Source organism: Notechis scutatus, chromosome 3, assembly GCF_049901735.1.
Source record: "Notechis scutatus isolate UNSWTSFEM ecotype Mainland chromosome 3, rNotScu1.2, whole genome shotgun sequence".
Classification (NCBI taxonomy): Eukaryota; Metazoa; Chordata; class Lepidosauria; order Squamata; family Elapidae; genus Notechis; species Notechis scutatus.
Window position 1 is genome coordinate 70970996 of NC_142011.1, and position 288358 is coordinate 71259353.

The following is a 288358-nucleotide window of genomic DNA, read 5'->3' on the forward strand; positions in this document are numbered from 1 at the left end:
AAGCAGAATTTCATTTTTAATACGTGCCAGTATGCTCACAGTAAAGGTTACCTATCTATCTATCTATCTATCTATCTATCTATCTATCTATCTATCTATCTATCTATCTATCTATCTATCTATCATCTTTATCGTATTCTCGACAAGGGCAATTTATCCCGATTCTTTGGCCAGGAGTTTAAAGAGCTGTTGTCAGACACAACTGGAATTTTCCATACAAAAAGCAATCATTCACTCCCCTCGATCCATGTTTCCCTACAAAATCCCAAATCGAAAAGTTCCTTGAACGCATGACATCAGAGAGACTAACTCTTTTTTTTCCACAAAGCCACGAAATAAAAGAAAGCCTATAGGTGCAATGCCCACCTAGTAATCTCACTGATACGTAGAATGCATTGATGAATTTAATGCAGGTGCGTTTGGAAGATAGAAAATCTTAAAAGGATGGCTCCTGGTATGGTAGACTCAGGCACCAGAAATTTGAAGGTTCAAAATTTTGTCCACCAGATGGCACTAGAGCAGTAGTTAATCCAAGACAGATTTTTTTTCCCCCTTCCAAAATGCCAATTTTTCATTTAACCTGTGATTCTTCCGCTCCTCCGCTTTTTGGGTACCGATTCCCTTCCACATCATTCAGGCAGCATGAATGTAATTTGGATTAGCACCATGGCTTCCTTTAAAGGAGTGCTTTTTTAGTGCTTTTAACAGTTCTATGGGAGACGATTTTGATGACCTTGATTTCTGAAGATGCTGCAGGGACCACCAGGGTGTTTACTACATCTTAAAGTATTTTAGTCTAGTATGTTGCTTATTTGTAGAAAAAAAATAGTTAGTTGCACTTATATGTTTATTGACCATGTCTTATCCCTGGGCTGTACATTTGATATTTCCAGCTGCAAAATGAGATATAATTCTTAAAAGAACACCAGTCGTCCTTGATTTAGAACTAAATTGGGGACCAGAATTTTCATGGCTAAGCAAGCGTGGTTGTTAAGTGAATTTTGCCCAATGTTATGAATTTTTGGTCATGGTTGTTAAGCAAATCATGCAGTCGCTCAGTGAATCCAGTGTCCCCCGTTGACTTGGCTTGTCAGAAGCCAGCTGGGTAAATTACAAATGGAACTGGGGTGTTGCAACTGGGACAAATACATTCCGACTTCCAAATGTCCAAATTTTGTTTATGCGACCTTGAGGGGGTACTATGATAGTCATAAGTGTGAGGACCGGATGCAGGTCACTTTTTTTCACTGCAATTGTAACTTTGAGCAGTTGCTAAACGAATGATTGTAAGTTGAGGACTACCTGTACTTAATACAGGTAGTCCTCGATTTACGACCACAATTGAGCCCAAAATTTCTGTTGCTAAGTGAGACATTTGTTAAGTGTGAGTTTTGTCCCATTTTATGACCTCTCTTATTAAGTGAGTCACTGCAGTTGACAAGTTGGTAACCCGGTTGTTAAGTGAATCTGGATTCCTCATTTGATTTTGTTTAGTTTAGTTTACTTTATTGTCATTGCACCTCACACAACGAAATCAAACACCCTCTTCAGTGCACATCATGACCACTAAAATAAACACAAACACACATCCTTCACTCTCCACACATTGAACCGAAAACCCCCGACACCACACCAACACCACACTATACAGTAGAATTCAAAAGAGCTACTACCCTGGGATAGAAGCTGTTTTTCAGCCTATTTGTGCTTGTTTTTATTATTCTGTGCCGCCTGCCAGATGGTAATAGTTCAAAAAAAGGGGTTCCCGGGATGAGATGGATCTTTGAGAATGTTTTGAACATTCTTAAGGCAGCGGGAGCTATAAAGCTCTTCCAAAGAGGGGAGAGGGCAACCAATGATCTTCTGGGCAATGATGTTAACCCTCTGGAGTGCTTTCCTATCTGCAACTGTGCAATTGGCAAACCCTACAGAGGTGCAGTAAGTTAAAATGCTCTCTATGGTGCAGCGGTAGAAGCAGTTTCTCATTCAGTTGTTGTTTTCTGAGAAGTCTCAGGTAGACCAAGTCTGTGCTGGACCCTTTTGACCAGTGCTGCAATGTGATCACCCCAGGTCAGGTCCACTTTTATGGTAACACCCAGAAACTTAAAACTGGCTTGTAAAGAAGGTTAAAACTGTGAAAAACTGTCGTAGGCCACATTTTCCAATGCTGTTGTAACTTTGAATGATCACTAAACGAACTGTTGTAAGTCGAAGGCTACCTGCATCCTTTATAATAAGGGGAGCTTGTTTAAGGAAAACACCCCCCCCCCCATTAGATGCCAAGCTTTCATGTTAGCAGGAATATTACTGAAAAATCTACCTATCAGTGAATTCTTGTCAGCCAGGAACTTTCAAAAGCGATATCTAAACAATCTGAGGTGTTTGCATCCTATTTTCTTTTCCCAATAAACATCAGGATACAATGAGGTAATATGTTTGTCCCTAGACAACCATTATTTAACACCCAACAAATCCTCAACTTATGGCCACAATTAAACTTCCATTGCTAATCAAGTCAGTTAAGTGAGTTTTGCCCCATATTATGACCTTTTTATGCTCCTTATTATGACCTTATTATGAGCCACGGTGGCGCAGTGGTTAGCGTGCGGTACTGCAGGCTACTTCTGCTGCCTGCCGGCTGCCTACAATTTGGCAGTTCGTGTCTCACCAGGCTCAAGATTGACTCATCCTTCCATCCTTCCGAGGTGAGTAAAATGAGGACCCAGATTGTTGAGGTCAAATATGCTGACTCTGTAAACCACTTAGAGAGAGCTCTAAGGCACTGTGAAGCGGTATATAAGTCTAAATGCTATTGCTGTTGCTATTTTTGCCACAGTTGTTAAGTGAATAACTCTGGTTGTTAAGCGAAACACTCAGTCGTTAAGGGAATCTGTCTTCCCCCACTGATTTTTCTAGGCTTCCAACTTCCAAGGTTACAAATGGTGATTTGCATGATCCTGGGACAATGCAACTGTCATAAGTTGCCAAGTGCCTGAATTCTGATTGTATGACCATGGAATGCTGCTACAATCATAAATGTGAAAACTGGTCATAAGTCACTTTTTTCAGTGCCATTTTAACTTTGAATGGCCACTAAACAAATGATTTTAAGTCAAGGACTACTTCTATACTGTACTTATCTGCAAAAAAAAAAAAGATATAACTAATAAAGGTAGTCCTTGACTTACAACAGTTCATTTAATGACCATTCAAAATGACATCGTTGAAAAAGTGACTTATGACCCTTTTTCACACTTACGACCATTGCAGCCTCCCCATGGTGACATGATCAAAATTCTGATGCTTGGCAACAATTCATAATTTATGACGGCTGCAGTGTCTTTTGCAGAGTTCTGAGAAGCAAAGTCAGTGGGGAAGCCAGATTAACAACCGCATTACTGATTTCACAACTGCAGGGATTCACTTAACAACTTTGGCAAGAAAGGTTGTAAAAATGGGGGGGAAACTCACTTAATAAATGTCTCACATAGCAACAAAACTATTTGGATCAATTGTGGCTGTAAGTTGAAGACTACTCATAATAATATAGTATAGGGCAGGGGTGTCCAACCTTGGCAACTTTAAGACTTGTGGACTTCAATTCCCAGAATTCCTCAGCCAGCTTTGCTGGCTGAGGAATTCTGAGAGTTGAAGTCCACAAGTCTTAAAGTTGCCAAGGTTGGACACCCCTGGTATAGGGGAATCAGTTTGGTGCAAAGGTTAAGGTAGGCCACAAACCGGAAGACGATGAATTCTAATTCCACCTTAGGCACAAAGCCAGATCTTGGGTTGACCTTGGGCCAGCCACTTTCTCTTAGCTCTAGGAAGGAGGTAATGACAAGCCACTTCTGAAAAACCCTATCATGAAAATTGAAAGGACTAATCCAGGCAATCTCCAGAGCTCAAAAACTGATTCATAGGCATACACACCTACACACACACACACACACACACACACACACTTACACACCAAATGGCAGTATAACTAAGTGACATCTACATCTGGCTATGCCTAGGCAAATTGTTCATAACGTGCTTTTTTCTTTGAATTCTGCCCCATTAATTTTACATGATTCCGCTCTAGTGTTGCATTAAAGACTCACCTTGTAGCATTGGCTATGAAGCAGCCAGCCATTAGGGCATGACCTAAGGTGGACTCTCATTTTATTTCCTCAACACACATATTATGCGCTCCCTCCCTCCGGTCCTTTTCCAAGGAAGATGATGAGAAACTTTCATTTGCATCAATAATGTCAGAAAGTGGATAAATTTGGCAGCATATGATCACGCGACATTTGGAGATGACCAGTCCATTAGTGATAAGATGAAAACCTGCTGTTGGAACAGGAGGAGGTGATTTTCTGGCAATTTTCCCTTTCACTTCATCTCTCTCTCTCTCTCTCTCTCTCTCTCTCACACACACACACACACACACACACACACACACACATACACACAAGCTTCATTCCACTCCGGAAGGTTCTCCAACCTTCCAGAGACTCCTTGGAGATGCCTGCAAGGTTTTTGAGCAGGGATGTCCAACCATGGCAACTTTAAGACTTGTGGACTTCAACTCCCAGAATTCTCCAGACAAGTTTTAAAATTGCCATGGTTGGATACCCCTGCGTAGATGGAATCATAAATCTTATTCCCTGGTATTCCCTGTACTGGTAGACAACTGTTAGATATCATTCGCGTTGAACCCAGGATTTCTGATTGGCAGAAATCCTGCAGTGCTGAAGGAGAAAAGTATTGAATTATATGTAGTGCAGAGGTGGTATTCAGCAGGTTCTGACCAGTTCTGGAGAACCAGTAGCGGAAATTTTGAGTAGTTCAGAAAACCGGCAAATACCACCTCTGACTGGCCCTGCCCCATCTATTCTCTGCCTCCCAAGTCCCAGCTGATCAGCTGGGTCTTCTTTTGTTGCCCTGCACAGGAGAATGGAGCTGGAAATCAGGTTAGTGGGTGGTAAGGGAATGGGATTTTGCAGTAGCCTTTCCTTGCCACACCTACCAAGCCATGCCCACCAAGCCACGCCACACCCACCCAGCCATGCCCACAGAACTGGTAGTAAAATTTTTTGAATCCCACCACTGATGTAGTAGTTGCAGAATTGATAGAATTTGTACAGGCATAAAGAGTGTTTTTTTTTCATTGTGAGTTTTTTAAATATTTCTAAAAGCCCACCTAGTATCCCAAACCAAAATACGCCTCCTGTATCAGTGCAATATTACTGCAATATCTAACAATTTGAGAGGCTATTAATTCTTGTCATTAATTTGATGCCAGTTGCTCAGAATGGCTAATCAAATGTATAGTCTATAAAGGAGGTCAACTTTGCAGTCAACCAGTTCGGTCTAGTTAGTAACTAAGGTGCCAGTTAGAAACCCTGAGATTGTGAATTCTAATCTCACCCTTAAGCACAAAGCCAGCTGGAGGCCTTAGCCCAGTCATTGTCTCTCAGCTCTGGGAAGGAGACAAAGGCAAACCACTTGTGCAAAACCTTGTTAATAAAAATGCAGGGATTAGTCCAGGCAGACTTTGAGAATCAGCATTAACTTGAAAGCACACACAGAGAGCCAACTTTGTAACCATGCCAGGGATTTCAGCATATGTCTAGCAAACTCCACTGGTTATCTTTTTTTTTGAAAACTACTGTATGTAGATTTATAGACACAGAAGACCTCTATCTTCATGAGCAAGACTAAATTTCTTCTGTGGTAATACTTTCTGCATGTTGTTGGGAGAAATGCATACCTGACCGCTTGTAAAGTCGTCGTAAAAAATTATATCTGCATAATATAGAGTCTTACCTAAATCTTGTTATTCAGATTCATAGTGAAGCCTTACATCAGTGTAGTTCTTAATGTAAAACAAGCTTCGATTGTGGTTGTTATACAAAAGCCGAAAAAACACACAAGCACACCAGCAATTTACCTAAGGTAACCTAAGGTAATCTTAGCTATAGTGTAGCTAATCCAGCATTGCAATATATATTCAAAGTCATTTAATTAGAGCAGACTAATTACTTCATAATACCTTTCAACCCATATTATTGTTTTAACAAACAGAGTATAATTTAATAAGCAGGAACAGGATGGTTTCTTCCACCCTTTCAATAGGCAATCTGAATAAGTACTTGCTGTAGGAGGGTTGACATTTGTCCAAATAAAAATGCAACACAATCAATAGTTGGAAAGATGCTGTGTTTTGCAGCAAGGGAGTTCAACCTTGGCAACTTTTAAGACTGACTGGGGAATTCTGGCAGCTGAAATCCAGAAGTCTTAACGTTGCCATGATTGGACATCCCTTGCTGTCCAACCAGCAGGGATGCAGAGTTGAAGAAGATACCATTAGATGGACACAGTCTACATACAAAGAAACTTCTCCTGGGAGACTTTGCCCTTTTATGCAAATTTTCAAGAAAGGAGTTTCATAAACAGGTGGCTTTCAGAGCAGTAAAGTTTTTCTGAGGTCAGTATTTGTTCCTAGCTGGTAAGAAAAAGGGATCAGACCAGGAACTGTGACAAAAAATCAGCTGGTAGGAGAGTTTTTTTAGAGAACAAACAACACCTGCTAATGTTTGTGCTTCAAGAACCATGAAGTTAGAAGCTCTGAAGGACAGCAGGTGAGTGGGTGCCCCAACTCTCAAGGCTTTTGAAATTCTCAAAATTCAAATGCTGCTGCTACCTTTCAGGCTATGCTGCACTATTTACTGTGGATTGGGGATTGTTCATTTTTCTACTAGCCATTGCCTGAAAATCAGGGGTCGGGTATTCCCCACAGGAAAAAAATGCTCCTTAATGTTCCTTGCTGGTTATCCTTGATTTACAAACATTCATTTAGTGACAGTTCACAGTTCCAAGGGCACTGCAAAAAGTGACCTATGGCCATTTTTCACACTTAGGGCTGTTACAGTATCACCTGATCAGGATTGAGATGCTTGGCATCTTGCATCTATTTATGACGGTTGCAGTGTCCCAGGGTCCTGTGATCATCTTTTGCGACCTTCTGATAAGCAAGGGAGGCCAGATTCACTTAACAACCATGTTACTAAGTAACTTAACTGCAGCAATTCCCTTAACAACCATGGCAACAAAGTTCGTCAAAGGGGCAAAACTCAATTAACAACTGTCTTACTTAGCAATAGAAATTTTGGGCTCTGTTGTGATCATGAGTGGAAGGCTACCTGAATGGCATAGATGCACCTGTTTTTCATCCTTCCTGAACCAAAGAAGCAGCTTGCTCAAGGCATTGAATCTCTGCTACTTTGTAAGAGGGATAAACCCCACTTATTCAAGAGCACATATCCTTTGCAAAGAGCTGTGGTGGCACAGTGGTTAGAATGCAGTATTGCAGGCTAATTCTGCCAACTGCCAGCAGTTCGATTCTGACTAGCTTAAGGTTGACTCAGTCTTCTTCCAATGTCGGTAAAATGAGGACCCAGATAGTTGGGGGCAATATGCTGACTCTGTAAACCGCTTAGAGAGGGCTATAAGCGCTATAAGTCTAAGTGCTATTGCTATTGCAATGTTAATTTCAGGTTTTTTTTACAGCACAGCTGAACTTTCCTCTGAAGTATGCATGCATTCAGCAGCCCTCCTAACCTGGTGTTTTCAAGATGCATTGAACTTCATTGCTCTAAACTTCAAAGACCTTGCAGTTGAGTACTGTGAGAGTTAAAAGCAAATTGCAGCAACCATATCATTCCTGGGACCATAAGACAGACAAGTGAAACTTGATGCGGTAACTAGCAGAAAGAGGTGTTACATCTATCAGGAAGTCTATCTCTGAATATTCAAGGTTAACAGCTGTAAATCAACAGCTAGTTCTCTTATCATTCTAATTAGCCAGTTGTGGGCTGGATGGCATTGCAATTAGCACACCTGGAAATTATAGTTGGAGTCTTATCAGTAGCTCTTCATCAAAATGAAATCAGGTATTATTGAGTGGGATGTTTCAAGGTCTGAGTCTTGCCTCACTCAATTATACCCATTTTATTAATACAGCAGTTTCAAAGCTTGGAGGTCACCGGGCCTAAATGGAATGTTAAAACCATGTTATGGGCAGCTTTAAAAATGGTTATTATCTAAATAAAACTTTTACCAAAAAAAAAAAAAAAAAGGTTATTATCTGGTTTAGAAACTTCCCAAGAAATACCTAATAAATGTTCATTTGTCTAACAGGAAGACTGCAGGAAGAGAAAACAAGGAGCCTCAGTGCCTGCCAGCTGCTTTCCCTAAGAATCCCTCAGGTCCAAAAATATTCTCCACAATGCATGCCAGTTTGAACTTTCTGGAAGGGCTACACTTAAATCCAGCTGCAGGAAAATTCTGTAAAAGTTCTTTTCTTTGCTGACTCCACCTTTGTACTGGGTCCAGTTCTGGGCACCACTCTAAGAAAAAGGATTCAGCAAGGGTTGCAAGAAGGGGACTGAAAACAAAATTACGTGAAAAGGGATTGAAGAAAATGAGAGATTATCCAAGATTGCCTGCTTCGAATTGCCTCAGAGGGATCACACAGAAGTCATCCAAGACCGTTTTTTCCTTATTTCAGTTAAAGGTTAGGAAAAGTTCAATCCCTCCTCCTCTCCGATGGATACTTTTCAAGGGGAAGATAGAATATTGCATTATTGCAGATGCTTCAGTTGGGATCCTTGCACAGAGTGGCGGTTTCTTAAAAAAAATATTATGGTGATTTTATTCTTTCCCTGTAATAGGAGTTCAGGCAGACCTTGAAAAAGTACAGCTCACTTCAGGCTCTGCCTCTGAGTATCAAGCTGTACCATCAAGCAGGCTATTATATTCAAAACAAAACCAGTGCAAATACATTTGCTCCACCGGGTATTGTTCAAATTGCTTGGATTGCACGGATGCCATTCCTGCACCTTGTTCTTTGCACACTCGATTGAACCTCCTGCAGCTGCACTGGTTAACAAGTGCCTGAGCTCAACTGCCAGGCCAGCTGTGAGATACACATGTTTGCTTTCAAAACATGTTTGCTTTCAAAACAAGGCCGTGTCATGTTTACATCCATGTAGATTCACACTGTGTGCAATGTACACAGTTTGCAGGTTTATAGTTATTTCTCTCCTTCTGCAGCTTCCTCGGCCTCTAACTCTAGCAATCACAGTTCTCTAAAGCCCCTTGAACACAGAAATTTCTGCTCCAGTGAAGAGATGATCAGGCTTGATTCTGTGCCATGACAATCACTTACTTACTGATTGCAGCTCGGATTGTATTACAAGTAGGTTGGTTGTTTTTTTGTTTCCTTCCCAGTCAACCATTCTTAATGTTACGATCGAACTGCTGAGATATCTTAACTCTGCTTTTCTGTGATCACCTGAAAGCAGGGTTAAAGTCCTTGCTCTATAGCCTGGGTGATGTTATATGATATTATCTCTCTGGGTCCATTTTCATGGACCAGATGTAACTAAATAAATCTTACGCAGCCAGCCCCAGGAAGCTTTAATTAAAAGTGTTTCCTTATGATTCTTGCTTGCTGTCAATATAATCTCAGGTAGTACCGAAGAACTGTTACTAAAAACAAAACAAAACAAAAACAACCTTGAAGAAACTGTAGTTTGGAAACTATAAATCACCCAGAGTTGCCTTATCCACAACAGGGGCAGCATATACATTAAATAAATAAATGTGGACTGTTAAGGTGCCTGGGATCACAAATTGGAGACTTTCTTGTGTGTTATGAAAATAAGTCAGGCATCACAATACCAGGATAAAATAAAATGTTGATGTAGCTTGAAGTTTGCATTTCATTCATGTGGCTTCCTAAGCTACTTGGTGTCAGAGATGCTTATGGTGCGCTTATGCACGCCCCCTACAGACCTCTTAGGAAAGGGGAGAGGTCAATAGTAGACAGTTTAAGGTTAAAGTTTTTGGGGTTTGGGGAAGAAACCATAGAGTCAGGTAGATTATTCCAGACATTGACCACTCTGTTGTTGAAGTCATATTTCCCGCAATCAAGTTTGGTGTGGTTTACCTTGAGTTTGTATCTATTGTGTGCTCTTGTATTGTTGTGGTTGAAGCTGAGGTATTCATTGATGGTTAGGACATTGCAATAGATAATTTTATGTACTACACTTAGATCGGACCTAAGGCGGTGTAGTTCTAGGCTGTCTAGATCTAAAATTTCAAATCTGGTGGCATAAGGTATTCTGCTATGAGTACAAGAGTGGAGAACTCTTCTCGTGAAATATTTCTGGATTTTCTCAACTGTATTAATATCCAATATGAAGTGCAGGTTCCAGACTGATGAGCTGTATTCAAGTATTGGTCTAGCAAATGTTTTGTATGCTCTAGTTAGTAGTGTGATATTACCGGAGAAAAAACTATGCAGGATTAAGTTAACAACTCTTAATGCCTTTTTGACTATGTAGTTAGAGTAGACTCTTAAACTTAGATCATTAGAGATGAGTACTCTAAGGTCCTTACCTAGTGGGGGTCATCAACAAGGTCTTCACTATTTTTACATTTTTACTTTGGAAATTTCAGGTTGCATATCACAGTTAAGAGATGGTTTCTGAATAAGTCCAACTGGGTGTATTTTCACATCAAATTCAATCTATGGTTTATAAGCCATAGATGGTATATAAGCCACTGGGTTCATATAGAATCTTAGGCTAAACTATGATAAGCTAGTTGTATGGCTCAAAGTACAGTGTAAATGCAACCAGGTATAGATATTTCATGATGGAGTTTGGTGTTTGACCCTAGCCAATTAGGTTCATTTTAAATTGCGTGTGGGAACATCACCATTAGTGTTACAGAATATTTAAATAATAAGATCTTAAAGTTGCCAAAGCTGGACACCCTTGGATTCTTCCAATCCACATTATTGGCTTAGTTCAATCAACAGTCTAGCAACTTGTGAAACTCAGTCCTTGTTCAGGGGGATGATAAGAGAAAGGCAGCAACTAAGACTCGAAGGGGAGATCCCATCACAGCTATGTTCACCTCTTCAGCTATAATTCCCCCCCTCCCCCCAGCCATTTGGAACTGCACAACACCAAAGGCCCAAAGTTAACTGTTCACACTATGTACAAGTAAGTAAGCAAATATTTGTGTCATAAGGGTAACATGCCCTTCAAGAACCAAGACAAAAGTCTTATGTATTGATAATATCTGGTCCTTCTTTCGTGAGTTCACAAAAAGAGATCTATGAGTGGATTGCTTTTTGTCCAGCAGCCTGGCTTCAGTGACACCCTGGATGCAAACTTTTTTCAAGTCTTTCTGGAGGAGAAAGAAGAAATGTGGTTTCTAGCCATCTCTAATAATCCATCAACAGCTTGTGAATTCTCTTTTTTCGAGAATGGAAGGAGAGAAAGAAGGGACAACTATCACTTTGGCTAAGTGATAAACAAAATAAGCCAAATAGAACAGTGCAAAATGCATTGTTTAATGCATTCTGCCTCTGGGAAAATGTCACACCAAGTAAAATTCTGTGTCAGAAAACGTTAAAGGACCAGCCTAGATTCATATCTTATATTGAGCCATAATGTGACTTAGTTGGGGCTCCTTGTAAAAACAGCACAGATAGTCCCCAACGTATGGCCACAATTAAGCCCCAAATGTCTGTTACTAAACAAGGCAGTTGTTAAATGAGTTTTTTTTGCCATTTTATCCACTTTTTTTGAAGTAGTTGTTAAGCCTACCATTGCAGTTGTTAAATGAATCATGCAGTCATTAAGCAAATCTGGCTTTCCCTATTTGACTTTGTTTATCAGAAGTCAGCTCGGAAGGTTACAAGTGGTGACCACATAACCCGGGGACAGTGCAACTCTCATAAATACATGTCAATTGCCAATGCCTGAATTTTGATCACATGACCATGAGGATGCTCCAATGGTTGCACATGTGAAAACAGATTTTTTTTCAATGCCGGTGTAACTTCAGACAGTCACTAAACGAATGGTTGTAAGTCAAGGACTACCTGATGTTGGAAGTCAGGGAGCGTAGCTTAACATTATGTGTAAACAAACCACTTTGTCTTATTCAACAAAGTTCAGTGAAAACAAATTTCTGGTGGTGAAATCAGCCATTCATATCATATAGTTTATGGCAGTGACCGAAGAATTATCCTCCAGTCTAGAGAGCTGATCAGGCAAAAAACCTGAGTCAGGATTCAGTCTGGTGCCTCCAAATATGTTGTAATGTACAAATCCCATAAGTATATTTAATTATCTGATGTTTCAGTTCTATTGGTGGGGAGGTAGGAGTTATTTATAAAAGTATATAATTAGGATCATACCACCTGTTGCCATCCCTCAAATTAACATATTGGATGGGAAGCCGTTTTCTTCCCAAACCTTAAGTTTATATCCAGAAAGTCCATACATTTTGTTAGAAGATGTTCCTGATTTGGCACAAGCTGCAGTGAAGGTGTCTTCACTTCTTGCAGACAAAATACTGCCTTATATAACATTCTACTGGGCCATCTTGGTGGGTCTATTAGCAACCCATTCCATGTTTGTTTGTTTTTAATTTTGTGTGCACAAATAATCTGTATGAGTGTATGGAAGTTTTACTAAATCCTAAGAAATTGGGCTGTCCCTTGGTGACAATAGGGGGCTGCCCAAAAGAAATATTTTGTTTCTCAAGTTAGAGAAAAAATATGAAACAACCAAGGACAAGGATATTTGACTGGCCTGAGGTGACCTTTGAGATATGGTTTCAGGGCAATGCATATTTTCAGCAGCAGGGTCTTTAATTCTAGAGGAATTTTGTGTCTTAAAAGAGGTTTCAAGGGGCATTGTTCTCCTAAAGCAGGGGGTCCCCAACCTTGTCAACTTTAAGACTTGTGGACTTCCAACTCTCAGAATTCCATGCTGGCTGAGGAATTCTGGGAGTTGAAGTCCACAAGTCGTAAAGTTGCCAAGGTTGGAGACCTCTGTCCTAAAGCATGCAATGCCACTAACCCCATTCTAATGGGAAAATGGCAGAGGGTGATCTTTGATGTACAGGTAAGCCCTTGACTTATGACAGATGAGCCCAAAATTTTCAGCGCTCAGCAAGACGGTTGTTAAGTGAGCTCTGCCCCATTTTGCAACCTTTTTTGGCCACCGTTGTTAAGCAAATCGCTACAGTTGTTCAGTGGATCACAAAGTCATTAACTGAATTCGGCTTCTCCTAGTGAAATTGTGTGTCTGAAACCGGCCGGGAAGATTACAAAGGGTGATCCCATGGCAGTGCAACTGTCATAAATACATGCCAGTTGCCAAGCACCCAGATTTTGATCACATGACCATGGTGGGAATGCTGCAACGGGCATTAAGTGTAAAAACCAGCCATAAGTCACTTTTTTTCAGCACCGTTGTAACTTCGGTCACTAAACAAATGGCTGTAAGTCAAGTGTATCTGTGTTGGGAGAAATATCCTTCTGGGTTCAGTTCCAAGTGGGGAAAAAGACACTGGAAACATGGTGACTGCTTGGAAAGATGGTTTAATGGTGGACAGGACCACATGGCTTGGAGCTCCAGAGTGAAAAGGATGATCACATGCTTCAAGATGTTGGGTGAAGGAAAAGAAGGGGAAAGATGCTGAGAGTCCCTTGGTTTTATGCCCTCTGCTGGGATTTGAATTTGAGCTTGTATTCTGATTGGTTGTCAGACTCCCATGGGGCCATGCAGGGGCAACTCTGTAGGCTGTCCTGAGTCCCAGGCTTGGTTGATCCTTGCTGGATGATGATTTAATGAAAGGGCTCTTGGGCAATTCCTATTATAGCTCTACCTGGAGTAGACCTTGTTATGTAAAATAGGCCAGAATAATGGTCCACGAGCAAAGGTGGGGGAGAGGGCTAAGTTTTGCCTGTCTTGAGTTTCTATTTTTCTTTTTAGGGGAAATATTCTGCCTTTTTAGTGTTATCCTAAAATATTTCGTTTTCGTAGGAGAGGGGCGGGTTTTGACTTCCAACGCTACGAATAGGCACAACTTGCAAAGAACTGCAATGCAATGATGCCATTCCGATCACCACCTCCTCTCCTTCATTTATAATCATCATTGGAAATATTCTCTCCTTCCATGCCTGAGCCCCATTTTTTGCCATTCCCTTCTTGCAAACATTAAATAATGAGGTAGGGAAAAGAATGAAGGAAGTGGGACGGGACGGGACGGGGTGAAGGGAAAGACTACATGGAATTTTTTTTTTTTTTATTTTTTTTGCTTTCTGCGCGTACACACGGTCCAAGTAGCCAACTGCCTTTGTCCTTGAAAACAGACCAGGAAGTGACAAGTTAGCTGTACAGTCAGTTCAGTCACTCCCTTCCAGGAAAATCAGCCTTGATATTCTGCCAAGTCAGTCTTGCTTCATTTAGTTCCAGAACAAACATTTGCTGCGTTTCCATTCTGGGGTGGCTTCTTCTGCAGAGCAGAGGTGAATTGTAAGAAGAAAAGTTTAAAGGGCCCTTTGAAAGGTGCAAAATGGTGTTATTTAAAAACTTAAGGGGTGGGGGGCTTCTTTTATCGATATTGGTGTAATAACCACAACCAGGCCTGGCGTTAATTCTATGTAGATTTTGAACAAGCAGGTTTTTTTTAAAAAAAAATTTGTTTAGTATGGATGGCTTATAATGGTCGGCATTTTCCAATAGCAGGAGAAAATGTTAACTCGCTCTTTTTCTTGCTTCAAATACAGAGAGGCTCTTCCAGGATTTGCATGGGGAAAAGCAGTGAGAAACAGGGGTGTGTGTGTGTGTGTGTGTGTGTGTGCTTTCCCATGCAAATCAAATGCAGTTTCAGCCAGAAGAATCTTTTCCCTGGAAGGCGGCCTTTTTCTCTTGCACAGAAATGGGGCCAGCGTTCCCCCGAAGCATGTGACTCAGAATTAGAGTAGCTACTGTTGGAAAAAATTTCCTTCTGGGTTCAAGTTCCAAGGAGGGAAAAAGACACCGGAAACATGGAGGCTGTTTGGGAAGATGGTTTAATGGTGGACAGAAGTGCATGGCTTAGAACTCCAAAGTGAAAAAAAGATGATCACGTGCTCCAAGGTGAAAGGAGACGATCAAGAAGGCAGGCCAAGATGCTGAGAGACCCTTATATCAGGGTTGCCAGATCGCAGTTTGGCTCTGCGGCCAAACTCAAGTCAAAAATACGGCCAAATTCGGCCAAATTATTTTTTGCGCATGTCCTCTTTGCGCAGGGAAGGAGAGCGCCAGAGGACGCGCTTGTCCTCCTTTTGCTCATGGTGACACACATGCGTGAGGGAAGGAGAGCGGCTGGGTTGCCATCTGGCCGATTTCACGGCCAAGCAACTTTCATACGGCCAAATTTCTTTGGCCGGAGACATCATTTTTTCACGGCCAAGCAGATAGAAATACGGCCAGATTTCTCGAATTTGGCCGGAAAAACGGCCAGATGGCAACCCTGCCTTATATAACCTCTGTTGGGGTTATAAACCTTAAGTGTTTCCTGTTCCTATGCAAAAAATGTATCCCATTGGCTGTCAGACTCCCAGGGCCAGGGGATCTTAGCTAACTTTGTAGGCTTTGTCTGGACCACATGGCTTTCATTTGAGTGTTGGCTGATGCAATCTTCCCAGGCCAGGTAGTGAGATGGGTAGTGGCCTTTATTATGTAGAATACTCTGGCCTAGGCCTTAATGGCCTTTTAGCAAAGGTGAGGGGGGGGGCTGAGTTTCTGCCTCTCTGAGTTTCTACTTTACTCTTTTTAGGGGAAATATTCTTTTTTTAATATATCTTAGGATATTTCATTTTTCTAGGAGAGGGGTGGGTTTTAACTTCCAACAATGCCTTTAAAAAGAATAAAATAAAATCCTAGGCCAAAACATCTTCCTTTAAGGACTTGTTCTCTCAAAACTTTCACCCAATTTCCGGTGGCTCAAAGACAGGGTGGGATTTTAGGAGGATTATTATGGGGGGAAATAAAACCCTGGGAATTCCTTTCCCCTTTCAGCCAGACAACTTCCTACGATTTTAACAAATGCACACACACACACACACACATACACACAGCTTCACCACACAGAAACAGTCATGCAGTTTTATCTGTAACCCCGCAGACCTGTTGGGTTGCAGCATTCTGCTTGGGTGTTGCATTCTTCTTGTTTTAATTTGCCCCACCTAGCCCACAGCATCTAAGATGTCACTCACCCTGCATAACCTTTCCAAAATTAGCCAAACCAGCTGCATTCTAAATTGCCAACGTGTTGAACAGAGTCCATCCCCAAGAAAAATGCACGCAGGCAATTACAATGTCTTGCCCTCCTGTATTTATCAATTAAAAATAATAAGAAGAAGAAGCCTAGACTGAAAGTTACACACAGCTGTAGAGTTCGGCGGCACTCTAATCTGTCAGGGAGGCAAGCTGTGACCAACAGATGGTAGACAGGGCCCGCTGGTTTTACATGCCACTGCGCCCTGCCACAATTTGCAATCTGCTGCTAGCTCGGAGCAACATGTAAGGCTGTCAGGTTTCAAAACAGATTTGGACAAAATGCTTACAACCTTATGCCAGACCAGCTGCGCTCAGCTATTGGTTAAAAGCAAGAATGGGCTTCTTTCCACCACCCTTAGGTTTCTGCAGGAAGAGGGGGAGGGAGGGAGTTGCAGCAGCCTTCGTGAATATGTCATTAAAGCAGCGTATCCTGAAAACAAGAAAAAGTAACATGGACTGTACGTGTTAAGGAATAGCAGAAATCTAAAATTCCAAACACTTCTTCTGAACCATTTTTTTTTTAGTACGCACAGGTCACATTTAGCAAACGTAGTGGGGAGAGGCGGTTTCTCCACCCGAAAACAAAGGATGAGAGACTTGCACAAGAGCACGTTTCTCCTAAAAATGTATGATGACAAAAAAAAGAAAAGAAAAAAAGAACAACCTCTCGTAAAATGTGCAAAAGACACCAAGGAAATTGAGCATTTAACTTGCCAGCATGCAATCAAGAGGGTTGCAAGCTGCTGAGCTGAAGCATTATCACACAGGTGGCAGAAATGGATACCAAACGTGATGTAAATGCCCTTATATTTTAATTCTTGCATGTGCAGCTCTGGGGCATAAGAGGTTTTTTTTTAATGGGATGGGGGGGAACCTTGAAATGCCCTGCATGAAGGGTGAACAAATGCCCTGCAACAATACAGCACCTGCAAAGTTGCAATAAAGGGAAACAAGATCTAAGCCAGTTGCACAATGTACACCGTGTACATTCTCCAGGAGGATCAAGTTGTCCTCTATGCTGCTGCAAACACAGAACTTGCCAAACTTCCCCAACCCTTTTGTTTCGTCCCTGCTGCCGCCACGGTTACAGGATCCATACAAAAGCCCATCACACCTTGTGCTCTTATCTCCTTGCTCCTTCTGCTGCAAACTTTCCTTTGCATTATTTGAAAAGCACATGATGTTGAAGAAGTGCTCATCATTTGTCATGCTGAGTAATGTCTACGCGGTGCAAAAGTGGAACAAAAAAACAAAAACAAAAACCCGAGTTCATGAAACTGAATGTCCTGGGTCAGTCCCTCTCCAGCCCTCTGAGTTTGGGATGGTTTCCCAGGCTGTAGCCATTCACTGCCGGTTGCTGAAAAAGTCGCACGAAGTAAACAAGGCTCCCTGGTGAACTGCCTTGACCTAAGGTTTGAGGAAAGCAACTGGCCGGCTGCCCATGCTGACAATCTGCCACTTGGCTGCAGAGCCAAATAAACGGAAGGGGAGCTGCATTTGATGAGCCTACTCTGGATAGTAAGAAACCACGTTTGCAAGCTCACAGGAGGAAGAGAGCAGCTTGAGTAGAAGTGGGCCTTTCACCTGTGCTCAAACTTTGAATGCCAGACATTTGTTAGTTTGTTTGTTTATTTAATAGGCATTTTCAATTTAGGAGAGCAAGCTTTCTCCCCCCCTGCAACAATCATCTACAGAAAGTCATCCAGTTGCAAGAGCTTTCTTGCCAGTGTGATAATCTTTGGAAAAAAATATATAAAATGAGGGCTGCCACAACTGAGCTGCAAATGTCCAGACAACTGCTAGATGGCAACCAAAGAGAGGCAGAAACTTTCTCTATGCTACCTTCCACACCCGCCCCCTGTTGTTTACTGGTGTGGGGAGAAGATTTTGGTTTGATGCTGTGTTGGGGAGACTGTTATAATACCCCGTAAGTTAATGAGTGCCACACTTGTGACCAGAGAGGACAGGGAGAAAGTGCTTGCTGTGAGAACTGGAAGTGTTGGGGATGGATAGGTAGCAATAGCACTTAGATTTATATACTGCTTCATAGTGCTCTACAGCCCTCTCTAAGCAGTTTATAGAATCAGCATATTGCCCTCAACAATCTGGCTCCTCATTTTACCAACCTCGGAAAAATGGAAGGCTGAGTCAACCTTGAGCCTGGTGAGGATTGAACTGCTGGCAGTTGGCAGAATTAGCCTGCAGTACTGCATTCTAATCACTGCGCCACCATGACTCCAAAGATGAGTGGGTATTTGGTGGTCTGGGTGTGTGTGTGGGGTGTGTGTGTGAATGAACGCCTAGGAGGAAGATACAAGGAGTAGGAGGGAAATGAGAAGGAGGAGAGGAAGTGGTAGGAATATAGGAACCGTGATGGGCAGAGATATGATAGGATCCTGAGGTGGACTTGGGAGCATTGGGCTCCCTTGCTGAGAACAATTCTGATAACCAGCCCCAGGTTCTTCACTCAAAACTGCGATATTGGATCTTTGGTGATCCTGGACTCCACCTACTATTGTTGAATGGCAGGTCAGTCTGTAATCAATCTTCCTTCATCCACAACTGGGCTGTGGATGAGGCAGCCAACTTGGTTCTGGTGGACCTAGAGGGGATGTTCCCCTCTTGGAAAAATGGCCATCTGGGTTTGGGTTTTGGCACCAGCCCTCCTCAGAGGAGGGGAGGCGTAGTCATAGTTATCCACTGAGTTGTTGTAGGCTTTCAGAGACTTTGCTCCACAGATAAGCAGATGTGATGTCATTGGTTGAAGTGGGTGTCTAAGGAAACAGGATTGTTGCTGATGAACTGGCCTCTTGCTACCCAGGATCATCCCTGTCTGAGCTACTGGATTCCATTGCTGGGCTGGCAACAGAGATGCCAAGACTGGTGGTGCTCAGCATGTGCTGGGGATGGGCCCATAATGACCTAGCACATGTCCATAATTGTCGTGGAGATCACAAGTCCCTGAGTCACCCATACTCAATGCCACAATGGATTATTTGCCACCTGGTGACATTGAGTATGGGATTTGTGGTGTCCACGACAATTATGGACATGTTCTAGGTCATTATGAGCCAAGCTCACACGAGGTGCTGGATGTTAGGCTGTCTTCAGCATGGAGCACAGTTGCATCATGATGTGGCTTTGAAAGACATTGTCATTAGTCTGTTGTTGCAGAGAGATAACTTTTTAGCTCATTGATGTCATCTCACCTCATGAGGAGAGAGAGCTTGTTAGATCCTATGGTCCTGGTCAGTCTCAGGATGCACCTTGGTCTACTAAGCAGCTCTGCAAGATAAAGTGCATGAAGAGACACCTACAGCCCCAGTGGTGGAAGATGAGAGTGAATCTTAGCATAGGTAAGCATTTATATTTGGGCTTTTACATCATAGTGATAAAGGCAGCAAAATCACATAATCCTCTGCCCTTATTACATCTCCCTGGCAGCCCTGTTCAAGGTGACTGGGGAGAGATAAATCCAGGACTAACTATTGTGAGAAATATTTTGCAATTTGGCAGATAGAGAGATTTGGAATCATTCAGAATTTACCTGAGAACCGTTCAGTTTGGTCTTTGTTGTTTGGTCCGTTTGGTTCTGTTTTCCAGTCAATTGCCTTGTCTTTCTTGATATTTTTTTTTCTTTTGTTTTTGTTTTTTTGTAAACCAGAGTCATTATGGTTGTATGGAAACGTGCAGCTCCGATCTGGGAGCATTAATGAAATGGATCTGAGTTCTCCATGCTAGCTTCTTCTATAAGCAATATCAAGCACTTCTGGGTGAAATGGGATTTTGCTTTCATACCAGTTTCAAGTCTCATTGCTGCTTTTTCCTCCACCAGCTGAAAACATCCTGACTGCACCTTATTTCTCTTTCTGCCTGCTAACGTTACGCTTTGGCTGCATTCACATGTCCAAACACAATGCCTCAAGGAGCTGCTATGCCTTGATTCACGCATCCAAGCCACAAAACATTAGAATCAAACAAACCACATCAGGGTTTAATCTTAGCCACAAACTGCATGAAGTTTGGGGCTAAAAATCATTCTCCATGATTTGGTTACAATGGCTTAAGCCAGGGGTGTCCAACCTTGGCAACTTTAAGACTTGTGGACTTCAACTCCCACAATTCCTCAGCCAGCTTTGCTGGCTGAGGAATTGTGGGAGTTGAAGTCCACAAGTCTTAAAGTTGCCAAGGTTGGACACCCCTGGCTTAAGCTGTTGGAGTTGGTATCCAAAACACCAGGGGGAGCATCAGGGTGCCTATATTATGGCTTCATATTGTGTGTGACTCAGGATGCCAATTTTAACATTCCTCTTAAACAGCTGGCAGACAAACTCTTAGCATCTTGTGCCTCATCAAGCATACACATATTCCTTTGAAGCATCTCACTAAGGCTGTATCAAGGCACTGATCTCAAAGCTTTCTGACCCCAAGCAAACAATATGTGGGTTGAGAGCAGCAAGAGATCCCCACAGATCTTTCTTCTTTCTGTAGTAAACAAGCAGTTCTCTGCAAAGTCTCATGTTCGGTCTGAAACTCCACAGAGTCATTTCAGGAAGTAGTGCAAAGCTGGGGTTGTTCAGACCAGGGGGTTCCCAAACTTGGCAACTTGAAGACGGGTGGACTTCAATTCCCAGAATCCCCCTGCCAGTCATGTTAAGTGTTGAAGCCCACACATCTTAAAGTTGCCAAGATTGGAAAACCCTGGTTTTTAGACAACGTGAGGATGGGAAAAGGAGTAAAGGGGTTTGCTGAATAAGCATCACTTCGTAGCCTTCCCTTCTTGCCAGGATTTTACCTATGCTGTGTAATTCCCAGGCGTTTTCTTTAAGTTTCTGTTGTGTGACTTACACAGCCTGGGCAATGACGAACTCCATTCAGTGCTACACACATTGTCACCTTTGCTCAGAAGTGATTTACGGAGTTACGGTACAGGCTGGGAACTCCAATGTTTTCCCAATCACACTAACCCTGTCTCACCTTCAGCCAGATTTAAACCTTGATAGTGCTTTTTTTTTTTTCCTCTTCCTTTTTTGGACAGATCTTTAGACCAAGCTGGATTGCCTTTGTCCGATGCCCATTAATCACGTGATGTCAAGAAGAGGAAAACGCCTTGTACCTTAAGAGAAAGAGTGAACAATGTCTGCCCTTCACTCCGGATCAACGAAGGAAACATTCTCAAACTCCACTTGTATGATGGGGAGTCAGGTCAGTGTAGCCTTATGCTGGCAGGAGCTTAGATCAGGGGTCTTCAAACTTGGCAACTCCACATGCTGGCTGGGGAATTCTGGGAGTTGAAGTCCACAAGTCTTAAAGTTGCCAAGTTTGGAGATCCCTGGCTTAGATCATAATCCTCGGGATCCATATCCACTAAGATTGATTGTTTGCATTTGCTGAAGTAGAAAAGGGAAATTAACAACTCTTGGCTCTGAAAGGAGAAAATGAAAAGGCTCTTGTCAGATGCCCTTATCCTCTTTCCCACCAACCCACTCCGCACTCTGCTATTCCCCCGGCAACTATTTTTCAATATCTTTCTTTCTTTCTACATCATTCTAATGTTTATCAGAGCTGGGGCGTGTTTTTTTTTTTTTTTTGGTCCCAGTGACGCATTCCAGGGAGATTTCTCGGGAGGGGGGGCAAGCTGTAGCATCCATGACAGTGCGAAAGTTACGCCAAGTTCTACGCAGCAGGAAGAAACGGTAGAAGCGAAACAAACCAGGATGTTGACAATATCTCATAGCAAAAAAAAAAAAAAAATCCCCGGCTGCTCAGCTCTGACCAGAGTAGCAGGCAGCTCTTAAAACAGGAAAAGAAGCAGACAGGACTTTTGGTCTTTGGCCAGCCTCGTTACTTTGCAATCGAAAACCGCGCAACTAAGCTGGCCTTCAAAACGCTTTCTCCAACAGGGGCTGGAAAGACCCGTAAGCTTGGAAGGTTCTCATTCCACTGTCCATATTAAGTTGGCCTTGTCCTCCTCCCCTCCACCCTTTCTTTTTTTTGTGTGTGTGTTACAGCTTGATCTTTCTAACGAGTGGGCTTTAGCAAGAATATTCTGGAGGGGAAGAGTGGAATATACAGCCTGAAGAATGGCATCCCACACAGTGGTGGGACTCAAATTTTTTTTTACTACCAGTTCTGTGCGTGTGGCTTGGTGGGCACGTCAGGGGAAGGTTATTGCAAAATCTCCATTCCCTCCCCACCCCACTAACCTGCTTTCCAGCTCTGTTCTCCTGCGCAGCATCTGCAGCAAAGCTGGAGGACGGGATGGGCCACACCTCCCAGACAACCAACCTGACCCTAGGCGAACTTAAATTATTTGAATCCTACCACTGCTTATGACCAATTTTTACATTTACAACTGTTGACCATGGTCCACATGCTCAAAAATCAGGCGCCTGGCCACTGGGCTATGTATTTATGAGAGTTGCAGTGTCACTGGGGTCATGTGATCACCATAACCTCCCCAGCAAGCCGGATTCACTTAATGATTGCATGATTCACTCAACAACTTGCACTGATTTGCTTAACAAAATGGTAAAAAAAAAAAAACATTGTAAAAAATGGGGCAAAAGCCACTCAACTGTCTTGGAAACTTTGGCTCAATTGTGGTTGTAAGTTGAGAACTACCTTTAGTAGCTACATTTGGCTGCTTATCAAACAGAAGTCAGGGAAAGTAATTTCTCAATGTCCCTGGCTCAAAGAAAGGAGGATAGGTGGGTGAGTGGGTGGGTGCAGCTATTGGAGTTTCTGGTAGGGCAGCAGCTAAGCTGTGATGCACTACATCCATTATCTTAATCAGTAGTGAGATTCAATTTTTTTTTACTATCGGTTCTGTGGGCGTGGCTTGGTGGGCGTGGCTTGGTGGGCATGGCAGGGGAAGGTTACTGCAAAATCCCCATTTCCTTCCCACCCCAATAATCTGCATTCCCCTCCTGTGCAGGGCAACAAAAGAAGACCCAGCCAATCAGCTGGGACTCGGGAGGCAGAGAATAAATGGTGGCGGGGCCAGTCAGAGGTGGTATTTGCCGATTCTCCGAACTACTCAAAATTTCCGCTACCGGGTCTCCCGAACTGGTCAGAAGCTGCTGAATGCCACCTCTGATCCCATAGATGTTTGCAGAGAGCTGGTTCCATCTCTTTCCTTTCCAGCTCCATTGACTCTGAAGTGCACTTCCCTCGCCTAGAGTTGTCACGAAGGAGGAAATTGGTATACACACCACCTAGCAACCCACCTAGTAACTCTGCAGCATCCTCCCCATTCTTCTGCGTGTGGGATTAGGAATTGCCCCACTTTGCATCTCAGTTCAGTTCGGGTGAGAAAAGAAAAAGGGAAGCATTGTTGATAAGCTTAGCCTAGCTCGGCCTGCTAATCCTCATAAGCTACACCCATTGTTCCTGTCTTGGTGAAACATGCAGAGTCCATAGGTAAATCCTCTACAGGTAGTCCTCGGCTTATGACAGTTCAAGTAGTGACGGTTCAAACCTCATTGAAAAAGTGACTTATGATCGTTTTTCACACTTATGACCATTGCAGCCTCCCCATGGTCACATGATCAAAATTTCTGCTAAAATTGTTATATTGGTATGTAGGTAGGATCAGTGAGAAGTTGTTGAAATTGAGAAACTGTCAGAAAATGGAGATTTATATAAATATTCATATTTAATTTATAATATTTAGGTAGTTATACTTATATTGTATAGCTAAAAATGCATACCTTATCTCTGCTTATGGCTATGGAATATAGAAAACAGCACATAGACTATAATTATATAAATTTATCTCTGATCTTATATATATATATATATATATATATATATATATATATATATATATATATATATATATATATATATATATATATATATATATATATATATATAACAGCAGACTATCTCCTTCATACATACATACATACATACCGAAAACTTACATATATATATATATATATATATATATATATATATATATATATATATATATATATATATATATATATATATATATATACATATATATATATATACATATACATATACTTATTTTTTTGAGCCAAAAATGGCTGGCGCTTTTGGGTACTAATATATGTTGACTCGGCATTGGTGGGGCATATCGGGGTCAACGCAGGCAGCACCATATACAAAAGTACTTCCTAACGGCAAGCCCACCACATTTGCATAGTTTTAATATAGGCCTTAATTTGGAGGAGGCTTAATTTCATTCATGCCTATAAACATATATATAGGTGTATATATATATATATGTTTATATATATATATATATATATATATATATATATATATATATATATAGTGTTAATACAATATTCTTTTTCTTTGAACCATTGACCTATATATCTATATGAATTATTGTTTTATTAATATTATTAAGGCACTGTGAATTAGTATTACTAATACTATGAACAACTGTCAAGTATTAATTGTATGTACTGTGCTTATTGTACTGTCAAGAAAATGATGTTGAAAGATATTGACACACCTTCTATTATAGGATTTTTTGTAAACTTTTTAAAATTTGAATTTTTGTAAACTTGTTAATATTTTGAATTTCAATAAAGAATTTTTTAAAATGGAAAAAAAATTTCTGATGCTTGGCAAGTGAAGCATATTTATGACGGTTGCAATCAGTGGTGGGATTCAAATTTTTTTTACTACCGGTTCTGTGGGCATGGCTTGGTGGGCATGGCAGGGGAAGGATACTATAAAATCTCCAGTCAGAGGTGGTATTTGCCGGTTCTCTGAACTACTCAAAATTTCCGCTACCTGTTCTCCAGAACTGGTCAGAACCTGCCGAATACCACCTCTGGTTGCCATGTCCCAGGCTCATGTGGTCTCCTTTTCTGAACTTGTAAGAAGTAAAGTCAATGGGGATTCACTAACAACCATATTACTAACATAACAGCTACAGCGATTCACGTCACACAAGTGTCAAGAAAAGTCGTAAACAAGGGTCAAAACTCATTTAACAAATGTTTCTCTGAGCCACAGAAATGTTGGCCTCAATTGTGGTCATAAGTTGAGGACTATCGGTGTATACATCCACAATCAGGACTGGAATTTTTGTCACTAGTTGTTGAGATCATAAGTTGAGCTAGACCCGACTGGATGACAATCTAACAGCAGTTGTTAAGTGAATCAGATGTCATTAAGCAAACCCAGCTTCCCAAATGGGCACTTTTTGCTAGAAATTGTCACCCCCCCAAAAAAAAGTAGCAACTTTTGATCATCTGATCACAGGACAATAGCACCATTTGTAAACGCAAGCTGGTTGACAAGTGCCCAAATTACAATCCCATGATGCTGAAGGTGACGTGATATCACGCATACAGGCTGTAAGTCGCTTTTCATGAGGCCATGAGGTAACTTTGAACTGTTGTAAAACAAACTGCTTATTTTGTCCCCAGGGTCATTTCGTGTTCTTCTTGCAGATTCTATTCGTGTGTGCATTAGCGTATTAATCATGGCACAAAATCCTTTTTGAAGCCTCCCGTGTCAAAGTTTAAAATATCAATTTTGAACGTGCTGAGAGTATGATGTTCTTCTCCAGGCTTTTATTCTTCTTCAAAGGCTTCTGAGACCTAAGAGGAAATGTGAAATTAGAACTTGAGTCACTGTAGAAACGGAAAGGAGTTTAGTTTTTCTCCCACTGACAGTTCTCTCAATCTATAAAGAATCCTCCCCAACCCACTCACCCACCCACACCCACACACCAGCCCCAAGGAATTACAATTAGGGGCAATTTATTAAGTCCCTTCTTTGGATATTATGATCCATACAACTTTCTGCGCTGCTTTTAAATGCATTAAAACCAACTGAGTTACAACACCTGGTTCTTGCATAAAAGAAACTTATGAACAGCCAGCAAGCAGGTTCCCTCAAAGCTCCGACTGTTTAGATATAATAGAATAAATGGCAGCCATTTCTTTTGTGAAGAAATGCATTCCATTCTCCTGGCTGCAGCATTTGAATTGTCTGCGCTCAGGCTTTAAAATTATTTAAGGATGGCTGTGCATTTGATATAACCTAGACGCTGTTGAGGCTTTCGTCCCCGTCCCCAGAGTTAGGAAGAACAGAAACTTCCAATGCTATGGGAATTGTTATCAGGGCATATTTTGTTTTAGGTGCAACCTATAATTTGCATTTTAAATAGCAGTTTGATCATTTCCTGCCTACTGGAGGCAAACAACTTTCCCAAACAGCTTGGCAAACCAGCTTGGTTTGCTCCCTCGGTTTCTGCCAGCTGCAAACTCCAGAGAAATGTTTGGAGTCTGAGCATTCAGTAAACACCGTTCCATGGATTCCCTTTTGCAAAGCTAGTGTAGATGGTTTCTTTCTTGACACTTCGGAAACCAGGAGTATTTGCAGAGCATGGTCGAAAGAGTCAAGAGGTGGCCATTTAGGTGGAGCTTTGATTGTACTATGGTAGCCACCATCTTGACTTCACCATAGCTTGTCAACACTCTGTATACCACCCTGTGCACAGCACATTAAAAATAAATCTAAACAAGTGTAAAGCCGTACATTCTCAGGGGAAATCAATGTAGACAAACCTGGTTTAGAAAGGGATACTGCAAAAAAATTGGAAAGGCAGTGAAAACATTCAGAAAATTATCTTCTTGCTGCCAACTCTTTGCTGCCCAGATTATCACAAGCCCACATGTGGTATCTTTTAGATTTCCAGCAGAAAAAACAGCATGCATGTGTGTGTGAGGGAAGCAAGTCTTCCTATGATGTTTTTGTTTTCAAATGTACAACTCCCTAGTTGTTTCCCACACCCATGCCCCAGTCCCAGGAAGGTTTAAATGCATCTTTGCAAGATTAATGACACCCAGGCAACTCCATCCTTCCAGGAGGAAGGAAAAGTAAGCAGTTGTGATGGGCAGAGATTTCTAGTGAAAAAGAAGTCTGTGGGAAAAAAATTAAATATACCAGGTCATTTCTCTACTTTTGTCCTCCCCAAGAGGCATTTCCTAAAAATACGTGTGGTTTGGTGTGTATATGAATTTTAGAGATGGAGCTCTGTCATATTGCTGTAGGTTAGGGAAGAATTTATATATAGATCTTTCTCTGTAGAGAAATCTGGAAAAGCCCTAAAGAACACACCCTAATCTTAATATAGGAGTTGAAGGTTCGAGGTTCTCTTCAGTGAGCTGATTTTTTATTTATTTGTATCCCACCTTTATTATTTTTTACAAATAACTCAAGGAGGTGAACATATCCAACACACCTTCCTCCTGTTTTCCCCACAACAGCAACCCTGTGAGATGACTTGGCCTGAGAGAGAGAGTAACTGGCCCAAGGTCACCCAGCTGCTTTTCATGGTTAAGGCAGGACTTGAACTCATGGTCTCTTGCTGCCTTTACCGCTAAACCAAACTGGCTCTCCATGCTTCTTCTTTTTTTTTGCTATACATTTATTTATTTTAAAAACGATTTTCCTACCTTTTCCCCCCCATTTCAAGCATGGTACCCCAAACAGCTGCTGTAAAATTAAATAAAACTAAATAACTGAAAATGAGATGTAAAAGCGGTGGTGGCATTCTACCAGTTTGGTCCGGTTCACCCAAACCGGTAGTTCCGACTATCATCTGTGAGCGAATCGGTTCGCTCTGATGATCAGCTGCTGGGCTCTCCTACCTTCCCTGGTTCTATACTGACCTCAGCGGATTGCCGCGCGTCAGCTGTTGAAGACACAGAGAGAGTGCAGGATTGCAGGAGAAGGTTAGTAGCAAACCCTCTGCGTGTGCACATGCAAAGCGCGCCCACCACCAAGCCACGCCCACAGATGGTGGTAATTTTTTTTGGAAACCCACCACTGTGTAAAAGGCGGTCAAGAGGCAGGAAGGACAATAAATAAATAAAGGGAATCACAAATAATAACTTTGATATGGGAATGGTCATTAAAGGGGGATTACAGCATAGAAAAAGGCAATACAATGATTTTAATGTTGCTGCTCTGTCAACCTCCATGAACAATTCCAACTTCTACTGCATAGAATATCAATTAAAATAGAGCAGGAAGGGACCTTGGAGGTCTTTTAGTTCAACCCCCTGCTCAAGCAGGACACCCTATACCAGTGGTTACCAACCAGTGGGCCGGGGACCACTGGTGGTCCGTGAGAAAATTTTGGTGGTCCGCAGAGAAATGTCCCCTCCCCCAAAGCACTCCCACCAAAGCAATTAATCCAGGCTGCACGGGAACACAAGGCTGCACTGCCCACATGGCCTGCCCATCTGCTGGCCCCCACTCTTCAGCTGAGCACAAACCTTGAGTAGAGCCACATGAACTGGAACTAGAAGGTAAGACCAACAGTGGAGGAGGGATATCCACCCTGGGGTGGCTCGCTGACGTTGCTGGGAAAGTCGGTCCCATATTCCAGAGCTGCAGTAGTCACAAGACTGGCCCTTTGGTCATCCTGGAGCAGGTCCTCCAGTCCAGGTGGAGGCCGGTGCACCTGGTGGAGGAGCAGCTGCTCTGGGATGACCAAAGGGCCAGTCCTGTGACTACTGCAGCTCTGGGATAGGGGACCAACTTTCCCACCAACATCTGCAAGCCACCGTCAGTCAAAATTCATATTAGTGCTCTGCGAGATTTAAAATTATGAGTTTGGTGGTCCCTGAGGTCCAAAAGATTGGCAACCCCTGCCCTATACCATTTCAGATAGGTAGCTGTGCAGTCTTAAAAACCTCCAGTGATGGAGCACCCACAACTTATGTTCCACTGGTTAGTTGTTCTCACTATTAAGAAGTTTCTCCTTAATTCCAGGTTGCTTCTCTCCTTGATTAGTTTCCATCCATTTTTTCTTGTCTTGCCTTCTGGTGCTTTGGAATATAAGCTGACAAGCCCACCCACCCTCTTCTTTGGGGCAGCCCCTCAAATATTGAAATACTGTTATCTCAACCCTAGTCCTTCTTTTCTCTAGATTATCCATACCCAGATTAAACAATTTTGGGCACAATTGGGGTCATGCGTTGAGGATTACCTGTCCCAGTAAATAGGAAAAAGGGGGATATTAAAGAGGATGAAATAGGCAGAGACAGAGAATCAAAGAACGACCCCTCTGTTTCTAGATCACTGATACCATGAACCACCCAACAGATCAGCCCTGAAGAAAGAGGGCTCTTAATAAAAACAAAGACAACAACAAAACTTCTTCTTCCATTTAATTGCCCCATCTTTTCCCCCTTCCAATTTTAAAGATACATTTTGCTTTAAAAGCCTCATAGGAAAGATTACTCATCACCCTGATGGTTATGATTTTTATTTTTATAGATTTCTATCCAACCTTTATGATTTTTTTTTTACACACGGCTCATTGTGGCGAACAGATCTAATACTGCTTCCTCCTCCTCTTCCCCACCCCCAACAACAACCCTGTGAGGTGAGTAGGGCTGAGAGAAAGTGACCAGCCCAAAATCACCCACCTGGGTTTCCTGGCTAAGGCAGGACTAGAACTCGCGGTCTCCTGTTTTCTAGCCTGAGGCCTTAAACCACTAGGCTAAACTATTGTCTTTACGGTGCCTTTTTTCTGCACTTTTTCTAGTTTGAAACTATTTCCAGGGAGATTGTTCAAAGACAAATGCATCCAGATCTGAAAAGGGAGTCAAACTAACTCAGTAAAAGGGAAGTTCTTAGCAGGAGCCGGACATATTAGGTAAATGGAGATTAGTGCGGAAATCCCTATGAGGAAGAAACAACCTTTCAGGAAATGAAGAAGTGATAGCTGTCAGAGGGAGACATGTGTAACCTATGAGTTTAAACTGGTTGCCAGCTTTTTTCTTTTAAATCTTTTATTTGTTTATTTGTCAAGCAAGTATTAGAGAACAGGTATAAGTATAAACATGGTTATGAATACATGAAATGGATACGAATTTTTTAAAAAAGAAACAATAGGACAGGGATGGTAGGCATGTTGGTGCGCTTATGCACCCCCCCCCTACAGGCCTCTTAGGAAAGGGGTGAGGTCAATAGTAGACAGTTTAAGGTTAAAGTTTTTGGGGTTTGGGGAAGAAACCAGAGTCAGGTAGAGTATTCCAGACATTGACCACTCTGTTGCTGAAGTCATATTTCCTGCAGTCAAGTTTGGTGTGGTTTACTTTGAGTTTGTATCTATTGTGTGCACTTGTCTTGTACTGTTGTGGTTGAACCTGAAGTATTCATTGACAGGTAGGACATTGCAATAGATAATTTTATGTACTATACTTGTTTGCAAGCTCCAAATTGTCACCTGGTGAAAATGGGAGGGAAGTTCAAACCTTAGTCACTATTTGAGACTATAGATAGTCCTCAGCTTATGACTACAGATGACCCAAAATGCTCCTTGTTAAGCGAGGCAGTTGTTGAGTGAGTTTTGCCCCATTTTACAACCTTTCTAGCCATAGTTGTTAAGCGAATCTGGCTTCCCCATTGACTTTGCTTGTCAGACGGCGGCAAAATGTGACCATGTGACCTCAGGACACTCTGTAACCATCATAAATACACGCCACTTGCCAAGTGTCTGAATTCAATCACGTAACCGCAAGGATTCTGCAACGGTTCATAAGTGTGAAAAATGACGTTCCCTTTTTTGTCAGTGCAGGCGAACAGTCACTAAACAGATGGTACCACCTGTACTCCAGTCATGATCCACTCAGTTTTATTCCCAGTCCAAATTAAAACAAGGCGACTTCTTCCCTTTCACAACAACGGGAGGAGGTTGAAAAAACAGCTGTCAGTCAAATGCGGTGAAAAAACAACAACAAAGGGCAGCTGCTGGAAATCCTGTTCCATTTATTATTGTCCCACCACATTGTGAGGAAAAGCTTTTTCTCAAGAGAAATGCTTACCCTCTTCTGTGTGAACTTCTAGCAGCTTCTCAGGAGGCTATAAATCTCCCTTGGGAAAAGAGATTTTCTTCAAATTGTGCACAGATAATACAGGGGAGTGTCTTTGAAAGCCCTGCTGTGCTCTGGACTCCCTTTTTTCACTTTACATCAGGGGCGTCCAACCTTGGCATTTTGAAACTGGTGGACTTCAACTCCTAGAATTTCCCAGCCAGCATTCCCCAGCCATTCTGGGAGTGTTTGGACGCCCCTGCTTTAAATCATACCTGGCTGGAACCTAGAGTTTATTTATTTTGGTTTGTCAATTGCTTACAAGATAATAGGTATAAGTAAAAACATAGTTATGAATACATGGATACATATAAGAAAAATAAAAAATAAAAGAAAAGAAACAATAGGACTGGGAAGGTAGGCACATTGGTGCGCTTATGCACACCCCCTACAGACCTCTTAGGAAAGGGGTGAGGTCAATAGTAGACAGTCTGAGGTTAAAGTTTTGGGGGTTTAGGGAAGAAACCACAGAGTCAGGTAGAGTATTCCAGACATTGAACACTCTGTTGCTGAAGTCGTATTTCCTGCAATCAAGTTTGGTGCGATTAACCTTGAGTTTGTATCTATTGTTTGCTCTTGTACTGTTATGGTTGAAGCTGAAGTATTCATTGACAGGTAGGACATTGCAATGTATGATTTTATGTACTATACTTAGATCGGACCGAAGGCGGCGTAGTTCTAGGTTTTCTAGGTCTAGAATTTCAAATCTGGTGGCATAAGGTATTCTGCAACGAGTAGAGGAGAGGAGAACTCTTCTTGTGAAATATTTCTGGACTTTCTCAACTGTGCTAATATCAGATACGTAATGTGGGTTCCAGACTGATGAGCTGTATTCAAGTATTGGTCTAGCAAATGTTTTGTTATGCTCTAGTTAGTAGTGTAATATTACCAGAGAAAAAGCTGCGTAAGATTAGGTTAACAACTCTTAATGCCTTTTTGGCTATGTAGTTACAGTGGGCTCTAGCACTTAGATCATTAGAGATGAGTACTCCAAGGTCCTTGACAGAGTTTGGACCATCAACAAGGTCTTGACTATTCAGCCTGTATTTTATTTTCTGATTTTTTTTTGCCAATATGTAAGACAGAGCATTTATTTGTTGAGATTTGAAGTTGCCATTTGTTTGACCATTCTGATACATAGTCAAGGTCTTTTTGAAGGGTAGCAGTATTGTCTGTGGTGTTGAATAGCTTTACATCATCAGCGAAGAAAACGCAGTTGCTCTTAATATGATCACAGAGGTCATTTATGTAGAGTATGAAGAGAGTTGGTCCTAGAACACTGCCTTGGGGGACACCACTGTTGACAGGTACAGAATTTGATAGGACGCTCCCAATTTTGACCATTTGTTGTCTGTTTGACAGGAATTCTTCTATCCAGTTATGTAGGTGTCCAGAGATACCATAAGATTTTAGTTTTAGGAGTAGTTTGTCGTGTACCACTGAATCAAAGGCTTTACAGAAGTCTATGTAGATTGCGTCTATTGCTTTGCCCTGATCGAGTTGTGTAGTCCATATGTTTCTGCAGTGTAAGAGTTGCAGATTGCAGGATAGTTTTTTTCTGAAACCAAATTGTTTATTGGAGAGTAGGTTGTTTGTCTCTAAGTGGAGGATAATGGATTGGTTAATAATTGATTCCAGGACTTTACAGGTAACGCAGCATAAGGAGATTGGTCTGTAATTTTCAACTAGGCTGGGGTCTCCCTTTTTGAAGATGGGGATGACTGTGGCTTGTGACCATAGTTTTGGCAAGGAGCTGGTCCTGAAAGTTATATTTATATGAGTTATATTTATGAACAAGCCAGACATTTGAAACTCCAAAAGAGTTTATATAATGCTAATAACCCTAACATAAAATTAAGCATAGAAGCTTAACCCCTATCTTTCATCTTAGTAATCAAGATACTGTATGTTGCATAACAAGATAAGCAATGTTTTTTTTAAAATAAATGCAATTGCTGTTGTGCAAAATAATGTCTCCATTTGACTATTTAAAGACCAGCGGTCTTGGCTTACACAATTCACTTCGAACCAGCTTAAACCTTGTACCTATCCAGGAGGACACCCTGATGGGATATTTGATAGAATGTGATGAGAATTTGATCCAGCCATGTTTCCTGACTGTGGCATTATTGATTTTGGCACAACAGAAGGAGAAAGAAATAAACAGGAAACTACATCCCTCCAGCTCACAGTTTTGGGACTATCTCAATTCAAGGTCATAGAATAATCAAGGATGTCTTCAACATTTGGTCAAAAAACAGGTGAAATTTGAATCGCATCATTTCAGCCGTTAACTTGATTTTTTGACCCCAATGTGAGGGTACCCCTGAAAATAATTAACCCATAAATGGGAAATTAGAGATTGTATCCTTGGAATTTACCAGAGATATGATAAAGTCTAATGGTTCCTTCCCCAAAGTGTGGTTAAGCCTTTTGGTGGGAACCCCAAAAGTGCTTTTTCAAAAGGCAACTGGACTTTCTGGTTTTTCTTTGAAGACGTTTCGCTTCTCATCCAAGAAGCTTCTTCAGCTCTGACTGGATGGTGGGGAGCTAAAGAAGCTTCTTGGATGAGAAGCGAAACATCTTCAAAGAAAAACCAGAAAGTCCAGTTGCCTCTTGAAAAATCACCTTTGGGACAATCATGGCCTGGATGATTGGAAAATGTCCATAGATTTTTGGTGGGAAGTGGCAAAGTAGCCAAGGTGAGTTTTCGTAGTACTGATGGTACAACTTCATCTGCTAGAACTATAGGCTGAACCCACATAAAAAGACAGAAGGAATACAGAAAACCAAAAAAAGTGCACCAAGGCCAACTCTTCCATTCCCACCTGCTTAACTTATCTCCCACAACCTCCCCTTTTTCCTCAGCCAGGTTCACAAGCTGCACCAAGGCCTCCTTGAAATACACACAGCAGAGAAGGGAGGCCTCTAATTTCCATGTCTCTTCTCCCTTCTGGCTGTTCAATCAAACTTGGCACCACCTGCTTTTCTCTGTGCCTGAGACACATCTATGTTTACACACCCACATTTGCCACCATCCCATTTCATTCTGCCCGAAGTGTGAAGTTTTAATGTAGATTTGATTGAGTAAACAGCTTCCCTCTTTTTTTTTTCTCACGATACTTTTCAGTCTGAGGGCAAGGTGCAGAGTGCCAATCCCTAAAGGTAAAACAAATTATTCAGATTTTTTTTTGGGGGGGGGGGCAAAGGACCAAAGGTCAAAGTGCTTCTGCAGAGTGTGAAGAAAATGACTGTCGGCTTGAATACATTGAATCCTAGCTAAGAAATGCCCCAGCTCAGGCATCTTCTAGCTTGGTAGAAAAACCATCAGCACTCTTAGATTAGCACAGTAAACTGAAAATCTGTTGCAAAGACCCCAGATTCTTGGTTAACCCCTCAGGAAAAGAGCATTTCTGCTCCCCTGGACCTCACAAAATTGTGACTCTCGGTTACCCGATTGCCATTTGACGTCAGATGTGGGTGTATTTTGGAGTTGATGTCTTCGTCAAGGCTGAAGCCTTAAGACTTGCAAAGAGACCTTGTTTTGCAAATGCCACAGGGCTTTTTATTTTGTTTGGAAGGGGCCCTGTAAAGAAAGCAAAGCCGGTGATGCACAGAGCTTTCTTTGCACTTTTGCCAAGTGAGAAGAGACTGGGAGTTCTCCTGCAGCTGAAAATATTCCCAAGGAGGGGGGGAGGTTTTTTTTTTCTTCTTCCTTCCCAAGCAATAGAGAGTACTTTCTCAGGCCCCAGTGGCAGGGACTTTTCTCACCTGGACAGGGGAGGGAGAGAGAGGGAGGGTGCGCATTAGCTTGAAGGCCATTTGAGCACAGTAAGTGAGTACAGATGGTTGAATTCTGATCATTTGCCTGATGGGTAAATGTGAAACAGCGTAATAGAATGCCAGTTGCTGAGGCTAAGCAGAGCTCCAGCAAATTAAGCCTAATTCGCTTGGTCTTTAAACAATGCTTCCACCTGTTTTTCCACTGCATTGCCATCTGTTGCTCCCTTCCTACCTGCTTGCACCAGCAGCTTTTCCCTTCAGTAAGCTGTTCATTTCTATCACATCAGATCTTCTCATAAAGTGCAACGGGGGCCTACGCTCAGCTCACCATAGCTCAGTAGCCTATTCAACTGCGGCAAGGGTGTTATAAGTAGGAATGATTCCGATGCATCTACCTGAAATTGCTTTTGAAGACTATTCTGAAGTGCAGTTCAGAGGCAGGTGGGTAGGTAGGTAAGTAGGTAGGTAGGAGGGTGGAAGGTCCATGAAATTCTTCAGAATAGTGAATATTTGCATTGCTTCTTTTAGTACACAGTAGGAATTGCTTTAGAGATACATTTGCCCGGGTGAAGTTTCTCTTGCACAGTTCTGCTATGACTTGGAAATGTTAAGGCATCTCTGTTTATAGGCAACTTAGAAACTGCAAGGTGTGCATATTAATAAAAATGTGGTAACACTACTTGCATAGTCGTAACAAACAAATGATTGCATGCCGAAGGGGAAAAGGTCAGGGAAGGGGATATGGATGAGAAATTTACATTTGTCATGGTAGAGGGAACCAATGCATTGGATTATATTTTGTCTGCACCATTGCAGGGAGTAAATAGACTGATGGGCCCACCATGTTTTGCCAAGAGTAAATCTACATACAAAATCATGCAACATTCCCAAAATAAACATGTGTTAACTGTAACAAAATTCACACCATAACATTGAAGTTTATACATGAGAAATGCAGTGTGTGTGTGTGTGTGTGTGTGTGTCTGCATGTATATCCCACCATTATTATTTTTATAAATTATTCAAGGTGGAAAACACACCTAAATACCTAAATATTCCTTCCTCCTATTTTCCACACAACAATCCTGTGAGATGAGTTGGATTGAGAGAGAGTGATTGGCCCATAACCAACCTGCCAGCTTTCATACCAAAGGTGAGATTAGAACTTTTAGTTTTCTGATTTCTAGCTTGGTGCCTTAACCACAAGACCAAACTGGATTCATTTATGGCTGCAGAAGATTCTAATTGAGGATTATATTTCCCTACCAGTTTAATTCCTTTCCAATGGTGGAGATGCATTTTCATTTTAGCCTAATCCTCCTGAGCTAGCCCATCTATGGAACTGTTATACTAATTACCAAAGTATTGCAAAATATAATATAGACTCAAACAGGAGACAAATGTTGAAATTGTCAAAATCGCAGCAGGGCTGTAGGCTAGACTGAGAAGTCAAACACACATATCAGATGAATCATTTCAGTATTGTTGCCAAGGTTAGCACATGACATGTCTATGCAATTACCAGCAATCAGAAACCTTTATTTTTATTTTTTCTCAACCAAAATATTATAGCACTCATGCTGTTTTTAGTTTGGAATAAAAGAGATGGGTCATTCATTTGGGTTTTTTTAAAATCTACTCCCAAAATCCTGGTTGAGGGGTTTAAATCTCTTGTATAAGAATCCACATATTTTTTACAACAAATCTTTCACATCTAAGTTTTGGGACATGGGGTGAATTGTCCTGTCACCAAGGGCTAATGTTACAAAACATGTGAACCTAGTTATCTCAGGAGTTTCAAAGTGTATTGATACTTAAAATAGAGAAATCAGATGAAGTCCTTATTTCTAGCATTGGCGGTAATTATAACCCAATTTAAAATTGTTTGCAGTACATCATACTTCCTGCTTAAGGAGTCTTAGTTTAGAAAGAACTTTTGAAAAGCACCCAAGACTTTGCCATATTACAACTTAAGAGTGCCATTTTACAACTTCTCCAATTCTGGTCTCTAATTTTAAAAATAGCCTTTGAACGTATGGTAATCATATATGGTTCCCTCTTGAGAAAGTGTAGAATACAGCAATTAACTCATAAGCAGTGTGTAAAATGTCATTCAATGTAAAACAGTGTTCTGCTTTTGAAATGACAAATGGAAGGTTTAGACTGAACAAAGTCAGTTACTTGGGGTGATCCCTGTTTCTTACTTAAGTGGAAGATAGCTAGCTCTAAGGCAGAGAGGTAAATGGTCCTGCCAAGATACACAGCACTGCAAGACAACAACATTATTTGGTGCACAAGACAGCAGTTCACAAATACTTCTCCCCATCCCTGGCAGGTAGAGTGCAATATTAAAAGTAATCAATTAAATAACTATTGATCCTTTGCCCTTTTATGATAGCTCTGCTGCCTCCGGCAGCTATTTCACAGGGCTGGCTGGGGGGTGGTGGTGGTTCTGCCTGAAATTTAAACACAATTGTCTCATCAGGAGTTTTGAAATGCTGAGATTGATTCAGTCCACATAAACGCAAAGGTATTGGCAAAAAGCCACAATGATGCTTGACTGATGGAATGTGCACTGGGGCATTACAACAGATGCTTCAGATTTCATACCCACCTTGCAACATTCACATCTGTAAGTTTGCATTGCGATGTCAGGATGCATGTTTCACTGGGGCACCAAAATGTGGCTTTTAAAATATGATTTCTAAGAGATTTAATCCATCCCCCACCATGAGTTTTATTTGGTCGTAGTTTAACTTGTGTGAATGCAGCTGCTATGTTTTGTGATCAGGCTTTAGAGCAGGGGTTTCAAACTGACGTCGTCTTGGTGGCGTCATGTGACATATTGGGAACTGTTTTCCCCTACGCTAAAACCAGATGTGGGCAGGGGCAGCACGTGATGCATCTAGCCTGTGGGCCGCCAGTTTGACAGCCCTGCTTTAGAGGTTAATCTTATGTGTCAATCCAGCCATGTATGGCTATTCAAAGAACTATGGTTAAAAGATTTAGCCATATACTCAAGAAAGTGAGAACTGCTACAAAATCTTGCAGAATAGCCTCATGACCAGGCAGTTTCTATTCTTGGTTTTATTCATTCTCCCCAAGCTGGACACAGACACTTCCCTCCTCCTCCTCCAACTGGTATTCTGGTGTTCGTTTTTCCCCAAACTACCAGTCATTTTTCTGTGATTAGAGGGTATGCTCAAATATTCTTGGTTTGTTTCTGAGACAAAACTGCTCCTTCATTAGTGTCTGCTTTTGACAAACCTTTCTTTTCTGCCAGGATGCTAAAAAACCCCAAACAAAACCATCACATTTCTGCTATGGCTCCATTTTTGTTGGACACCTCACCTGGCTGTGAAATAAAAGAAAGTGGTAACGAATTCCTACTTGTAAAAGTAAAAAGTTATTCCTTTGGTCAGTACAAGTTTGACAAGTTTTTTTTTTTTTTTAAATGAAGGAATTACGGGAAATATTGTAATTCTGAATATTGTACAGCCTTTCACATTGCAACGAATCAGTTCAAACGTAGGAATGACTGCATCACAAATGCAAAACATGTCAATGTACATTGTTTTGGAAACTCTTGTATGCTGTCCTGAATTTCTCGGAAAAACAGCAGAATAAAAATGGTGGAGGAGCAAAGACCCCACATGAAATGTGGCTAAGCTTGATTATGTTGCAGGTTATAGATAAGCCATGATCCAATATTTATTTATTTTATTCATTTTATTTGATTTGTTAATTGCTTACAAGATAATAGGTATAAGTATAAACATGAGTAAAAATACAGGAAATAAGTACGAATAAATGGGGACAATAGGACAGGGACAGTAGGCACGATTGTGCACTTATGCATGCTCCTTACAGACCTCTTAGGAATGGGGTGAGGTCAATAGTGGATAGTTTGTGGTTAAAGGAGTGGGGGTTAGAGGATGTAACAACAGTCAGGTAGTGCATTCCAGGCATTGACCACCCTTGCTGAAGTCATACTTTCTACAATAGAGTTTGAAGCAGTTTACATTGAGTTTGTATCTGTTGTGTGCTCTTGCATTGTTGCGGTTGAAGCTGAAGTAGTCATTGACTGGTAGAACATTGTCCCCCATCCAGCTTTTGCAAGGATGAGAAAGCAAGTGTCTAAGTGTGGGTTGAAGGCAACACCATCGCACCTTTCTCCTCCCGAGGTGCAATCCTACTTGGAGCTGAGTGCCAGGGACAAACACACACACACACACACACACACATGATGGCAGCTTTCAAATCCTCTGCTAACCAGACATGGATGGCGCCACGGCATTCCATTTCAGAAACTGAAGCAATAACAGCCAAAAGACGGTGAGCATATGGAATCCCTGGAATCTGATGAGACAAGCTCAGATCATAAATATCCAGGAAATATGCAGGAAACAACTTGTGGAGACAAAGGAGTTGAATTTAACGTGAGGTTCCTTTTTCTAAACCCGAATGGCATTTTATCAAAGTATTGCCATGCCTTTGTTTTTCTGACTTCCTCTGTTTTTCTGACTTTCCTATGTCCATCATACCGGGCGGTCTTCTCCATCACCTTAGAAGCGCTGGAGTCCAATTCAAATCTTGCTGTGCATCCTTTCATACAATCAGCTCCGATCCATGTTAGCCATTCCTGCCACCCAGGGCTCCAACATTCCCTCTCTATTTTGGCTTGCAGCTGTATCGTGGACAGAGAATCCTTGACTCACAACAGATCATTTGGTGACTGATCAAAGTTAGAACATTACTGGAAAAAAGTAACATGACCATTTTTCACCCTTACAAACATTACAATAGGTCACGTGATCAACATTCAGGTGCTTGGCAACTTGACTCATGTTTATGACAGTTGCGGTATCGGGGGGGGGGTGTTCAAGTCTTCATCTTTTGCGACCTTCTGACAAGCAAAGTTAATGGGGGGAAACCAGGTTCCCTTAACGATCCTGTTACTGATTTAACAAGTGCATTGATTCAATTAACAACCATGGCAAGAAAAGTCATAAAATGGGGCAAAACTCAGTAACTGTTTCGCTTAGCAACAGAAGTTTGGGGCTCAATTGCTGAGGGCTACTTGTACTCAGGCCACTGGCATTCCTTTCACCAATTCTTTGAAGCACTGAGTATGAAATTGTGCCTCCAGGATTATTGCAATTGATCTGGCTTTAAACCAAAGACACCCCCCCAGCACACCCACAGACAGAGACAGCCTCTTATATGCCAATTCCACCTGCCCCGCGGTTTGCCCTAGTCATCATTTTTTTTGGCTTCAGTTTCAGGGTTCTGATCTATCAGAAATCACATTGATTGACAGGAACCAGAGCAGTGGTGGGATTCAAAAATTTTTTACTACCAGTTCTGTGGCCGTGGTTTGGTGGGTGTGGCAGGGGAAGGATACTGTAAAATCTCCACTCAGAGGTGGTATTTGCCGGCTCTCCGAACTACTCAATGTTTCTGCTACTGGTTCTCCAGAACTGGTCAGAACCTGCTGAATACCACCACGACCAGAGGCCCCCCCAATCAAAGTGCCTTCCACGAGAGGCTTTCTTGTAGCAGGAAGTTGTTATGCAGGGATGTGCATTTTGAACATGTCAGGATCCTGTGCATGAGCCACCCGTTGACTAATCTAAAACAGTCAGCCACTAATTATAGCAAACAGTGAAAACATTTTAAAAGCAAAAGCAGCTGTGTTAACCACAAGACAATCTGAAATCCTTAAAGGCTATACCTATTAAGCCGTCTGAAAGCTTGCACAACAATAGGCCAGCTTTTGAGTTTGAGTTGTTCACAAGATGACTACAAATCCAGTGGAGAAAAAAAAAAGGGGGGAGCCAATATTTAAGGTATGTTTATACTGTTGGATGTATGTGTACAGACAGAGACAGGCAGACATATAGTTTTCCATGTTGTCATCTTGAAATGGTATGTAAAGAGCTAACGAAATGAGTAATTGGCAACCAATACATTGAAAATGATTCATATTAACATACTACAGGGGTCCCCAAACTTGGCAACTTTAAGACTTGTGGACTTTCTGGGAGTTGAAGTCCACAAGTTTTAAAGTTGCCAAGTTTGGAGACCTCTGCATTAAAGACATAAAAGGGTGCAACTTTAATCCATAATGCAACATTCTGCAATTCCTAGCTTAGCAACCACAATTAGGACTGGCAACTCAGTCAATAAGCAAAGCAGGCCACTAAGTGACACTGTGACTGTAAGTCCAGTCTTAATTTAGCTTTCCTTTGCTTTACAGACCTGTGAAGGTCATAAATGTGAGGATTGGTCATCATCCCTTTTGCACCACCCCGTTGTAACACCAAATGGTTGCTAAATGAGGTAGTTGCTAAATGAGGACTACCTGTATTTGCACAGGGAGAGGCATGAGTGAAGAGATATGGGGTTTGGGGGAAGGGGGTGCACAAGCAAGGGTGGGATTCCAATTTTTTAACAACTGGTTCTATGGCCGTGGCTTAGGTGGTGGGACATGGCTTGGTGGTCATGTTATTGGCTGGATGTGGCCAACTCAATATCACTCACATCGAGACACACATCTCCTCTCCTGGCCTCTCATGACTGTGGGAATGCTGCAACAGTCGTAAGTGTGAAAAATAGTCATAAGTCACTTTTTTCAGTGCCATTGTAACTTTGAATGGTCACTCCACACAAGCAAAGTATCAGCAAAGGAGGGGGAAAAACTCCAGAGAAGTTCCTGAGACAGGAAGTCTAGTCCTGCCAAGAATGTAATAAGGGTTAACGGAGAGGCAGTTTCTGTAAGCAACACCAGAATGTTTCCTTCCTGACTTCCTTACAGGATTAGGCCAATAATTTCTTCTAACAACCGGTTCTCTGAACTGCTTAGAATGTTAACAACTGGTTCTGCAAATAGGTGCGAACTGGTAGAATCCCACCCCTGTGCACAAGGACAGGAAAGTAGAGACTTCACAGGTTTCCAGGCAGTGTTCCAGAGACTTTCCAGCCCCGTAAAACTCAATTTGAGTGATAGCACATGCAGCAAGACAGCTTCAGATTATTTTAATGACTTTTCAGGTCCATAATGTGCAACTGGTCAGCATTAGGGTTCCAACCTGCTTTGGGTGTTATAAAGGTAGTCCTCAACTTACAATCGAGCCTAACGTTTCTGTTGCTAAGCGAGACGTTAGTTAAGTGAGTTTTGCCCCATTTTACAACCTTTTTTGCTGCAATTGTTAAATTAATGACCCTGTTGTTAAGTGAATCAGGCCTCCCCATTGACTTTGTTTGTCAGGAGGTCGCAAAAGGGGGAATCATGTGACCTTGGGACACGGCAACTGTCATCAATAGGAACCAGAATCTGAATTTTAATCACATGACCATGAGGATGCTGCAACAGGCAGAGGTGTGATTCAGCCGGTTTAGGCTGGTTCAGACGAACCGGATGTTAAATTTACATCTGGTTTGCCGAACCAGTAGTTGAATTGATCGGCTGGCCCCACCCAGCCCCTCCCAGGAGTCTCCACACGACAAGTTTTGGATGCAGGTAAGTACAGGGTCCACGCAGAGGCAAAAAACGCCCCCCCAGAAGTTCAGGAAGTCCAGAAACTGGCCTGTTTTCAGCATCCCAAGCCCTGGGGAGGTTGTTTTCACCCTCCCAGAGGCCCAAGGGAAGCCTCCGGACTCTGGGGAAGGCAAAAAAACAGCTCTCCTGGAAGTTCCGGTAGTCCAGAAACTGGCCTGTTTCTGACTTCCAGAGGGCCTTCTGAGTCCGGAGGAGGTCGTTTTCACCCTTCCAGAGGCCTGAGAGAAGCCTCCAGACTCTGGGGAAAGCAAAAAATGGCCCTCCTGGTTCCGGTAGTCCAGAAACTGGCCTGTTTCTGGCTTCTGGAGGGCCTCCAGAGCCTGAGGGAGGCCATTTTTGCCCTCCCAGGGGTCCAAGGGAAGCCTCCAGACTCTGGGGAAGGCAAAAAAACGGCCCTCCTGGAAGTTCCGGTAGGCCATGCCTACCATGGCCACGCCCACCAGCAACCAGGCAGAGAACTAGTTGTTGGCATTTTTGAATCCCACCCCTGTTCATAAGTCCCTTTTTTCGGTGCTGTTGTAACTTTGAACAGTCATTAAATGAACAGTTGTAAGTCAAGGATTACCTGTATGCTTGAGCAGGGCATGGTAGCCAATTGTCCGTCATACAGGATCAGATGTTCCATTCAGCCCCCTAGTTGCCACCCCTTGCAGAAGTTGCAGCTTTCATAGCAAGCATCCGGGTGTCACCTTTATCAGGGATGATTCAATCCAGTTTGGGTGAATCCGTGAGTAATTCTTTTTCTTCTGAGGAAAAGGCTGAGGTTCAGCAGGTAAGGCCAGCTCATACCAGCAGCACCAGATTCAGGCTCCTTATATTTGGATTCTCCTTGCTTATTGCCTCTCTTTGGACACCCCGGCCCCACAGTCCCCCATGGAGCGTGCACAGCTATGGCTCAAAAACAAGGCTAGTTTGGTTCTTTGCTAGACAAGATCCAGGCTGGAGGTCCAGAGTTCTGGCCAAACTAGAGGCTGACTCTAGCAGGCTGGAGTTGAATTAGGATGCTCAGAGCTGGAGGAACATCATGATTGGCTAAGGCACTTAAGTTTTAATGAGAATGTGAAACTAACATAAATTAATGCAGAACTAAAAAAAACCAACAAAGCAAGTAAAAGAGACAGAAAAGTACAAGGAAAAAAAACATTATAACAGGTCATAACAGAAAACAGAAGCCCAGAAATGCATACTTTTGTTTGTTTGTTTGATTGATTGATTGATTGATTGATTTATGTCATGTTTTAGGGTATATTGGAGGTGAGGCCCTTTGAGAGTCTTTTGCAATGAAATTTCATTTTAATGTATGCCGATTAGTGTACGTTCAAAGTGACAATAAAGTTATTCTAAGTCTACATCTCTAAGTTCTAAGTCTAAAAGATAATAACATTATCTATGGTATTACTCTATGATTAAAAAAACATCACTTTTACTACTATTGATTTTTTTCCTAATCATTAAAAGCACAACTCACAACTTCCCGTTTCACACGAAGAGTCTATAAGGAGTTTCTGGTCAGTCATAAATATAGATATTGTCTTTTCTGTGATCAATGAACTTAATTTAGCCATTTCTACGAGGGCCATCATCTTCAGCAGCCATTCCTCTATTGCAGGGGTGTCAAACTCAAGGCCCGTGGGCCCATGGGGTGCTTAAATCTGGCCCATGAGGCCGCCTGGAAATATTAAAGGACTGGCCTACTGTGCCTCTGGTGGCCAAAACGGGTGGTGGAGGCTGTGTGAGCCCCCCCTCCACGGCCCATTTTCGGCCACCACGGTCTCCTGCAGCACTCTTTTGGCCAAAAACGCTATCTGTTCAAATTACAAAAATACTATTATCTTGATTTTTTTTATATAAGAATCCAGAGGTGCATCTTGTAACCAGGACATAAAATAATCACATACAAGGAGCAAGTTTGTAAGAGCTGCTCGGGCTACAAAAAGTGAATTCTGAAGACAAGGAAACTAATAGGGTTGATGGGAAGCAGCTAGAGATGGTGACTTATACTGGGAATCCACAGGACTTCATTTGCTGCAAACTTTATTACGCAAACAAGAATTTAAATTTGATGCCAACATTAAAAAAAAAAGTAAGTTCTTTCTCTGTGATTAGCTTTACCAACTCATGTGCTTGGATTAGTTTACAGTTTGCTCAGAACAATAATGCTTGATGATTCTGTGTATCTTGTCAAAGGAAACCAGAAACCCCTACTTTCTTTAACCTTCATATTCTCCTGAAAGAGGATTCTTGGCATTTCCATGTTTAAGCTGCTCCTGTTCTGTGCACATCTTGGTTGGACTCTAAATTGTTTTTAGAGAATCCTGTCCTGGTTGGGACGCTTTAGAAAAAGATGTGAAATATTCTGAATGAACCATGGGCGGATATGTCCTCCTCTTTGTGCTGGGCCCACCACCAGTATCATCTAGAAAAGTGACTGTCAGTTGTCTTCCTGGATAGGTGTTCCTATGTGTTTGTACATACAAAGTTAAAGTAATACATACAAAGGTAAAGGCATCAATGCCAACCATATTAGACACAGCAAAATGCTCTTTTAAAAATTCCATTTATTTTGAAGGGTGTTGTGACTCACCTTTAACAGAATTGTGGAAACAGCATAGTTGGTACAGTTCTTGCCTTTAGAAAACCAATACCCCTGATTCAAGGTCCATGTGAAACATTTTTTTAATTATTACTTTTTGTTCTTAACTTCCTACTTCCCCTTTTACTTTTTAAAAATAATGCACTTGCATTGCTTTGCTGACTTTCCGTTTATCTGAGATAGCATGATTTTACTCCAGCTTCTAAATCATCCATAGGTAGAAAGTTTTATCATCAGTTGTTTCTTAGCTATGAAAGGGAAGAATGTAGTGAAGTACTACAAACCCACGAGACTTTGCAGCGGAAAGTAAAAGGAAGATGGGAGGTGAAGAATGGGAAAGGAGATCACACGGAGACCTGAGAAAGCGCTGTGTCTCAAAATGTTACTTGATGAGGATTTTTCACTTGCAATATACTCCAAGGTTTGTGTTCAGAACCCTACAAGAAAGAGCATAACAAAGTATGTGAAGATTATCATCATTATCTCAAAGTCAGTTTGGTTTGGCGGAGAAGGTACCAGGCTAGAAAACTAGAGACTGTGTGAGTTCAAGTTCCACCTTAGCCATGAAAGCCAACAGGGTAACTTTGGGCCAGTCACTCTTACAACCCTGATGCGGCCCTCAATGAAATCGAGTTTGACATCCCTGCTCTATTGTGAGTAGTAATCTCGCTCTAGTTGCCATATATAAGAAAAAAGGTTCTAGCCGTTTATCCATTAATCCCAAAAGAAAAGTTTCTGGTTTCAATTGTATATTAGTCTTCAAAATCTTTTGAATCAGTATATTTATTTGCATCAAAAAGGTTTTGGCAACTTCTACTCCACAGGATAAAATCTCCCTTCCATAACAGGATTCCCACAATCACATGATCAAAATTTGGGCAGCTGGCAACTGGCATGTATTTACAACAGTTCATCTGATTGCCACCTTCCCAGTTGCAAATGGCGATCAGGGAAAGGCAACGGGGGAAGGCGAGATTCACTTAATGACTATGTGATTCTTTTAACAACTGCAGTGATTTGCTTAACAACCATGACAAAAAGGTTATAAAATTGGGCATGATTCACTTAACAATCGCTTTGCTTAGCAACCAAAATTTTGGTTCCAATTGTGATCATAAGTTGAGGGCTACCAGTATATTATTATTTTTCTTTTCTGCACCTTCTATTTTTATTTTTATTCTTTATTTTTTTTTTATTTTTTTTTTATTTTTTTTTATTTATTTTTTTTAAAAAACAAGTTTTATTAAAAGTTTCAACAACAAACAAATCATTACATATTAAATCTTTCCGTCTTTCTACAATAATTTCCCCAATATTCTCATAAAACACAAACAAACACAAACAAACATAAAAAAATCTTTTAGTAAAGTACCTTGGCCCCAGTTACCTCTCTTTGCATGGGCTAAAATAATAGCGCATATCACTCTTCACAATTCTATCTTATTTAATCCATCTTAATTAAATCATTAAATTTGTATCTTTTGCCCATTCATTATCCCTCTATCTCTTCTTATAATAAAAAGAATTTCTCCTGAAATCACTAATCAGAGTATGATGCCTTTCTATCCTCCCCTAAGTTAGTAAAATTAAAATTCAACATAACAAATACCCAATTTGGTTCTGCTTGGTACATTCTATCCACCAAAAATGTTTAAATACATTGTATCCTCCTTTTCTTCGATATTTTATTACATTTCAAAAATCAATCATTATTAAATCAATCATTATTAAAAACTTCAACATTTCAATTTTAAACTTCAGCATTTTAATTTCTTATTAAATCTTAAACCATTCTAATTTACTATTTCAAATATAAATGTTACAATACCATCTTCTGTACCTTAGCAGAATCTTTCTTACAGAAATTTATATTTCATCCTTTGTCTCTAAAAAAAATCCCTCTTCTCCCATCCAATTTTAAAGCTTTGAGGCTTTTCTCCGCCTTTCCCCTTTCTTTCTTCCCCCACCAAATCTTCCTACCCCCCTTCTTCTTCTAACCTCTGCCTTGCTGGGATCCCTTCTCTGTTGTGTTCCCTTTTTCTCTTGTTTGTTATCATTATATTTATTTTGCATCATATTTTTCTCTTTCTCAAATATTTTTTTAAATCTTAAGTCCTTCATTTTCCTTGCTCTCTTCCTTCCTTCTTCCTTAGATAAGTTTTGGGATTCAGTGAAGATGGCGTCTTCGTCTCTTCCTTGTTGTTCTTCTTCCGTTTCCATCTGTTCCATTGTCTGTTGATAATTGACCAGCGCCATTTCTAGAAATAGAAAAGCTTTTTCCATGCCATCTTTGCAGGCTGCTTTTGTTTGCTCATATTCATCCCTCAGGTCTTCAAAAAGGAAAGCCATTATAAATAAATCTTTTCTTTTCTTTATTCCTCTTCCTTCTTACACCAACCAAATATTCCGAGAGAAAGATTTTTATTCATTTTTAGTTTGTATTAGTTTTTATACTGTTTTTATTACTTACTATTAAAAAAAAAACCACGTAAAAACTCAGGAAGGCTCGGCGATTTATCCCAGTTTCTGCTTCTTTCCTGCAGGCCTGAACTCAAAGCAAACAGAGAGGAAATTCACCACACGCGATGCCTCGCCATTATCTTCTGGGGTCTGTCACATAATTACAGGGGTGTCAAACTGGCGATTTCTGGGCTGGATGTGTCGCGCACAGGCCACACCCACCCCAGCTCCACGAAGGGGGAAAATGTCGCAAAATGTCACAACGGCAACATGATGCCGCACATTTGACACCTGTGACATAATAGAACTGTCTTTCCACTACCTGGTTTTGTAATTTAAGTTTCCTTTTTTCATGCGCCAATTTTATATTTAAAGAAATGAAACTCTTTGCAGTAGTCCTGTACAAATAAAGCAAGAAATGCAGCATATGTGTTGTGCTGATGACTGGCAGCTTGTATTTCTGTCTTTTATTTTGCTGAGACAGAAATAAGTTACTTCACCCTTCAGGAGAAAAATCTGCTCTCAATGTCCTTTCTTCCTTGGACGTTCACCGATAATAGAAAACGCTGACTCATATTGTGGAATTTATAGAGAACTTTGTATCCTGATGCAATGTATATCATAAGCTGGATCTACCTGGAATGCCAGTTGAGTCAATATCCAGAGCTAAATCTATCGGTAGAAAAGGGCTCTTTGCAAATGTTTTGGGGTTTGCTTGGTTTAGTTGTCATATGTTCACACTTACTTCAGTTGGTGAAGGGATAAGGGGTTAAGAAAAAACCCACAAAGATAACAAATCTATTCCTCCTAAGAAAACTGCACATAACATTTAAAGACTGGGTTCAAGCCATGATTTACACAATTCACACATTGTGCTAAGTTCACACATTGTGCTAAGTTAGAGGCTGGCAACCTTTGGGGCTGCCTTGAACTTTTGGAGCAGACAAACCAATGGTGGGATTCAAATTTTCTTAATACCAGTTATGTGGGCGTGGCTTGGTAGGTGTGGCTTGGTGGCTGTAGCAGGGGAAGGATACTGTAAAATCTCCATTTTCTCCCCACTCCTCGGGGAAGGTTACACAAAAATCTCCATTTCATCCCCACCCTACTAACCTGCTTTCCAGCTCCGTTCTCCTGTGCAGGGCAACAAATGAAGACCCAGCCGATCAGCAGGGACTTGGGAGGCAGAGAATAGATGGGGGTGGGGCCAGTCAGGGATGGTATTTGCCAGTTCTCCGAACTACTCAAAATTTCCGCTACTGGTTCTCCAGAACTGGTCAGAACCTGCTGAATATCACCTCTGAGGCAGACAGACACAATTGAATAGGGCAACATCACATATTTGGTAAATTTATGTGAGAAACTTAAGAAAGTCTTTATATACATATTTCAAACTCTGATACAATTATGCATTTTAAAGCTTCCACCACAATTTTAATTTCTTTGCCACCTAAACTTACAAAAGAACTGTGCAGATGGTTTTTGCCATTCAAAGTCAGAGTGAACTCTGAGGATCCTGAAAATGGAAAGGCACAGGATGGCACTCAGGCTGTTTAATTGCCAATCCCTTCTTTAGGATACAAAGGCTGGTTTCCAACCACAATGTTTGCATCACACAACACTCCAAAGCAAACCAAGCCACAGCACAATGGATTCGGAATGTGTGAACTTAAGCAAAATGCAGGTAGTCCTCAACTTACAACCACAATTGAGCCCAACAGTTGTTAAATGAGACAGCTGTTGTTAAATGAGACACTTGTTAAATGAGTTTTGCCCAATTTTATGATCTTTCCTGCCATAGTTGTTAAGTGAATCACTGCAGTTGATAAGTTAGTAACATGTCTGTCAAGGGGATCTGGCTTCCCCATTGATTTTGCTTGTCAAAAAGTTGCAAAGGGGGAAATCACATGACCCTGGGACACAGCAACGGTCATAAGTATGAACCGGTCGCCAAGCATCTGAATTTTGATCACATGACCATGGGGCTGCTACAAAGGTCATAACTGTGAAAAAGGGTCATAAGTCACTTTTTTCAGCGCCATTGTAACTTTGAACGGTCACTAAACAAACTGTTGTAAGTCAAGGACTAGTTGTGTGCCTTCGCACACTTTTAAGGTTAAGCTCTTGGAGATCTAAAAACTGGACTGAAATGTAATCTATTTTCCCCTTCATTGAAAAACTGCACGAATCCAGATTTGCAAGTGGCTAATATTGCTCTGTCTATATCTCCAGCAGCCTTTTTTCAATGTGCGAAAATGGACCTTGCTTTTCAAGACAGCCTTGGTGACATCAACAGCTCTATGGCTTCTCCCTTCCTGTTGCAACACAAGTACAAAGTTTCTCATCATAGCTTTCGCCTGAGCCTTTACATCAATTTACGAGAATACTAGAAATTCAGGATGTGACTGCGTAAAAAAAAAAAATCCACCCAAAGTGGTGCTAAAAGACATCTGAGCCATTCTCAAAAGTAGGTCTCTCAAATTTGGGCTGCAAAAATAATCTGGTCAACCAGGATCAGGAGATTCTTAAAAAAATAATTCCTACCTGGTGATCATCTGGAGTTTTGCAGACCCAGTTCTGCTAGACTTACCAAAGAGTAAATTATTGGAATTTGGGATCAGTTGGCCAGGGCACACTTAGAGTTGGGAAAACTTAGCAAAGAGATCTGTCTTGTCTCTCTATCATCTTACTTCTTTTTGTAACGTTGGTGTTTATCCTTGTTTCAATAAGGAAAGCCTTGAAGTGAGCATGGATGGGCCTCTCAATAATTATAGCTTACAGAAGGAGCAGGAAATCAAGAAACAAAGTCTTTCCTTTTTATGTTTTCTCAACTTTTCCCTTCTTTATTCTCACCACTAAAAGAAGAAAGATGGAACTGCTGCATGGTACAGCATCTTTTGATAGGTAATATTAGAATTCTTCTCTCTGGAAGCACCCATATACCGGTACTTAAAACCCTTTGACATATCCAAAGGCTCATACAAAAATTATTCAGATGTAGGAAATCTGCTGGCAACATTTTCTGAGTGATTTTTTCCCCCCAGGAATGAATCTGTCTTTGGTAACTCTCATAAAAAGGAGTTTTCATGCCATATTCCTTCTTGTACATCCAAAGATGTGAGCCTACAGACAAAGCAGTAGACTGCAGCAATTTGGAAATAAGCCTGTAAGCATCTTCAATACTGCTGTCCACAAAAACGGGGAAACTCTACATGCACTATGTGGTGTTCTTGTCCAGCTGATGAATGGAAGGCTGTAACAAACAATACTACCCATGTGATCTATTTACTTGTTTGGTTAGTTACACAAAGTCACTGAAGTTGTTGTAATAGGGGGAAATTGCCATGACACCAACCTTCTGCTCATAACTGAATGGAACAAAGAATGATAAAATACTAAGATGCCATCATAACAAAAACTCTTAAGGGAGGAGGTTTCTACCAATGGAAGAACACTTTTCCGAAGCTCTATGGAGCTCCAGCATTTCACGTGGGAACCTAGACTTGCAATAATGGTTGAGGACTGGGCCCAAGATGGACATAAAACCAGACACATTAAGGTACAGTGCACGAGAACACTGTTTTCGGAGGAGCATAAAAATTATTCCTTTAAGTCTCTTAATCTTAGCTGAGACTACAGTAACGAAAACAAATGAATATATTTTATCTATTTTCTTCTTCTTCTGGGGATATTAAGTTTGTAACTGAGGGTTGTAGCTCCTTCAGGTAAATACAATACTTGTGAAAGAAAGGATTCCAGCTAGTTATCTATAAATGGGTCCACTTTTAGTAAAGCATTCTTTTAAGTATTGAAAAATATGGCTGTTGACGCTTAGAAAGAAATTCCATATTGGAGATGGTATCCTCTCAAAAAGTATTTAATATCAACTTTTCAGGGAACATATCCCCCAAAAGGCAATGAATAGAGTTCAGGGTTAGTCCATCTGAAATCCCAGGGGCCCCTTCTATGTAGCTATGTATCAGCATTTGCCCACTCTTGGTTTAAATGCTGGTTCAGACAAATTAAAAATTCTGGTCATTATACACATGCACTTGAAATACTAGACAAAATATATCTTGCGATCACTGCCATCTGAAATCTGATTTTTTTAAAAAATAATTGATAATGTTCCTTCAGTGAAATCAAGTCTAAACATACCCTAGAAAATCAACTACCAACCAAAGCATATTTGCACAAATTTGTCACATTCATTGATGGGTTATGCAGGATTGCTCCCTGCTATCTCTAATTTGAAAATTAAATAGTAGTCAGAAGTAGTCCAATACCATACAGCATTTTCTAAATTGAGAAATAAAGGGGCATTAAAAGATGGAAGTAGCCTTATATTGTAATTTGTTTGCTTACATGGTTTCTAGTTTGTCCTTTAATATTAAACTTCTATAGAATTTTTAAAAATGATAAAATTCCTCCAAGTTTAAAAATCCCTGAAATTGTACCATACAACTTATTTGTGTTATAAAGTTTTGACAACAAAAACAAAAACTGAATCTACTAACTATTCTTATATTCCAATATCTGTTTTTCTCTATTTTTAAGAAAAAACCTCTATATATAATTCAATCATAATTCCTCATTAATTTTTAGGAGCATATTACCTACTCCTTTTTAAAGATAGGGCTGTTTGATTACTATATTCTTTTTAATCCATACCTTTAATGAGGTTTTAATATAGTCACATGGGCCCCCACTGCAATAGCTCTCAGCTTTAACAATCACCAATATTCTTCTGTTCTCAAACTTGTTCTGAATTTTCATATGCTCTCTTTCCTTGCTTCTCTTTAACCAGGATTCTTAGAAGAAGCAGAACATTTGGTATCTGCCAATGCAATTATAAAACTGGAAAATACAATGGAGACACCAGATGAGGTCCAAAAGGAAAGGAATAGATTTCATTAGAACACATTTCTTCAAATGCTGAATCATATGGATGATGCTCCTACCGTGTTTCTCATATAATAAGGCCGGGTCTTATTTTTTTTTGAGCCCGAAAAATGGCTAGGTCGTCTTTTCGGGGTGACAATTCCCCCTTGCATCTACAGGCGGGCGGGTGGCAACAGCTTGGATGTTGACCTCGGCGTTGGTGGGGCACTTCGTATTGGGGTCAACGCAGGCAGCACCATATCCAGGTGTGCAACAAAAGTACTTCCTAACGGCAAGCCCCCCACCATTCCCCCATTTTGCATGTTTTAATATAGGCCTTAATTTGGGGGGAGGGTCTTAATTTCATTTCATGCCTATAAAACATGCTGGGACTTCCTATTGGGGGAGGCCATATTGTTGGAGAAACAGGGTATTTCACTAGATAAATATACAGAAGCACATTTTTTTTAAAAAAAGTGAAATTGATGCATCAGATTTCTGTAATAATTCAGACAAAACTGTATATGTTTACTTAGAAGTAAATTTCATTGTACAGGATTTACTTGTGAATAAACTTGTGTAAGGTTACAGTCTTCATTTGAAGTTCTGGGCAGAGCTGTCTAGTGGAGAAAGTTCCACTGAATGTATGAGTCATACTTTTGAAGAAGTCTATCTGGCTATGGAGTGTAAAGATGTGAATATGTAACAGATACACAGAACAGACAGAATAAGAGTTGGAAGGGACCTCGGGAGGTCTTCCAGTCCAATCCTCTGCTCAGGCAGGAAATCCTATACCATTTCAGACAAATGGTTGCCCAGTTGCTTGTTAAAAACTTCCAGTGTCGGAGCATTCACAATTTCTGAAGGCAAGTTTAGATTATATTTGGGAGTAGTTTATGTAATTTAGATTATATTTGGGAACACACTTAAATGATTGAACACGTACAATTTTGACAAAAAACAGACAGGCTCGAACGAGATATAGCTTTTTAAGACATTCAAGAAATTCTCAAGATATGCCTGCTGGTACATCCAAGAAAGAAATCAAAATACTCCAGAAGATGTGAGCATAAGCGATGATTTTTTTCCTGTTGAATGTTGACATGGAGGGAAAAATGGAATGGGAGAAGAGTTTGCTTTAAGTCCTAACACCTTCTAGGAAGGATCTTACATCTTTTGGAATCAGTGAACATACATCGAATATTGAAAGCATATAATGGGTCTGCTATAAGCCCAGGGCTGCAGCCTGCAGCCATAGTTCTTGCATATTAATTATCTTACATATGACCTAGCAATATTGTTAGAAATACATTTATGCTTCAGATTGATTTGTTTTGCAGTAAGCGGTCTCCTATTAACTTTCCTTTGAAAATCTGGTAAACAATGTTTGATAGGCAATAGCCAACCTAGCACCTGATATGCTTTTGCATATATAGCAACCCAGAACTTTTGTTCTTTACCCATCAGAAGTTACCAGAGTTGGAGAGCCAAGGATTCCCATAAGTTTGCACTCCCTTTGACTTCATACAGGGACAACTATGGTAGATGTACCATGCAGAGGGAATCATATAGACTATATTTGAGATACAGACCAAGCTGTGAGAAGTAACTAGGTATGGAGGTAGCGTCCATTAAAATCCATGTGGCAGTCATAGCTGTGCAAACCAAGCCTTGCTCCTTTTGTATGTGTATGCCTTCAAAGCGGAGGGACTTTGATTATTCGCCATTTTGACTTTGTTTATTCCCCAGTCAGATATCCCACCAGAGGTAGCTCCAAGCCTCTTATTACATGAGGATTCCCACTCGTATGAGGGAAATAACCGCAGCAAAAGGGGTGCTACTCTTTTGCCTTGCACAATTTTCACAACCTCAATTGATTGCAATTTTTACTCATTTATTAAATTGTTATGTCACCCATTTCACCAATACAGCAACTCTGGGCAGCTCACAATACCATAAAATACCACAAAAAGTACAAAAGGTAATGCAAGGCAATTAAAATTTATCCCCCAAATTCTGTGAGAAAAGTGCTAAAAAATGAAATCATCCCACCTTCCAACCTTTGTTTTAGCTGTGCACATGATGGTTGTACCTAATATTGGGAAATACTGCATGGATGTAGTATTGGGGGGAGGGGGAGGGAAAGGGAGAGAAAGGGAGGGAGGGAGGGAAAAGAGAGAGAGAGGGAGAGAGAGAGAGAGAGAGAGAGAGAGAGAGAGATCTCAAAACATACACTGCAGAATTCACTTTGTTTGCCCATGCAGAATTCTTTTTTTTTTTTCAAAACAAGGTTAGTTATAAAGAAACAGGAAGCCCAGAAACATGTTCTTTATAGGTTATTCTCTGAATGGGGGCTTCTTCATTGTTGTTTTGGATTATGAAATAAACTTCTCTCTGCCATTGATCTAAACCAATAAATTTGCAAAGAATATGCTTTTTTGTTATGAAACCTAAAATATGTAATTCTGTCCTTGTCTCATAAAAGCAGATGAAAAATCTCAATTAATTTGCAAGCTATTTGGTTGATGTACATTCATACAGCAGATCTCCACCAGCTCCTAGCCGACATTTATTTGACACAGACCATTTCCTTCCTTTCTCCAGTCCAGAAGTGATGGGTTGTCATAATTGTTTTTCTTTGTTCAGCTCTACACTGTGACTCTAGACAACTGTTATCTATACTAATTAACTTCCATGTAACTGAATAACACATTCAGTACACAATTTATACTAAATTAACAGTACGCTGGCTTTCTATTCTGCTTCAAAAGTAGTTATTCTCCTTTCCATTCTATATGATACCCCCCCAAATATGTCAAAAATATCAATATTTGTTTCACAGGATAAGGTACTCTGGCCTAAACAGAAATTGCTAATTACAGCCAGATAATCATTAGATCCACTTATCCTATGTTTAGACCCTGATAGTGTTCTTATTTGTATGATGTGAGTGACATTATTTAACTACTGTCAACCAGCTTTCCCTTTAGTGATGCACTAAAAGTGTGATGAAACTGCAGTTTCCAGAAATCCTAAGAAGCTTGGCCTTCACTGGGAATTTTTGGAGTTGCGTAACACATTTTCAGAGTCCCTGCTGAAATCTGATGCATGCAACAACAGAGTGGACATACTATACCAAACCAGCAACAAACAAGGATGTGAATGTAATTTATTGGCTTTTGGTTGGTGGGTTATGTGAACTTAGCTACTCTGCTTTGGAAATCATAGCTCGCACAAAAAATTATGGTGACGCAAATTATAACTTGGTGTCATGTACGCAAAAACAACCAACATCCAACAACTGAAAGTATGCATTGATTGAGTTCACAAGGCCACACTTAGTTATTATATTGGAAGTAATTTAAAAATTGAGACTGCAGTACATAGCTCTGGATGACAAACTTTTACACCTACAAGTCATTGCTTGATACTGTTCTCATACATGAGGAATGCACATGCATAAAACAAAAACCCAATTAATATGGCATGATTGGACCCACACTTTCTCTTCAGAACTCTTGTCCTTGGATTCAACTTGCCAGAGTCATAAAGGTGACTTATTTATATAAATAAAGATATTTGAAATTTTAAAAAGTGGTTGTTAGTTTGATTGGGGACTCAGTAGCTTTAGTCTCTTGAAAGAGTGAGGGAAAAATATAATAAGGAAACAATAACATATATTATTGAGTTTGAACATGCTAGTCTAAAATGTGGGTGACTTTCTGGTTCAGTATAGATAAAACCATAGGCAATTAGTAAGGATCCAGCAAGAATTATTTAACTGTGAAACTGACACATCACACAAGCACAGCCACTGTAACTATAAAAAATTGGGTAATCCATGGCAAAGCACTACACTATTCTGCCACTGATCCAGGCACGCCTCCAGATAATGTCTAATGTCCTTGCCCAAAAGGGATTCTTTTGAGGCATGCCTGGGTCAAGGACAGAACAGATCATTAACTCCCCCAAATTAAAATAATAGTTTTCTTCAACGGGTTTAAGATTCACAGCTAGCCTATAGGTAGACTATGAAGCAAGTTGCTTCAGATATTAAATAGTTGTCTTCTAAGCTTCCAGAAGGTCTCAGAGGCACAGAAATGCCACATCAGTTTAAAGACGTGGAGAAACTTCATTCTGGCTGCCATTAAAAGATTGCAGAATCAGCAGCACTGGCCTTATACACTGGCCTTATAGCACTGGCCTTATGAAAAAATCCAATCAGGTTTCCTAAGGTCTGATTCCTAGTAGTGTTTCTAACACAGCCTTGAGATATGCAAATGGTCTAATGACAATCAGAGTGCAAATCTGGCAAGCTATTTTATTAGCTTGGCTGAGGCTTTATCTGGCTCCAACCGGACTGCTTTCCTTTCTAAGATCTGACAATCCTAGGCTGCAATAGTGGAATACCATTATGAGCATGTTGACATCATTTGGTCTCTCTCCAGGATATGAGCTATTTTCAGGGTTTGGTATTGCCAAAAAGGTAAACAAGCAGTGACTGGCAAAACAATTAAAGCCATTTTTTTACTAGTTGCCAAAGACTGAGAATCATTTACTCGGTTGCCACAAATTTTGCTTTTTTTCTCAGCTGGAACCTGGCGTGCTACTGTATTTGCCATAAGACTAGATATTTAATTATGTAGTCTAGGATACTGCAATTGGCCTTTATTAACTTTATTATGTGCAATGTTTTTGTTCTGACCTAAGATTATATTAATGTTGTTTTTGTTTTGGTCACTGGCTTTAATAACCTTGGCATGTGTGCTATCTAATCCATGATGTCTTTAGGAGCTGAATAGCCAGGGCAACAATAAACAAAATAAACCGCAACAAGAAGTGGCATCTTTAATTCAGTGGGTGTGTTTGAACATGACAACTGAACAAGGGAGCCTGAGCTCACTCAACAGCCCAGGTTCACACAGCCCAATGAATCACAGGTAAACCGCAAGGGCTGGAGTTGGCACAACCCACGAGACCAAAACATGGTTGGCTAGTTTGTGGTTGGGTAGGTCTTAAGCCACTAAGTAAAAACACTCAGGTTGAGTTCTGCTTTGCACCTGGTGTTTCCACAAACCCGGTCCTATACCAGGAGACCCCTGCCTCTCTGCCTTCCAGAACTTTTTGACTTCCATCCCCGGCATTAACCAAGTCCAATCCTGGTTAGTTCCCGAGTCCAAGCAAAAGCAGCCAGCTGTTGTTGCCAGCTGTTTCGCCTAGTGCCCGAGGGATTCCACCATTAGGCAGATAGCCCAGCAGCATCACCCACCCCCAAGGGAGATCGGCTTCCCCTCTGACATTGATAGCTTGCTTGCTTACTACCAATTATTTATTGTAAACGATGATCTGCAGAACATCTGGTTGCAAAGAGAAGCTTACCGTCAATCCCTCCCCTTCGATCGCTCCCCCCTCCCCGCCTCCTCCACCTTTCAAAACAAAGCGGGGAGGGGGGAATGCGCACCAACAGGAAAAACAGCTGAAGCAGACAGGCGGAAAGGAGGAGGGGGAACCAGCCGCCCGCCGCTCTCCCACACCAAGCGCCGCCCCTCGCAACCGCAACGCCCAATCAGCATTAAGCGAAGGCAGAGAAAGTTACTGACAGCGCTCTGCCTTTCTCTCGACTGGAAATCGCGGGCGGGTGGGAAGGGGGAGCGGGGGGGGGGTCAAAGCGGAGGGGCACGCGCTACCGTCTTATTTGCATGGCCCAATAAAGCGGCGGTATGCAAATGAGACGCCAGACGGTTGGCTCGGGGTTGGCAGGATAACTCCGGCCCAAGGGATCCTTTGTCTCTCATTCCAGCTGGGCAGTGGAGAGCAGCCGAGGCCGGCCGGCGCTGCGAGCACTAAGATCGAGAGCGGCGCACCGGCTGCAAACGGCGTCGGGCGAAGGAGACTCGGGCAAAAGTGCAAAGAGCCGTGCGGCACACAAGTACAAGGAGAGCGGCCGCCGCTGCCGCCGCCGCCGAGGATTGGCTTGCTTGGAGAGAGACAGGTCCGCCGGTTTGCGGGAAAGCAGTCGGAGAAAGAGGCACCCTCCAGGACGTCTAGAAGGCGAGAGGAGGAGGAGGAGGAGGAGGAACGGGGCAGAACGCCCGATCCCCGCGACCTCTTCCCGTCTCTCTCTGCTGGGACTTGCAGCTGCAACATGACCCTGGAAGACCTGGCTGGGGAGCATCAGGCTTTTGGAAGGTACGGGATGAGGAGGAGGAGGAGGAGCGGGCGCCGTTTGACCGTCCCGAAAGGGACGGCTGGTCGCCTGCAAGAAGGCATTCAGTTGCACGGTGGGAAATCGGGGCGGCGGGGGTGGGGGGTGGGTGGAAAGCAGCGCGGAAGCTGCAGCGGAGATCTCCCCGCTCCCGTCACTCCGCCGGCCGGCGACCGCGGCTGCCACCTCACAGCTGGGCAGGGGAGGGGAGGGGACGGGCGCCGGTCAGGCGCGGTGCGGACGCTTGAAGGCGATCTGGGAAGAGGCCGTTGCGGGGAAAGGGAGATTTGCGCCTGTGTGGGAAATAGAAACGAGGGGAGGCAGCGTTTTTTTTGGCCGTTCGTGTGTGAAGAGGGCGGCGTGGCCTTTTCTGACAGGACACAGGAATAAGGCGAACAAGCTTAGACCGTGCTCGCTCCCATAGGCAGAAATGATCCCCCCTCCCGGGATCTCTCCCCCCCCCGGTGCTTTAGGAGCTGGTCGGTTCCACTTGAGGGGACTTTTCTGTTCAGCGGCTGCATGTTGAGTCGCGCAGCATATAGGAGGCTGCGGGGTGAGGGGCTGGAGAGAAAGGGCCCCCTTACGTGTATGATTATGGTGATCTTCGATGACATTTTGGCTGGAGTTTGAGTTGTGAAACTTTTTGTTTTGTTTTTCCCCTCTCTCCTTCGGCTGCCAGCATGGAGAAGGTGGGGGATGCCCTGGAAGAAGTCCTGAGCAAAGCCCTGACTCAAAGAAGCATCACCGTCGGGGTGTATGAGGCTGCCAAACTACTCAATGTGTAAGTGGAGATGGAGGTGCTGGTGCCTGACAGTCTTGACTGGGAGCCACAACTACTCCCTGGTTTTCTTCATGGTGCTACTGCACTTTGGTGTCGACGGGTTGATTGATCTACCTCAGGAAACGTCAGGGCGGGGATGATCTGTCGGAAGCAAAGCTCCTGAACATTTTTTTATTTATTGGATTTGTCAATCACTTACAAGATAATAGGTATAAGTATAAACATGAGTAAGAATACAGGAAATAGGGACAATAGGACAGGGACGGTGGGCACGATGGTGCACTTATGCACGCCCCTTACAGACCTCTTAGGAATGGGGTGATGCATTATAGTCAGAAAGAAAAAAAAATCCTCAGTTTCTTGCAAAACGCAAATGCATTGATCATATTAAGCTCTGCATTTGCAGTTATTTTATTTCTCTCCCCTATTTGCCCACAGTGCAACAGTTCTAAGAGCCAAGTGACAGTTAAGCAAATGGAAACTGCTGACCAGGGGTTTTGCTTATGTGCCCTTGGCTTTGATGCTAAAATGTCACCAGATTTTGCTTTTTTTAAAAGCCCTTTTTTCACTCTAAGCTGGAATTGTGGATGCTGAGCACTTAACAAATCCAGTTCCTGTCATCTGACGTACAACTCCATATAAGACAATATCTCAGCTTCTGCTTATACCCAGACAGAATTATTTCCCATGTTTGTAATATGCTCCGTGACTTCAGTTCCTGTTTTGTCTCAGTTCCTCCTTATAAAATACACCTAGTATTGTTTGTCAGGCTGTGAATAATGCAATCTGTATTGTTTTACCCCTGCAGGGATCCAGATAATGTGGTGCTTTGCCTATTGGCAGCAGATGAGGAAGACAACCAGGATGTTGCTTTACAAATTCACTTCACTCTGATTCAAGCTTTTTGTTGTGAAAATGACATTAATATACTTCGAGTGAACAATCCAAGCCGCCTTGCAGAGCTTCTGCTTTTGGGGGCAGGTGGAGGGCTTGAACAGCCTGCAGACTTGCACTGTGTGCTAGTAACAGTAAGTTTTGTTTTTCTTAAGGGTGGTGGGAGATAAAACCTATTGGGATAGGATAATTTCTGTTGTTTATTCATGGTCTGCCACTTAATTATAATTGTAGCCAAAGTAAAAGCCTGAATTTCCAGCATTCTCACCTTTCTGCATCTGGTTCCAAGTGAGAATTTGCATGGCCTTTGTTTTAATTAGCCTTTTCCTCTGCACAAATTGTATCACAACCCTTTTCTTTGCTTATTGAGCATTTGAAAGCAAAGACCTGTACAAACATGTTTCATCCTGTTGACAACAGGATTGTACAACCCCATGAGTCACCTTCCTACAGTAACTCCCTGACTATATTTGTCTTTCCTCATTACTAATTAGCCCAGAGGTCATTATTAGATCATTCATTTGGCTGTGATTAAAAGACTGGTCACTGTTACTTAGCAGTAATTTGTTTGTGGCCTTGATATAATTTGGGGGACTGCTAAATTATTCATAACTTCAGAAGTCATACTTTAAGAAGTAGATGGTATATAATATTTAATATTGTTTTTACATCCAAGTTACAATAAGGGAATTCAGTCAATATTTCTGTAGGTCAACCCATTATTTGACATGAACTGTAAATATACTTCATACAGTTACTTGGCTGTTCATGCACAGGCAAATAATTTTTTTTGTAATTGCAAAGTATGTGCATAATGCTTAACCTGTGAATAAAATATTGAACACTTATTTTTTTATCCATACCATACTACTAACAGTTGTTTTTTAATGTACTTTTTATATTAAAGAACTCTTTTGCCTCTTTTGCTAGTTTATGGGGGGTGGGAAGAGAACTCTATTAGGGTGAACTCTTGGATATTTTAAACAAAATTTTAAATTTCCCCCCAAATTACTAAAGCAGCTGTTTTTATACAAATCAGTTGAAAGTATAATTAAACTGAACTTTCCTCCAGTAATAAATGTTGCATTGCAGTTTTATCTAGAGCATTTTGTGTCTTTTATATATAGCTCCGTTTATTGTCAGCAGCATTTTACTTTGTGCTGACAGTGAACATTGTCTGTCTCATTTTCTCTTGCAGAATCCACATGCTTCTCAATGGAAGGATCCAGCCCTAAGTCAGCTGATCTGCTTTTGCCGTGAAAGCCGCTACATGGATCAGTGGGTCCCCGTTATTAATCTGCCTGAACGGTGACTGCAGGCAAATAAAACTGAACTGAATAGAGAAAAATTGCACTGAAGTTTCAAGATACTTTAGTTATTTGCTCAGGAAGTAATTTCCCAGCCTGACATAAGGATTACAGTAATTGAGGTCAAGTCAGTGGGCTGAGGTTGAACTGCACATTGTGTGAAACTGAAGGATGTTTGACAGTACGGTTGGCCAATGATGGACTTAAAGCAGAAGCCTTGTTGAAGAAGCAATAGGAACTCCCCAGAGGAAGTTAAGACGGTTGTGAAATCAAGTGTGGCAGAGTTCCTGTCAAAAGCCACCAAGTGGGCTTAGTTGGCATTGTCAGAAAGGAAACTCCTAGGTTCTGTTTTAAATACCTTTCACTTTTGAGACCAAAAAGGGTTTGTTTACTCTAGCAACTATTCTCTTTGGTTTCAACATGCCCATTTCTTCAGTTTTTCTTCTAAGAAATATTAAATTATTTTGCGAGACCAGTGAAAGATCTATTTATGCTAGGGATTTTGTGCACCACTTGTATTAAAATGGTTGAACTGCTGCCTTTTAATGTTTGAAATTGGACTGTGTTCACTGAAATAAAACATTTAAAAAACACCAGGAAATGGTTGGTTTTTTTGCATTTTAGACTAGAGGCAACACAAAGCATTAATGTTGGTGAAACAATTCCTGCATTCAGAGAAGGCCCTAGCTTTTAATTTTTTGCACAATATTTTAGAAGTTTTGTTGTAACAGCATAAAATCTGTGAACGTGAGAATATGCTATGATTTATAATAAACGCTTCTTATAAAATAGAACAGAGGTTTTCCCCCCATACTAACAAAAATAGGCAAAAGGTGAATTACAAGGTTTTGCTGTTTGCGTTCAAAAGATGGAGCAGGTAACACAGGAAAACTTAACAAAAATAAAAATTAAAGGAAGTTTTGTGGTTCTGCAAAGGTGTTAGCATAACTTACACACCTGAAAATAACAGTAGCTATGCTACTCCTCACCCACATGCTTGCTAGTCAAACATGTACTCTCTCAAGGAATGATAAATGACACTTTTGCCCTGAATATCTGGGTAAAAAAGCAAATGAATCATCATAAGAGGAAAGATGTATGACAGCAAATGCTCTGCCCTAGTTAAGGGTCTAGAAAAACAGCTGAAGAATAGTAATTGAAACAAAAAATCCCTCACATTCTGCAAATGCCTTCTTTGTCTCATTACAAAGTATTGAAAGTGAAGTGCTCAGTGTGGACGGATTTGAAATGCCTCTAGATTGACTTGCTGTTACTCTTTAAAGACCCTTGAAGTATATTTTATATAATTGGGCATTTATTTATTATTACCCTACCTTTATAAGTAACCCAACGTGGCAAACATACCCAGTACTGGTTTCTCCTATATTCTCCACAACAACAACCTTGTGAGGTGGGTTGGACTCAAGAGAATGGTTGACCTAAAGTCATCTAGCTAGATTTCATGCCAAGGTAGGAGAAGAACTCACAATCTCCTGGTTTCTAGCCTGGTGCCTTAACCACTATATAAAATTGGCTCATTGAAAACAGAACAAATCTCATTAAAGCAATTCACAGCAATAAATACATTGGGTTAGGCATACCTGTTCTATTATGTATCCGATAAGACAGCTTGTGATAGGTCGAACGTGCTCCCATTAGCAATTTATAATGAACAGTATTCCATAATCTGTTACTTTAATAGACCAGAGACTGCCTAATGGTTGCATCAACTAACCAATATATGCCACTTGTAAGAAAATGCATTAGTCTCTTCTTTGTAGAATTCTTCATAATGGAATGTGCTTCATACATAAACAATAGTGAGGCCATGTTGTGTTTTAGGACCAGGACCAGGACCCAGCACCAGTAGCCTCTTCCATTCTAATATTTTGAAAATGTGTTGACCTCAATTTCTAAGAACAACTATGCCACAGCAGGAAATGCAGGAGTTTGAGTCCTAGGTAAAGAAACCTTGAGGCATCCAGAAGCAGCTGAATTGTTTCATTCTATTTTCAAGCTATAAGAATAGGGATTCTCACTCATAAATTGCTTAATTATTTGTCTAGCCCAGGTCCCATTGCTACACCATACAAAAAAGCTAAGCTGCATAAACTCCTGAAGTGGGTAAAAGGAAGATAATTGTGAATTAGCTTGGGATGCTGGGCGTCATTTGTAACATAATTATTCAGTAAACACAAAGCATTTCTAACAAGTCCAGAAGATAATCCACATTACAGGAAAAATAGAAAATGGGAAATAAAAGCATATCACACCTCAGTGATGAGTGGCATCAGCTAATCAGCTTTCTTAGAGAGCAAGAAATTAAAAACACCAAATATGAAGCAAATAACAAAGTGTTAATAAGAAATGAAAAGCATACTATTATTTGAAATATGACACTGTCCCTTGAAACCTCAAATAGCTGCTCTGCTGGCAATTTTAAGTCTCAGCCATACAAAATAATACCTACAATTATGGCTGACTCAGCTTTAAAAATATTTTCCACTTTCCTTTTAAAATACTTTGAAAGCAGTTATTAAATAAAATGTGTAAGTTTTTTTAAAAGTTGTTTTTGAAAAGATGAGAATAAGGAAATGCATTATTGCCTAAAAATTGTTGCTATGGGATCTTGAACCTGACTGAATGAAGTGAATGGAGACTATTCAGCAGCAAAACCAGATGGCTGAAACCAGATGGGCCAGTATCCTGTACAAAGTTAAAGATCTATGATTAACCAGAGTTTCATCAGCAATTAATGTGTATATACAGCAACAAAACTTGAAAGTAGGTTGCTAAATCATCACTTGAAACTGCTGGAACGAAAATCTGAAAAATATATCAGTGCAAACCATCTTGTGCTGCCTGCAGTACGACTCCACATAAATTAGATATTTGGGACGAAAGAAAACCTTTATTTACTGACGTCTAAGTGTGTGATGCGGTATTGATCCAGATGATTTCAAGACTGTATTCACTTGGTCATTCTTTCTCAATTTGGAACCTTTCTGCTATATTGGACTACAGCTACCATCTTGATATTAAAAGGGAACTGTCATACGACACATATATGTGACGTGAGGCTTTCAGAGGTTGCATTGCAGACAAGCAAACAAAATCCACCAGGGAAAACAAACTGCAATTTCCCCAACTGGGTGCCCTGCAAGGTCCTATCATCCCCAGCTAATATAATCACTTTATGGACCCTTCTTCATGTACGAATATTGAGCAGAAACTCCACTCCAGTGGTGCAACAGGCTAGTGGGGCAAAAGCTCACTCTCTTACTCAGCAGCCTATATCAGCATACCCACACAGAAATTATCACAGGCAGGAAGACGGCCATTGCTCAACACAGACAAGCTTCCCAAATGTACCATTTTAGGGCAACGGAGACTTTCTTTAGTGAATATTTAGTAATCCATTCTAAAATGGCCCAACTATAAATGGCCCATACTTTGTATAGAGTTCAGTAGCCTCAGATAAGCGCATGGAATTGGATGGAAGATAATATTAGAGGAGCTGCCAAGGACAGCAATCAACAGAATTGGGCATCTGAAATGAGAAGTGAGACTAATCCTTGTTCACTAAACTTTAAGCAGAATCTCGTCAAAGGAAGCATTTGTTGGATAAGCCACCCATCCAAGGATCTCATGCTTCCTGAGAGCAGTGAACATCTAACATGCAGTTTACCCCAGTCACAGATCCACAGCAAAACTACCGATAGAAAGGCAGATATTCTGAGTGGTGGAGGGCTATATGGGCCTTATCCTATCCTTCACTTTTTCTTTCCTCAGTATAGCAAACATCAGCATACCAAATGCTAGGAAGGCAAGGGAGTGGAGATTTGTTACTCCAGTCCTATAATATTATGAGGATTATCACCAGATTGTTGAATAGAATCTTACTATAGCAAATACTATTCTTGTTAGTCACAATTATCTCTTCAGGATAGAGCATGCTGAATCAAAGGTGAAATATGTTCACTATTCTTGAAGCTAAAAGGTCGGCATGCTTTGCAAACCATTTGCAAAGAAAGAATGTGCAGATGTCTTTACAGTTCAGTGTTCTCCTGAAACGGTTCAGTGAAGTCAAAGTGTAAAAGCAGAGGTCAGCCCTTGGCTTTCCAACTGATGCCTTAAAACAATAATTGTATCAATAGCAGCAGAATGTGATTGCAATTACATGTCTGACTCAAATCAATTTGTCATGTCGTTATTAACTGATGCAACTAAAATGATGTATTATTTCTAACACACTTAAATTCAGTGCATTGCAATGAGAGGCAGAAAACAATATGAAAAGAAGTGATATTTAATTAAAGTATTTTATATCCATGATACCGTACTAAATATATTAGCTGTGAAAAGGAATCTTTACAGTTTTTAACCCTTTTAATGTTTGCAAGAAACCACCTTCCAAGAGCGATCACATTTTATAGAGAGGTACACTGAAAGCAAACAATTACAGACTGTTTATGAAAGATAAAACAAAACTATTAATTTCATGCATTCTTTTTTTACTTTAAAGGCAAATCATGGTATTACACTTTTCAATGCAACATTACAGTGATAATACAAAAACAATAATTTTGTGAGAGCAAGGAAAAAGAAAATGGAGAAGATTGTAAGAAATAAAGTAGTTTACTATTATTATATTTAAAAGGGATAAATAAAGAACCGCGTGTTTCCAGAATACAGTATTATTTTCCTTCTGTGATTTTTCAATCAAAGCACCAAGGTGGAGGTTAGTGGTACAATGACTAAAAAACTCCTTATTAAGTTTCATACTCTTATTTTCAAACTTTACAATAGTGTAGGAGTTACTATTTTAAATTAGATGTTCATTCTTTTTCCTATTCTGTTAATCACATTAACCTAACCACCACTGCAGCAAGTCCCACTGAAGTGAATCCAAGGCAATAGATATGAAGGCAATGTTCTCAGTTTCTCGTTGAGGTATCACCATCACACACAAGCAATGTGTGTATGTTTCAACTCTCAATATAAAAAAAAAGGTATGAAAAGCTGGTGAAGGGTGTGGAGGCATCTAGCAACAATTTAAACTTGGGAGAGAAATAACCCAAAGCAGCTAGTTACCTTTTAGTTCTGAATTTATTGTTGCTTTGATTGAAAACTGCTACATCTCAATCAATACAAGAAACTAAACAAAGGTCAGGTTGACAACCCATGAGCCTTTCAAGGGGAAGTCAAAATGCATTCATAAATGGAGGTTGGCACAATAGTTTACTTGGCTCAAATGAAAACATCTTCAGTTTACAACACTGTGTTTTCAATAATTATCTTCGGTTTGTAAAATACATATGAATGATAAAAATTTAAAGCACTGCTGGTGAAAATATTGGTTTGGATCCAAAGCACCACAGCATAAATTGAACTGCTGCTTGCATTGCTCTGCAAACACAAAGAAAGCAGTTTCTAGACTACTTTAAGATGCAAGTTTATAGCAGTTCCTGCGCTTCTTCTGACACATGTAGAGAACCGTCTTTGCTTGTATCGTACAACACTGTACATGCTTACTCAGAAATAAATCCCATTATAATGATAGTGGTTATTCCTTAATAAACCATGAGAGATTGTAGCCTCTGAATGGGCTCTTATGTATGTCCTGTCAGCACCGCTCACTTGTGAAAGGGGGCTTTCTCTCTTGCAAGCATGTGTTGGATTCTTGGATTCTTAGTTTTCCTTTTTCTGGGAATGTATTAGGGCAGGGGTGTCCAACCTTGGCAACTTTAAGACTTGTGGACTTCAACTCCCAGAGTTCCAGTTGCCAAGGTTGGACACCCCTGTATTAGGGTAAGGCTAACACATTGCTTTTGGGGATATAATATAGGTTATCCCAAACATGGAAGGGCATATTTGGATCCAACCTATTTTGGCCTGGTACTTATTATAACATTACAACACAGCGAATACACAAGTACTGTAAGATTTTAACAACAAAAGATCACATTCTGGAAGAAGGCAATGGCAAACCACTTCTATATTGCTGCCCCAAAGCTAGATGGATGGGTCTGTGAAGTCATCAGGAGCTGAGCCCAACTTGAAATAGACTAAAATAGCATGATTAGCAACGCAAAAAGAATAAGAAGTCCAGAAAACAAGCCCAATATCAATGTGTCATAACTCCAGGCTTAATTTGGGAAAAATATGAACTGAGAGATGGATTGAAGAAATTAGGGAAAAAAATAATGGCACTCATCCATTGCAAGGCAAGATCCAAAGATTTCCTTCTTTCTTTAGGTAAAGCCTTCTCTAGCTAGTTTGTGTTCTTTCCTATCAGGCAAGAGGCCTATTAAGCTGGATGCTTTTTCAAATGCCTGATCAACATGTTCTAATCTGAGTTTTGACTAAACAGTGTAACAAGTCAAACTTCATTTATTAGATACTCAATCATTGAGGGTATTTAAGTAAGTTACAGAAGTTCATCTATCATAAATAATCTGATTTTGAAAGTTAAGGATATGGGCCTTCTAATCTTACATGAAGTAGAGCCTAAATGAGAGGCAGGGAACAATCATAATCAGTTTAAATTTCTCACTAGTGAGAGTAACTAAATATGTCCAAATTTATTCTACATTAAAGCATACAGAGCAGCATTTGCTGGTGACAGTTATCACAGTCATTTAATTAGCATATTAATTTTATATGAAATTTTTAAAAATTGCATTCATCTGATGAGTAGAATAGGTCTAAAAAGAGTAACATTCTAATTGTTTTTAAAAAATACTGATATTTGGGATAAGATTTGTAGGAAACAGGTTGGGTTGGTGATGGATGAGAAAATGTCCAGCATCAAGTTCAGCTTTTACAAGTAATATAACATTCAGGTGCCCATTTACTAATGGCAATACCAATTTATTCATTACAAATAATTGTACCGACTCTCTTAGAGTTGACAGGCCTGCCAGTGCAGTCTCTCCTCATTTATAGGCTTATTGCAATGAGTATCAACTCTGACACTTGAGAGCTTCAATACTTTATGGCCATCATACATGATCTGTACATTCTTATCTCATCAGAGGACCATGTACTGGAGCGAATTAACCACTTCCATGTAGCAAAGTCAAACATAGGGTTGACCTTTTCCTCTGGATTTTACTTCCTATGTTAAGATCATAACACAAGCCTAACTACTTCACTATATTTAGCAGAAATGCAAGTTAGCCCATGTTGTTATTGCCATGGATGAATAGTTGCAAGGATCATTCTTTATAAAGCAGATTTATATAGCTGACAATTCAACCGCTGTCCAATATTTTAAAACAAACCAAAAGATAGGTCACCTGTGTTAATTTGGGGACACGGACTTAAGACCTGATCTCAGAAAAGACACTGTTTTAAATTATGATAGCCAATGAGAGGGCACCAAATTCCAGGTAATCTAATTTAATGAATTGTACGTTGATTTTGTGATGGCCAGACTGACATAAAATAAGCAAAATCAATGCAAAATTGTGATTTTGTTATCAGTTCCGTACTATCTTTAGGAAGCTATTTTAGTTTTTAAAATGTTTTAAATTTATCTTTTGGGACCATGAAGAAGAAATACGATATCAACATAGCAGTATGCAGCACTAATACAGTTCTCCACAAGAGCTTAATTATAATGCAGTGAAGAGCACCAGTAAACTGGGTGGGGACTTTGGCTTACCAGCTCTGCAGCTAGCTTCTCAATAGAGTTACGGTGAAAGTATGTGTTAAGCTGTCACCAAGCAGATACAAACACTATGGAAGTCTAGGACTTCTTAACAGGAAGAAATCTTGGTGGGGGTGTCCCTTGGCTGGTTGAAAATGAAAGCTTCTGGGTGAGCACTAATGGTTGGCTTTGCATTCTGTACTAAAGTTTCTAGGAAGGAAATCTAACCATGCATCTGAGGGCCTCTACATATGGGGCAATTCTTTTCCCCTCTTGAGGAACAACAAAAAAAGCTACAATTAACCCACCTTCGAAATACAGAGCTATGGCAGATCACAATAATACAATAAAAATTAAAAGGCCAAACAAATAGTATACAGATACATACCCCTGGCTTAAAATGTATCAGTGTTGCTCCTTTCTATTCAGTATCTCATTACCGTATGACGGTACCCAAATTCTTTAATAATGTTAACATATACAAGGGATTAGCTGCTGCCACCGAGAATTGCTATAATCCTTCAAGCATTTATTTAGCACAACCATTGATTTTAATAGGTCTTGTGCAGAAGCAGTAGCACCATAGGTTTCACTCAGAGTCTCTCTTCCTACTTAGTGATTGTTTGACATTTATGAAACGTAAATATGGGGATTAAACTGAAAAGCCTGAAAGCTTCCAAAAACCAGTTTACTGGAAACTGTGTAGGAAAGGCAAAGGACAGAATTCCTCTTAAAGACAAAAAGAAACGGAGGCGAAGTTTTTAGACACCATTATCACAATCAATCTGAATTTAGTGTAGTCTACATTTCAGTGGAAATAAAAGATAGATTAAAGGCGATCAACGTCACTTTTCAAAACTATGTTGAGAACCAGAATTTATAGTATGTACAAGTGTTTTTTAAGACATTGTTGAAAGCTTAAGATATACTAAATAGTGAAAGCATGAAGTGCAGAAACCTATCAATAAATGCAGCAATGAATTCTGAAGAACGCACTTAAAAGAATGCACTTTGGAATGTGTCTATACATCTAAACGAACATATGCATACACCCTAGATATAGACTCCATTTACATAACAAGGTACACACTGGTATCAAATCAAATGCAAAAAAAAGCTTGATTAGCACTCTAGGCTTGTCTACCTCACTACACTGTAAATGAAGCTCAGGCAACTTTGGTCTTGATAGTTCAATCCTTGGATCTGTGAATACTCACTACATTTCAAAATCAAGCCCAGCCCAGCCCAGCCCAGCCCAGCCCAGCCCAGTTCAGCCCAGCAAAGCCAACAGAATCCATGCCAAACGACATTTGTAGAACCCTTCCATTTTTGCAAGAAGTAACTTTTAGAACCGTGTGCCTGGCATTTAAAATGGGACAAACAAACATTCAAGGAAACTTAAAAGTTCATTCATACACAAGGTGAAAATAAGTTGCTGTTTTATGCAATGGCTACCAGGTGACCTTCAGGTTACTTCTCTAAGAATTGGCTAGGTTGGTTTTGCAGGGGAAGGTTTTGAAGGCATTTTGCTGCTTTGCCTATAGAATAGTGCAGGTTTTTTTATCCTTGAAGGGATTTTCTGAAGCAGGTATGCCCATTAGTAAAGGATCCTTCCTGGCATGTTCCTCACAATAGCACATTAGATCTGCTGATGCCTTCGACACCTGCAAAGGAAAAAAAGTGCAGAATTATAAATTTTCCCAAAAGCTTCTTTTAATAAAGCAAATTTTAATATACATTGGTTGAATATGTGCCTGTGTACGCACCCCCCCAAAAATAGGCTGCTCTCTTTTAGCTTTTGTTTATGAATGAGGCTTTAGTGGTAAATAAACAAATTGCAAAACAAGAAGGCACATTTATGCATAAACCTAAAGGTTTATGATTTTTTATACTTTTTTATTTGTGAACAACAAATAGGGGGTAGTATAGGATTAATTGCTAAGAAGCTTGAGATGAGATTAAAAGCATTTTCTATTCTTCACATATGCATCTGAAGAAGTCTGGGCATGCCTACAGCATTCTTATCTTCTACAAAGAAATCACAGCCCTGGTGCTCTACGGGGCCATGTTGACCAAGATATGATGGAGACGTAATCTAGTACATCTTAACAGCAGCTTTCTACAAATGACTAGAGAATCACAGAATAAGAATTGGATGAGTCCATTCAGACCTTCGGATCAACCCCTTCCTCAATGCAGGAACCACAATTAAAGCATTCTAGGTTATCCTTCTCCTTCAACTTTCAAAACAAGGGAGCCTATCGCCACTTTGAATAACTACCGTAATTCCACTGTCAACCTGTTTTATGATTTGAACACTCTTGCTAACATTCAACCAGAACCTCTCCTTCTAGGATTTAAATCTGTTCTTCCATGGCCTGCACTCTGGAATAGGGATGGACAGGCCGTGACCTTCTACGTGATGTCTCTTCAGGGATTTGAAGAATGCTATTAAAGGTCCTCTCAAGCATTGTTTCTGAAGGTTAAACACCTCCAGCCCTTTCAAACTCTCTGCTGGAGATTTGGTTTCCTGTCCCCTGAAATCATTCTTGGTGTCCTTCTCTAAACCCAGATCTTTAAGACATGGTGACTGAAAATGACACAGTACTTGAAACTGGGTCTGAGCAAAGCAGAACAATGATTACTACCTTTCTGTAATTTGGAAAGTATACTTTTAATAACTGTATTTGCCTATTTTGTTAGCCTGCTGACTTGTATTTAATTTGTAAGCAACTACTATACCATTTTCTTTGTAAATACAAGTAGTCCTTGACTTATGAGCATAATGGAACTTGACCATTATGGTTGCAAGTCGTGAAAGTTAAGCAAACACTGCAGTCATAAAAGTGAGCTCATTGTTTGCTATGGGCTTTTTTTGTCAAAAAACAGAAGTAAAATATGGCCATATGACTGCAAGTCACTGCAAACGACTGCAAATGTGGACCAGTTAGAGAACACCCAACATGTGGTCACATGATCATCGTGGTGTGTGTGGGGGGGGCATTGACACTTTGGAATTGTGTTGTTAAGTACCTTTAAGGGAATCTATCAGAATTTTCAACGGTTGCTAAGCGATGGGCCATAATTTGAGGACTACTTTTACTCCTACTAAGCCAAGTACCCCACAGCCTATCTTTATGTAATTAATACGTGTTTTACTAAATTATTGTTCCCTCAATTTTTGGTCAAATTTTGCAGATTTGTGAAGTATGCCATTTACTTTTTCACTCGTGTCATTATTGAAAATACCGAAGAATAGAAGATCCAGGACTGATTCCTTCCTCTAACTGGATCAGAAACAATTGATAAACATGCCTGCAAATTGTATTTTGAACCAGTTATGTATCAATTTAATTATCAGGCCATCCAACCTATACTTAACCAGCTTGCTAATTGGCATGTCAAATGCTTTTGATGACGTCAAAATATAGCTATAATTATAATCTGGACCAGAATTTTCCATCACTAAGCAATGCAGATGTAAAGTGCAAGATCACGTGGTCACATCATTTAGCAATGGCAACCCCCATTGCCATTATTAATTTCCTAACGAACAAAATCAGTGGGACAACCAGCAGGAAGTTGCTGGTCTCAGGTGGCTTGCAAGCAGGCAAGAAGAGTGGTAAAATGGCTGCTGCTGGGTGTGAGAGAGAGTGGGGTGCATGGGTGGCCAGGGAGATGTGGCTGAAGCGTGTCAGGGGTTGGAACTGCTGCTCTCAGGGGGAAAGGCTGCCTGAGAATGTATGAGTGGTTGAGGTACCATGAGAGTGCAGTGAGGCTTGGGAAGGGTGTATGGGAGGGAGAGACTTACCAGAGCAACTTATGACCTTCACTGCCTATTTCCCTATTGACTTTGCTTATGGGAAGCTGCCAAGGAAGGTCACAAATGGTGATCAAGTTCCCAAGTGTCCAATTGTGATCATGTGACTGTACAAGTGATGGGGACAGTTGAACTCAAAAGGACTGGTTGCTACCACCAGTTGCTACCACTCATTCAGGCACTCTCATAACTGTAAAAGATCACTAAATTGTGATCATTAACCGGGGACCACCACTCTGTCTACAGCACGGCTGTCAAACACGCAGCGTCACGTTGCTGTCACGTGACATTTCACGATTTTTTCCCCTTCGTGGAGCTGGAATGGATGTGGCCTGCATATGACGCATCCAGCCCACAGGCTGCCAGTTTGACACTCCTGCTGATCTATAGGAAGAATATGCAGTATCTTCCATGCATGAACTGTTTCCTGCATAGGATAGCTGGCTCTCAAACACAAACCATAAAGAGGATGAATGAAAACAGGGGATTAAACGTATCAACCTTTCCCAATTTGCCTTATAAAATCACTCTGTGATCCCTCCCACTTTTGTTTTGGTTGAAACTCAACTACCAAAGTATTCTGGATTTTGTTTTTGCCAAAACATGGCTCACCGAACCAGTTTGGCATAACTTCCATAAGGGAAGAGTGTATTTCAGGTTATTTTTCATTTCATGCACATCCTTAGCCTACAGCATTCCCACAATCTATTATGGAATTTGCTTGATCAAAAAAGAGATTATCATCTGTCTGCAAAGACTCATTCTTGACAAATCCATGCTGATTTTTTTATCATTGTTTTCAAGGTGCTGTCACGTGCTTATGATTTGTTCTAGAATTTCTGCAGGTATTGATGGCAGACTGGCCTGTAATTTGCTGCATTTTTTGCTTTCTGCGTTTTCTGTTTTCTGATTTTGAAACGTGTGAGAATTTTGACTAGATCATCAGTTATTTCCTCTCTACCTTGCAATTAATCTAGAGATTTAAACTTATTAAAGGTGAATTCTCTGATCATGTTTTTATAAAATTCAAGGTTCATTTATACCAATGCTTCCTGCTATTCACAATTCCAAGTAGAGCACATACATATACGTGTGTGTGTGTGTGTGTGTGTGTGTATACTAGAGAAGACTGCATCAAATTAAAATTTGAGTAACTAACTTTTTCTTAGCATTCCGCTAACATTTAATACATACTAACATTTTTCTTTTGTGTTTTGAATGTACCTAATAGGCCTTTTTGTTCCTCTTGGGATTCTTTCTTTTCATTTCTTTTTTTAAAATAAATTTTATTAAGTTTCCAAATTTTAAAAAACATAAAACATTTCTTTTCATTTCTTATTCTAATATTTCACTTTCTTGATACTAGCTCTATAGTTCCAAGTCTATACTATTCCTTTCTATTTATTCTTTTTATTCTTTCCAATCCAACAAAAGGTTGGAGAGAAATTGTATAAGACTTTTGGGACTTTGTTTCTCTGGAAGTCAGCAGGATAACTTTTTGAAATTTGAACAGAACAGGATCAAAATTACATTATGACATGGGACTGACCAACATAATATCCAAATGTGTGTCTATTGCACCATGAAGTTTCATCATTAAGGAAAATATATTAGACTCACAAAGCCATATTCCAATAACTTCAAGGCAATTCTTAAACTTGATTTTTCAAAATGAATTTTGAAACATAAGAGACACAGAACACACTTTAAATAATAAACACATAGTTCATAACAAGAAAATATATTATGCTTAACCTTTATCCTTTCTATAGATGCTTCTATTCTCAACTGCTGAACAGTTCTTCTTGCCTGAGCTATGTTGTTTGGGGTGCCAGATGTTTTGCTAGACATTCTCGGTGAACTCTTCCAAGCACTGTTAAGAAAAGACAATGGATTGTTTTGCTGGTAAAAAATCATAATTAATCAACAACAGGAACAAAGGTTCAGAATATTTCATGTCATCCAATGTAGCAGTAACTAAGACTTCACAACAGAAGAAGAAAATAACTTTGCAATAGTAAAGCTGATAAAATATTGGGAGCAGTGAGTTTATAAGTGTAGAATTTGTCAAGGATATAATGATTTAAATTGAGATGAAATAAATAAAATAGAATTAAGAGAGTTAAAAGAGGGGAGAAGTTATATAGAAAATGTAGAATGGTAATAAGATATGGAACGGTATATAAAAATGAGCATGAACTTGAATTTGTGTCTGTACGAAGAGATGTAACCCGGGATCAAGCTGCTTTCAAAAAAGATGTTTTATGTTTTCATGTTTTGTGTTTTGTTTGTTTATGTTTGTTTTTTAAAAATCAATAAAATTTTTGGGGGAAAAAAAGTGTAGAATTTGTTTTTATTTTGAAGAACATCAGTTCATAACCATGAATAATCTTTTTTTCAAACATTTTATAAATTGAAACAAACAGTAGAATTGTTGTTTTCAAAAGACATTCTGTATATTTATTCACATAAAAATGAAATCAGATACACAAAAAAGTATTTTTCTTAGCAACACCTTTAATGTTCAAAGTCTATTCCTCTGCAGTTGGTCTCTTTAGAATTTGGGTTCTAAGTATTCAAGGTTTATGCCCATCAGATCACCTGCTAAATATATTTGGTCTAGTGGTTAAGGCAAGTACAGGCAAGTATTCAAAGTTTAATCCCCCTCAGATCATCTGCTAATTATACCATAGGTAGATAGCTCTATGCATGTGTGTGTGTGTGAGTGTGTGTGTGTGTGTGTGTGTGTACACGCATGCACATGAAAGCTCAACCTACCTCACAGGGTTGTTGCTTTGAGGAAAATAGGAGAAGGAGTACAGGTAGTCCCTGACTTACAACAGTTTGTTTAGAGACTGTTTAAAGTTACAATAGCACTTTAAAAAGTGGCTTATGACCATTTTTCAATTACGACCTTTCCTGCATCCCTGTGATCATGTGATCAAAATTCAGATGCTTGGCAACTATTTCTATGTTTAGGATCATTGCTATGTCTCAAGGTCATGTGATTTTGCGACCTTCTGACAAGCAAAGTCAATGGGGAAACCAGATTCACTTAACACCCAGGTTACTAACTTATCAACTGTAGTGAGTCACTTAACAACTGAAGCAAGAACAGTTGTAAAATGGGATAAGACTCACTGAACAAATGTCTCACTTAACAAAAATGTGGGGCTCAATTGTGGTCGTAAGTCGAGGACTACCTGTATTAGGTAGGTTTGCCACCTTGAGTTATTTATAAAAATACACATATTTATAGAAATACACATACGAAGTAGACAACTATGAAAAGGAATGGATCAAAATCACCACAGGCTTTTAATCCATAGCGGCCTGTGAGAGCATGTGCTTTATCACCTCTGTCTTCTAAGGGGCGCAGTATCTGCAGTCACCCAATGGTAGCTTGTAGAGCTAAAACAATTAGCAGGCTTATCCACTGTTCTTCTTTCTCACGTGCTTGGGATGAAGGTGGCTTATTGTACTGTCTTTTCTAAACCTTCCTGAGCTATTCAACTTTCAGCACTTCAACGTTAATAATTCTTACTGAAATTTCTTGAGAGTTAAGGTGATAATTTATTAAAGTTAATTCTCTGGACTCCCAAAAGAAACCTTTGTTCAATTTGCATAGGCTTCAACATATTACAGGTATCTTATTTGCATGTGCTTCAACATATTACAGGTATCTTATTTGCATGTGCTTCAACATATTACAGGTATCTTATTTGCATGTGCTTCAACATATTACAGGTATCTTATTTCTTCTAAAAATGTGCACCTCCAAAAATCTGAAACAATGAAAGGTTATAAACATAGCTTCTTGACTAAATCAAACTACCCAATCAAAGCAACATACAGCATATTTAAGAAGATCACGTTCATTTTCTTTGCCCGATCCAAATGACATTGCTTATCATGCTTGGCATTGATTGCCTTCTACATCCAGGAATAAGTGTTCAGAGCTGAGTCACAGGCCTTAATATCCTACTGTTGGATTGCATCCAATGATCTGCAGACTCGGATCATCATGTTCAGCCAACGAATGACCATTGTAGCACAAGATGGTTTTGCTGGAATGGCTTTTTAACCTCTGGAAAGCCACGTGAATTACTAAAATACCACTCATGACTAGTTTTCAAGATTATGCTTGAATACTGCCAAAACTGGAGTGCTTTGCTCATAGTTTTGAGAACAGGATTTCTACTGGCCTTCTAACTGTATAAATAAGCAGATAACAGAATGAAACTATAATGTAATCTGATTCTGATCATAAAACACCAGTACAATAGCAATACTGCTAAATATATTTGTAATAATCTTAAATCACAAAGCAGCCTTTAAGAGATAGACACTTCCAAAGTTACAGCTACCTGCAGAGCTGGTACATACTATCATTAATGAGTGAGTTTAATAAATTGACAAGTAAAGCCCAATAAAATTACTAACAAACAATACTGATTGATGCACACGGCAATCAATTTGCATTCTATGAAAAACATTGCTTTTAATAAAAGAAAAACAAACTCAAGTCTAAATATTAATGGAGAAGCCAATTGATAACGATGTCTCCGCATATATGCCGTGAACAAACCAAAATCAATTCCTTCTCTATTTAATTCTAAGGTCTCACTCTCCCAATAGCCAGTGGGTTAAATCAGGGGTCCCCAACCCTCGGTCTGTAGACCGACACCAGTCCACGGCATGCCAGAAACCGGTCCGCTCAAACAAGCAAAGTCCCAATCGTGGGGTGGCAGGTAGCATGCGAAACCACGCCACATCCAGTGCGCGGAAAAACCTTTCTCCACAGAACCGGTCCCTGGTGCCCAAAAGGTTGGGGGCCACTGGTTTATATAAGTGCTCCTTCCTTCTTCCCCCTTTATAGAAGGGGTCACATGCTGTCCTGGCTTCAGTACTATCACTGTTGTTAAGCCATTTAGGGCCTACATTAATCAATATATTAAAATATATCAGAAAACAAGTTTTGCATATAGTGGTTAAGGTATCAGGCTAGAAACTGGGACGCTGTGAATTATACTCCCCGTTTACAGTAATTTTTAACAGTTTCCAGTTCTCACAGTTCAGACTATATAAACAATAATCCAGACAAGTTAACTCCCACTTTCAGCGAGTTGAATAAGCTTGGGTTCCAATTTACATTTTATTTTTAAATGCCATATGATTCCTGAGCCTATGAGCACGACTTTAGAGGATGGTTAGAAATCTAAATATCAGCCATATTAACATCTGGCTTCCTCGCTGGATGTACAATGGCTTTATTCAGGGGTGGGATTCAAAAATTTTAACAACAGGTTCTGTGGGCGTGGTTTAGGTGGTGGGCGTGGCTTGGTGGTCATGTGACTGGGTGGACATGGCTTGGTGGTCATGTTATTGGCTGGGTGTCGCCAACTCAATATCACTCACATCGAGGCACGCATTTCCTCGCCTAGCCCCTCATGACTGTGGGGATGCTGCAACAGTCGTAAGTGTGAAAAATGGTCATAAGTCACTTTTTTCAGTGCCATTGTAACTTTAAATGGTTACTCCACACAAGCAAAGTATCAGCAAAGGAGCGGGGAAAAAGTACAGAGAAGTTCCAGAGACAGGAAGTTTAGTCCTGCCAAGAATGTAATAAGGGTTAACGGAGAGGCAGTTTCTGTAAGCAACACCAGAATGTTTCCTTCCTGCCTTCCTTACAGGATTAGGCCAGTAATTTCTTCTAACAACCGGTTGTCCGAACTGCTTACATTGTTAACAACCAGTTCTAGCGAATAGGTGCAAACTGGTAGAACCCCACCCCTGGTTTTATTTATTAATTCATTGCTTCTACATCTCTGGTCAATGAATTGGCAGCATTAAAGTCAGTGTATCCATAAAATTCATTAGAAATGTGTATATATATATTTAGTTGTGAACAAAAACAAAAGCAAAAATATTTCAGGTAAGTATATTGCCAGTGAAATTTATCAAAAGAAAGAATCTAGTCGGAAGTCACCCAAAGTATGGAACACAAAATAAGACAAAACAGCCTTCTGCAATGTAGGTTCTGTCCAGTAATTCAGATCCCAGGAAAGGTTTGTGCCAATTGTGGATTACATCATCAGTCAAGCATCCTGGAAGGCATTTCAGTTCTTTGTCTAGCAAATAAATCTTGGGTGGTATGATATATGATATGATATGATATGAGCAGAAATGCAGCAAATGACAGGAATTTATTTCCAAGGCAAGACTGACTTTCAATTCCCTTTTCTTTCTTTTTGGTTAGGGAGCAAAGTAGAAAAATCTTAGTCACTTAACATGCTTATTTTAGAGAAATAATAAAAGTACTTTGTTCAAAGGATAAAATCAACATCTTAACGAAACAGCCAGGGCAACAACAATGCAGGCAGAAGCATTAGGCTAGTCATAGACTGACACAGACCAGGGATGGTGCTTATCATGCTTGTAGGACGAGCAGTTACTGGGTCTTCAGAAAGAACCTTTCGGCAAGTTAAGTTTCACATCCTTTTACAAAAATATGCTAAAACAGGTTAACAGTCCAGCTGAGATTCTTATGGTAGACATCAGCAGCTATTCACGCATGGAGATGGTTGGCCAGAAGTGGCACATATTTTTATTCTTGTGCATGTTACTTGTGAAGATGTATAAATTTGATGTAGAAATCTTTGTCCAATCACTTACTTCTGCTAACAATTAGCAGAAAATTTGCTTGAGAATAATTTTCCAAGGGTAATTGGCTGACAATTTGGTAAGTTAAAAAACACACTACAGGTAGTCCTCGACTTACAACCACAATCGAGCCTGGAATCTTGGTCATGGAGCAAAGTGGTTGTTAAGTGAGATGTCAAGTGACTTTGCTCAATGGCCACAATCCTAACATTCCTGGTAGTGTTCATTAAGCTATTGTGCAGGTTGTTAAGCAGATAAGAGTCCCAAAGTATGGAACACAGGATGCCTCAGGGGTAAATGGGTGGGTGGGAGATTCCACTCAGGAGCTGGAAATCCTCCCTGCTGAAATCCAAACCAGATTTTCAGCTCCTGAGCAAGGCAGACTGCGCCAGGTGTTCCTCACTCACCGGAGGCATCCAGGGCTACTTAATTTATCATGCTGTCTCTCTGCTCTTTGCTCAGATTTCAGGTTCCTTTCATCTATAAAGGCTAGCTGAAAGAGCTGCCTGCCAAAGGATGTCAATTCCCCTCCAGTCAGTTCCCCTTCAGCAGGATTTAGGAATGGAGCTCAAATCATCAGGATCTGAACTCCATTTTTCCGGCTCACTAAAGGACTTTGGCTTTTCTTTACAAGCAGCTCTTTTAGCTAGGCCCTAGAGACAAGATGGAGTCCTCGCAGCAGATGGCAGCAGGTTGCCACCTTCCCTGCTGGCCTCCCCATTGATTTTTGGGGGAAGTGGCAGAGAAGATTGCAAACAGCAATAACTTGATGGTAGGGCGATTGGTAACCAGTCATAAGTGAAAACAAGTTGCCAAGATCACAATCACAAGACCATAGGGGGACAGCACATTTTATGACAACCTGTTCTGACCCAAGCCTTGTTCAAATTAAACAAATACAAATGGTGTATAAAAGCAAACCTTTTTTAATATGGCGCTGGGAATTCTTTGCATTCCCAGCCAAGAGTCATTTAAACGTAATTGTTTGAGATAAAAGCAAGTCCTTTCAAGGTTGTAAAAGGTTGCCAAGAACAGAAGTCTAATTACTGATAAATATCAACGGACAGAAGTTTCAAAAACAAACTGGAGTTCGCAGGGCTTCAACGAGGACTCAGAGTCTAAAGAACTTTGCTTCCTGCAAAGAGCACATCCCCGAGGGCTGGTTTTTATCCCTTATGGGAGGGGCAATCACTTTCCAACCTTACTCCCGAGTCACCCTTGCTGCTTCATCTGCTCTCTCCTTCAAGCAGCCTTGCGCACATGCGCACTGGGCACAGGCTCCCCGGGGTCCTCTGCTTCACTGCTGCCAGACTCCAAAAGCTCCGAAGGCAGCATCCCACTCTCCAATAGTCCTGGCCCCATCCCTGCATCAGATGCATGACCCTCATTCAAGTCCTTGCCAGGCTCCCTGACTGGTTCCCTTTCATCCTTGCTGTCAGAGACCTCTGCCGTCTGCACCTGCTGCCGATGAACCACAGCACAATGAGAAGTGTTATACAGGCTATAAAGCACCCTTTTCAGGGTCATTGTAATACACGATCATCTCTAACTTTGTTTCATTTATTGCATAAATGTCTTCTGCAACAAAAGGCAATATACAAAATAAGTGCCTCTCCATTTTTATACTGCCAGTAACCTTGAGACTTATGTCAGACTGAGAAACAGAAATTGCTTAAAAGTCATTTAGGGAGCTTCATGTTGAATACTGTAGTTTATGAAACTTCAATTTCTCCAACCGAGCAGAACTACTCTTGCAAAAGTTGCCGGTTGCTTAAAATATACAGCAAGTGACACAAAGTAGGTTAATATATCGTTGCATTAATACAAATCTGTAATATGAATAAACGGATGAAGCATTGAATGACTTGTTTGAGGTAGAGAGGTAGATCCTTATTGGCCAAAGGGAGCTTGCCGGACTTGGCCACGGGGGAGGCAGTGGGAAGGATCTGGCAGTTCACAAAGGGCAAGAGAAGCTCCTTGCCTAACAATGATATGATCCTCACTTAATGCAGAGGTTCCCAACCTCCAGGCCGCAGACTGGTATCGGTTTGTGGCCTATTAGGAATCAGGCCACGCAAGTGGTGGGCGAGCAAACAAAGCTTCACTTAGGTATGCACAGAATTAAACTGTATGTGAAACAATTGTCTTCCATGAAACTGGTCCGTGGTGCCAGAAAGATTGGGGACCACTGATCTAACAAACACAAACTGGATCTACTGGAACTGCTGTCATTAAGCAATGCGGCCATTCACTTAACACCCGCATTTTGCACCGGTTGAAGCTTCTGAATGTTTTTCAAGGGAAGCCCAAGTAGAGCACATTGCAGTTATCCAAATGAAAGATCAGGAGGGCATGAGTAGAACTTGCAGCATATAGAATTTATGAGCAGAACTTATAAGCAGTATAAGTAGAACTTATAATTTTCTAGTACAGGAATGTGTGGAGGTGGTGCACAACCAAACGTGTGCAAAGGGCCTTGCAGCCATGGCTGCCACTTCCAACAGGAGCCACTGAGTCCAGGAGAAACCCCAGATTGTGCACTGGGTTCATCTAGGACAGTGCCATTCCATCCAGGAAGCACCTTGTCACCAGAAGGTCCAAATACTCAGAGCCAGTCAGTCTTGCATTGTCATTGAGCAATATATGATATTATCTACAAAACACAGAAAGGAGGCAAGTATTAAAAATACATATGTTTGAGATGTATTGGAGTAAAGTTCTCATAACTTCTGGGCAGCATGGATGACAGTCGGGGATTATGGGAGCTGAAGGCTATCACATCGCTTAGCTTTGTTTTGAATGCTTCATTAACTCTGCATGCCAAATCTTTCATTACCATAGAGTCAGAGTTGCACGCAGTTAACAAAATCTCCAAGAAGCTATAACAGGATCACATTTCCTATTGTGAATTCATTTTCAATAAATAAAACTCTGGCTACCGGATAGCTTAGGTAAGAATGTGTGCTATGGTCTTCAAAAGACTGTTTACCAGAATTTACGCTGCCCACTGCCAGAATCCTCCTTGATTCCTCAAAGACAGCCTCTAAATTGACATATTTACAGCTCTACCAGTAACTCCACAAGACCTGCATTAGTTAGGAGTATGGTCAACATAACCAGACAATGACAACAGCTGTTGGTTTTTTTTTTAAAGGTAAGTAGGAAATAGTACAGTATTATAGGACAGAAAATTAAGACATATTCTCTTTTGGGGTGGGGGAGAGATGCGGGAGGGGAGCAGAAAGGGAAAAGGGTGACCGGCTTTCCCATCCAGAATGACGACTTCTGCACATGATCCAAACAAGACGGAGCACTTTTAAATTCAATGCATGCCCTTCTCGCTGAACAAAAGCTAATTCAGCAGTGCTTAATTTTAGCTCCATCGTGACCCTTGTGTTTTTGTCTTTGTGTGAGATGATCAGTCAAGTGCCACGGAAACAATGGAACCTTTTGCTAGGACTACTTTTTTTGTAACTGTAGCATCAGCCTTTCCATAAAAGGCCACTGACAAGCCCTTTCTCATCTTGCATGACTCAGCATGATTTGGTGATTTCAAGCTTGCTCACCGCTCTGATACTGATCCACTGTAATGAAATCACAAAGCCAAAGTGATTCTTTCTCTAGAGAAATTTTACCCCTGCTTATAGCATATTTTTGAAAATTACATCATTCTCTCTAAATAGCTGTAGTTAAACCTGGGCCAACTTTTCACACTTGGGCATCAAAGAAAGCAAACTAGTTGCTCACTCTTCGAGGGCTAATATACCTTCTCTCCTCGGATTTAAAAAAAACCCTTGAAGCTTTTACTAAAATAGGCATCCTGAAGCTCTTGTGTAGCATTCATAAAAGTTGTCTCTGAAAAGGTTTATTATGACAGAAGGGGGAACATGCCAATCTTTATAGGAAGTAATATTAATTATACTTAATTTAAATATATTTTAAAGTAAATAATTTCAGGTTTTGCCCTGGTCCTAACCCACTTTTTTTCTTTTTGTCCAGAAAGTGCTATTTAGGCTGTTTTCCAATTAGCTGCATAGAGAGACATGTTGCCACGGTGAATTTTCATGACCTTTACCAGATGGGGAAATTGCTCATATGTTTTGGTATAGAAGTTTATTCCATATTTCAACAAGAGGGAGAAAAAGAAAAAAATGATGATCATTCGTATAAAAAAAGGCTTTCCTCAATTTGAAAATTGTACACCCTGATTTTAAAAGCACTAGTTCCAATTTGAAGTTAAGAAGGGTTGAGAATGTTAACAACAGTATATGGATCTAGTGTCTGATTGTTCTTGGTTATTTTAAGTCAAGGATTCCCACCCAATTAGGTTAGGAAGATCATCTTGTTCAAAAAAATGCACAATATTTTCAAAGCTTTCCAGAATTAACTCCTGTAAGCTTGTGACAAGCAAACAGGGACCAGACATTCTAAAAAGGAATCTAGGGAATTATTTTATCCCACAGAAACCTCTGAAGTCAAGAATAAATTTGGGAACTCCTACTGAACCCTTCTAGTTTATAATTCACAAGATGGCCTTCCTCCCCAACTACGAATTAAATAAAAACAAACGGAAGAGAAGTGGAAATGACCGGTTACACAAATATGAAGGAAAACAGACTTGTTGAATTCATGCCGTTCATAAACCATAGCAATTGCAGACTTTAAAAAGAGACTATTTACATTCCAAAACAGAAATATGTACCTGCCAAAATGGTAAGTTCTATTTGAGATGTATGAATCTTAAATTTTCTTGCCCCTTATTTCTCTTGACAGAAAAGGAATGCCCGTGTCTAGTTATAGTCATATCATCTCTCATTTTTGAGAATTCCACCTTACAATTTAAGTTCATAAAAATGTTGCTTTTGGAAAGGATTACTAAAACAAGGACATAAAGCACTGATTTCCAACTTCAGCCTATTTGCATTATATAGAATATAGATATGCATTTTGCAAACTGTATTAGTTCAACTTATTAAGTGCCTGAAAAAGTAATACGGTAGATTCCTTCTTGCTGAAGGTGTTCAAATGATATCAAGAAAAGTTCAGAGGATTCCTATACTGAGCAGAAAGTTGGGATACATAATTCCTACAGTATCTAACTCATACATTCTGGGATGCAATGTTGTTTACCTATTTACTTATTTGCTTACTTTATTTGTGTTTGGTGTTGTCTGATCCGAAACTGTCTCTGGGCAGCTCACAGTATATAAATACAATAACAGAAATAAAAGTACAGCAATGGAAATAAAATAAATGGCAAATCTGGGCAAGTAATATCAAGAGACTTGTAATTTAAGACAAAGATATCTAACAAGGGGTTTCATCTACTTTAGCCCAAGGTCTAGAAGAACAGCTAGGTTTTCCAGAACATCAGCCAAGGGGGAGCCATCCAGACTGCCTGAAAGATCAATGTAATTTGATGGTACTCACAACCAACTTTACTATTCTTATGTAACGTTTGAAACAGTCCTTCTCTTATGCAATCAATTCACAAGGTATCCCATCTAATTTCAATTTAATCTGAAATGTTGGAAACGCTGTTATGAACATGGTTTTAAATTTGAATGCAGCATCTTAAAACACTATAGAATAGGTGGAAATATTGTCTTAAATGTAAAGGTCCCTTAGCTAAACATGGTATTTACTGTTAATTGTTTAAAGCTCCTTTTGACTTCATCAAAGTTTCTGCACTATTTGACCTGACCGTTAAGCCCTCTCTTTCCACAGTCTTGGTTCCAAATGAACCTTTGAGCCAGAGTTAATAGTCCAATAGCAGTGCCCAGTTCACATTCTTTTGCAAATGGATTTTAGTGAAGTTTTCACCAAGAGTAGAATGTAAGAGATTGAAGAAAACCTTAATTTATGGTTGATATCTTTACTAGTAGATTAATATATAACTTCTTTCTCTTAAGCACCAAATACCAGAGATATAATGGCTTAATTCAGGTAGCAATTGGTTCATCTGCCAAATCACCTATGTATTTTAAAGTGGATGCTGCTTTTATAAAAACAATAGCATGTATCTTATAATTTTAATATGTAAAAACACAACAGGTAATCTATTTTTATATAAATTATGTTTATTCTAAAATTACCAATAGGAATTAGCTATGCAAAAGGAATTAACTATGCTTCAGCAACAGGAATATTTAAGAAAAACACTGATCATAATCAAAATTATGAGGTTCTTGGTGCTCTCTGAGCTTGGCTGTTTTCTTGCAGACATTTCATTATTAAACTAGATATCATCATCAATGCTAACGGGAGTGGGGTTTGCTCTCATTTATACACTTGTGTCTTGCCCTATCAGTGTTGGTGGAGTAGTTTTGGTAGTTCCTTGATTAGGCTGTTGTTTATTGTTAGCTTGTTTGTCTGAGTTGGTAGTTCCTTGATTTGGGTATTGTTGACTTCTTGATTATTGGCCTAGTGTTAATCTTGGTGTTAATCCCTGCTCATCTAGGTGTTGATTGCTGGTGAGGAGGTGTTTTGATCTTTTTGTTTCCTTTCTGGCTTTTTTGATTCTATCTTTTGAAAGCCATGTAGATGCTGTTTATCTCTATGTGCCTTTTGATCACTGATTTGTCTGAATGCCAAACTTCCAGGAATTCTCTAGTGTTTTTGGACTTGGCTTGGTCTAGGATGCTCACAGTTGAAACCATGGTTAAGCCTGTTCATGTCCTGTGAAATTAAGGTATTTTCATTAGATCTTCTGACTGCTAGTTGGTGTTCATGGATATGTTCTGCTAGTCTTCTGCCTGTTTCTCCTACATAGTGGCTATTACAGTCCTTATGCTGAATGTTGTAGATGACTCCTGTTTTTCTTCTTCTGGGGCAGCTGAGTCTTCTGGTTTACCTAGGATGTTTTGAAGGCTTTAGTTCATTTGTGTGCTATGGCGATGCCATATGGTTGTAATAATCTGTTGGAGGTTTCTGATATATTTTTCTAATGTTTGGCAGTGCTATCCATTTCAATGCTTGTTTTGGTTGTGTTACATTGGGTTGAGTGCTCAGGCACTTTTTGATAAAGTTGCATGGATATCAATTGGAAAATGTTATATAGACGATGTGTTTCCTTTTTCTAATGTTCAGGGTTGCTGCACTGAGTTTGTGCTCATCTAAAAAAAAGTTCTTACACATCTTTTCTTGTAGGAATTTGGGTTGTTATTTGGTAGGGAAGCACTTGGTTGGTTTGGGTGGTTTTATGATAGACTTGTGTTTTTAATTTGCCATCAATGCCTGAGAATATCCAGGAAGGGTAATGTGTTGTTGTTTTTGTTATGATTTTATTCCTTTGAAGTTGTTGATAGTTTCATGTGTGTTCTCTAGTTGTTCCTTTTTTTATTATGACAAAGTTGTCTTCTAAGTACCAGATCCATGGGAGTATCATAGATTCTAGATGTTACATTATGATCTGAGTCCTGAAAGCAAGGGTCCCATGGATATTCCTTTGATTTGTTGATATATTTGTCTGTCAAATGGAAAATATATGATCAGACAAAGCTTAATGAGATCCATGATTCTGGGCATTTCAGTCTTAATGTATTTGGTTAGGTCGGTTGAGCTATGTAGTAGTGCTATCATGGATTTCTTTGCTGATTCCGGTTCTACGGATGTAAAGACATCAAATAAGACCACCATTTCATTTCCATCTATTGTAAGGCTTTGATTCTTTGTAGTGGGAAGTTGATGGAATATTTATTTCCCTCTGTGAGGTGTCCAAACTTTTTGGACACCTCACATTCTTTAAAAATATTGTAGATTGGGGTCCCCGGTAATGGTACAATGGACAGAGAAATATTTCTGGTTTGTTTGTTTGGGGGCATCTATAGAAGTGTGGCGGACAGCTCCATAGCTCAGAGAGCACCAAGGCCTAAGGTACAAATATTCCAGCCCGAAGTCCAGCCCTAAGGTACAAATATTTTCTCCTATTGATAATCAGATTTTTTTTTGTCCAGAAAAGCTATTCTTCTTAAATGGTCTACTAATAAGTCAGGGCATGAAAAAAAAAAACCAAAGACAGAGCAAAGCAGTTCTTCTGGTGAAAGGCATTTGTGAAAGGCATTCCACTCTTTAACTGGCAACACAATTAAAAAGATGCTGCCTTTGCTATTCTTGCTTAATATCGATCTATGAAGAATGTGGAACATCAGATATTAAATGCAATGTATTGGGCAGGGGAGAGTACATACCACTGAGAGAGGATGGGTGGTGAGCTATCCTTTCTTTTATGACCTGAGGTGGGGGAGGGGTTTAGTTGCATTTTTACTATATTTAGCACTTTGGTCCAGATAGAAAGAACTGCATTTTTACAAACAGGAGAGTTCTTTGGTTACTAGGTTCCAAGATTTTTTTAGGCAAATTAAATGTAAGAGGCAACACTCTGTATGGAGATAGAAATAAATAGTAACTATTTCAATTTTAAAAAAAAACAAAAACACCTTGCTCAGCCAAATTAGCCCTAGGCAATTTTGGACCAAAATTTCAAAACACATTCAAGGTCAGTATCATATATAAACTGCCTTCTGAAATTCAGCCCAGTAAAGCACAAATGGACAAGACACAGCTGGCAGCCCAACAGGAGCTAATGGAATACAGCATGTCCGGATGGCAAAACTGCATTTTAAGAGTAATTGCAAACCATCTAATGCAGCTGATCCACTAACCATAGCTAGGCAACAAGAAGCCCTCTGCTGATTTTCATTTTGCCCAATACATCCATCTATGATGTGGTCTGATTTAGTTGAATTTGGGCCATGGCTCACGTTGTAGAAATGTTGTGGTGGAAATGTATTAGCTATAATCTGGAGGTTGGGTTCAGATAACTGATTTTTAACTACCTTTTTTTTTCTTTAAGTTTTAAAAAACAATTTTATTTACAAATTTAAAAACGTACAATTTCAAAAATACAGAAACAATAATAACACACAATGTTTTACATTTGTTGTCGAATTTGGTAAGTCCTAAAAATCATTATTGGTTTGTACTAATCACATATTCACACATTATCACATCCTAAGTGCTAAATAATTCACAATACACTCCATTCATTTTCATGTTGGCTTATAACTACTCTTCTATTACGAATACATTCATGTTTTTTTAATTAATAAACACAAAAAATATTGTAAATGGCTAATAATAATAGTAGTAGTAACAGAGAAAAGAAGATTTAAAACCTTTAATTGTTTTTATGTACTTAATATATTATAAACTGCTGGATCTAATTTGTATCAGGTTCATTTCATTTTAACTACCATTTGACCTCTCATTCAAACCAGACTAACAGCTTGCTTATGGTTAAACAGCCATTAATGTAGTCCTCCAAGAAAACAACAGAACGTAAGAACAGCTGTAGTAAAGCCATCGCTGCAGCCTTGTTGCTCTCACTTTTAACCCTAGCCCTAATCCTAACCCCTAACACTAGCCCTAATCCTAATTCTCATCCTAAACTTAAACCTAACCCAGGGTTGCACAAATGAGGATTTGATAATACAAACTAGATGACAATTTCATTCTTTCCTAATCCTGCAATGATACCTGTGATCAATGGTGGTATTCTACCGGTTCTGCCTGGTTCTGCCAAGCTGGTAGCGGCGATGACCAGTGGAGACCAAACCGGTTCTCTCCGCCGCTCTGCTGTTGGGCCCACCCATGCTCCCGGGCTCCCATACTCAACTTTATCCTCAGAATTTGAAGCGCAGCTGCTTTGCGCGGCACAGCAGAGTGCTGCGCGGCAGCTGAAGCGACCAGAAGAGTTCAGGCTTGCAGGAGGTGAGTTAGAACGCCTCTGTGCTTGCGCAAACGCCTCTGCGCCTGTGCAAAGTGCACATTTGCCCACGCAAAAGTGTGTGCACACGCGCAAAGCACGCCCACCAAACTGCGCCACTGAATTGGTGGTAAAAATATTTGAATCCCACCACTGCCTGTGATCTTAGTTGGGTCACATTCCAGAAACTCTCCTACTAGAGGAGGGGGATTTATTTTATTTATTCAATATATATATGACTGCCCCCCTTCCAGATGCAACTCTTAGGAGCTAAGTTATTTTCCTCCTCTTTCTTGTGACTTCCATAAATTTGTTTTTCCTTTCTCTTTGTAGCCGTATGGCTTTCCTGAAACAGATCAAGAAGCTTGAGAGATTCTCAGGAATCCTGCAGAAGTAAGTAGCAAGGCATGAAAACATTAGCTTCTACTCTCCATTTCACATTTCACACCCTTAAGGAGTCTTTCCTCGTGCAAAAAGCAAGCCTAGTTCCAACTTGTAAACTGTTTATAAGGCCCCAATATTCTCCAAATGCCTTCTAGCAAAGCTGAATGCTGAGTTTAATCAAAATACAAAGCTGCAACTTCTAATATTTCTGCTTTCTTGCTCATAAGCAGTTGCTGGTTCAAATTGCTCACTATCAAGTGGCTCTCCCTCAAAAAGCCATATTTTGTAATAAGAATGTAATGTATGGATTGAGACATACAATCATGATATTGTACTGTCATAATATAACCCTTGTTAATTATTGGTTATTCTAGCAGTTTTCTTGCAAAAACAGCTAAACAGCTAAACAGGTATGCATTAATGGCTGGTCAGTAAGCAGCAGGATTTTGTTGTTTAAGTTCTCAGCTAAATGACTAACCTTTGTTTTTAACTTTGTTTTTAACCTCTACTTGAAAACAACTTTAAAAACTTTCCCAATAAGCTTATTGTTTTAAGTATATTCTTCAAGTTTAATTGCTAACCAGTATCATTCATGATCAAATAGTGTTTATACTTTCCAAGTTGCTGTTTATTGTTCTCAAAAGTTGTTGATTTTCTCCTTGAGCTCGTGATCTCTGACTAACCGGAGTTGGAGCCAAAATAACATGTAATTGGGCCCTACAATGAACTAATTTTTTTGAATCCATCTTTATTGGTGGATTCAGTATTTCCTGCACCATTGTCACAGCCTGGTGAACTCCTTAAGCAATTTCCCCTGAAGCTTTGAGTCTGAAAATCTTGCAGACTAGATTAGTCTAGACTAGGGAATGTAGACTGCTCTTGTCTTTAATGAATTTAGCAATGTTACTTAGAATGTTAATTATCACAAAGAGAAAACAAATGAGACTCAACGACAGGTAGTCCTTGATTTACAACCATGATTGAACTCAAAATTTACATTGTTAACCAAGACAGTTAAGTGAGTTTTGTCTCATTTTACAACCTTTCTTGCCCTAGTTCTTAAATGAATTACCGAAGTTGTTCAATTAGTAACATGGTTGTTAAGTGAATCTGGCATCCATTTGACTTCGCTTGTCAGAAGATTGCAAAAGGCAATCAATCACATGATCCTGGGATACTGCAACCTTCATAAATACATGCCAGTTGCCAAGCATCCACATTTTGATCACCTGACCATGCGGATGCTGCAATGGTCGTTAAGTGTGAAAAATGGTCATAAGTCACTTTTTTCAGTGCCGCTTTAACTTCAAACGGTCAAATGAACTGTTGTAATTTAAGGACTACCTGTATCAGATATACCTAAATAGCTCAATGGCACTGAACAAAGCCACAATCACCAAAGAAAGATGGCTTCAAAGTTCCAGTGGGACAGTTTTCAGATCATTGCCACAGCAAACCTATTTTGATGGCATGAAATTCCAGCCCGGCTCTATTATGTTGACATAATTGATCCACCATTTGTCTACTTTCCATGTTGAACTCTAATTAGATGTAGTTTGTTTATTGAATGTTTAGCCTATCTCAACCATCCAACCAACTCCAGGCAACAATCTGTCGAAAAAGGCTGTTTTAAATGTTTTCTTAAATGAGAACAAGATCAGAGCTGTCCAAAGTTCAAGGGAGATATTATCCCACAGGGCAAAAACAGCCAAAACAACATAATTTTAACAGTGGAACTTGGAACATGCCTATTCTACTAAATCTAATAAATAAGGAGGACGTAAGTGGAGTGAGGTGGCCCTGCAGATAATCAGTCCTTGAGCTATGAAGGCTTTATAGATGATAGCCCGCACTTTGAATTCCACCCAGGAACCAAGTGGGAGTTAGTACAGCTCTTAAAGCAGGAATTCCCCAAGTGAATTAAGATGCAATTGCACTACACATCAGTAGTGCGTTTCAAAATAGTTTACCACTAGTTCGGTAGGTATGGCTTGGTGGGCACGCTTTGTGTGCATGCGTGCGCCAAACATGCACTTTGCACAGGTGCAGAAGCTTCCTGACTCACCTCCTGCAATCCTGCACTCTACCTGTCATTTCAGCAGCTGACGCGCGGCAATCTGCTGTGCCGTGCAAAGCAGCTACGCTTCAAAAGCAAGGAATAAAGGTCAGTATGGGAGCCCGGGTGGGTGGACCCAACAGCAGCTTTAGCAGCTCCTCAGATAGAACTGGTTCGGTCTCCGCCGATCTTCAATGCTACCGGTATGCCAGAACCGGGCTGAAGCGGTAGAATACCACCACTGCTACACATAGTCCTTGATCTACAACTATAATGGGACCCAGTTGTAAGTCAGGGACTACCAGTAATATATTCTGAATCAGCTGTAACTTCCTGGCCTACTGTGCAAAGGCAAACTGATGTGGACCCGCATTGCATGAGTGATTGTAAGTAGGGCTTTCAATCCTACTCCACTTCCTCAATGACCTCTGAAGCTGCAGCTCCACCACCTTCTCTATACACCTTCCCCAAAAATGGGAGGATGGAGACCTGTTAGAAATTATCCAACACTGCTTTCAACAGTGGCTTCTTGAGAATGAACTCATCATCCCTTCAACCAATCAGGAAGGGTATGGATCTAATACATATCCTGTGCACTTCCAAGACTCACAAACTGAGATTCCCCCAGTAGCACATAAGGCCCTGGCTCAGACAAGTCAAACCTGAGTCAAAGTTGGAATGACTCTGAGTCACTTTATTTATGCCTGGAATTTCCCTTCTTCCCTCCCATCCAAATGTAATTAAGAGTGTAAATCTGTGAAAAGATACTACTTTGTTCTACGCTGTTTTTGAACAATGACTAGAAAAAAGTCAATTATAAATGTTTTTCATATTATTTTCCAGAGTTTTTCATTTTATTGTAATTGACTTGCCTGATGAATGAACATTACCTAATGATGTAATGTAGGAGAAAGGAAGAGCAGTGCAGTTCTGAGACTTTCTTTCAAGCGGGAATGACGAAATGATCTGGCAAATGAACAGTAAATCATTTGCTCTGATCGGTGATAACAATCTGTGTGAAATCCAGCTACTTTTTAAATTGATAACACAGAGGAAGCCACAGAATTATTAAATGTAGAAAAGTTGGTGTACCTTCCTTTTACCTTGGATTCCTTCTTCATTCTTCAGTCCAAATTAAAATGTTTTGTAATATCCAGTTTTGCAACTAAGGAACGATATTGATACCATTACTAATACTACCCTTGACCTAACAATTAGCCTTTAAAATATAACATTTATCTGTAAGGTCATGGGATTAATATAGCTGGAGATAGTAGGGTTCTCGTGTGTGTGTGTGTGTGTGTGTGTGTGTGTGTGTGTGTGTGTGTGTGTGTGTGTAGAACATTTGGGTGTCTCTAAAAAATGCCCATTGAAGATCCATTTGGCCCCTCCCATTTTGGATTGAGTGCCCTTTGTTAGTCTGAAGCCTGTAGTGCATTTCCTTGGTGCTTTTTTGGCCCTTAGATTGAAACAAGTTCTTTTCACCCTCCTCCCCATAATAAATAATAGAAAAGAAGAATTTTTATTTTCTGGAGGTATAATTATAGATTGTTACAGAAGCAGTAGCTATGAGGCTTTTTATGACAAGACTGTCAAGAATATGCTACTACACTATTGCTGCTATTGGAGCCTTTAGTTCAGAGTGAATAATTAATGGCTCGGACTACAGATAGGGTACAATTCTGTAAATAAATGAACATATTGCAATAAGTGCAGTGAACCATTGAAAGCAGGCTAACCAAGTGTTGCTACACCTCAAGTAGAAAATGTTCCAGGAAGCAAATCTGTGTCAATTCTAATAGATGCATCATTGCTATCTCCTATTACTATATTTTACTCCTACCATATTTTTAAAATGCATTTATTAAATGTGGCTATGCTGTTCAAAATGTGTTAAAAACAAAAATCCCTGGAATTGGCTGTCTTGGAAATGGGCAGCCAATACATGTAAATTAAATGTATTTGTTTGTTTGTTTGTTAAATCTACATGCCACTTATCCCTCTAGTACAGAAACTGGGTGGCTTACCAAATGATAGACAGGTAAAAAAAAAGATAATACAAAATGATTCAAATTACATTTAGTCCTTGACTTATGACCACAATTGAGCCCCAAATTTTTGTTGCTAAGTGAAACATTTGTTAAGTGAATTTTGCTCCTTTCTGGCCATATTTGTTAAGTGGAACACTACTGTTGTTAAATTAGTAACACAGTTGTTTAAGTGAATCTGGCTTTCCCATTGCTTTTGCTTGTCAGAAGGTCACAAAAGTCATTTTTTCAGTTGAAACTTCAGTCACTAAATGAACTGTTGTAAGTCAAGGACTACCTGTAGGACTCTTCCACTGAAGCGAGTGGGATGACCCAACATGGCGATACCCTGGACCTTTAAAGGACTGTAAAGGAACTGAAACAGCATTGCCAAAAAGGCATTATGAGTTGTAAATCTAATCTTACGAAGCTTCTCCTCTGGAAATATCGAATTGCTAAATAGATCATACAAAACTTTTGCCAGACCAATACTCGAACACAGCTTATCAGTCTGCACTGCATATCGGACATTAATAAAATCGAGCAAGTCCAGAAGTATTTCACGAGAGGAGTACTACACTCCTCTACTTGCAACAGAATACCCTATATCACTAGGCTTGAGATTTTGGGCTTGGACAACCTTGAACTACGCCGCTTACGGTTAGACTTAAGCGTAGCACACAAAATTATCTGCTACAATGTCTTACCAGTCAATGACTACTTCAGCTTCAACCGCAACAATACAAGATACAAACTCAATATAAACTGCTTCAAACTCAATTGCAGAAGTACAACTTCAGCAACAGAGTGGTCAATGCCTGGAATGCACTAGCTGACTCTGTTGTTACATCCTCTAACCCCGACTCCTTTAACCTCAAACTATCCACTATTGACCTCATCCCATTCCTAAGAGGTCTGTAAGGGGCGTGCATAAGTGCACCATGGTGCCTACCATCCCTGTCCTATTGTCCCCATTTATTTGTACCTATTTCCTGTATTCTTATTCTTGTTTATAGTTTTACCTATTATCTTGTAAGTGACTGACAAATCAAATCAATAAATAAAATAAATAAAATAATGACCAACCCTTGAATTGGACCCAGAAGCAAACTGGCAATCAGTCCAGCTCACACAATGGTGGCGTTACATGTACCTCCCAAGAGGCCTCCAGAACTGTTCACACCGCTGCATTTTGTACCAGTTGTAGTTTCTGAATACCCTGCAAGGGTAGCTGGAGCGTGTTTACAGTAATCTAACCAAGAGATGACCAGGGTATGAGTGACTGCACACAGGACCTTACGATCCGGGAGATTTATATTTAGTTTATTAATCGAAAGGCACTGTCTTGTCAACTCTCTCCTTTCTTTGAAATGCTTTAATTTATAGGACAAATGCATACTCATCTCCTTGAGAGCCCAGAAACAGTTATGCAATTGTGAACAGGTTCACTGAACAGCACAAGTGTATCTCTTGAAGAATAAACATTGTTTATTCAATAATACAGGATAATTTATACATAATCTAACACACAGAGATTATCAGTTTAAACTAAAATAAATAAATAAGCAAACCACAACAGCTTTAGTGGACAGACTCATTTCCTTCACATCACCCTGTGTTTTTCAGTCCCATTTATTCTTTCAGCAGCAGCCTGCAGCTTTCCACAGATGCCTCTGCAATGCCATAACTGAATTCCAGGGATGGATAAACAGTGACAGTAGCAGAATGCTATGGAATCAAGTTTAGTCTGCTCTACAGTTATCCCAGCTATGTAAATGTGGCACTTTTGGTCCTTAAGGTACTCTAGATAGTTAGCAGTACTGTAGATATGAAAAATGCTAAATGTAATTATTTTCCCCCAAAAAAATTAGGTAAGGAGAAAGTATTGACTGACAAATCTGATGTCTTTTCTCCATCCTTCTTTGTTTTATCAGTTTATGAAATAAACCACAATAGGCCAGGTGCTATACCACGCTAAAATACAACATTATTTACAAACCACACTAGTTGGGTTAACATAAAATCAAACAACTTTCCATATGGTTAATATACTGGATGAACCAAACCAATCTGGGTTCAGCACAAGAACAATTTTCTGGGTTTTTAGGAACAAATTATGTACCATCTTCTTTTAATAAGAATATTGAATTATTTATATCATATAGTTTAAATACTAACAAGAAATACAATTCCTTAGATGATCAGAAATGTTGTAGTCCAATGGCAATGTATTGGCTATCTGTTATTAGCCAACATTTAAATATCCCTTAGGATTACACAAGTACAGTAGTCCTTGACTTACGACCACAAATGAGCCCAACATTTCTGTTGCTAAGCGAGACAGTTGTTAAATGAATTTTGCCCCATTTTATGACTTTTGCTATAGTTGTTAAATGAATTCCTGAAGTTGCTAAGTTAGAAACATGGTTGTAAAGTGAATCTGATTTCCCCAATGACTTTGCTTGTCAGAAGGTCACAAAAGATGATCACATGACCCCAGGACACTGCAGCCATCATAAATATGAATCAGTTGTCCAGCACCTGAATTTTGATGTGACCATAGGGATGCTGCAGCAGTCGTAAGCGTGAAAAATGATCGTAAGTCCCTTTTTTCAGTGCCATCGTAACTTTGAACAATCACTAAATGAACTGTTGTGAGTCAGGGACTACCTGTATGAACACTACTATCTGGCTCCTTTAAAAAAAATGCTACCATCATTAAAAAGAGGGGCAGGTATATAAATACTGTAGTGGGTATGATTTTTTCACTATTGGAACATAAACTACATTGTCGTATATTATTTATTTAAGCACAGTTATGCTGTTTCAACTGTCCAATTCTCTAATTCCAAAATGATGAACATAAGTTTTCCTGTTAAGACCATTTGTAAAACTCCCTTGACTTATAGTTAACAACAGAGCCCAAGCAGAGGCATTTTTGTTTTTATATGGTTTTTTTATATGCACGGCTCTGTGAAACCACAAAAATTTATCCATTCCTATGACAAACATTGCAAAGATATAATTTGTGTCTTTTGAGCTTTGAGATGAAGATCACAACACATTTCTGGCAGAACGTGCAGTTATATTCTGTACTAGTTCTCAAAAGCTCTGAAAAGACAGGATTTACAGAAGTGCAAGAGAAAAGTGGTTAAAAAGGCAGAAAAAGCAGCCATTGGCTAACTTATATATATTACAAAGATAACCACAGAAAGTTATCTGGGTTTGAAGAAATTATGAAACAGAACAAGCTATCTGTGTTTACAGGATAATTCTTGACTTGAAAGGCACACAAAGTTATCACAATAATATTGTCAGATTTTGTAATGTTCTGGAGAGACTGGTAATGTTGAAATTCTAGTCAAGAATTTGAACAGGAAATAATGCAAATAATTCTGTATTGATCCCACAGAGTACTCACTCACATATTGACAATAGATCAGAAGGTAAATATAGGCTAGGATCATGTACTGCATTAAACTCTGGCTCGCTTAAATCATGATTTGTGGAATAAGCGACACTAACCCAGTTAAAATATGAACATACCATAGTTGCATGATTCACAGGTCATGCATGCTAAGTCAAAAGCAAAGGAACCATGTGATGGTTTAGTGTCAAATATGAATCTGACCACCTTCTTGTTTTGGCTATTTGCCCAGGGACCAAGAGCTGCTGGAAAGCTGCAAGCATCACTTTCCAGGGTAAGCACCAACAAGAGCAACAATAACCTGCTCCCTTTAGTCATCTGAACAAGGAACTGCTGCAAGAAGCTAGCTTCCCATTTCCCTGACAGAAAGCAGATCCTGCTTCACTTGCTAGTAACTATGGGAGTGAAGAAAAGATTGGAAGTAAACCTAGGCTTTGCCAGAAGAACAAGAAGGTAAGCCTAAACTTCATGTGGCTAATAATAATAATAATAATAATAATAATAATAATAATAATAATAATAATAATAATAACAACAACAACAACAACAACAACAACAACAACAACAACTTTACACTGAAGTTGGCAGTGTCTTGGCAGACAGAAAAGGATGCCTTCCCTTTTTCAGGAGGGAATGTATACTGCGGCTGTGAGACAATTGGAACAGCTTCCAAGAGGAAAGATGGGACCTTTTATGTTTTGACTGCCTGTTTTTGTTAATCCTATAATTTATTAATTTTGCTAACGTAGTGGTTTAGGTGCAGGCCTAGAATCCAGGGGGAATCTGGGGGCTACACACAGTCCATAGTGTATGTTTTTATCTTGGAAAACTAACTCCCTTCCCTTCTTTTTCATTTTTATTGTTTTCCATTTTTAAGCCAAATGCATCAAATGAATACAGGTAGCCCTTGACTTACTACCGTTCATTTAGTGACCATTCAAAGTTACAACGGCACTGATAAAAGTGACTTATGACCGTTTTTTCACACTTAAGACCTTTGGAGTATCCCCATGATCATGTGATCAAAATTCAGGTGCTTGGCAGCTGACTCATACTTATCATACCATCATTGAGGAAGCCAGATTCACTTAATAGCTGTGTGCTAACTTATCAACTGCGGTGATTCACTTAACAACTGTGGCAAGAAAGGTCCTAAAAAGAGGCAAAACTCACTTAACAAATGTCTCACTTAACAACATAAATTTTGGGCTCAACTGTGGTGAACTGATTACCTGTAATCATATATTAAATGAAATGAAAACTGAATAGACTGCAAATCTCTTCAAAGGCTGGGAAGCTAAATGAATGGAAGATGGAAACATGGGTCTGTCTACCCTGTAAAAGCTCTTGTAATTAATGTGCTTATGAACTCACAGAGCTGGTCCTCAGATTCCTGTTGTGCTAAGTTATATATCTGACATTTCCAGATAAGTCATTTAAGGATACAGAAACACACCACATTATGCGCAGAGGACGGCTGGCAGTCTATGAGCAAACCTAATGCGTATTTTTAATGTTTATGTTAAGGTTTACCACTTAACCACTACTGAAAACAATGTGGACCAGTTTCATCTAACGATTAGTGTTTAATTGCAACCAGGATTCCAGTTCTACCTGACTTCATACTTCAATGAATGATTCCGGCCTAGATATTATTTTTCAACCTAACCTTCTTCACAGGGTTGTTGTGAACACAGAATACAGAATAGCATCATCTGCATCGCCTTAAGTTTCCTAAATAGCCATTTTCCCACAGAAATTAATTTTTTTCCAGTATCCTTTGGCCAAGACTTGAAAATAGAAAAGCACAGGTCATACAACACAAATATCATCTCTCTTCCTTCAATTCAACACTCTCCCAATACAAGTTCTGGTTTTAAATGAATGATTAGCTTTTAACCTTAGTAAATAGAACACTTCATAGGTAGAAAAATTATGCAAGTCTCAAAATATTTAGGCCTGGAAGAAGCCTGACCTCTAGTGGACAAAGGTAACAGTAATTCAGCTCAGTTCCCTATACTGCATATAGTACAGTATATTTAAAATATATTTTAGATTTAAAGGGCAATCTGTTTTGCTAGCTATAAATAATATATTTTCTTATCTGACAGAGAAAAAAAATACTCTTGAAGAGACTCTTAGTACAATAGCCACTAAAAATAAAGAGAAAGTAATCAGCTAAACTTGGGCTCAAGATAATAAATTCTCATTGATATTTTGATATTTTTGCCCAAAACTTTGTACTTTCAAATTCCCATCTGCCAACACAGTCAACACACCAGGGAGAGAGAAAGGGAGAGTGCTAAAATTCCAATATAAGGTATTTTTTTTCATTCCTCAGGAAGGTTCAGAATGTATATGACTAGAACTAGAAATACAGTAAACAACAAACTATGTTGAGCAAGATTGGTTCACCCATAGGCTGCTTTTGATCTTTAGCCTCTTTTTTTGTTGCCTCCAGAAACTGTACAACTGAGTGATAATATGAGTCCTCGACTTACAACCAAATTGAGTCCATAATTACAGTTATGAATTGTTGCGGTTGTTAAAAGGACACCATGGGTCACCAATGTGACCAGCCCCAATTTTGCAACATTTTTTGCAGTGATTGCTAGCTGGCTCAATTTTCCCCAATGGGCATTTTTGTTGGAAAATGGAAGTAAATTCTAGAAGCCAGCAAAACACTTTGAAAATCACGAGACTGCAGGACACTGCAAATGGCCATAAAGAGAAGCCAGTTGCCAAGAGCCCAAAATGCAATCAAGTGAACATGGGTGTGGTACTACAGCTATCATAATTTCGAAATTGAGTTAGAAGTATCTTTGGGAGTAGGTGGGGTCCATTGTAACTTCAGTTATTAAGTAACATGGTTTAAGTCGAGGCCTATCTATATCGTAGTTTTCTGTATTTTACGTTGTTAGTGTTATATTTCTAAAGCTTCCTTAATTTTAACTGTTCCAAACCCCCTCAAAGCCCCACCTCCAGGAAATAAAAAATCTTGGCCTTCCCCTCTAGTCACATCATCCCATTGCTGCTATGTCTCTTGCAGTTCTTGATTCCCTAAAAATTGTTTTAAAAAAGAAACATTCCTGTCTACTGCCTACTGTCATCAGCTTAATATCCCTGGCTGGTTATCCTTCTACCAAACCATCCATTGGCTTTTACAGCAGAACAATAAAAAAACTGAGATCAGTGGTACGTCTAGGAAAGTTTAATCACTGATACTATGAAATACCTTAATCATGATAACATTAAATATATAAATGTAAATTTAAAACTACAGTAAATGTATAAATAAGAGCTATAACTTCCAGGTGATAGATTAATATAGTATTTTGGTGAAAACACATACAAACCGCTATCTACATGCACTCTCACACCACCACCCAGCACAGATCAATTCCGTAGCCAAGACACTCATCTCCAGAACAAAATGCTTAGCCGACGAACAACACCTAAAAACCGAACTACACACTCTCACTAACGTACTAACAGCCAATGGATTCCAAAGAAAGAAGATTACCCACCTAATCCAAAAACAAACCCCAACAAAAATCCAAGACAGAGAACAAGAGAACGACAAAGCCCTCCTCCCATATATAAAAGGCACTACAGACAAAATCAGCAAGATCCTCCAAAAACACAATATTAAGACAGCATTCTGCACAAACTGAAAAATATCCACCATCTTAACAAACCCTAAAGACAGAATTGGGTTAGAAAACCAAGGAGTATACGAAATCCCATGCACCGCCTGCCCCAACACATACATCGGACAAACCAACAGAAGAATTAGTGCAGGCATTGAAGAACACAAGAACTCAAATCAAAAAAGAAGAACCGACCTCTTCCCTGGTCCAGCACCTCAAAGCCACAGGACATGAGATTGACTTTAAAAATACCAGAACTATCACCAAAACTGAACCCTTCAACAACAGAATAATCAGAATAATCACAGAATCAGATTATCCCATACATGAAGCGAACTGACACCCACCATGAAGATGTGGCACGACCATGAACGCGAAGCCAAACAACAGGATCACAGCTCACCAGCTCAAATCCCCCAGCAACTAAGACTAACCTGAGCACAACCAAGCCCCCACCTGAACAGAACCCAATCAAGTCACACCCCCACTAGCAGTTAAAAGGAAGACGCAGTTGCAAGCTCACATTACTCCGAGAAGCACAAAGCTGAAGACACAAGCCTGAAGATGATGAATGAGACTTCATCGAAACGTCGCCTAGATACTTCTAATTTTATGCGGGAGAAAACCCGAATAACCAAAGATCCACATACAAATACCCGCGAAAATCTCAGAAAACAAATATTGCACCTCTACGGGGAGGAAACCCACCATCTGACCAGGACTTATGAAAAACTTGAAGTCCAAAGAGCTTCCATTTTATGTGACCTCGCATTCCTACACAACTGCCGAGATCAAAATTTAATCCCCATAAGCTTCCAATTTAAATTCCACACCAACACAGCAGCCACCAAACGCATCCAAAAAGAGCAGAATTGGCCCTAATTAGAAATGAACTTCACTCAAAAAGATTCCTCCTAGACCAAATCAACAAAGACCTCCTCACACTTCACCTCAGACTCAGCAACAAGATTCACCCCGCACTTTGGGACAAATCCAAACAACTCGCTGTATGGAGAGCCAAAACACAGACCACCCTCAAGACAGACTCACACACCAACAAACTCAGAAAACTACAACAACGCCAGAAACAAACTCCTCCCCCCTCACAGCCACACATGAAACAAACAGTGCACAACATCTCAGACAAGATCCTCACCAAAGCCGAAACCAATGTCCTTTCGAAAGGATTCAACTTTGCTGTCGCTCCCAAACACATCCCCACAGAAACCATCATATGCGGAGTTGAAACCAGCCTGACCAAAACCAACCCTGATGATGCTAACAGAATCAGACTCAAAATCACCAACATCCTCTGCACTAGCAAACCACCCAAAAGCAACTTATCCAAAGAAGAACAAACTGCACTACTTAACCTGAAAGAAGACATCAGCATAATAATCCTACCAGCAGACAAGGGCAACGCGACAGTGGTTAGGAACACATCTGACTACCAAATCAAGTTAACCAACCTACTCCAAGATCGCACATACAAACCCCTAAACACAGACCCTATCACCTACCTAGAAAAAACCACCAGATCCAAAATAAAAGCCTCCCTCATCAGCGAAGAAATCCAGCAAAGAATCATACCCAGAAAGAAATCTTCCAGATGCCCTAAGCTTTATGGTCTCCCCAAGATACACAAAGAAGGAACCCCACTTAGACCAATAGTCAGCTCCATAGGCTCACCTCTACAAAACCTAGCCAAATTTCTCGCCAAACAACTACAGCCCTATGCAGAATCCATCAACTCACACGTAAGAAACTCATTCCAGTTCATTGAGATCATAAAGAAACAAAACTTACAACCCAGCAACCTACTAGTGAGCTTCGATGTCATATCCCTCTTCACCCAAGTGCCTATAAAAGAAGCCTTGACAGCCATACAAAACAAATACAACCCCCCAAGCACATCCTAGATCTGACCAACCACTGCCTATCCAATACATACTTCACCTACAATGGACAAAAATACAAACAAATAGAAGGAGCACCCATGGGATCACCTCTCTCACCTGTCATCGGAAACCTCTACATGGAACACTTTGAAACACAAGCTCTAGAAAAATATGATCACAAACCCAAACTCTGGCTCAGATACATAGATGACACCTTCATAATCTGGCCACACGGGAAAGAAAAGCTGAACAACTTCCTCACACACCTCAACAGCCTACACCCCCAAATACAATTCACCATGGAAACAGAAGCTAACAATCAACTTCCCTTCCTAGATGTCTTAGTATACAAAAAATCCAATGGCTCCCTAGGACACACCATCTACCAGAAGAAAACACATACAGGCATGATATTCCTCTGAAAAAAATTGGGCGCCAAAGAGACCCCACCGTGCGCCAAGAAATCGCCGCCGCCCGACGCTCCCGCCGCGCCGACCGCCGCCGCCTGCCCGCCCCCTCGCACCGACCGACGCCGACCACCGCCGACTGACCGACCGCCTTGCATCTGCACCGACCACCGCGCGCCACCTCGCCCGCCCGCACTGACCGCCGCGCACCGACGCCGCCCGCCACCGACCGCCGCGCACGCCCGCCGCCCGACCACCCGGCCGCGCCGGCTCCGCCACCGCCGGCGATTCGAAAATCGAATTCGATTTTAATCGAAAATATCATGCCTGCACTACAAACCGCTATCTACACGCACTCTCACACCACCACCCAGTATAGATCAATTCCGTAGCCGAGACACTCATCTCCAGAACAAAATGCTTAGCCGACGAACAACACCTAAAAACCTAACTATACACTCTCACTAATGTACTAACAGCCAATGGATTCCAAAGAAAGAAGATTACCCACCTAATCCAAAAACAAACCCCAACCAAAATCCAAGACAGAGAACAAGAGAACGGCAAAGCCCTCCTCCCATATATAAAAGGCACTACAGACAAAATCAGCAAGATCCTCCAAAAACACAACATTAAAACAGCATTCTGCCCAAACTGAAAAATATCCACCATCCTAAGAAACCCTAAGGACAAAATCGAGTTAGAAAACCAAGGAGTATACGAAATCCCTTGCACAGCCTGTCCCACCACATACATCGGACAAACTAACAGAAGAATAAGTGCACGCATTGAAGAACACAAGAACTCAATCAAAAAAGAAGAACCGACCTCTTCCCTGGTCCAACACCTCAAAGCCACAGGACATGAGATTGACTTTAAAAATACCAGAACTATCGCCAAAACCGAACACAACAACAGAATAATCAGAGAAGCTATAGAGATAGAAAAACGCCCACACAGCATGAATAAACGAGATGATACTTCCCGCCTACCAGCCATTTGGAAACCCGCCCTCATTAACAAACGAGTACCTAACATGAAGAATGACACCAGACCCACACCCACGAGGGCCACACAAGATGCTACCACCACACTTCCACGTAGAAAGCAGACTCACACCCACACAGAAGATGATACACGACCATGGACCAGAAGCCGTACCGCAGCTGCATCACTGCCCGCTTCAAACCCCTCCGACCCATACATGAAGCGAACTGATGCCCACCATGAAGATGTGGCACGACCACGAACACGAAGCCAAACAACAGGATCACAGCTCACCAGCTCAAATCCCCCCGCAACTAAGACTAACCTGAGCACAACCAAGCCCCCACCTGAACAGAACACCCCCCCCAGCCAATCAGAACACAGCCAACCCCCCCTACCAATCAGAACACAGCCAAACCCCCACCCAATGAGAACACCCCCCACCCAATCAGAACACAGCCAAACCCCCACCCAATCAAGTCACACCCCCACTAGCAGTTAAAAGGAAGAAGCAGCTGCAAGCTCACATTACTCCGAGAAGCACAAAGCTAGTCTAATTCAGAGGTGCAAGGCAGTTTGTGGTAACTTTTAAAATACTTGACAGCTTTAAGACTTGTGGACTTCAACTCCCAGAATTCGTCCTCCAGTCATGTTAGCTCAGGAATTCTGGGAGTTGAAGTCCACAAGTCTTAAACTTGCCAAGTTTGAAGATCCTTGTTTTAAATCAATAGATCAAGAAAAAACCAAGAAAAACCAAGCCCAACGAAACAGTCCAACAAAATTTTCAACAAACTGATCCATAAAAGATACATAATTCCTGAACTTGAAAATAAGGATGCCATTTTTAGGAAAAAAAATACCTTTTAAAAAACAGGAACACTTGGGCTTTTAAAGCACCAAAAATCAGGTAATCTAGCTTCAAATCCTTTCTCCACCAAATAGCGTACTTGGTCTTTGGCAAATCTGTAAAACAAAAGATATATCAGGAATTAAATGTATAGATAATGCAAGAAAAAGAAAGTCTCTGTACAGGGAACCATATCTCTTCCTGCAGCAATAAAAAGTGCTATAAAGACTTTTTTCTGGTTATTAATAATGTGATAATTTAATTAAAAAATATGTGCTTTCTTTAAAGTTTTATGAGCCAAAAATGGAATATAATGTTCAGGAAGCAAGTGGACCACTGGCTGAACTCATACACCCTGCTGTGCATAAGGCAATTTTCAGCCATTGTGGTTTATAAATCAGAATGTTCTCAATGGCATCAATCCATATGTGTTGACACAGAAAAATGCAACGTTTAGCAGTAAACTGAATGTACAACATGGCTGTAAATCCTATATTGGCTTTTTTTCACTTTCTCTTCTAGAAAAACAACTCTTATATTAAAATAGCTTGAAAGACAAAGCACTATTCAAACCTTTGGTATGAAATTATTCTGTTCAAAATTTCTACTCTCTCTCTTTACACACACATAAATAGATGTAAATTTCATAGAGTTAAATGCGGGGTTACTGCCAGTTCCATCAATATTCAATTTCAATCCTGGCTTGCTTTCTGTCTTCCTTACAATAAAAGATCAGTTTCAAACACATTTGATAGTACTGAGAGGATTGCTTTGACTTTTACTACAAAATTCTATCATGAACATGAAATTTAATCTAAATAACTTGCCAGGAGGCTTATACTCTTGGCGAATGGAAAACTTACCAATGAATGCTGTGCCTGATGTGTTCAGTGAGCTCTATAGAAAATACCTTTCAGGAGGAGGCACAGAGGAGCACATGAAGAGTCCATGCAATAAACAGTTCAGTGGTGTCACTTTGGCACATGAGGCAAAATTCCATGTGCATATTTGTGTTGGAGATATATTGATTATTTAAACCAGGGCTGTCCAACCTTGGCAACTTTAAGGTTTAGCTCTTTAAGACTTAGGTCCGCAAGTCTTAAAATTGCCAATTAAATTTATTTAAACAAAGGAAAAACTTAAGTTGTATTAAACATATTTGCAACCTTTTTACACGCAAGAGAGAGAATTTCCTCCTGACTGCAAGATCAAATGGTCCTTAATGTAACGGATTATTTCTCATCCCTAAACTATACTATCTTACTGATGTCACAAGCTTCCCTCCCAGCACCATATTTACACAACCTACTAACTACTGGGAAGAAATTAAAAAGGATCACCATAAGCTTGAATGTGGCCCCATTGACTGGTAATGAGAACTTGAGCAAGATACCTGCTTCAGATTTAAAATAACCTATATTGTATGAGTGTTTGACCACAGCCTGATTCAGGCATTATAGAAGAACAAGCAGCCTGCCTGGGGGCAGACTCAAGAGAGGAATCAGCCTTGAATCATTACATTCCCACAAGCGATCCAAATTCAGCCCCTCTTGAATTCCATTAATTTATGTAGTGCCAATTTAGTGCTGTTAATTGACCATTAGATTTTTGTGTATAGGCTGAGCAATAAATTAGTTTAACTGGATCTTAATGTGATTCTTTGTGCATGAAAGGCATTTGGCCCAACACTGTAACTCTATAAATAAATAATCAAACCACTAAATTAACATGGTTTGGGATTAGTTTAGGAAAAACAGCACCCAGATGTAGGTCTATTAGTTTTATATCCTATCTTTCATTCAGGGATAGGAGTCTATGAATGAGATGTACAAAACCAATCTATAATTTACACTTGTCGTTTTTAATCTCTAGATTGTAATTAAATTGGCTTTCTTTCCATTTATATGATTCTCTTTTTAGTACTGTTGCAATAACTATAAGATACCTTGAATTTCATGTGGAGAATTTTAGTGTTAGTTTGAGACACTAAAATGATGAAGAGCAAAAGCTGTTGCTAAGTAACAGAATACATTTCGTAAGCCAGAAAACTCTTCATCAGGAATCTTGGGTTGAAACAAACTTGCCTAAGATTCTAAAAAGCTGAAGCAGTCTGATCAGAAACAATCTGTGGCTCTCAACCCCTATTTTCTCTGCCTCTTCCAAAGAAACCTGACATTGTGCTAATACTTAGACTTGCTGGAAAATTACCAAAAGGTGTTGTCTTTTTTTCTTTTTGCCTATTTCTGGTGGCAGTAAATGAAACAAAGAAAAGGCTGTGTTAAACCTCAGAAAAATCATATCACATTTATGTTTTTTAAAATGCCAGTACTTCCTTCAGCGCTGGAAAAATGGGCTAAAATCCAATCTTCTCTGGTGATAACATTAATCACTATCACTCACTGTAGTCATTGGCCACTGATTCTTTCTTTAAACATAGCAATCAAGAGATTTAATACTCACATCTAAGACTAAATGGAGCAGTGTAAGTCAGAGTTGTACATCTTTGTTTTCCGGGAAAAGATTTATGATTTTGTGATAACGGCCTTTCCTAAGAACTTGAATTAGCTGTTTGTTCAAAATGATGATGGTGCTGAATGAAGGCTATTTATGCGGACATCACAGCACTCCTTCCTCACATGATCATGGTTATGAGGCACTTGGCAACCAGCCTGCGCTTACAACAGTTGCAGTATCCTGCTGTCATGTTATCACTGTTTACAACCTCCCCCTGCTGACTTCCCACAAGCAAAGTCAAAGGGGAAGCTGACAGGGAAAATTTAAATTGCTCCTGTTCCTGTAAAAGTATGAGGTCCCAGAGATATTGGATAATGTAGTGTGCACAGCAGCACCTCCCTGCCTGGACTCCATAGTGCATGTCCACTTGGCCATACCTAGCCACTGCATCGTCTACCTGGCCATGCTCACACCAAGCCGCTGCACCTACCTGCTCTCCACTTGTCTGGACTCCAGTCTCTCAACACTTAATGCACTGTTGCACAGCGTCACAGCACTCCCCTACACAAGCATGTTCACTCTGTGCCACAGCAATCTCTCTGCCCAACTGTGCTTGTACCAGGCCACAGTACCCATCCTACCTGCAGGCCTGTTTCTGAACTGCCTACCAAAGGTTTCCTGCTGGCTTCCCCACTGACTTTGCTTGTTGGAAGTCAGCAGGAAGTCTCAAGTTGTAATCACATGAGGTCCTCATTTAACAATAGCAACAGCAACTGTCAGGATTTATGTTGCTAAATGATGCACTTACATGATGTCACTTTATAACCGCACTGCTTATTGATGGAAATTCTAATCCCAATTAGACTCATTTAATGAGGACTACTGGTAGTTTAAAACCAATAATGAATACAGAAACCTAAAGATACCATATTAGCACTAGAAGGTTCCTGGAGTAAGGATTCTGAAATTTAAATATCTAATAACTAAAATTCTTGTTATCCTGCCGGGAGATGTATAGATATAATTACTTCTCTGCAATTATTTCTTAAAAATTCTTTAAAATGCGAACAAGAACAAAGTTGCTATATCAAGGATACAGTTCATATAACTTAAATGCTAAATGTCTGCTGCTGTTTGGTCCTGTATTTGAAACTTCTGTTGAGCAGGGACCATCCACACATTTGGGACAGAGTGCTCTTTAAAATAAAGGCTACCACCATCATCTGGCCTATGACCCATAAACCTCAGAGAGGACTTCCAGAGACTATTCTAAATAGCTAGACTGGTAGAGCTGATTTGATTTTGGCAAGTACCTAAATATATCCTGGTGCTGCACTATAAAAGGCTGAAAAAGTGATAGTACTTAATTGGTAAATCGATAATTGGCACTATGCTTCAATTTGACCCAGAAACCTGTTGGCAACCAGGGCAGATTTTTTTCAAGAATAAAGAAGCACATACCACTGAAAGGAGGGCTTAATGCCATAGCAGAAATCTTTCTAAGAAGATTGGAGGATTTTCCCTATAGGGTTATGTTCTAGAATTGGAATTTGATTGCAGTTTGGGCAGGCAAAAGGAGTCAGACACTTTTTACTTAGCATATATTTTATTCATCCTAGATATATATAATATCTGATTGTGGAACATTTGACCAGTGTATTTCTAAGGTTCTAAGAATGATTGGAAAAACATAATAAAAGGTGAAAGTCATATTTGCTCCTGCATCAGTGGTGCACTTGTTTTTTTTATGGAGCTTAATTGTCTAATTATTTTAAAATATATTTATTGCACCTTTGAATTTTAAGATCTGCAAGGTAACTAACAATAAGATGACAAACTGACAGGAGCAAAAACAACAACTGAGTAATGGGTCCATCTTTGCATATAAACTGAAAATCAACAGAACTTTCAAGGATTTGTGATAATTGAAAGAAGTATATGGTAAGTAAAATGGGATTCCGCTTGGAGAACTTTTAAAGTCTCATTTTTGGGGACTTCCGGTTTGTCAGCTTCGAGCGGCAGGGATTTGCGATCCTGCGCGATCCCTGCCGCGCTAGCCGCTTTGATGCCTCCGATCCATCGATCTGGAGGCTAGGGCTGCCATGAAGAGGCAGCCCAAGATAGGAGGATCCGGACAGGGGTTGGGGTCTTCGCAGACCCTTCCCCACCCAGCTTAACCTTCTCTCTCAGGCGGTGGAGCGGCGGTCTGTAATGGCCGCCACAAAGAAGCTGACAGCTGGACAAGATCGTGCTGGAGGAAGAGAAAGTGCTTAAGCGAAAGTTTCTTGGCTGAACTGGACTATAAGATTCAAGTAATACAAGTAATATCCTGAAAATTCGGATTTTTTGAAAGATATTTTGTTTCCAGAAGAGATTTAGCAAGCGGCGAGTGAAAGTGTTTTAAGAGAAAGTTTACTCTCCTTCCACATGGATTTAACAAATGGATATTGAAAATCCTGCTATTTTATAGAAGGTAAAAATTTAAAGCTTTCTGTTATAAGGGAAGGGAGAGGACAAAAAGAAAGTTTTCATTAAGATTTTGCTGGAGGAGATGCCTGGAAGATTTTGAGATTGGAAGTTAATTGTAATGAGACTTTAAAATACAGATTGGGGTTTTTTTCCTTTGCCAACTGATATCACCCCAGGAAGAAAAAGTGTGAAGAACTTTGTGTTCTGTTTGGATTGTTTGATGACTTTGGGATTTTGGGGAATTGTTTTAAGTTTTGAATTATCTTGGTTGTTTTAAAAAAGAAGAAGAAGAGAAAAAAAGAAGAAGAAAAGGTTTATAACGGTTTAAGACGGTGTGAGAGAAATTTTTGCTTTTTAGAAATGGCGTTTGCTACCTATCAACAAACACAGCAATTAATGGAGGATACAGAAGAAGAAGAAGAAGAAGAAGAAGAAGCCATCTTTAATGAGTTTAAAAGGACATAAGACTTAAAAACATCCAAGAAAGAGGAAAATAAGATGCAAAATCAATATACTGTTAGAAAGCAAAAGAAAAGAGAAATGCAACAGAGGGGGAGCGAAGGGGGTAAAAAGACCAGATGGGATAAGATAGGAAGGAAGAAGGGGGGAAGCCAAAAAGGTATGAAATAAGGTGTGGAGAAGAAATCTTTTTTATGGATAATGGGTAATGCATAACTTTGTTTCAAAATGTTTCTGCAAGGTACATGATAGTATTGTAGTATTTGTATGAGAATTAGAAAATTAGAATTTTATAAGGCTTAAGTAAAGATTAAAATATTAAAGGTTTAATAATGATAGATTTTAAGATTTAATAAAATATTAAAAGGAATGTCTAAAACATTTAGTTTAAGTATAGAGTTTAATTGACTATTGTGTGGATGTTCGTATGAACTTATTATTATGGTATTTGTTTTTGAAATAGATAATTGGAATGCTATGAGAGTTAATGTTTAATTATATATTTAATTATAAACAAGGCAGAGGGAAATATAAATATGATGAGTATAAAATGGATAAATATAGAAGAAATGTAATTGAATAAGAGTAAAGAGAAATAATGAGAAATTTGCTAAAAAATATTTAAGTGGAAATGGGATATATTAGAATTGTATTGTATAAAACAATGTTTTATTTGCCTTGTAAAATTTATAATGGAAAGAGGTTCAATGTCTTTAATGTTTAATGATGTTTTGTTTGTCTGTAAAATTAATAAAATTTGTTTAAAAAATAAAAAATAAAATAAAGTCTCATTTTTGAACAAATCTTTGTCTTTTTAGCATTAGCTTTTTTATGACATGAATCACACTGCTGGCTTACATTTAGCTTGTGATCAAATAAAACCCTTGAGTCTCCTTTTCCACCTTAAAATCAGTTTTTCATACTTAACTTTGTTGAAATTCATCATTTAATTCAATGTTATGGTTTAACAAAATTGTCTGAATATTGATTTAACTTTGTGGCATTATCTATATTTTCAGTTTCACTTCATCTCAAAATATTATTAAACATCTCATAGCAAGCTTTAAAAAGAAACAAAGCCTAAGACTGAAGATTTCTCCGCAGATGATTTTTAGAAATTTTACTGAGTATTTATTGACTTGATTTTATGTAGCATTATAGTTTAAATAAATCAGAAGTACTTGGGTTCATACAGTACACAAAACCTCCAACAAGCTGCATTTTGATTTGGCCAGATGTATTAATTCATCCTGTGGATTCAGTTATTTAAATCAGCTTTGTCTCTGGCTCAAGAATTCTGGGATTTGAAGAGGTTGTAAAGTTGTCCATCGCTCCATTATACTGTACATGGTTGTTAAATCTAAGCCTGAACTCATAGAAGATTCAGATTTTTATATTTAATGTTATTAATGTTTTCAGATGCAGGGCCACAGTTGAAATTAGGTTGTTTGGCAAATCCTTGATGATTTGCCAGCCATTCAAAGACAAAAGGATCTTTTTGCAAATGAATTTCTATAGAGGGAAGGAACTCCTGTGGAGTGGTTAAAATTCAAGTTGGCCATTCATTAGTGTAAAATCATATATTTTCAAGTTAGTATTTATTACAATCTTCTTTTGTTTAAAACGCAAGGCAATGCACATAGAGTTCTCTTTTTTAAAATTTCTTTCCATAAAAAACGCCTTGTGTGGAAAGTTGGCAGAGAGAGATTGACTGGCCTCAAACTATCAAGTGAGTTTATGTGGTTGAGATGGACTAGAACTTTGATCCCCAGCTTCTAACCCAACACTTTAACCATTACAACACAACTTCAACTCATCTGAAGGACACCATATTGGAGAAGGCTACATGTTAGTGGCAAACTGGATGCTGCATTTAGTATAGGAGCATTGTCAGCATTTTGGTTTTAATTGCTTATCTATGACTAGCAGTCAACAAAATACAGACACAGCTGATACTCTATTTAATTATTTTTGTTTATATGAGAGACATGTCATATATGTGAGCTTAATCATCTTTCTATCTTTAGTATTTTTTTCTTGCTTAAACCAGTCTTGCAAGATTAAGAAAAGATATAGGTCTGATGCTATATTTCTATTTGATTGAATGAGTGATTGGTTTTGCAGCTTATCACATCAATCTTGTGGCTATAACTTTGTTTTTAGTTCACAAAGCATCCAAGTGCTTTTTGCTGTATGTTTCTACCACTGTCTTAAGCTAATCTGCATTCATATCAGTCCAGCTTTATGTACATTAATGGATAAAACTGCATTTCTTTCAGCTTGAATTGAATGGTGCTGTTTCATGTTTAGGTTGCAAATTAGAGATAAAGATAACTGAGTTCAAATTAACATTTTAGTATAATTTCAGTTATAGTGTATAATTTTTGTTGAAATGAATTTTACTTCATTTGCTATTATCTACTATCTGTCAGGGTTCTTTTCTTACTCAGCCTTACTTCCAGATGGATCATCCATCCATCCATCCATCCATCCATCCATCCATCCATTTACCCATTTGCCGCCAGCATGCCTCCTTATAGACAGGTACACATGGACTGCTGAAGAACATTCAATGTAAAGATAAGGAAGCATATTACTAGCAGTTAAGGCAAGGGTGGGCAATCAATTATCCCAAGGGGCACATGAGAAACTGGGTCTGCTGTATCGGGCTGCTGATGCCCTGCCCCCACCCCATATGCCCTGCTGCTGACACTGAGATCCCACCCTTTGCTGCCACTGCTGCAGGCAGGACAGGAACAGCCGAAGGGCTGGATGTGGCCCGCAGACTGTAAAAAGCCCATATCTGAATTCGGACATTTTCTGAGGAACTCACCTAGCACATGTGAGTTTTTCTTCTCTGGAGAAAAGCAAAGCAAAACTGGCTTTTCTGTAGGAAGTAACAGGAAGAGCTGAGCATAATTCTGTCTCTCTTTATAAAGGAAAAAGAAAGCAAGTAGAATGCAGATCCCAAATTATTTTCTGTTCCTGCAAATGACTGTTGTGGGATCTTATAATCTACAGTTATTTATCTCATGTACCTGAAGTGAAAAAAACAAACAAACCCTTGCTTGGTCTATCCATTGCAGACTTTGAGCCTGAGACAAGACACTTATTGATAAACGCAGTTTCTATAGTGCCAAGGCTGTGAACTACATGGAAGGTTGGAAATACTAAATACTTTAGCAATAACTTGCATTTGAAAAATTATATTTTGCCTTATTTCCATAGCATAATCCATTCATTTCTTATTCAGCTATGTAGTAACCTTCCAACCTTGAAAAACATTCCTTGCATGTGGTCATTAATCTTTATACAATATAGCAAACTGATGCAGTTCCTTTGAGACACTGGCCTGGTTCATATAATAGCCGTACACTGTTTGTTTGACTTTAGTAGTGAGCATGTTATATGAATGTGCAATCAACTGTGGTTTAGAAATCTGCTTTATATCTTGTTATGTAATTTAGTTTATAATGTAATATAATTCAGTAAATCATGATGGAACAAACTGTGGGACTTGCAAAGCATGAATCCAGTTAGCATGGGCCGGTGGAGATCAACAGCAGACTACTGTATTACAAATTTTGTCTGCAGATAAAACGACACAATATTTCTTTACTGCTATAAATGCTGAAGCCAACCAAAGCAGAATTGTGAAATATAGTCAATCTCCACAATAATATAAAATAATCAAATTCTGCAAATCCTGAAACTGTAATATAAGATTTATTTGTCCACAGTAGAATCAATACCATAACAACTTTTAAATTCTGAGGTAAAATTGAAGTATTGAGTACCCCTCACAATTCTTTCAATCTTAACTCATCACCAAGGACTAAAATTAAAAGAAAAACAAATTCTGGCATTCAAATTGCCACTGACATCAATTTATTTATGTGTGTGTGTATGTTTGTGTCAAAGGAGTTGAACTTGACTCTGATAATTTCATGGGCCCAGCCATTTAGTATTCTTTACAACAGTATGGAAATTATCTACCATGGGATGATTTTTTTAAAAACTTATATTTTATCCTATAACTCTGGGATTCCCTGGAGGTAGTACCAAGACTACTGAGTTCCTCAGCCACTTTGACTGATGGTATGACTCTGCACTGATCCAAATATTTGCAATTTTAGAATGACAGTTATATGTCCCGACAGTTACAATGATATAAAGCAAGCATAAGGGAGGGATTCTAACTTTAAAAAAAAATTAAACAGAGCTTGTCTTAAATAGCTACTAAAAAGAAGAAGCTATCTAATCCAACTCTGTTGGATTTCACTAGTCAGTCTTGGGTTTCATTTCCATAACAAACAAAATCAACTTTAAGCATGACAGAACACGTTCAACAACTCCCTAATGTTCTGCTGTCCCATTTTCTTGTGACTGCTTCCCAACATCAAGCCTCCACAAATCTATTTGCCAAGCGTCAGAACAAAAGAGAAATCCTTCTTCAATTCTGAACTTGGAAATGTGAAGCTGAATTTGCAGTAGAGTTGAGGATACAAAAATTCTCTCCAGAAAGATGGAGAAGTATGTTTTTAACTTGAAATTTCAATCATGCTGAACTTTGGAACAGATAGAAATCACTATCAGTGAAAGATGAACACTAAGGGAGATTATGAGAGGCCCACTTCCTTTCTCAATGATTCTGCTCATGCAGAGCATTATGGGAATGATCAATGACAACTGTCTCTTACAGCAGCCTAGAAAGCCTAGATTGTGGATTCCTGCCAATCCTACTGTTATTTAGGGAGGAAATGCAATTATTATTCAGCAGATATTTCACTTGTAATGGTGAAAGTGTAACGTTTATTACTGTTCTCAGCGTATGCTCCAGAGTTACCTAACGTTCAGAATGGAACAATTACTTCCTTTTTTCCTCTTCTTACAACATCCTCAGTACTGGGTGGAGTCTCATTCGGCTCACTTTCACAAATTGTAGGGATTTTTTTTAAATAGTACATACAAGCAGCTTAAGGGAAAGCAGACAGTGGAAGAGGCCCCTTGATAACTATTTTCTCCTGCTTCTTTTTAGGTTGCGTACAAATAATTTGTTCTTCCCAAAATTCTGCCATTTTGAAAAAGATTCCAAAAGTAGAAATAGAAGACTTGTGTATTTTTGCCAAAATACAGAATACAAATTATGTTTGTTGACACCCAGCCATTACTGAAACATCACCAATAGAAAAAAGTATATCATTAATAGTTGGACCCATCTTATGTTTTTAAAGCTTAATTTCAATAAAAACTATTTTTTTTAAAAGTTAGATCTATCTCCAGCTACCATCCATGCCTTTTTCTACAACTACAAATATGTATAGAAATCCAGCAACTGAATTAGCATGAATTAGGGTTATGAATTATAACATTTTACCGATGAGACAATAGCATCCGTGCACCGCTGGACACCCAGTACAGAATAGGCAACCTCCATCTACAAAATATTGCAGCCAATGTACCAAATAGGACAAAGATGGGTCTTCTAGCCAAACAATAGTGATCCCTCCTCAAGGCAAAACCAATCTGCCACATATTGATTTTCCATATTTCCAATCTGGTGTTTAGGATGATGGGAGTCAGTGTCCAAAAACTCTGGCTAGTACCTGCTTGGAGGTCATTAGTAACAGATAAAAAAAAGGAAGCTTTCTCTCCTTCGGGCCTTGTCTGCATAAGGTAGTCATACCACACCTCTTTTTTCTTTTTCTTTTTTAGCCGAGGGAAGCCAGTAGAACTTTTAAATTTCAAGCCCAAACATATTTAACTTCTGGGCGATTGTCTTGGGGAAAAGTGGGCCGAACGTGCCATACATTCTCACAAGCAAACCAAACTTGCCGAACATGAACACAGGCTAATGCAACCCCTGGGCCAGAGCAATGTCGAGTTTTTCTACACGAATTCTCTGCGTTTCTGAAATAAGGGCCCAGGGAAGCCTGGGGGACAAGCTCACTCCTTCGTGGGGAAAGCCGGTTAAGTCAAAGAGCTTGGGAAGGAGACACAGAAATTAAACCAAGTTCCTTTAACTGACTCTAACGCGAGACAACAAAATGATAGGCTCAGGCTCCGTGAAACCGGTTAGGGAGGCTAAGGGCAGGCAGGGCTCATTGCCTCAGAACCTGGAGCTGCTTCCATGCCCAGGCCCGGCTCTTCGGCTTCGCAACAGCGTCTGCCTGGTCGTCCCCCATGCGCTTTGGACGCACAAACGCGCCTGTGTTCTCTAACTGACCACGGACGGCTTTCGCGGGAGAAGAAAAAGAGGGTCCCCGGCCGCGTAGGGTTCCCCGCCCTCGCAAGAGCAGCCGGAACCCGGGGCCAGCCAGGCGAGCCAGCGCCAGGGACGGGTGGCCTAGTGGCTCCCCGCGCCGTCCCCGCGCCGCAGCCACGCCTCGCCCAGCGCCCCGCAGCGGCGGGAAAGAGTCAGGCGCCCCCGGTGGTGCCCAGCGTCGCCGCCTGTAACCACGCCGCCAGCCAGGGACGAAGGGCAGCGGCGGGCAGAGGAGCCGAGGGGCAGTCCTCACCCGCCAGCCGTCGCCGCAATGGCGACAGGCGGAGACAAAACCCGGGGCAGGGAAGGAGGAAGAGAAGAAGGCGCTGCCTCTCGCCGAGACCCTCCCGCTCTCCCCCCAAACCGCCCCGCCGCTCACCGTCCGCGGGTCCCTCCTCGGCGCCCCCACACGCCTCCGCCCTCTTCGCCACTCGGGACTCCTCCGTCTCTATGGGCGACCGGAGCTGGTCGACCTCTCACCCGCTCCTCCTCCTTTCCTCCTCCGCGGCTGGCTCCGCCTGGCCCCGGGCGGGGAAGGCGACAGGGCTTCCTGGACCGCCGCCGCCGCCGAGCTCCTTTCGCCCGCTCGCCCTGCCCAACCGTGAGAGGCTTCCTTTCTGCTCGCCCGCGGCCGGCAGGCTGGCTCTGCGCCTCGTGGCGGCCAAGTACCAGGTTGGGCTGGCGAGGCGGGCGCAGTTGCTCGGCTCGGCCCCGGTTTTCTACAACGCCGAGCGGTTGGGCGTGGAAGGTTCGCCCCGACGGGAGGCCGCGGATCCGGGCGGCGCTTCGGGTTCCAGGCAGGCTGGGAAGGATCTTGATCGCTCGGTCGTCTGGCTAAGACAAGCCGGTAGCTCCCGGGAGGGACTCTATTCACTATGTGCCTTTTTAGTGGTTTTCGACTATTAAGGAGTAGATAGATCTCTCCAGGAGGCTTAGAGACTCAGGAGGCCAGTTGCTCTTCGGAGAATATGAATTTACCCCTCGTACGGCGTCCCAGGAAGGAGCTGTTAGAAGAAATGTCAATTTTTGAACGGGATTTTCTTGATTTTATGGGGAAACTTCAGACCGATCAGAGCCTGACCTTAGACACGCCATTATTCTTGCAATTTTATCGGATTTTAGAAACAGATCCCAGCCCGAGTATAAATGAATTTCAAAGTGGTTTCCAATACACAACCGGTCTCATAACCAAGCAGGCTAAATGTATTATTTCCTGGAAACGTAAGATGGGTGGCATGTAAATTTAATTAATAAATTAATTAAAGGTATGTGATTACTGATATAGAGTGTGCTTTGTTTGGAGTCAGTGTGCCCTATGAATACAGCCATTTGGTTTAATAAACTTACATTTGGGTGACTCTAGAACAGGGGTCTCCAACCTTGGCCACTTTAAGCCTGGCGGACTTTTAACTCCCAGAATTCCCCAGCCAGCAAAGCTTCCCCAGCAAATTCTGGGAGTTGAAGTCCTAAAGGCTTAAAGTGGCCAAGGTTGGAGACCCCTGGTCTAGATTATACTGTTTGCATAAACCAGAGGTCTCCAAACTTGGCCACTTTAAGACTTGTGGACTTCAACTCCCAGAATTCCTCAGCCAGCTGAGGAATTCTGGGAGTTGAAGTCCACAAGTCTAAAAGTTGCCAAGTTTGGGGACCACTGACATAAACCATGGGTTATGTGTGCCAAAGGTGAATATTTCAGTTTCCCTCCACTGCTGTTGGTCTTTTCCCCAGAATTGTAATATCACAGTTAGCCAGTAGATGGCATCATCTCTTTATGAAAAGTTGCCCTTTGAAGCACCACTTTGACTACCAGGACAAAGACAAAAATAACTCTTTTCATTTCAGACAGAATAAATGATCCTTAACCAAACAGAGCAGAATTTATAGCTGTGACTTAGGAGTCTCCTTAGTAGATCAATTTTTGCTTATTTTCTTTTTCTATGGCTATAAATTGTTGGAAGGTTGAGCCCTATACTTGTTCTTCAGAATGAGAAATGGAAATACTGGATTTGGTAGGCTTGATCCATGCTAGGAGATAAAGCACTCTCTGAATCCATCCATGTTTGATCACTTTTGTGTAGTCCTCAGCCTTCTGTATTGGAAAGTCCAACCTTCTCTTACTGGGAAATCAACTGCAGAGAATTCTAGAGGAAATAGATTGTGTAGGTCTTTTTCAGTTGGGATTTAATCCCATTCATAAAACAGAAATAGCATTTGTTGCTCTTGAATGACCTTTATCATGACCTATATTGGGGAATATGCCCATCTTGGTCCTATTGACCTCTTAGCGGTGTTTAATAACTACTACTCAACTACTTCTGGATATCTACAAGGGTTGGGGGCATTGTTTAAAGGTGGATTGTTCCTACCTAAACTGGTAGTTTCAGCCAATATTCGGAGAAGAAGCTTGATCCCATATGTAATGGGGTTTCCATGGGGCTCATTCATCTCCCCTGTTGTTTATGAAACCACTGAAAGAGGACATCCATCATCCATAGATGACATCAGTGGTGGGATTCAAATTGTTTTACCACCAGTTCACTGGGCGTGGCTTGGTGGGCGTGCTTTGCCTAATGCTGGCTCAGCTTTCCCCACACCAGCTGACGACCTGCAGAGCCAATCAGTTGAGAGGATAAAGCAGAGAAAAACGCAGAGGCGGGTAGGAGGGGCCAATCCTGCGCTTTTCTTTTTCCTCTCAGCGGATTGTCGGCTTTTTTGACTACTGGTTCTGCTGAACCAGTCCGAACTGGTAGCATACCACCACTGCATGTTACACAGTGTCACCCTGGTCCAAGCCAGAGATATCATAAATATCCTAAATCATAATTTGTAAATGGTGAGGATAGGAATAGCGAATAACAAGCACAGCTCAAATCTTATCAATAGGTGATCCCATATTAGCCCCAATATTTATTTTGGATAACATTGTGCTCCTCCTAAAAGAAGTGACTCGTCATGTAGAAAGCATGAGCAGAAGAGTCCTTCACCTAGTTATGACAATAGTTAGGACAGAATACCTTAGACTAAACACATAGTTTGTATTATTATCATTACAGTAAATGAAGGCACAACAAAAGATTGCAGCTCACTTTCCACATCCCCAATCAATGTTTGTGTCGCCTTTTATAATGCACAGCTATAAATGAGAACGTTAAATTGGATGTTAAAGGAAAATATGAACTTTTTGTCCCTAAACACAAGCAAGAGTTTTTCATCTGCTGGAGTTAGAGATAGAAAGTCTTTCCTATTAGCTATCTTTTCCTTTCGTGTTAATTATTGATATACATTGTCTGCGCAGCACCATGATATATTACATGGGATCCAGGAAACCCTAGATTTTCCTTTTTCCAAAACTTTTATTCCCTTCTTGGAATATATTTGTAGATAATCTTTTTATTCTGATTGTAAATTTTGGAGCCTGCCTTTTGAAAGACTGCTCATGCCATATTTGGAATACAGCTGTAGAATTACAAACCATCTATTTGATCTGACGTGATTTCTATGCTGAGTCTAATACTTGACAAACTGAAGTCAAATAAGAGGATCCAGTCATGTCAGAGAGTGTGTTAGGCTCAAAATAAAATGTTGCTTAGATTTATTGCTATTACCGCATAAACAAATTAATACTTTTCTGAACACTTCTTGGCAGAGCAATTCTAAATTATGACTATATAAGAGATCTGTTCTTATGACACAGGATAGTTACTATGTCCAATTCACATTCAGACTGCCAAAAGGACAAAAAATACAACTAAAAAATATAAAAATGTAAAAAAATCCCCAATAGTGTGCCCATGGCACTCTGGAAATACTGTGCTGAGAACATCTTTTCCGAAATCTTTAGAAATCTGTTGTTGCTACTGAGAAAGACCAAGTGAATTCATAATAGTGGAATGTGCTTCCAGAGTAAATCCATCTATCATCAGACTCATAATTACTCTGTCTCATACTATGTGTAATGCATGTGAACGAGAAGCAGGACATGGCATCCAGCACAGCAGTGACCAGACTGCAGAGAGCCTGCCCAGTCTTCTTGGCACATGAATTCAAGACTCAAGCCAAATACTGACTTTGACAAGCAGACCAAGGAGGGGTTAAAAAATAATAATACATAGTGACAGCCTTCTTGAAAAGTTCACAGTCCAGGGTTTGCAGAGGAAAATAGAAAAGAACATCCTGTGCAATGGGAGTAGCTACACACACTTTGTCTATTGCCGGGAGGGAAGTGACAAAAAAGACCCTGCCAACTTTCCCAACATGCCATATGCCTTTGTGGGCTACTGGTCCTTTTAAAATGCTATTTTCTGGCAGCTGTGCTCTCAATACATTTGGAGGTTTCCAGATCAAAGAAGCAGATCTAAAGGCATTTTCTTAAAAAAAATTAAAGTTTCCAAAATGGATTGGAAGAATTCATCTTGTTGTAATGTCATGGGTTCTATTCACTGCATGTACAGATAGCATACAATTTTTTCCTCTGTACATCATCCAATTTCAAAAAAAAGCATGTGCTTTCTGGAGAAGAAAACCAAATCACAATGTTATTGCAAGGCATTTTTTTTTTTGAAAAAGCATGGAACAAAGTATGGTTGAGTATTGAAAAGGCTGTCTGAGATATGAACTAGAAAAAGAGGCAGACAGATCTGGCTGAAGGTCAAAGCAATGGAAAGAACAATCACGCAGGGAATGAACAATTTGCAAAACAGCAGAGCAACTCTTTAAGGCATTTGGAAATGTGGTGGAATCATGCTGGTAGCAGCAAGTACAATTTATGTTAGAGGAAGCCTCACTCAGTGAATATACATTTTGTGAGAAAGAAAACCAGGTAGTTCTTGACTTACGATGATAGTTGGGACCCAGAATTTCCATTGAATTGAATTAAATTGAGTTCTTTATTGTCATTGTATACAGTATACATACAACAAAATTCACATAACACCCAGAGATCAGACTCAACATGCACACACATGATAATCCCCAAACACCTCCCCACCCGCCAAAATTCTCCGCCTCCTAAAAACACACAAGCATCCACACAACAGACTAAGTAATACTGTCGAAAAGCTCATTGATGGTGGTCCTTAAATTCATTGTTAAGTGCAATTATAGCTCTGGGATAAAAACTGTGGTCTGAGTTTTAATGGTTCTGTATCTTTTGCCAGAAGGCAACAGTTCATAAAGATTGTAAGCAGGATGGGAAGAATCTCTGAGAAGGTTGTGCAACTTCCTCAAACAGCGAGATGCAAAGATGTCATCCAGGGCTGGTAGCTGAAGCCCAATGATATTCTGTGCAGTTTTAATGATTATCTGTAGAGCTTTTTTGTCTGCTACAGAGCTGCTCCCATACCATACAAGAATGCAGTATGTCAGGACACTCTCAATGGTGCTGTGATTGTAGGACAGAAGTAGATACTGAGATTTATCTTCCTGAACATTCTCAGGAAGTACAGCCTCTTCTGTGTCTTCTTTACAAGCATATTAGCATTCATAGTCCATGAGAGCTCCTCCAAGATATAAGTGCCCAGCAAAGCAGTTGTTGAGTTACACCCAATTATATGACCTTCTTTTGCCCTGGTGTTAAGCAAATTCATCACAGTTGTTAGGTGAATTAGGCCATTAAGTGAATCTGGTTTTCCTCATTGACTTGGTTTGTCAGAATCCAACTGGGAAGGTTGCAAATAGCGATCACGTGACCAAAGGACCTTGCAATCATCATAAATACACGCTGGTTGCCAAGTGCCCAAATTTGGTCATGGGACAGTGGGGATACTAAACGTGAGGACAGATTATAAGTCACTGTTTTCAGCACCATTATAAGTTTGAATGAACATTGAGTTGAGGATCACCTGTAATTATCAGATCAGATCTTTTAAAAAGAAATCAATATTTAGAAAGTAAAATATGATAGTTTTTCAGAGGATGCTGACTAATTCTTCAGAATTGGGTGAAGGGAGAATGAAGATATCCTGGATCTAGGATTTCCATATTCTCTGCACAAGTCATATATAATGATTTAGGGTGATTTTAAAAATGAACATACTATAATAGATATAAATGTCATGAATAAATAAAAATAAGCCAAACTTAGTTTTTCCACCCAAGGAGCAATTTGTTTTAATAATTAGTTTGATTCTTCTCAAATCAGCCCATCACACAAGCCACAAAGATATATACTCTTATTTTGCTATTCAATTGGAATGAAATACTATTTCCTTTTCATTCTGAAATATTTAACCAGTAACTCAAGAGACCGGCACTTATCAAATGCTATGTGACAAATTTGGGAGAGAACCCTTTAGATGTGTCTGTCTTTCTATACCTCTGTTGATCCCTTTGATGATACTAAAGCCATTAGGATAGAAGCATTCCTGTTACTCTGACATGAACCCATTGATTTATTACTGTTAACACATTTATAGATATTCCTTCTATGCATCATTCCAAATTAAAAAAAGATGTGAAGGTCAATATAACATGTTTTCTCTTCGAGCAGAAATACCATGTATCCAAATAATATTATTCATAATTATAAATGTTTCTAATGGCCTATTAATATGTATAGAAAACAAGCAGAGTTTGAAAATATATTCTTTCTTAAAATTATTCTTGTATAGCAGGAGGGATGCTACTGTCTAAGTTAATCAAGATCAAGATGGATCATGAGCCATCAGTTCAAAGACAGCAGCTTTTGTTTTGGAAGGATTTTTTAAAGCTGGTTTCAAAAGTAAATATCCTTTTACTGTATGAAAAAGGTCACTGATAATAATCGAACTTCCCTGGAGGTTTCAGTACCAGAAATAGAATGTTTTGTTTTGTACTTTAGTCCTTGAGTTTGACTCATTGGATGACTTTGATTGTCCATGACAAATTTGATTATTCTAATTGATCATCTTCTCACTTACCATCCTAAGACTGGATTACAAATAAGTGTACTTGGAAGCTCCCCTATGTTAAAACAATACTGCCTTTATCCTTTTCACTTCATGAAAAGTGTAATACAATGACCAAGAAAATAAAATCCTGTCCTGTCTTTGTTGAGAAATGGAACAGCTTGTCCTTGGAAGTTGTGGGAATGCCATCACTTGAGACTTTCAAGAAGAGATTGGACTTCCATCTGTCAGAAATGGTGTTGGGTCTCCTGGCTTGGGCAGGGAGTTGGACTCGATGACCTACAAGGTCCCTTCCAACTCTGATTATCTGTTATCTGAGCATGGAATAAACCACAGTATGAATTGCCATGTTAAAAATCTCCCATGTTCCCATAAAGAGCAGAGACAGGCAACTATGGCCACTTTACTACCTGTGGGTTTCAACTTCCAGAATGTGGGCTGACTGAGGAATTCTGGGAGTTGAAGTCCACAGCCTATAAAAGAATAATAGTTGCCTACCCTGGCAATAGAGCAGGGGTGTCAAACCGGTATCATCACATGATGTATCGTGACTTTTTCCCCCTTCGCTAAACCAGGCATGGCCAGCGCGTGATGCATCCAGCCTATGGGCCACAAGTCTGGCAGCCCTGCAATAGAGTATCTGCTCTAGTCACCTCCTTCTTTTTCTTCCTTTTTTAAATTTAAAACTCTTTCTATGTAAATCTTTTCATTCTTTCCTTTGTTTTGTTTAGGTTTGTTTTATTTTTACTTTACAGTATCTCAACTACTTTAAAATCCCATGAGGATTTTAAAAAAAACCAAAGCAAAAATCTTGTTTGCACATTGTAGCAAAACAATCAGAGCGTCTATTACTAAACATCCAAAGCAGGAATTAGGAATTTGTGATCCCCTGGATCACAAATTATTGAATTCCATCTCCTATCAACCTCATCTTTCTTGACCAATCATCAGAAATTGCTGAACTTAGAATTCAGTATCAGGAAATTCATGAGTTCTTCAGTGCTGATGTAAATCCAACCGGAAAAATGTAAATATAGGGTTAATATACCCATATTAGCATGGTATAATGATAAACAAATGAAGAGATGGTAAAGGGGAGGGGGTTTCTGCTATATCCAATAAAGTAACAACTCAAGATGGTTTTTCTGTATGTGTCTATTAATAGTTTCATCATTAAAAGAAAAATTAATTAGGGAACAGAAAGGGGAAACTTGATATCAAATTATAGCATCAGCTAGCATGAATCAAACAACTTAATCATATGGGTATCAAAGAATCACTGCAAGTGTAATTACATGCAATAACATTATGTATTTATAAAAAAAACTCAAACACATGAGTCCAATTTTCTGATTTTTCCATGAGTCTCCCTGAATTTTTCTAAATAGATTACTGCCTGCATGGTTTGCATCTGAAAACAAATTTCCAGAACTGAGTTAGATAGATAATGTTAGAAGTAATTTGAGAGGCTTCAGAAATAAATAGGTCCTCTAGAGAACTCTGTCTGATTCATATTTATGAGTTACAATGTATTAAATGGAGTAGGCCTTGAAAATCAAAGCAAAGTGAATGCATAAAGCTGAAATATGATTCAGCTGCTACCACGATTAAATCAAGCTACCAGAAACATGGATTTATTTTTCCGTACATTTGTTCAAAAATAATAAGCAAATGGTAGGTAGAAAATTTTCCAACCTGATTAGGCTGCGTGCAATCTTTAAATGCCACATTTAAAAGAACTGTGTTTATTTCACCTCCTGTATGTCAATTCCATCAGTTTTTATATGCTATAACAACTTTATACTTTTTCTATCATCCCTGAGGATGGATATTTTGGAATTAATGAAAGAATAAGACAAATAATATAGAGGTAACAGTGTTTAAATATGATTATTTAGTAACCATGTTTTTATACTTTTGAGATAGCACTGGGATCAATACAGTTATCAATTTTCTATGAACGGATTTTGTTATCACAAATAAGGGAATCCAATGCAAACTTGGGTACTATGGTACCTACCGGTATTTAGGATTTTATTTATTTATTGTTTTATTCAAAACATTTATATAGCCACCCATTTTTCAGGAAGCTTTTGGTGGCTCCCAATCAAATATTAAAAAATATTTTAAATTCAGACACAGACTCTCACCACCAAAGGTCTGTGATAGTTAATCCAGAGTGAGCAGTCCTTTTTCATCATAATGATGGGATATAAAAAAATTGGTAGAATATATAAAGATATGCCTTTTGTAGAGCTGAAAAATGTTTATCTTCTCCCTATTATTTCCCTGTAAAATGTTTTTTCTCACACGTCAAGAAATTCCTTACACAAAATACAGACTTTCCTTAGTAAAGCTACAAAAGAATTGAACCTCTTTAAGGCTTAAAAACATAATGTCCCAGATAAAGGCAAACTGGTTCAGAATGTATTCAGGCTATGTAAAGCTAAAACAATGAGGAAAATGTATGATAATTAACAGTTAAACTTTTTTTAAAAAATAGAGACAGGGACATAATCTACCCTTTATCCAAATGAAGCACATTTGTTCTAATATTAAATAATTAGTGTCGGAATATTACCAGAAGACTGCCAGAAACCACAAATGAACTGAAAACTTTTTTACAATAATGATAGGAAGATTTTTTTCCCCTGAGCAATGCATACCAAGTTACAATTCTTCCCTTCTGCAAGAGCTAATGAGAAAGGCAGAGAGAGCGAACTAAGGTTAATTGACCTATGCTGATTCTGGAACCAGAAGACTGTAACAGGGGTGTCAAACTGGCGGCCCTCAGGCCAGATGTGTCATGTGCAGGCCACGCCCATCCCAGCTCTGCAAATAAGGAAAACTTCACAAAATGTCACATGATGACAATGTGATGCTGCAAGTTTGACACCTGTGTTGTAATGGCTCCAAGCATTATTCACATATTAAGTATTTTTGAGAAATAAATTATATAATTATTTTGAGTAATAAAAATATTACATATAATTTTAAATAATTATGAATAAATTCATTCTATTTATCAAATTTTGCAAATAAAAACCATACATATGAAAATAAATACAATCGGCAGAAAGAACACCAACTACAGCCAATAACAGATTGTATCAACCATAACAGCTGTAATAAAAGGAGATCCACCACCTCATCCCCAAGGCCTGGCAGAATTATTAGAATTATTTCTCCATTTGAGAAATATGGGTGTTGACTGGGAACTGCTATAAACAGAAAAATGGACTGGAGTTTCTGTGATTCATTTTGCAGCTAAAAAACAAAGAGGCGATGTGACAAATCTTCAAACCAATCTTCTCTAATTTGATGTGTGTTAAGACCATAAATTTTATGGTGGCTGCAAAATGGAATTGCAGACCAATGTCACTGGAGGGTATTATATAGGACAAGGCTGTATCAACTGGCTGTATATTTTCCCCTGCCTTTTATATTACATTATTTTATGTTTTATGCACTGTTAGGCACACAGAGACTAAATTGAGATGGGTGAGTTCTATAAGTTCTTTAAATAAATAAAAGTAAGCTTGAGTCTGCTGCAGCACAAAGCATGATTAATTATCAAATACTTTGCAGCTTTGCAGCTTATGACAATGTCTGCAGTACAAGCTTAACTATATTATCTTATGTATGGTTTATTCAGCCCAACTGACAAAGTTTGCTCAGCACACTTTAAACTATAGCAAACTACAAGCTAGGTTAAAATGGGACTGGCTAATTTGTGGTTCTGAGGTCTGTGTACAATATCACTTATTGAAAACTAAAATGAAATAGAATAAATGAACTGGAAGGGACCTTGGAGGTCTTCTAGTCCACCCCCCTACTCAAGCGGGAGACCCTATACTATTTCAGATAAGTGGCTATCTAGACTTTTCTTAAAAACATCCAGTGATGGGAGTGCCCATGATTTCTGGAGGTAAGCTGTTCCACTGGTTAATTGTCTTGATTGTTAGGAAGTTTCTTAATTCCAGGTTGCTTCTCTCATTGATTAGTTTCCAACCATTGTTTCTTGTCCTGCCCTCTGGTGCTTTGAAGAATAATTTGACCCCTTCTTCTTTGTGGCAGCCCCTCAAATACTAGACTACTGCTATCATGTCACCCCTAATTCTTCTTTTCTTTAGATTAGCCAAACCTAAATCCTGCAAATTGCTTGAAGCTTCTCGATTCTTCATCAATTGTCTGAAGGCTGTAGCACCTAAATGCCATGATTGTGTAAACTTAAAAGATATATTGTGATAGCCTGCTTCACAATTCTCAAGAGGGAGCATCATAAATAAGTCTGCTTTCAGATCATTAGATACCCTGCAGACTGAAACTTACATCATCTTTCTTAAAGTGTTCCACCTCCTTTATGGCCTATTTTCCATATACAATTCTCAGGAGACCAGCTATAAAACAGAATACTGTTATCAAAAGTCACTGGAATCACTCAAAGCAAAAATGTTGGTTTACAAGCACAAACCCATATTCTCTGCATGGCTAAAGGCAAGAAAGAAAACCATGCAATTTGCTAATGAGAATTGCAGAAAGCTAGTCTGTAGAAATAGCCTCTCTTTCCAATTGCTTTTATAGATCTATTAAAACATTAGTCATGCAGGATAGGATTTTCCCCACCACCTAGCTGAGAGTCATCAACATCAACCCTTGAGCTCATTCTTCCACAACCAACTAGCTAGCTAACATTGTTACCTATGAAATACTCAAGGGCAGATCCTGCTGTTATAGCTTAGTTTACAAACCAAGTTTTAGTCATAGGAATTCAAACAAAACAGGAAACTTTAGAAATGTGGAGAGAAGTAATTAATCAAGACACAAGCATATGAATATTTAGTATATTCTCCCAATAGTAACCCTTGATTTAACTTAGTTTGCTACTGGGTTTAAATATTGTGCTAAGCCAAAGCAAACAAAACAAGAAATTACAATAGAACACATAATTATAACATGGTTTGTAAAGTCTGGTTTACAATGCAACATATATGAAATAGGCCACTATGATGACTGCTAGAAAATGATTAAAACAAAGCATAATTTAGCACAATGTGTAAAAACAACTGTGTCTAAAAACACAGAGAAAATTATTTGAGGTAAATTATGCTGCTGTCTGTGTTTAATAACTGTTAAGATTTTTTTTACCCTGATCAGTCACATCTCTCATAATTTGGTCTTCTACTCAATTTATTCCAAAAGCATACTTTTCATTTACAAAGTCCAGAGAGCCAAACTGGTTTAAAGCCAATTTAAATCATATTTGGTTGTCTGCAGCTTTGTAAATATTTAGCATTTTTATTAGTTCAGGATCAGCACTTTTATGCAACTGAGGTGATAATGCTACCTAGGCATTGATGATACCAGTTATAATTGCTTGCTATGTTCTCTACGGAATTGTATTAAGTGCAAATGGTACATTATATGTTTATTATAACACAGGTCATTTTTCGAATCTGGACTCCTTATATTTTCAGTTTAAAATGTATTAATCAGCAGAGAAGAGGCAGGCATTTGGTAATAAAATGTAGAATGAGCTTATAAGCTATTATATGACTGCATAAAATGAATTTGCTATTCTATATTGGTACAGTATTTTATGATTCAAATTCTATTGGCATAGAATTGGCTTTGTTTAAAAAAAAAAGGTTTATTTTTACAAATATATTACTACAGATTTCTGGATAGCAAAATTGAGAGAAAAAATGCTCATTCATTGTATGGAAATCCAATTTTATTACTAGAGTAAAATGGAGCAATTCCAAGGACCACAGCATACGTCTAAGCCAGGGCTGTCAAACTCCTGCCCCACGGGCCAGATGCATCATGTGCTAGTCACGCTCACAACCAGTTTAGCGAAGGGGAAAAAAAAGTCCCGATATGTCACATGACACCACCACGATTACGTGAGTTTGACACTCCTGGTCTAAGCCATAATGTACTAAGTAATATATTAAGCCATAATGTAGTTATTGATGCTCTCTGAACTTGGTGGTATTCTTGAAGACATTTCATTACCAAACTAGACATCATCATCAATGCACATCAGAGCATCAGTGTTAACTAGTTTGGTAATGAAATGTCTTCAAGAAAACCATCAATCTCAGAAAGTATCGAGGACCTCACAGTTCAACCATGAGCTAAAAATATTCTCTTTTATCCATGATGTAGTTAGTTGGCTTTTTAGTAGAATGTTGTGTGAACTGAGCCATGATTCAGAAATGGTGGTATATAGATGAATGCAATACATGTTGAAATCTATATTCATGGATTAATTTGGTAAGCTAAAACAGACTCTATTAGAAGATCAGGTGTTCCATGCCAGCTGTAGAAAGATAAAAAAGAATAAAAGATGCTGGAGTACCAAAATCCAAACACCCACCCACCCACCCACCCCAGAATTAAATCCACTAAACTTGTCTTTTTGGAAAATCATTCTTGGGCAATTAACAGTTAGAAAGTCAATAGATAACATTAAAAGCTCATTTAATTTTAATCATTCACATAAAAACTTGCCAATGTAGAATTACCACATGCAAAGTATTTACATATAACGTGGAACACTTAAGAACAAAGTTTCTTTCCTATAAATATACATATTTGAAGGACCATCATAAATAATATAAATAATCTACAGCAGTCAGAGAACTAGTTAAGTTCTATCTGTAAGCATTTATTTTTGCTCCAAGTATATGCAAGCATTGGCTGCAGTACTGTCTAATTGTACGGGTTTACTCAGTAGAATCCTGTTGTGATTTGCTAATTCACCTTAGTATTTGTAAAAGAGAAAATATGTTGCACATTGAAGAAAATATAAAAATGCATTAGCACATTGCAGGCTTAAAATTATTTATTCCATTTTTATCATGCACTTGACCACAGAACAGTATCAACTGGTTGAGGTGAGCATAGTTGATGCTTGTGCAAAATGGAACATGCAAAATCCAACTGCCCTTAAGTAAATATTCAAACAATCCAATCCACATTTAACACTAACATCTTATTTCACCTCTGAAAATCTCAATAATCAGAATTTTCTCTGAATAGATGTCCTGCAAGATCAAGACTACGCTCTTATTTTAGCCACGCAGTAGGTGTCACATCACAGAACATTTGCTTCTTAGCTTATCCTTCTTTCGCTGCTGCTTTGATTTCTTGCCACCCACCTGCAGGCTTACATTTCTTCTCTTTTCCAAATTAAGGAGCTCTTCAAAAAGCTCCTGCACGTTGTAGTTCATTTTGGCCGAGGTCTCCATGAAGGAGCACTTCCATTTTGTGGCGAGGACTTCCCCTTCACTGGTGCCCACTTCTCTTTGAGGACCATCGCTCTTGTTTCCTACCAGTATAATTGGGACTTTCTGAACCTCTCCTTTAATCTGACAGATCTCCTCATAGATTGGTTGGAGCTCTTCTATGGATTGCCTGCTGGTCACAGAGTATACTAACATGAATGCATGGCCTTTTGAGATGGAGAGCCTCTGCATGGCAGGGAACTGGTGGCTTCCAGTGGTGTCGGTGATCTGAAGGGTACAGATGTTTTTGTCACAGCTGATCACCTGGCGATACGTATCTTCAACCGTGGGGATGTATGTCTCCCGGAAGGTCCCCTGTATGAAACGGAGTACTAAAGAACTCTTACCAACACCAGCAGCTCCGAACACAACCACTCGGTAATCATTACTTTGTTCTGGCATCCTGCTTGTTCAGTTGGGGATTAAGGAAGCCCCTTGAATTTACATGCTCCTTTGGTGAATAGGCCTGTTATGGGAAAACAAGTTAGGTATCAGCCACTGAAGTTCCAACTTGTATTTAAATTCAACAACAACACCCTTCCCTCCAAAACACAGCTTCAACATTTTAAGCAAGGAGTACGGCGCATAGGGATGACGTGGCCATTAGACAAAATGAAATGGCAGTTACTGGGAAGAATCACCAAAATATGGGAGGAAAAAAAAAATTGGTTTGGCCCTCCACAAAATTCCAACTTCTCATGTGGTCCCTTGGGAAAATTAATTGCCCAACCCTAGTCTAAACTATAGTTTAGGCAGTTTCCACCATCTTGAACATTTTCTGCAATGTGTTGAATGTAATTCCCAGCTACTGATTCCAAGTAAGCATACCTACACTAGAGAATTTTGCTAGCCAAAGTCCATTGTTTTGGGGGAGGGGGGACCAAATAGGGAAAGTTTGCCCTAACTTCACAGAAAACTGCCTTGTTCAGATTATTTGTTTATTCTAGCCTACTTTATCAAAGGGGTTCCAAAGTTTCAGGTACAACTCCTTCCCATAATTAGCTAATTACAAAAAAAAAAAAGATAAACCAGAGATTAAAGTCCCAAATGGATGACTGAGAATCTCCACAGACATTCAGAGATTAAAGGTGGAAACTACTGCATGTTCTTAAGGATATTTGGGCTATAGAGGTTGAGACAACCAACAGTGGCAAAGACTTACAGTACTCTATCTTTCATTACTGCCTACTCATGGCGATCCAAATTTTTGCACGCATAGATATTCTTAACGCTAAACCAAAAACTGACCTGCAACTTTCCAGTTAAAGGATTGCCTATATTGGGACATAACGGGGACCTATTTCATGGTTAGCTAATGTTAAGCAAACCACAATGCGGCTTCTTAGTTTAATGCTTCATATACAAGCCTATCTCCAAAACCACACGGCGTCTTTTTCCATGAGTGTACAGTCCGAGTGTTCATACCTACACCAAATTGAGAATTCCCAAATTCCATTCCATTCACATTACATGAAAATCAGATCTATAAAAAGTAAACAGTATCCTAGAGTCAAGGCTGACTCCCGATATAACTCCATGGATACAATGATGCAGTGATCTTAGAAATAGGATCTTGCTGCTTCCAGCTTGGGGAGACTAAGAGTTGTATGATTCACTTCCTGGAGGTAAACTCATCCAAATAGTAACCAGGTCCAGCCATGTTTATCTTCTACACTGTCTGATAAGCCACCTTTAAAATAAAATAAAAAAAAGCACCACAGGTCAATTTTTCCAGAAAGTAAGTGGTGGAGGAAGCCCAACCTCTGATACGTGAACACCCCATTCTCAAGCATGCAGTACTAAATGTTTATAAGAGTTAAGTTTCTCAGAAATAAAGAGGGCATATCCTCCCAAGCAACGGCTAAGTTGGCTTGAGATCCAAGTGGGTTTATAAACACTCGCTGCGCGCGCCTTTTCCCTCATACCCGGAGTTAGCGCCATCCCCAAGAGACCGCCCGCCATCTAACCAGGATTCCAGACAAGCGTGGATTCCGATCGTGGAAACGCGCTCAAGAGACCGAGCTCTCTTCCACCACCATCCCCGCCCCGCACTCTCTCCAGCTCAGAAGAAACGAAGTGTTTCCTCCGTCCCAACACCGAGCAGGCCTGCCGACAATCGGAAAGCCCGAAGAGCGAGGCAGCCTCGGAGTCACCAACCCGGCCAAACAAGCACCTCAAGGGCAATCAGGAGGGAGCCGAGCAGCAATCCGGTCCGGCATTGGTCGCTTCCGCGCCTTCCAGAGGCTGGGGAGGCCGCTGTCCTCACGATAACCGGGCGACAGCAGGAGGAAAAGGAGCTACCTCAAGCCCCGACCTTGGAGCTGCTTCCCGCCCCGGGAGAGAGTAGTAGCCCTCCCCTGCGCTTTATCTGCCTCCCTGGCGGCGGCAACAGTCTAGCATCTGCCCGGTGGGCCGCCTTCTTCTCTCGCTCGGTGCGGCTGGAAAGAGATCAGCCCAGCGTTGCTACTGCCGCCGCCGCCGCCGCCTCCCAGTTCATTCATTCATTCATTCATCCCCCCCACCCCGAACGTCCCGCCAGCATGCAGTTAGAGTACGGCGATCGTCATAAGCAGCAATAGCAGCAATGCAATGAGTCGTTAAAAGAACCCGAACCTGGAGAGACGAGAATTAAAACCAAAGCGAAACCCAGCTTAAAGAGAGAGAGAGAGAGATTTGGGGGTGGGTGGGGGGAGCTTTGTTCAGTCCAAAGGAGGAAGACGTCTACCCTTCTTCGGGCGAAGTTCTTAGGTTTGCGGAGGGACGAAGCAGCGGCTGAGTCAGCGGGCTGGAGAGAAGCGATCCCCGCAGGATCTCTCCCCGCAGGCGACGCCCCCCTCCCTTCCCTTCTCTGTGGAAGCGGGCAATGTCTCTGGCGCGCCAAGGTCAGAATGTGGGAAGTGCTGCACCTGTTGAATTATCTTGCTTGGTCATTCACGATGACACGTGGAAGTATAATCAGAGGAATGAAACGGCAGCAGCCTTATATATATATATATATATGTCAGAATGTGGGGGAGTGTATATCTATCTATCTATCTATCTATCTATCTATCTATCTATCTATCTATCTATCTATCTATCTACCTATCTACCTATCTACCTATCTACCTATCTACCTATCTACCTATCTACCTAATCTACCATTCATTCATTCTATGTTCTTTTTAAATAACGAAGGGGATCTAGAATACTCCCCTCTTCCCTGCAGCAGTCCCAGCTGTCCATTATAGAATGAAATGCTAATAATTCTAGGATATCCTATATTAAAGCAGTGCTTTTTCATTTTTACACATGTCTTCCCTACATAATAAAATGTTCCTTCATGCAGGAGTCATAATTTACAGATGTCTCATCAGTGCTCATCCAACAGTGACTGTCTGAGAAGGGTCTAGGACAGTACAGGTAATTCTCGATATAGAACAGTTTGTTTAGTGTCTGGAGTTACAACAGTGCTGAAAAAAAGTAGTATGACTGTTTTTCACGTGACCATTGAAACATCCCCATGGTCACATGATTAAAATTCAGACATTTGGCAACTCCCAGTGGTGGGATTCAATTTTTTTTACTATGGTTCTGTGGGCGTGGCAGGGGAAGGATACTGTAAAATCTTCAGTCAGAGGTGGGATTTGCCAGTTCTCCGAACTACTCAAAATTTCCGCTAACAGTTCTCCAGAACTGGTCAGAACCAGCTGAATACCACCTCTGAACTGGCATGTATTTATGGCAGTTGCAGTGTCCTTTTGCAGCTTTCTGACAAACAAAGTCAATGAGGAAGCCACATTCACTTAACAATTGTGTTACTAACTTAAGAATTTACTTAATTGTGGTACAAAAAGTCATAAAATGAGGCAAAATTCACTTAACTGTCTTGTTTAGCAACAGGTACTCCTTGACTTATGACTACAATTGGTCATAATTTCTACTGCTATGCAAGACATAGGACCATAGACCAACATAGCTCTCCTCTGCAATCCCAAAGATGCTTTTTCCAGGAGACAACTGGACTTTGTTTTTTCTTTGAAGACGTTTTGCTTCTCAAGAAAAAGAAGCTTCTTTGGCTCTGACTAGATCAGGGGTGTCAAACTCACGTCATCGTCACATTACGTATTGGGACTTTCCCCCCCTTTGCTAAACCGGGCATGGGTGTGGCTAGCACATGATGTATTCGGCCCACCAGCCAGGAGTTTGACAGCCCTGGACTAGATGGTGGGGAATGGAAGGATTTATATTCCTTGCAGACAGTTGGTCATTTGCATCCTTTTAGAGGGTCATTGAAGCACTTGGAGGTTTATCTGTGTTAGGGTTAGGATTAGCTGTCTGCTGTCAGATAAATCTCCCTCCCTCTAAAGCAGGGGTCTCAAACTGGTGGCTTACGGGCCAAATGCATCACAGCATACCACACCCACCCCAGCTCCACGAAGGGGGAAAATGTCACAAAATGTCATGTGATGGCAACGTGATATCGTGAGTTTGACACCGTGCTCTACAAGGATGCAAATGACCAGCTGTCTGCACGGAATATAAATCCTTCCATTCCCCACCATCCAGTCACAGCTGAAGAAGCTTCTTGGATGAGAAGCGAAATGTCTTCAAAGAAAAAACAAGAAAGTCCAATTGCCTCCTGAAAAAGCACCTTTGAGACAGCCATGACCTGGATGACTGAGAATCTCTATAAACTCTCCTCTGCAATGTCTGCCACATTTCAGAACTGCCCCTCACTTCCTATCATACACCAGCTGGGAATTTTGAAAGTTGTAGGCACAATACAATGGAAAGACACCAGGTGGAGAAGGGAGAACTTTAGACCTTTCTGTCTCCCTTTGTTCTTCACCTATGATTTTCTAAATACCAGTTATGTGGCACTTCACAGCTGCACAGAGAAAACTTTAGATTTATTGAGCAGGAGAAGGAAGGGAAAACTACAGCACAGTGATAAATGCAGGCAAACGCAGGCAAGCGTATAGAAAGTTTGAGTATACCTAGAGATAATTTAAAGACTGGCCAGAAATAATCAGCATGAAGAAATATCAGTGATTGACTGATACCTATAACCAGTTGAAACAGCAGCTCTGCTTTCTTAGTGAGAATAAAAAATAAAGGTTAAAATCAGAGGTGATCTCTGTAAAAGTGGGCAAATACCTGAGGTTCAGCTTTTCCTAGCATGAAGACATATGTATTAACCAGAAGAGCAGCATTTGTAGATTTTCTGCTTACTATGTTGCAGGCAATCCTATATAGCAGGCATCTCCAAACTTGGCAACTTTAAGACTTGTGGACTTCAACTCCCAGAATTTCCCAGCCAGCAAGTCCACAAACCTTAAAGTTGCTAAGTTTGGAGACCCCTGAGAATATAAACAACCATCTACTCTGAGCTGCTAGGGGAGGACTGCTGTTGCTAAAGAGAATGTTTCCTTTGATTTTTACTCATGGGTTATTTATTTGCATTTAAAAAGCAAACAGGTTAATTACAGCTCTGTATTTTGGCTTGATTTTCAAAGGTTTTCTATTATTTATTATTCAGGGCAGCTGCACTTCTTCAGCTACTAAAAGCAACACAATATTGTATTTCCCCAGAATAAAGATGCACTAAGCTGTGTAGTATATATATATTATCTCCTTCCTTAACCATGCCCAGGTTGGAGAGAGAAAATATATAATTTCTGTTCTTTTTCTCTTTATGTATTGCAAAACATAGACCCAGCTTTTTAGGCTCTTCATTTAAAAACAGCTATTATCAATTTTCTTTGTAGAGCACATCATTCTCCACCCCTAAAAAATGGTATTAACCATGCTGCAGGTTGAGATTGCTTACCTTTCTAATTGGCCCATCTAATCTCCTATGCCTTTAACAGCTGCTTGGCATGCAAAAATTACTATATCTGGGAGGAATTGCAGACAAATAGGTTGAACATAATGGGGAGGAATTTTAAACCTGGTTTGTTGTTATTTGCATATTTGCTAGTTAAAGTCACAAAAAATGTGACTGCCATTAAATTAGTACAGATAGTTCTTGACTAATGGCCACAATTCAGCTCTCAAAATTTCTATTGCTAAGCAAGAGAGTTGTTTAAGTTCATTTGGCCCTATTTTATAACCTTTCTTGCCACTGTTGTTAAATGAGGCAATGCAGATAAGTGAGTTGCACAGTAAGTAATTAAGTGGATCTGGTTGCCGTTGATTTTGCTTGCCAGAAGGTGACAAAAGGTGATCCCAAATAAATACATGCCAGGTGTCTGAATTTTGACCACATGCCTGTGGGAATGTTGCAGCAGTCATAAATGCAAAAATGGCCATGGGTCACTTTTTTCAGTGCCATTGTAACTTTGAAACTGACTTTTTAAAAAACCCTAATCCTAACCCTAATTCATGGATGGAAGCATATATTACTCTTATACCAAAAGAGGATACTGAATTACAACAAGTAAAGAATTACAGGCCAATATCGCTGTTAAACTTGGATTACAAAATATTTGCATCAATAATGGCTGAAAGACTGAAGAGATATTTAAACCAATGTATACATCCTGATCAAAATGAATTTTTACCTAAGAGACAAATAAGAGACAATACGAGAATAATCTTATATACGTTGGAAAATTATGAAGCACATCCAGAAGAAATAAAAGGGATGGAAATAAGAAAGGAGGTGTATAAATTACAGGCATTTGCAGATGACTTGGTTTTTATACTAGAAGAACCTCTAGGAACAGGACCTAAGCTAATAAATAGAACAGAGGAATATGAGAGAATGGCTGGATTAAAAACAAAGAGAAAACTGAGATATTGGTGAAGAATATGACAGAAAAACAAAAAAAGGAACTGACAAAGGGTACAGATATTCAGATTGTAAAAAAAGATAAATATTTAGGAATACAGTTGACAGCAAGATATGGAACAAATAAAGAAGGCAATTATTATAAATTGAAACAGCAGATAAAGACAGAGTTAGAAAAATGGGATAATATGCAGTTTTCATTAACAGGAAGAATTGCGGCGATTAAGATGAGCATATTGCCTAAAGTGTTATATCTGTTTCAAACAATTCTGATAAAGTTAGAGAAAAAAAAATACTTTGAAGATATTAATATCAATGCTGGCTGAGAAATTGATTTTTCTGGTCAAAAGGCTACAAAAGGGGATCACATGATGTTGGGACATCACAATGGTTGTAACTATGAACCAGTAGCCAAGCATCTGATTTTTTGGATCACATGATCCTGGGGCTGCTACAAAGGTCGTAAGTATGGAAAAAATGGTCATAAGTCACTTTCCCCCTCCAGTTTCATTGTAACTTTGAATGGTCGCTAAAGGAACCATTGTAAGTTGAGGACTACCTGTACAGGGAGTTAATTTCTCTCGGTTTGCAGCCTCTTTGGTTCTTCCGTTTCCTAATTTGAAAAGGCCCAAAGGAAGGATGTCTTCTTTGGGACTGAATAGAAGCACAACCATCCAGGGAGACCGAGACTGCCGGAGAGAGGATGGTAACAAGGAAACACATTTTTATTTTATTTTTTTCCCCTCCAAATTTTTTCCTCCAATTAATGAGAATGGAGGGAAACTCTGATTAAATGGTGGATTCAGCACTGTGATAGACCTTTCACTTTAGCTCAGAAAGCTACAAATGCCCAGCCTGACTTCAGGATATTTTTGAATGAAGTTTTTTTTTCTTGCTGCCTTAGAAAGTTTCTTACTGTTACCGAATGGTTTTTTTTTTTCCTTGCTCTGTCCTCATTATCCTGAATGTTTCTAGTGATCCTGCATCCACAAATGCTTTTTGTAACAGGGATTTTTTTTTTCAGATGCAGTTTTCAGCTGGCTTCTGCTGGAGGGGAAAACACTAGCCTTCAATTAACATTCAGAAGATAGCACAACTGTTCAGTAAGGAAACTGAAAATGGAGACCACTTTAAGTCGATGAGGGGGGAATGGAAAGTATAATTAGAATTTAACTGGCATTTTAGTTGGAATTCTAAGCCCGTTCAGCCCAATTAAATTCTTGAGCTATGTAAAGATAGTACAAAACAATTAAAGGTTCCTAAACAGATTTTTCCCCCTTTTCTATACTACAGTCTTTAAAACACCTAAATGCCGGCAGCATTTAGTGAAGGTTGCCTCTTTCTCTGCATGCTCCAACTGCTACTTAATTGGCCTTGGGTGGTTGCATTATCAAGAACATAAATTTTAAAAGCTTACTCACTTTAAACATTAACCTTTTCAGGGTACTTTACAGAACTGCAAAACTATGGTTTTCTAAATCTGCTGTTCATCTAGAGGTGGGAAGACACGATAATGAAAAGTACTGGGCTGGAAACCATGAGACAGACTGTGAGTTCTAGTGTCGCCTTAGGCATGAAAGCCAGATGGATGATCTTAGGCCTGTCACTCACTCTCTGCCCAATCCACCTCACAGGTTGGAGTGGGGAAAAACAGGAGGATCAAGGAGTATTAGGTATGTTCACTGCCTTGTGTTAATTATAAAAAAATAATAAAGGGAGAATTTAAAAAAAATCTAATAAAAACACACTTTGGAAAAAAAAGGAAAAAACCAAACCAAACACTGTGTATATTCATGCAATACACAATCATAGTTTGCTTAATCACAGTTTATTGATAGGCTATACCAGGAATGTCAAACTCGCATCGTCATGGCAGCGTCAGGTGACATATTGGGATTTCCCCCCCCCTTTGCTAAACTGGGTTGGGGCGGGGCCGGCACATGACGTATCTGGGCTGTGGGCTGCTAGTTTGACACCCCTGTGCTCTACATTAGTTTTCACAAACCATATTAAGCCAGAAATCACAATGTCTGGCTTTAATAAACCACTTAGGTAAAAACCAAACCAAGCTTTGCTGTCTTCTCTTGGTTCTCGACATTTTTGCAACCCTTACAGGTCCTTCTATGCCAGCTCTGGAATTCTGGGAGTTGAAGTCCACAGGTTGTAAAGTTGCCATAGTTGCCCACCCCTGTTCTAGAGGCAGCCTTTTGCAACCCCTTTTTTTCCTGGAGGTGTTGTGGTTCACCGGCAGCCAGTGCAGATGGCAGAGGTATCAGACAGTGAGGGCGAAAAGGAACCAGTCAGGGAGTCTGGAGAGGACTTGGACAAGGGTCCTGTGTCCGATGCAGGAATGGGACCAGGACCATCTGGGAGTGGGTGCTGCCTTTGGAGCCTGGCAGCAGCAAAGCAGAGGACCCAGGGGAGCCTGTTCCCAGTGCGCATGTGTGCAGAGCTGCTAGAAGGTGAGAGCAGCTGAAGCAGAAGGGGTGACTCGGGAGTAAGGCTGAGAGGTGATTGCCCCTCCCATAAGGGATAAAAGTCAGACCTCAATGACGAACGCTTTGCAGGAAGCAAAGCAGTTCAATTAGATTCTGAGTCCTTCTTGAAGCTCTGCGTATTCTGGTCGTTTTTTTCTGGTACTGTTATAATTATTTTGGAGACTTCTGTTTTTGGAAGCATTCCACAGCATTGACAGGCATGTGCTTATCTTGGAGAACTGTTAGTTTTGGCTGTGAATGAAAATACAGGTGAAACTCGAAAAATTAGAATACCGTGCAAAAGTTCATTTATTTCAGTACTGCAACTTAAAAGGTGAACCTAATATATGAGATAGACTCATTACATGCAAAGCAAGATAGTTCAAGCCGTGATTTGTCATAATTAGAGGATTATGGTTTACAGCTCATGAAAACCCCCAAATCCACAATCTCAGAAAATTAGAATATTGTGAAAAGGTTCAATATTCTAGGCTCAAAAGTGTAACACTCTAATCAGCTAATTAAGCCATAACACCTGCAAAGGGTTCCTGAGCCTTTAAATGGTCTCTCAGTCTGGTTCAGTAGGAATCACAATCATGGGAAAGACTGCTGACCTGACAGTTATGCAGAAAACCATCATTGACACCTTCCATAAGGAGGGAAAGCCTCAAAAGGTAATTGCAAAAAAAGTTGGATGTTTCCAAAGTGCTGTATCAAAGCACATTAATAGAAAGTTATGTGGAAGGGAAAAGTGTGGAAGAAAAAGGTGCATAAGCAGCAGGGATGACCGCAGCCTGGAGAGGATTGTCAGGAAAAGGCCATTCAAAAGTGTTGGGGACTTTCACAAGGAGTGGACTGAGGCTGGAGTCAGTGCATCAAGAGCCACCACACACAGACGGATCTTGGACATGGGCTTCAAATGTCATACTCCTCTTGTCAAGCCGCTCCTGAACAACAAACAACGTCAGAAGTGTCTTACCTGGGCTAAAGAAAAACAGAACTGGTCTGTTACTCAGTGGTCCAAAGTCCTCTTTTCTGATGAGAGCAATTTTTGCATCTCATTTGGAAACCAAGGACCCAGAGTCTTGAGGAAGAATGGAGAGGCACACACTGCAAGATGCTTGAAGTCCAGTGTGAAGTTTCCACAGTCTGTGTTGATTTGGGGAGCCATGTCATCTGCTGGTGTTGGTCCATGTCATCTGCTGGTGTTGGTCCACTGTGCTTCATTATGTCCAGGGTCATCGCAGCTGTCTACCAAGAGATCCTTCCGCAGACGAGCTTTATGGGGGTGCTGACTTCATTTTCCAGTAGGACTTAGGACCTGCCCATACTGCCAAAAGCACCAAAACCTGGTTCAATGACTGTGGGATTACTATGCTTGATTGGCCAGCAAACTCGCCTGATCTGAACCCCATAGAGACTCCATGGGGCATTGCCAAGAGAAGGATGAGAGACATGAGACCGAACAATGCAGAAGAGATGAAGGCTACTATTGAAGCATCCTGGTCTTCCATAACACCTCAGCAGTGCCACAGGCTGATAGCTTCCATGCCATGCTGCATTGAGGCAGAAACTGCTGCAAAAGGGGCCCAAACCAAGTACTGAGTACATATGCATGCTTATACTTTTCAGAGGTCCGATATTATTCTATGTACAATCCTTGTTTTATTGATTGCATGTAATATTCTAATTTTCTGAGGTTGTGGATTTGGGGTTTTCATGAGGTGTAAGCCATAATCCTCTCAATTATGACAAATCACGGCTTGAACTATCTTGCTTTGCATGTAATGAGTCTATCTCATATATTAATTTCACCTTTTAAGTTGCATTACTGAACTAAATGAACTTTTGCACGATATTCTAATTTTTCGAGTTTCACCTGTAATTCCCAGCATTGCATTAAAATAGCTTTTGCTTTTAAAACAAGTTTGTGTTTAATTACGTTTGACGAAGCCTGGGTCAGAACAGGAGGAACCCTTAAAACAATTTTCAGGCGTGAGGGAATTCCTGCCTAAAAATAATTATATCCACAGCTCACAGTACATTAGCATGATCAATGAGTTGCAGTGTTCCCAGCATAGCAAATCACAGCGTGCAAAGTTTTTTTTTTTTTAAAGTTGGTTTTTCATTATAATCTCTCATGGAAATTGCTGGGACTCTTGCAGAACCCAAGGCTCTCCTGAAACTCCACTTAAGACTTTACACCAGGGGTGTCCAACCAGCAACTTTAAGACTTGTGGACTTCAATTCCCAGAATTCCTCATTTTGCTGGCTGAGGAATTCTGGGAGTTGAAGTCCACAAGTCTTAAAGTTGCCAAGGTTGGACACCCCTGCTTTACACCTTGTTTTTCCTGGATAAAATCTGTAGCATTTGGAAGACATTGGGTTGCTTCCACTTCTACTAGATGAAATTCATACTCTTGCTTGTACGATGGAGACCCTTTGCCCACATTCATCCACACTGATATTTTGATACAGGTAGTCCTTGACTTACGACTGGTGGTTTAGCAACTGTTCAAAGTTATGACAGACCCCCAAAAAGGGATTCGAAGTTCTGATGGCCACCCCTCCTGGTCACATGACCACATTTTGGCTACTCGGCAACCAAACTGCGTGTATGGACATTTGCAGCACCCTGCAGCCCTGTGACCGTGGTTTATGACATATTTTGCCAGAAACTGGCATTTACTCCCAGCAAAAGCCAACCCAGAGCGAACAATGTTTGTTCAACAGCTGCAACATTCACTTTAGAACAGCTGTGTTCATCTAATGACTGCCGTGAAAAAGGTGACGTCGGGCATGCTGACGTGACCTGCTTTATACCCTCACGACCTATGACTGATATTGTGAGCTTGATTCTAGCTCTTTAAGTCAAGGAGAGCCTGTACTTGCCGTCAGCTCCTATGATCCAGCTTGTTTCAGTAGCGTGTGGGCTGAGTGAAGCTGGTCACGATCAATGCTGATTAATCTTGCTGCTGGCTTACTTTCCCAGACAACAGGACATAACCATGGTGACTGAAAGCCTGACGTGCCTGCCCTTTGAACAGAGAGCTTTTCTATGCATTGACTGAAAACTACAGGAAAGGCTCCCTCCCTCCTTCCCTGTTAATGGGCACCAATGCATACAAGCATTTGTTCCCTTATGGAGTTACTGATATGCTGCTGTACACCCACACACCCACACCTCCCCCATGCAATACCATCTTGCTACTTGAATGAGAAAACAATTCTTCCTTTCTGGTTAGTTAGAGCAGGGATCCCCAACCTTTTCGCGCGCGGCCCGGTTCGGCGTCAGCTGGGCGCCGCGCCGGTTCCAGCGTCAGCTGGGCGCCGCCATCTTTTTGATGAAAAATCACTTCCGGTGGCGTCACGGAAGTGATTTTCGTCAAAAAAATGCGGCGCCAGCGCTCTGGTGAGCTTTTGGGTAGAAATGGCTTTCTACCGGAAAAGCTCACCAGCGCTGGCGCCGCCATCTTTTTGCGAAAAATTGCTTTTTTACCAAAAAGATGGCGGCGCCAGCAACCAGCGGCCCGGTAAGGCTTGTTCCGTGACCCGGTACCGGTCGCGGACGGCGGTTGGGGACCCCTGAGTTAGAGAATAATAATCCCCCGGTGACATCACCATTAAAATGCCCATTGTGTATAACATGAAGGTTGGATTCTATGTCTCCAGGAGAAGAACATGTTAGGAATTTAATGGGAGCAGAGAAGATCATGCCATAAATCAGAAAAGTCTATTTAGATTTGTTGGATTAAGTTTTTCCAATCAAGTTAGGAGTGGCTTTACATGGAACTATTTTAACAGTTGTTGCATTGAGAAAGTGCCTCCAAGTTTAGGCACCTTTTAAGCATACAAGCTCTGTCTGAGGTAAACATTTCCTAATGGAGAGTATTTTTATTTCACTATGCACAGGATGTGCCAATAAAGTTGGTGTGCCTATTGATTCTTTTAGATTAGGTTTAATCCATACCCAGAAATGGAGGTTCATTAGCAGTTCCAGCCAAATTGAGATTGTCCCTTTTCTCACTGATCCCTTCTGCTTCTCCCCCTAGCCTATGGCTATTATTTCAGATTGGTTATAGACAACATGGAGAAAAGAATTAAAGAGACAGGAGGGGAGATGGTTGCTGAGTCCAAGATTCACTTACTATGCTAACTCCGGTTTTCCTTCTCTTTGAAGGCCTTTGGCATGTGGACTTGAATAATTAGAATTGTCAGAAAGGACAGTATTATGTAGAAAAGTCAGGAAGATGAAGCTGGCAGGTTGGGGAAGACTCAGAGGTGGGCTGATGCTGGTAGTTAAGATTAGGTGCATTTGGCGAACCAGCAAATCTCACCACTAACTGGTCCTTCCCCCGCCTGTTGTTTGGGCCATTTTGGGGCTGTTTTCAGGCCATTTTTTATCCAAAAATGGCCCAAAAATTTCCTGAAAACAGCCTGAAAATGACCCAAGAAACAGCCCAAAATGGCCCGAAAAACAGCCTGAAAATAGCCCCCAAATGGCTTGTTTTGGGGGCCATTTTCAGGCTGTTTTTGGGGCCATTTTCTGGGCCAAAAACACACATATTTAACTGGATCAATAAGAGTGTTGGGACCACCAGAAAGGGGTTAGTGGACTTAATATCTACTTTCCAGGGGATAAATTAAATTCCAGGGGATTATATCCAGTCATATACCCCGGGTTACACCTACTCCAACTAGGCAGCCATTTTCTGATAATGCTAAACTCATTTCTCTCATTTTGTGTATTTAGTCCTCCAAAAACAATGATAACAACAGCTGGAAAGTAAATTTATCTGGAAATACAAATGTCTCTAATGCAGAACTCAGTGCCAAAGTCTAGTAGTTCAGAACGTGACTGCATGATCAAATAAAAATGTCCTGGTCTTGTGGTGCTAAAACTCATGGCTCACCAGGCCCTTTTTGGGCCTCCATTCTAAGCAGGGCTTCCATTCCCCGACTGGTGACTTGATTCAATTGTTGGTGTGACAGCACAAGTCAGTAGCGCCCTAAGGGTTGACTGCCTGGATTAAGCATGCTGAGGGAACAGACCCTCTGTGACATCACTTTGACAATCCAGGCTGAGATAGCAGACATTGTTTTGACAAGAGGGCTACAAAGCTGGGTCCATGCTGAGCCCTGAAGTTCTCTGATTAGCCTTGGGATCATGCTAGTCTTCTACTTAAGCTATTTTAATATCAGTAAAATATAAGCTACCTCCAGGCACACATCTCATCACCAGTCTTACTATGGATTATTCAGAGGAGCTCTTAGGCACAGATACAGAATTTGCAATCCTAAAATGGACTGCACAGTTGTTATAACAACACTAGAAGGAATGAAGGTCATTCTGATTAAACTGCTCTCTGTTTCAGACGTCTAGAAGAATTAGAGAAATAATTTATCGCCTGTCATTCTGCTCACCACCTAAGCAGCCGCTCTGCAAAAATTATGGGGAACCCAGTTGAGAGGAATTTAGATGGAAGAGGGCATTGAAGCATGTTTACTCCTTTCTTGTAACAGTAAGGTGCTTTTGGCTAAATCCTTGTTGGATCTGAATTTTTCTTTGCTAGCTCTAAAATCCGTGTGTGTGTCTGTATGTGTGTGTGTGTTTTCTTGGATTAATCCTAAAAATCAAGCTGAGAGCTGAACAAGGTGAATGAGGCCCTAGTTCTTAAAGTAAGAGTGAGAAGACAAGAAGGGTTTTAATGTGTCCTGAAGGAAGCACATCATATGTTGGCCTTTATATTGTAAGGCAAAGTATCTTTATTCTTACAAGGACAGGTCAGATAGGGGCCTCAACTAATGAAAGCATCTAAAACAGGGGTCCCCAACCACCGGTCCCTGGACCGAGACCAATCCGTGGATCATTTTTTACCGGGCCACAAAGCTTGGGCGCCGCCATCTTGTTTCGACGGCGCTTCCGGGTTTTTGGTTGCTTCTGGGTTTTCGGTTGGAAAGTGCTTCCGGGTTTTCAGTTGGAAAGCGGCGTTTGGGTGCGAGCGCCTTAGTTTTGTCGAAGGGGGGAGCGGCTTCAAACGAAGAGCCGTCCCGATGGCGGTGGAGTCTCGCGTTACTCAGGTACCGGTCCGTGGAAGAATAAATAATCGTGAAACCGGTCTCTGGTTCAAAAAAGGTTGGGGGCCACTGATCTAAAAGACATGTTTTTGGGAAAAGCTAGAAAGTAGTTGTCTTGGGGACATGTGCTATCACCACTTGAAAATGGAAAGAAAGAACGTTATGTTTTCAGCACCATCACATCATCACCTTCTGATCCTGGGATCAATGTCAGAAACGTTACCCCTTATTTTTAAATGTATTTCAAGATTATTTTTCTCTAAGAAAAAGCAGTCTTTACAACTCTGACAGCTTTTTTCTTTTACTGTTCTACATTATGCCCAGACTGGCCTCCAGCATCAACACAATTTTACAAAAATATGCCATATAAATGGAATTAAAAGCTTTGTGACAGGAAGATACCGCATTTGCTCCACACATTTGCTCCCGAAAAACTGAAGAAAAACTGAAGATGTTGGGATTCATTCTAGCCATTCTCAAAATGTATTGCAAATTTTTAAATAAGGAATTGAAATATCCTATTAGTACTTCATGTTTTAAGAAGGCTGGATTTGTGTCTTCCAATATTGAAATATTAATTCATCAAAAAAACTTTCATGTTTATTAGCAAATGTTCTCCCCCCACAAAAGCTACCTGTCATTTAATAAAAATATTGGAGATATAATGCATTTAAATAAACTTTAACCCATTTGATTTGGAGCTGGTCTTTGGTTGTCCAGTGTTGGTTTAAGATATTTATATTTTTATTAATAAGATTTTGAGATGAGAATGAAAGATTAAACATGTGAAAAGACTCAATTATGTACCAAACAATTGGAATATGTTAATGAATTTTGGATATATCAGACTTACAGATCCGAATGCAGCAAAACAGATAATATGCAGTGGGGGGGGGGGGAACTCTACCAGCCCAGATGTAAAACACTGGATTGCTGTTTTCAACCTTCCAAATGGCCCTTTGGAATACAAATACAATAGAAATACTGATTGAGATAAGTTGGTATGATTGGCATTTGTTCTAAAAATGAATATTTATATATTGATGTATTTTAGGGTTTTTCCCTCTTTAATTCTGGCTTAGTATTTTTTTATATTCTGAAACACATGAAAATGCAGGGCCTCTAGGGTTTTATAACTGTAGGAAAGAAGATTTGGATCCCAACTTGACAGATCTAAGAATAAACATACTGGATGCAGGAAGTAGTTTGAACTGGATCAAAGCCTACAGCTTTAAACAAGCAAAAAAAATGACTCAACAGACTTTATAAAGAATCTGAGTTAGTTATTCCATAATGCTGCAGTGGCCAAATTAAAAACCATTTTGAAGGTTCTAATAACTATTGCTCATAAGTAGAATGCTTGTGCCCAATATTTAGGATCTTACCATAACTCTTCTATACATCCCCAAAGAATGACAACTGAAAAAAAAAATTGCCTTGAAGATGATGTACTAAAAAAAAAGAGGAAAGCACTTATTTAATGAGATTTAACAGGGATTGGATTAGGAATCAATAAAATAATTAAAGCAGCTATTCCTTGTACCTTTGCTCTAGGGCAAGAAAATATAAAAACCGATAAACAGTCAATGAAAAAAAGGCAAGGGTATCATATAATACAATCCAAGGTCTACTTAGTCCAATTTCACGAATTATATGGAGTTTGTAAATGGATATACAAAACACAGCCATGCCCCAAATTTGGTAAAGTTCAGTTTATATTCCTCTAGCACAGTGGTGGCTAATCTTTTCCAGCTCCCATGCAATGCACACTGCCCCCCCACACCCCCTGAGCATGCACATGTGACTCCCCGTGTCCCACGCGTCTCTGCGTATGCGCACGCAGCTCCCATGGACCCCCTTGTGCATGTGCGCCAGATACCCGACAATCAGTTGTTGGGCGGGTGGCGTGCATGCCTGCAGAGTGGGGTTCTTCTGGGCGACCTCTCACGTGCCAGCAAAAGTGGCTCTGCATGCCACTTCTGGCACGCGTGTCATAGGTTCGCCATCACGGCTCTAGCATAGTAGAGTAGTGATCTTGTATGGGTTCTTATGTTCTGGCTCTCTGTGCTCATTATCAGTTCCCGGTTCAGAATATATTCAGAATAGCAATAAGAGTTGGAAGGGACCTTCAGAGTCTTCTAGTTCAACCTCCTGTTCAAGCAGGAGACCCCTACCGCCATAATGGCAAACCTATGGCACACGTGCCACAGGTGGCACAGAGCCATTTGTGCCGGCACGCGAGCTGCAGGCAAACTGACCTCACTGTGCATGCGCATGCCTCCCAGCTGATTTTCAGCCAGTTTGAGGCCTTTTTCAGCCTCCTAAAGGCTTGAGGATGGCTTCTGCAGGCCGAAAACTAGCCCCGTTTCATCACTTCCTATTTTTCTGAAAATACAAGGAAGTGACAAAATGGGGGTAGTTTTTGGCCTGCAAAGCCTTCAGAAGCCTTCCTCAAGCATTTGGGAGGCCAATAAAGGCCTCAAACCAGCTGAAGATCAGCTGGGAGGCACAGTGCAGTTAACGGGGTGGCGAGGTGGGTGGGGGTGGGTGGGGATTGCACACGCATGCACAGGCAGTGTGTGTGTGTGTGTGTGTGGGTTTCGCATTTCCTTCCGGTTGCTGGCACACGAGCGCGAGCGTGCAAGCGCATGCACAATTTTTGGCACAGAAGCCCAAAAAGGTTAGCCACCACTGCTCTACCATTTCAGACAAGTCTCTTTTTAAAAGCCTCCATCCCCCACAACTTCTGAAGGCAAGCCGTTCCACTGGTCTATGTTCCTAAGTTCATCCACTGGTTTATTTGTTGTTGTTACTTTTGAATGCCAGAGTAGTCTCTTATAAAACTCACTTATCCTAGATTTAAGATCTAGGACTGATTTAGTATATTACAGAGATGTGGCTGGGCACAGGGAAGGTGCTCTCTGAAATGTGTCCATACATGGGCCAATGATTTAGTGACTCCACAGCTGGAGGAATGTTGCTGGGGTTTTTTTTGGGGGGGGGGGGGGAAGACTGGATTGTCAGAAGTGCACACCTGCAGGTAGCTGGAGTAATCTTGTCTGTTGGGCCTTAGTGATCAGTTGGATTTGCTGCTAATAGCAGTCTCTGTGCCAGTACTGTTTGATGCCATATCTGGGGGCTGGTGTTGCAGTTTATGGTCTTTGGGGGTTTTCAACTTGCTTGCCTTGGATGCAGACTCAGATACAGCCAGGGGTTCATGGCCATCACAGCCTTGACTTATAAGACAACCGGCTGAGCTACACAATGGCCATGTGCTAGATCTGACCATTGTTTTGGGAGGAATGATATGCAGTTTGAGGGATATTGCCATCAGTGCCTTGACATAGACAGATCACTTCCTGTTATCTTAGAGTTACCACAGTAACTCTCTTTGCAAGGAGGCTGGACTATTCACTTGCATTAAGCTGTGCTTGTGTAGATTCTTGCTGTCCAGAGCCTCCTTCTGGTTCAGAAGATGAAATGAGGAAAGGGATGCCCAGAATGCTACCCAGTGAAAACTGGGAGTAAAATCTGAACAGATACAAGTAAGAGCCTTCATTTAGGATCTACATTGTGGAATAGGTCAGAGTGCAAAAGCTGGCTTGCTGCTCAATATTTAAGCAACCTGAAATTCATATCAAGGGACAATTCAACCCAATGCAATTTTGTTAAATGCATTTTTCAGCCACCAGCTATTAGCCAAGTTTTCTATACTTGATGCCTACTGCTACTCAATTAGTTAAAGATGGTGAGATATAGTCTTAACAAATCCAGAAAACATTGTGTGGCTCATGGAAGTTCCTAAACATTATTTTTCATAGATCCATCTGTCTTCATGTGGAGACCTTTGTCCACTCAATTTCTATTTCCAAGTTTGTTACGAAAGGAGCAAAGAAAAAGCATCTATCTTCAAATCACTTCTTGAAATTGCCTAATATGAGAAGAGTTTATATGAAACTATCATCTTTGAGCATTATACTCCACTTTGCTCATCATTACAATAAACAAGTGCGAAAAATTACTAATACTGGTTTCCATGATGCAAATAGAACCCCATTTCCTTTCTGGGCTGAATCTGTACATTAACTCTGGAAGGCATTGCCCTATTTTTTCAAATCTACACAATTTCAGCAGCATTGAATTAAGTCTTTGAAGAGGGCTACGTAAACAGAGGAGAGGAATAGTATCTGTTCAGGCATTCCTTCTTAATTTTTTTGCTCCAAATGATACTTACAGGCATGTCATATTTTATTCTGGTTGTTTGGAATATTTTATTATCTTTGTTTCTCAGATATAGATCTTATTCCACTCATTTGCTTAAACTAGATTTTCAACTGTGAAGTTGGGGTAATTGTGGTTCATGAGAGAGCATTTGGTCTCCAATAGATGTCAGCATTATCCCAATTATGTTTACTATTTCTAAAGACCCACACTGATGATGAGAGATTAAAATACAGCAGCAGTATCCTTTTTTTAAATATAAATTTCAGCCAACAAAAAAGACCTTATTTTAATACTTTATTTGTAGTACAAAAAGATGGAACTACAGTGGTCCCCAGGGATACTTAGAATATTTTAAAAAAAGAAAGAAAATAAGATTTTAAAACACATACATACGCGCTTGCATACCCCATTCAGTTCTATGGAATTATATATAAGTAAACAAGAATTCTTAAAAGTATATAAAAAGATATCTACATCAAAAAAGACTTGTTAAGAGTTCAGGACACATATTCATACATCAACAGAGGTTTCAAAATGTCCTCTTTTTGTACCAAACTTTAGAAAAGGCAGTGTTACACTAGACTATGAAAAAAAAAAAGTCACAAACACATTCATTAAAGTATGTAAATATTGAACTGGCTACATATGATGCAAATAACTAAACTGGTTCCAGACATATGCACTGGGACTATTGTATAAAACCTTGACTTAGGAAGCACATAATATATTCCAATTAGTTTCCCAAGAACATCCATAGCAGCATCAGCTGGAGTGAAATACACCTAAAGGTAAGGAGGAAATACTTATGGAGTAACCACTCCTCCAACCTCATTCCTGGTGCTAATACTCAAGACCAGTCTTTCCCAAACTAGCTGGTCTAGCTGGTTGTGGGAATTGTACACCAAACGTATTTTGAGATTGGGGAAGATTGCTCAAGATGAAGAATTAAAAGAATCCAAACTTGACAAAAGATTCTCCCCAAGAAAGATACATGGATAATAAAAATTCCAATAGTTTTTGCCAGATAGTCATTGTTTTCTGCAAAAACACCCTTCAGTTGATTCCAAACAAATCCTTGCAAGAAAATACTACCATCATGCTATGTGATTTGTATTCGGGCACAAGTAAAATTGTGCTGAAGTGCTTATTCCTGGGCCTCCTTGCGAGCCAATTTGTAAACCTGGGTTGGTCCATCCACATGAGTGATGGTAGTAGTGAGCTGAAGTTCTTCTCCAGTATTAACTCCCAAATCGCCTGAAAACATAAAATTGCAATTCAGATGAATGCATAACTGGGACGACAGTTTTATTGCAAAATTACCCCAGCATTTAGAAAGAAATAAGCAGACTCCAATAGAGAAGTTTCATGAATGGACATGATTTCCACTAATAATATGGAGGAATGGGCTGTTTCTCCGCTGTGCAATTCTACATGCATCTATGCATTTGTTCAGTAACACCTCCTTTTTATCAATAAACAGGGCTGTGTATTTGGGGTGGGGTGGGAAGGAAAGGAAGCACACAAATGGAAGTCATATTGCACAACATTTATTTTTATTAAAAACAAACCTTGTGCGAGGACATTTGTTATTAAAAATAAACATTGTGCAGTAGGACTTCCATTTAACAAGTGTGTATAAATCTCAGAATATAAAGAATCTGAGAATAATCTTTTAATTAATTCAGGATCTGGTACAAGATTTATTGTTATATTGTTTGCTGCTCAGACCACACAAATGGGTGGCCATATCAATCAAATCAAATCAACCACACTAACTTGGGGTATTTATTAGCAGTTAAAACCCACAATCAATAGAACTATGCATATAATAATGCTAGGGATCTTTGAAGCATGCTGAAGTCCTAAACTGACTGATTAGTTGTACTACAGTGCAAATGAATCACACAACTGCAGGAAAGTGCATCTCACCATTTGACTGATCTTCACCGTAATTTTTATGGGAAGGTGCATACAGGAACATCAGGGCAAAGACATATAGGTTCCACATTCCATAAATCCCTGTGAAAAAGGCACTGTTCCAATGAAATGTAAAGTCTCCCCATTTCCAGTGACCTTCAGTCACCTAAACAGGATGAAAAATTGATATATAATCCAGCAGCGAAGACATAAGCATAGACTTAGCACAAACAAAGTCAATGATTTTCATTTTCAGACTTTCCCATCCCCCAAAACATCTATTTCTGCCCTCACTCCACTGCATGGCTTTAATGCGATGTTCTCCCTATCTGCATTGAGCCAACAACAAGAAAAGCTGTTAAATCAGGGAAATAAATCTATGACCCTTCCTCTTTTCCCAGAGTTATGAAATGAAGATATGAAAAGATCCCTTGTTGATACATTGCTTCAGGACAAGGGTGGGCAAACATTTTGGCTCGGGGGCCGCATTGACTTTTAAAATTTGACAGACGGGCCGGGTCAGCACAAGATTTTTGGGAATCGCCCCCCACCCTTCCCCCCTTCTCCTCCTTCCCCTCCCCTCGGAGGCCCCTGAGTCAGGAGTTGCTACCGCCGGCGCGGCTCCGCGCGGCTCCAATCCCGCGTTGCCTCGGGAAGGGAAAGGCAAAAGGAAGAGCGCGGCGGTGCTTTGCAACGGGAGCAGCGGCACCGGAGGCTCAGGCTCAGCGGCTCCTGGTTTTGCCTTTTCCTTCCCAAGGCAGCGCGGGACTGGAGCCGCACGGAGCTGCGCCGGCGGTAGCAACTCCTCACAGCCCAGCCAGACACCTGAGCGGAGCCGGGCGAAACTGCCTGTTGCTGCTGCCGGAGCACCGCCGGGTCGCCTCCTCCAAGCAGCTCGCCCGCCCACCGGGCTTCCCCTCTGCCGTGCGGCTCGGGGCCAGGCGCGGCGCCCGCGAGTTAAAGGAAGCTGAAAGTTGCTGGGAAGTTGCTCGGGTGCTGGGAGCAGGCTTTTAAAGTGCCGCCCGAGCAAAGTTTAAGCAGCCCGCCCGCCCACCGGGCAGAACCCTTCCCGCTCCTCGGCGAAAGTTGCTGGGAAGTTGCTCGGGTTTCGGGGCTTCCAGGGCTTTGCAAAGGCAAAGTTTGCAGGCGGGAGCGTCTTCCCGCTGAGGAGCGGGAAGGGTTCCGTCCGGCAGGCGGGCGGGCTGCTTGGAGCGGGCTGCTGTGCGGCTCGGGCGGCGCGAGCGCCCGCGAGTTAAAAGTTGCTGGGAAGTTGCTCGGGTGCTGGGAGCAAGCTTTTAAAGTGCCGCCGAGCAGGACCGCCGAGCCGGGAAGCGGGGCACCAAGGCAGGGCAAGGCTCCACCAGCAGCGGCCTAGCTTTAGGTGGCTCCAAGCAGCCCGCCCGCCCGCCAGGTGGAAACTTTCCCGCTCCTCGGCGGGAAGACACTCCAGCCTGCAAGCTTTGCCTTTGCAAAGTTTAAGCCTGGAAGCCCGGAAAAAAGGGGATCGGCGGGGACTCACCTTCGGAGAGGTCACACTCGAAGGTGATTTCAAACTCCCAGCCGAGGCCTTTGCAAATTTCTTTTCTTTCCTACCCCTAGATCGCTCCGCACTGTTTTGCAGCTTTGGGGGCCACGTGGCACAGGGCAATACGCCACACCCAGCGATTTTTTTTCAGGGCGGGCCGGATTGGACAGACCAATGGCAGTGATTTTTTTTCAGGGGTGGGCCGCATTGGACAGACCAACGGGCCGGATGTGGCCCCCGGGCCGTAGTTTGCCCACCCCTGCTTCAGGATATAAAAAACAGAACACATTGCTACTAGACAGCAATACTTTTCCGTAGTCATTTTACATTTCTCACCTGATTGAAAATGAAAAATATTACTGTCATGGCAGCACAAGCTAATGTGATCAGCATCAAAAACTTGAACCGAAAAATCAGTCCCTGTGAAAAAGAGAAGCAAGTTTAATCGGGGAGAGAGAAACAACAAAAAATATTGAAATATTCTAAATTGAAGATTCTGAAGAAGAAATCCTATATAGTAGGAGGAGACATCCCTGCGGATTTTACTCCACTTTAGGGGTGGTTCTCATCTCCATTTCTTTAAGCCATTGATCCAGCGCTGTCTGCAGTCATGTGGTCTGCATCATATCATGCTGCAGTGCAAAATGTATGGTAAAACACTGAATGCTGTTACTTTCCCATCAAAGTGGTACCTATTTATCTACTTGCATTTACATGCTTTCAAATGGCTTGGGTGGCAGAAGCTGAGGCAAGTGACAGGAACTCATTTTGTCATATGGTGGCAGAACTCGAAACTGACAGAGTAAGGAGAAAAAAAATCCCACCTGCTACTATTCCCTTCATTGGTTGTGCTATGCACTTATAGACATACAAGTGCAGGTCTTGAAATAAATACTAGACAACAAATACTAGATTTAAGTGACTGTCACCAACAGCAATTGTCAATAACAGTTGTCAACAGCCATCGACAGCAAATGTAGTGTGGTGATCAAGATGATGGACTAAGAATAGGGAGGTGAGAGAGCTCCACCTATAGTGTCTTGTGTTCCTGAATATAGGTGAGGTGAAAAGTAAGACAAAAGTAACATTCCATTGCCCTTTATCAAAGCCAGCGTGTGCTTGGACAAACATGGGACTTGAAACGGAAAAGAAATAAGCTCTCTCATCTAAGAAACTATTCAGATAAATTTACCCTTTCTAATAGCAAGTTCCCCCCCTCTTTTGCATAGAGGGCAACAGGATGAGTTCCCCCACTCTGCTGGATGATTTGAAAAAATAGATCCATCCAGCTCAGTCTTTTTTACTTTTTTCCACACAAAACACTTGCTGCTATATGGACTGGGGGTTAATACCAAAGATAAATGTGTCCTCTATGCAACAGCCTTAAAAAGGCACCTTTTTAAAGCTCCTGAAAAGCTGATTAATTTGCACTCTGGCCTGTGTATAAGGGCTTTCCAGTTGCTTATTGGCTACAAGTCTGAAGCACTTCCTCTAGGAAACAAGTTCAATCCACACAAGAGTTCCACCTGCACTACAATGGACAGAATGGGAAATGGTATACCAGCAGGTGTATCTTATGACTATGGGGCATGATGACTCAGTGTTTAAGACACTGGACTTGTTGGCTGCATAGTTGACTGCCCCAGTTCAAAACCCGAGCGCTGGGCAATAGGGTTAGTGCCTGTTACTTGCCCCAGCTCTTGCCCCCTTAGCAGTTTGAAAGCATGCAAATGCAAGTAGATAAATAGGTACCACTTAAGTGGGAAGGTAACAGCATTTTTTGCATCTCGGCATATATCCATACTGGCCACATGACTACAGAAATGTCTTCAGCAATACTGGCTCCCTCAACTAAGAAATGGAGATGAGAACTTTCTCCCTAGAGTTGGACAAGGGAAACCTTTACCTTTATCTCTAGGTAACAATAAGAAAGGTTTCAGGAGTCTTTATCCAAATCCTATCTTATCTCTCTATGGCACTTTGGCAAGAAGCATTAGCAAAACTGAAAGGCTTTGGTTCTTCCATTTGAGAAGTGTCACTTTGGGAAATGGTGTATTTATGATTACTTACACCTCATCCTACTGGAGAGTCTCCATTATTCCTAAGTATCTTTTTTAGCTGTAGTGGTAAAAAAAAAAAGTATTTCACAGTAGATTGGTTTGGTTACCCATTTGTTATGGAAGGGCCAGACTATAAGAAGGGACACTGCTACCTGCTCTGGTCCTTGAGAAAAGCAACTTTCTCTACCCCTGAAAATAGAAAAAGGACTTTTTATTTTTACACAGTCCTAAGGGGATAGATATGCAGAACTCAAGGGAAGGCTTTAGGGGCAAAATTTCAGTTTACCAAAGCCTTCATTAATATACCGGTAATCACTGTTGTAGGGTTCCAAATATAAATCCAGCCTACGAGGTTTTGTTAGTAGGGATAATTTGTCCCTTGAACTGGATTAGGTTCTTCACAATGGTCTTGCTGGAATAACAAGAGAAACTGACATTGCTTTTAAACACAATTACCCCAACATCCTACAGATTCCTTACCTCATAATGAAGCCTGCGGGCTTTACTCATTGATGGTAGGCTGGATTGTTTGCCGCTGATATTTCTGAACACTTGAAACACCATAAAACACAGGAACAAGAAGTAAAGGCAGAGGCAGATTCCGGCAACAATAATAAATGCCATCTTAAGTGGTAAAGTTAAGGGAACCAGTAAAAGCAGAAATAGCAGTAGGTCGTGCATTTGGCATCTTGTTTGAAAAATCATATTCTGCTCTTAAATACAAGCACAGTAAGAAATGTTGCATTTGTCACACTTGATGTTTGCTAAAATACACTTCCATCCTTCTGGATTTCATGACTTATAGCAACCTTGATGCCAAACCAGCAGGTGGAAGCACTGATCTATAGAATTGCCTATGACCATGACATCTACCTGTGAAATATTGGTCTTTAAATGTTTGTGTGTTCTGTAGGATCATGGAGACAGTTTGGGGAGCATTGGAGTCTAGCCCGCATCATTTGGTGTTGGGTGATTTCAGCTTCCATTTCCTAATGTCTGAATCTGGAAAGGCTTTGGACTTCATGAACGAAAAGTATGCCTGACTATGGACAAATATAAACCCAAGGTCATTCCTATGCCATGGTGGTAAGGGAGGAAAAGTAATGCAGTCTTGAATAAATGTTACACATAGTTGCCCTAATGACATCCACCGAAAGTAAACTTTGAAGAAGAACATCCTCATGTGTATGCATTATCTTAAATTCATGAAACTATTTTGAAAGATGCTTAAACTCTCCATGAAGTTTAAATGAAAAAAAAACCCTATCAGCTTATTAGCGTCACCTTCCCAAATTTCAGAGGCTTTGAGGCAGAACACAGAAGATAACAAATGGTTCTGAATGAAGTAAAATGCAAAGGATACAGCCAACTCTGTGCCAACATCTGTAGCCCAGATACTATAGAATGGATTATTTAATTGTACTCCTCTGGAAAGAAAACCAGTAGATCAAATTATACATACAGCATGTGTAAAAATAATGAATTATTTGGGAAGACTAGAGGAACAATGTTTGAAGTAACTTTGTGAGCTTTATGAAGGGAGGAATGATGTTCTAATTGCTTTAAAACAGGGGTGTCAAACTCGCGGCCCAGATGTGTCATGTGCTGGCCCCACCCTGTTTAGCAAGGAGGAAAAAAAGTCCTGATATGTCACGTGACGCTACTGTGATGATGCAAGTTTGACAACCCTGCTTTAAAAAGTATATTTCACTACACAGAACCAGAAATGCTCAACTGTCTATTTCCATGCTTTTCACACTGCAGATAAAAAGAATAGTTTTATTATTAGCTTGATTAAAATCCTTTTTTTTTTGTTTCTTTGTATGAAACAACCTGGGGAGGAACTATATACTACCAGAAACAATGAACCAGAAAAATATGATAACTATAAGTCTCTACCCTTTTCCTCCTTCTTAACTTGCAGTAACAAAATATGTGGTGAGATATGATCCAATCCTGTACTTCTCTGCTCTTATTCAAAGTTTATTAGTGTTACAACAGAAGAGAAGGTTACTGTGATGTTTACATTTACATATGGGAAGAAAAAGATTTTTAGGCCGGTTACTACTCTCTTAGTATTAACCAACAAGCCTGAAAATATATATATATTTTTATGAACATTTTCTTTGTATAAAAGAATATAAATATATATGACTATAATGGGCAGATTCTATTATAGTCATATGTTGAGGACTATCTGTAGAAGCTTTTTCTAAATTAACAATATCCACAGTGAAACTAAGTTACAAAAGCTATGAAAAAGAAGGCATTCTAATTACCTCTCGCACATGTCAAAGGCAAACAAACAGAAAGCGCCTACAGCTATTGGTCCAACTTGTTTCCAGTAGGCTGCGAAACGATTTCGTTCATTCTGATCCTAAAACAGATTAAATAAGATAATAAAATTCATTATTAGATGAGACAAAAGTAAAATATATTGATTTCGCAGGTATTATTAGAATGGGAACTGTAGCGAAGGATTTGTATTCCAAAATCATACTTTATATTAGGATAACAGTCAAGACATAGATATATGTCTCATCATAAAATGTAAACTGACATGCTTTAGTCATGCTAAATAAGACTATGGAATAACTCCCCATCCACAACAACCCTGCACACGTTGATTCCCAGAAGAAAATACAAGGACGAAGCTCTTCTGTCGGCTTTAGTCAATTACAGCTAAGGTTGATTCAAACAGTATAAAAATGAGAGGATCTTGAGTCTCATTTTCCAGCACTCTCTTTTATATAAAATCTTATTCCACTTATAAATGATTAATTTGACGTTCATTTTGATAATAAAGCCCTTCCTATGTTCATAACTTCCAGCTGTAATAGACTATGGTTCTCATAATCCCCACCCATCCCAATTTATGGCTTATTTTCTGAGAATACTGGGAGTGCTAGAAAGTGGGGAATTGCAATGAAAACAAACTCTAAACTATATAAAAAATGGACAATGGGCAGGGGAAGAGAATCCTGGAATAGTATATTCACAGGCTCACGTGAGAGCACCTACCATCATATGCTCTCCACAGAAGATGATCCAAAAAGACAAGAGCATAGCATAGAAGATCCCTTGACGAATATCTCCAAAAAGCAGCATCCAAGTCCAGTCAAAACCAATAGAAAACCATTCTACGGGAATGTTTATGAAAGTCATAGAAATTCCAAGGGTAAAGATTATCCTGAAACAAATAGTAACATTTTCAAAAACTCTTCCACTTTCATCAGTTGTTCCAGTAAGCTTTATGTAATATTCAGGTAAATGCCTCCTAAAATGTTCCTTGGCTCCACCTACATGCTACAAAGCTGATACAGACTTTGCACTGATGGAAGCTGCACCCCACCAAATATATAGAGATATCAGGGATGGGACAGACACACCCAATATTCTTCCTGACTCTATATGTTTGTCTGTATCTATCTAGCAATGGTATCAAAGTTGACTCAGTTTTTAAAACATTTCTCTGAATTCACATGTAAAGTTCACTTTAAATTTAGTTAGTAAAGTCTGCCTGAAAAAGAAATCAGGGCCTCAGTGCATCTGTCCGCAGCTGGTAAATTTGTTATCAAACATAGTTATGACAAATAGAGAATCTACAACGTGGTAACATTTTCAATGCTGTAAGACAGATTTCTTGTTATTTTTCAAATATACTGTAGTACATTGGGAAAACAAGGACCAGTCACCAGGTTGGGAGAAAGTTGTTTTAGCTGTTCTACAAGATGCAGATACAATAGCGTACTGCCAAATTTAGGAAGTGAGTAGAGAGAGAATATGTTTCAGTACAGGGGTCTTCCAGATCTCTTAAGATTACTAGCACCAGATCTTTAACATTAGAATTTAAGACAGTTATAGTCCAAGACATCTAGATAACGCCAGACTATCCCCACCTACCTTATTATATGTTAGAATAGCCAATCTTGATTAACAGAGCTGTAAAATAAACCAGTCACATGGGCTCCTCAAGGGGGAGCAATGACTGCCATTCCAACAACAACCACAGAAGATTTGGGTCTCCCCTTTCAAAAAAGCAGACAGAATTTTCATGATCATTGCTTACTTTTCCAGGAGCACAGGTGGCCGTGTCATTTGCATAATCCGTCTCCAATACCAAACCATGATGATGAAAATGCTGGGTGTAAGGAATGTTTTCATGGCAAACCAGACTTTTGTGAAGCCTCCATTTTGATGGATACCCTGAAAGTGAACTTAAGTTTCAGTGGTACTTTTCTTCACATTGCTCACACCGATCGTAGACTTGCAAGGCTTCATTTGTTTAAACTACCATAGCCTTCCCACTTATCCAGAAGACTTTATAAAAACCAGGATAAAACAACAAAGCCAAATAATATGAACACACTTGTTTAAAATACACACTATGCAATCACACTAGCAGAGAAGAGTTGTACTTGGGGAACATAAGACACAGTAAAGTTGTAAACAGAAGAGTCAAAAAAAATCAAACATTTATCTAGTGCCAAAAGCTGATAATGTTGGAATGTCAAACAGACCTCAAGGCAAAAGGTATTCTAAAAACAGGGAGCTGAAATTGCCAGAGGTAGGATGTTAAGGAGGGCACCTCTTAGAGCAGTGATGGCTAACCTTTCCGTCCTCACATGCCAAAAGTGCACACATGCGCCAGCTCCCATAAGGCAATGCACGCAGGAGGCCCCATGCGCACCATGCATCTGCGCATGCAACCCCATGTGCACCACACGTTTCTGCGTATGCACGCGTGTCTCCTGCACGTGCCCCCCCCGCACATGCATGGCAACTACCCGATCAGCTGGCGGGTGGTGTGCATGCCTGCGCAGTGGACCTGCTCTGCAGCGATGGTTTACGTGCCAGCAGAGATGGCTCTGCGTGCCACTTCCGGATTGCGTGCCATAGGTTCACCACACGGCCTTAGAGGCTCTTTTAAGTATTAGGGCCTTAAGCTGCTAAGTTTGAAATTTGACTAATAACAAATAAATTTCAACCCAATTATTTTTGGACTGACGTTATTTGGTTTCAGAAGTATTTTCCACTAGCTTCTGAACTGTCTTCAAAGAAAGAGCCACATGAATTGCTATCTGGATTTAAATGAGATTAGTCACTCTTTGTAATTTTGTGCAAAATATAAAAATAAAAATGCAATCTAAGAATGCCCCTTTTATCATAGCCCATATTCTCCTAATTTAGCTTCTTGGAAGCTGAAGAAAAGATAGCAGCATTGCTCTTGCTCCGTCTGCAAAATGTAATTCAAAGTCCGGTGACAGACAGGTCCTGATAGACTAGTAAATGGCTGCTTGCTCCTAGAGGCATCAAGGAAGTGATTACCAGCAGAGAAAGTGAAAAAATTAGTTAATTTCATGGGTGCAAAGAAGCATAATGGCTGAAGAGGCATCAAAGGGAGAAAGTCTGCAGGGAACCTGGAAACTGTATAGGGACAACATTCCACATTTCTAACCACTGAATTATCATATTATTTTCTTCTTCTTCTTCTTTCCCCCACCCCTAAGATTAATGCAGTTAATTTTGTGTTTTAAGTAGTAGTTATTTGTTTGTGTTTGCTTAATAATTAGGACAGTGTCTCAGCTGCATAAGATTGTGTAATCAATATAAAACATCCCCAATAATTACATGCCAATTCTGTTCTGATTCTACTTCCCCAGCTACCAAACCTATTAGTCAAATTAGTTAAGATTTTAAAACACTCTGGAAATTGGGTTTCTAAATGCTTCTTTTGAATGTTAAGGAGCATCCTATGCTCATTTCCATGCTAACTTATTGAAACGAATTCTATGTCCACATCTTTAATCTGGTTTCTTTGTAGTGGAATCTAACCACAAAATTTTTTAGAATAAAATAGTAAGCACAATTAATTCCATATTCAGAATATCTCCACAAATATGTGAAATAAATACAGATGTTTGGACTCTGTTAGGCTTGCAGCTTATGTATATGCTTATCGGGAGAAGGAAATTAGTATTAAAAAAATATTAACAATACTTACCACTAAACGGATATCCTTTATTTCACCAATTCCTACATTAATACCTGCTTTTTCATTCACAGGAAGGCGAATGTTGAGAAGATAGTATTTGTGAGCTACGGTTCCAATCTCCATGAATGGGAGAAAGTCACAATCGTAAAACTTCCCTTCGTGCTCTACAATCTATTGAAAAACCAGACAAGAAAACAGTACTATAAAGATTGAACGTATCCACTCATAAAACTGTTGTTCCTTTAAATGTATAAACATATACATTGTATTTGGGAAGTTATACAGTAGATGCTTTCTTGGGATAGGTTCAGATTTCACATCAAGCTAAGGACAAATCAACCACTGTGTAGATTATCTTTCTGTGACTTTCAGATTAATGGGACAAGTTCACTTAAAAATACCAACATTTTCTGAAATGGCAAACATTTTCTCCTCTAACCCTAACCCCAACTTTACAGTTATGTTCTCCCAGCAAAATTGGCTATCAAAGTAGCTAAAGACTATATTTATATCCTTAAGTTTAAATAAGTATAATTAAACATAGCAAAAAATAAAATAAAAAGAACATTGAAACTTACATCTTACTAAAGCCAAATTATAACATAAAGTTTTTTTGGCCAAAAATTGGAAGTGTGAAATAATTTGTAATGTTAATGCTATCCATTAGCTATGCTATATAGTGAAATACTTTTATATGCGAGGGACGGGGCAACTTATGAACATCTGTAGTATGACAAATGATTCTTGGTTGTGATTGTGAAAACACTGGTAAAGTTTTATTAGTTTTCCAATGCTCAGTTATCAACAAAACCATTACTAATATAGACTTACTAGTCCTGGTAGGCTAACAATAAAGTACAAAGTTTCAGAAAAAAGCTTCCTTACAATTTATTTATATTTCTGTATAAATTTATATTTGTATTTCTTTATAATTTAAAGTTCTTAAACTTCTCAAGACATTTTAATTAAAGTTGGAAATCTTAGGACAGTCTCCAACTATGCTGTATTCTTGGCAGGATTAATTCAGTGCATTTGAAAGCAAACAATACAAAAGATTGCATGTTACTAGGATAAGTATATTAAAACAGAACAGAAGCATGAAGATCTTACTTTTGGAGCACCAAATGTACAGTTGAGCTTTCGAGTCTCTACTGCATGTGCCATTTCTGTCCACTCACTGACTGTATCATCACGATATCCTAAGTGCACATCAAGACTAACTTTTGCATTTTCTCCTGCAAAAGCAACATGTTAAATGAGTTGAATATTTTTATGGCAAAATCAGAGCAATTATTTTGGGATGCCCCAAATACTGATTGACTGGTAACTCTAGACATTCCTTGCCCCTCGTGCCATGACAAAGAGCACTGTGACAATTCCTTTTGTGCATTGTATTATAATTTACATCTTCCTTGGTGTAACTAAAAATCCCACCCCACTCCCTTCACTTACTTTCAAGATTTTTTTAATGGGTGGCATATCTTTATGAACACCTGTGCTTTGCTTAAAATTAGTGTTGTCACTGACAATCTATATGAAACCAATAGTGCTTGGATTTAGGTTAACAAAATATATTTTCAAGCAAGACCAATATTGCTCCATACTATCAATAATGATTTACATAAAATTATTTATTGAATGTATATCCTGCTGCAATCTACTCAGACTCTCAGCAGCTTGCCACGAAGATTTGACACAAAATTTGTAATAGAGAAATCACAATAAGTAAAATAACTCATTAATACAATTGGATGATACCACATTTCAAATGCTCGTTGGAAGATTCCTATTTTTAACTTTTTCCAGAATGTGTATCATGTCAGAGTCTATTGAATCTCCAATAGGAGGATGATTCTAGAGGCCTGGTTTCCAGGCTTTAACCTGCTCAATCTTTTGAAAATGGGCGTTGGTTCTTACCTGACACGCCATTTCTCTGGGAGCCGTGAGGATCATCCAGTGTGTGGGAGGTGCTTCAGTCTGCGTCGTTGTAGGCTGAGCTTAATTACTGAGGATTGCTCCGCCCTTCATCACGTGGCTGCCCTGCAATCCCCAGTTTACGCGAAGTCGAGAGTGAATAGAAATCCTGGTCTCCTCTTACTATGCTAAAGGGTTCATTGGCGAAACAAGACCCCACCAGACGGAAAACTAATAAGGGTGGGGCTGGATGATCCTCACGGCTCCCAGAGAAATGGCGTGTCAGGTAAGAACCAACGCCCATTCTCCTGGAAGCCGTTCGGATCATCCAGTGTGTGGGACATACCAAAGCTTGGCTGTCCTACGGGGGACTCCGTCTGGTCCTGTGACCCCTGTGGTTCCTCGAGGACTCGCTGGAGGACTCTTCTACCAAGCGAAGCCTCCACCGAGGTAAATATGTCGATCTTATAATGTCTAATGAAGGGAGATGGGAAGGCCCAAGTGGCCGTCCGACCAATACCAGCAATTGGAGCCTGAGTGGCCCCAGCTGCAGAGGTAGCAGCACTTCTGGTGGAGTGTGCCGCTATTCCGCTGGGAACCGGCAGGGCCTGGGACAAGTACGCCTTGGAAATAGTAGCGCTAATCCAGCGGCCGATGGTTGACGGGGACACTTTGTGGCCTAATGATATGGGCTGAAAGGAGAGGAAAGGTATTCGGATCTCCTGAAGGGTTGGGTACGTTTAATGTAAATGCGGAGGGCCCGTCTAACGTCCAGGGTGTGCCAGAGCTTCTCCCTTTCCCACGGGGATCGGGGCAGAAGTTCGGAAGTGTAAGTTCCTGTGCCCTGTGGAAGGTTGAGTTGACCTTGGGCAAGAAGGTAGGGCCCGGCCGGAGAACTACCCGGTCGGCATGGAAGATGCAAAGGTCCTACCTCACCAACAAGGCTGCTATCTCTGATATTCGGCGAGCCGAGGTAATGGCCACCAGGAACACGACTATGTACGTTAGGAACTGGAGAGTGGATACCCTGAGAGGCTCAAGGGGTGTTTAAGAAGGGCCACCAGGACCTTATTGAGGTCCCAGTAGGGTATCTGTGAACCGTTGGGGGACAAAGTTGGTGGTTCCCCTGAGGAATGCCCTGATGCGAGGGTGGAGGGAAGGGACCCCAGATTGTCAAAACAATGACGGTTGAAAGGGCTGCGACCTGATGCCTCAGGGAGTTCGGAGAAGACCTTTCCTCAGACCCTCTTGGAGGAATGTCAACACTTGAGCGATGGAGGGTGAAAGCGGGTTGACCTGGAACCCCTGGCACCCTTGCAGAAACTATTCTAAGTGGCATTGTATATCCGGGTTGTGGAGGGCCGCCTGGCGGCTAGAATAGTATCGATAACCTGGTCAGAAACTGCCCCTTTCTTAAGCGCTCCCGCTCAACCTCCAAACTGCTAACAGGAGCCACTGAGGATCCGGGTGCTGGAAGGACCCTGAGAAAGGGATATCCTGATCGGAGGGATTTTTCAGGGAGGGGCCACCGATAGGTTGCGGAGGTCCACAAGCCATGGGCGCCTGGGCCAGTAGGGTGCCACCAGAATCAGTTCTGCTTTCTCGGAGATGAGCTTCTGGATGACTCTGGGGGCCAGGGCTAAAGGGATGCATATAGAAGCCCTGATGGCCAGGGGCAACGGAGGGCATTGTAGTTCTCGGCCCCGTGGGAGGGTACCTCGAGAAAGCCTGGGGAGTCGAGTGTTGAGGAGGAATGCGAAGGGTCCACTAACGGGAGACCGACCAGCTTGGTCGCTTCCCTGAACAGTGACGGGTGGAGTCGCCACTTGGGCTGGTCCACCGTGGTCCTGCTCAACCCATCTGCTTGGGTGTTTAAGTCCCCTGAGATGTGCTCGGCTTTGAGAGAGAGGGATTGCGCTCCGCCCAATGGCAGAGGCGCTCGGCCTCTCTCATCAAACGGATGGACTGGAGCCCCCTTGTCGGTTGGCATGGGCCTTGGTCGTGATGTTGTCCGCGAGTATGAGGACATGCCGCCCGCGTACCTGAGGGAGGAAGTTGCGCAGGGCCAGGTGGATGGCGCGGAGTTCCAACCAGTTATACTGCATGCTCGTTCTACCTGAGACCATGTGCCCTGAGTCGAGAGCGAGTGGATGTGATTGCCCCATCCAGACAGGCTGGCGTCTGTGGTGAGGGTGAGGCGTTGGGACTCCTTGAAGCCATGTCCCTTGTTGATGGCGGGACTGGTACCCAGAGGAGAGCGTGAGGACCCTTGAAGGCACCTTGACCGTGGCCTTTGAATTGCTTCTGCAGGACCGTTGGAGCGGAGCAGGAACCACTGTAGGGACCTGGTGTGTAACCGGGCCCAGGGAACAATGGAAATACATGAGACCATTTTACCTAGTAGCTTAGACAATTCTAAGGTGTTACCCTTCTTGAACGTCTGACTTGTTTGACGGTTTCCTGAATGTTAAGGAATCTTTCCGAGGAAGGGAAAACCTTTCCTCGAACTGAGTTAATGACGGACCCCAAGGGGTGATCCGTGTAGGTGGTAACAGTCGGCTCTTTTGCCAGTTTGCCAGGAACCCATGGTCTTGGAGGGCAGAGAGGGTAGTTCTGACATCCTTCCCTGCTTAGAGTCTGGGGTGGGACAGGACGAGGATGTCATCCAGGAAACAATGGAGACGAACCGGGGAGGTTCCTGCGGGGCCGCCAGAGACGCGAGGACCTTAGTGAAGATCCTCGGGGCAGGGGCCAACCCAAAGGAAGAGCCACATATTGGAAGTGGCGGTGGTTGTAGCAGAATCTGAGGAATATGGAATGGAAGGGCCGGAATGGGAGTGGGGAGACGCCTTTGAAAGGTCTATAGAGGCTAGCCAGTCCCCCTGCCTGATGCCCAGTAGAATGGACTGTAGGGTGTCCATCTTGAACCTGCGGTAGATCAGGTAACGGTTCCGGCGTTTCAGGTCTAGAATCGCCCTCCATCCCCCTGAGGGTTTGGGAATCACGAAGAGGAGGAGTAAAACCCCTGCCCCGCTGGGATGGTGTGCTGAATGGCTGAATCCATTGAGTTGTGTTTGGTGGGGTCCTCGAAGGGGGATGCCATAAAGAAGTCGGGGGCGCTGGAATTCAAGCGCGAGACCAAGCCTGATGGTGCCACGGACCCAGGCATCGGAAGTGGGGAATCCCATCGGTCGGCGAAATGCCTGAGGCATCCCTCGATGGGAAGGGAGGAGCAGGGTCTATCTGGTGCGCCAGAGAGGCTTCCCTCCGGGGCCCGTGAAGGGCCGTCTGTGGCTGCCGCCCCTCCTGTTCCTGTAACCTGGATCGGCTCGATCCTGGGGCTGGAATTGCCGGAAGGAGGGGTCTCGGATACCTGGGCTGGAAGGGGACTGGTAGAAGGGTCGGGAGGAACCTTTCCGAAAGGGCAGAGGCTTTCTTGTTCTTAGCAGGACTTGAACTCACAGCATCCTGCTTTGTAGTTTGGTACCTCAACCTCTACACCAAACTGGCTCTGTTCTTGCTTCAGGTTTCAGATAGCAATGGGTCCAGGGCGGTGCCAAATAGTCTGTCCCCCTTAATGGGGGCAGTGGCCAGCTTAACCTTGTTTTTATGTCCGCCTGCCAGTGCTAGAGCCAGAGTAGGCGGCGAGCTGTAACGAGAGGTTATTACTCGGGCGGAGAACTTAACCGTTGAGGTAATGTACAAGAGCAGGAGAGACTATCTGAAATATCAGCCTTTACCTGGGATCGAACTCACGGCCTACTGACTGTGAGGCAAGTGCTCTACCTCTAGGCCACCTGACAAAGGGCTGTGGTAGGTGGCGTCGGCCGAGGGTTCCACTGCGGCCGTTAACTTTACGATGACCTGATGTGCCCTAGTGTTAGAGGGGAAACATGCTGTTTCAGTTGGCGGAGCCACCGGATCGAGGACCTGGTGAAAAAGGAAGTGGCCATGGCCGATCTGACAGCCCAGGTGTCGCCTGATGAGCCCTACTCAACGGCAGTTCGGACCTCTTGTCCTCGGGTTTTAGAGCCTCCAAGGGGTCACTGGGGAGGACGAGGAAACTAAGCCAACGAAGGGTTCGTCTACCTCGGGGTGTTAAGCAAGTTGCAGAAGCTCGAATTGAGGTTAAGAACCTCTTGTCCTGGCTGGATGGCAGGGGGAGCTCTTATAGAGTCCAACAGGTCTGAAACTAGGTCGTGAAATATGAGTGGGGCCGGAATAACTTCCGCCTCCACCACGGGTTGCCTAAAAAGCGGTGTCCTCTTGTCCCTCTGCCGGAGGGAGAGCGAGGAGGACTGAACAGATAGGCCAGAAATGCTCTTGGCCTTAAATAGCAGGGATTTAAAATATGTGTGCTTTGAACAAACCCACAAGGTGAGTTGATGGGGGTGAGGCCCTCGCCTCGGACATGTCCCCTTCCTTCGGGTCTATCTCCGATAGGGGTTCCCCTTGGTGTATGGACCCCCATTCAAGATCTTCCTCCTCCCGAACCGAACCAGGTCCTCTATAGCCTTCTCCATTTCCCCTTCTGAGCGGGGCTGTCCCCCATAAAGGTACCTGACCATGAGTGGGGTCCAATCTAGGCAAGGACCTGAGTGATGGCGAGACGTGTTCGGGCGCCATCGGGGGACCGGACCTGGGCATCTGTTAAAGGCCCTCTGCTATCCCCTGGCAGATAGTCTGTTCCATCCATGCCTGCATGTGCGCAGGAATCTCGACAGAGGCGGCCTCCTCCTGGCGCAGGCCAGCGGCCGTGGGTGTGAAAGTGGCTTCGGCGTTCGTCTGGTTGTCGGTTCGGGCACCTGGTGTCCCTGTAAGCTGCGCCTGGAGAGGGAAGAGGAATCTGGAGGAGGGGGTGTCTGGAGGTAGAAGGAAGGGGGCTGGGGCACTGGTTGTGCCTCTCTAGATCACCTGTCAATTCTTTCTCCAGTGCCCTATGGCGCCTTAGGGCGTCTCTCTGAGAAGTCTTAGAAGTTTCCTTAGAGGCTTCCTTAGCCTGACTGCGCAGGTGGTAGGACTGAGATCTGGCCTTCAACGAAGGGCCTCTAGTGGAATTGTCATCTGCCATTATAGAAGAAAGGACTATAGCTCCAATTTAAGGCGGTTGGCTCGCCAAGGGTTCGGCCTACAACAAAGGCCGGGTGTCCTTTCAGCTGGCCCGCGCCCCTTTTGGAATTTAGATAAGTAAGTTCTACAATATTATTATTGTTATAATTATTGATATAAATATATATATACATGCTTATAAGCACTGTATATGTAATCCAATCAGTGTTGGTAATGCGTTATTGCCATGTACCAATAGATATATATGTATATCTCTATATAATATTTCATTATATTATTATTATTATTATTGATTATTATTATTATTATTATTTATTTTTCATATACAAGAAATGAACAGGGATCTGTTCAGTGCTCCCAGGAGGGAGTGACCTCAGATATAATGCTAAAAATCTCCAATTGGCCAAATAAACGCCTGAGGCTGGAGTAAGGCCTCTGGCAGCTGGAGCTCCCAGGCACAAACCGGGAGGGATAGGCTGCGATTCTCTGCTCTGAGCATGCTGCGGAAAGCCAACAAGATAGCCAATTAAATCGAATCTGCAGTAGCTTTCATAGGCTGGCAGGCCTACAACAGGAGCTAGCCCTTCGCAGCCCAACGAGGCCTATTAGAATTACGCCCGTTATACACGCGGCGGCGCCCAAAATGGCGGCCGCCACCTACTCTTTAATCCCGGGCCGCTCAGAGCGCTACATAAGCCTCTCCGGCACACCTAGGAGCGAGCGAGGCAGCCAAGTAATTTTCGCCCCTTGCTGAGGCGATCGGCGTTTTGGTGGGGGGAACACCAGCTGCGCTTATCAGCGCGATCGATAAAGCCGCTATGAGCGGCGCGAAACAAGCGGCAGGCAAGGAGCGAATTGAAAAGGGGGAGGATTGGCGCCGGAGCGCGAAAACCGCCCGCTCTCTATCCCCCTGGGGGCGAAAAACGCGCTCCCCTGCTACAGCCACCCCAATTGCGCAGAGGCTAAGGGAGAACCAGGAATAAAGGCAAACCTGAAATAATAATGAGTATGCTTGAATCGGCCAACGAGTGGGAGATACACAGCCTAACCTAACGAAGGCTGAGCGTAAACTGGGGATTGCAGGGCAGCCACGTGATGAAGGGCGGAGCAATCCTCAGTAATTAAGCTCAGCCTACAACGACGCAGACTGAAGCACCTCCCACACACTGGATGATCCGAACGGCTTCCAGGAGAATCAGGAATTACTGTTTCTTCTAGTTAATACGTTTGAATCTATACAGCTGACTCCAATGGAGAGATGTGGTCCTGAAAGTGACTTGGAGTAAAGTTATAAAGAGCTTGAAAACATAGAAAACTATGACAGAAAAAAAGACCCATTGAGTCTGCCTTTGAGATTTTATTTCTTTGTTCTTTTTTTTAATAAATTATTTTAATTGTTTTTCATTTATTTTTTAAATTTTCCTCTGATGATAGACATTTGTTTATCCAGTGTTTAAACAGCACAAATGTATTAGACAGCCAGTGTTGGGCCTGCAATTGAGATATAATACGATCCCACTGAGAACTGCTGCTGACCACCTAGATCGCTGCAATCTGCCTTCCAAATAGTCTTTAAACACAGCTCTATGTGTACAGCACACTGCAGTAAGCTAAGCAGGTGGTAACGGGGAAATGGCATTTGGTTAACAGTTTTACATCATGATTTTGGTTAGTGCTGGAAATACCATCAAGGTCTTGTCCCAGTACCTGGAAGCTATGAGGATCTGGGTGCGACAGAATAGGCCTCAGCTGAATCCCAGCAAGGCAGAACATTGATATCAGGAGTTTCCTATGGTCCCAGTTATTCCTTTGAATGGAGTTTCATTCCTCCTGACAGAAAAGGATTGTGAAGGAATCAGAGGTGCCATTTGCAGCCTTAACTAGGATGTGAATACCTTGCCACATTATCCCCATCACTACCCACTTAAGACTACTGCAATGTCTACTTCCTGAGAGATTATTGGTAAAACAACAAAAACAACAAAATCCTAAACAGTATCCGGTGTCTAAAGACACAAGTAGGAGTCCATTTAAGGTAGACCCAGTCCAAGGTCAGCAAAATGAAGACTCAGATTGTTGGGGGCAATATGCTGACTGTAAACCACTTAGAGAGGGCTGTAAAGCACTGTGAAGCGATATCTAAGTCTAAGTTCATATTGCTAAGTAGAAGCACATTAAGTGGCTTTATTGGCAAAATATTGTACTAATTGTTCACAGCAACCAGGTGGTAATGCTACAAGGTGGTTCTTCCCAAAAACAGGAATTAGTCGCCCAAAAATCGTCTGCTGGGCAATTATTGTCAATGCAGCAAATGCTCCACCGTTTTTATTGTCATGGAAGATGTCCAAACTGACAGCAACAGTGCTTGAGCAAATTGTTCTGTAGATGATGAGGTGCTCAAGAATCTGATGCTGTCTCCAAGATCAAAGGCAAAGGTTAATTTCTGTCTAAATAAAGAATAGAGAAAATTGATGTGAGCACTTTGAGGTAGGCTTGGTCAGGAATTGGATACCACAAAAACTACTGGAACTCTATTGTCGAACGATGTAGTAAGAGTTTTGAAAGCCTGATGATTTTGTTTCTCCCCTCTTATATCAAAGAGAGTATGATGTAAGAGCGAGTTTCATTTTCACTCCCTCCTGTCTTCCAGGGCTAAGCTTTATGGTGGCTGAATTTCTTCTTCAAGATTATCTCCGTATTCCTCTATACTTACTGAGAATCTCAGCTCTATTTAGGTGCTTTTATGCACTAAAAACAGCATATCATTCGTAATGTTTATTTCCAGTCTGCATTTGAGTAAGAACTTCTCTGAACTCTTTTTTACACATCTGTTACCATTTCAGTTATAATTTTATTGGGATTACATGGAGAGACGCCCATCTAGAATGCTGGGAACGGGTGTGGAAGGGCTTTGTGGTTCAGACCAACTATTTATAAAATACTTGAAGGTGTTTCTTTTTTCTATGGGTGCACCACCCTTTTCCAGTTACTTTTCTATTATGCAATAAGCACCGGCTGTATATTTCAGATTTAAAATGCAAGTTCCTACATTAAACTCCATCCATTTTGTTTTGTTGTGCACATTTTTATTGGCATGTAAAAAGCGTGTGAGCCCTTTTTAATTTTCAATATTTTTGCATTAATGTGACTTCTAAATGCAAAGAAAAATTACTTACAAATCAATACACAACAAAGAGATCTGGATGGTATTTGAAACATTGCCTGATCAATTCCCCTGCCCAGAAAATCTAATTCTTTCTGGGAAGTGGCCATACATACACAGCTTGAATTTAAGTTAAGTTTAAGCTGTGTCTGGATGGCCACTTCCCAGAAAGAATTAGATTAGCTGTGAAAATACGGTATCTGTGTTGCCAGAAATCTCTTCCTATATTTGCTTCTAAATGGTTTGGCTGGTAATTTGAACATTCTGGCATCTTATCCTCTGATATTATAAAAGGGTAATAGTCTCTCTAGAACATATATGTATGTACCGTATATATATATTTGTATCTATATGTATCCATTAATATTCTTTTTTTAAACTGGGATGCCAGAACAGATTAGTTTTACAACTGAGGTCTGGTCCAAGCAGAATAGATAGGTGATTATCACATCATTAGTTGGATACTCTTGATTTGATTAGAGAGGCTTTCATAATTTGATTATAACTTTCATAATTTGATTATAACTTTCCAGTTCTCATCCCTTCATTTCTTTCTTTAAATAATAAATGAAGAGCATAGATTTGCAAGCCCGTTGTGTGATTTTGTTGTTTTTGTTCTTGGCATCAACAATATTTGAAATAATATAACAGAAATCTGGGGTGCTAGATTAAATAAGCAACAGAAGGTGACTCTGTAATTCTAGATATGTACAATCATGACAGTCAACTGTCACAAACGGCAAGCTCCATGTTAAAGTAAAATAGCAAACTGCCCTCTGAATTTAGTCTAAATAAGTGAAGCCATTAATACAGGAACTACTGAAAATACAATTATAGAAATAATTAATAAAAGAATGCTAAAGTCTTTATTCCTTCAAAAGATAACTTTCCAAACATTTTACAATCTTGTTTTGGAATTATTCTTTTCTAGCCCTGCCCAAATAAGAGATTTCTTTTGTAGAAAATTGGGATTCTCCCTTTAGTCTCTCTAGCACTTCTCCCCACTTTAGTTCTGCTTCATGGTCCCATCTAGTCAAATGTCAAGTTCCTGTATTCAAGTATTTCCTTTCAGAATTCCATCCACTGCCTGGATGACTAAGCTCTTTCAGCAGCTGTGTTATTGCTGGAAGACAGTCAATATTTTTCACATGGTGTATTTGTTTCATGGGATTTGTGCAAAATGTGACTTGGTGCTGCATCAGAACAAAAACTGAAATCAGTTTGGCAACCTCAAAATAAGAAAATAAAAGAAGCTCCCAAATGTTCAACAGTTACCACTATTTAAAATTAGATGTTAAGTCAAAATAAGTGGTTTCCTCCAGTTTAAAAAAATAAAAAGGAAGTACCTTATTGACAAAAAGACTGCAAAGAGATAATGATATATAACAAAGAACATAATTTTTGCCTCTGCAAAAATTCCACCTGTACTTTCTTCACACAATGAAAGATAGAATCCAAATATTTTAAATAATAGTAAGGATCATTCCATGCTTGTGCGCAAACAATTCCAGTACCTACTGTTTTATTTTCTAGTACTGGAAGACTGACTTGCCTTCAGACTCAAGTCTTGGTTGCAACTATCTTCTCCCATCTTGGTCATCAAGATCTTCCAAACTGTCCTCTAGATAGTGCTATCACCAAATGGATGGTGACCACTAGATGGGGGCCTATCAGCAGTAGCATCATTTTTCCTCATGAAGTTTAGCACAGCATACGTTATGATCTTTTTTGTGATTTCCTATAGCTGCATTGTCTGATGCTCTCTATTACCTAATCCTTATATTAAATGGTTGAAACTATTTTGCCCTGTTCTTTTATCTTTCTGGTAATTTGCCCTGGAAATGAGTGTTTTAAAAATGTGATATGCATGGGTATAGATATATATGCGATTTATCATTCCATAAGGGAGGCATAATTACTGTCAGGTTTTTCTTGACTGATACTAAAATTGGAGGTCATACAGGCAGTGGTAATTGGTTATTAGAACCATGAAAACTGATAAATGACTTGGAACCAGGTTATCTGAAGGACTGTCTTTTCCCAATTATATCTACCTCACCCATCAGAGCAGGAGGTAGGGAATGTTATGGACCCCACTAAATCCATCTAGTAGGACCAAGAAGGGCCTTCTCCATGGTGGCTCACTCCTGTGGAACATTGTGGAAATAAGATTGGCTCTCACTCTTTTGAAAGGTCCTGAAGACATGGTTCTGCTAATGGGCCTGGGGACGCCAAGCTAATATGAAGTCCATTAATTCGTTGGTCTGATCACTGTCACCAGAGCGGTAAGGGATTTATTGGTTTTGGATTGGATTTTGTTTTGTAAGCTACTTGGAGTCAGTGAGTTGGGCAACCATGTACATACCAGTAGAAAGAAAGAAATGAATGAATGAATAAAAGAAAGATACAATATTTATAGCAAAATCAAGTTTCAATTCTAGTGCCTCTTTTTCCTGCTCATGAGGTGTAGCTTCCCACTTTGAGGCAATAGGAACAATTTCTATTTATGTCTTATTATCGTACTGTAACAGACTACCTAGGTCTTAAGCAATTTGCTTCTGACCTTGCCAGAACAAGCTCTCACAATGACCTGGCTTCATTTCAAAAAGTTGTTCATTCCTCTGCTTAATACTTAAGAAGGAGCAAAACAAAAAATCTGCTAAACCATATTTTTCTTTGTGTCAATCTAATGCTTGCACAAAGATAATTGATTCATGCATTTCCATATTACACTAATTTTATTCATCGCAGTAGTTAAGTAGTTAAGTGAAATACAATATATATTTAGTCAGAAGAAAGACCTAATTTCCCTAAGCCTGCGTAATAAATAATATCCAGGGGAAAGAAAAACACAGTACTCTCCAAGGTCACAAACAGCTTGTTAAGATATACTTTAGAATTTGCATTATCTGGAACACTCCCCTCCCCAATATTTTTGAAGAAATCCTATCAAGAATCGGATTTTAGGCCACCATCAAAGAACTTCTGCTCATTAGATGATTATTTTATAAGGACTCAACATTATTACTCACATCACTGCTGAATTTCAGCACTATGCAAAATAAACAAAACCCAGGAATTAAATTTAGATAGGATTGGTGACTTTAGTTTCCCATCATGTTCATTTTGTGACTCAAATCAACCCAGGGGTAATGGCCAAAGGAAGCAAGTGGACTGAGTCACATAAGTGAGTCAGGGAATCCATTTTTATTCCATTGGTGCCCCCCAGGAATGGTATATATTCCTATACACACCCTCTCCAAATCTTAATGTCAAATACCAAAATAACTCTGCCCACTAGGAAACAATTGAAAGCCAAAAAAAGGGGAGGGGGCAGAAATTTTAGGACCAGGTTTCTGATTGCATTGCTTAAGAATAGAAAAAGAGAGAGAGAATGTACTGAAAGCCAAGCTACTACATGATCAGGGAGAAACCACAGATACAGGAATGTGAAGAATGTTGTACAGCCTTATAGATAACAGAATCTGCATGCATCCTCTGGCTCCTCTTGAATCTTACTAAAATTAGAAGACTACTGAATTATGTTTAAAAAAATGAACTCACATATTCCTACTACAACTATCCCATGTCAAAAAGCTTCAATCCTATCAGAGAAAAACATTTTATTTAATATTTATTTCCTAAAAGCATGCCAGCAGATGGTTTGGCAAAAAAAACAAACCCCATCTCATTTAATTTTGGTTATCATAGTCAAAACATCAAAATTAGGCAGTCTATATTTCAGAGTGTATTCATGAACTGGAATAGGGAGTAGTAACAAAGTCAGCCAAAGTTGCCTGCATGGCAACAGACCAACCAATGGGAGCTGAATGGAAACTGAAACTGGAAGTAGCCTGGGTGTGGCTCTAGTCCAGTGGTGATTAATCTTTTTGGGCTCCTATACCAAAAATTGTGCGCGCACTTGCATGCTAGCACCCAGAAGGCAATGCGCCCCCCTCATGCATGCCAAAAACTAATCAACCACCCACCCACCTACCCCATCACCCCCTTACCTGCACTACACCTCACAGCTGATTTTCGGCAGGTTTGAGGCCTTTTTTGGCTCCCCAAGGCTTGAGGAAGGCTTCTGCAGGCTGAAAACCAGCCCTGTTTCATCACTTCCGGTATTTTCGGAAAAACAGGAAGTGACGAAACAGGGGGTAGTTTTCGGCCTGCAAAGCCTGCAGAAGCCTTCCTCGAGCCTTTGGGAGGCTGAAAAAGGCCTCAAACCTGCCGAAAATCAGCTGTGAGGTGCGCACATGCGCAGTGAAGTAAGTTTGCCTGCAGCTCGTGTGCTGGCATAAATAGCTCTGTGTGCCACTGTGGAACACGTGCCATAGGTTTGCCATCAGGCTCTAGTCTCTTGCTTGCCTGCTGCTCAAAAGTGAAACTAACTTGCTTGCTTGCTGAAATTGATATCTGCTCTGAGCTGCTGCTGCTTGTGTTTTGCTTATGTTGTTGAAAGAATCTACAAATGGTATTATAAACTTTATTCATACTATGTTTATAAAGAAGTTAATGACCCTGCTGAATCAGTCATCTGTGTGTTTTCTGGACTTGAATTTCTGCTGCAAACTCTAACACTATACACATGTTACGGAAACTAGGGTATTTACATAAATATGCATACTTTCCTTTTATATTTATTTAAAATGAATCCCAAACTAATTCACAGCAAGGTAACAAAAGTACAACAGAAATATAAAATTAACAATTAGAATAATTAAAAAATCTATGTTAAATACAAATAAAAATCTGCTTTGGAAATCTGTCAGCTTTCAACTTGGCTCACACATTAACATATTTAAGTTGTAATTATGAAGAATTTACAGATACAAAATACGAAGTACTGCAATAACAGAGTTGGAAGGAATCTTGAAGGCCTTCTGCTCAGGTAGAAACCCTATACCAGTGATGGCAAACCTTTTCAGCACTGAGTGCCCAAACCAGAATGTGCACGCACGTGCAGGCTAGAGCACCGGAAACCCAAGATCAGCTGGCCAGTGCACATGCACACTCTGGTCAGCTGTTTTTTGCGTGCGCCGGAGCGCCCTATACCATTTCAGACAAATGGTTGTCCAATCTCTTAAAAACTTCAAGTGTTGGAATATTCACAACTTCTGGAGGCAAGTTATTCCATTGGTTAATTATTATGTCAGGAAACTTATTAGTTCTAGGTTGCTTTCTCTCCTTGGTTAGTTTCTACCCATTGCTTCTTGTTCTGCTTTCAGGTGCTTTGGAGAATAAAGGCACCTGAAGGAAGGACAAGAAGCAATGGGTGGAAACTAATCAAGGAGAGAAGCAACCTAGAACTAATAAGAAGTTTCCTGACATTAACCAGTGGAATAACTTGCCTCCAGAAGTTGTGAATGCTCCAACAAAGGGAGTTTTTAAAAAGAGATTGAACAACCATTTGTCTGAAAATGATATAGGGTTTCCTGCCTGAGCAGGGGGTTAGACTAGAAGACCTCCAAGGTCCCTTCCAACTCTGTTATTCTGTAACCTAGTTATGTATTTCCACTCCAGGCCAAATGGGAATGTGGTAGAATTCCTGTCCTGAAAGCTGTCAGGATCTAGAGTGGAAAAACAAGGTCAAATGAAACAAGATTCAGAAACCTTCTGATTCTTGAATGATATGATCTTTGGATTTTAATTTGGTTGTGTTCTCCCACCGAGAATAGACCAACAATTTGGATATCCTCCTTAATTCATAGCTCTTGGTGAAAAATCAGATGGGGGTCATAATCAAAAGAGACTTAAAATTTCTTAGATCTTATTGCATTTTATATTATTTACATTGGTTGTGTCAGTTGTCTCGCGTGTCCTTCAAGACTGAAGCAGTATATAAATTTCATTAATAAATAAAATAGATCTTGAAGCTAATGTTCCTTCCAGAACTTGGTATCCTCTTAAATATTCCAAATGACATATGTCCTTAGAGAGCTCCAATGATGGGGAAGCTTGACCTAAAAATCCCCTCTATGGGAGTTTTGCAAGCACAGTCAGTAGCATGGACTTTTTTCAAGTGGACTAGTTGAGAAAGCAAGATCCAGGATTTACAACACGCCCAAATCCCCTTTCTTACTATATACTGTACATAGCTCTATAGATTTGCTGGTGTATGCCTATCAAGGTCTACAGTACATCTTCAAGAATAGAAATTACCTAATAACCAAGCATTTCCTGGCCATTATTTAGTACAGACAATGTTAAATTTCTATAGTTAAGATAAAAAACTGAAGCTATTTTCAAACAATCAAACTCACTGTCAACTATTACCTAATGTTAATACAAATTAGTAAGAGATAAGGATTAAAAAAAAGCAACATACTGGATGATGATTAAAGTCTTCAAAATAATAAAGCTGTTAAGAATAAATTCTGGCTTGGAATCAGGCCAACTGATGCTTTCATTTGCCATATAGAAATGGCAAAGACAAGGCAGAACTGTATTCACTCAAATTAGAGAGGAAAAGCAAGCCAAGAATGAGATCAAATGACTTTCACCTTCATGGCAATTGACTGCAAGAACAAAATCACCCACAAAGGAACATTACTGATATCAGATGAATTTCAAAGGAATGATTATTTTGGCTAGCATTAGTTGCAAATTATCAATTTTTAAACCATTATTATCCTAATGAATCTATCTGGCACCCCACATATTCCTTGCAAGTTTTAAAAGGAAATCCCACAAGAATTTCAGTGCTTGCTGAACTTAATTAATTTGAAATTAAAGTATCTGTTGAATTTTAACCTACATTATCATGTGCAATTCTTTCATGTTTCATATATTCCTGGAAAAATATGCAATTCTTAGACAAAGATGATATTATGTATGTATGTAGTATGTATGTAATGTATGTATGTATGTGAATCTTCAGTTAAATCACTATGCATAGTGTTTTACTAGTACCAAATCTTGAAAGACTTCATATTTAATATAAACTCTACTTGGTTTATTTATTTACTTAGTTAATTGGACAGAATGTTAGCTTCTAACACCATTACGTCAACATTATAGAGTACTGTTTGTGGAAAACCCACTTTTATCCATTTGCTTATTTTAAACTGATATTATGGGATAAGCCAGTTAAAATTCATAAAAAGCCTGTTATTTTGATCATGTGAATTGATACTGTGATTTATTGAATGATAATGAGGTTTTATTACTCCAATTGAAGAGAATATAACAGGGTTGAACTGTGAAGCTCTTGGTGCTGATGTTGTTACCAAGTCGGGTATAATGCCTGCAAACAACCAACCTCAAGAGAGCATCAAGGACTTGAAAGTTTTTATTGTGTTCTATGTTATAGAGAAAATACAATAAAAAAAAAAACTGGCAATAGTTTACAATTTTTGTCACATGTTGATTCGAATCAGTGGCATTTCTGCTGCAGAGATACCTTATAGGTAGTACTTGACTTATAACAATTCATTTAGTGACCACTCAAAGTTACAACAGCACTGAAAAAAGTAATTTATGATCATTTTTTCACTTATGGCTATTGGAGAATCCCTATGGTCAAATAATCTAAATTCAGTTGTTTGGCCACTGACTCATATTTATGACTGTTGCAGTGTCTTGGGGTCATATGATCACCTTTTGTGACCTTCTGTAAAGTAAAGTCACGGGGAAGTCAGACTTACTTAACAATCATGTTACTAACTTAACAACTACAGTGATTCACTTAACAATTGTGAAGAGTCATAAAATGAGCAGAACTCACTTAACAAATGTCTCTTAGCAACATAAATATTGGGGCTCAATTGTGGTCATAAGTCGAGGTCATAAATACTTGTATTTATTAGAAATTATTAAATAATGTGAGACTAAAAACCCACAATTGTTATAAATACTTGTCAATAAAATAATTCAACATGGAAATATTAAATATTGCCTGGAATAAAGAACTGGAGACCCCCATTTTATCTGAACAATGAGAGATATAGTCAATGTATGACAAAAACCAATAGATTTAAACTTTACTGAAAAAATATATTTCAAATTTACTTTACATATATTAATCTGACTTGGAGAAACATTTTAATATTATCAGATACCTATGTTATTTTGAACTATATACTTATGGTTGGAAAATAGGAATGGATTTTCCGTATCCTCCTCAAAAGGTAGATTATATATGGACCATTACAATGAAATTACAGGTGACCAGGCTGAGCCCGAGGGAGGGGTCAAGCACATCATCAGTGTCGAGCCCCTTCATGCCCTCAAGAGATCTAAGTCCAGCCCACCTTGAATTCCATTGACTCTTATCTACTGCCAATTCATTCTGACAGTTAGCAATTCAGATTCTTGTAGAAAATAAGTTAGTATGCAATAAACCTGTATTCCTTTGAACTACTTTGGATCATCATTTCCTGTGCTTGACAGAAATATAGTCATTCTTTCATAGAAATTTTGGAACTAACTAATTGCCAATTCCGTTTATTTTAGTTATTCCATTAACTTTCATTAACTTAGAAACACCTTTAGCTACTTACTAATTTGGTTGTTAGTCTTGAAAGCAATGTCCATATGCAAAATGCAGAGAATAAATTGGAACCAGGGACTCATCTCATTCTTGGGAAGTGGTATGTGAATGGCAAACACAATGTTATTCGCTTCAATTTGTCTGTTCACAGCTTCATCCAAATCTCTGAGTTTATTACACTGGTCAGGTCCCCATGGTATGAACCATTTGGTCTTATGATGGTCTTTCTGCAAGTCTATGCACTTTGCAGCCATATAAGGTACAGCAGCAGTAGGGTCTGGAGCTGAAAAACAAACAAAATTCACACATAAGCAATTTAGCATTCACAAAATACACAAGAAAAAAGCTAACTGGATAAATTTGACCAATCAATGTCTCTCAGCCCAACATAACTTACAGAGTTGGGGGTGTTTTTTTTGGGGGAGACAAACAATGAAGGTGCACCATGAAAATTACCTTGAGCTCCTGAATGAAACAAGAAATAAATCACATAGATTTGGCTGTGCACAAAATAACATTACTTAAGTATCAATTTACCAAAAACGTTTCATATAAAACATCAATGTTACATGATGAAAAAAGCAAACGATTCACTGACCTTTCTATTTCTGTGAGTGGTGTCATTTACTATACAAAGCAAAGATTCCTTAAGTATAATTTGTTGAATAAGGCAGATAGTTCAATTCACCCAAAGCATCAAACCCCCTCAAAGTACTTGATTTAGTGCACTCTTGGCTTAAGAAGGTGGACTGGTAGGCTACAAAAATTGTTGATAGGCAGGTCTCTGCTCTTAGAAGAAAGCTCTAAAAAGGCAAAAGGGAATTGTAAATGCCTATCACCTCTTATTAGTGACCAGGCTTAGCCAGAAACTATAAATGACTCAAAGCTTTTATATATAGGCTTTTGGGGGTGTTTTTTTTTGGGTGTTGGGGGTTTGTGGGGGTTTGGGGGGGGGGGGGGGGGGGGGGGGGGGGGGGGGGGGGGGGGGGGGGGGGGGGGGGGGGGGGGGGGGGGGGGGGGGGGGGGGGGGGGGGGGGGGGGGGGGGGGGGGGGGGGGGGGGGGGGGGGGGGGGGGGGGGGGGGGGGGGGGGGGGGGGGGGGGGTTGGGGGGGGGGGTGGGGGGGGGGGGGGGGGGGGGGGGGGGTGGGGGGGGTGTTGGGGGGGGGGGGGGGGGGGGGGGGGGGGGGGGGGGGGGGGGGGGGGGGTTTGGTTGTCCCGTGTCCCCCCCTTGTGTTTGTCGTCTTCCCCGTCATCCCCTCCGGGGGGGGGGGGGGGGGGGGTTATTTTCCGCAGGGGGGAGTTTTTTTTTTTTTTTTTTGTTAAAAAAAAACGCCTCTCTTTTTTTTTTGAAAACCGTATATAAGACCCATCTTTTTGCATTTATTATTCCTTTTGGTGTCCATGAAAGTTTCTAGTGCAATAATAGGCTTATAAAGCAATATTTATTAAATTGTTAAATTATAATATGTATGCAAATATATTTATGAGTGTGTGATCACACCTATCTAATTCAACAATTTGCAAGGCAAAGCATACCAATCCTACAACTTATAAGCCATTTTTTCCTACTGACAAAGACATCCCTAGCAACACTTGACATGAAAAGCTGCTGTATATAAACAGAGAGCAAACCCCACTCCCATTTAGCACTGAAGATGTTCACTAACTGGGTAATGAAACATCTGCAAGAAGACCACCAAGCTCAGAGAACACCAAAGACTCCATAGACAGATATTATTGGAATTCAACGTAGCTGCATCAAGGTGAGACAGCCTTTACCTATGGATCCAATACAATCTAATGAAAAAAAAGTTACCCGATTTGCTGCTAATCTATTCAGGTCAGATTTCAGAATCATATAAAAAGAATAAGATTGTAGCCTGCCACACAAAAGAGCCATATGATTTCTCAAAATGGCAATTATTTCCTACACAGTCTGCTTTTTTGGTTTGTCTTATAGTGTACTACACACCTGTATCACTGCTCAATTAGCTGGTCTTTTAATCCTGCTCATCAAGCAGTCACCTGTTCCAATGAACCAAATGAATCTCCCTGGGCCTCTCACCCACTAGAGATCTCTTCTTGTCTGATAGTGGATTACACAAATTTTATTTTACAGTATGATGAACAAGCTCTTAAATATCTGAAGCCAAATCATAGATGTCTCACTGGGAAAATATTTCTTCTATATCTTTCTCTCCCTCACTGACAAAGATACACTGCCTGTATTCAAGTTTTATTATTAAATGTTACCCTATACTTCTTTTTCCACTGATAGATAGATAGATATATCCATGAGCTATCTTCTTTAGTCTTAACATCACACTTTCAATATTCTATGAATGGAATTTTTCTTTAGTTTTCAAAATAATCTTTTAGCAAAGTATCATTTCAGAAGAAAAAATATTATCCAGAAATTGTTTTTCAATGCATAGTAAAAATGAAACAAACTTCCTTTCCTATGAAATAGAAGAACAGGGAGACTGTTTGCAATTTTTTTAAAAAATTATACCTTGCTTGTTCTGAATCTAATCATATGTCCTTTGACAGACAGGTAGTTCTCAATTTACAGTCACAACTGGGATGAAATTTTGGTCGCATATCATTGCACTTGCAAATTGAGGCACTACATGATCAGACACAATTTTCCAATCATTTTTATGGTGATCATTAAGCAAATCATGTATTCGTTAAGGAAACCAGACAGTCCCAAGTCTGAATCTACCCTCCTGAACATTCATTTTTTTTGCTGGAATGATAGTTTTAAAACAATTTATAGTTGTGATAGGTCAGCTAAACTGAAGTTTATTTCATAACAGAAAACAGGAGTGTAGGAGTTAACTTTTTCTATAGGGCAGGAATTGTTAAATCATAAACTTTCTCCTTCAAAAGATTACAAAAACTCAAGAGATCTGAAAAGTGTGCCTGGAATGTCTGGGTATTCTTTAGGAATATTATTTTAATTATTTAGTGCTAGCTGCAAGCTGCCTCTTCAGATGTTGGGAGATTTGCTGGACAGCAAAATTAAAATTTAACCTACAGAATCTGTTTAAATTTGAAGCAGTTGTCTTTAGAGTCACTAATTTTAAATCTTTATAGTTCATACCGATACATGAAAGAAAAATAAAATACAAAATATGTGGCATTTTGAGTATAAAATCACTTCTCTCTATACCAACTTGAATGCTTTTTTTGCTGTAGTCTATATTAAAGACTATTATTTTATCCAATTGTATGTGGTTGGTTGTTTTTGAGGGCAGGGTATGTAGAATTTGTAGCTGACCAACATATCAATGCTCTCCTATTCATTTTGACTTATTTCATCTCACTAAAGAAAGCTAACTCAATGGATACAATTGAGTGAAAAATGCATCTATGTATGATATAGTCCCAAAAAATTTAAGAAAGGCAAGGGTACATATCAAAGAAGCACACAATATTTTCACAGCTGTTTTGAACCATGTATGTATGTAAGTATGTATGTATGTATGTATGTATGTATGTATGTACATGTATGGGAACTAAGGAGGTTGAGGGAGCATTATCTGCACAACCGCAGACTTTGTAAGCTACTGATTTTGCAACTTTTTTCAGCATGAATACAGGCAAGATTTTGGGATGGAGTTAGTTTTATTCATCCGATAAATGACTTATGAATAAGACAGAAAAAAATACATTTGGTTTGATCCTATTTGTTCTCTTCAAACCATCTGATACCTTCAACTATAACACTGTCCTGGTTATTTAAAAAAACCACAGTCAGATAATAGAAATTATTAATCATTCCTTAAAACACTGGCAGTCAAGAGTTTGGGGGGCGAAATGTTATCAACATGCTGACAACACTCAACTCATTTTCTCATTGGATTCAGGAGATGCTGTGCATATTCTAAATCAGTGCCTGGACCTAGTGTTGTGTGGATGAAGCTGAAGAGAGTCCTTTTAAATAATTCCTGTACAATAATTGGTAGAGAGTGCATTGCCTCAGAAAGAATGTGTATGAAGTTTAAAGTTTTGCACTGAACATGTAAGGCCCCTAATTTGGGATTGAAACACCTGACAGATTACCCTCCTCATTAGAGATTGGGATAACTGTTATCAGCACAAGCTCAGTTGCATATGACAAAGACTATAATTTTGCACTTCTGCTATTATTAAATCTGCTGCAGTGATGTATATATAGGCCCTAAGCCAGAGCTTTTGAAGCAAACCTTTCCTTTAAGAGTGAGATGCTTGGCTTTTCTCACCTGACTTTAACAACACAAATGAAGACAGGTCACTGATTACTGACTGAAATAAAACTGAACTGATAAGCCAATGACTTCCCATTCCCATCCAATTTAGAAGTGGTTGGGTTCTGGTAGTGGGGACTTTTTTCTTGAAAGAGAGTTGTTCTGCAGTGTTTTAAAAGAGGCAATGGTTACCCATTTATGGCATGGAGCTGGGTTATTTGAAGGACTGCTGGAGACTCTCTCTGATTGGTCTGACTGAAATTATGCCATTTGGTGGGCCCAGAAAGAGAGTATTTTCTGTTCTCTTGGCCACAGTGATCCATTTCAAGGTATTGCCACCAGCCCTGGGAATTTGTAGATCTGGCTGGGTGCTTGCAATTGTTGACTTGTTATTCATAAATTGAATTTTTATTTTTATTCCAATGTGGATTATCACATGCATGCTATTTGTTTTTTTTATGCCGTTTAATTATTGATAATCACTCTGAGTCATGAACTTGAGGTAGGTAGCCATATAAATTGAGTTAATATAAATATGTGAAAGTAGGAGAAGGGAACCTTTTATATGGAACTGGGAAAATCTTAGGAAGCTTTCTTGAATGTATTCAAAAGAGGTTCTTCTGAACAGCCTTTTTCAACCAGAGTTTATTCCAAAATTCAAAATGCAGCAATAGAGCTTAGTTCAATTGTTTTCCCTCAAGTCAACTCATAACTAGTAGTCTGTGGGAAACCATGGGGGATACAACTACTGTGACTTAATTAAGCACTACACATATTCAGGATCTCATTTCAACATTTATGCTATATCCAACCTGATATTAAAACATATCTATAGGAGTTTTGCCCATTATTTTCTACAGCTCCTTCAGCGTTATTTTCTGACTCTTATTCACACTCCTACAAATCCTTTAGAAAAATCTCAATTGCATGGTGTCTACACTGATTAAAGTCTGAAGCCTAGTGACCTCATGGGATGTTAACTGCTCCCATGCTCCAACAGCATTCTCTTTTTCTATTCAATTACCCCCTTCTGAACAGAGGCTATCACCACCAAATGAGTGCATACAAAGGCATTCTGCTTCATTACACTAACTCAACAGCAGGATAGGAATAAACAAGCTAATTTATCATCTTTACCTCTCTCATCTTACAAGCCTAACATCTTTTCTTTCTTCTTTCTTAATTTTAATTATCCAGTAACATAAAGCTTGCTAAATTCATAGCATTTAAAGCAACCCAGGGCCCTCCTGAAGGGTTGGATTATAACACCATCACACACACACCCAACCTTTCCCATTTTTACTGGTTAACCAGTTTTATTTATTCTGAAAATTAGCAGATACTTTTTGCCAGCTTTTATATTGTAAAAGTTTCAAGCCTATATACTCTTTTGTGTAAATGTCACTGAAATTAAAAGATAGGAGTAAACCAATTTAGGATTATAATTTCATCCCTATGTAACAGATTTTAAAAATATGGAATCTCAAGACTATAACTCAAAGTATAGAACTGAATCAAATTGTGGTCCAAATTAATACACTTCTTGTTATCAAATGGTTTATTTTTTTCTCAGATATTCAGAAACAAAGACAAAAATATCCAGGTAACAAGAGCAGAAGATTTCAATGAAGCCCAGTCAGCAGCATAATTGAGGGCCTTATTTTCCTAAGGCAAAGAGCAACCATCTTCTTTATTGCTTCAAGATCAGAGGTGCTAAAATCATGGCCTCGTGGTTTATGAAGCATCCCAAAAAGAGAAAATTCCATTAATGAATGTTGAAGGCTGAATGTTCTATCCCAGATTCTGTAAAATCCAGAAAGACCAGGAGAGTGGAGCTAGAGCCATTAAGGTCTGATTTGATTGCTATTTCTTCTGTGCTGCCTTTTAATTTTATTTTCCCTTGTATTGCTCATGCTAAGGCTACTGCAGAATGGAACAGGCTATAAAAGAAACAAACAAACACACACCCAAGGGAACCAGGCATTAATACAAGAAATGAGACAAGTTGAAATGGTCCAAATGGTGAGTTTGTAGGCTTCGATTTAGAAGTATGGTTGCACAGAAGTTAGGCAGGAGCATATAAGCCTCTAATAAAACTGAGACACAGAAGAATCCTATTTCTCTAAGTAAGACAAATGTAGCTTGGAGTAGATAAATACAAAAAGAGAGAGAGAGAGAACAGCCTTTTTATTTCTGGCCAGCAAATAAAATAAAGTTTAACATGGAGAAATGAAATTTAAAAGATTATCAGTTGTGATCATTGGGAGAACTAGCAACTGCATTCAAGTTTGCATTCTTGCCTTTTGTTTCCTTTAACATACTGGTAATATATCCACCTGCAACATATATATATATTGCTGACTTCTTATCACTTTTGGAAATACGGTACTGCTAAGGAACAATTTCATTCTTAACTGTAGATTAAAAAAACTCTTGCTGTGGAATTCAAATATGCTGTATCTTGGGTTTGCCAGCTGCAAAATCAATACTAGACACAGAGTAACTAGCCTTCAAATAACTCGTGCCAAGAGAAACAGAACTTGAGAACCTTTAAAAAAAACTTAACTAGGAGGATCAAAAGAGGATCAGTATTTTCTCATTTTTGCCTCTTTACTACATCTTTATTACAAAATCTTTCAGTGATCCTTTCTGTGGATCATGAGGTAGCACAATTTCTTTAAAACCCTAATAAGGATAAAGTCATTCTGAAAGAGCACAAGCGAAGTGCTGCTAATCATTGTGTCACAAATATGATTAGGTATCAAGTTTACCATGACTAACTGCTCCAGTGATTATAGCTGAAAACCAATTATTTAAATTTCATAGTGTAACTATCAGACCTTTAAAAGGGGGGATGTTTGCTAATTGGCTCACTGCAGCAAACATGCTTGGGCCTTGCCTAAGCCTTCCTTTTGTCAATTTTTACTTTTGAAAAGCCATGTGTCTTGCTACTGCAGCCAAGCTATTAAATCAGTTCACAAATAGATCTAAATAAAAATGATGAGACCATAGTATTCAAAGTGAAGAGAGCTCAGCTCTGAAATAGCAGCCAATTTTTATAGCTAGGCTTAAAACATTTGATTTTCAGGTAACAACTGGCACACTGAAACCATTTTGATAGATGGAAAGCATTCCTCATATCAGAGGCAGATTTCTGCACATGTATCACATTTATGCCTTGAAGGAATGCTAAAGCATCTCTGGTATGTGCATGTAAGCTTTCATCTCAATAGAGGCATCACAAAAGTTAGATTTTTAGTTCCAGATAAACCCAAAGGAATTCTTTGATAGTTATTTCTCTCCTGAATGAACTATAGTCCTTAATCTAGACAAAGAACTTTAATTTAAATAAGGTAATTGTTCTCAATATTTATATTTGCTTTAGATTTATTTTCCAACATGGTTATTATTTTGGCTTCGATTTAGCCTTTAGCCTCATTTATCATGACAATTACTTGAGATTAATTTGTTAATGAAGCTGCCATGTAAAAGGCCTTATAGCTGCAGTTTTTAAATCTAAATTTGCAAGCTGTTTCTGAACACTCAGCATTTTCAAGTGAAAATCTTAATCTACATCTTCATAGCAGGAAATCTTTTTTTAAAAAAGCAAGCAGCAATAACATTTATGTTGAAATTCAGGAATCTTTTTTCTAATCTTTATGCATATTTCTAGACAACTATAAAGGGAAGGATTACACTTAAAAATTAAGCAATAAAGCAGTTCACTGCAGAAAGTGCACCCTTTCTGATTGTAAAGACAAAACCAAATGTAAATAATATGGGTTTAATGCAATCTATGTTCTATCCCCCATCTTATAACACATTTGCCTTCATGGTGAACTAGAATTTGATACCAGTGAATGATTCCCTTTGGCCTTCTCAACCATGGGAGTGGTTAAATAATTATGGACATTCTTTTCATAATATTTTTACTATGATATTTCTCCCAAAGAAGCCAGAAATAAGATGCCAAGCTTCTAACTCTATCTTAGTAGAAATGGGATGAAGCAAGGATTTTGGGGGTCATGAAAATAGCAGCTGCTTCTGTGGTTAACTATTTCTACCCTTATTTTCCAACCTGGTGCCCTTCAAATATATTGAATCCCAATTCCCATAATGCCTGGCTATCATAGCTATTAAAGTTTAACAAATCAACAGGTACCAGACAGACAAAACATGCTGTATGTCACAACCACCATCTTTAAATATGGAAGACCACCAAATGATATTCAGATCTGAAATATAATACATTTCTGTCCTCCACTACAGCTTAAACATATTCATGGCATGTTTCACAAAAAATTATTCCACAGTAAACAAGTTTTGTTACATTAAATTATGAGCAAACCACATATCTAATATTGATAATCACCCAGTTACCTTGTGGTAAGATGGAGAAACAATAAATTTAATAAAATAACCATTTGGATATAAGATCATCAATAAGCTATAGAGAAATATAACCAAACGTCCCATAACTGCAGATTCTGAAAAGTATCCCTAGGGAAAGATTAATAAATACATTTGTGTCCACTCATGTAAGGATGCATCATGAATTGCATTTATTGCAAATTGGCAGTATGAATTAAAATGCCATTCATTTCAAATATTCCACATAGCTGGCTCAGTAACTATATTTCTTCTCCAAGGCAGATTTGTTGGATTAGGAATTGCCATGTAAATTGTATGTCCTTCTCCCTCTGCAACTAATATGAGATTTCCTAGTTTCCTAGTTTCTTCATTCTTCTTATGTCTTCATGGGCATTGTGATATCCAAATAATAAACTCTGGTTTGAGTGTTCCCTGAAAATAAGCATTAACTGATCATAATAAGCTGTAATTTAAAAGTGATGGAATTTCACATTGCACTGGAAGTATATGGGTACCATGTGCATGCCAGATCTTTAAAGAAACTGGATTAGAAATGGAATGTCTGAATTAGGGTTTAGATGCATGTTAAACAGACAAAAAGCAAGAACCAACAAATTTAATTAATCAGTTCTGGAAATCACATCAAAATAGTGAGATCCATTACTTCAAAATATAGGTTACAAAACAACAACAACCATAGTCCTCCATACTACATCACATTTACAACATTGCCCAGCAACATGAATTCGCAATGGGTACTTTGGGATATTTATATCCTGGTCTATAAAGTAATAAGCTTAGGTAATTTGATCATTGACAGATCTAAGAACCAATGATTAATTGGTTACCTTTTTCCACAAAGAGTTGCAAAAATAATAAATCTTCATATTGATGACTATTATGAATATGGATTTTTCAGTAATGGAAACATCACTGTACAGTTTCTTGCCAGGAAGGCTTACCAAACCTGCTCACTCATCTCCTTTAGAAAGCACTGTTTTTCTTTTATTTGCAAAGATCTGGGACTGGATGGATAGCTGCTTTTTCATTTATCAACTGCCAATTTTTGTAAACTTAATTGCAGAAAAATATGCTTTCCTAACAGTTTTTACTGCCTTTAAATTTGACTAAGTTGATTCATAAACTGCCTTGAAAACCTGTTTAGTAAGAAAGCAGACAGAACTTAAAAGAAAACCTATTTCATCTATTTAAAATGCTTAATTGAACCAAGCTTGTCTTTGAAAAAGATGATGTAATAACAGCAACACATTCTTTGGATGACTCCATATACCACAGAAAAGCCAACTATTGCTTTTTCAAGCTTCAGCTATGGCTGTGTTGTAGCTGTATATAGTAAAAGCTTCTATGATTTGGATATAACACTCAATACAGATTTTGCAATGCATTATGGGACATCACAGCAGGAAGTCTGGATACCATATGATTTTGAGTTTATTTATACCATGGGAAAAGAAAAAGGCATGCACACCTGCACATTTAAACAAAACACACAGAAGTCACTACTGGAAGTTCTTTCAAAAATATCAATTATATTTACAAAAAAATGTGCACTGCTGTACATACATCAACATAAGGAATCTCTTTAAGGCTCTGTATGGTATTCCCAAATATTAAATTCAGTTGTATAAAACAAAGTGCTTTAAAAGTGACTTATAACTTAATATCCCAAGACATTTTATCTGCTAAGCTCAATATTCAAAAGAACCACAAACATGCAGATGAATAAATACATCTGTATTTCAGAAAAATGCAAAATCTATCAAAGCAACACTCTTGCTTCAGAGTAACACAATGCATTAGGACACAGTAGATTTTTTCCCTACCCCTAAATTATGCCTAGGAAAAATGACTGCATGATCAAATGCACTGTGCATGCATGCTGGTCTGAGACAAAAAGCTGGCTGAAATGTGTTGCAACATGTCTGTTTTGCCCATTACAACTGGTTTTATGGTGTCTGGCAGACTCTCACTCTCTAGTCTTAGAAAACCTTAGCAGTATACAAAGACCTTGCAGCATGCAAATAATTCCACACTGATAAAGAACAATACCAGAACAGAATTAAGTCATCCTTAACGTTTACATCACAAAGCCTTTCAACTGAAGGCCATGTATTTAAATGTTTCCATAAAATAGAATGTTTCCCATTTTTCCTGAGAATATTCTTCCAAGATTACTCAGAAGAAATTGCTGAAAGGTGAAATTTGAGCATCTGCAGGGCTGGCTTTTTAAAAGTTATCTTCTTCTCCCCCCCTCCCACCCCAAATCTGTGAGACTGTTCCTTAGTTTGTTTTTTAAACACAGATTTTCTGGGGAAGCTATTTCTTCTCTAACTACTTTTCTCTTGAACTGGCATTATTTCTCCAGAGAACAAACAATTTGGCTAATGGTTTTTAATTCAAAACTAATAGAGAGCTATTATTTGTGAAACAAAATGAAGGGATAAGCCCATCCAGCATATACGTGCTGTATCTGTTTTATCTATGATCCATATTGAATTATTCCAGTCTAAGACTAGAAAGTGGATGACAAAATAGTGGCTCTGTGTCTAAAATATTGCAAAATAAGGCTTAACTAGTTAACATTGTGGCTAGCATAGATTTTTAATTTAATTTAAGTCTTTTTAATACTTCCACAGAATGATGTTAATGCCTATTTGCCTGGCCCTTGAAACTGGGGCAATAAAGCGTTTACATGTTTGAAGAAAAGGAATCAAGATACCCTTTCCTCTATCCTTAGATTGTGTTCTCATGTTTCTCATTCTCGTGAGGTAATCCATTCAAGAGGTTTTATTTTCGTTTAAGGCAGCCAGCAGCACAGGTTATGTAGCTGGGAGGGAGAAAAAAACAACCTTCAAAATCACAGTGTACATTTCTGAAGCTTTCCCCTCAATAGAATCTCACCGAGGAAGTCCAGGCAACATCAAAAGAAGCCACAAGACTTTCCAGTGGGAAGGGATGGGGGAACTAAAAAGTCAAAAGCAAAACTCTTCTCTCTCCCTGGAGGGGGGGAAGGCATCCCTGACTCTTTCCTCCTGCGCTTCCTCCTCCCATTCTAACAAAACCCTTCCCCGCCCTTAGGAGTCTGAAATCCAATCTAAAGAGAGGCTGCCTAGGCAAAATCACGCAGTGCTCCAGAGAAAAAAGGAAGAAAGCAAAGACCCATTAAATGGGATACAATGCCGGAACGTGCCTTTCGTGGGCTGGAGCGGTTCCACTTTTTCTTTGAAGGAGATTAGGGCCCTTCTTGCAGCCGAGTTGGAGGAAAGGCGGAGGGGGGGCGGCGGGAGAGAAATGAAGAGCCTGATCAACTTTTCCACTCCGAGGGGTTTTGCACCAACTAAGTCGCCATGCTTAGAGATTCATCCTAACGTTTGTTTCCGTGAAGCAGATCCTAAAGCCGTGGCAAACCTCCCTCTGCCCTAAACTTTTTCGACGCCTCCCTTTGCTTGCGGCCCTAGACCGCAGTGGGCACAAAGAGGCCCGGCGGCGCGCTGTTTTCTTAACTACAATAGCAGGGCAAATGAGATCATAGGAAGCAAGCCAGGGATACAGTAACAAGTATCCAAACACACAAGGGGTGAAGCCCGAGTCGGAAAAAGACGAGGAAGAAGAGAGAAAAAAGTTTGCCTTTGGAACACTTACCTATCAGACCCCCCACCAGAAAAGCGACGACTTGGAAAACCAGCAAGATCCCGCCAACAATGCAGAGCTTTTTAGTGCTCATGTTCTCGATAATTGCCCCAGCCATTTTTGCAGTGCTTTCTCTCCTGCACTCTCTGCGACTGCGGTGGTGGTGGTGGCGGCGGCTGTAAAAGTTAAAGCTGCAAAGGGATGGGAAGGAAGAGGGGAACCTCAGCACCGATTGCCCGGGAAAGCCCGGACCTGACTCCCTCCGTACCGAGAGCTGTGATTGTAGCCGGCCCTCGAGTGCATGTGGCTGCTTTAAAGGGAGCAGGAAAGCGAATCACATGATACCCACCTCCCTCCTCCTCCTCCTCTCTCCCCTTCTCTCTCCCTGAGCTATTCAGCAGCAATTGGTGTCAGTCTCACATAGCAGTGGGGGAAAGCCGAAGAAAGGCTGCTTAAATTAACAACTTGAAGAGAGAGGGATGGATTCCCATAACTCGAGATCTCGCAATGCGTTTCCCAGGACCTCAGCTAGTGAATTCTGGAATGATAGTCACAAGATAATATGTTGAAAAGGTCTAACAGATTTTTGGAAAAATAGAGGGAGGAACGATGAAAGCGATCTTTAAAATGCATTTATTTTTAAGGCGCTGAAGGTGAGAAACACCTTGAAACTTTTCCCCATGATCAACTGCTTTTCATTTCCCTTTTTAAAATTTATTTAAGATCTGTTTTTCCAAAGCTCGCCTTAAGGCAAAAATCGTCTGTTTACAATTTAGACGCCTGTGCACTAGGGGTATTTCCAAACTTTCCAATTCTAAACAGCAAATATAAGAAATCTAAATGCCTGGGAAGCATTTGCTGGACAATGTCATATCCGGGATAAACGAGACAACAAATGTTTGGCTAAAGTCTCAGATTTCAGAGCTGGCATCCTCTGTATCACATCTGCCTCTCTGTAATAATTTAAAAAATCCTTATGGTAAGATGTTGTGGCTTTAGGAAATTCTTGTTCCACTGAAAAGAGATAGGCAATTTTAAAAATATTTTTTATAATGCCCTTCAGATAAAAAATAAAATCGGAGGGGGGGGTCCAGTTAATGTTGGTGGTACTTTACTTCAATGCAAAAATGATCGTTGTTAGAATATTACTGTGATCTGAAGGGCATTGTAACCTAGTTATAATATACAGGTTAATACTATGTTTAGTTTTCATTGTAACATAAATATTAGATCTATATTCACTTTAGCAAGTGAGTTTTCTTTAAAATTTTTGAGCCAATGGAGAATAAGCATCCAACTTTACTGAAATGTCCTTAATATAATCAGGCCAAAAGTATCTTGAGTCCATTCTTGCATTTCTTTACCTTGTCTTTACACATTCTTATTCATTGATGTAATTTCTGGAAAGGCAATTGCATTACAACTAGGATTCAGAAACCTTGTCTAGTTCTCCTGTTTCTCATCTTGCCACAAAATACTTGTTCCATGGTCAAGAGAGTAGAGGCCTTTTTATGGGCTCTGAGTTTGCCCATTCCAAAGTTTTTTTATCTGGAAAGCAATATGTCTGACCCTTTCCTTCCCTTGGGATGTGTGGGGTTGAGAGAACTGGGTAGCATGTTTTTTTAATTAAAATATTCCCAATATCAAGTATGTAACAGTTTCCACCTTTTTTATATAACCCACACTTCTTAAAAACTTAAGAAAATCAATACTTAACTCAGTTTTAGCACCATGTCATCTAACATTGGTGCCTCTTTACTGTTATACTAAATCGTGCTAAACTAGCTAATTACATGTGAATAAATTTGACAAATCACAGTTTTGCGTCTGAGTAAACAGTCACAGATATGCTTAGTATGAATTGATCACTGGGAATAATGCCAAATACTCAAGAAATTAAAAAATCTAACATATAAAGTTTAGGTTTAGTCACTCCTCCCACTCCAGTCCCTGTAAACTTTCCTCTTTTGTTCATTTGTGGGCAGTAAGCAATCAGGAAGGAAAACTGGAACTCAGCCCTCTATCTAAACATTAATACAAATAGAAGGTAGATGAATCCAGGAACAAAACCTTTCAGTATCGACTTCATGAATTGTTTTTATTCCTCAGTGTTGTATGTGATTTTAATTCTACTGAATTCATAAGGATTATATTTTAAAAATTCAAAGGATCGTATTTATAGCTGCAGGTAAGTATGTTATTTGCTTGTTTGGAAAAACATGCTTACCTAGAGCTATAAATACGATTTATAAGCATGTTTTTCCACACAAGCATGCCCCATTTAATATAAGAGGACTGGATATCCAGGGAAGTATGGATAGGCTTGCAATCATAAAATGTATGGAGACATAATCAAGCAGAATGAATATTAATTTTGACTACCGTACTATTCTGCTCAAACTGTACTTAAGTATCAACTATTTTAAAATATGGTTATATTGGGGGTAACATTTCTTCTCAGAGAATCTCTGAATTTATACAAAAGCTCTAAAGTAAAATTTATATTTAATTGGACAGTATTGTTAATATAAATTGATTAAAACTCAAGTCTCCAGAAAATTACAGTTTCTTTTAAAGTGGTCGCATTAGCTCAACACTTGGTAATAAACAAAAGTACTAATTTCAGAGATTATAGTAAGATAAGATTTTTAGCTATAGTTGAATAAAATACATTGGCAAGTGCACAGTGCATTAAACAAAAATATGACTTGTAAAACAGAAGGGCTTAATGCATACAACATGCTAAATCAGTATGAAGCAAACTACATTGATTTATTTCAAGATTATAGTCCAAATTCATGAGGATAAAAATTACTAAAGTTAAGGCTAAGAGAATATTCACAAGATTCCTACTGTAAATACATTGTAAATTTCTATGTTAAGATTACCAACTATTCAGGAAAAAAAATGCAGCCAGGCCAGCTTTTTCTTGTCTTAACAATTTACCTCTAAAGTCAGCAAAAGCTTTGTATAGTAGGAAGATAAGCATAATCTCTTATAAATGTATATTATTGATTGTAGGAAGTTAGCACCCACCCCTCTCCTAGAAAATTGAAATAGCCTAGGAAATATTAAAAAGGCAGAATGTTTCCTCTAAAAAGAGTAGAAACTCAGAAGCAAAAACTCACCCCCACCTTTGTTAATGGGGTAATACACTTTTGTAGTAGTCAGATATTAACAAAAGCAATTGCTATAACCAGAACCATGCTGCCATTCATTTATAATATTTCCAGAAAGCAACTGGATGGTTGCTAAACCAAACAATTAGCTTGCTGATCTGATCCAGAAACAAATTGTAATTTTATTATGTACATGTGTTGAAGAAAAAAAAAAACCCACTCCAGTCCAGCTCGACTATTAGTGACTTCACGATATGCCAATATAATTTTTCTTAATTTGCCACAGCCTTTTTTCAGGATATTTTTAGACTTCCAGTCTAGACTAAAACTTTCTTAGTGGTCTCCTGTCCAAGTACTAACTAAGTCTGATTATACTTTCTGAAATCAAGACTGCTTAGGTGCTGCCACATAAATGGGTATAAGGGCTGGGTATGTTTCTGTGACAAGAAGCCTGTGTGCATGGAAGCCTGGAAAAAAAGGACCTGTTTAATAGATAACATTGAGAAACTGTGCTCATATCCTGCATCTGTTCTGTTGCATATGTAAATAGATTGTTCAGCCTTACTGTTAACTTGACTATAGCTTTTGTAAATAGTAGTAATAATAATTCATTAAATTTGTATGATACTGAGGCCTATCTCAACAATCAAATACTATATATATATTTTCATTAACCTGAGAATCTTAGATGTTAAAATACCTCCACAAAAATGATTGGTTTACATGTGACTGTCTATGGTGATTTTTTGGCATTGCTGTAGTTTTGGAGTAAATACTGGCAGTACTATAGATCTACAAATAATATTTTCATGCTAGCTTAGTAAATAATATTCTTCCAATATTAAGCGAGCCTGAAGGATCTCACTTTGCGAGCTGCATTTCCCAAACTGGTGGCATCTACTTGTGCAGGACTTCCAAAATTTCCAGGCTGCAAATATGACCTGGCTGCATAGATATTGCCTGTCTCTGCTTCTCTCTCTTTCATTAAATATCCTGAAATTTAAAAAAAATGTTTCAATAGCCATAAAATTTGGAATGTGCCTCTTGTTTCTTCATTCATCATCTTTATCATCTGCTGTATGAATCTTGCTTCATTGCAGCTAAGGGCAGACACCTGAAAGAGAGCAAGAAGGGAAAAAATTCTATTTTCAGAACAAGCATCAGGCAGGCCCAAAGAGCTCTGTACCTACCTCACTTACCTGCTGACCCCATGATAAAAAGTCAAAGTTCAACCCAAGTATAATATATTCCTCTTTTTTTAAAGGAAATACCTAGACTTTTTTTTTTAGAAGGAGCCCAATACACCCAAGAAATCAAATATGAATAACACATATCTGGACATCTTAATAAATTACTGAGAGGCTTGCAATGAACTACAAAGATTTTGGGTTTTTTGACTAGTCAATAATTATATGCCCCCACCCAATTGTATTATTTTAGTATATGAAAAAGTCAAAACAAAACAAAATGTTTTGGAGGAGGGGTTTCAGAGGGAGGGGAAGAGAGACAGAGACAGACAAAGAGAAATCATAATGCACATAGTAATATGATTTCCTTGTAAAAGAGAAAAGTATTGTTTTAATTAAGACAAATAAGTTCATTTTAAATTTCGCAGAATAGCCAATTATATGGTAAAACTGAAAACATAAGTCACAAACTAAATGAAGCATGCTAGACAAAACTACAGTCTTCTTCCTTGAAATTCTTTGACCTTTCCTGGCATAACAAAAATGCAGTGGAATGAGTTTTCAAACTCTTTTTTTCCCCCAGGACTGATAATGCAGTCTTAAGAGACCGCGTATCAGGAAGTATTACAGGATTTCACAGTGTGGGGGTGCATTTCTTTGGCATGGTTTGAAATACGTTGCTCTGCTGCCAAGAAATAAATGCTCTGTGAAGGAATGCCCTGTGAGAGGCAGTCTAGAAGGATAATAACATGAACACCCCCTACTGCTAAGAATATGAATCATCCATTTCAAGGCTTTGTGCATTTTGCTCTATCTGCACTGCCAATATGGATTTGCCTTTCTACCGCTTCTCACAGATTCCTCCAAGACAGAAACATTATCTCACTTTTGCCTCAATTAAGCCACAGACAGTTATCTCTCTCCCAAGTTCCTAACACCGAGACACGCTGGATTATTTGGATACTGCTTCAATTGAGCTTGACCAAAGAGAAGTGAAACACAGAATGAAAAAATAGCAATCAGTATCAGAAATACACAGATTTCCAAACATATATATATATATATATATATATATATATATATATATATATATATATATATATATATATATATATATATATATATATATATATTCCAAAATTGTCTTCTGTGCTCAGCAATCTAATTTTATAAACATTTTGCTCAGAACTATCTATTGTTTCATATGTATTTTTGAGAAATGCTGTGCATACGACTGGTTTGTCTTATGCCACAATTGAAGGCTTGTTTGCTGAAAATTAGGTCCCCGTTCCCTCAGGGTAAATTGGACATACACTTCACCAAACATGTTTAGGATTGGAATTTTAGTAGATGCGCAACTCAGTTTTTCTGGAGGGGAATGTGCTGATTCTTGCTTATCTAAATTTCCCTGTGATACTGCAGGATTAGTGGACTTAGTGCAGAAGGGAGTGTTTAAACTGCACGTCCCTCTCCCTTTAACAAAGAACAGCATCAACAGCTTTTAAAACTTGCAATATGCATGTTGTATGCAGTATGTATGTATGTATATTCTAGAGCCGGAAACGACTAGCACATATGTGTGAGGGGAACCTTTAGCCTTTACCTTACACACATATATATCCCCTAGTAACTCACCCCTATTTCTGTTATACTACTAGAGGTGCAGTGAATGAACATAGTACTTACTGAAAGGATAGACTTTATTCAAAGGAAGCAGATCTGACAAGAGGGAAAGTGGAGTCACATTATGTGTAAAGAATGATTACATCTGTGTGGGAATTAGCCCTACAAGAATGAAAATCCTGTTAAAGGTGTCTGAGTGAATATTAAGGGGAAAAGAATCAAAACACCATTGTTGTGGATGTATACAGTGGTACCTTGGTACTCAACTGCTTTGAAATTCATTGAATTTGGTATTCAACACCTTTTGACCAAATTTTTTTATCCTGGTACTTGTTTGTTTGGTACTCGATACATAAGCTAGAACTTGTTGGTGTCAGCTGCTTTGTGCTCACTACATTATTCCTTATGGGAAAAAATTGGTACTCATTTTTTTTTGGTGCTCATTGAGCCTCCCAGAATCAATTAACAATGAGTAGTGAGGATACCACTGTGTTTAAATCCAATGCAACAAACCAAGCAGAAGTTACATATGAAATCTTTGCAAACCAGATAGTCAAGATAGTCAAGAAATACATTGTTTTCAACTTCCCTGAAATCAACTAGGAATCAAATACTGAGACAAGCAGGCATGCTTTGTGGAAAGTTTCATTGTCTAAAAACTAGAGAAGGCAACAAGAAGATTGATTATATTGGACTTACTTACTAACAAAAAAGACATGGTTAAAGAAGTGAAAGTGGTAGGATCCTTAGGGGAGAGTGACCAGAAAAAGGAGAAAGGATTTTCACAGATAAACATCCTGAAGAGAAAAACAGTTGTGGTACAACACCTTAAAAGAGTTGGGAAATTCTGAAAAAAGAAATTAGGAAGAAGAGGATTTCTGTACTTTGAAAACAGATTTCTGTACTTTGGGGGAAAATTGAGGTGAAAAAATAAGGGAAAAGATCATAAAGGAAATTAATCATTAGAAAATAGTGTGGCCTAGGAACAAAACTAGAGGACTAAACTGAACAACAAATTATGTACAGTATTTAGCTAATAAGAAATAACCAAGATGGTTACATATTACAACTTCAATTAATTTATATTTATCATCATAGAAAGCTAAAATACTAAACTTTATTATAAGATAAAGTTCCAATTACTAATGAACCTTAATTCCTATATGAAGTACTGACTACTTTGCCTTCTCATCAATAGTGGAAAATTGTGAATTATGTTAGCAATTTATGTCATGTTTTTATCCCGCCTTTTTAATATAGTTTGGTCAACTCAAGATAATGAATTTGATATATTTTGCAGTCAGTTTTTATTGTGGCAATTAATAGTTCTCAGCAGTTTTATTCTCTTGTGCTTCATCTGTAAATATATAAACTGAAGATCAAGTTCTATGTCTGTAATCAACAGATGGAAAGAGTAACAAATGAAATTGTATCTAATAATAAAGACAATCCTATGCCTGAAGCCAGAAACTATTTTTTTTGGTTAGGCTAGACATGATTAAAGAAATTACTGCTTAATTAAATGCCATAAACATTTTTTGAACATCTTTAGTCCAAAAAAGCTTTAGAGTAGAATAATCATCTTAATTCTTTTACAAAATAAAGAGCCTTTTTTCATGCATCACATATACAAACATTTAGTAATCTATATTCTATATTTCTTCTGTATTAGAGAAATATGTGAACAATTCAGTGAACAATTAAACTGACTGTAATGAAATACATTTCATTGTCCACAATTCTATCTGATTCATGGCGAAACATTGAGCGGACAACAAACTGTATGCTCCTTCATTTTTTATTTCACAAGGGAGTCCCAAGAAGTGACACATCAGCAGTCTTGAACCATATTCCCCTCTTTCTCCATATTTCTTGCTATTTAAGTGTAGCCTATGAATTTTGTGGCTTGGCCTGGTTGCTTTTCGGCTGGCATGAGCCAGATATTGAGGGCTGAAAAGGAGAAAAAACAACTCACTTTTAGCCTTGGAAGGCAGCTGGTCCATCATGAGGCCTCATGAGCTGAGGTGACTGCTAGTTGGGGCCAGGGGTGGGATTTAAAATGTTTAACAACCAGTTCTGTGGGCGTGGCTTGGTGGTCATGTTATTGGCTGGGTGTGGCCAACTCAATATCACTCACATCAAGGCACACATCTTTTCACCTGGCCTCTCATGACTGTGAGGATGCTGCAACAGTTGTGTGAAAAATGGTCATAAGTCACTTTTTTCAGTGCCATTGTAACTTTAAATGGTCACTCCACACAAGCAAAGTACCAGCAAAGGAGAGGGGAAAAAAACTCCAGACACGTTCCTGAGACAGGAAGTCTAGTGCTGCCAAGAATGTAATAAGGGTTAATGTTAGGAATGTAAGTCACCTAATAGTTGGATTGGAAAATATATAAACCAGGATAGACATTTTAATACTGTCTCTTTAAGGGAATGCTAAAAGTGTAATTGGGTGTGGTTCCTCAAACGGCCATAACATGGAGCCAGAAACCTGGGTTGTTAGCTCCTGTTCTGTTGTTCTGGAGAGTCTTGCCGTTCCTATTGACTATTGATTGTTTGCTGATCATAGTTCTTCTTGGATTTGATGTAAGTCTGTTACTGAACTGTTTTTGATACTGGACTTTGTTATTGGAAATCCCTGGACTGAAAACTGACTGCTTTAACTGTGAATGACTTGGACTGCTTGTTTGGACTTTGCTTAAACGTTTATTGGAAATAAAAACCTACATTTTGCTATACAGTGTAGCTGTGTGCTGTTTGTGTGTTATTCTTCACCACTCTCACTAAGTCTCCCTGTGTGCGCTCATTCTCCTAACGGGGAATTACCTTAACAGTTAATGGAGAGGCAGTTTATGTAAGTAACACCAGAATGTTTCCTTCCTGCCTTCCTTACAGGATTAGGCCAGTAATTTCTTCTAACAACAGGTTCTCCAAACTGCTTAGAATGTTAACAACTGGTTCCAGAAAATAGGTGCGAACTGGTAGAATCCCACCCCTGATTGGGGCTAATATGAAGAGTTTTTGTATCAGCAGTCCCATTGGTGCAGTGAGGCTTATAGGTATTGGAGACTAGAATCCTACTTCCTAAGACACTGTAGGACAGGGGTGTCAAACTCGATTTCATTGAGGGCCACATCAAGGTTGTGTTTGACTTCAGAGGGCCAGAGTAGGCAGGGTCAGCTCTTGGGGGGGGGTGCCTGTGCTCGGGCCTGTGGCCCGAGCGCTCTGCCAGGAAAAATGGACTCCTGAGCTCCGTTTTCGGCTGGGAGGGCCTCCTGTAACCTTCTGCCAGCAAAAACGGAGCTCAGATGGGCTCCCGAGCTCTGTTTTCACTGGCAGAGACACTGCAGATCAGTTCTTCACTGTTTCCAGGGCAGCCACACAGGCCAGGTCTAAGTACCCCACAGGCCAGAGCCTTGAGTTTGACACTCCTGCTGTAGGACATGTTGTGAGTCTAAGATTGTAGAGAGAAAGAGAAGATGTAGATAGAAAGCAAGCAAACTAAAAGTTTATAGCTGGAGGAATGGAAAAGCTAGACAGAAAAAGCTGGAGAGGTGTATGAGGGTGTAACATGCAGGGCAACTATTAGTTCCTATTTGGGGAGAGGAGAACTGTCCTGGATGTTATCTATCTATCTATTGGACTGGATAGAATATGTGCCTATTTCTTAAAAAAGCTACCCACTGCCATAGCCAAACCTCTAGGCATAATCTTTGAAAAATACTTCAGGACCAGCTCCTTGCCAAACCTATGGTCACTAGCCACGGTCATCCCAATCTTCAAAAAGGGAGACCCCAGCCTAGTTGAAAATTACAGACCAATCTCTTTATGCTGCGTCACCTGTAAAGTCATGGAATCAATTATTAACCAATCCATTATCCTCCACTTAGAGACAAACAGCTTACTCCCAAATAAACAACAACAACAAAAAAAAACTATCAGAAAAAAACACTATCCTGTAATCTTTTTTTTTTTTAAATTTGATTTGTCAATCGCTTACAAGATTCAGGTATAAGAATAAATATAGTTTTGAATACATGAGATGGATACTTATAAGAAAAATAAAAAACAATAGGACATGGATGGTAGGCACGATTGGTGCGCTTATGCACGCCCCCTACAGGCCTCTTAGGAAGGGGGTGAGGTCTATAGTAGACAGTCTAAGGTTAAAGTTTTTGGGGTTTGGGGAAGAAACCGCAAAGTCAGGTAGAGTATTCCAAACATTAACCACTCTGTTGCTGAAGTCGTATTTTCTGCAGTCAAGTTTGGTGCGATTAACCTTGAGTTTGTATCTATTGTGTGCTCTTGTATTGTTATGATTGAAGCTGAAGTATTCATTTGCAGGTAGGACATTGCAATGTATGATTTTATATACTATATTGAGATCAGACTAGAGGCGGTGCAGTTCTAGGTTTTCTAGGTCTAGAGTTTCAAGTCTGGTGGCATAAGGTATTCTGCAATGAGTAGAGGAGTGGAGAACTCTTCTTGTGAAATATTTCTGGACTTTTTCAATTGTGTTAATATCAGATACATGATATGGGTTCCAGACTGATGAGCTGTATTCAAGTATTGGTCTAGCAAATGTTTTGTATGCTCCAGTTAGTAGTGTGATTTAACCAGAGAAGAAGCCACATAGGATTAGGTTAACAACTCTTAATGCCTTTTTGGCTATGTAGTTACAGTGAGCTCTAGCACTTAGATCATTTGAGATGAGTACTCCAAGGTCCTTGACAAAGTTTGGATCCTCAACAAGGTCTTGACTATTTAGCTTGTATTTTATTTTCTGATTTTTTTCTGCCAATAAGACAGAGCATTTATTTGTTGAGATTTGAAGTTGCCATTTGATTGACCATTCTGATACATAGTCAAGGTCTTTTTGGAGGGTAGTAGTATTGTCTGTGGTGTTGAATAGCTTTACATCATCAGCGAAGAGAACGCAGTTGCTCTTAATATGATCACAGTGGTCATTTATGTAGAGTATGAAGAGAGTTGGTCCTAAAACACTGCCTTGGGGGACATCACTGTTGACAGGTACAGAATTTGATAGGAGGCTCCCAATTTTGACCATTTGTTGTCTGTTTGACAGGAATGCTTCTATCCAGTTATGTAGGTGTCCAGAGATATCATAAGATTTTAGTTTTAATAGTAGTTTGTCATGTACCACTGAATCAAAGGCTTTACAGAAGTCTATGTAGATTGGTCTATTGCTTTGCCCTGATCGAGTTGTGTAGTCCATATGCTTTTGCAGTGTAAGAGTTGCAGATTACAGGATAGTTTTTTTCTGAAACCAAATTGTTTATTAGAGAGTAGGTTGTTTGTCTCTAAGTAGAAGATAATGGATTTGTTAATTGATTCCATGACTTTACAGGTGACGCAGCATAAGGAGATTGGTCTGTAATTTTCAACCAGGATGAGGTCTCCCTTTTTGAAGATGGGGATGACCGTGGCTTGTGACCATAGTTTTGACAAGGAACTGGTCCTGAAAATTTTTTCAAAGATTATGCTTAGAGGTTCGGCTATGGCAGTGGATAGCTTTTTTAAGAAGTAGGCACAGATTCCGTCCGGTCCAATAGATAGGCATGGTTTTAGATTGCGCAGTGCTTTTTCAACGACGTCTTCTGTAAAATCAATATGTATTAGATCATTGTAGTTGTCTGTGGTTCGACTAGGAAGTACTGGGCTTGATCCATTGCTGTTACAAATACTGAGCCAAAGAATGTCTTAAAGAGGTTTGCTTTGAGGGTGTCATCATTGCAGTCTTTGCCATTAGATCCTTTCAGGGGTGGGATGGACCTTGAGTCTTTTAGTTTGTTGTTTACAAAATTATAGAAAGCACGGGTGGAATTTGTGTGTAGAAGGTTTTCCTCTTGTTTAATGTGATAATTAGTGCATTCAGTGGTGACATAGATTTTTGTATCGGCTTTTGAAGTTGGCAACATGACCAGATTTGTTTTTTCGCCAAAGTGATCTCTTTTTGGATTGAAGCTTCCTTATTGTTATGGGTAATCTGTTTTTCCTGGTTTTGGGAGTTTTTATTGGTATGTATAGTTTGATGGCTCTTTTGATTTCTAGTAAGAATATGTTGTAATGGTCTTCAACAGTATTGCATCCAGTGAATAGAAATTGCCAATCAAAGGAAGAGAGATCGTTGATTAGAAGATCATAGTTTCCTTTTTTGAAGTTATAATTGGGGATTTTGTCATTGTGATGATTTCTGTGTGGACATATATTGAGACAAAAGTCAATTATGTTGTGGTCACTGTTGGAAAAGGGTTCTTTAATTTGTATTCCATAAATTGAATTCAAACTATTGCAGAAGATGAGATCGAGGCAGTTGTTAAGCCTAGTATTGTTGGTTACTAGTTGTTCCAGTCCCAGATTTGTTACAGCATTGTAGAAGGTTGCATGTATGGGTTCAGTTGTACATTCGTTTAGGGTCCAGTTAATATAAGGTAGATTGAAGTCACCAAGAAAGATAAAAGAATGTGGGCAGGATGCTGCCCATGTTAGTAGTGTATTTAGCTTGTTTACATGTTCGATGTCATAATCAGGGGCTCTGTAACATAGGAAGAACTGAAATGTGATATTTAAGGTCAGTTCACAGATAATGGTCTCAGGAAGAGCAAGCTCTTGGGTAACTTGGATGTTTTTTAGATGTAATGACTTTTTAATAGAAGATAGCAACACCACCTCCTCTACAGATTTCATGATCAGATCGGTAAACATGATAGTCTCTTAATGAGGTAATGGAGTCAGGGAGTGATGCATTGAGCCATGTTTCACAGACAAATATGATGTTGAATGTAGTCATATTTAGTAAGAGGAGAAATTCAGCTATTTTATTTACAAGGCTTCTTGCATTGAGTAGCTTGCATTTAAGGCCAGTTGTAGTTTCAATTGAGGTAGTTGGGGGTGTGCATGCCTAGTCTTGGGTGATGGTGAATTGGTTGAAGAAGGTTAGGATGCTGAGTTGTGGGTTGTGTGACTTTCTTTTGATACAGTCTGCATGGTAATCAATGTACAGGTCCTTCTCTCCATTGTCTAGATGATTTTTGAGTTCTGTGCGTAGTATATGGGAGTGGGCACGTTGCTGTAAGGTTAGGTCAGGATGAGATTGGAGGTTTTTATGGTTGGTGTTGTTTTTGGCGAGTGAATTTATAGTATGAATGAATTTACATTTGCTTAATTCATTTTTGCAAATGACTCTGCAGAAGCGTGGGGCCACAGAGCCGCCTCTGTTTTTGAGCTCTCGGCCAATGTGAGAAATGTCAAGTATTTCATCAGGGGAGATGGTTGATGCTTGATAGTCACTGATGATGTTGCGGACAATTGTGATATCATCATTGTTATTGATGTCCTTTAGACCAAATAAGATGGCGTTAGGAAACTTTCGTTCGTGCTCGACAGCTTCTCTGAGGAGGATTGGGATATCATTATTTGTTGGATTTATGGATTTTGGGGGATTAGGTTGCAGTTGTTGGTTTGTAGCTATTGGATTAGGTTACAGTTGTTGGTTTGTAGCTATTGGATGTTCAGGTTTTTGTGTTGTGTCTTCTTTTTTTTCCAAGGTTAGTTAATCTTTCATTTAAAGTGTCCAGGGATGCTATTATGGTGTCAAGAGATGATATTCACGTTTCTATAGAGTTAACTCTTTCAAACAGGGCTATATGTTTGTCCAGTTTGGGTTTGCATGTTGGGCAGAAAAATGGAAATGCATAATTGGATGTTTCTAGGAATTGAGTCATTTGCTTGGGTAATTCCAGGCAGTCATGATGAGCGTATTTTTCACATAGAGAACATTTGATGGAATTTTCATTAACCTTTAGAGTTACAGAGCATATAAAGCATGTGTAGGAGTCTTGTCGTTCATTGGTGAGGATTTTTCTTAGGTTGTTGTTTTTTAGGTTGTTGCAACTCTTACACTGCAAAAACATATGGACTACACAACTCGATCAGGGAAAAACAATAGACGCAATCTACACAGACGTCTGTAAAGCCTTTGATTCACTGGTACACGACAAACTACTCCTAAAACTAAAATCTCACGATATCTCTGGACACCTACATAACTGGATAGAAGCATTCCTGTCAAACAGACAATGGTCAAAATTGGGAGCATCCTATCAAATTCTGTATCTGTCAACAGTGGTGTCCCCCAAGGCAGTGTTCTAGGACCAACTCTCTTCATACTATACATAAATGACCTCTGTGATCATATGAAGAGCAACTGCATTCTTTTCACTGATGATGTAAAGTTATTCAACACCACAGACAATACTGCTACCCTTCAAAAAGACTTCGACTATGTATCAAAATGGTTAAACAAATAGCAACTTCAAATCTCAACAAATAAATGCTCTGTCTTACATATTGGCAAAAAATATATATCAGAAAATAAAATACAAGCTGAATAGTCAAGACCTTGTTGATGATCCAAACTCTGTCAAGGACCTTGGAGTACTCCTCTCTAATGATCTAAGTGCTAGAGCCCACTGTAACTACATAGCCAAAAAGGCATTAAGAGTTGTTAACCTAATCCTACATAGCTTTTTTCCCAGTAATATCACACTACTAACTAGAGCATACAAAACATTTGCTAGACCAATACTTGAATACAGCTCATCACTCTGGAACCTGCATTACATATCTGATATTAATACAGTTGAGAAAGTCCAGAAATATTTCACAAGAAGAGTTCTCCACTCCTCTACTTGTTGCAGAATACTTTATGGCACCAGACTTGAAATTTTAGACCTAGACAATCTAGAACTACGCCGCCTTCGGTCTGATCTAAGTATAGTACATAAAATTATATATTGCAATGTCCTACCTGTCAATGAATACTTCAGCTTCAATCATAACAATACAAGAGCACACAATAGATACAAACTCAAGGTAAACCGCACCAAACTTGATTGCAGGAAATACGACTTTAACAACAGAGTGGTCAATGTCTGGAATACTCTACCTGACTCCGTGGTTTCTTCCCCAAACCCCAAAAACTTTAACCTTAGACTGTCTACTATTGACCTCACCCATTTCCTAAGAGGCCTGTAGGGGGCGTGCATAAGTGCACCAACAGGCCTACCATCCCTGTCTTACTATATGTATGTATGTATGTATGTATGTATGTATATATATATGTATATACACACACACACACACACACACATACACACGTATGTATGTATGTATGTATGTATGTATGTATGTATGTATGTATGTATATATGTATATGTATCCATTTCATGTATTCATAACTATGTTTATACTTATACCTGTTATCTTATAATTGCTTGACAAAATAAATAAAAAAAAGTGAAGACCTAGAGGGACAAGCTAAACCAAGGTCAGCAGGGCAATGATTGGTTAGAGAAAAATCTGTACCTTAATAAAAATTTTAGGCTGGTATTTCAAATATATCTTTATAGTTCTGTCCTTTCATCCTGATAATAATACAATACTTTCTAAAAATATATGAAAAATATCTAGACCAAAGCATGATATTTCACACACTTGGGAGTCAAGTGCATCTAGCAGAATTAGATACTTCTATTCAGGGCTAAAATTCTTCATAAATTTGCTTAGGATTAACTCCAAGTTGCTTTTCAAAACTAAATTTATAGGCATACTCTATTGGAGTTACTTTAGGTTGCAATATTTCTCCTATGTTAGAAAAAATATATTTCTAAAATAGGTTGTTCTTTAAGTAGTTACCAGAGTAGAGTTCCAGCTTTTTATAAGAAAAAAATACCTGTTTTAAATTTAAATAAATATAAATAATAAAATGTGGCATACAATATTTAACTTAACTTACATAGATAAGTCATTCCAACTAACAGTTAATTCAAGGATTTGACTTTAAAATATGCAACAAAACAAATGTAATTAACCACAGTTGCATTTTTAAAGGACAATATACTCCCAGGAAATTCAAAAAAAGCTTTATTTGATTAAATTATTCATTAGACATTTAATAATTTATAAGGTACTCAACCATGATTTTTTAGGATACTACCAATTCTCTCATGAAATAGATGCATTTAAAGTTAAAAAAAAGGAAAGTGAAAATATAACATTTATGGTATTAAATGATGTAGATGTAACGAAAAGTCTGGTTTATAAACTCTAGCTTTCTGAAAGTAAATGATTAAAATAGGCACTTGTATATAACTGAATTATTTAGTTTAAAAAAAACCCAAATCCATGACTTTATTACAAAACATAATAACATTGGATTAATTCACAGTACAATAAAATTACAGTATTTTACAGTTCAAAAGAGAGGCAAAAATGGGAAACAGACAGAATACTTAAATAATGAGTGATAGATCTTCACCAGACTTTAACAAAAGTTTTCCATTGTCATCAGAAAACAACTATTACCTTACCGTGTTTCTCCAACAATACGGCCTCCACCAATAGGAAGCCCCAGCATGATTTATTGGCATAAAATCAAATTAAGCCCCTCCCCCAAATTAAGGCCCATATTAAACATGCGAAATGGGGGATGGCGGGGGGGCTTGCCGTTAGGAAGTACTTTGTTGCATGCCCGGATATGGTGCTGCCTGCGTTGGTGGAGCACTTCATATCGGAGACCTTCCGCCACCGTTAATTTCCCTTCTCCCTTGCTGCCGTAGCGTTACAGCAATGCCGCCGCGTTGGCGCAGCCACGTGCAGCCAGTCAGGGCTCCTCCCTGCAACCGGAGCCCTGAGGAGACACTTGGCTTCAGGCGCTCCTGTGGTCGCCTTCCTTTGCCTTCGATGGTAAGTGAATTATTTTAAAAACCTCCGCTCATCCTATCAGGGCCGTGCGAGCTGAGCAGAGCCAGGAAAGCAAGCCGCGGGTGTTTCCTGGTTCTGCCCAGCCCGTACGACTCTGCCGCGGCCCTGGCGGGATGAGCGGAGGTTTTAAATAATTCACTTTGCCTCGAAGGCAAAGGGAAGGCGGCCACAGGAGCGCCTGAAGCCAAGTATACCAACAACAAAAGGCAAATCCTCAAGGTGGGCTGGAGGGAGGTGGCTACGTGCCCCCGGGCTGCTTCAATGCAAGGTCCTGACTTGCAGCATCCTGCTTTGCCGCCGCCTCCCTCTCCGACTGCGAAACTCGTGTGCTTCGCCAAACGCTCCGAGCGAGGCGAGCTCTTTCATACATAGAGAGAGAGGGAGAGACGCCGGCGTGCTCCGAGAGGCTGGCTCTTTTCTCTAGCCGAGGCTGACATCTGACTGAATCTCTATCCCGCTCCTTTATCCTCACGGACCGCGGTCGGCAGTGACGCTCTCTGGTGCGGCCACCTCAGCTTGCCAGCCTTGCCCCGCTATGAGACGATACTGTGACAGCCGCTGCTGCTGCTGCACTCCCTTCTCTTTCCTCGCCTCTCCTCCCTTCGCCGGCAGGAGTGTGCGCGCCTGCTGCCACTGCCGCCGCTCCTGAGGCCATCTGGGGCGGGCAGGTGGGAAAGCAAGCAAGGTGGCTGCGCTGTCTTCTTTTTCCCTCAGTGAAGCGCCGCCGCTTGCCGCCGCCACCGCCACCTGCGATGGGCGAGGAGGCGGCGGAGGCACCCGAAATGTCACCAAGGCAACGAGTGCCTCCCGCCGGGCCCTCCGCTCATCCCGCCAGGGCCATGGCAGAGCCGTGCGCGCTGGGCAGAACCAGGAAACACCCGCGGCTTGCCTGCCACGGCCCTGGAGGCACTTCCTGTCAGCCTCGGCTAGAGAAAAGAGCCAGCCTCTCGGAGCACGCCGGCATCTTTCCCTCTCTCTATGTATGAAAGAGCTTGCCTCGCTCGGAGCGTTGGCGAAGCACACAAGTTTTGCAGTCGGAGAGGGAGGCGGCAGCGAAAAGGACGCGGCGGCAACGGCAGGATGCTGCAAGTCAGGACCTTGCATTGAAGCAGCCCGGGGGCACGTAGCCACCTCCCTCCAGCCCACCTTGAGGATTTGCCTTTGTTGTTGGTATAAGCTATTCAGGCGCTCTGTGGCCGCCTTCCTTGCCTTGAAGGTAAAGTGAATTATTTTAAAAACCTCCGCTCATCCCGCCAGGGCCGCGGCAGAGCCGCACGGCCTGGGCAGAACCAGGAAACACCCTTGGCTTGCTTTCCCGGCTCTGCTCAGCTCGCACGGCCCTGATAGGATGAGCGGAGGTTTTTAAAATAATTCACTTTACCATCGAGGCAAAGGGAAGGCGGCCACAGGAGCGCCTGAGCCAAGTGTCTCCTCAGGGCTCCGGTTGCAGGGAGGAGCCCTGACTGGCTGCGCCAAACGCCGCAGCGTTGCTGTAACGCCACGGCAGCAAGGGAGAAGGGAAATTAACGGTGGCGGAAGGTCTCCCAACATCCAAGCTGTCGCCGCCCGCCCACCCGAGGATGCAAGGGGGGAATTAGTCACCCCAAAGACGGCCTAGCCGGTTTTTCGGAGGTCAAAAAAATAAGGCCCGGCCTTATTATGTGAGAAACACGGTAGTAGAAAAGGAAACTTATATAAACATATAAATTGCTGCTCCAAATATGTGAATCAAAAGGTTTTTAGTTATATGGATATTTACATAGGCTTGATGAATTTCAAAACTCACAAAGCAATTATATTAATCAAGCTACTCATCAGGAAAAAGTAGCAATTCAAATCGTGATATTTTTCTCAAGCATCTTCATCTTTCATTGCTGCTGGAAACCTGGCTTCAGTTGTGTTTTACTTTTTATGATATACATATTCTGCTTAGTAATTCCAGTTGTCACTGGCAAATTGTTAAGCAAAGCTGAAACTGAGGTTGTGCTTATGATCAGCTCTGCTGCTAATATCAATTAGCTCAACAATATACAAGTAATCTTTGACTTGATAGTTGGAACTGTAATTTTGATTGTTAAGTGATCATTTACTGATGTGGTTGTTAGATGAGTTAGCACACGACCAGATCTGATTTTACAACCATTTTCATCACAGTTGTTAAGAGAACTACTATGATCATTAAACAAATCATGTTTTCTTTAAATGAATGATATAGTCATTAAGTGAATTCAGCTTTCCCAATTGACTTTGTTGGGAGTTGTCTGGGAAGGTTGTAAATCACCATCATGTGATTGCAGGATGCTGCAACCATCGTAAATGCAAGACAGTTGCCAAGTGCCCTGATCGTGATTATGTCACCATGGGGATGATGAAAGAATTGCAACATTGAGAACTGGCGGTAAGCCAGTTTTTCCAAGGCATCATATCTCCAAACCATTGATAAATGAACAGTCATAAGTCAAGGACTACCTTATGTAATATACTGACACATACTCAGGATACAAAGTTGAATGTATTACTTACAGAAACTATAAATATGAGGTAGAAGAATTAAATTGTACGAATGATTGGAGTTGTTTCACCACTGTCACTGTTAACACTTTTAAATTTTTCTTTCGCTAAAGATCTGGCTGGCACACTGTCAGATTATAAAACCACAGAAAAAGACAGTAAAGAAGAACCTTCAATATGAAAATCCTTGTGACCCACTTTACTGAACAAAAGTTCTGCAAAGAAACCACAGGTAACCCTTATTCAAAAATAGTTCAAACCAACATTTCTATACAACACATCTTATTTGGCAAGTTTTAGTAATAAAAACATTTTAAGAGCTAGCTTACTCAGTTCTTTCAATTCTTTTTTCCTTTTTTAAAACATTCCTTTCAATTAGCAGGCTCCCTGCAGAATTAACTGGCATGAATAATGAATAGATGCTTCGTTATATTTCCTGTTAAATTTATGTGATGATTCAAATGAAAGAGACATTATTTATATCACATATAACACAAGTAAGTACATGTCTGTTCTGAAAACTAATAATCTGATCCTTTGTGATATTCATTTGTTTTAGATGAGAATGCATCAAGTTACATACTAATAAAGGACAATATTTGTAGCTCAAGTTTGAAATGAGAGGTCCTTGGTGCTCTCTGAGCGCAGACATTTTATTAGACAAACTAGGTAACATCATTAGTGCTACCTCGGAGAGCACCACGGACCCCTTAGTTACACACCATTTTTCTCAAAAATAGTGCTTTTGTCTAGTGCTTACAGGCTACAGACAATGCTAGGACAGTGCTATGTTTAAGACTGAATGTTTTTTTAAAAAAATATTTTAGAATTTTTATTCCACCTTTATTATTTTTATAAATAACTCAAGGCAGCGAACACACCTAATATTCCTTAATATGTAGATCTCTAGAAGCAAGAGAGCCATTTGATATAGTAATTAAGGTATTGGGCTACAAATAGTGAGATATGAGTCCCATGTGAGGCACAAAGGCAGCTGAATGACCTTGGGCCAGTCACTTTCTCTCAGCCCTAGTAAGGAGGCAATGGCAACCAGACACAACAAAATAGAAGGAACAAAAAGCAGATATCTGACATCAGCTAGTGAGAAAGAGCACATGTGGTCCTGATAAGTCATTTTCAGAGTATCAATGTCAGGCTGCTGATATGAATGGATTCTGGTTGCTTACTCAATAGATGTATAGAAACTTGGCAGTAACCAGTCTTTCTATTTTTATTTTATAGACTGAAAAAATGCTTTAACTTCTGATTAAATCATATAAGCTTAGAGACTTTTGATGATGCACATTAAAACATAGCTTCATCCATTACCAAGGGAAAGCAAAAAAACACTTTTATGGTTTTTGGAAAAAATAAAAAGAACTACATTGGGGGTAATGTAAATTATATTACTGTTCAGGAATATGTAATTTCTCCAAAGATATAAGGCAGAAACCAGAAGGTACAAGTGCAAGAAAATACCATAGAATTAAATTACTGAAAAATTTAGTTTTTGAAGAATTAAGAAACTTTCGAAAGTGCAGAAACAAATTTTCACTTAAAAGAAAATGTAATTCACAGCTATATGATTTAGAATACCTATCTTGATTATGCTACTTGTGGAAAAGTACTGGAATAATAATTTATTGCAAAATGAATAAATATAAGCCAGCAACATGATGTAGTTGCAAAACAAATATAGGTTGCATCAACAGAAATAATATCAAAATCACAGGAACTAATAACTGCACATTATTCTGCATTAATTAGACACTCCCACCCCAGTCTACTGTATCTTGTTCTGGGCATCCAAACTTAGGAAAAATCCTGGGTTGGGGGAAAAATCCTGGGTTTGAATTTAGCCAGATTCTCCTAGAACATATAGGACAGGTCACATGGAGCAGAGGACAGTTTATTAAGACAGTATAATGTGGAGTACAGCAGTCAAAAGGTAGGTTACAAGATGCTTTTGCCCTAGGGACATGTGAAATCCAAAATGGGCTTTGTTTGTAAATACAGTATTATAAGGGATCTGATATAGTATTGTGATATAGCAGATTTCCTTATCTTGAAATGATTTTGCTTCCTGGCTGGCTTCCTGGGGAGATGTCCTTTTGTCATCTGTAGCCTTCCATAAGATGAAAGCTTAAGCATCTTCTGTAACTTTTGGATTAGAAGAGGTTTTTGCCCATTTAAAGGGGTGATCCCATTGGAAGGTGGATAGTTTTCTTCCTACAGAAGGATTTATAAAAGTAGAACTGATTCAGAATCTGGCAAATTGAATCATCAAATGATTACAAACTAAGTCTTATAATAAAAGATTGGAGGATTTCACTATAATAACTGAGAAAAGATCAAGTATCTGAAAGTAGGTTGCACAAAAGATTAAAATCTGATCTACCTTGTTCCAGAGTGCAGGACCCAGAAAAATAAATTTAAATAAAAAGATTCTGAATATCTAGAATCGCAAGAGATATTGGATGGAAAATCAAATCATCCATACATACAGGTGAAACTCGAAAAAGCAGAATATCGTGCAAAAGTTCATTTATTTCAGTAATGCAACTTAAAAGATGAAAATAATATATGAGATAGACTCATTACATGCAAAGCAGGATAGTTCAAGCTGTGATTTGTCATAATTGAGATGATTATGGCTTACTGCTCACGAAAACCCTAAGTCCACAATCTCAGAAAATTAGAATATTACATGCAATCAATAAAACAAGGATTGTACATAGAACAATATCGGACCTCTGAAAAGTATAAGCATGCATAGTACTTGCTTTGGGCCTCTTTTGCAGCAATGACTGCCTCAATGCGGCGTGGCATGGAAGCTATCAGCCTGTGGCACTGCTGAGGTGTTATGGAAGACCAGGATGCTTCAATCGTGGCCTTCAGCTCTTCTGCATTGTTTGGTCTCATGTCTCTCATTCTTCTCTTGGCAATGCCCCATAGATTCTCTATGGGGTTCAGGTCAGGCAAGTTTGCTGGCCAATCAAGTACAGTAATCCCACGGTCATTGAACTAGGTTTTGGTGCTTTTGGCAGTGTGGGCAGGTGCCTAGTCCTGCTGGAAAATGAAGTCAGCACCCCCATAAAGCTCGTCTGCGGAAGGATCTCCTGGTAGACAGCTGCGATGACCCTGGACATAATGAAGCACTGTGGACCAACACCAGCAGATGACATGGCTCCCCAAATCAACACAGACTGTGGAAACTTCACACTGGACTTCAAGCATCTTGCAGTGTGTGCCTCTCCATTCTTCCTCCAGACTCCGGGTCCTTGGTTTCCAAATGAAATGCAAAAGTTGCTCTCATCAGAAAAGAGGACTTTGGACCACTGAACAACAGACCAGTTGTGTTTTTCTTTAGCCCAGGTAAGACACTTCTGATGTTGTTTGTTGTTCAGGAGCGGCTTGACAAGAGGAATATGACATTTGAAGCCCATGTCCAAGATCCGTCTGTGTGTGGTGGCTCTTGATGCACTGACTCCAGCCTCAGTCCACTCCTTGTGAAAATCCCCAACACTTTTGAATGGCCTTTTCCTGACAATCCTCTCCAGGCTGCGGTCATCCCTGCTGCTTGTGCATCTTTTTCTTCCACACTTTTCCCTTCCACATAACTTTCTTTGATACAGCATTTTGGGAACATCCAACTTCTTTTGCAATTACCTTTTGAGGCTTTCCCTCCTTATGGAGGGTGTCAATGATGGTTTTCTGCACAACTGTCAGGTCAGCAGACTTTCCCATGATTGTGATTCCTACTGAACCAGACTGAGAGACCATTTAAAGGCCCAGGAACCCTTTGCAGGTGTTATGGCTTAATTAGCTGATTAGAGTGGGACACTGAACCTAGAATATTGAACCTTTTCACAATATTCTAATTTTCTGAGATTGTGGATTTGGGGTTTTCATGAGCTGTAAGCCATAATCATCACAATTATGACAAATCACGGCTTGAACTATCTTGCTTTGCATGTAATGAGTCTGTCTCATATATTAGTTTCACCTTTTAAGTTGCATTACTGAAATAAATGAACTTTTGCACGATATTCTAATTTTTTGAGTTTCATCTATAGTAGACTCCCTTCCACTTGATTTGTTCAAAAGAGATGAATCTATCTGGGATGCTTTAACTGGGACTCCTGCACTGAGTAAATGGCTGGACTTGTGACTGAATAGCGCCTTTCAATTTACTAATTCTATAAAGGCAGCAGGAAAGAAATGTTGTAACCCTGAAATAACAACAAAAAAAATCTATTTGCATTATAATGTTTTCCATGTTCCTTAAGAAATCTTAATGAAGATAGTGCCTTTGGGAGTCAATGTCCAGGTACTTTTTATTCAGAATCTGCACTGGTAAAAACCAAAACATGTATGTATTTGGATAACATTGCTGGGCATTGTGCTGTAACTTATTGTGATGACCCAGGGCATGGTACAAAGGCAACACAGTCACATAAGTAAGAAGAGTCCCTTTATTATCTCCAATTTGCCCCCAATGTCCAGGTTACCTTCGGCTGGAGAAAAACTCTCCCAGGAACAGCCTTTAACTATAGGAAATTCAGTCCAAAACAAGGTTCATACAAACTGTAACTAAAAATCCAAATAAACCAAGCTGAAGTAATTAACTTGACAGAGCAGGAGAAGGAATTTCAGACTTGAAAGCACTGAAAAACTCACAGACGTCAGGAACATAGATAAGCCACGACGATACCAGATAAATTCATGTTTGCTCCCAACAACTTGCTGAGCGCAGCTTCCTCTTTTATACATTGTGTTCCCAGCTGCAGCTAATGAAGGGAATCAGGGCCCTTTCCTCCCCTGTAAGCCATGCAACTCACGTTGCTCCCTTCTCCGTTCCTCCCTGCATGCCCTAGGATGAAGAGTGGGGTGGGCCTGGGTCTTCCTCTGAATTCCCTCTCCCTTGCTTCACCTCTTCCCTGCTCTGCCCAGCCAGACTTTGCCCTTCCCCAGTTTCTTCCACAGCCAATAGAGCCACACTCCCACTCCATCAGCTGTTCAGCCTCCCCCTCAGAGTCAGATTCCAACAGGGGAATGACACTTATTGCCCCCTGCTGAAAATTTGCTAGAACTTAAACCTGTTCATAAGAAGCTGAATTTAAGTTTAGCTAGGAGTACTAATCAAATCTGGAAAAAATGAACAAAGAAACTTCACTCAAAGGGGTAAAAAATAAATCAGAAACGCACATATATGACATTTATGCCAGGTAATGCTTGCTGGTTGCTCATTCCTTAAAAAGATCTGTATGACTCCAGCAATTCAGAAAGCATTTTTCAATAAATAATTTGAACAAGAACGAAGCTCATGGAAGAGAGCTGCCATCTCAAGAAAAATCCTGAGTGATTGGATATTTGAATGATTTTATAGATATTAGCTTCTAAACCACATTTTTGCTTCTAAACTACATTCTTACTAAAGGATTAGTTCAAAATATTGAGATTGTTCTGGAATGTGACAGAAAATGTAGTTAGATATTATAAATGTTTCAATGTAATTTTCATAAATATATGAATTATCTTGATTTTCAAATAAGTATTAAACAGCATGGGAGACAAGATGGAAAGCAGCAGGACATAATAGAGAAAACCAAGCCATTCAATCAATAGTAACAAATGCAAAGTTAGCTATTCATGTTCATTCAGAACCACTGCAAAATTGTGTTTTCTTATCTCAGCCAAACAATCTAACTGGTATTGTGGTCAACTCCATATCGAAAGCTACTATTAAAACACCATTGGTCTTGTCCACAATTTTGCATAACATTTCCAGAGCACTTAGGACACTGCTTGAAATAGTATACATATCACAAACATGCCCGTACACAGAGAATAATTTTATTTTAGATAATTTACAAAAGCATAGAAAGTGCTTAAGAATACATTAAAAAAACTAAATTTAAAGTGAAATGACAGTCTAAATTGTTCCATCTGCAGCTAATTTTCTCTTTGTGGAACATTCAGATTTTTAAAATAAGCGCTCAAAAGTGTTTCACTACTGCCTGATAGTAACTGATTTGTATCCAAATCAGCACAAATATTAATGTGTTTTTATAGAGAGAACCCCTTCATATGCATTTTAAATTATTATAATTTCTGGCTTTTGTAATTATAATGCAAACACAGAGCAGAATGCTCATAAATTAGGACCTGTTTGGTTCATTGTTGAATGTCTAAATAAGAAATAGCATATGCCATAAATGTCTAGGTCGGAGACATTTAACTCTGACAATGTATTTACTTCATCAAATCTTAGCTCTGATAGTATAAGAAAGTATGTTTGCTATACTAGTACATGGAATTACTCATAAATAAAAACTAAATCATTACACTAAAGATCATGCCTGTGTTATATTGCATATCACTTTTAAAAACATTCTAAGCTTACCTGAAATTCTTTCAAAAAACAGTAAAACTGAATTAGTTTATTGTCATTGCACTTCATACAACGAAATTAAATGCCATCTTCAGTGTACATAAGAAAACTATAAAAATAAAACAAAAAAACATCCTTCACATTCTAAGTTATAGTAAAGATGTTGAATTAAGACAACAAGAGATGATGAGTTCTAATCCTCCCTTAGACATGAAAGTAATCTGGTTGATTTTCAATAATACTCTCTCAGCCTAACTCACCTGACAGAAATTGTTGCAATGGAGGAAGTAAACAGGAGCATTATCTATGCTGCCTGAATTTGTACAGAGATAAAGGTGGGATAGAAATAAAAAACATATACATTTCTAGGCAAAGAAATCAGAAAATGAAGTTCTATGGATATTACTGAATTGTACTTCTCAGCAGACATCACTATTGGTCAAGCTAACAGGCTCATGAGAGTTTTATTTCATCACTGACTGGAAAACACAGTTCTACATTCCTGCCTTTATCCTTCTGGATAAAGAAGAAAGCAGTGGGGAAAAGTCACATGAAAACAGAATTTTAATTGCCAATTCTGCATTCTTCTCTTTTACTTCATCAGCAAACGTTTCCTTCCTCAGTGGATTATGACAGCTTGCTACCAGTGATGCTGAACACTGAGACACCATGTTAATTAAATAAAAATATGCCAGTGAGTAACTCTGAAGGAATGTTTTCCAATCTTGAACAGATGGCTGTCAGACAAAGTGAGATGTTAATTTATTTAACAGATTTATATATGAACGTTTTAAGGATTAGTGATCCAGTGGAAAAATAATATGACTTTAATGTAGCTAACTCTGAGATTTTTGAGAATTACTCTTCTAAACATAAAATATCTGCTGGTCATATTATACAAATATACCAATTTCTTCACATCTCTCATTTATTGGATGATTTAAAAAAGGAGGGAAGGGACACAATGCCTCTTTCATGTCACATTATCTGTCTCTAGTTGAAACATTATATATTGTCATTATTGTTCTATGGGACTAATCATTCTTTATACTTTCATTCAGAAAGTGTTACTTTCTTCTTTCATGATGTGACAAAACTGATGAAGACTTCTTCAGGTTGAGGTCAATTATTGATGGTTGATCACTTGATAAACTTAGTCATATCTATTTTCTTGGCAAAGTTCAGAAGAAATTTGTCATGTATTTATTTCAGAATGTTTTTTAACTTCCTGGACTAGAAGTCTAGTATAACTACTGAAAAGCAGTAGAGTAGAATAACTTTATTGTCACTTTGAATGTACACAATCAGCAAACATTAAAACGAAATTTTATCGCATACAGCTCTCAAAGGGTCACCACTTCTAATATATACTACCGTGTTTCTCCAACAATACGGCCTCCACCAATAGGAAGGCCCAGCATGTTTTTTGGGCATAAAATCAAATTAAGCCCCTCCCCCCAAATTTAGGCCTATTTTAAAATATGCAAAATAAGGGGGAAGGGCGGGGAGACTTGCCGTTAGGAGCGCCCGGCGGGCCGGAATTCCTCGCCACCAGCCGCTCCTAACGGGCGATCATGGCCAAGCACAGAGAGCTCCCTACTCCCACCTTTGCTGCAGGCACCTTTGGCACCCGCCGCTGTTGCTTTCCCTTCTGCCCATTAGCCGCCACATTTGGAGCTGCCGTCCGTGTTTGGAGTGCCGTCGCCATTTGGAGCTCCAAACGTGGAAGTGGCAGTTCCAAACATGACGGCGGGCGATCTTTTTATTTTGGTCCGCGCGAAGTTCAAAGCGAGCAAGAGAGGGAGACTGCAATGCCTCCATCCGAGATGGCAACCTCACTAGTGGATCACAACGTGGCTGGAAGCCCGAATCGGCGGGATACGATGGCGATCTTTTGGAGTGAGAGGAAAGGGAGAGAAGAGTTGCGAGGCGTAATTTGCAGGAGGAAGTGGGTGTACCCCACGGCAGGGAGCCCAAGGAAGAAGGGCTGGTAGGCAACGGAGAGCGTCCCGTAGCTCCGGAAGCAGCCTAGAGACGTGCCGGGAAGAGGCGCAGATGCTGCCTTGTAGTCCCCAAGCCAACTGCGTGCGCCTTTAGTTATGTGCACTCCGCGCTTTGGGCATCTCCGTGTGATCGCGACCCTGTCCTTTCCACCTGGCGGCCTTGCTGCTTTCTGGCTCTTTAGCAACCGGCTTCGTGTTTGGAGCACTGCCGCTGTTTGGAGCTCCAAACGGCGGCAGAAGCTCAAATGCGGAAGCTCCAAACATGATGGTGGGCGATCTTTTATTTTGGTCCGCCAAGTTCAGAGCGAGCATGAGAGGGAGACCGCGATGCCTTGCTAAAGAGCCAGAAAGCATCAAGGGCGCCAGGTGGAAAGGACAGGGTCGCGATCACACGGAGATGCCCAAAGCGCGAAGCGCACATAACTAAAGGCGGCGCACGCAGTTGGCTTGGGGACTACAAGGCAGCATCTGCGCCTCTTCTCCGGGCGCGTCTCTAGGCTGCTTCCGGAGCTACGGACGCCTCCGTTGCCTACCAGCCCTTCTTCCTTGGGCTCCCTGCCGTGGGGTACACCCACTTCCTCCTGCAAATTACGCCGCAACTCTTCTCTCCCTTCCTCTCGCTCCAAAAGATCGCCATCGTATCCCGCCGATTCGGGCTTCCAGCCACGTTGTGATCCACTAGTGAGGTTGCCATCTCGGATGGAGGCATCGCAGTCTCCCTCTCTTGCTTGCTCTGAACTTCGCCGGACCAAAAAAAAAGATCGCCCGCCGTCATGTTTGGAGCTGCCACTTCCGCGTTTGGAGCTCCAAATGGCGGCAGCACTCCAAACATGGAAGCGGCAGCTCCAAACGTGGCAGCGGAATGGGCAGAAGGGAAAGCAACAGCGGCGGGTGCCAAAGGTGTCTGCAGCAAAGGTGGGAGTAGGGAGCTCTCTGTGCTTGGCCATGATCGCCCGTTAGGAGCGGCTGTTGGCGAGGATGCAAGGGGGGGAATTAAGTCACCCCCCGAAAAGACAGCCTAGCCGTTTTTTCGGGGCTCAAAAAAAAATAAGGCCCGGCCTTATTATGTGAGAAACACGGTACATAACCATGACAAAATAAACAAATAAACATGCATATACCCACATATATTATATGACTCAGAGAAACAACACAGTCTAGTTCGGATGTATACATTTACATTATGAGAAAAACGAATCTTGCAAGTTTACCAGATACTTTGAAAAGTCCCCTCAGAGGGGAGCAACAGAAACAGACAGTAAAAAGTGGGTGTGTGGGGCCTCTAACAATGCTTTGAGCTCTAAACACACAGCACTTATAAGCAGTATCCTGAATAACAGGAAGTGAGCTTCCTATAATCTTCTCGTCTGTCCTTATCAGTCTCTATATGAACTTTCTATCTGAGGCACTATTGCTACCAAATCAGACAGTGATGCAGTTTGTTAAAATGCTCTCAGTTGTGCCTCTGTAGAAAGTGGCCAGGACAGAAGGAGAAAGATGTTCTCTCTTCATCCAATGCAGGAAATGCAGATTCTGGTTTGTACACTTCACCAAGGATGACATATGGAGAGACCAGTTCATATTGTTAGTTATCTTCACCCCTAGATACTTAATACTGTTAACCACCTCTACAGCTGCATCCTTGATACTGAGCAGAGTATGACTATGCCAGCTCTTTGTAAAATCTACACTGATCTCCTTTGTTTTATTGACATTTAGAACCAGGTTACTTTTATTGCACCAGTCCACCAGAGCCTTCACCTCTTCCCTATAAGTATCTTCACTGTCACCCCAGATAAGTCCCACCACTGCCGTGTCATCTGCATACTTTACAATAGGATTTGTAGATTTGGCACAGAAGTTGTGGGTCATCAAGGTGAACAGAAGTGGACACAGCTCTTTGGGGAACCTGTACTCGAGGAATTGGAGTTGGAAATTTTCCTTCCAACTCACACAAACTGGGGCCTATCAATAAGTGCTTCCAAGCTTACAACTCCTAAAAGGGGTTTGCACAATCCAAATGGTTTGAAAGTTTCAATTGAAAAATAAACAACACTTTTAAAATCCCATCAAGAAATCATGAGAAGTGGTAGCATCACAGTCCTCAATCAACCACAAACCAGCTCAAAATTTCTGCTGCTAAGCAAGACAGCTGCTAAGTGTATTTTGTCCCATTTTACGGACCCTCCGCCCCCTGCCCAAAAATCAGCGCTCCACTGTAACCTCTAGCTTTATTTTTTCACAGAGTGAAATTAAAACACCCAAAGGAAAATAATCTAACCAAGGTTTAGATGTTTGGTTGCTGCCACCACAGGTGAGGCACCTCCTGAACCTTCATGACCAGATGTTTTTAAAAACCGCCTCGTAAAACAAAGACAAAAAGAAAGGGTGCTATTGCCATTTGCTGTGGCTTCCAGAAGGAAAATAGAACAGAACAATAGAATTAGAAGGGACCTTGGAGGTCTTCTAGTCCAACCCCCTGCTCAGGCAGGAAACCCTATACTATTTCAGACAAAAGGTTGTCCAATCTCTTCTTTAAAACTTCCAGTGTTGGAGCATTTACAACTTCTGGAGGCAAGTTGTTCCACTGATTAATTGTTCTAACTGTCAGGAAATTTCTCCTTAGTTCTAGGTTGCTTCTCTCCTTGATTTGTTTCCACCCATTGCTTCTTGTCCTGCCCTCAGGTGCTTAGCTTGACTCCCTTTTCTTTATGGCAGCCCCTGAGATATTGGAACATTGCTATCGTGTCACCCCTGGTCCTTCTTTTAATCAATCTAGACATACCCAGTTCTAGCAACCGCTCTTTATATGTTTTAAATCATCTTTGTTGCTCTTTCTCTGCACTCTTTCTAGAGTCTCCACATCTTTTTCACATCGTGCTGATGAGCTCCTACTTTAAACTGCAAACTGAACGTCTAAGGGTGAGGCTGAGGGAAACTTTTGTCGGGAAAAGTGCCGGTCTACCGACCGGCCTGGCAACAAACAGCACCGCGTGCTCGCCTGAGGCAACCCCGCCTCGGCGCTTCCTCACTGTACGCGGTAAAAGACAGCCGGGAAAGCAGGCAAGCCAGGGAGCGGAGCGGGCCTGCGCACTCCGCCACGGAGCGGTTGGGAGTTCCGGGTTTTGGAGACCGGAGTTACCAAGAGTGGGACTGACGGACCGTCCGTCCCTCCCTCCTTCTCTCCCTGCAGGCGCGGCGCCGCTTGTCGCAGCGCGGGGTGAAGCTTCTTGGAAGGGTTACTCCTGATAAACGGTATAAACGGTATAAATGGCCGAGTCTGTGTACGGTCTGTGTACTCTTCGAGCCAGTCGGATCATTACTCGATCTCTGCTGTGCTCCGTTTGTGCGCCTTTTCGCTCCATATTTTTCAATGGTCTGAAACTTTTCTGGCTAAGGATCTCTGGGGTTGAAGTCCACAAGTCTTAGAGTTGGCAAGGTTGGAGACCCCTGGCCTGAAGGGTGCCGTTCCTGCTTCAGTTATTTTGTTTTTATCTTTTGCTTTTTGGTTACGGAATTATAGGATTTCTCGCCGGGGAGCACCTTTATTGAGTAATATACCGAGCCACCGCGTCTCAGTAAGCAACAGTTGCAAAGTCAGGTTTTGCAAAGTGGGTGTCCTTGTGGATTCGGATATCCAGGTGTTCGGGCTGGTGTCGAAGTGCATTTGCGCAACTAAGGGAAGGCTATATTACTCTCTCCCCCTAGATTTATCCAATGTGTTTTATGCTGTGACTTTTATCTCAGTTACTATTGCAAACCGCTCTGTTCAGATCTGTTTTCAAAAGGATTGGAAACGGATCTGAAACGGGTAGTGGACTTTTGTACTGATGGCAAAAAATCTGAGAGTTGATTTCTATTTTTATTTTATGTATGATTTCAACTGGTAATAATGACTGTAGTGAACCCCCAAGTATTTGCCAACCTTATTATCTGGAAGACTAGTCATTTTTGAGCTTGTTCAGGCTTTAAAATGTTTGGGAAATTCTTCATTTTCATCTAGAAGAGTGATGCCTAATTCTGAAAAATCCCCGTAACTGGTTACTAAAACTTGAGTATTGTCAGAAAATAGTTAGTAATAATAACTTTTTAGTAACTGTTTTCTAATAATACTGAAACTTTGATACCCAGTTATTAGTTGCTAGTTACTATCCTTCAACAGTATCTTCACTGTTCTCTACTTTCACATCTCAAGTGATAGCCCTGATTCAGTATTGAATAATCTTGGCCCATATATCTAATTTAATTCTTAAGTTTTCATGGCCTAAAAATGTAACTTTAAGGTTGCCTTAATTTAAAGAGACCCAGAATTAGGAAAAAAATGTAGAAAGTGACTGAGAAGAAACTGGTACATTTTACCTAAAAGGAAAATCTGATCTTGAATTAGGATAAATAAAATGACAGATAACTGTACAGATAGTCCTCAACTTAAAACCATCAGTTTAGTGCCCAAAATTACAACAGCGCTGAAAAAAGTGACTTATGACCATTTTTCACACTTGGGACCATTGTGCCATGTGATCAAAATTCAGATGCTTGGCAACAGGCATGCACTTATGTCATACACTTATTGCCGTGTCCTGGGGTCATGTGATTGCCTTTTGCAATCTTCTCAAGAGTATAGTTAATGGGAAAATCAGATTCACTCTTAACAACTGCAGTGATTCACTTAGCAACTGGGGTAACAAAGGTCATAAAATGGGATAAAATAAACTGTTGTGCTTAGCAGTGGGAGTTTGAGCTATATTGGGGTTGTGAGAACTGTGTAAATGAATTATGCATGATTTATTAAGAGAAGCATTTGATCATAATATAAGAGTGGCATAATTTAATTGAATAATGCTAATTTTTGAATTTCTGGTTGCTTTTATTTAGAATTAATTTACAAGTATCACTAGAAGCAATATTATATTTAATATAAGAAAATTACTATCGGTAGGTATAATTGGAGAAGGTTTTTTCTTATTGCTTTTTGCAATTTTGCCTTTGGAAAGATTTGGATATCATCTACTTTAATAGATAATAGAATCTTCCATAAAGATGTTTAGTATTCTTCCCTTCCTATTAAGATGATATCTTATTTATTGAAATAGATTGAAATTGACTATAGGAGGTTTACTTTATTAAAATAGATTCATATGATTTCATATGATACTGAAAATGGTTGACCGAATCCAGTTATACATGTTCCCCAGCTTTATATTCTATAAATGGAAAATAAGACTCAATACCAGGAAATCATAACTTGTAAAGTCATTGGTGAAATAACCTAGAAAATTGTGGTTGGTATAGCTCAACCTATTTGGAGACCATAAAACGGGGGGAAGATTTCTATTAGATTATGTGATTTTGTAATTATGGTTTTTTTTATTAATAAATGTTTTTGTGGTTTTATCAATCCAGAATGATGTAGAACTGTATTCCCTTTATTCTATTCTCCAGGAATTCACAGTGCCCTTTGTTTACATCCTACTTCAGACTATTTTAAACATCAAGAGGCAGTGGCAGGAAACTGACATGGGCAAACAAATATGGAACTTGCTGAACTACAAGTCTACAAAAAAATTAATCAATAAAGTTCCACATAACATGATGCATTCAACACCTGTGATTTTTAGCCTACAAAATAAGTGTCAGGATATGAGAAATTTTCCTGTATTGGAAGGTAAAATCCCTTCATTCTGTAGACATGTTATTGAGGGGAATGCGAGGAACTGCAAGACATGTATTGAAAGGTAATTATCTTGTTCACAATATTCCTACCACTTTCATCTTTCACTTCATCATCAGTTTGGAGTAATATATTTGTATATGCATTTATTTACTGCATTGATTTATATACTGCTCATCTCACTATTGCAATTTCGTAAAGCAAACAGAGGAGTTTAAAAATGTAATATGTAGTAACAATAAACAAAATGCATTTTATATATTAGCATCAGAAGCAATTTTGTATGCTTTAGCTGAGGTCGAAGATTCATTTAACTTGTCAGCACATAATCAAAGTTATATATAATCAATAATTTATTTTTACAAATGTTTATTTTATTTAGCCTATTTATATCAGCACTCATCTACCAAAGATACTGTGGGCAGACTATATAAAGAAAAACCAGAATCACAATCAATGTTAAACAGATAATGTAAGAGATACAATTTTATATACATCAGAACTCCATTAGTATCCTGGCCCAGTGCATTGGGGAATGTTTCCTTGAGCCCACCAAGTGACACTCCTTCACCAATAAAACCCAGTGCATGCTGATTCTGTCAATATGGTGGGGTGGGAAGAAATCATTGAGAAAAGATGTTCCCACAAGCATCTTGCATACACTGCATTGAAAAGGTTTCCATGGTTTATTAAGGATGGAAGATGGATGGATAAAGATACAAATAAATGTATTCTTTAACCACAGGTTATGTACATTTTTAGGATCATTTTTGGATGTAAAATGGCAGAAAATTATATTGTCTTCTCAAAAACATAATCAAGAATATAGTACCAAGATATAATATTTAAAATCAATAATTTGATTCAAAGTATTTGGAATGAAGAGTTACTTAACAGCAAATATGAAGAATCATTACATCTTTAAATAGTATTTAGGGTTGTAAGTATCAATATTATGAAAGATTATAACACATTCTATTCTTATAAAGGTATTACAGAAAGGGCCTTCTAAGATATATCACTGCTATTTATCAATGTAAGTTAATTCCTCCTCTTTAAATGTCTTCCACATAATTTCAGAGGCAAATAAATATTCAGCAGCTCTCTTTCTAGCACCTATATGAGGCTAAGAAAGTAATCAAAACAAGATATTTTTAATAACTACAAATAATACCTCTTCTATATTATTCAAAGGCCTCAGATTTTATTTTGAATGTATATTCAAATATTGTAATTAATCTTTTGTAAAATCCCACCAAATGAATGGGTGTTTACTTCAGTTCATGTTCCATGGATAAAAGCAGAGAAGGCAAGGACTTTATTCAGAATCATTAACAAGAGCTGAAAGAGTAACATGAAAACAATGGAATAGTTTTTCATAAATTCTTACACCTTAATAATTTCCAGATAATCTTTTGAGAAAGCCAAAATCCAAGAATCAGAGAATAGAGTAATTTAAAATGGCAGATTTCTTTAAGATCTGGGATATTCACTATCATGGCAAAATATTTCTTAGTGACTTTATAATAGAACAGATCAGACATACTGGTAATCACATCTAAGTCAAGAATTGCATGCTTATATGTCAAGAACTAGCAAGTCTTGCCAAGAATTTTGGCTTACCATGAACAACCAAGCATGCTAATGCAGACTGTTTTATTGTTTTTCCTAGACTCTAATATAAGTGTATTTTTCTTTACATACTAAATAATAGCAATACTAGTAACTGGAATTTTCATCTATATACATTCTCATTATTTCCTTATCTATACCCGTATGATAGCAAAATAATATACATACTGCTGTTTAGCATCTATGAGAACATTGATAAAGAGATTTGAGAAACATTTCTGGTCTCTTGACTGTTTCTTTTTCATATTAGATATTCAGAGCTGTCTGAGAAGATCAGCAAAAGCAGAAGAAAAAGTACAGTATTGATTCATACACAGACGAAAAAGAAATTGCTTGTTCATGAACGCTTAAAATTGCTTCTTGATGATGAATCTTTTCTTGAGCTTTCTCCTCTTGCAGGGCTTAATATGCCACATGGTGATATTCCTGCTGGAGGATGTATCACTGGTAAGTTTTGTATAAGGGATGGCTGGCCCAGGAATTCTGGGAATTGAAGTCCACGGGTCATAAAGTTTCCAAATTTGCCCATCTTTGGTATAAGGGGAAATTCACGGTACAAGTAGTCCTTGATTTACAACCACAATTGGGACCAGGATTTTTGTTGCACAGCAAGGCAACTGTTAAGTGAGCAGTGCCTGATTTTGTGATCTTTTTTAACCACTTTTTAAAATTGAACTCCTGTAGTTAAGTGAGTTATGTGGTCATTAAGCAAATCCAGCTTCAGAAGCAAACCGGGAATACATGTCAGTTGTCAAGCACCCATATTTTGAAGATGCGACTGTGGAGATGTCACAATGGTGAGGACCTATTGTCACTCTTTTCAGTGCCATTGCAACTTTGAATGGTTGCTAAACAAATAGTTATAAAATAAAGGCTACCTACAACTGACATCAACATCTATGTGTCCAAAACTCCTAACCAGTTCAGATGGAATTGGTAGGAATTGGACTTGCTGTCAACAACAACAGCAATAAAAAAGAAAAACAATTTGGTGCATATTGAAAGATTTACTTTTGAATACAGAATTGGGGGAGATAAGAATTTTGTGACTTGGACACATTTTGGGGATTAATTTTGATACATCTTATAAAAACCACTTTTCTAGGTGAAGATGTGCTTATAACGGATACTTTTAAAACAACATATATTATAGTAATTGAAAATTTCTGAAGACCTAACTAATCTGTCTTCTGTTAGTTGTACCACCCATTGTATATAAGTGGCAGATAATTATTAGCAGCAGAATTTAATATACAGGATTGGGAAAATGATATAATTTATGATGAGAAAACCTGTGATATTTATTGGTGACAGATCCTATAAAATATGGCAATATGTTATTGGCAGAATATGCAAGGCTGAAATGTTTATTTTATTTTAGATTGCTTGAAGATGGTTTAAGAAAGTTTAAATGTATCCATTTAACCTGTGTTAAACATATACAAAAACAGGAAATTGGATCAAAATCTTAAATTTTAACTCTGAATTTTAGTACTGTGATCTGGGAAAAATATTCTGGGAAAAATTGTAAATGGGATAACTTGTGGATGACCTTGAGGAATGAGGGGAAGACATACTGCCTAAGAAACAATCAGATAATAAAGGCAGAGGGCCCAGTGGCTTTGCTGGTTGTATCAGAGTATGTAAATTGGTCATCTGTACATATACTTGCTGCTGGCGTTATAACAAATGACAAGATTGGTCTCTGATCCTCTGACCCTAACCCACTAACTGCTGAAGATCTGGTAGTCACATTGTTGCTATACCAGTAGCAAGTAGATTGAATGTAGATATAAATAGAATAACCTGGAATCACTTAATGAATAAATATTGGAAATTTAAAATTTAAAAATCTCCAAAATTGTATTGATTAATTCAGAAATAAATATAAATTATAGACTGATCAGTTGAAACCAAATTATTAATGAATTAAATAGTTCAAGGTGATAGGTGTAATTATATTTAAGACAAAGGTAATAAAAGAGCAAAATAAAATTGGGGTACAAACTGAACTTTCAAGATGCTTTGATAATTTTGTTTTAATACATTTTGGGATTTTGAAAAAAAACAAGAATTACTTGTTTTGTCTCTGCTTTGTTCCATATATTTCAACCCTATCATCAGAGTGATGTAGCAAATATTGAAAATCAAGCTATCTCCTTGATGGCTCGGTTATCAAAAACTGTCTGAAATATTCTGTACTATTGTATACAATTATAAATTATTGACATTTGTAGAAAGCCTGCTAATGTTTCTCTCATGATAATACTTTTCATTTTTGTTGAAGGAGTCGGAAGAATATCTGGAATCTGGTGTTCTTTCATGGCAAATGATTCAGTAATAAAAGGTGGAACCATTTATCCTATTACATTGAAGAAAATACTAAGATCTCAAGAAATAGCAATTAAAAATAAACTTCCATTTGTCTACATAGTAGACAGTGGGGGAGCATTCTTGCCACTTCAGGTAAAACATTAATAATATAACAAATAAGTTGTAAGAAAATGCTATGTTATGATATATAGTACTGTATACACTTAGGCATATAAGACAGATACTGTAGGTGTATAAGCCGATCCGTCGCATTTTTAACCAAAGTACTGTGAAAAACGTGCCATCTTCAATAAGCCAACTCTCAAATTTTCATTTGTTTTAATTTCCATTGATCTATTTGATCTGGGTAATTAACAGATTATCCATTTCTCACAGTATTTTGGTTAAAAATTTGAAGGTCATCTCACTCATAGATGTGCATCTCATTAATATATGTCAAGATATACAGGTACAGGTAGTCCTTGACTTAAAACTGTAAGGGAGCCTGGCCATTACAGTCATAAGTCTGTAATAAGTTGGCAGTTGTAAGGTGGACTGTAGAACAAGTATAGGGCTGGAAGAGACTCGAAGGTCTAATGACTAATCCAACCTTTTCCTCATACCATCCCAGCCAAATGATTATCCAGTCTATTTTTGAAAACCAAGTCACAAAGCACCCACAACTCTGTGAGGCAAGATATTCCATTGATTAAAAGTTCTCACTGTCAGAAAATTTCTCTTTATTTTTAGGTTGGATCTCTTTTTAACAAGCTTCTACCCATTACTTTTTTTCTTGTCCTTCAGTGCTTTGGAGAATGAGTCAGTCTCCCTTTTGTGATAGTCCCTCAAGTACTGGGAGACAGTTATCATGACCCCCTATTTTTTTCTCTTCAATAGACTAGACATTCCTAGCTCCTCCAACCATTCATCATACAATTTAGCCTGTGGATTCTTTCTCAACTTTATTGTTCTTTGCATACTTTCTAGGGTCTTAGCATCCTTTTTTTATTGTTATAGTGACCAAAACTGTCCTCAGGATTCCAGGTGTGAGCTCACTGGTGCAATATAAAGTGATATTAGCACTTCTCATGATCTTGATGCTATCCCTCTGTTGATGTAGCCAAGGACTGCATTGGCTTTTTTGGCAACTGTAATGCAATGCTGGTTCTTATTAACATATTAACACTGTTTAAATATATTGAAAGAAAATGCTGTACTGTAATAAAATAAAAGATAATAATGTATATTCACAAACATTTGACAAGCATTTTAAAAGCATTTTCCTCTAGCTAGACCTAGGTTTTGTAAATGTTGGCCTTACATAAGAAAACTTTAGCTTTATTCAGTTACTGCATGAAAAAAAATCTTGAAAAGCTAACACTGTACAGGAAATCCTCAATTTAGGACAACAATTGAGCCCAAAATTTCTGTTGCTAAGTTAGACAGCTCTTAAGTGAATTTTGCCACATTGTGCAACTTCTCTTACACAGTTGTTAAATGAATCACTGCATATATTAATAACATGGTTGTTAAGTGAATCTGTGTTCCCTATTAACTTTGCTTGTCATAAGGTTGCAAAAGTTGATCACATGACTCAGGGATACTGCAATCATCATAAATACATGTCAGTTGCCAACCATCTGAATTTTAAGCATGTTGAACACAGACATGCTGCAACGGTCATAAGTATGAAAAGCAATCATAAGTTCCTTTTTTTGGTGTCATTGTAACTTTGGTCACTAAACGAATGATTGTAAGTCAAGGACTACATGTATAACACTGCTTTTCTAAACATAATATGACTTTTGTTAAAATGCAAAATTATGATATGTATACACTCTACATTTATAAATTGCTGACGTTTATTTTTGCTCTTTTCTGCCTCTGAATTGTTAGGCTGAGCTGTTTGCTGACCAATTCCATGGAGGCCGAATATTCTATAATCAAGCTATAATGTCTGCACTGAAAATCCCTCAGGTATATTATTATATTGGACAGTACATTTCAAAATGCATTTTAGCAAAAGTAAGTAATAAGCAGAAGAATAAAAAACTGTTGAGCATAGCACTTAATAATTTCAGAAGAGACACATAGGAGTTACTGTTTTTCATCTGCTGGAATTCTGTTATGATTCAGAAAACATTTTGTAGATAGCTCTATGGTTACTGATTTAATGAAGGTATTAAGCATTTATATTAGCTTCTTTATCTTGTTCTCTGCAATGAATTACTGGGGCAGAGTAAGTGGGTCGTATAAAATTATTATTCAGAAAAAAACATGTGATTTCAAAATTCCAATAGTCTGTATTTGATTTGGGATATTATATCAAATCAAGTACAGATTTTCCACCATTACCAGAGTCACATGATAAATAGAGATGTGCACACTTTCTTTATTAACACACCGTAGTGTAGAATATAGAAGGGAATTTTGGTTCTATATCCTAAAATAAAAATCTTTATTCGTGTTTACTATGGGGTTTTCTGAAATCACCAAATGCTGCTTCTCTGGAATATGTTATCAAGATAGCATGCCTTTAGAACTTACTTAGAAATTTAAATTTCGTTTCACTTACTTTTTTTCTTACACAGCTATCTTGTGTATTCTAGGTGTCAATTGTATGTGGATCTTGTACTGCTGGAGGTGCTTATATTCCTGTGATGTCAGAAGAAGCATCCATTGTAGATAAAATTGGGACACTGTTTCTCGGTGGTCCCCCTTTAGTTAAAGCAGCCACAGGAGAAGATACTAATCCTGAGGAATTGGGAGGAGCCAGTGTGCATGCTAAGTAAAACATTAGTTTCTCAGCTCTTAATACTGATTGAATTGTACATTCAATCATAGGTAATTTTCTATAATGAAGGTTTGCCTGAACTGTACCCAGACTATTGAAAAGCATATTTCAAAGCCAGTGTAAAAAGAAATTGCCAAACTGGAACATGTCCAGAGGAGAATTATCAAAATAGTCAGGAGACTGGAAATAAAACAGCATGAATAGGGATGTACACAAAATGGTAATATAGTGATATGGCCACTCAACTCTGGTAACTCCAGTGACTCTAGGCCAGGGGTCGCCAACCTTTTGGACCTCAGGGACCACCAAACTCATAATTTTAAATCCCGCAGACCCTGGAAAAATCCCAAAAAAAGTCAGCAGGAAAATTCCCCACCCCATTTTCCTACTGATCAATCATTCTTTATTTGGATTGCAGGATACAGTCTCCAGTTCCATTCTCAGAGGGAGGGAGAGAGAGAGAGACACACACAAGGAATTTGTTTTGGTGCAAATACTCTCAGTATACATAAAAGAAAAGATACCCCAAACTCCATCAGAAATGAGTCTTTGTGAGACTTGTCATGCCGGCGCAGCCTCTTGGAGCAGGGTACCTTGCAGGGTCCCAAAGACTCATTTCTGGTGGAGTTTGGGGGAAAGAAAGAAAGACTCTTGCTGTTTTCCTTGCATGCAGCCAAAAACAGAAGAAGAAAGAAGCAGCCTGGTGGCCAGGCCAGGCATGTGGGGCGAGGGGCAAGTTTCCCCCCTCTGCCCTTCCCCTCCTACCCTCACTACCTCGTGTTGTTCGCAATGCAAGCAATGCAAGCCTTGTGATCCCACGGGCCATGTGAGTGGCACAGCCTTGTGTTCCTGCGCAGCCTGGATTAATTGCTTTGGGGGTTCCTTGGGGGTGACATTTCTCTGTGGACTACCAAAATTTTCTCGCGGATCACCAGCAGTCCCTGACCCACTGGTTGGTGACCACTGCTCTGGCTACTTACAGAACTAAATCCCCAGATACAAAAGCCAATGGATCCTCCCCCCATGACAACAATAAAAAACACCCCACTCAATGGGCTCCATATCCCCTTGTCTTCAGGGCTTTTTAAAAGAAAATCAAGGCAGGGGGCCAATCTTATGAGCTGCGGTGGCACAGTGGTTAGAACGCAGTACTGCAGGCTATTTCTGCTGCCTGCAATTTGGCAGTTTGAATCTCACCAGGCTCAAGGTTGACTCAGCCTTCCGAGATTGGTAAAATGAGGATCCAGATTGTTGGGAGCAATATGCTGACTTTTTAAACAGTTAGAGAGGTCTGTAAAGCCCTGTGAAGTGGTATATAAGTCTAAATGGTATTGCTATGTCCACAGGGGTGATGTTCCACAGAGAGGGAGTCATCCAGAGAAGGCCATTTTTCTTGGTCCCATTAGATGCCCCTCCATAATATACCCTGCATCATTTTGTCTAATCTGAAAAAAAAGTGTCTCATTCTGGATGATATACTAAGCCACTTTGAATCAACTTTGAATTCATAGTAAAAAGCCAGGATATATTGGTGGTTCTCGTGCCAGGTTTTGACACAAACAGTATATAGACAGATCTGTAGGAGGAGTAGGAAAGGTTAGCCCACATTTTCCTCTTTTACCCTTGTTGAGGTAATTCCCCGTTAGGAGAATGAGCGCATACAGGGAGACGTATTTGAGAGTAGTGTTTGAATAATACACACACACAGATACACTGTACAGTAAATGTAGGTTTTTACTTCCAGAAAGTTTAAGCAAAGTTCAAAATAAGCAATCCAAAAGACATTCACAGGTAAATCAGTCAGTTTTCAATCCAGGGATAATCCAATTAGAAAGTCCAGTGTCAAAAACAGTTCAGTATCAGACTTACATCAAATCCAGTAATATCAGTCAATTAGAAGGAACGGCAATACTCTCCAACAGAAGGAAAAACAGAGACTTACCCAGACACACTTTTCTGAGACTAAGACTAAGACAAAACAACCCAGGTTTCTGGCTCCATCTTATGGCAGTTTGAGAAACCACATCCAATTACAGTTTTTTGCATTTCCTTAAAGATACAGTTTTAAAATGTTTATCCTGATTTATATATTTCTAACCCAAATACCTGTTAGGTGACTTATATTCCTAACATTCTCCCCTTTTGGGTAAGACAGTATATACAACCTTACATTCTAAGTCCATAAACTTCACAGCTAGCCTTATGCTTTATAGAGCCTTGGGCCTTTGTAAAATGATCTGCTATACTGTTTTCTGACATACAGTATTCCAGCTTAATCATCTTACTTTGCACACATTGTCTCACATTTAAATATCTTAAATCTGTGTGTTTCGTTCTTGTTTTTGCAGCAATATTTGAAGTCATCTGTATTGTTGATTGATTATCTTCATAAACAACAATAGAATCTGTTACATTAAGTCCCATATCAATCAATAATTGTTTATACAAAACTAAATCTGTACATAGTATGAGATTGTGGCTAAGAAAAACCACCAGGATTCAAAGTTGATCCAAGGAAAAAGGCTTTATTGGAATATACATCTGCGCAGATGGGTTCCTCCCTTTGGCAGCTGGAAAGAACGAAAAGCAAAGCTTAAAGGCTCTATTCTTATACCCTAAAATTGACCCCCCCTAGTATACAAATGGCTTGATTTACAATTTGTTTTTCAGGATACAAGTTACATTTTATTATCTTTTTGGTACCTAGCACATAACAAACATTTCCCCTATCTGGTATCTAGCATTTCAAAAGCATTCCAAAAAGTGTGATAGTTCCCAGTGCTTCAAAGACATTCCAAGATAATTAGTGCTCGGTACTGCCTTTCCTTACTTCAAAAGGAAAACCTCCCTTTTTCATCATGAGATTTGAGTCGTTAAATAGATACACTTCTCACAATAGTAAAGACAAACATGAGAATTCAGCCTCCATTGTTGACAAACTTAGATGTTTCTGTCTAATAGACCTCCATCCAATCAATGCTTTTCCCAATAATACAGTATCCGATGTAGATTTTCGTGTATTTATGTCTGTAGCAAAACTTGCATCAGCAAATGCAGTTAAATTCAGTTCATCTTTTGGTTCCAAATACAATGCATAATGCATTGTTTGTTTCAGATATCTTAACACACGTTTAGCAGCTTGCCAGTGCCTTTCAGTTGGCTCAGCGTTAAATCTCGCTAATTGATTAACACTGTATGCAATATCTGGCCTTGACCAATTACTGAGATAAGATAAACTACCAATCAAGGACTGATAAATGTTCTTATCAAAAACAGGACTTTGAACATCACTATGGCTAAACTCCTGGCTCATTGGTGTCTTAGCCGGCTTACAAAGTTCCATTTTAAAACTTTTTAGTAATTGGTTAATTTTATCTGCCTGTGAGATCTTGTATCCTCCCCTAGTTGTATCTATCTTTAAACCAAGATATTGTTTGATTTCTCCTAATTGTTTTATTTTAAATTTCTTTTCCAATAGTGAAATTATCTCAGTAGCTTCTTGTTCAGTTTTGGTGATTAATGCTATGTCATCAGTAAATAATAGCAACAATGAAATTACATCATTATTTTCTCTTTTAAACAAACATGGATCAGCCATGCCAGCTACAAAACCTATCCTAGTTAATTCTTTAACTATACAGTGGTTCCACTCATATCCTGATTGCTTTAAGCCATAAAGACTCTTTTTCAAACTCCAGCAATCATTATTATCAGTATTATCATTTTTGAGACCTAAAGGTTTCTTTAAATATATAGTGTGTTGCAACGGTGCATGCGGATATGCCATCTCTACATCCAAATGATTTACAATGTATTCCTCCTTACCTTCCCACACTAATGCTGCCCTTAATGTAGTAGCCTTTAGACTAGGTGCAAACACCTCATCATAGTCATTTGCTGTCTGATTGAATCCTTGTGCTACTAACCTGGCTTTATGGGTAGCAGTCCCATCCACATCTGTCTTCAGCTTATATATCCATTTACATCCTATGGCATGTTTACCTGGTGGTAAATTAACATTTTCATATACCTCCAGTCTTTTTTATGATTCCAGTTCCTTATCCATTGCTTTCTGACAAGCAGCCTCAGCAGGATACAGTTTTAGTTCACTATAGTTACTTGGAACTGTATTCACTTGGCATACAACATTAGCCTGATATCTATCAGGTGGTCGTGTTACTCGGGTTGAACGTCTTGTTAATACGGGGCTTACTGGTGGACTCATCTGTGCCACCTGCTCCTGTTCTTCTATTTCTTCCTGTGCCTATTCTCCTACTTCCTCCTGTTCTTCCTCTTTAATGGCTATTTGTGGTTTACTGATTTTATCTTTAGGGACTATTTGGGTGTCAATAATAATATCATTGCTGGATTCCTGTTCCAGTTTATCCCACCCAACGTGCTCGAGAAATTTTGCACTAGCACTACAATAAACATGAGCTGTGCCTTGATCCCAAAATCTAAACGATCTATGGTTGGCCTCATAACCCACAAAAAATAACTTCTTAGCTCTATGTTGCCCTTTCAGTCTTACTTGTGAGGGAATATGCACCCATGCTGGAGCTCCAAATGTGTGTAGGTAACTTAAATTTGGTTTTCTGCCATGCCAACGAGTGAATGGCAATTCACCAGTTGTTGTGTTAACTACATTGTTTAACACATGATTACTACACATTATGGCTTCACCCCACAGTGTTTCAGGTAAACCTGAATCAGATAACATAGTGCGAGCCATGGCTTGTAATGTTTGCCCTCTTCGTTCTACAAATGAGTTATGTTGTGGTCTGTAAGGTGCAGAACGTTTATGCTCAACACCAGCCAATTTCAACATAGTTTGGAATCTTTTGTTAACAAACTCAGTCCCATTATCAGTAACTAAAGTAATTACTTTACTTTTCATTTTTCTCTCAGCAAACCATAGCTAGTTAAAGAAATGTTGGAATGTTTCTGTTTTGTTTTTCATAAGATAGCAGAAACCATATTGTGAGTAATGGTCCATAATACTCAACTGTAACAGGCACCTCCTAAACTTGGTTTCTTAGGACCAATTATGTCAGCAAAAAAACCTCTAAAGGTTCTTTGGTCTTAAATCCATTTAGTCTGTTTGCTGGAGTAACCTTACTCTTCTCTTGGCTACAAGCATTACAGTATAAATACTTGCTACAGGGTTTCAATTTTACTCCCTCTGACAATTCAACAGTTTGTTTGAGCATTTTGAAATTAATGTGCCCTATACGTCAATGCAATAAATGTATACATTCATCATGTGGCTTAACATTGTTATAAACTGAGTTAGCCATCTTCAACTGGTCATCATGTATCACATATAAATCATTCTCTAAATTAACAGTAACACTTTTACCCTTTTTCTCTATTATACAGTTATCTCCCCTAAAGGTTACTACATAACCAAGATTAACTAAAGCCCTTACTGATAGCAAATTAAATTTCAGTTTAGGTACATATAACATAGTTAAATGTTCGTTTATACAAGAACAATATGCAGTACCTTCACCTGATGCGTTCATCTTCCATCCATTTGCCAATGATACATGTTGTTTACTCGTGGACATCTTTACAAACCTTTTTCTATCTTTAGTAATGCATTGTGATGCTCCACTATCAACAACCCACAAATCATGGTTTACAGTTGAATTGCTAGACATAGCTAAACTAACATGCTTCTTAGCCTTCTGGTGTTTACTAGTATTCTGTTGTTTTCCCTTCTTACAGAATCTAGCTATATGTCCCCTAGCCCCACAAGAAAAACATTTCCTAACAGTATAGGCAGTTGAAGACAAGTCCTCTTCTTGTGGTTGTTCCTTCCTCAGTTGGTCCCTATCCAGCCGTCTTCTTGCTTCTTCTAACAACCTTCCGGTTATGTCAGTCAATGTCAGTTTATCTCTGGGTAGGACTTCCAGTGAAGATACATAATCATTATAACCAACATTTAAGTAATAGCTACTTAAGCACAAGCCAAATCACATTTTGTCTTTCAAATCCAGATTGCCCTGTAACTAAGTCACATGTGAGAAGTCATCTGACTTAGGATGAGTGACTGCGAAGTTGCCTTGAACACAGGCATGCATCTATTCAAATTACTGTATTTCATAAAAGCTTTTATATAGTGGCAATATTTTCAAATCAGCATTTTAAAGTCGCATAATAAAAAGTAATATTTAATATTTTTCATGACTCTAGCTATTACTTAAAATAAATCTTTATTTTTCATGCTTTCATTATTAATATTTTAATGGTTTAACCTGAATGTTGTCTTTTATACTAGTTTTATATATCAAGGAAATCTCTCTTTTAGGGTCAGTGGCTGTGTTGATCATTTTGCAACTTCTGAAAAAGAAGCATTTGAATATATCAAAAATGCTATTTCAACACTGAATTACGTACTTCCTATAGAAGAGAATCTAGAATTTGATAATCCCTTGTACGATGATGATGACCTCCTAGGACTTGCACCACAAGATTATAGTTACACATTACATATAAAATTGGTAAGAATCCAGTTGCAAGTCTGAATACAGTTAAATTGATTTACATCATTCTGATATAGGAAGACTGAGCAACTTAAAACAGTGATTAAAACAGAATTCTTGAGATTCTTAACCGTCTTAGATCATTTATGGAAGCTTATTTTATTACAGAAAACAATAACAATAGCTAGAGCATTTTAAAATCTTAACAAGTTTTATTATGGTATATTTTTTGTGAGTCAGAGTCTATTTCATATATGAAATATAAACCTATATTTTCACATATAAGCTTACTTTTCAGTGACGGTTATAGGATAAATCTAAAAGAGGCTGGCTAAGATTCCAGAGATGTTATAGTTACAAAAAAAAGTGTTTAGGGACTTATTAGGATTTCTATTAATTTTGATGTAACGGACTAGTGTCATTATCATTACTGGCAATTATATTTTAATTAATTAATTAATTTTTCAGATTTGTGAAACGCCCATTTCCCTCAAAGAGGACTCTACATTAAGATATTCTGTTAAGGTGATTTAATTAATTAAAAGAAGGATTTTCAGGTCTAAAAATAAAATAAAATTCTGAGTATGCATTTGTTGCCTAGGCATCAGTTTAAAAAGTTATACGTAATTCTGTGTTTGATTTGATTTTCTTATCAAACAAAATTGAAAATGAGCCATTTTTTTAATTAAAGAAAAGTGACCATGCTGATTTTTTCATTTCTTTAAACAATATTTTACAGATTCTGAGTCGGATAATAGATGGCAGCAGATTTCAAGAATTCAAAGCTAATTATGGCATAACTTTAGTAACAGGATTTGCCTACATAGAAGGGTGAGAGTGAAATATAAAAATTCCTGGGCCAAGTTATTTTAACAACTTTTATGAATGCATTATTCAAAATAAATTATTTAATTTTATAAACCGTTATTGAGTCCTTTTATTTAGATAACCCCAGTATTGTAATATGTGCACATTTTAGATGCTGAAATCCTAAGTATGCTTATACTGAGGTAATCATCTTTGAACTTTGCAGAATTTACTTCTTAATTAAGTTGATAGAATTGCACTGAAAATAATTCTACTGAATAAGAATCAGATGTACTTTATCCTTGTAAAAACATGTATCTGCAAAAATCAGATATATTCCACTTTTATTGTTATCTTAATTTTAATTAGGGCCAAGTGTTATTTCCCTTATGCCTTTTTTTAAGCTGCAAGACCTTTCTTGACACACACGGCTCTTTGCTCCAACATTAAAAGCTGCTCAATTAATATTTTAATTTTTTAAAATTGGAAGCCTATGTGCTGCAAATTACTGCCAGCATCCAAAAATCATCTTCAAAAAGGAGTATTTTCTTAACTGAAGCCCTATAAGCTTCCTTAGATCAGTGGTGTTCACAGTTTTTCAAACTGGGGAACCCCTTAGTTTAAAAAAAAGGGAGAGAATAAAGGTCTTATGATAGAAAATTCACTCAGCTGAAGTGAGCTTTTATTTTTGTCCTTAGTTTCTTATGGATCCTAATCAAGTTCCAATAAATCCTAAGGATTCTCCTTAGGATTTTTCAATCCTTAGATTGAAAAAACACTATTTTAGATAATAAAATCATTGGGTAGTTGCAGTCCCCTGCTTATTGTTGTTGTTTCAGTTCCTAGGGAAATCTGCTTTTTCATTTTCTCTATAATAATATTTTTACTGCATATGGTGTGTGAATGCTGGACATTCAGCCTAAAAATGCTCAGCTCCATCCAGTCACCCTGACTCTAACCCAAATTAAGGGATTACAGGGTTGTAAAAAGGGAAGGGTTTTTTAATGGTATGTGAGTGCTAACCAGATTATCACTGATGTTGTATGTTTGTATTAGATACCACAGTACTAATAATGATGCATAACAAGTCCTCTTCTACTCTCTATTATCTAGATCCTAATACTTTCTGATAATATTAATCTGATTTTGAAACAGGGTTAGAAAGTAAATTATTTTGCCAGGATGAATAAAGCTTAGTGCAACTTTGGATCCCTTGATTTCCCGAATGGTGAAAATGTAATTATTAAGATGCTTTTTTAATGGTTCAACATAAAAATAATTTAGGGCAACATTTGTTGCTAAAAATGCACCAAGAGCTTCAAATCCTGTAGCAAATATATTTAATTATTTCCTGTATTGGTACTTGAAACTGATTTGTCTGTATTTTTTGTTTAAATATAACATTAGTAGAAACTAGTGTTTCCTTTATGTATTCATCCTTTGATGAACCATGTAGTATTTACTGAATAAACCACTTGCAAAAATATAACCCACTGCATTGTTAGCCCCCAAACTAATTTGTGTGCAGATGAGACATATTTTCACAAGCTTTTTTACAGTATTTTTGCAAACAGTTAAATTAGCTAATGGTTAAATTATTTAGATCTTTAGCCAATAAGTCTAGATATTATTTTTTATCCTTATTTTACAATTATATTTTAATTAAAGGATGTATTAAAATGTACACATATTATGTTATGGTTTTATATTTAATAATTTTAATTACATGCATCTCATAATTTCTTCCAAGAAATAGTCTTATCTCAAAACAAATTGAGGGATTCTTTTTAATCTAGTTTTCCCCCACTAATATTTCATGTCAAATTGTCTTTTCTAATGTTCAGCTTGGTTTGCTTGTTATGTTTCGCTTAATTCTATAAAATTGAAATAAATACAGGTCTAGCTTTTAAAAATTACAAAGTACATTGGCTTAGCTCCAAAAAAAGTATTCTTTTACAAAAAAATGTATGTAGGGTTGATGTGAAATGGCTTTTTAAATTGTTGTTATAAGGTGATTTATTTAAATGTCTAGAGAACATTTAATGTTCTGACTTCAGGATGTCCAGTGTTCTTACAGTACAGATTGTATTTTATGTTTTTCTTAGAGAGCTTGTTGGAATAGTGGCTAACAATGGTGAGCTGACACAGAATGCTTCTCTAAAAGGTTGCCATTTCATACACCTTTGCAGCCAAAGAAACATTCCTATCCTGTTTCTCATGAATACTGCTCCATATACTGCAGAGACAACCAATCTCATGCAGGTAAGTAACTAGTACAGAATGTATTCAGATGGCTCTAACTTGGAAGCTCAGCTTTATTAGTTCAGAAGATCAGAGTGTTGATAGTAAGATCTCCACTGCCCCAAGTAGTTGAGAAAAAGTTAATATCTATTATGCCAAGTAGGAGTATGAGAAAGATCTAGGATAGTAGTCGTTTAAACTGTTCCAAGCAACCTTTGTCTCAGTAATGATCAGTTTTCCTTCAAGAAGAACATAAAAACAGGTAAAGCATAGCTTCTCACAGTGATTTCACATATGTCCCCCTATGGATTTCTTGGTAGCAGTATAGAAATGGTTTTTCCAATGCCTTTGGGGAATGTTTTTTTCAAATTTGTCCTATAGCTCTGGCATATCTCACTATCCTAGTAATAACCAGGTCAATCTTTCTTTCGATGTTTAAATCAGTAAGGTCAGTTTGGTACTGCCACCTATTAAGTGTGGGTGTTATGGATTTTTTTTCAAAACCATGTTCACAGATTCTATTTTTTCTTTTAGTATAGCTATATACAATTGCAATAGGCAGGAATTCTTTGTAGGCATTTCTCTCAATATCTAGATCTGAAAATCAATAACCGAGGCCATTTTTATTTGAGTATTGTATATCAACTGAGGAATGATGTTAACAGATAACAGATAATCAGACTTGGAAGGAACCTTGTAGTCATCTAGTCCAACCCCTCCCCCCCCTCCCCCGCCCAAGCGGAAGACCCTACACCATGAGATATTATTGTGAAATATTTGACAGGATGTTATTTGCCTAGGAGAGAAGCAAGTGGTTTGTAATTAGTGTTAAACCAAAACATACTTTTCTTTATAACTTTTAGCAAACTGGTTGCCACTTTTGATAGTTGTAGATTCCGAGAGAAATGAAGGGAACAACTGAAGGACCTTTACATTTAATTATCCTGAGATATTATATCTTGTTTCTCCTGTGGAGCTCTAATTCATTACTGCTGGATTTTCTATTAAAATAACTATTTTGTTTTTATGCATCTCAGTCATAGATCAAGTAAGTTTCTTTTCCATATCCATGCAGATTTAAGAATATAAATAACAAGGGATATTCTTGTCCATGACCCAAGATACCAACACCAATGAACTTATTCTTTTTCCTCAATTGATCTTGTGATGTTTTGTCCATGTTTAGCTTGGGCCCCCACTAGTTCCCTTCCATTTCCTATGGAAATTCTCAATCATCCAGGTCATGGTTGTCCCACACATGCTTTTTCAAGAGGCAACTGGACTTTCTAGTTTTTCTTTGAAGACATTTTGCTTCTCATCCAAGAATGAGCTGCAGAAGCTTCTTGGATGAGAAGCAAAACATCTTCAAAGAAAAAAAAACAGAAAGTACAGTTGCCTCTTGAAAAAGCACCTTTGGGATTCCCTTCCATTGATTTAATAGCACTTTATAGAAAAAGGATGCATGAACAGTAAAGACAATTTATGTTTGTAAGGAAAATTGTAGTGCCAAGCTAGAAACATAAGAAATTATATATTTACCTCTAGTGATAATTATTCACCAGCAATATGGCTTGGATTTGTTTTGAAAAGTCATATCTTTTTATTTCTTGCGTTTGTGCATGTGGGTGTGTGCATGCTAAAAACAAAGCACCTGAGGAATGATTAGATATTAACAGGAAATATTCACAGGATATTAGGAGAGAGACATTTTCTGGCATTTTTATTTTTATTTGTTTGCAACTTCTCAGTCCATTCCAAACCAGAGCTGATTGAGCAGTTTAATCAAGTGAACTTTTAATTAAAAGGAATAAATAGAACCTCTCTTTGTAAAATAAAATAACTCTCAATTGTTTGCATTTTAAATTAGGCAGAAGATCAAGCTAATAGGTTAAAGGCACAGGCCTCCATGATGGCTGCAGTTGCCTGTGCCTCTGTACCAAAGATAACAGTTGTGATTGGTGGCTGTTTAGGAAATGAAAGTTACGCTATGGTAAGATGCTGAACATCCTGTTTTTTGGGGGGAGTGGGGGATGATCTGAGGTTTCTTGCTCTTTGATTAGAAGTCCTCCAAGTATTCTTCAGACCTGATGATATTTTAGGTTGTCAGAATATTATGTGTGAGAATCAGCTTGCCTGTCCTAATCACCAATTCCAAACAGTCACAGCACAGCACTTTTTATAAAATTAATGAATAGTCTCTATCATATAATAAAAACAATGTAAAATAGCCGATGTTCAGTAGCTTTGCAACAATTAATAGCTTGGAAACAAAAAATGAGATTTGACGTGAGCTCCCTCCTTTTTCTTTAACAGCTTCGTGATACTTTTTCATAAAATATACACATTAATTAGTGCTATAGCTGTTGCAGTCATTTTAGGTCTCTAATGTGGAACCCGTTAAGTATTTCCGTGCAATTATTAAGATAAAAATTATGTTTCTGAAATGAAAACCATCTCTTGGTGATGAAATTGACTCATCCATTTAATATCCTTAGCAGTAATATGGAATTGATTTGCCATTTCCCTCTTTCAGAAATTTTTTTAACTTACCAATATTGCATCCTTGCTATTTTTGAGTATCTTCTATCCAAGTACTATCAACCTTGATTCTACTTAATTTTTGAGCCAAGTGCTGCCATTATGTTTCCTAGTCTTTCTGTGACTTTGTTATCCATAAGTCATCAATTTGTTCAGCTGACTTAAAATGAGCTTTGTTCTGAATTCATTGCTTTTATATTAAACTTTTATATTAAACTTCCAGTGTGGAAGATCGTTTGATCCAAACTTTCTGTTTCTTTGGCCGAATGCAAGAATTGCCCTTGTGGATTCAAGACGTAGTTTCACATTCACACAAATGTGGAACAATAACTATTCAGATACAGAAATAGACTTTAAAGTATTAAAAGGAAAGTAAGTGTATTAAAACATTAAAGCATTGACATTACAATTCTATTAATGATACTACATTTCTATTTGGATTTCAACGTGTAACTTCTAAACTTTAAACATTTGAACGGTCTTTACTGCATCTTTTGTGCTGGAAATGCTTTGGCAAAGTAATTATATTAAAGATGGGCAGTCTTTTGGTAGTGAAGGACACATTTTAGTTGTATTTTAGAGAGAATTTATGGATTGAGGAACTGATGACCCAGAGAAATGGCTCAAAATGAGCCATAGCTAAAATGTTTGTCTTGATAGCGGTTGGGATTCTAAGGGTTCAGTGCAAAATAGTTGTTCATGGTGGATTTGTCATTTCATGGTGACCTAGACAGAAACAGATCTGGTTTGATCTGCACATTCCAGAATAGCATAGATTGTTTCTAACTTGTAAAGTCAACTTCCAGAAACCACCATCTGATAGTAGAATCAATGTGGTCTAGAGAAGAAATAGAATATTTCAGAATTCTCCAGAATGATACATTCCCACAACAGTGGGTATTGCACATACCTAATGATCAATCTCTGCTTCTCATTCTTGGAAAAAAAAACCTGTATGTTGTCATTTGTTCATTAAGCACATGATAATTCCGTCATTTATATAAACCTGAAGCTATAGCTATGTATCTCTTAAAAAACAAATTCTTATATTTTCAGGCTGCAAAATGAAAGTACTGCACTTTACTCTTCTGCCAGAATCTGGGATGATGGAGTAATCTTGCCCCAGAGTTCAAGGAAGGTATGCACTAAGTGTGTGTTCAGGACTTTCCTTTCTTTTTGTTAATTTATCCCCAAAAGCTCATTTTTAAAATTGCAGTTTATTTTTCTTTTTTAAACCACCTGTGCAATTTTAATTTGTTAATCTTACCAGACATCATAGACTGATTTATCCATTACTACATTGTGAAGTATTCAACACAATGCTTTTTTCCCCAGACAAATCTTACCATCAGTTGGTTTCTTAGATCTGGAAACAATAAGGAGATCATGCAATCTATCTTAACTTCGGCATCCTTTGGATATGTTAATTCTTATAATCTCACCTATGGCCATGTCTGTAGAAAGTTTGGAAATGGATACCTACACTTTCGGAAGGCATTGTGGTTTGAATTGTGGTCCAAATTATATTACGTTTCCTTCTTTATTTTATTGTTAACCAGTGTTATGAGCCTGGTAGAGATGATGATTTTACTCAGTTGATAAAAAGTTTCCAATGATTGCTCAATTTAAAAAAACAAAGCTGCTGTAGACTACTGTAGAGTAGATTAGTAGACTACCAGTAATCAGACTACCTCCTTACATTCCTAGTTTGTCCAGTTGGAGCATTTATTCCTTCTGTCAACGTACCTTCATTGCTGTTCTAAGGAAAGACAAATAAGTGTCCTTTTTGGATTTTCTTATTCCAAACCCAGACAAGCAGGAATTCTGAAAATATTGTGAAATCACAAGAGATAGATGTGCAATAGTCTTTCATATGATGAAGATTATAATGAAACATTCTTTTAAAACAATAAAATTCTTTAAGTTCAATCAGGCAAAGTGGAAAGCAAGGTATCCAAAGAGCAAATAAAACAAAAAAAAAAGTAAGTAATGCTTTGTTAAGAATTACTTTGTAATAATAAAAGTGAAAAAAAGAAATAGTTTTCCTACCATGTCTGCAGATAGTCAGCAATCCTGTTTGGGATAACTCAATCCCTCCTTGGTAAGGAGGGACTGGTAAAACATCCATAGGGCTATGCGTAGGTTATTTAAGGCAGTGATCCCCAACCTTTTGACGCCGCGCCCGGTACCGGCATCAGCTGGGCGCCGCGGCCCGGTCCGCATCAGCTGGGCACCGCCATCTTTTTGATGAAAAAGTGCTTCGGTGACTCATCGAAGCACGTTTTCATCAAAAAGATGGCGGCGCCAGCGCTTCCGGTGAGCTTTTCCGGTAGAAATGGCTTTCTACCTGAAAGCTCACGAGCGCAGGCCGCCATCTTTTTGATGAAAACGCGCTTCCGTGAGCTTTCTACCCGAAAAGCTCACCGGAAGCACTTTTTCATGAAAAAGATGGCGGCGCCCAGCAAGCCAGCGCCCGGTAGGAGTTGTTCGCTGATCGGCACGGTCCGCGGACCGGTGGTTGGGGACCCCTGATTTAAGGCATCTATTAAAGTTACTTGGTTACATTTTGAGTTGGACTTAAAGTAACAGTCTTAAAGGTACTTGAGCTGGGAAGTTAGTTATATGGACTTGGTTATATGAACTTAAAAGGTAGACAAGGTCCTTGGGGTTGTAAGCACAGCCAACTACGTATTATATTCATGTCCCTCCTAGTTGATCAAGATTTTCCAAAAGAAAACACATTAGATCCAGCTGGTGATGGATTATCCTTGAAGGAGAGAATAGTCTTGCCAGCACTTAAGGAAGTAGTGCTCCTTTCTGTTCTCAAGAAACCTGTGGTATTAGACAATTTTCATCCTGTCTTTAATCTTCTCTTATGGAAACAGTTGTTGGGGAAAGTTGGGCCACAATGTCAGAGGCACATTTCAGATGGGTATAGGGCTGATTGCAGACTTATGCATAATTGCTGATAGAATCAGTAGGGAGATAATGTATCCATCCTGGCTTTTCTTCTATTTTAAAACTACATTTAATGCAATACATTTTTGTAGTGGAATATTTTCAGAAGATATTGCCATTTGTTTATGCAATATTAAAATGTAGTGGGTATTTTTTCTATGAAGAAAATATGGCTCATTTGGTGTCATGATGAGAAACACGAGAGTTTCAGAGAATGCAGCAATCAGGAATGTAAAACCCCTAGACAAAAATTGTCTTAAGATTGTTCTATTTGTACAAACCAACAGTTGTTTGAAATACCTGAATTTTGGGATAAAGATTCTTTAAGACATTAATAGGATTACAGAATTACAGGATTATCTTAATTTCATATGATCTTAAAATCCTGTCAAAATAGATTTGGTTCCTATTAAAAAAAATGAATAAATGTGTTTTCCTCTATAAATAATAGCAAACGTATACTTATCATCCAAATAACTATCATGCATTCAATTTCATATGTCTAATGTTTGTGCTACTGGTATTGATCACTGAGAAATTTATGTGCTCTTTTCATATTAATATGTATTAAATATTAATATGTTTGCCAATTGCACAGTGGCAGATAGGACAGCACTCCAGAGGTTTAATGTCGTTGCCCAGAATATCATTGGTTGCCCTCTCCCCCCTTTGGAAAAGCTTTATAGCTCCCGCTGCCTTAAGAAGGTTCAAAATCCATCTCATCTTGGGCACCCTTTTACTTTTAAACTATTACCATCTGGCAGATGATACAGATAATAAAAACAAAGACAAATAGGCTGAAAAGCCACTTCTATCCCAGGGCAGTAACTCTATTGAATTCTACTGTATAGTGCAATATTAATGCAATATCAGGTTTTCAATTCAATATATAGAATGTGAAGGGTGTGTGTTTGTGTTTATTTCCATAGTCATAATGTACAGTGAAGATGGTATTTAATTTTGTTATACAAGGTGGAATGACAGTAGAGTAAACTAAACTAAATATATAAGAGAATCTGTGATTAAAATGCAGTATTTTTCACTAATTTCAATATGTCCTATATTGTCTCTTTCCTGACTTATCCATTCTTTCTCATTGGCACATGGCTTTGATAATGCACATGAAAACCTCTGTATCATCCTACTCTTTCTCTCCTGATCTGAATTCAACTTATTATCACTGATACTAATTTTATCATTTGACAGGTTATTGGACAATGTTTAAGAATTATGAAGCAACAAAGATACCGGATAATGCCCTTGCAACAATCTTCTTTTCCTATCATGAGAATGTAAGCAAGTAAATTGGCTATAAATAACTGAGTTTGAATATCAGATTGGGCTGATGTCAAATAATAATATATTAAAGTTGTCAGTAAAATATCATTATGGCATCACCATATAAAAAGTACCTTGATGTAACAACTATTCATGTTGCCATTTAATCATGTGTTTTTCTTATCTATGTATGTTATAGGTAAAAGTGCAGACACTCGTCAATCCTCTGCCCAATGTGATATATCCATCTGTGATCTTGGCAACAATATAGAAGAAAAGCTACTGACTTTTTCAAAATGTACTTTTTACTTCCCAATGTAACTCCAGTGTTATAACACTATTATGTAGAATTTATATAATCAAGAAATTATAGTTTTTTAAAAAAGGTTTCAAAGATTTAAAGCAACTTTGAAAAAACTTCAAAAATGCCAAAAACTAGTATTCTGCACTTCAATCCTTTTAACAGATTAATCTAGGAGTTTATATATATATGCCAGAAGTAGAGCAATATAATTTTTAAGGGATCTTCTTGTATCTTTTCACCAACTGATATCAAAACCCTTCTTCTAGCTATAAAGATTTTCACTTCCCAGAGTTTATACAGAACATACTGTGAATATATTCTATGAATATATGTGTTGAAATGCTCTACTATCATCCCAGTGCCAAAGAAGTCCTCCATGAGGGAACTGAATGATTACAGACCAGTTGCTCTAACATCTGTAGTTATGAAAACCTTTGAAAGGCTAGTACTGTCCCACCTGAAAACCATCACGGATCCGCTGTTAGATCCCACACAGTTTGCATACCGAGCAAATAGATCAACAGATGATGCTGTTAATATGGCTCTGCACTACATCCTACAACACCCTGAATCTCCAAATACCTATGCAAGGGTCCTCTTTGTAGACTTTAGTTCAGCATTCAATACCATCATTCCAGACACACTTCTAAGTAAATTAAACTAACTAGTGGTACCTGAACACACTTGTAAGTGGATCATAAGCTTCCTAACAGACAGGAAGCAGCAGGTGAAGCTAGGCAGAATCACGTCTGATACCTGTACAATTAGCACAGCCCCCCCCCCCCAAGGCTGGGTGCTTTCTCCACTTCTCCCTATATACCAATGACTGCATCTCAAACAATCTTATCTGTTAAAATACTGAAGTTTGCAGATGATACAACAGTGATTGGTCTCATTCGAGACAACAACGAATGCACATAAACATGGGAGGTTGTACAACTTGCCTCATGGTGTAACCAGAACAGTCTGGAACTGAACACAATCAAAACCGTAGAAATGGTGGTAGACTTTAGAAGAAACCCTCCCATACTACTACCTCTTACAATACTAGACAACACAGTATCAGTAGAGACCTTCACATTTCTAGGTTCTATCATATCACAAGACGTAAAATGGATACCTAACATCAAAAATGTCATTAAAAAAGCACAACAAAGAATGTTCTTTCTGCGCCAACTCAGAAAGCTCAAACTGCCCAAGGAGCTGCTGATACAGTTCTACAGAGGAATTATTGAGTCTGTCATCTGCACCTCTATAACTGTCTGGTTTGGTTCTGCAACCCAACAGGACAGACACAGACTTCAGAGGATAATTAGGACTGCAAAAAAAAAAAAAAACAATTACTACCCACCTGCCTTCAATTGAGGACCTGTATACTGCATGAGTCAAAAAGAGGGCGGTGAACATATTTATAGACCTGGACATAAAGTGTTTCAACTCCTTCCCTCAAAACGATGCTATAGAGCAGGGGTGGGCAAACTTTTTGGCTCGGGGGCCGATTCACTTTTAAAATTTGACAGACGGGCCGGGTCAGCACAAGATTTTTGGGAATCGCCCCCTTCCCCCCTTTTCTTCTCCTCCTTCCCCTCCCTCGGAGGCCCCCTGAGTCAGGAGTTGCTACTGCCAGCACGGCTCCACGCGGCTCCAGTCCCACGTTGCCTCGGGAAGGGAAAGGCAAAAGGAAGAGCCGCGGCGGTGCTTTGCAACGGCAGCAGCGGCAGCGGAGGCTCAGGCTCAGCGGCTCCTGGTTTTGCCTTTCCCTTCCCAAGGCAACGTGGGACTGAGCAGCGCGGAGCTGCGCCAGTGGTAGCAACTCCTGACAGCCCCAGCTGGACACCTGAGCAGAGCCCGGGCAGAACTGCCTGTTGCTGCTGCGGGCGTCTGGCTGCCCAAGTAAAGAACCGCACCAGCTCAGGGCAACTGTGAGGAGCAAGAGGGGAGAGGCAGAGAAGGAGGCAGAGAAGGAGGAGAGCACCTGGCCAGTTGGGGAGGCTTCTTGTGCTGCGAAGAGGCTGCTAATGATCTCGGCTCACTCTGCTTTCCCAACATCCGGCGCTGCCCTGTTCTGTGCGCCGGCTGCTTGGACTTGCTGGGCCTGACACAGAACAGGGTGGTGCCGGATGTTGAGAAGCAGAGCAGAGCCGGAGATCATTAGCCGCCTCTTCGCAGCACAAGAAGAACAGGGTGGTGCCGGACCATTGGAGAAGCGGAGCAAAGCCGGAGATTAGTAGCTGCCTCTTTCGGCGCAGAAAGCTTCCCCAACCAGCCTGCTGGTCTCCTCCTTCTCTGCCTGTTTGTTCTGTATGGCCGAGGAGGAGGAGACCAGCTGAGAAGCACGCTGCCAGGCGGGGGCCACGCAGCGCAGGGCAACATGCCACCGCCCAGCCCTGGCGAGGGAAAGCAGTGGCGTTCCCGGGCGGTGGCCTTGGCCCCGCTACCAGGAAGCGGCTGCCCAGCTCCGTGTTGTGTGTGCAATTTTATATGCGCGTGGCGCGGGTCTCTTTGGCCGGCCCCAATTTTTTTTTCAGAGAGAAATTTTTTTTTTTCAGAGGCGGGCCGTATTAAAATGACCAACGGGCCGGATGTGTCTCGCGGGCCGTAGTTTGCCCACCCCTGCTATAGAGCATTGCACACCAGAACAACTAGACACAAGAACAGTTTTTTCCTGAATGCCATCACTCTGCTAAACAAATAATTCCCTCAACACTGTTCAACTGTTTACAAAGTCTGCGCTACTATTAATCTCATCAGTCCTTATCACCCATCCCTCCCACTTGTGATTATATGACTATAACTTTGTTGCTTGTAACCTTATGATTTATATTGACTGTTTCCTAGTATTTGATTGCTTACTGTACCCTATGACTATCATTAAGTGTTGTAACTTATGATTCTTGACTCTTGACGAATGTATCTTTTATGCACACATTTGCAACAAGACTAATTCCTTGTGTGTCCAATCACACTTGGCCAATAAAGAATTCTATTCTATTGAAATCTAAAGATACAAATACAGGTAGCCCTCAAATTATGACCACAATAGAGCCCAACATATCTGTTGCTAAGTGAAACATTTATTTAGTGAATTTTGCCCTATTTTAAGATTCTTACCACAGTTAAGTGAATCACTGCAGTTATTAAGTAGTAAGAAGGTTGTAAGTTAATCTGGCTTCCCTATTGACTTCGCTTGTCAGAAGGTCACAGAAGGTGATCACATGACCACAGGACACTGAAACCATAATAAATATGAGTCAGTTGCCAAGCATCTGAATTTTGATCATGTGACTATGGGGATGCTGCAATGGTAACTGAAAAATGGTCATGTCACTTTTTTCAGTGCTGTAACTTTGAACCATCACTAAATGAACTGTCAAGGACAACCTGTAGTACAGTCGAAGATGAGAAGCTATGAATATTTTTAAAAAATGTTCACATTTTACATTATGTTTATTAGACAAATCATTTGTAAAATAAAGATATTTAAGGTATCAGAGAGATCAAATTCAAACTATCATTTTCTCTGATAAGTGGCAAAGACGAATGATTTCATTTCAATTTTTAAAAATAATTTTTCAAATATTAAAACTATAAGAAATCTACAGTTGTTTCCAAACTAATATTTTGTCAAATACTTATTTCTATTCACTACTTAATCTGCCAGAGTTCAAGGTTGTTGTGTTTCACCCATATTCTATTACCGAACAATTTTAACAGTTTTAAATTGTAAATGTTTATCTGAAGTTTACTGAGATTATAATGCTGATGCTGTTCATCAGCATCTACAGTACTAACAACTTTTAATAATCCTTATTTATGATACAGTCATGAAAGCATTCTTAAAAATGGATACTTTTTAAAGTATTAAAATATTAAAATTGGGCCTCAGTACAGGAAATGGTTAATGTTAACTAATTTTGCAAGTCACTGGCAGGTAATTAGAAGAATGCTTTATGTTGTTCTGCACATTGTATTAAAAAGAAAGATGGTGGTGTATTCAAGACAGACATCATGCTTTTTTGAAGAGTCCATGGAAAGTAACTGGGATATTTATGTCCACTTGTGCTCTGGCAACCTCACTCATATTCTTTGCATTCAGGATCAAAAGGTAGGCAGGCTTTGGTCCACAGCCAGGACTGATGACTATGCTCAGGATAATACCTGTATCAAAATAAATGCAAATTACTTAAGAAGCACAAAACTTTTATAATGGATAGTAGGTTTGAAAATACAGTAATTCAGAAACATACTAATTGTTGCATTATTCCCCCAGGAAATAGTGGGTATAAATTAAGATATTAAGTCCTTTTCATATGTATAGTGCCAAATTTGGACAAAGCCCTTTTCTAAAATTTAATCAAAAAGTCATAACATTACCATCATCCTCTTCTATAGCTTCTGGTTGAGGAACAAAGATTGGTTCAGAGGGATATGTATCTGGTTCTTGCCATACCCATGTCTCTTTAGTTTTAACATTCATTTTGCAAAGCTGGGGGAAAAAAATCATTTTTAAAAAATGCATTTTTCTAAAAAGGCTGGTAAAGCAGTCAATGCATCACTATGAGGATTCACAAAAACTTGTCCATAAACCTTCCAATCTTAAAATGGGCAATGCTGAATGTTTTGAACATCAATTCATTATTTTCCACTTTTGTCAATGGAAATAATGTCAAAGAAACTGACAGATAATATTTATTGCATGGAGTTACCCCATGTGGATTGTCCTGCAATGAGTTGTCTGGTGGTGAGTTTTCTTCGGGTGAGTTGGCCGTGGCAAGTCGGCTATCGCAAGATGGCTGTGGTGAATTGGCCACGAGATGGCTGCAGCGAGTTGGCCATCTACAGCAAGATGGCCCTAGTCACTGCAAGTTGTCCCATTTAGGTAGCCCTCAACTTATAACCACAATTGAGCCAAAAATATTTGTTGCTAAGCAAGTTACTAATTAAGTGAATTTTGCCCTGTTTTATGACCTACCTTGCCACAGTTGTTAAGTGAATCACTGCAATCGTTAAGCTAGTAACGTGGTTAAGTGAATCTGGCTTCCCCATTGACTTTCCTTGCCAGAAGGTCACAAAAGCGGATCACATGACCTCAGGACACTGCAACAGTCATATGTCAGTTGCCAAGTGTCTGAATCACGTGACCACAGGGATGCTGCAATGGTCATGTGAAAAATGGTCATAAGTCACTTTTTTCAGTGCCATTGTTACTTTAAATGGTCACTCAGTGAATGGATGTATTTTGAGGACTACCGTACATTGTTGTTTGTGTCGATAATTCTGCTAAGGTTGGTTGCTTAAGCTTTGGTCTGCTCTGCATTTTGTTCTGTCTTATAGCTATAGTGCATTTAAATGAACTGCATTTAAAAAAACGAAGACTAAAACAACTCTTTTGATTTAAGAGTTTATTTGGATCACCCTGATCTAGAGATATTCCATCTTTAGTTCCAAATGGGATTGTACTATGCTGTCTGGGGCTGGGGTTTCACCTAGGGATCTTTTGGACTTACAGTTCCTGCTTGAGAAGATGGCAGCTGGGGCCATGTTGGTTTTTGCACCGTTTCAATTGGTGCACCAATTATACTCACATCTGGACTGAGAGGCTCTTAAGACAGTTGCTTGTGCTTTGGTTATCTTAGGTTTGGATTATTGCAGTGCACTATACTAGGGGCTGCTCTTGAAGACCATCTGGAAGCTACAGATGATGATGCCTTGGTATGCCCATGTGATACTTCAGGCTCTTGGTATGCCCATTTAATTACTTCAGCTAATATCGGCTCTGCACTGCTTACTAGTAGGCTTATTAGTAGGTGCAATTCATGGTGGTGCCATCTATAAAGCTCTTCATAGCATAGCGCCTGGTTAATTGAAGACTTATGATCCATAATTGCTGCTCACCATATATAGTCTAACAGAATTGGCAAGTTCTGGGTCCCATCAATGAAGTAATGCCACCTTTTCTATTGTAATGTCTGCCCACTACAATACCTTTCCCCCAATATTCTGATGAGCCTCACCCCAACCATATTTAGATGAGCCCCTCGGACTGACCCTTTCCCCGGGCTTTGGGCTAGACTAGAGAAAACAGCCAGTCCTTTGAGGGTTGTCTGATCTTAAAGGATGGTCAATTTCTTCGGACAATATTTTTGTACGTAAAACAAAGTATTGTTTTATTGTAAATTTTAAAATTTGAATTTTTTTATATTGTATGTCACTCTGAGCCACAATGGACTTAGGCAGCTTGTGAATTAAATAAAATACGGCATAGGATGGAACCACAGTATAATCACGTGACAGGGAGACATCACTATGATTTGATCACCCTATATTGAAAATGAAAATTCAGCCTTACAAGAGGCTCATAATATTTTGTAGAATAATTTTAGTGCCTAAAAAGAATACATTTTGTATTTTGTTCAGATTCAAGTCAGCTTTGTCCCAGAACACAAAACAGCTAAGTTACAATAGGCTACATTTTAAAAGTCTATTTGATTTTCTACAGGATGCTCAAAGATGAATCTTAATGCAAGTCTCAGAAGGCATAAAATCTCTTTTTACCAAAATATGAAACATTTACATCTGTTCGTTTGGGCAAATACATTGTATTTTCTTGATAGTTTGAGTGCAGGAGTAGGCTGAGCTAGGATGAGCAATGCAGTGATCTGTTTGAATGGAAATCTATTCAGAGCAAAGCTTTATGAGAAACTCAACCCCTTCCCATTGTGGTAGATGTGACTGCTATCAGTATACTATGACCTAGAAGAATGGTTTGTTGCATAGTTGCTATCTATGGATTTCATATTTGATATGTTTTTTCCCTGTAATAAATATAGGCATCCAGAGTTGACTTTGCAAACTATGTATGACTCCCTTAGCACCCTAGAGAAAATGGAGTATTCCCTCTGTCCAACAATGATATTTTTCCACTGTTAAATAGACTTAAAAGTAAATACAGTAATAACCTGAATAGCCAAAGAAGCAGTCTTAAGATGATACATCCTATTTTGCTATCTTGTATATTCCTATGAGTTACATAAAAGAATTTGGACTTAGACTTTTCTTTGCCTTTTTGCAAAAACAAATCTAGTCTATTAATATGTAATACTTACTCTGTCTGGAACAAAATGATTCAATCCAAGACCATATGCATATGTATAAGGTTTCCCGGAATATTTTGCATAGTTTATTTGTGGAAACTCAAAAGCTATAAAGCAAAATAAACACATTTAATTGGTTTCTTGTATTTGCTAAGATTGTCTTTTTTTAGCTTTTTGCTGAGCTTAGCCTTACCTTGTCGTGGTCCTGAAAAAATAACTTCTGGATCCAGCCAGATAGTATCATCACTGTGCAGAATTGCTGTTGCTGTTGTATTAGGTAATGTGATTAGATTTTTTCCTGTATCAGCCTAGAACATCCCCCACAAAAAGAAAGTAAGAAAAATATTCTATACTGTACTCCATTTTTCAACATTCCACCTATTCTTCCAACAATATAAGTAAAAGATCTCAGAAACTCTTTTTTTTAAAGTCTTGGTTTTAAGACGGGAAACTGAAACATTAATTCAATAGTACTGTCTCAAAACATTCTCTTTTTTATTATTCCTGTATGTAAATGCCTCTTTTCCTTGGGAAAATACAAAATATTGCGCTTGAAAATAATATTGCAAAGAACATCTGAACATTATCTCACCGCCAACCAGCCTAATGTACATTACATTCTCTATGAAGTCCTTGCTAGCAAATGTGTACACATTACATGTGTAACATACTGATTTTCTTTCCAATATATAATATTTAATTCTTACCTTCTCAATATTTAAGGGAAGGACATACCGTCGAACTTCAGGTTGAGGAGCTTTTTGTGCATTTTTCTTCACTTCTTCCCAGTTTTCTCGTAAATTGGCTAAGTATAAGTAATTGTAAACAAATTCATATCTATAGAGGAATAAAAGACATCAGCTTCTCAGTGAACAAGTCATGGGATCTAGCCTTACAGTTACCTATTTGACTATGGCAGAATTATAATTTCTGGGTCATTGAAATGCATGTGCCAAAAAATAATCACTGTATGTAAATTTATATTTTTCTCATTAATGGCACCTAAATGAAGGACAGCTACAGACAAAATACAGAGTCAATTTGGTCTAGTAGTGGTTAAGGCACCAGGCTAGAAAGCAGGAGACCATGAGTTCATGTCCCTCCTTAGCTATGAAAGCCAAGTGGGTGACTTTGGGCCAGTCAGTCACTCTCAGTCCAACCAACCTCACCAGGTTATTCTTGTGGGGGAAATAGGATAAAGAAAGTGTGTTGGATATGTTTGCCTCCTTCAGTTATTTATAAAAATAGTAAAGGTGGCATATAACTAAATACATACATACATACATACATACATACATACATACATACATACAATAACCACGAGAAAATGAATAAAACTGCTACAGTAGTTCTAGCCAAATCAAGACTTTTTCAATATCCTGAAGTATCTCATGAAAAGTCACATATATTTTGTTAAATTCTTCGTCATCACAGCATTATTCTGTGTATGCTGACACACAGTCTACTTTGTTTCTTACCCTTAAAAAAACCCTGACCTTTAACAAATGTCACTTGTACTGTTAGGAATAAATTTTACCTTCTATTCAATCAAGAGTTCCTTACCATGGTTGCCAAAGGCAAACTGTTGCTAGTCCTATATTTGTGTGCTTCCTTTGTTTTTTCTTCTATTTTTATGTGTGCCACTAAATTAACTACCTCTTGACTTTATTGTATTATTATTGTTTGAACAGTATAATAAACTGATGTGATAATCCCTGAAAGCAATCTGTTTTACTGCAAATACACGAAGAAACGTTACTTGAAAACAAAAGCTAGTCTTCTGAACTAACATTCTTCAAAGAAAATTATGGCACCGGCAGTCCAGTAACTGGGCTAAGATTACTTTAAATTATAGCTGTATGGTTTTCTGTACACATAGGTTTTTCAGTACCTACCCTTTCCATGTACATAAATCCACAACAAGAAATCCATTATCCTCATAAGTATTAATATGATGGAAAAGATTAAAAGGTGAAGTTCTGTATTTGATGTTGAGGTACTCCCCATTTTTCTTGTCAGCAACATGCATCCATACCTTTAAAAATGAATATTAAAACTTTGTTAAATAATAAAACTATATTCTTCTTGTGTCATTGTGTGTTTGTGTATATGTATGTATGCACGTGTGTGTAATTGTGTGTGTGTATAAACACACAAATACACACACACACACAGCATAACAAAGGGACAAATGAATTAAAAAACACTTACCCCCATCTTTTCATTTGACTCAAAACAGTCCATGTAGTTGGCTCCCCAAAGACTCCAGGAAGAAAGAAACTTGAGCAAATTAATTTTCACTGGAGTTTCCACAAACACGATGTAATTTGGAGTTAGCCCAAAACTGTTAGGAAAGACAGTTGATCGTATATGATTATCATATATGAGATGGCATAGCATTTTGTATATGCACATGAAATTCAAAATGCATCTGTTCATTTTTCAAATGCCAATAGTTTCATTTTTGCTTCTTGTTAGGCTAAATGTATCAGTGTCAAATTTGAACTCAATAAACACTGTTTTATACATATGACAAGAATGTTGGGTGATGTCCTACAGGGCTGGAAGGTTCTTCCCTCAGCTCAAAGGAGCAGGTTCACAGCTTGGGGGGGGGGGGGGGGCAGAACCTACATTCATCATTGTCACTAGTCTGGATAGCTATAGTGATAAAGAGTGCCTTTCATCAGTTTCAGCTGATTTAAAAACCAACTATTTGGAAAGAAACAGCCATGTAACCATTACCCATGCTCTGATAATTTCCAGGTTGGGTTATTACAAAACATACATGAGGCTGCCTTTGAAAGTGGTCTGCAAACTTCCATTAGTTCAGATTAGAACAGCTAGACTGACCAATAGAACTGGCCAATACTTTATTTTAGTATTTTAGACCAATACTTTATCATGTACAATGTCTGCTGGTCCATTTCTGGGTCAAATTCAAAGTGTTGGCTTTGAACTATAAAGCCTCATACACCTATCTGGATTTTAAGCTCTATCCCATGAAGTTGTCCTCCATGTTGCCCTTTCTATTTTCCCAGGGTATTTATACAGTGTTATAACTGCATTTTTTAATTTTAAAATAGTGTTTTAATGCATATTATTTGTTTTTCAATAATTGTCTTGCTCCTGCCCACTTAGAGGAGTATTTTATTTGTATTTTATTTGATTGTATACGGTTTAACTTGGATTGCATTCTTTAGGGGGTTTATTGTAATAGTTTTGGCTATTAGATGGTTTTAAAATTAAATAAGTAAAATGATAAATAACTATTTTATAAAGCTATGCTTAAGGTGTTTAAATACATCTTTTTGAGGAGATGTATGTTTACCTGTGCACATAAGACGGCTTGAATCTCTCACTACAGGGAAACTGAACCACCACTTCACATTTTGTCATTGGATCTTTCTTATCTGAGAAAGACAAAGATCAAGGGTCAATGCATTTATCCATGTTTAGTTGTATAAACTAATTAATGAAAATTCAAATTCTAGTGAATAAATAAGCATTCAGAATTTAAATACGTTTTGATTCTTTGAATATTAGGAAAAGCCTTTTTTCAGAAGTAAAAGTATTCTCAAGTTTTAGCTATAAAAATCTATATCAAGTTGGTTTAGTCTGCACTGGAAGGGAGAAACATTCTGATTTTAGCAGCTGCTGCTTGAAAGTGAACAGACCTGCTTGAAGGGGAGGTATCCTTACGATATTATAGGCAAAGGACAAATTTTTTCCAAAGCAGTTGCCAATATTATAAACTGTTCCATCATTTTCAATATGAGGGTGTGCTGTGACCCCATTGACTGAAACATATTTGCTGATATCCACCTGAAAGAATATAACAAAAAGATAATTTGGGGAAAATCCATACATTGGTCACTGACAAAATGCATTCATTAGAAGCACATTACATTGTGTTGAATGTATTTTATTATCTTAAATAAAATAGACATAGTAATTTGCTTATCCTTAAAAATCAATATTTTGTGATTTTTAAATAGAGCATAACTACAGCAGATTGATCAATCAGGTGGGAATAGAAAGCATATCCTAGAAGGCAACTTAACAGAAATGTTATGTTGTTACAAAACTGAGCCCTTGTGCTCAGAAATACAGTATTTGCAAATGTTCTGTGGAATAACAATGGAAATGAGTTTCTGAACAACTACAGGTGCAACTTTTGTGAATTTAGAGAAGGTCATAATTCTCTCTCTAGCTCAGAAGAACTATTTTCTTTCAGAATGTAAACAAACAAGATTCAAAGAACATACAACATAGAATAATAATAATAATAGGATTGGAAGGGACCATGGAGCTCTTCTAATCCAACTCTCTTGCCCATGGCAGGAGATCCTACACCATTCCAAACTTCCTTTGGGTTTGATGGGATGGATACAAGGGACCATAGAATATTATTACAGGAGTACAATTGCATTCACCTGCATCCAGCACATAGCATTCAGTTGAAAGACATTTACTGGCCAGAAACAGGATGTACAATTCAATTGCTGAGCTATGGTTACTAAGGAAATATATCACATAACTCCTCTGGAATTACAACAGCACTTCTGCTTCTATTAAAAAATCTTATGTGGATCTAGCACTAGTTCTAAACAGTCTTATTTTTATTTTTAACAGTGCTTTCTGGTAATTTCTTCTTGTACTAAATGAGAATAGATTGAATGAGATTCTAATCAGCAGATAGAATATACTGTATAAGACTATATTTCAATTAAATGCTCTATAAATACTTCTTCAATTACTGTTTCCATTTTAGATGTTCTGTAAGTGATACATTATGAGTGCCATCAATACTCATTTCCAATTTTAACGTGTGTCTGTCTTTAATCTATAAAAAAGACCTTTTTAATTGTTTCCAGATTTTCTGTGTTGATTTTTGTTATGAAGTTTGTCTCAGTACAGGCATAAAAATCTTCTCCCACAGGATACACATTCACCAGGGCATTGTCAGTGATCTCCACACCTTGGAAGTATGAAAAAAATCTGCCGGACACAACCACAAAGAAAGTAGATTATTTCTAGATTGCTGCATAATGCAACAATATGTTTCAGGCTGTCCATAATTATACCTTTATTTTTTTTTTCACCTGGAAAATATATTTTTGCATGGATCTGGGTAAGCATATGTTCCAAATTCTGTGATTACTATTCTCTTCTCAGTCATTGCTCTAACATAGGCATCGGTTCGAACAAACCTATAAAGAAATAAGACAAGATTATATATGATGTTCCACTTTACTTACATCTTACCAGTTCATTTCTCACTTCTATTAATATATTCCAGAGCCACCTCTGGGATGAAATCCAATCCCAAATTCATAAATGAGGCTAGTAAATATTCCATCCAACATCTAAAGAAGCAGAACGTGGATGAGAAGAAAAAAATCTTCCTTTTATTTCCTCCCAATAATCTTGGAGAAAGTGTTGCAATGTTCCAGGAAGGACTTCTGGAATTGATGAAGGCAAACAAATAGAGATTTAATCTGGATGAAGACACTGGATTCATTCATGACACAACAACTGTCCTACTTTCTTTGGACTTAATATGGGAATACTTGCAATAGAGAAGTCCAATTGACTTCTGCATGAGCCATGCTTTCCTCTTGCAGATATTCATGTTAAAAGAGCAAATGCTGTAAGCAAACAGCAGAGTTTTCAGGTGGCAAACATGCAGAATTTTTTTAGGAAATACTGGTTGAAATATTGTCTGAACAGAGATACTCTGGAAGAAACATTGATTTGGATAAAGATACACAAACAGAATTGTACAGTAGTCCTTATGTTATGACTGTAATGGAGACTGCTCATCACGGTCATAACTTGTGAAGATCATAAAGCAGGTTGCTCGTACTAAGCAACTAGTCATAAGTCAAGGACTACCTGTATATTCATTGTTTATGTGCTTTACAGTCTTCATATTTCCTCCATACAGTTTCTGAAACAGATTTTCATTGTACAGAACCTAAGTAGTCAAAAATTTATATTTTGTTTTTGGAACAGAATCACCTTTTAGTGTAAATTAGAGTTTTATGAATTGGTTAGAGTGGATGAGTTGCTAGATTGCAGAATGGAGAAAGCAGGCAGGAAGTGTAACTTACCTCCTGTAATAAGTGACATGGCCTTCCTTGAAATCAAACTTGTGAAGAAGTGCTTGGCCATCAAACAAATGATAAAACGGTTCTGATCCAACTTCAAATAAACCAGGCCCACATCTGAGCAAACTGCCTTTCAGCCAAACTGGAATTTTACCTGTTGCAAACAGAGCAAAAAATATTTACCAAAAAAAGTTGAGAAATAAATATCCTATTGAAGTTTCATGCTACAGTCTTGAGACTCCTGAGCTGTCAGCTTTCAGCTAAAGCTATACAATACTGGGTTTCCAGCATCTCTCAGCATTGGTTATGGTAGCTGATCACATCTGGGATTGCAAGGCTGAATATTTGCCTGGTTATCTGCCTGCCTTACAAGCCTCCATTCTACATCTTTTGGGAACATATTTTAAAAAGTGGAGGGCTGCTTATAGCAAGAATAGAAGATCTGAGTTTGTTAAAACACAGGAGTTCTTTTGGATTTGGTATTAAGTGGCTTATGGGAGATTGTTACCTTGCTTTGGTTATCTGTAGATTATTAACATCCAGATAGGACCTCTATACTATGCTCTGCATGGAACTGCTTTTATAGTACCAGAATGAGAAGGGACAATTTAGGTCACAAATCTTACTTAATGCATTAAATTTAATTTAAGTACTGCCAACAAATTGCTGCTCAGCCTCTGGTTGCACACAACCAGTGAAAGGAAGATTACACTGAGAAAAAGTTTAGGCCATCTTAAACAGAGTATACAGGTAGTCCTTGACTTACAACCATTCATTTAGTGACTGTTTGAAGTTACAACAGTACTGAAAAAAATTAAGTTATGACTGTTTTTCACACATGACTACTGCAGTATCTCCTGTAATCACGTGATCATTTAAGCCCCTGGCAAGCAGCATGGATATTTAACAGTTGTACTGTCCCGGGATCATATGATCACCATGTGTAACCTTCCCAGCTGGTTTCCAACAAGCAAAGTTAATGGGAGAAGCCAGATTCACTTAATGTCTGCATGATTTGCTTCACAATTGCAGTGACTCGCTTAACAACTCTGGCAAAAAAAGATCGTAAAATGGGGTGCAACTCCCTGAATTGTCTTGCTTGGCAACAGAAGCTTTGGCCTCAATTATGGGGACTACCTGTATAATTGCCAATCCATTCCTTCACCTCTAAACTTTTCCTTAAGATGTAAATCACTTGGAAATGAGCAGCTCACATTTCAAAATGCTTGTGTGCTCTTTCAACATTAGCAAGATGAACAACCTATAGTCCTATGTCCACCTGTGAGAAAAGCTGGGATCTCTGAAATAAATAAGACTCTCTTTAGCATACAACTTTATACCATACCTTCACAATGTAAGTGTCTACAGTAGAAAAACCCTAGACCTACACTTTCATTTATGGGGTATGGATACAAGGATGCATAAGTTTTGGTCTTGGGTGCCACAGAAAATTTTATTTCACCTGGAATTCATTGTTTTCTTAACATTAGTCCTTCTTTGTTTTGGTATCTGTTGCTTGCTAGTTTAACTACTGTATAACTGTAGCCGACTGATACACAAGGATTACAGGCTGAATTGCTGCAGAATTTATAATTAGAACAAGGTATAAATCAAGTTTATTTGTGGAAATAGATTCAGAAATCTAAACTTACATCTACTGTAATTAAATTAATATTGCGAATAAAATGTAGTTTAAGTTTATATCTACTTTCAATCCCTAAAATGATTCCCAGTTTAACAAAGTTGCATTATGGCAAACTATCAAATATCAGCAAAAGGAGAGAAAAAAAGCACAGTATAGTTTAGTGTTGTTTAGTGCTCAACCTGATGTCATTCTGAAATTTTGGACTTCAGATCCCATCAACCCCAGCCAGCATGGCCAGTGACCAGGTACTGTAGAAATGGCAGTTCTAAACACCTAGCAAATACAAATCTATATGGTCCTTAATTATGTAAACAGGGCTTGGTTTTCTACAATAAATTCTATCTAGTTTAGTTATCTACAACTCAAAATGGTTTCATTTTCATGAAGGTAAAAGAAAGCTGCAGAAGCTGTAGAAAGTTAAAGATGCTACCAAGGTGAGTTCAACTCATGAGTATAGCTTTCTTGACAATTGTACAAAAATGATTTCTCATTTCTTTTTCCCAGGCTAGGCTGTAACACTGGACTCCTATGTGCCAATTAGGACTGGCTGTGCTTCGCTTGCAAGACACAAACCTGTAACATGAGCCGTTATTGGTGAAGATAGTTCTTCTGCAGTCTCAAAAAGCTTTTTGTATCCACCAGCTGGATGCTCAAATCTGCAAGATATTAAGAAAGTCAAAGGTGATTGATTTAGCATTTTCTTTAATAGTTTCCCCAATAATTGGATGAAAGAAGAAATTTGGAAAGACTTTTATTTTAGCACAGTTGTTGTGTTTCGAGATACCTGCTCTGAAATGAATATTTTCAGCAGCAAGTATAATAGTCTAACAATATCAAATTCCTTCAGCAGATGAAATTATACTCTTATGTGTGCCAATTATTTTCCTATTCCTGCAAAATTGCATACAGTAGCATTATTTTCTGTAGCCTCATCATAAGCCCTTTTTTTTTTTTTTTTTTGAAAACCAGTTTTCAGCTATGATTTCCTAGTGAAGCTCTGGATATATACTGTATAATTTTGAATAGAACAGTTCTCCATAAGTCAGATCATCAGAAATATTAATAAAAACATGATATGTGGCTCTCCTCTTCAAAGGAAAAAAAACTATTACACCTAAGAACCAAATAATTTATTATTAATGGAAGTTTAATTCAACAGACCTTTATACAGTAGGTTCAGTTTCAATAGTTAAAAGTAGAGAAATAACTGCTTCTAAATGTTCAGTTTTTCACCATCAGTAGGATTTTTATTTGTTTTCTTCCATAAAGTCCCTCAGATTCTTAGCACAATGTCCCTCCTGCTTCTAGAAATAAGCTATTTAGCATCAGGACTACACTTATTTAGTCAACATTAAATTTTATTCATAGAAAATCCTAGGGGGTACTTACTGGCTGGACATTTTTTCCTCAGGAAAGAATGGAGATTTTCCTTAGCCAAAGATGGAGCACCGAAGTAAGAGATTTGTGCTGGATATTTATATGAACATTGTCTTACTGATGGAAGCAATTACCTAAGGAAACTTATGAGCCAATCAGCTTGCCTCCAAGAAACAGAAGCATCTTTCAGGGCTCAAATTCTGCTGGAGATTTTGTCCTGCTGTGGTTTGAATATTTTCCAGGGACCTAAATCCCCATAGCAGAAATGGATTAGGAAGAAACAACAAGAGGAAACAAAGAAAGCTTATTGTCACACAGTCTGTAACATGCTCTTCTTGGAACCAGCACTTTGCCCTATTTCCAATCTTCCAGCTTAGAGACACTGGCATACTGCTAACTCAATGTTAAGGGGAAAAAATAGTAGTCTCCCAATGCACCATAGATTCATTGGTTACCTTCTTCTATTCAGTAGGAGGTCTCAGATAAGCATAATAAACAAAAGATTACAGCAGTTAATACAGAATTACTTTGAGTCAGGTAACCTATACACACTTTTCAATATATTTTTAAAAAGCAACTCTCCACTCATCATGTTCCTCATCATCTATTAAGGACACAGCACAAAAATGTGATCTGCCAACATTCCTTTTCTTGTTCCCTGGACTTCTTGTTTGCATATTAAAAGAATGGACAAAGGATAAAGGAAGAATGGGTTAAGGTTAAATAAAATACTTTAACTGTCACTTAGGACCTTCAAGTATTATCCAAATGCATCATGGTTCTGGTCATTTGTGGTGTGGAGGTTTTGTCACGTTGTGCAAAGCCTAATAATGCTTTCATTTATTGACAGTTCAAAGTTATGATGCTTATGACTAGTTTTCATACTTATGACCATTGCAGCATCCCCATGGTCACACGATCAGGATTTGGAGGCTTGGAAAATTGGCATGTATTTATGACAGCAGCACTGTCCTGGGATCATGTGATTACCTTCCTAGTCAGCTTCCAACAAGCAACGGGGGAAGCCAGATTTGCTTTATGACCAAATCATTCACATAACAACTGTGGCAAGAAAATGGGCCAAAACTCACTTTAACTGGCTTGCTTTGAAAATTTGGACTCCGTTGTGGTTGTAAGTCAAGGATTATCTATATTGGTTTTAGTACTATGGTATTTTTTGTGATTTTGTGCCTCTTAAGATTTCTTGGTTTCTTTTCTCAAGTCTAGTATGAACCTTTTGCCTATTTATTTTAGGATAAATAACTATCCTAAAGTAGGATTTCTTTGGAAATTAAGAAGTTTTTCTTTGGAATTGCACAGGAGCCTTCATTGATCTTTTCAGGAACCTTCTCACAGATAAATATAGTTTGTCTATGGATGGATGGACTTTTACATATTGTATTTTTACATATTTTTCAACCTAATTTATGGGTGAGCAGAGTTGCCAGCAATTAAATAGCATACAAGCCCAACAAAGAAAGTTTTCACAGGTATTTATATGTATGGTATTCAGCTTTGTTCGGGTATTTTCCCACGTCATTATAGTTGTGCTTTTAAAGTTGTAGCGATGTTTCGGCAGAATCTCATTTGCCATCATCAGGCTTGTGTGTTCGGTTCATCTGTGTGTTCTGCTTGATTGGTGTTTCTAATCTTCTGTCTGTTTTGTAGTGGTTTTTTGTCTTGATTGGCTTGGCAACATTGTGTTTCATGTATTGGGGGCTTTTAGTGTGGCTTGGCTTCAGGTGAATGGCCGGCTATTGTTTATTAGGAAGCTAGGTTTCATCTGGGTGGCTGGTTGGGGTGTGTTTGGGCTGGAGGTATTGGGGTGTGTGTGTCTGTTTGTGCCCAGGTGTTTGCCTGGCTTGTGGTGTGGAGATATTTTTGTTTGTGAGTGCAGGCTTCCAAATAATTGACAGTCTGGTGGAATCATCTCTTCTATTCATGCTTTCAGGTCTTTTTTCAATCTCTATGGCTTCTCTGATAATTCTGTGGCTGGGGTTTTCTATAGTGGCTAGGGTTTTGGTGCCATTGAAGTCGATGCTATGACCTGTTGTTTCATGTGTTGGACTAGTGAGGAAGTGTGTTCCAGCTTTTTTACTGCATTTTCACCGGCTTGATCCACAAAATCACCAGCTTGATCCACAAAAACACACTGAGACATAATGGACACCTAGAAGATGAACAGACCTATGGAACAGCTGTCCTGCCCTACATAAGAGGTACTACAGACAAAATCAGTAAGATACTACACAGGCATCACATCACGACTGCCTTCAAAACAGACAGAAAAATAGCAGCCATCCTAAGAAACCCCAAAGATAAAATTGACCTGGAAAACCAAGGCATATATGAAGTCCCCTGCGCATCATGCCCTGCCACATACATCGGACAGACCAATAGAATAAGTACCCGCCTAGATGAACACAAAAATGCAGTAAAAGAGTTGGAACACACTTTCTCACTAGTCCAACACACGAAAGCAACAGGTCATAGCATCGACTTCAATGGCACCAAGACCCTAGCCACTATAGAAAACCCCAGCCACAGAATTATCAGAGAAACCATAGAGATTGAAAAAAGACCTGAAAGCATGAATAGAAGAGATGATTCCACCAGACTGTCAATTATTTGGAGGCCTGCACTCACAAACAAAAAAATCTCTACACCACAAGCCAGGCAAACACCTGGGCACAAACAGATCCCCCCTGATACCTCCAGCTCAAACACACCCCAACCAGGCACCCAGATGAAACCTAGCTTCCTAATAAATGATAGCCATCCATTTACTCAGAGCCAAGCTGCACTAAAAGCCTCCAATACAGGAACACAATGTTGCCAGCCAATCAAGACAAAAAAAAAAGCCACAAAACAGACAGAAGATATTAGAAACACCAATCAAGCAGAACACAGCAAACTCCAAGACCCATAAACACAGACCAAGACTCCCAACCAATCAGGATGAAGAAAAAACCATTCTGGCACAGCAGTAGGCTAGCCCCAAATTTAAAACTGAAACGGCTGTGAAAGTCTGACTCACAGACACATCAATACAGAAGCCTGATGATGGCAGATGAGATTCTGCTGAAATGTTGGAAGAAGGAACAGCCAACAGGGAATGGGAGTGTGGCTCCAGAGGTGGTGGAGGAGGCTGGGGAAGGGCAGAGGCCGGCTGAGCAGTCAGAGGAGGATCCAGGCCCATCCCCTATCCATCCTAGGTCACGCAGGGAGGAGAGGATCAGGGAGAAGTGAGGTCTACTCAAGAGATTACCATGATCCTCCTCGTGGCTTGAAGGTGGGAGCTATGTATATAAGTTTGCAACTGAGCAGTTAGAATTGCTGAAGTCAATTAGTGTTCACCTTGAAAGAGGCTTATCTTTGCTGGCATTCTTCCCATGGACTTTTCTCGGTTATTTTCCTGGAGTTCATAATTAGTTATCTCAGCTTGCTTCAGAACTCTCATCAACGCAGTTTGTTTTGGTTTTCTATTTGCCTCATTATTTACTTTTGTGACTTTAAACTGTGCCTAATAAAACAGTGAAGTTAAGTTGAAGGCTTTACTGGACTTTAATATATGTTTTGGGTTTTGGGTTATTTTGAGAGACTACGGGTCATCACATTTTGACTTCAGCCACCCCTTCAACTTATTTTTTGCTTTTTGTGGGGTGACCATGGATCAGCTCAGAGCAGAGATTGCCCAGTTAACCCAGCAAGTGGCTCTTTTGACTGCACAGGTGGCACAAATGCAAGCTGCCCAGCCAAGCCGAAAATGCCTAGTGACAGTGCCAGATAAATTTGATGGTTCGCTGGCCCAATTTCCAGCATTTTTGGGACAGTGCCAGCTTTACATGAGCCTTCGGCCTGAGGACTTTCCCACTGACCGGGATAAGGTGGGGTTTTTGATTAGTTTGTTGTCAGGCTCTGCAGCACGTTGGGCAACGCCTCTGCTGACCCAGCCCAACCAGGTGTTGGACAATTATGCCGAGTTTTGCCGTCAGTTTCAGGCCATGTTTGAGGACTCTGTTCGAAGCCAAACAGCAAACAGACGTTTGGGAGAGTTGAAGCCTGGGCGTGGCTCACTCATGGATTATATTGCTAGTTTTCGGGTGGTTGCTCAGGATGTACAATGGAATGAGGCAGCACTATTAGACCAGTTCCAGGAGGGTTTGCCGTTGGAGCTCCTGGATGAGTTGGCGCGCACTGAATGCCCTCATACCCTTCAAGAGCTCATGCATTTGTGTCTTTGTATCGATGCTAGACTTCGGCACTGACAGGTGCGATGACAGACAGAGACCATATCTGTTTCCAGCAAGATGGCGCCCTTGGTGGAAGTGCCTTTGGAGGAACCCATGCAGTTGGGGGCTGGCCGCCCTCGCCTGACTCAAGTAGAAAAGAATAGACATCGTTGTGATAGTTTATGCCTCTATTGTGGCAATTGAGGCCATTTTGTGGCCAAGTGTCCTGTTAAGACATCCACAGCAGCGACACCTGCGGTGGCGGAAAACAAGCATCGCTCAGCCTACGGGGGTCTGCAGGTTGGGGTGTAAAGTCCATAGGCCCACCATCTTCACCAACCTTGCCACCCTCGCCACCTTTGACATCTTCGACATCTCCACCACACTCACTATTGGTGAAGCATCTTGTGCTGCCAGCAAGTGTGTTCGTGCCTGGTGTGGGAGCGGTGGAGATCCCAGCTTTGGTCAACTCAGGGGCCACAGCCAATTTCATGGATGCTCATTTTGTCAAGCAACAGGTATCCCCACCAGTAATGGTGGAGATGATTGATGGTTGGCCCCTTCGTTCGGGACCTGTGGTTGCTGCAACCAAACCCCTTTGCATGCGTATTGGGCAGCATGTGGAGGAAACCGTGTTTTATGTTGCCACAGTGCCTCATTTTCCGGTGGTGCTGGGTTTGGAGTGGCTACAGGCCGATGATCCACAGATTGTCTGGTCATCTGGAGCTGTGCAGTTCCTTGATAGGAAGTGTGCCAACCATTGCTTGCGCTCCTGTGCAGGGAGTGTGGCTACACCCATGGACCTGGATCTACCTGCGGAGTTGGTGGACTTTGCTGATGTGTTTGGGGAGAAGGAGGTGGATCAGTTGCCTCCGCATTGGGCATATGACTATCCTCAAACACCCTGATCCAGGCCAGCTTCCGATGTGGTTGTTGATGCAGGGCTCCTCCAGGCCTATGCTCCCGCAGGCACCTTGTTCCCATGAGCTTATTATTCCCGGAAGTTGTTGGCTCCAGAGCGCAACTATATGATTTGGGACAAGGAGCTACTGGCGGTTAGGGTCACTTTTGAGACATGGCGGCACCACCTGGAGGGGGCTTGTCACCAAATCGAGGTTCGGACGGATCATCGCAATTTGGAATACCTACGTACAGCTCGGACATTGAACCAGCGTCAGGTGAGATGGTCCTTATTCTTTGCTCGATTTGATTTCCGGGTGTCCTATGTTCCGAGTGGAGGGAATCAACGTGCCGACGCCCTATCTCGGAAGCCTGAGTATACCCGAAGGGAGGATAAAATTTTGCCCTGGTGATTCCATTGGAGCAGTTTGCAGCCACCGAGGAACCTGTGGACCTTCAAGTGAGGATTCAGGAGGCACAGCGGCAGGACCCATTTGTGACAGCTCAACGTCGAGAATTGGATGAGAATTGGAGACAAGAGACTCCTTGGGCGTATATTGGGGACCTGTTGTGGTTCCGTGATCGCATTTATGTGCCTGGAGGCCCTCTTCGTGGCCTTATCCTACGTCAATGTCATGATAGTCCGGTGGCAGGACACTTTGGGGTATTCAAAACACTGCACCTCATCTCTAGGACATTTTGGTGGCTGAGACTTAAACATGATGTGTCGGGATATGTGGCGTCCTGTGGGATCTGTCACCAAGCCAAGTATGTTCCTGTTGCACCCCCTGGTCTATTGCAGCCCTTGCCTACGCCAGAACGACCGTGGGGGGCAGTTTCATTGGATTTCATCGTTGAGTTACCACCATCGAATGGTGCCACAACCATTTTGGTGGTGGTGGATATGTTGACTAAAATGGCCCACTTTATTCCGTGTGCGGGTCTTCCATCGGCCAAAATAACGGCTCAATTGTTTATCTCCCATGTTTTCCGGTTGCATGAGTTACCAGACCACATGGTATCAGATCGGGGGGTACATTATACGGCACGCTTCTGGCAGACCCTACTCGTGAAACTGCAGGTTCAGGCATGTCTGTCATCTGCTCATCACCCCAAAACTGATGGGGGGACAGGGAGAGTGAATGCTATTTTGGAGCAGTACCTCCGCTGTTTCAGCAATACTCAACAAGACAATTGGGTGGAGGTGCTGCCGGTGGCAGAGTTCGCTTATAACAATGCTCAACATGCATCCACCCATGTGTCCCCTTTCTTTGCTAACTATGGGTTTCATCCATGACTTTTCCCTTTGCCCCGTCTGATTCCCCAGTTCCGGTAGTGGATACGTTTTTGCAGGAGTTAAAAGCTGTGCACCACATGGTCCGCGATCAACTAGAGAGAGCCAAGGAAGGCTATAAATGGTTTGCAGACCAACATCGTTGTGATGTTCCACCTTTAGTGGTCGGCAATCGGGTTTGGCTCTCTACTCAATATTTACCAACAACGCGACCATCGAAAAAGCTTGATCACCGTTACTTGGGACCTTTTCCGGTCGAGGCGGTGATCAATCCTGTGGCTTATTGTCTCTCCCTGCCACAGACCATGCGAATCCATCCTGTTTTTCATCGTACCCTGTTAGTCCCTGCCTCACCCGACAGTCCGCATAGACCGGCTCCATCACAGCCAGCCCCAGTAGCCCCTCTGGGAGAGGAGGAATATGAAGTGGATAGCATCCAAGATTCACTCCAGTTGTGGGGCCAATTTCAGTATTTGGTGGCATGGAAAGGTTATGGACCTGAGGACTTCACCTGGGTCGATGCCACTGATGTTCATGCTCTTTGGTCCAGGACTTTCACACGCAATTTCCTCAACGTCATCTGCCTGGTCCCGGGAGAGGGGCCCTGCGGGGGGGGGATAGTGTCATGCCTCTGGTGGAGTCTGACTCTGAGGAAGAGGAGGAACAGCCAACAGGGAGTGGGAGTGTGGCTCCAGAGGTGGTGGAGGAGGCTGGGGAAGGGCAGAGGCTGGCTGAGCAGTCAGAGGAGGATCCAGGCCCATCCCCTATCCATCCTAGGTCACGCAGGGAGGAGATGATCAGGTAGAAGTGAGGTCTACTCAAGAGGAGATTACCATGATCCTCCTCGTGGCTTGAAGGTGGGAGCTATGTATATAAGTTTGCAACTGCGCAGTTAGAATTGCTGAAAATTAGTGTTCACCTTGAAAGAGGCTTATCTTTGCTGGCGTTCTTCCCATGGACTTTTCTCGGTTATTTTCCTGGAGTTTATAATTAGTTATCTCGGCTTGCTTCAGAACTCTCATTGTTTTTGTTTGTCTTTAAAAACCAATAAAATTTAAAATAAATAAATAAATAAAAAGAACTCTCATCAATGTGGTTTGTTTTGGTTTTCTGTTTGCCTCATTATTTACTTTTGTGACTTTAAACTGTGCCTAATAAAACAGTGAAGTTAAGTTGAAGGCTTTACCGAACTTTTAATATATGTTTTGGGTTATTTTGAGACTACGGGTCATCACAATATATATAAAATGTCTGTCTGATGAATGTGGCAGGGCATGATGTGCAGGGGACTTCATATATGCCTTAGTTTTCCAGGTCAATTTTATCTTTGGGGTTTCTTAGGATGGCTACTATTTTTCTGTCTGTTTTGAAGGCAGTCTTGATGTGGTTCCTGTGTAGTTTTGTCGGTTGTACCTCTTATCTAGGGCAGGACAGCTGTTCCATAGGTCTGTTCATCTTCTAGGTCTCTATTATGTCTCAGTGTGTTTTTGTGGATCAGGCCTGTGATTTTGCTTTTGTAGAAGCCATTGGCTGTCAGTACTTTAGTCAGGGTGCATAGTTCAGTCTTTATGTGTGTCTTGTCTGTCAGGCGTTTGGTTCCGGCAATTAGTGTTTTGGCCACGGAGTTTATCTGTGCTGGGTGGTGGTGGGATTGGATGTTGAGCAGAGGTGGTATTCAGCAGGTTCTGACCAGTTCTGGAGAACTGGTAGCGGAAATTTTGAGTCGTTTGGAGAACCGGCAAATACCATCTGTGACTGGCCCCGCCTCCATCTATTCTCTGCCTTCTGAATCCCAGCTGATTGGCTGGGTCTTTTGTTGCCCTGCACAGGAGAGCAGAGCTGGAAAGCAGGTTAGTGGGGTGGGAAGGGAATAGGGTTTTGGCAGTAACCTTCCTCTGGAGTGGAATGGGGAATTGAGATTTTAAAGTATCCTTCCACTGCCACGGCCACCAAACCATGCCACACCCACCAAGCCACGCCCACAGAACCGGTAGAAATTTTTTTTTGAATCCCACCACTGGCGTTGAGGTAGCGGTTGGTGTTTTCTTCTGGTATATGGTGTGTCCTAGTGTGCCATCTGTTTTTTTGTAGATTAGTACATCTAGGAATGGTAGTTGTTTGTTTCCATTTCCATGGTGAATTTGATTTTGGGGTATGTGCTGTTTAGTTGTTAGAAAATCGTTCAGGTTTTCTTTTCCATGGGGCCAAATAACAAATGTGTCATCAATGTATCTTAACCATAGTTTGGGTTTGTGGGTGGCATTTGCCAGGGCTCTGGATTTGAATTCTTCCATGAACAGGTTTGCAATAACGGGTGACGGGGGTGATCCCATGGGGGCTCCTTCAATCTGCTTGTATCTTTGTCCTTTGTATATGAAATATGTGTTGGTTAAGCAGTGTTCTGTTAGTTCCATGAGGTGTTTGGGTAGTTGGTATTTGTTATTGATGATTTCTAGGGTTTCTTTCACTGGGACTTGAGTGAATAGTGAAACCACGTCGAAACTTACAAGCAGATCTTATATATAATCTTATATATAACCCTGACTACATCCTTGCTACAATTGCTGTTGAAGCCACCCAAATGTTACACAGACTTGCTTTGAGAAAAATGAAAAATACAATGTCAGCATCAAGTCAGAGAGTTGTCAGCTGGCTTTGGCTAGGATCTGGAAGGCTGAAGTGTAGAGTTGTAATTGCAGGAATGTTCCAATCTCGGATGGCAAACCTCAGATAAAGAATGTTTCCAAGCAAATACAACTCAGGCAAACAAAGTCACTAATCTATGGATAAAGGAGGATTAGAGAGGGGAAGTAGACATATGTTAGACTTTATATATAAAATGTATATGTATATGTATACACACACACACATATATTGCTTTGACTAGTCAGGCAGTAAGATTGTTACAGGCATCAGGTCTTATTTACTCCATAAATAATAGAATTCATATTTAAAGCACTTAAATGTAATTTGATTTATATGCCATTTTTAAAATTCAGCTACTTAACCCATATCTGCTAAGCGTTTCTATTTACTTAGCTTGCTCAACTAACATTGGTAATTGGTTAAAACTTTTTAATTTTGCTAATTAAAACACATTAGCTGCATCATGAATTTTATTTTGATATGTTCCCTTTTGTCTTTTTTATTTATATTTGTATTAACTGGTTTTTGTAAGCAGTTTTAACTATTGATATTTTTAATACGCCATTCAGATCCATCTTCTGTGAGATGGGCAGTGATAAAAGTTTAATAAAATAAGAGAATAAAATAATTTTTCCACTATACAAGCTCCTTTCTTTACTTTCATAGTTATAAAATAGAATATAATATTTCTGCTCCTTTCAGAAGACTCAAGGCTCACTGGAAAAGCTTGTTTACATTAGAAATGGTTCACATAGTGGAACATAGAAAGGGAATGAAATAATGTCCTTTAAATTCTTCCATTTAAAATTCAAGTCTGTAGATGTACAGTAATGCATTTTCTAAAACATTCTTTTATACACAATATGAGTTATCACCATAGGTTTCATTAAACAATCTCTTCAGCAATTCTTAACAATCTGATATTTGCACATATGTATCATAAATAGAAAATACTTAGAATGAAAACACAAACAGGAGTAAGATGAGGAAGATAGCCTGAGCAATCTAATTCTACTAAAGCAGGGCTGTCAAACTTGTGGCCCACAGGCCAGATGCATTACACGCTGGCCATGCCCATGCCTGGTTTAGCAAAGGGGGAAAAAGTCCCAATACGTCACGTAATGCTGCCGTGATGCCGTGAGTTTGACACCCCTGTACTAAAGCAATATAAAAAATGAACAACTAACTTAACCATAACAAAGATGTGAGCACATATGGACAATAGAGGGCCATTAATTACCATTTCAAACCATTAGAAAGAATGAATGAATTATTGCTTTATGGCTGTATAAGCAATATTGTTCATTTTTTCTAATCAAGAGTTCAATTTCTGCAATAAAAGTGAGACTGGCAATCATGACCTTTATGGCCATGCTTCATGCTCACTGTTCACAGCTGTGTTATTTAACTCAGCATTAATACATACAACATATAAATAGATTATATACTGACGATCAACATTAACACAGTATTGTGGTATTCAGAATACAGTATGTTTTTTTTAAAAACAGTGCAAAGAGTTACAACACGTTTGTATTTATAATTGTTACTAGTATATTTGTTTGCTATTGGTATATTGAATATGCTCTTCATCTGTATCTTATTAAGCATGAAAAAATGGAACTATTTACAATTTTGGAATTATTTTGTAAACAATGGCATTTATAAAACACACTTCAGGATTAATGAAAAAAAATTCATAAAATGCATACTTGCATGAATGTGCTTACTGAAAGATTTCTAATGTACACTTTCAAAAAGTTTTTTAAATAAATATATAACTGAGGTACAGATTAACTTTTCATGCTAACGTGTTTGGACTTTCTCAAGCTAAGTATTGGCTGTTTAATTGTAGGCTTGTGATCGAACAAGACAGCTTCACTTTCTGAAGTTGGAAATCTGCTCCGATAAATCTCTGGATATTCCTTCTGGAACTGTAAATCAAAACAGTAAATCATCATGCACGTTACAATGTTTTTTAGCCAAATGAACTAACAATTCTTGCAACTAACTTGCAACTAACAATTTGCAATTCTTGCAAATATTTATGCCTAAATCACAAGTACCCTTAAATGTACAATGTAAACTTGTACATATAAATGTAAATTCCTACTTCTGGTCATGCACCTAGATAAAAAATCACGTTGCAAGAACTGTCTGATATTCTATAGGCCTACCTCTTTACCTGTTTCAAAGGTTAAAGAATAAATTATTTAAAAGCTCATTATTTGTGTGTGTGTGTGTGTGTGTGTATGTATAAAATAAAGATAAGATTTATAAAAGATATGGGCAGTGATTTGCAATGGTTTTCTAGCTGAGACACTAAACACAACAAGAAAATTGGAATCAGAAAACTGTATTGTCGGGTCTTTTCTCAGCAACCAGTGAATTTTTATTCAAGCATCTCTAAATTTAAAAGCAGCCAAAAACCAGAAAGAGATGGCGTGTGTGTGTGTGTATACGTTGTGTATTCTGACAGAACTTGGAACAGAAACAAAAGTTGGTTGTGACCTTTCTACCATACTTAATAAGGAATAGTTCTTTCATTTATGTATAAAATGACATAGCAGATGCATTTCATGATTGGGAGTACTAACATATTCATGTGAGAATCAGGAATCATTGCTGTTCCTCTTAAATGGAATGTGTACATATCTAAAGCTGCCCTTTAGATATACTGGAGTGCAATCCCTAACACATATGTCCAACAGTTTTACTAATTCAGAATCTTGTGAGTTGTAATCCACCACATTTAGAATACATGCTGCTGCTATAACAGATGTCAAACTTTAAAGCCTAACTATGTTATAAAACACTGTAACGGACCTTTAAATGAAGTTTTTTCAACTCTTTGGAATCTTCACAAAGAATGTAAGAGGGAAAAATAAAGAACAGTAACTTAAATGCAGTGGCTTAAACTCTGCTAATTTAGAGCCAGACTTGAGTCATGAGATTTGTTTAATACATTCTAGGACAAGTATAATCTATGAACCAATTTGTTCAGAAAAAAAAAATCCCTCCGTAATAAGCTCTGCCATAGATGTTCTACTTTGCCACAAAGAAGATTACAATAAACTGTGTCAGGTGAACTTGAATAAATCAAGTAAATATTTAGAAAACAATTGTCTAGTATCATATGCAAGTTTTCATAATATGTTCATCTTAAGAGTATTAATAATGTCAGAGATGATGCTAACTGCAAAACACAATGTAACAATCTAACACACACTGGATTAAGAGAATGTGTAATCCCAAGAGTAAAGAGCATTTCCCCAAACTCTAGTGGTAATCTCTAATTTGCTCTTAACAGGCAACCTGTGGCACTTCAAGTAACTGCTGAACTATAAATTGTTCTTGAGGAAGCATTGCCTGTGATGAGATATCTGGAATGCCATAGATTGTTTGTTCCTAATATAACACAATGTGGCAGAAAATTTAGTTTTCAAAATGCCCTGCCATTTAGTCTGATTCTATGTGTCATTTTTAAGATTGCAGCTCTGGAAAAGAGGATGTTGTGTTTACCCATTATGGGTTTTAACACAACAGTTTGGGCTGGGGTAGGAACTGTCATCCTGCCATAGTAGAAAATTCCTCCATGTTGTACTCATCCAAGAAGATTACAAAAAGAGAGGACCAATAATTTTTTCACCACCTTTAAATGAGCTGATGTCACCTCATATCTTTAACAGTGATACAAGCCTGGTCCAGTATAATAGCTTGTTAAAGGTTCTAGCAGGGGACTAGATAGTGGAAATCTGATATAATGACAAATCTAAAGCAATAATTTAGATCAAAGTTATTCTTGACAAAAAGTAAAGATTCTTAAGACACCACTATTGCAATTGCAGTCTAAGTCCTTTTTGCACCACAGTAGTTAGAGTGGCAATAAAAAGTGGGACTGTAGAAAGCTTTAAAAAATAATCTAGCTAAAGGGATGCAGCCCCGTTTTCTACAGAACACATTTATTACCAGAAAAAAATATTTTTGTTATCCAGATCTATCAAAAATAAACCAATCTCCCAAAATTACTTGAGGCCTTCTTGCCGAATAATGATGTCTAAACAGTTCACCGATCTCATTACCTGTTTAAGTTTTTTCTTCTTCTCTTTCAGAGATAAATTTCTATCTTTAATAATGTTTTCCAAAAGTTCAGCTACTGCTGCCTGAGATACAGAAATCTTCTGTTCGTCAAATTCCTGAGATGTAATCCTCATGCAATAGGAATAACTTGGAAATATGGTGCTCAGTTCTTCTTCAAGACATTCCATCTGCAAGCAAGCAAAAGCAAACAAATGGAACAGGAAAGACAAATGGATGACACCACCAGTTCTGGCTAAGAGCAAGAACTTTAATTCTGAAGCTCTAATCTGGGATCTAAAACAGTGGCTAGTGAGAAGATCTCTGATAAGCCAGAATTCTCTCACAATTTAATATAAGAATAAGATAAACATGCTTAAAGCAGCTGAAACATCTCAGGAGAATACGATAAGTAAGAAAATAATACGAAATGAATTCTACAACTAAAATAATTTTATTTTGATACAGGAACCTGTAATTGCAATTCTTAGCCTTCAATTCACTAATATACAACAAATGCAACTTTATTAAATTCCCCTGATGGCATTAAGAAAAAGCTGGAAAGTCACTATCAACTGAACTATCAAAAAGCACTTCAGATAAGATGAATCATTCCAATATCGAAATATATTTTAGGTTCTAAGGCTTACATTTAATGAAGTCTGATTTACACACTAGATGACATTTCATAAGTAACTTAATTGCTGCATATTTTTAAAGGGAAAAAAATTATAAGATTTAAGATATTATCTGAAGCATATTTTCATATACAGATGTCATGGTAGGTTTAGAGAAGTTAAATAAAATTTCAAAAACTCCTCTGCTTTTGAGATAGCCTCTGAACAATTTAATGGGCCCAATTATGAGTTACTGAACTGCTGTGTGCATCTGAGTGTACAGAATTTCAGAAAATTAAAAACCTTGGTAACTGATTCTTGCTCATAACCAGTTAGACTAAAAATTTATTGAAAACCAAACTGAATGATGAATGTTATTTCCACAAAATCTTCACTAGGAACTAACTTATAACAGAACTCTGGCAATCTATAGTATTACTATACATTCAATAATGGTTTATATTCACATAAAACATTTTTTCAACGCCTGTTAAGCATGAATAGAGTCTTATGGTTTATTTGAATCTTGGTGGTCAGGATGCAAATTACTGCAATTGTTAATTTTTTGTTAAAATTGTTCAAAAGTTCAAGACAGCAATGAACGGAAGTTCACTCTTCATGTATTACATTGCAAACTGGCTATGGAAAATAATAGAAATGCCAGATCAGATAAATCATATCTGATGGGCATAAAATAATCTATTTAGAACAAAGTCTCAATATGGGGAAATACTGTATATACCGGTAACATTAATGCAAAGCATTTTATTTAAATCTGAAAAGTAGCAGTAATGGTCAGACAAGTTTGAAGAAACAATTCCCAGACCATGGCTATTAAAGCAAATTATGTATGTAACTCTGACTCAAAAGATGTTAATAACTGTTTTCCTTACCTGAGTAGTTTTTAATGTTTCAATGTGATCTTGAACTGCAATTTGTAAATATATAGGGACTTCTAAAATTTCCTGTTGGTGATCCATTAGAAAGGAAACTAATCTTATGGCAAGCCACTCATCTAGATCCACTTCTTTCTCACAGCGCAGTATACATCGAGAAAATGTCTGTATCATCTGGAAGCATTTAAACATACAGTTATAAAACACCAAGTATTAAAATAACTTTCTGCTATAATAGAGAACACCATATTTGATTTTTAGTATGCAAAAAAAAGTACATAGCAGGACAGCATAGGGCAACACTAGTTAAATTTTCATTAAATAAAAATTACATTACATTTAATATTGTTGACATAATTAATCCCCATATGTTTTAATATCTCTTTTATACATATACATTAGGCGGCAAACTTTGAACCGTCTCTAAGATTTCACTCAAGGATTTGGAGTGGGCGGGTGGGGGCTGCAACACATCCAACTTAGCATTTTTGGTGTTAATTTGGATGTTACAAGCAACAAAGAACTGCATGCAGAAGAAAACAGAGTTGCATGTAGGTAATTAAACAGACTGTGGGAGGACAGGTGAAATGTTTCCTGTCGCTTCTGTATCTAGTACTGAAAGTGTACGTGGCTAAAGAAGATCTCCCTTCTTTGGACCCTTACTTACTAAAGAGATTTATTTATTATATTTATATGCTGCCCATCTTACTCTGCAAAACGTTCTATCATTAATAAAATGTTTATCTATGAATCTTTCTAGCACCAGCTATGAAGGTATCAGCTTGGATTGGTTCAAAACAGATTCTGAACATGGAAAATGGCATCATGACAACTAATCAAAGCAGCTACCTTCAGTCTTCAGAATCGGGGCCAGCTGCTGGAGGATAATAGTAGGAGAAGTCTACTGCTGATGCAACCAATTTCAGGCCTCACTTTTGAAATGAGAAAGCCAAGCAAGATAGGACAGCAGAACTTATTTTTGCCTTAAATTACCAGTAAATACTTGGGCCCTTCTCTGTCAGTCTATACAAGGCCATTAAGATGTTGGCAGTTGATCTGGCATGCAAGACAAGGCAGGAAGGTTTTTATCTATGAATACATTTGTCAATGAGGCGACATGAATACCCTCTTAAAAATCATTACGAGAAATAATCGTACCAAAGATCTAGTGCCTATTGAATCATGAAGTCGTGGCATATCAACATTTTCACTCATCCGAGAGATCATGCGCAATAAAAGTTGAAGTTTTCTGCGATTTGGTGGTGGAAGCAATAGACAGCAAATCTGCAGAGCTTCGATTGCAACTCTTTCTAAATGAGGCTGCAACAAATCTAGAAAATTATTAAATCAGAGCGGCATTATTTTTGCAACTTTCCTAGAAATTAAAATTCCCTTTTATATCATTAATGCAAGTAAAGTCTGATTGATGTGCATATTATTTATTTGTTGGTAATCTAAACTTTTATCTAGAAACATAAGATAACTTACATGGGGATTTTCCTTAATTTTATCCCCACACTAATTCTGTGAGGTAAATTGGGTTGAGAAAACTACTAGCCTAAAATTATCTTCCATGGCTGAGGCAGGAATTGAAGTTAGGTCTCCGTAGGTCCAACACTTTAACCACTATTGGACACAGCCTCTCCTATTGTCTTCCATCTATTTAGCTGCTAAATGATTAGTTATTTAAAATCACAATGCAAAAGATTCAAGTTACTTAATGTCATTTGAGTCATAGAAATACCAGCATTGGCAAGAGAACATAAACATACATTTTGCATTAACATGCATTCTAGAAAATACTGATGCTTGCAGAACAGATAGTATTAGCTTAAAAATTCTTTTACCTTCACAGGCTAATGAGTCACTTAAAATACCAGGATTGGCAAAATCACCCCCCTTTAAAAAAAAAAAAAGCAGATAAGCAAAGCTAGTTAGTACAAATGCATACAGACATGCTCCACAAAGCAATCTTACGTGATCTGCCAGTCAGCATAAAGAAGCTGGGAGAAAACATGTATTCTGAAAGCTGTGTTGCACTTTTGTGGAATCTTTTTTTGATGGCCATATCAGAACCCACATATTTACTTCCTGTTTTAAGAGCCAGTTGGCTAGTGCTTTGAGTTTTGGGACCAAGGTTTACTCGATGTGGTTTAACTGTGATCTCTGCAACTGGAGCGTGCATGGCACACTGTCTGGAGTTTTTAATTCCATATAGACTCCGAGACTGACAAAGTTGCTTTGATTCCAGGTTGCCACTAGATTTCTCTCGGTCAGGAACACTTGATGCAGGAACTTCCTTGAAGCCGTGAGTCTGTTTTTCACTGTTATCCAAACATAGATCCAATGCAGAGACTGGTTTACTCTCACAGTGCAAGAGTTTGTTCTCATTACTTGTCAGTGGCACAATATGTATTCCAGATCGAGAAAATTGTTTACTACAATTGCTTGAGGTTGTATCTGCAATTCCCTCCAAAGAGTGACACCTTGCCTTAAGCCTCAGAGGCAGAGCTTGTTCATTTTTCAGTTGTGAAAGATTCTGACAACTGCCACCTTTTTGTACATGAACAGTACCACTTTTACAAGTCATGTTATGGTGCTGAAAATTCATACTGCATCCTATTTCATTTGAATGCCTTTTAGAACCTTTATCAGAAGTCTCAGATTCATCTTCTTTGTCAGTGTCACGCTGAAGCAAACTTAGCAGAAGATATTCGGTTGACTTGAACGAGTTTAAATGGCAAGGTTTTGAATGTACCAAATCGTTCTGGATACCAACATTTCCACTGGATCTGTTTGGGATTGTGATGTAGCCACACAAAACTATCAGAAAATGAAATACAAATTCAAATGCAGGCAATTTAGAAGCACAAGCAACATAATCAGAAAAATTAAAATAGAGATTAATGTTTAAAAGTTAGTGGTGTTGAAAGACTGTATGTTCAGTCAAAAGGTATTCAGAAACATACATGCAAAGGATAGCTCACATATGCAAGTGTACATAATGAATCATATTATGATTAGCAGTCTGCACAAAAGCTAAGATTATATTATATATAGTAATTACACTTTATACTTGATAACTTGTTCTGTAAAACTAGACACACTTCTTTCCAAAATTAATATACGGTTGTAGTATCTTAGGTCTTCTCAACTATATACCGGGATTCTGCACCACCCTGATATGAATGGATACATACCTAAGATCTTCACAAATAATTCATAATACTGAAAAGTAAGCAAAGGTTCAGAGAGACTAAGAAAATAATCAGCAACTGTTTTGAACACATCTCGCTCAAAACCCGTGTATGTTGGCTGACTCAGGTCATTACATCTAGGCCCTGAAATGCAAGAGGAAAGAAATCTCAACAACACTGATCTCATGATATTTCAAGTCCTACGAATAGCAGGGCACTGCTTTTCTAACATCCTATATTAACAATTCATCAGATGAAATATTTATAAAACTAAATCGGATATTACTGGATACAAGATCTTATCAAGATCTATGTATATATGATATAGCAAAATCACTAAAACCTGTTCCTTATAACGAACCTGTTATAAAGAACAGGTTCACTGAAACACGCATTATTTTTGATGCATGTTTTTCATTATTCTATATATTATATTCTTTTTATTGGCACTTTATCTCACATTCATCTTCTAAATTCAGATACTGTAACATTTAGAGCAAAATAATTTAATGGAATCTACAAGTATAGTCAGGTCAGACGAGGAGACCGCAACTCATTGGTAGCCTCACATTACAATGAACAAGGACATGCATTCAATTTTTCAGCTACTAAGATTGCTGGCCGAGGAGGTACAAAGATACCCAAGGAAATGATTGAAGCTGGGAAATGGGTCCTGATTTACCATGAGCTTATCAGGTACTTAGGAGTCAAGGACTTGACAATATAAGAAACAACAGCCAATGACTTAGTAACTGGCCCTTAACATTCTAATCAACAACTAAAAAGTGACACACAACTATACACCACATAAATATTACACATACAAATAGCCCAAAAGCTCAGAAGACTAAACCTCTGGTCCTAGTGACCAACCCAGATTGGATCCTGCTACAAGTATAGTGTTCACATTATTGTTTACTTTTCTTCTTTTTGCATTGTATTTTCCTTATATACTTCTAACTTACAGTTTGCCAAACACTTCATAGCTGACAATACCCAGTGAGGAAAATCTTCTGCAAGAAAAGAGGGAGATAAAAGATTTACCAGCTATTACTTTTATACCCAAACTACTGAAACTTATTTGTTATATTTGTATTTCATCACTCTTCCAAGGATTACAACAGCACATACAGAAAATGCTTAAAAAGCATATAATTGTAAACTTCATATTTACTATACCACAATTCACTCATGGCTATTTTTTTGTGATTGAATGGGAATCTGAATGTAACTTACCAGTTCCCAACACTGATTTTTAAGGATAAACATACTTCAAATAGAAAATTGAGAAGTGAAACACAATAGGTCAACTTTTTAAAATTTTACTCATAATTTTAAACTGCATTTAAAATTAAAATATCTATCAAAATGCTAGAATCTCTATTAATGACATTATAGTTTTCCTGTAAATGAATGCAGATAAAGCTTTTATGTTTAAGACAGGTGCCTACATCCCCTAATACAAGATACATCACACTTTTGCTCATGTTTAAGCTGGACATAGCTTTAAAAATTACATTATAGCACTTGCCTGATTTATCTTGCAGAAAAACAACTCCATGTTTGGTTGTATTAGTCATGTTATATATTATGTAGCGAGGAATTATTTGTGCTGGATGCAAGATGTGTTCTAAAGAAGGTATACCTAAAATTGTTTGCAAACTATGAAGAGGAAAAAATGCAATCAATTCAGAAACCTTTTCTCAGCAATTCTCAAGGAAACAGGTTTGTAAAAATTCAATATATCTTGCTTTAGGCAACTAAAAAATGGTTAAGAATTACATTTTACATAGCTTTGTCAACCAGCCAAATTATATACCATATATAAGATTTGACTGAATCATGGGGTGACCAAAAGAGATAAACATTTAATATAGCAGAAGAATTATTATTTTGTGGTTCCTCTTTAGCTTTCATTTAGTCTAGTTTCATTTAGACTAGTCTAAATTCTAGAAATGTGCAAAATTTATTATTCTAAATATGGAATATTCTGGGGAATAACAAATAATGCTGATCCATCTGTTTTGGACATAAGTAAATAGTTTTCTCCAAGTAAATGTTTTTGGAGAAGTTGTTTGTAAATCTGAAATACTACAAACTACTTTCTATACTGGAAGGTGTAAAACTGATAAAGTAGAAAGGCTGAATTGGTGAGGTCTGGGGGAAAAAGGATACTCCTGTGTTCTACAAAATGGCCCATTTTTGAAAAGTTTTGTACACAATTATAAAATTCCCTGTATTACTTAAAGCATCCTAGGGAGAGAGCATTAGTAAGATCACAAAAGGAAAAGACTGAAAGCTAACAAACTCATTTTACGGTAAGTCCAATAGCAATTTGATGAAGTTCTATACCAATACTACAACTAAATAGTTAAAATGATTTCATTTACCTATTTAAGTAATTTAAATAAAGAATTTTTTATGATACAGTAGAAGTGTAGTAACACAAGCTTTTTTCATCTGTTTGGTATGTAAGTTTTCATAAATTTGATTTTCAAAATATTATGAGAGCAAGTGCATATAACACAAGTTTATATATCAAGAAATTGTCCTGAAGAGATACTAGAATAATCATTTTCCCAGAAATTGTTATTCTTATTTCTAAAATCTATGGGAAAAAGGAAATACATCTGTTACTTACTGTATCATAACAATGTTTCGCCAAATTTCTTCTATATCTGCTTGAGTTATTTGTCTATCATTCGCTACCCATTGTTTATCATCTTCATATTTCACATTTTCTTTGTTGTTCTGCAAATATGGAATTACAAGCACCTTGTAAAAAGCATGAGACTTTTATTCAAAGTTCAGCAGAGAATACTGGTAATTTTAGTCCATAATCCATTTTTTTGGTCCCAACTAAGCTAGCAGGAAACTGCCAGCAGTCACAGTGACACTTGCTTGTAGACCAGATGACCTTTACAATACTTATTTCAAAATGCAGCAGTAAACTTTGGAAAGTGGAAACCATTACTTGCCATCTTTTTTTTGGCAGAAAGGTACATATAGCCCTCAATTTATGACCTCCAAATTTGAGCTCCCAATTTCCATTGCTAAGTAAGACAGTTAAGTGAGTTTTGTCTTAACTTACAACCTTTCTTGTCACAATTCTTAAGTGAATCATTGTAGTTGTTAAGTTAGTAATATAGTTGTTAACTGAATCTGGCTTCCCCATTGACTTTGCTTGTCAGAAGGTCGCAAAAGGTGATCTCATGACCCCTGGGGCTCGGCAACTGTCATAAAAGCATGCTAAATTGCCAAGTGTCTGAATTTTGATCATGGGGATCCTGCAACAGTTGTGTGAAAAATGGTCATAATTCACTTTTTTCAGTGCCGTTGTAACTTCAAATGGCCACTAAATGAACTTGTTGTTAGTCGAGGGTTATCTGTAATGCGTAATTTATACAAAACAAATAGAAACCTTATATGACTCAAACCTCATTATTTGTGCACAACAGTTGGATATAATTGTAAATAAAATTGGCAAATCAAGCTCACTTTTGGTGGGCCAAAACAGAAACAAGTGCCTAATCAAGACAAATTATTACATAGACCTTTTAAAAATGATCTATACTTGTTAAGTTCAAGAATAATCATTTTTTAAAAGATTGCAAAGTCTACCCAGAAGAACTATGTCTTCAGGATCATCTAAACCTGAGGGAAACGATACTCCATATAAACACTTCACCTTGATAAGGCTGTCCCAGTTGTTTAGGTATTAAACTGTAAACACAATTAATCAATAATAGATTACCTGACATTCCTGAAGGTTATGTTTTTTAGGAGTTCTCTTGGAGTACTGAGGTAATTTAAACATGCTTTCTGTTTTTTTGGGTACATTATGCAGGGTTTCTTTCAATGGATATCGACGTGGCAAAATTTTAACAGGGGAAGCTGAAGGAAATCTATAATTTGACACAGGAAATATCAATGTAGCAATTTAATTGATATGTAACAAAACTCTTCACAGAGAATTTTGTCCTTTTGCAAGATAGATTGAAGATAAAAGAGTATTTGGAAAAAACCAAAAATTTTCAAATACATCAAATAAATAATTTTCATTAGGAAAATAGGTATATCCGTCACTTTTTGGTACTAAAATATAGATTGTGCCATTTTACAAGATACAGCACTCTTGGTACAAACAAAGCATTTATTATATTGGGTTACTAAATTTGATCTTTTGAAACAGATTTTTAAAAATTCCATATTGAATTTATGGGTAAAATATATAAATATCTCTGTTCCAGTAAGCCACAAAATAAGGAAACCAGTCAAACTTTTACAGTCAATATATGATCATTTTCACAGATTCTGTCAATAATTCTGTAAATTACCTGTACAAGTTATGATTGTCGTCCAGATTTTCTGAACCCCATCTTCCTTTTATGTCCTCAATCACATGATTTTTAAGAAATTTCCTTAACAGCTGAATAGTTTGCTGCCTAGTAACTTCTGGACCAAAATTAATATTATTCCTGAGTAATGCATGAAGCCAGTCGATTGCTTCGGCAGCAGTAAAACAATTTCCATATTTTCTAAAGTGTTGTCTGTGTTTCTTTTGTGGCATTTGTGCCCGAAAGTATTTAGTAACTTCATTCCACTGTAAGTCAAGAGAAATGAAATTGTAAAGGGAGAGGACACAGAGAAATAAAACACACATTCGTTTATATATCAAATTTATGCTAAACCTCTTTACGTTTTCAAGTTATACAGTGCAAAAAGTACA

The 288358-nt window shown here is 39.4% G+C and overlaps 7 protein-coding genes and 4 long non-coding RNA genes across 26 annotated transcripts in view; 4 read left to right on the forward strand and 7 right to left on the reverse strand.

Annotated features, from left to right (window-relative positions):
* Positions 1–16219: 16219 nt before the first annotated feature.
* LOC148131233 (uncharacterized) lies at positions 16220–17561 on the reverse strand. Its single transcript, XR_015748334.1, has 2 exons — positions 17302–17561; positions 16220–16617 (listed from the first exon to the last, which is right to left on the reverse strand). It is a non-coding gene; the product is annotated as an uncharacterized LOC148131233 (long non-coding RNA).
* Positions 17562–18970: 1409 nt separating this feature from the next.
* Positions 18971–23145, forward strand: LOC148131234 (uncharacterized). Its single transcript, XR_015748335.1, has 3 exons — positions 18971–19543; positions 21226–21392; positions 23125–23145. It is a non-coding gene; the product is annotated as an uncharacterized LOC148131234 (long non-coding RNA).
* Positions 23146–44436: 21291 nt separating this feature from the next.
* Positions 44437–57860, reverse strand: LOC148131235 (uncharacterized). 2 transcript variants are annotated; one of them, XR_015748605.1, is made up of 4 exons: positions 57733–57860; positions 53946–54047; positions 52144–52329; positions 44437–44876 (listed from the first exon to the last, which is right to left on the reverse strand). It is a non-coding gene; the product is annotated as an uncharacterized LOC148131235 (long non-coding RNA). The 2 variants fall into 2 exon arrangements; XR_015748604.1 differs by lacking the exon at positions 53946–54047.
* A 286-nt stretch (positions 57861–58146) lies between these two features.
* On the forward strand, positions 58147–62133 carry GADD45A (growth arrest and DNA damage inducible alpha). The gene is made up of 4 exons (XM_026665999.2): positions 58147–58542; positions 59238–59339; positions 60148–60367; positions 61432–62133. The coding sequence occupies exons 1-4, from the start codon at positions 58499–58501 to the stop codon at positions 61543–61545; spliced, it is 480 nt and encodes a 159-aa protein (XP_026521784.1). The 5' UTR covers positions 58147–58498; the 3' UTR covers positions 61546–62133.
* A 3700-nt stretch (positions 62134–65833) lies between these two features.
* Positions 65834–118047, reverse strand: GNG12 (G protein subunit gamma 12). 2 transcript variants are annotated; one of them, XM_026666000.2, is made up of 4 exons: positions 117153–117298; positions 105140–105242; positions 74770–74887; positions 65834–70858 (listed from the first exon to the last, which is right to left on the reverse strand). In XM_026666000.2, the coding sequence occupies exons 3-4, from the start codon at positions 74863–74865 to the stop codon at positions 70733–70735; spliced, it is 222 nt and encodes a 73-aa protein (XP_026521785.1). In that variant the 5' UTR covers positions 74866–74887; positions 105140–105242; positions 117153–117298; the 3' UTR covers positions 65834–70732. The 2 variants fall into 2 exon arrangements, with proteins under 2 accessions (XP_026521785.1, XP_087816576.1); XM_087960450.1 differs by lacking the exon at positions 105140–105242 and having other exon boundaries at positions 117153–118047.
* Positions 116004–116278, forward strand: LOC148131236 (uncharacterized). Its single transcript, XR_015748606.1, has 2 exons — positions 116004–116092; positions 116150–116278. It is a non-coding gene; the product is annotated as an uncharacterized LOC148131236 (long non-coding RNA).
* A 12442-nt stretch (positions 118048–130489) lies between the features above and the next one.
* On the reverse strand, positions 130490–133817 carry DIRAS3 (DIRAS family GTPase 3). 5 transcript variants are annotated; one of them, XM_087960452.1, is made up of 2 exons: positions 133675–133817; positions 130490–131415 (listed from the first exon to the last, which is right to left on the reverse strand). In XM_087960452.1, exon 2 carries the CDS (start codon positions 131349–131351, stop codon positions 130755–130757), a length of 597 nt encoding a protein of 198 aa, XP_087816578.1. In that variant the 5' UTR covers positions 131352–131415; positions 133675–133817; the 3' UTR covers positions 130490–130754. The 5 variants fall into 5 exon arrangements, with proteins under 5 accessions (XP_087816578.1, XP_087816579.1, XP_026521788.1 ...); XM_087960453.1 differs by lacking the exon at positions 133675–133817 and adding an exon at positions 133563–133667; XM_026666003.2 differs by lacking the exon at positions 133675–133817 and adding an exon at positions 133107–133535.
* A 16967-nt stretch (positions 133818–150784) lies between these two features.
* WLS (Wnt ligand secretion mediator) lies at positions 150785–193268 on the reverse strand. Its single transcript, XM_026666001.2, has 12 exons — positions 192908–193268; positions 180652–180924; positions 163111–163235; positions 162010–162171; positions 160075–160211; positions 159027–159195; positions 158285–158382; positions 157369–157432; positions 156486–156629; positions 154282–154365; positions 152433–152586; positions 150785–151757 (listed from the first exon to the last, which is right to left on the reverse strand). The coding sequence occupies exons 1-12, from the start codon at positions 193011–193013 to the stop codon at positions 151648–151650; spliced, it is 1626 nt and encodes a 541-aa protein (XP_026521786.2). The 5' UTR covers positions 193014–193268; the 3' UTR covers positions 150785–151647.
* Positions 193269–223546: 30278 nt separating this feature from the next.
* On the forward strand, positions 223547–249627 carry LOC113411099 (uncharacterized). 9 transcript variants are annotated; one of them, XM_087960459.1, is made up of 14 exons: positions 223554–223775; positions 225999–226255; positions 228074–228270; positions 230111–230289; positions 232033–232113; positions 232746–232924; positions 239244–239436; positions 240158–240249; positions 242331–242487; positions 244334–244456; positions 245228–245376; positions 246061–246142; positions 249169–249254; positions 249440–249627. In XM_087960459.1, exons 2-14 carry the CDS (start codon positions 226038–226040, stop codon positions 249441–249443), a joined length of 1740 nt encoding a protein of 579 aa, XP_087816585.1. In that variant the 5' UTR covers positions 223554–223775; positions 225999–226037; the 3' UTR covers positions 249444–249627. The 9 variants fall into 9 exon arrangements, 5 of the variants coding, with proteins under 5 accessions (XP_087816584.1, XP_087816585.1, XP_087816583.1 ...); XM_087960461.1 differs by adding an exon at positions 225396–225455 and having other exon boundaries at positions 223656–223775; positions 249169–249627; XM_087960458.1 differs by having other exon boundaries at positions 223547–223775; positions 249169–249627.
* A 3345-nt stretch (positions 249628–252972) lies between these two features.
* RPE65 (retinoid isomerohydrolase RPE65) lies at positions 252973–265891 on the reverse strand. 2 transcript variants are annotated; one of them, XM_026666008.2, is made up of 14 exons: positions 265783–265891; positions 264967–265049; positions 262752–262902; positions 261741–261848; positions 261495–261636; positions 260313–260460; positions 259967–260048; positions 258850–258982; positions 258534–258673; positions 257346–257475; positions 256832–256946; positions 256651–256745; positions 253919–254030; positions 252973–253702 (listed from the first exon to the last, which is right to left on the reverse strand). In XM_026666008.2, the coding sequence occupies exons 1-14, from the start codon at positions 265791–265793 to the stop codon at positions 253551–253553; spliced, it is 1602 nt and encodes a 533-aa protein (XP_026521793.1). In that variant the 5' UTR covers positions 265794–265891; the 3' UTR covers positions 252973–253550. The 2 variants fall into 2 exon arrangements, with proteins under 2 accessions (XP_026521793.1, XP_087816588.1); XM_087960462.1 differs by lacking the exon at positions 253919–254030 and having other exon boundaries at positions 253480–253702.
* Positions 265892–275077: 9186 nt separating this feature from the next.
* DEPDC1 (DEP domain containing 1) overlaps positions 275078–288358 on the reverse strand; it is a 13983-nt gene continuing 702 nt past the window's right edge. The window contains exons 2-12 of the mRNA XM_026665684.2: positions 287967–288232; positions 287384–287534; positions 286271–286380; positions 285161–285291; positions 284595–284642; positions 283633–283773; positions 282410–283255; positions 281591–281763; positions 280430–280606; positions 278925–279110; positions 275078–276776 (exon numbers count right to left, since the gene is read on the reverse strand). Coding sequence (XP_026521469.1) covers positions 276636–276776; positions 278925–279110; positions 280430–280606; positions 281591–281763; positions 282410–283255; positions 283633–283773; positions 284595–284642; positions 285161–285291; positions 286271–286380; positions 287384–287534; positions 287967–288232 — 2370 coding nt within the window. The 3' untranslated portion in view covers positions 275078–276635. The remainder of the gene's footprint in view (positions 276777–278924; positions 279111–280429; positions 280607–281590; positions 281764–282409; positions 283256–283632; positions 283774–284594; positions 284643–285160; positions 285292–286270; positions 286381–287383; positions 287535–287966; positions 288233–288358) is intronic.

Bases quoted from the DNA above. Each gene is read 5' to 3' on its own strand.
- GADD45A (XM_026665999.2), top strand. From the start codon at position 58,499: ATGACCCTGGAAGACCTGGCTGGGGAGCATCAGGCTTTTGGAAG. The intron at 58,543-59,237 runs GTACGGGATGAG...TTCGGCTGCCAG, and splicing joins GAGCATCAGGCTTTTGGAAG to CATGGAGAAGGTGGGGGATG. The intron at 60,368-61,431 runs GTAAGTTTTGTT...TTTCTCTTGCAG, and splicing joins TGCACTGTGTGCTAGTAACA to AATCCACATGCTTCTCAATG.
- GNG12 (XM_087960450.1), bottom strand. From the start codon at position 74,865: ATGTCTAGCAAAACATCTGGCACCCCAAACAACATAGCTCAGGCAAGA. The intron at 70,859-74,769 runs GTTAAGCATAAT...TTTCCTTTGCAG, and splicing joins CATCTATAGAAAGGATAAAG to GTGTCGAAGGCATCAGCAGA.
- DIRAS3 (XM_087960452.1), bottom strand. From the start codon at position 131,351: ATGCCAGAACAAAGTAATGATTACCGAGTGGTTGTGTTCGGAGCTGCT.
- WLS (XM_026666001.2), bottom strand. From the start codon at position 193,013: ATGGCTGGGGCAATTATCGAGAACATGAGCACTAAAAAGCTCTGCATT. The intron at 180,925-192,907 runs GTAAGTGTTCCA...TTTGTTTTTCAG, and splicing joins TCTGGTGGGGGGTCTGATAG to CTCCAGACCCTACTGCTGCT. The intron at 158,383-159,026 runs GTAGGTGCTCTC...AATCTGTTTTAG, and splicing joins TCTGTGGAGAGCATATGATG to GATCAGAATGAACGAAATCG.
- LOC113411099 (XM_087960458.1), top strand. From the start codon at position 226,038: ATGGGCAAACAAATATGGAACTTGCTGAACTACAAGTCTACAAAAAAA. The intron at 240,250-242,330 runs GTGAGAGTGAAA...TGTTTTTCTTAG, and splicing joins GGATTTGCCTACATAGAAGG to AGAGCTTGTTGGAATAGTGG. The intron at 245,377-246,060 runs GTAAGTGTATTA...TTATATTTTCAG, and splicing joins TTTAAAGTATTAAAAGGAAA to GCTGCAAAATGAAAGTACTG.
- RPE65 (XM_026666008.2), bottom strand. The intron at 261,849-262,751 runs GTAAGTTACACT...ATTTCTTTATAG, and splicing joins CATGTCACTTATTACAGGAG to GTTTGTTCGAACCGATGCCT. The intron at 253,703-253,918 runs GTAATGTTATGA...ATTTTGATACAG, and splicing joins AGCTATAGAAGAGGATGATG to GTATTATCCTGAGCATAGTC.